The sequence below is a fragment of the Falco biarmicus genome, chromosome 1 (genome assembly GCF_023638135.1).
Source record: "Falco biarmicus isolate bFalBia1 chromosome 1, bFalBia1.pri, whole genome shotgun sequence".
NCBI classification, from domain to species: Eukaryota; Metazoa; Chordata; class Aves; order Falconiformes; family Falconidae; genus Falco; species Falco biarmicus.
This window is the reverse complement of record NC_079288.1, coordinates 110580657-110869014: the sequence shown is the minus strand read 5'-3', so window position 1 is coordinate 110869014 and position 288358 is coordinate 110580657. Positions and strand designations below refer to the sequence as shown.

General features: G+C 42.3%; 3 protein-coding genes and 1 long non-coding RNA gene across 12 annotated transcripts in view; 1 reads left to right on the top strand and 3 right to left on the bottom strand.

The window, feature by feature from the left end:
* The window catches only part of LRBA (LPS responsive beige-like anchor protein), a 411064-nt gene extending 395287 nt beyond the window's left edge, over positions 1-15777 (bottom strand). For all 4 annotated transcript variants that reach the window (XM_056360770.1, XM_056360786.1, XM_056360779.1 and 1 more), the window contains exon 1: positions 15558-15777. In XM_056360770.1, the coding sequence (XP_056216745.1) occupies positions 15558-15773 (216 nt within the window). In that variant the 5' untranslated portion in view covers positions 15774-15777. The remainder of the gene's footprint in view (positions 1-15557) is intronic.
* Positions 15778-21987: 6210 nt separating this feature from the next.
* On the bottom strand, positions 21988-54393 carry LOC130159279 (uncharacterized). 3 transcript variants are annotated; one of them, XR_008825688.1, is made up of 10 exons: positions 54286-54393; positions 53799-53949; positions 41831-48321; positions 41349-41471; positions 41025-41237; positions 38971-39096; positions 37930-38144; positions 36052-36179; positions 32759-33039; positions 21988-26631 (listed from the first exon to the last, which is right to left on the bottom strand). It is a non-coding gene; the product is annotated as an uncharacterized LOC130159279 (long non-coding RNA). The 3 variants fall into 3 exon arrangements; XR_008825687.1 differs by having other exon boundaries at positions 21988-22234; positions 41025-48321; XR_008825686.1 differs by lacking the exons at positions 53799-53949; positions 54286-54393 and adding an exon at positions 50348-50903 and having other exon boundaries at positions 41025-48321.
* A 73-nt stretch (positions 54394-54466) lies between these two features.
* PPM1K (protein phosphatase, Mg2+/Mn2+ dependent 1K) lies at positions 54467-72474 on the top strand. The gene is made up of 6 exons (XM_056360725.1): positions 54467-55010; positions 55582-55682; positions 63056-63221; positions 63755-63899; positions 64968-65102; positions 65553-72474. Exons 1-6 carry the CDS (start codon positions 54571-54573, stop codon positions 65682-65684), a joined length of 1119 nt encoding a protein of 372 aa, XP_056216700.1. The 5' UTR covers positions 54467-54570; the 3' UTR covers positions 65685-72474.
* Positions 72475-76843: 4369 nt separating this feature from the next.
* Positions 76844-262076, bottom strand: WDFY3 (WD repeat and FYVE domain containing 3). Of its 4 annotated transcripts, none has more exons than XM_056360682.1 (67): positions 261671-262076; positions 221705-221799; positions 202224-202434; positions 195400-195523; positions 184194-184303; positions 182995-183156; positions 181013-181205; positions 178260-178446; positions 175221-175387; positions 171893-172360; positions 170203-170301; positions 166317-166510; positions 163680-164137; positions 161451-161534; positions 156042-156219; positions 153150-153364; positions 151376-151488; positions 149591-149822; positions 146639-146739; positions 145412-145630; positions 142774-142955; positions 141099-141330; positions 138102-138262; positions 136947-137058; positions 136345-136535; positions 134685-134837; positions 132355-132428; positions 132090-132251; positions 130616-130710; positions 128775-128895; positions 127040-127257; positions 124058-124293; positions 122460-122594; positions 120398-120577; positions 118220-118453; positions 116180-116279; positions 114427-114587; positions 113584-113813; positions 112619-112728; positions 111553-111735; positions 108943-109100; positions 107479-107556; positions 106277-106504; positions 105381-105434; positions 102875-103043; positions 102502-102665; positions 101573-101721; positions 101185-101305; positions 100689-100774; positions 100244-100324; positions 99665-99719; positions 99182-99301; positions 98249-98366; positions 97006-97112; positions 96064-96217; positions 93482-93573; positions 92953-93165; positions 90057-90204; positions 88846-89000; positions 88261-88419; positions 86804-86983; positions 85518-85700; positions 84550-84646; positions 83172-83501; positions 81994-82105; positions 81448-81645; positions 76844-80607 (listed from the first exon to the last, which is right to left on the bottom strand). In XM_056360682.1, exons 3-67 carry the CDS (start codon positions 202401-202403, stop codon positions 80487-80489), a joined length of 10584 nt encoding a protein of 3527 aa, XP_056216657.1. In that variant the 5' UTR covers positions 202404-202434; positions 221705-221799; positions 261671-262076; the 3' UTR covers positions 76844-80486. The 4 variants fall into 4 exon arrangements, with proteins under 4 accessions (XP_056216657.1, XP_056216668.1, XP_056216679.1 ...); XM_056360693.1 differs by having other exon boundaries at positions 124103-124293; XM_056360704.1 differs by lacking the exon at positions 105381-105434.
* Positions 262077-288358: the final 26282 nt, after the last annotated feature.

The following is a 288358-nucleotide window of genomic DNA, read 5'->3' as shown; positions in this document are numbered from 1 at the left end:
AATAGATTACAAAAAAAAATAATAAAAAAAATTGTAGCTCCTCAGCCCCAAGTCGACCAGAGTACCTGACTTTTTACAAATTTTCTGCAGTGAGAACCGCTGTTATGAAACAGGCCACAACCATATTAAGTCAAAATCCCAGACAAAATATCTTCACATTCCACTGTCTACAGCTGTAGCAAATACCACCTTCACTAGAGCTTTAATATCTATAACCTCATTTCAGGTTTTAGGTCCTTGCCGATTCAGCTAAATAATACTTTTCTGAATAGCTTAAGTTAAAGTTGTAACAGTTTACAAACAGCTAAGAAAATACCTGTATAGTAAATTACATGCCTTAAAAACTAAATTCCTTCCCCCCCACACTTTTTAATATAGGACAACTACAGAATGACCACGTGTAAATTGGCTTTTCAAGTATATTTCAGGTTCTAAGATTCTTCAGGAGGTGATCAATACAGACACCCAGACTGTCTTAGAACACTAAGTTTAGCTCACTTGATAGTTTCTCAGTTTCTAGTGTTCTTTTTTGATAGCACCATTTGAGTTTTAACACTTTATTTCTTCATTCCAGTTTTTTCATTTGGCAGTTTCACTTGTTACTTTCTGGGGTTTTTTAAGCAAGTTTCTATTTATTGCCACATAATCTGCTCCAGGAACTGGTAAACAAACATCTAAATGCCAACCTATGTGTACCAAGTACCCCTCAGTGGATGTTTCATGACTGTAGCTAACAACAGTGGAAACCTGGAATATATCGACAGATCATCTCATTATCATATGATCAGTAAATCACCCGACTTGCTTAAAACACAGGGAGACTAGAAGAGAAGAAATCTAATACCTCAAGTGACGCAGTCCAGTAGAAGTAAAGATGCCATTGATTCACGTCTGGACCAGTTAACAGAGAGACTAAAATGGACATCAACTTTCCAAATGCTTCTGCCGAACAGTGTATTTATGAATTCATAAAAGCTTTTGAGGCTCAAGCTTTTTATTGCCAACACTGAATCTACACTGCGGATTGTAAGAATGAAGTGATACGAAAATGCAAAAGCAGAACCTCTCATTGACTTATGTTGCCATTAGAACAAAGGAGCAATTGTGAAATCTCTCTTGATGGAGCAGCACAGAAAGCATAGGCCAGCAGGAAGGTATCTTCCAACAACAGTGACTGTTGCAGGCAGTTGCCTTGAGGCCCTTTAGTTTGCGTTACCTATCCAGAATTATTACAAGCTTCACTTCTGCCAGTTCTCTGCAGTCCTATACATGAATGCCTCCAAAGCAGGCAGCTCCTGTACAACAGAAGTAGCTTTTTCTAGTCCTTTGCTACTCTACCTATCCTTACAAACTTGTAGAAAAGTGTGGACCTTCATTCCTCTTTCTAAGAAATTTAAATGTGCCATATCAGTCATGACCACCTACTTGGAGCAAGTAAGACCTGATTCAGTTTGCAGAAACTTTGTTGCACCTAATGGATGAAAAGGTAAGAGCCCAGCCCCACTCTTAGGGGCTCTGCTATGCTTACAGAACTAACAAGTAAAAATAACAGTGTCTTCTCCTTGCTTTTATACCATCCATCTTCAACATGAAAATCATTCAAGCAAGATGCATGAATGTATCTCAAAGAGGAGTATGTTACTTCATAATACCAAACACAGTGACTGTAAATACCTTACTGGTTCACAGCACCAGAACATGAAACCACACCATACAGAAATCATGACTACAGCATTACACATAACAAAGCAGTGCCTGAAGACAAAAATAAACATGCTTGGGTAGCTAATATTTAATTTATTTAATGTAGCTGCCATACATACATTTCATTATTGTGTTTTCTTTGACACAACAGTTAATTTAGTCAGCTTGCATGCTGGTAATGGACAATAGCTCCTCTTGGCCAAAGGTTCAAGCACCTTTTAATACAGCAATTTGCACATACAATTACTGTAATTGAGAAATCCTTTACTCTGTTTTGATCCCATCATTATCATGATCATAGTTTTAAGAATCCATATGAGCTTTCAAGCATCTTTTACAATGCACGCAGTAAGGTCATAGGTAAATCAACTGATTCAGGGGCATCCTCAATAAACAAAACTCCTAGACAAAGTTGAGAAACAGAATTCTAACTGTATCTCTAGCCTCATACATGTAAACAATAGATCTATAGGAAACATTAAAGCTGAATCTTGAAAGCTGTGAAATGAGTACTCAACTGAAGGAGGAATACAAAGAAGCATTTAAAGCTGTTCACCTCCTTCCCCATACACCTACTTTAACAGGTAACAAACATCAAGATCACTTTAACTCAGTGTTACAGAAGTCAAAAGCACTGCCAAACCACACGAGACATACAGTAAGTGTATTCCAAAACTGAAGAGCTATACCAAAAAATAGGTGTCACACATTCCAGAAAACTGTCATTAAGGCTGTGTCTGACTATATGCGACATTACTATATTGAAATGCACGGAAATACCCTGTTCAGGATGATACCGCTTCAGCTACCAGAGTAGGAACTTCAATAGTAATGCACCACGAAATTCCCATTAAAATCCTACATGTCAGTTAGCAACAGCTACAGGACTAATATACAGTGTCACACATGGATACTAGACAATACATGACAGACACAGGACAAGTCAAAAGCAACTGAAATAATTTTCCCTTCCCCTGCTTCTAAATGTTTTACCTTAAATTTCTGGCACTCCTGTGTACTTCAAAGTGATTTTTTTCTCATAGAAATGAACATAAACATCACAGAATCATTTGGGTTGGAAGGGACCTTAAAGATCATCTAGCTCCAACCCCCTGCCACGTGCAGGGACACCTTCCACCAGCCCAGGCTGCTCCCAGCCCCATCCAGCCTGGCCCTGAGCCCTGCCAGGGATGGGGCACCCACAGCTGCTCTGGGCAGCCTGGGCCAGTGTCTCACCACCTGCACAGTAAAGAATTTCTTCCCAATATCTCATCTAAATCTACCCTCTTTCAGTTTAAAGCCACTCCCCCTTGTCCTATCGCTATTTGCCCTGCTAAAAAGTCCATCCCCATCTTTCCTGTACGCCCCTTTAGGCGCTGGCAGGCTGCTCTAAGGTCTCCCCAGAGCCTGCTCTTCTCCAGGCTAAAGGAGCCCAATTCTCTCAGCCTGTCCTCATACAGGAGGTGCTCCAGCCCTCTGGTCATCCTCGTGGCCCTCCTCTGGACCTACTCGTGCTGGTCCACGGCTTCCTCATGTTGGGGCCCCCCAGAGCTGAACGCAGTACTCCAGGTGGGGTCTCCCCAGAGCAGAGAAGGGCAGAATCGCCTCCCTCGACCTGCTGATCACATTTCTTTTGATGCAGCCCAGGATGCAGTTGGTTTTCTGGGCTGCAAGCACACACTGTTGCCTCATACTCAGTTTTTCATCCACCAATACCACCAAGTCATCCTCAGGGCCAACTCAACCAACAGCGGACTCACTGGCCTGCCTGTATCCACATTTGGGATTTCCCCAACCCACATGCAAGACCTTGCACTTGGCCTTGTTGAACTTCATGATGTTCACACAGGCCCACTTCTCAAGCCTGTCAAGGTCCACCTGGACAACATCCCTTCCCTCTAGAGTAGCAACTACATCTCTGAGCTTGGTGTCATCTGCAAACTTGCTGAGGGTACACTCCATCCCACTGTCCACATTGCTGACAAAGATGTTAAATACTACTGGTCCCAATACGGACCCCTGAGGGACACCACTCGTCACTGAGACATCAAGCCGTGGACCACAACTCTTTCAATATGACCATATAGCCAATTCTTTAACCACCAAGTGGTCCATCCATCAAATCCATGTCTCTCCAGTTTAGGGACAAGGATGTCATGCAGGACAGCACCAAGTGCTCTGCACAAGTCGAGGTGAATTATATCAGTTACCCTTCCCTTAACCACCAATGCTGTAACCCCATTGTAGAAGGCCACCAAACATGTCAGGCACTATTGGCACTATTTGCCCTTAGTGAAGCCATGTTGGCTGTCACCAATTGCCTCCTTATTTTCCATGTGCCTTAGCACAGTTTCCAGGAGAATCTGTTCCATGATCTTTCTGGATACAGAGGTGAGGGCAACCAACCTGTAGTTCCCCAGGTCTTCCTTTTTTCCCTTTTTGAAAACAGAAGTTATTTTTCCCTTTTTTTCAGTCAGTAGGAACTTTACCAGTCTGCCACAACTTTTCTAATATGATAGATAGTGACAAGATCATGACATCTATATAGCCAGGATTTGATTTCAAAAGTTTGAATTTGAAACAAATAATTTATAACCAAGTTTTACTACAGCACAGTTACAGCAATTCACCTGAACCATTCTTCTGTGATGTTATTTTAAGACAATTTCTTTGGCCAGAGTTAGGTTGCTCCTCTAAAAGTTTTACCTCTACCTCTATTCCTATGACTGGAATTGTAAGAGATCCCAGCAACTCTTTGCATACCCAATTAAAAACTTATATGGACATATCCATTTTTAAAGTGCTAAGAACAGCAGCAACACCATCAAGGTTAAGTTAGCCCTCAAGTGAAACGTCAAATTCCGCCCCCCCCGCAACTTCCACTTTGTATCCAGTTTTCCAGGTTTCTCAATTTGCCACACAAAACCTAGCTGAGGGAAAGACTGAACTGCTAAGTTTGCTTGTTACAGTCATCCACACTGTCTGACAATGTGAAAAATATTTCCCCCTCCCCGCCTTTTTTGGGGGGTGGGGGCAGGGCAGATAACACACAACACTAACTTGTATCCAGAAGCATACATGACATTTTTTCAGCTTGGTCATGGCTTCTCTTCTCAAGACAGCACACAGAAGTACTAAGCATACTCCTAAAGTAAGATCTAATTGGAAATAGGGATATCACTTTTCTGCAAAATGACAGCACCATCCAGAAGCAAGAAATCCAAGTTTCTGTCATCTAAATTCTATCTTTTTGAAATATGTCTAACCAATTCCGGTGATCTTTCAGTCACCGGACAAACCTTTCCACTTGAATTCACTTTCCAGGAAAGAAATCAAGATTCCATACACCATAAAGAAAACTTTATTAAAGCCCCAACACGTGGGCAAGAAATCCACTGTCTTCCAGCTCCAAACCTATCCTGTCACATACGAGCGACTGGAAAACCTTATTGAAACACCTTAACCACAACGTCTAAGACTTGTTTCTTTCTGTGGCTTCCCTCCATACCCATGAATCTGGCATTCTTCACTGTATAACCTAGTCTTTGCAGAAAAGGTGTTAGAAATGTCCCCCTACAAGTCACATCATCATCACTATGCACTCCTGACAAATGGCAATTTGAAGCTCTTCCTACTAAGGATAGAAGTTAGGATGTTTTTCATTTCCTGAATAGGTAAGACTTTACTAAGCCAGCAAAATTCCCAAAAAGCAATACACATTTCACTTTAAAAGCAGTACAGAGGAAGGGCGCAAGTCTTTAGTACCTGGTCTCAGGCAAGTCACAGAATAAACATCTCCCCAAAGACAAAACCCCTACCACTCCGCTGATCCGTAACAAATGCAGCACACTGCAGCACTCCAGGGAGTGCTCAAGACTCCCTTTTGCAGCCCAGGATGAAGGCAGCAGGTGCCAGGTCACAGAAGGGGAGCCCGAGAGCAGAGAAAGAACAAAGCAGAGTGTGCTGATGTGAGGTTAAACAGTAGATAATCTAGCATGGCACATCGGGACCCTACTTTTGAGGAAGAAATGGGCAAGAAAACAGACAATCTTTTATCTGTGAGCATTTACTGATTTGCATAAAGATGGGAAGCTGCTGGTACGGTTTCTCTGCCCGAGAACCCTTTCCACAGCACTTTACTGTTGAGATGGGCACCACTGCTACCATATTTAAATCAAACATATCTGAAATGTTTAGAACATCATAGCTTCAGGTGACCATTCCCTGTAGATTACGAAATGGACAGAGAACTTCTTGCAATTCCAATTGAAATATCCATTCCCAGCATCTGTGTTCTCCCATTCTGTAACACCAGCAACGTATTAAATACACACAGCTCCCGATCTCACATTAGCTATTTTGAAACACATTCTAAAAATGCAGTCACAGTTACTCAGTTTCATACTCCATATCAGACACCTAGAAGTCAGGCATTACAGCACCTAAATTGTACTGTAGGATTCGATTCCAGTATATAACTAAGCTCCCATTATAGGGAAGGGAGGGGAAAAAGAGAAAACCTGCAAGTTCTTTTCAATCAAGTTCACAACCAAAACTACAGACAAATCACATGCTTTGTTTCAACAAAAACATTAGCATGCAGCAGATGCTGACTGGACTGATAGCTTCCATTTGTTTATTTAACAGTCATGCACCATTACCAACAGCAGTCATTTGGTTCCTATTCTCCCCCAGGCTGCATTGCTTTAAGGCTTATCAGCAATTCTATTTCTGTATCATTGGCCTTTTTTTTTTTTTTTTTTGAGCTTATATCTATGATTCTGCAAAAAGAACCTTGTTGGTTTTTTTAAGCACTGCTTGATTCCGAGGTCCACTTGAATTGTTAATAGTCCTGCAAAAAAACAATTGTATTTAGGAGCACAGTTTTACTCCTGAGAAGTGCAAACAGCACAACTTAAAGGCTTCTCTAATAATGGACTACCAAAACTTAAAAGTTGCAGGAACTGCAAAGCCTTTATTCAGCACCAGGGTTTACCTTATTCTAACAAATAGATGCCCACCCACTTCCATCCCAATTATATTTGGGAAAGCAACCAGTATAATTCCCTGCATGCAAACCTGCACAGTTTGATAAAGGAACCAATCTGTGATTTATCAAGCAAACATTCAGCATCCTGGACTGCATAATCACATACTTCCCAGTCCACTGCAAGGCGCTACTCGTTCTCTTGCTGCTCTTTCATAAAAGAAATTGCTCTCCCGCTGCAGTGACCATCTTACCTGCTGCTTACTGGTGCATTTAGCCTTTCAGTATTCCCAAAGAGAATAAGCAAGCTACAGGTCACACTATGTACTGTTACAGTTACTGCTTTATAGGGCTAGTCCAGTAACAAACTAGAAATTTGGAATATTTAAGCAGGGCAAACAGAACAGCCTCCATTTCATTAACTTATTCCTGTATACTCTGCCCACACCACAGAGGACAACTGCTGATGGCAAAGGGGAGAGCTGAGGGAGGCTGACACAAACACATTAGCACACTTCCATAGAACAGACCAGTCCTAAGTTGTTACTCTGGTTTTGATTTTCAGTTGCAAAGGAAATCAAACCTAGTAGCACTTTAGGTGTGGTTTTCTTCAGTTGCATCAACAAAATAGAAGATTTTTGCCTGAACATCTCACTTCCAGCTTTTCAGTCACATCAAAATAATTTGAATTTGCTGTATAGTGCACATGAATTTTTTTGGCTAGATGTAGAATACAAAATCATCAACAGAACTACTCGTATGCAGGTTGCAGTAAAGAAACTTGCAGCTCAAACTCACAGAGCACTTCACAGGAGCAACAGAGCACATCGTATTCCCATTAGCTATTCTCATTTAAATATCATCTCAAGGCAGCTATTAACAAGAAAATCACGCCTGGGATGTAGCTGCTCCCAGCTCCCCAGTTATTACTAGAGAATCCAGTGCAACAGAAGGCATTACGTTTTCTTCTCCACAAACTAGTTTCTATTTAGAAACTACTTATGCCTGTTCCTGAGGCTTTGGAATCTAAAGCACTACAGCAATGCAAGCTCTTCACAGATTACAAGCCTGCAGTATCAACAAAGACTACAGTGTCTCAGGAAAAGATACAGTTGCAACTCATGCAGCTTCGCAAATCCGATTACAGCAGTTGTGCAAGGATGCATCTCGATTGCTATCTGCTCTAAATATGGAGCATTGCATACTGGAAACTACAGTCTCCACTGGCCACACGTGGTATTAAAAAAGCAGGTGGCAATAGTATCCTGTTTTATGCAAATTAGAGCCTTCAGATTCCTGGCAAATTGCCAGAGCTCCCAAACAGAAGTCTTAAATTTTCCCAGAGAAAAAAAAACAACCAAACTAGTTTTTGGACAGGCAATAATATGCTCTAGCACAATACCAAGTCTAACAGAAAAATCCAGAATTAGTTAAAGCAGAAATGTAATCTAAATTAGGACATTAGTAATTAGGTCAAGTTAATATCAAAAACCATCATGCAAAATGTTAGGAGGAGGCCAGCAAGGCCTCTAGGGGCTGGGGAAGACGCTTGAATGGCAGAAAGTTAGCTAGCTGTAATTAGCGATTATGAACATTTTTCCAGATTGACCTATTTAAAATAAATAGAAGTTCTTTAAAAAGATATGAATAAAATTAATGTAAGCAAGACTGAATTTGACAGAAAAGATTCTTAAAGGGTTTTATCCACAGAAACAGCAAAGGTAGGAAGAAGCTATTTCACATCCAATGACTAAACTGCAAAGCTTATTTAATCTGTGCAACAGATTAAAGCTTCCTCCTTATGGTTCATAAAGAAATTCATGACTGCATAAAGACAGAAACTATAAAAGCTTTAAGTTACCAACTTACCTAGTGTGGAGGGGGGGAAACATGAACAGAAAAAAACCAAAAACAGAACACCATGTCAAGTGGGATACAGTTCAGAATGACTACAGACTCCCCAATAGGTGGTAAAACAAATATACAGATAATGAAATAAACCACGGAGAAAACTCATTTTTATTTTTCCATCAGACTTGAAATCTTAACACAAATCTTAACACCTGATGATTTTCAGAACACAGGGACTTCTCAGCAAGCTTCAGCATCTGAATGTACAATTGACTAATCAGTGAATACTGAACACCGTACCAAACCAACACTGCCTTAAAAAAGAATTAAGCAAATACCTCCTCTCTGATTTTCCTCAGCCTCCAGTATTCGTCCAACACAGCCACCTTCCAAAAACTTCTCTTTACTCACACTCCTCTTGAATCTGCACATGGTCCATCCCTCCGATAATCTCTTCCAATGAACACAAGTAATTATCTATTTTTATCTCACTCTGCAACATCCAAACTTTATAACAACCTTGACATGCCATCCACCTATTTCCCTGATGCTTTTGACTAATTTCATTCTATTCCCTAATCCGCAAATGCTCTTCCTGAGCCAGTCCATATGGCCACTACATTACTGTGCTATCTGCACTGCTAGGTCAGGCCAATAGTCCATCTAGCCTAGTATTGTCTGACAGAGGTGATACAAAATACTCCTTACAGAAAGCAAAGTGAGCTCAACAGATACCCGACTCTCCTTTGTTACAGGACACCCGCTAAAAAAATGCCATAAACACATTTTAAACAGGCCTACTTTTTAGAAAAGAATGCTAATTAAAAATTGCCTATCAAATACTGCATTATTAAAACATGATATATGTAAATACCTAGTTCAGCCTTGGGTTTTTAGCTTTATTTTATGTTTGTACAGAGCCTACTAATGGGAGTACAGGATGTGAACACTTCTGGAAAATGCAGAGCATGTGTCTTTCATGGGTTTTCACAGACACTTGAAACTTCAGATTGGTTACGAGAATCTATAAAAATTCAACAGTTAGAGGTAGAGTGAGAGAAACCGACCATTTTCCTGTGTGATCTTAAGATTTTGTCCTCAGTATTTTGTCATCCTACAGTGCATTTTAAGTTGCAGTCACACAAGTGAGTTGATACCACAGCCAAAGTACAAACCAGCTCCTCTCCAGTCTAGACTTTGTCTAGGTTCTAAATCATCAGCATGCCTAATCCAAGACTACCTTTACCATCTCACTTCCTACATTCCCTGCCTTTCTCAACAGACCACCAGATTTCCCTAAATTCCTACGCTTACTATGCAGGTTGATATCTCCACTATCTACAAAGTAACATCCAAATAGCATCAATACCTGAGAAAAACCCAATACACATCTATATTAAGAGTATCTACAACTACTGAGAATACACTCTAGCAAGATGGAAGTCTGTAATTCCTATTTCAAGTGAAGGACAAGTGACTCCCTTTACTCAAAAATTTTGAGCTAGGTACAGTCTAGTGAAAGACATCACTTAGCCTCATTTAGTCAGCTAAGCTTATCAAAATCATCTTTTACTGTTACCAGATCTCAAATTAGATACCTTCAAAACCATGAAGATGACTTGGAAACAAGGAGTCCAAATTTATTCATCAAACTGAGCACAAGTCTCCCACTGTGAAGGGGTCAGCAAGAAGTAAGTTTGCATCTCACGTGTTTTATAAAAAGGACATTGAGACAGATTTAGAGGCATTACAGATCTTTTGCTGAATTCCACTCACTCACCAAGAGTAAAACCGCACATGATCACTAAGACAGCTGACTGTCCAATTTACTATGATTTCAAATAAATAAATAAAGATGCAAGCTTGACCCAGCTTAAGCCACAGACTTACCTTATCACCTATACTGCAAATGGACAGAAGTGACTGAACTAGGATAACTGTAGCCAGAGGTGTACTTGCTGGCAACCTACTAGGGAAGACTGTATATATTAAGAATGCACAATATTCAGCGATGCTCTAGAAACTACTTAGTTACTCTCACTTGTCATCAGCACTGATAAGTTTATACAGAAAATAAATCTTAGCATTCTCTAAAAACATACAGTAAGGTAACAAAAATAACGCATTGCTATGAAAACATTTATATGGCATTTTTACTACTGCAATAAATTTAATTCTATCAGCATTAGCTCTGAGGGTTTTCTACAAGAAGGTATGTGCAAAAAAAAGTTTGTGACCAGAGATGAAAAAAGGGGAACTTCAGCTTCATAAAATCCATTGTGCTAGTGTTTCACAAGCATTCATACCAGATTAGGAACCTGTTGTATCAGCAGGTGATGTCATTAGCTTTCAATATGAATAATGATAAAGAATTTACAGTGCAGAAGTCGCAGGAACGGAGACATCACAAAAAGAGCAGAGGGCACACGAACAGAAGGCAAAAAAGTGGCAGTCCTGACGCGGATCTCAGATTTGCTCTATAAAACAAGCCAAGTGGGGTCGGGGAAGAAGGTTACTTTAAAAAGAAGAAACAAGGAAAGTAAACAGTAAGAATTTTAAAAAGTTATGCTGATTTTTATTTGTGGTTTTAGTAAAGTCTGGCAGAAATGAGAAAGGTGACAAATAAAGTTTATAAAGTAATTTTAGTCTCTGCTCCTCAGATCCTGTTTGTTCTTAATCACCTTTGGATGAAAAATAAGATTTCTTTCCCACTTGCACTTGGGGACTGTAGGTGGAGACCTCATAATCTACGAACAGAATCAGAAGGAACAGCACAATCTCCTCACCAAAGAGACAGACAGAACATTAAAAAAAAAAAAGTCTTTGCCACATAGACTGAGAAAAGAAAAATCAAACCAAAACAAATAACTGTATCTACATTAGTCAATAGAACAATGAGAAATACTAAAGCTTTTTAAAACAAAACTGGCTTAAGGCAAGACATGGCATTTCTTTAAAGAGCAGAAAGTCTAGAATACCTGTTGTCTCCATACACTTATGAACTTGAGTCCTGAGTAAATTCTGGCATGAAGTCCCCAAACTGAATGATACAAACATCACAGAGAAAGACAACAGTTGTACAGTCATCTGCCTGAAGCATAGCACAATTTTGCCAGAATATCCATTTCCCACTGCAAGCCTGCTAGTGCTGCATAGTTAACCCCTGCACATACAGCATTCATTATGAATAAAGTACTTGTCGGTGAGAGCCCTTTATCTACTGAAAGACAAGAATATCCAGTGACCTAAGTTTTATATATAAACAAGAAACCTGCAATAACTTGGAAACAAGATAACATTGACATATGATACAAGACAAGCCTGTATAGAATGGAGTAGACCAGAAGCTCCACCCAGAATTTTAATCAGGAAAAGATTTTGCAGGACCTCCTTTATTTCTAATGCAGGCTGCAGAGCCTTCAAAACAGAATTCTCTACATCTGAAAACTTAAAGATCCTAAAAACCTTCTTTGACACTAGCAGCACAGTACTGTAATTAATTGTTATGTTTTAAGTTTTACCAGTTGCTGAATTATTTCTACTACTCTAGTTGAAAGTTTCTTCATTAGTAGGAGGTCAACTTGTTTTTCTATTTTACTATGAAAAACACATAGCTATTTTAAGTTAGTAACAGATACCACTATAAATAATTTATTGTTCCACTCATCTCCTACCAAAAGGTTTTTTATTGTAATAAACTAAAGTGGGGCAGGGGGGGAGGAGCAGATATGAGGTAATGAACAGCAATTCACCTGATTCACGTACAAGGGAAATTCAAGGAGTTCATGCTGCCCAAAGTCAATTAAAAATATAATTTACAATGCATCAGCAATATATACCCATAGTTTAGCTTACTGTCTGTCAGAAAAGTAACAGAACAAATTAATACTTGAATAAGACTGTGCTTTCAAAGTTATTCACAGAATAATAAGCTTCTTTGAAGTCAGTATTTTCCTTCTCAATTTTAAAAAGTGCTGAAACACACAAAGCTGTATCTAACATGGGCTGGAAAATTAGGTTCTCTGTGAATACTGACCAAAACAAAACAGGTGAGTTCAAATATTTCTAAGAGTACAGTTTCCAAAGATGATAAAGTGGGACTACTAGGTTTTTGATGCATGCTAGAAGTAAGCTCACTAAGCACTACACTGCTGGACAGAGAAAATGTTATCAGTGGTTCTCAGCTCCAAGATCCAACACTGCTGGACTGAACAAGTACTAACCAACTATTTGCTCAAGTAATCAGCACTACAGAAGCTTAAAATTCTTTAATAAGCAGCAGGTCAGTTACTGTGCACTTTAGATTTTTGACCTTCTGAGTCTGTCACATATAAAGCATGGCCATCACTTACAGTTGAGGAACATCAAGACAGCACTTCGGGTTTCTCTTGACACTCCATCGCAAACAAAGAAATTCACCCTAACTTCCATATGTTATAGCAAGCTTGAAGAGCATGATTAAGAGCAACGTGTTTGCACAAGAGGTGAAAATTAGGTCAGCTAACCTCCCTTTTTAAAAAAATCAGATCTTCACATTTAAGAGTTGTTATGCTATGAAGAATAAGTATGTATAAACACCTTCTGACATAGATTTGCCCAGCCCTCCTTCCACTCTGGTCTAAAGGCGTCTCACTTTAGTGATGAAAAAAATCCCCCAAATACCGTACGTCTCCTCCTCTCAAAGCACACAAAGCGACCTAGCCGATTCTGCCAACACTGCCGAGTACAGTTATGAGTCACCAAACAGAATGAAACCCAAGGAGGGGGGGGAGATACGTTGGGCTTAACCCCATTAGTAACAGCAGATCACACCATGATTTTCATACCCCCAACTGAACCTGCACACACACAAGAAAACTCGCTCTGAAAGGTATTAGGAAACAAAGTACCAGAAAAGTCATAGCTAAGAATCACTTTTTCATATAGAAGTTAAATCTTTTCTGCACACACGCACAGAAGAGCAAGTACCATTGCTAACCAATACTTCAAATGCCTTAAGTTCTGATCAGTGTGATTACAGAGGTATTAATCGACAAAAACAAAGATCACAGCTAACAACTAAACAGAGGCAGAACTCTTTATTCTCAGTGTTCTCCTGGGACTCAGAGAAACCAAGGGACCTACTTCTTTTGATATTGCCCAAAATTTTTTATTTTGTTCTCACATAATCCAGGAAAAGTGTCCTTACCACCAAACTATTGCTTGTTTCATGATAGCTATCAACCATTTGTGCTCTGATAAAATAGCACAGTGCAGGAGCATGAACTTCAGCCTCACACATCATGGGCAGGTGTGCTGGAACAGTTGGGGAATCTTCTCAGACAGGTCAGGGATGTTGTTTCACTTGCACAGAAAGTAAAAAAACAGTTTCAAAAATCTCCAGGGCCAGAAACTCTGTCCTACTTCTACCTGGGAAATGAAAATCCACTGGTCAAAATCTCTGAAATCTAAAATTGAGGATTCTCTGAATCAAGCTGATTTTTTCATTCCTCCCTTGTCCAAAATGGAGCAGAAAAGGAATTCCAGCATAAAGGAGCTTTTACATTTTCAATTATTCTGCTGAATCTCTTTCTGCTGCTGCCATAAAACACAGCTCCAGCACACCACTCAAAAGACCATGCTAGGAACAAAGTAAAATTTAACACCCTCATGAACAGCTTCCCCTCACACTAGCGTCTTAAGTTGTAAACTTTTCACCAGAATATCTTTTTGAACCTGATGTCCATGTATCTGAGCACTGTGCTTTGTCAAGGATAATAGTCAAGTGGACTCCAAGTAACTTAAATCACTTTGTCATACTTCAAGCATCCACGAAACCTCTGCTCTGCACTTCATTTTTGCTAGTACTGCAATTCCTGTCTATTGAGACTTATATTCAAACAGTTAACGAAAGCATTATATCCTGTTAATATGAAAATATCAAAAAAATAATCATTTATCATAACCCAAGAAGATAACATCAAAGAAACATCAGACAGAGCACACATTTAGTGACCATTAAAACCTGCATGTAGCAAAGACTACTAACAAAATCAGTGAAATGCAAACAGCATTTAAAAAACAGTATGCCTTTTGCCTCAGATTTCCTTGTTACTGAGCTTTACACTATTACATTCTTTCACTTCCTGGTTTGTCAGAAACCACACCGTTTTAAAGTCAAAGGTGCTCACTAAAAGGAAGAAGGAGGAACAATGAGTACATTTAGACATGTTTTGCGATCTCTGATAGTAGCAGAGTATCTTTGTAAACTTAAAGACAGTTCTTCTCCTACTGTTTTGTCTTCTTCAGCAAGCAAACATTAACAACTAGCCTAATAGTCTTAAACGTGGCCCAGGAAGTTCAACAGTATGTATTATGTTTGCAGCTTCGACAGGAAAAGTTGTATCCTCAATTTTCAGTGAGATCTGTTATGAAGTATTAAATGCATCCATACTGTATTCAAAAACCAGCAGCTGACTACCTAATTTAAAAAAGAACATTGAAAACACATTCTGCTCTTCCCAATAAGCAATGTAAAGCATTTGCATGAACCACCCCCTGACACCCTCAGCCCCCATACACAGAACATAAAAGTTCTGCCTACTTCCAAAGCAAATAAGAAGCAAAAAGGGACATAAACACCTTCATGGGAAAAGTTGCTTTGACTTAAAACAACAACGTGTGTATTTTGATGACAGCTTGAGTTACTAAATCAACATTTAACTTTCCTGCTGAGTACACCTGTTGAATGTTTAAACATAACAATACACTTAGTCTAAATAAAGCAACAACCTCTCTGAGGCAAACTAAGGTGCACGCTGTTTAGAGCCATTTCAAGTTTAAACGTATATAGATACTTTATTTTCAGCTTCTGAGGTCTTTAAATAAAAAGAACCTAGCTGAAATCTAGCATGGTGAAGGTGCAAACACGTAAAAACATACTGACAGAAAAGTAACATCAAAAAAGCACGGGATTCTTCTGCACGCACATGCTGTCCTTTTCCCTCCTGCCCCCCAAAAAAAGCAATCGACTTACCAGATTAAATACAGTTTCGACTATGTCTCTGTTGGACACTTCACCGACTTCCACCAGTCCAGTCAGCACAGCAAATTTCATCTTGATACCTCGGATGGGGACTCCCGGATTCAGAGGCTGCAGCCCGCTTCCCCCTTCCGCCGCGTTTCCTTCTTTTCCCACTCCTCCTCCTCCATCACCTGCCGGCTGCACAGCTTGTTTGCCCTCGCTCGCCATGGCTAGCTCGCTTCGGCCGGGGCTGTGGCCGCCCGCCGCACGGCCTCCCGCGCAGGTGAGCGGCGGCCCGCGCCTCCCCTCGGCTCCGGCTCCTGAGGAAACCCGCGGCCGCCGGGGGGGCGGGGGGGAGGACGCGCCCTCGGAGTCCCGGCTCTCTCCTCAGCAGGAGGCGTCTGTCCGCAGCTCTGCCCTCGGGCAGGTATTTACAGCCCTGAAGGACAACCCGGGGTGTTTGTCACTTGGCGGAGAGTCAGGCGCTCCCCGCCGGCCCGAGGGTCCCACCTGCGGCCCCCGGCCCCCGCCGGCCAAGCGGCCACGGGAGCGCTCGCTCCCCCGCAGTCCCGCCGCACGGCGAGCGCCGCGCTCCCAACGCGGCCGTGAACAGTTTAATTATTTTTTAAAAAAAATCTATTTTTCTAAGGGAATACGCTCCTCCTTCCCTCCCGGCTCCCTGCCTCCCGCGCCTCCGACTCCTGCTCTTGCACCGCCGCCGCTCCGGCTGCCGGCGCGGACAGGTGCAGCGACCCGCCGCCACAGCAAGTTCGCACTCACCGCTCGCTGCCCGGCGCCGCGGCGGAGGGGGCGCGGGGCTGCCCCGGCGCCCGGCTGCGGGGCCGGCAGGCGGCTGCTCTGTCCCGCTTGCCGGCTGCGGAAGGCGGGCTGCGCAGCGCCAGCCGCCCCTCTCTTCCCCAGGCTCGCGAAGTTTCAGCAGCAGCCGCCGCTTCACGCCGCGGTCTCGCTCAGCCCCATCGCTTCCTGCTGCCGCTCGCCGCCGCCATGACAGCGCCGCGCCGCCGGGGCACTGCCGGGCGGGGGGCCGTGCGCCTGCGCGCCTCGGGCGGGGCGGGGCGGGGCGCTGCCGCGCGGGGCGGGTGCCGCTGGCTCGCGCACGCCCAGGTGCGCCAGGTGAGCGGGGCGCGGCGGCGGGAGGGGGGCGAGGGGGGGGCTGGGGCCGCGGGAGCGGTGGCGGGAGCGCTCCGTCCTCCCCCCGGAGCCTCACCCAGCGCTTCAGCCCCGCCGCCTCCCGCCCCCCCCGCCTGCTCAGGAGGCGCCCTCGGCGGGGCTGCTCTGCCCGAGGGGGCGCGGCCGCCCTGGCGCTGCGTGCAACAACTTGCCCCAAACTTCCTTGCACTGTTCTGTGACTGAAGCCCGCCGTTCCTGAAGCAAATATTCTTTTTTTTTTTTTTTTTTTCATGGGGAGGGGCGGCTTGTTTGGGTTTGTATTTTTTTAAGAATGAAACAAACCGTATAGGAGTCGCAGAACCGGCGTGCAGGAACGAAACCAGCTGCGCGCGCTACCTGCGGGGCCGCAAACGGGGGGACAGCGGCAGGCGGGTGGCACAGCGGGCAGCGCCTTCGGGGGGGACAGAGGATGTGTAAGGGCTCCCGCCGCAGGGGGAGCGGGGCGGCTGCCCCCCGCCCCGCCGGGGAGAGGCACCCCTGTCGGAGCCCACCGGGGCCGGCCCGGGGCCCGACGCAGCCCCTTGGCGCCGCCGGAGGGCGGGTGTCACTGGCGGGCGGCGGTCCCCCGCCCAAAACGCCCCCCGGTCTCACCGAAGGACGCGGCAATGTTGAAAACCGGCGCCCCTCAGCCCCCGCCGAGTACCGAAGCCCACTGGCGTCCCGCAGTCGGCGGTCCCGTCCCCGGGGGGCGGGAAGGCAGAGGCGCCGCCTGCCCTCCCCGCCGCCGGGCCGGGCTTCCGAGCCGCGGGGGGGCCGCAGCTCCCCGGGGCCGGCCCAGCGGCTTTTCCCGCCGAGCGGCGGCCGCTCCCGGCCGGAGCTTGTGCAGCGCCCGAGGGGAGCGGGCGCGCTGAGGGGGCGGGGGCGGCCCGGCGGCGGGGGCGGGAGCCCGGGGCTGCCTCTGGGCGCAGGGGCAGGCCGGGCGGGAGGGCCTGGCCCCGAGGTGCCCCTGCCGGCACCGCTGCCGCCCCGCAGCACCTGCCTTCGCAACCCCCCCTCTGCCCTCGTCCCTCCGTCCCGCACCTGCCGGGAGCTGCCGTGACGGTCAGCCCGTAGCGCCCCATCGGATGGCACCCGAAAATCAGCGGGATGCGCGCTGCGGAGGGAGCAAAGTCCCCTTGTTAAAGGCGGGGAGCAGACTCTGGGTGCAGCAGCTGTACCTGCCATCAGCGCATACGCTTGCACATGCAAACTGTCAACGAAAATCCGCATTGGAAACCTCCACGTAAAACCGCCGGTCCTGCTACTGGTGGTTGCAAAGCACCAAAATCGGTGCCCTTTCTGTGCTCCCTTCTGAGGTGACCTGAGCTACAAATACGAGCGTATATTTATCTCAGATGCAATGAACCTTTTGTTTGACCGCTTAAGTAAACCTATTTGTGTATATGAATATGGTGAATCTCTTGCAATAAAGAATTAAGAGGGTCTGCTCCTCTGGACTCTTCATTCAAGGAGTCTTCCGCTCTGCATTTTTAACAAGACTGCTTGCGTTAATAAGGATTATTCTAAGGACTGCGTGACCTCATAGCGGCTGTGGAACAGGCAGGCAAGCTTATGAGTTTTATTAACAAAGTATCACAGCAACATGACGGCATCAAAGGCTTCCCAAGGAAGGACCATTTCAGGGACCTGGGCGTTAACTTGCAGACAGGCAGATAGATATAGGACAAAAAAATAAATTTAAGTACATTTTAACACTTCACAAATATGATCAACATCCTCTGTGATATAAACAGCTGTCATTTTTTTAATTCTATGGAGGGAAAGGGAATGAACCTTTAGGTAAAAAAATTCCGTGTTTTGAAATCTGACTCTAGTGAAATTCCAAAGAGGCCAATGGGTGTTTTGTCTGGTAAATAAAAATTTCACCTTGTTCTTGATATTGCATCATGTTTGCGACAAAATTGTTTAAATGTATGCCTCCCTGACTGTGTTTACACAAAAAAGATGCAAACAAAAATCAAACCACAGTTCTCCTGGAAAATGGCTTTCTGAAGTGATGTGCAATGTTTCTGATAAGCATGCTAAAGAAGATCGTAATTATTACGTATTAACTATTATTATAACTTGATATATTATTATTAAATAATATTTTAACTTGGCCATGGCCTGGTTTAGGAACATCATACTTTGTGTGTGTTGGTATCAAATTTCCCATGGTTTTGGGGCAAAAAGAAAAGACAATCTGGAACATGTTCTATTATAATGCTTTTTCCATTCCTTTCCTATATAATTTTCTTACATTGTTATGTTTATCCAGAGAATGTATGTCAAGACTAGAGCATCTCATAGGTGCTTTCCTGTTTGAATTTCCAAGTCCTAAGAAAGGAGTGAGCTCCTTTTATCTTGCCTTTCTTTCCTTGTCTCCCTTAGTTACATACATACATGCATACATCATTAGGAAGAGATGATAATCTCTAATTTGAGTAGGAAACATCTGCAGTTTTTTCCTCAGAATTAGAAATTTTTAGAACTGTAGTGCTGACACGTTCAGTCTTTACAAAGCTACAGTGAGCTTGCGTGGTTATACACACACTGTGTAATCTTGACATATTAATCTTAGAGTCTCCTGATGCATTTCTTACGTGTGTTTTAGATTTCTCATGTCTGTTGCTTGAGCTTCCCTGGCTTCCTGAATCACCTGTTGTAGAAGAATGGCTGCAGAAGCACGGCCTTAGAATCTCTGAAGATCTGCACAATCCAGGCCTGGTATTAGAATAGGCCTGCAATCAGAATTGTACTGAAGTTGCTGTGCTGAAGTTAACGAGAAAGGTGGCCTTGAGCTATTCTTGAGTCCTGAGACCAAGTAATTACGTTGTGCCAACAGGCCGTGGCTGTAACAAGATACAGCTGCTGGGAAAGCAGGTGCAGGGCCAAGAAAGATGGGGACCGGTATGGGAAAATAGGGAGTAACAAACTACAAGGCTGAAGCACAGCAACACAATTAGCTACGTGGATAGAATGCTTATTTTAGTCATGATAATTAGGGGTGTGAGAACCGCGCGCGTTTAGAGACTACTAACCAGTTATATTTCTGCTTTACGAATATGCATGTGTATCGGTTCTATGTAAGTAGTGTTAGAAACTGATAAAGTTGAGCAAGGTGCATAACTCATATTGAGCGTCTTCTTGACTCCGGCGAACCCTTCTTCCAACAACCTGTAGTTTCCTAAAGTATTATCCTCCCTCTTATAAGGAAGACACAATTTTTATCTGAGCCTTTAAACAGGCTAAGTACACGTTTTTGCACTTGACTGGTCTCGAGTGTTAAAGGCAATGGGGTATGTGCATCAGTCAAGGCCGGTAATGTTCAGCAGACTGCCAGTTTAGGGTTCCAAAGACAATTGTTTTAATTTGATTTTTCAGCCATGTAAAACCAACATCAAATTCTCCAGGCGATCTGTTCTCTATTTGGGCTGGTTTTATGTTCAAGCAACCAAGGTAGTTGCCAAAACCCCACCACCCAGGATCTGGAGAAATAGACTACATTAGATAAAAGTTATTTAAAGTATAGCTGAGAATTGGGAGTAAACCTTGTCTTAATCCTTTGCCCTGAGTTCCCCAGTGTGAGTGCAAGTCTAATGCTGGTTCTACCTTCCACGATCAAACTGGAAATGTTGAGCTAAGGGAATAAAAAATGACGAAGTTTTCTCTAAACCTTACAACCCAAAAGAAAATCACAAAGCATGGATTAAAAATGAACTTAAACCCCAGACCGGGAATGAATGCCATAACATATTATAGAAAGTACCGGTAAAGTCTCTGAACTTGATTTTAAGAAAAATATACTTTGTTTAAATAACCTATTTAAAGTGTTACCACATGTGTTTGTTTAGAAGCTCTAATCAAGTCTTCCGAACCCTCTGTTTGGCACTGAGCAGACCCCATCCGGGATGCCGTGTCCCATTCTGTGCGCCCCAGTGTGAGAGACACATGGGTGTACTGGGGTGGGTCCTGTGACAGGCCACAAAGATGGTGAGGCCACTCAAGCATCGGATGCAAGAAGAGAAGCTGAGAGAGCTGGGACTGTTCAGCTGCAGGGAGAGAAGACTCGGGGGTATCTTTTCTCGTGTGTTACTAGCTAGTGTGGGGAGTAAAGTAAAGCAATTTTTTTTTTTAAAATGCATATGGTGAATTTTACTGATTTTTGTTTAGAAGTGTAATCAGCGTATCTCTTCATTTGCATCACATGTTCATGATTGGCAGATTGCTGCTATCAGTGTTTTGAAAGGCACTGAATTAATAATTGAATGCTTAATGAGTCTCAGCTAGGTGACATTAGAAAATGCATTTCCATTCGCTGAGGAAATCATTCTGGTACTGAGCTGAAGAAGCTGCTTTAGCTCATTTATTTGGTTCCTTCAGCTCAGAAAGGATCTTCAGAATGTCAGCGTAATTGCTTGCTCTATCCAAGCCATATCAGGAAATATCTCATGAACATTTACCAAAGCAAATTCTGAATAAACTTATGAAACAACTCATGGTGCACTGTTTTTAATGAGCACTCCTGACTTTTCCTTTTGAGTCATACGCCCTTATTTTGTTAGCCTTTTTTCCACTCCCTCATTTGCACTAAAAGGTGTAATTGTTGTTGTAAAAGTTCTTAAGAATCCAGTTTCTGGCAGCTCTGTAAGACATGTTTTCTTTGTTTTCTGCTTTGGTAGTTAACCCTGCGCTGTGTTTGAGCAGAACAAAGGTGTATAATATTAGCGTACAGAAGACACGACAAACCACATTTCTTTAGTAAGGCCCTATTCACCAAAACCTGAGTTCAAATGCCATATTCATCAGGTCAGGTACCTGTACGCTTGCAGAGTGTGCTGGAGGAAGGTGGCCTGGAGCCTGCACTTACCTGCCTTGTTGTGCTGGACCCGAAGGCTTCTGTGAGCTTCTGGAAGCAGCTGCTCCTGGCCCGGCAGCAGCTGTACCCACCCACCTTATTACACCTGCCTTGCACTGCAGTCATTTCTCAGGTATATTCAAACTCTTCAGCCAAACCTGATTTTGCTATTTAAAAGGCAAGAACTGAATGCAAAGAGTTCAAAAGAAGCAAAAGAGCTAGAAATAGCTTCATATTAGAGTTCTGAGAGGGATTATGAGAGGGTTTTGGTGTAAAACTCTAGTATGATCTCAGAGGATGTTTTGAAATCCGCAACAAATCACTTCTCACAGAGACTGGATTAAGATCTGTGGAGTAGAGTAAATGCAGTTACAGGCCTTTACTACATCACAGAAAGAAATTAGTAAGAAAACCTTGAATTATTATTATTTTTATTATTGTTATTGAAACAGTACCTATTGTGATGCTTCAGTCTTTCAGCTCCATTGTATAGTTACAACTGCAAAGATCAGAGATGCTCTTGTAATGAACGCATAAGCTATGTAATCTCTCTCTGGCTTTTAGTACTTCTCTGGATCACAATGCTGAAGTAAAACCAGAAGAGAACAGAAAAGCCTGAGGATTTTGGCTAAGCCATTGTTTCCCAGCGAGCATGCAGCAACTGAAAAAAAAGCAGCACAAAAAGAAAAAGGTGGTGCTGGGTGGTGTCTCTGAGAATTCGTGCTGTATTTGTTTTTCTTCTTTTTAAATAGCTTTTATATATTTTGGATCTGTATTGACTTTGGCTCGCCTGAAACTTCTATATTATAAGTACTAACTAATTAACTTGCATTTTAATCTGTCACACGTTTTTTTTATCACCTCATTTCCTTTTCAGTATAGCTCTCCCTGCAGAGAAGAGGTACTTGCACAGATTCAGAGGGAGGAGGCTCTGTTGGAGGGAGGTTTGATAGGACTGAGTGTAGGAGGGTGAGCAGGACAAGTAAGAGGAGGTGATCTTCATGTCCTGGAAGGAAGGAGAGGGACTGTATCAAAACAGTGAGGTGAATTTAACAGAGAACAGAACCGCAGAAAGTGGAAGCCATGGGGACAAAGAGACTGTTTTAATAGAAACAGGGATCAATGGCAAGGAGGTGAACAGGGAAACAGCCCATACAGAGAAGTAAAGAATCAAGGGAATCGGTGTTTTAGGAATGGAACGAAAAGAGAGTGAAAAGATTTAGAAGACTGCAGCATTTACCAGGCTCTTCTAAACTGCAGTCTTCCATAGGATTATAATAACCATATAGCAAGGAACATTCTTTTACATATTTACTTACTTTAAGAAATCACAATAAAGTGATCAAGGATTGTCTGAATAGATGAGCTATGGTATTTTGTATATCAAGGCACTCAAACTGAGTACTTTGCAAGGCAGCCACGTGCTGGCAGACAATAGCTTACAGTTAAGCATCAGGCATTGTGAAAGTTAGTATTTCCTGAAGATACAAATCTTTTTGCATAATCCTTTCTATATTATCCCCTACATCCTATCCCTACTACATTTATGACACCAGAGATCCACCACTGATCTCATTACTCCAGTCAGCACCAACTGAAAACAAAAAAAAATCGTACCACCTCCTCCTCAAAATGCTGTGAGTGTCTAGCTAACTCTGAGGAAAATAGGAGCTCTGCAGAAAATCTGGAATCTGGCAGACGGGGTTGGATGTGGTATTATGACGTGGCAAAAGTTTGACTGAACTTAAGAAATTAATTGAGCAAAGGTAGATCTTAACAATTTCCATGGCACGATGTCCATCTCAGTTTGGCAACGCTGGACCAGATGGTAATTCACTGATAAGTGGTGCTACTGACGTTACAGCAATTAATCTGTTGGAAATGCCAAAACGGAACACAAAGCCAGTCACAGCTATTACCTAGATGAATACCCTGTGTGAAAAGTATTTTCTTTGTGTTAATAAGACTGAATTGTGGGACAAGTCGATTGAGTTGTGTAGTAACTTAAATATGATTTCAAACTATCACCCAAACCTGCCGATTATAATGTTTCCACTAAAAGCTAGACCACTACCTCTCTGCAGCTGCCAGCCACCTGCTCACCTAGCTAAGGGATAAGCTAATCTGTTCCCCTTAATGAGGATTAGCCACCATTATGGAAATTTATCTACAGATAAATGAAATTAAACTTGTGATACACTATTGTACTTTATTCAAAAATCATCAGTATGCTAGCACTTGGAAAGCTTGCAAAAATTCTGAGCCAGATTCTGACTTGCTGCAGCCACATTGTCCTGAATGAGTATCTAGAATCATCTTTCATTACTGCTATCTACTGCAGAGTTTCACATACATACTTAAGGATTGTTTCACTGCACTGGTACTTCAATCCTGATAAATGCACAAAGGCCCCACAGATCCAGAGTTTTTCCAAAATTTAGTCCAGTGCTTCTCATAAATCCTAAATTCACACAGAAATTTTCAAGATAAAACATTCCTGATAGACTTTGGTTTTCGAATTCTTGTCTGGAAGGCTAGAGAGATGTTTGATAGGATTGTTTTAATCAAGTACCCACATCAGATGAGGAAGCTGTACGCTTCAGATCAGTGACAAATGCCAAAGGAGGAGGCAAAAAGAGTAGAAGGTTAGCAACGCACATGATTTTGTCATTATTTCTAGGCTGGTTAGGAATGGCCATTTTTCATATGGGAGTAGAGAGATGAGAGAATGCTGCAAAAAGAATCACAGGATTGTGATTATCTAACAGCCAAGCGGGCACTGGAAACCTTTAGGCAGAGCCTCACTGATTGTGGCACATGCCGGCACACAGACCTCTGCCAAGCAGCCTGCTGTCTGGGAAAGAGCCAGGAGCCGCTGCTGTGGCGGTGGCTTTCAACAACGACTTCAGCTATTGCACTTCTTCTTCTTCAAGCCTGGCCAGGGTCCCCAGAGCACGTACCAGAGGTCTTTGTGTAGGTACTCAGTGAATCCTCCTTCAGTTAGTACGGTTTGTGTGATACCTCATATATCTGAGCGAAGACTAACAAGCAAGGCTATTCCACATTCTACGCTTTGATAATTCTGAGATAAAATCATTATGTCCAAGGCGGATTTTTTTTCCAAGACTCTTGCCTTTTTTTGAATTCTAATTTTTTAATTACTTTGTCAAATTCACTACTAATGGGTTCCCTTTATCATAAAAAAGCTACCTTCTTTCTTCATGTTACGTTCCTTTGTTACGTTCTTATGAGCTTGCAAATCTGTAAGCACTTTTCTCCATTTGCAGGCCAATGTGGGGAGGTCAGAATGTTTATAAGGACCTGGAATTCCAAAAAATTCATTTTGTATTTTCGTTTTGATTATTGCCACTTAAGCATAATGACAACATCCATCCAGTTGAAAGTTCAGTTGCATTGGAAATTGCTTTTTTTTTCAGTGAACCACTGCTAATCAAAAATGTATGAGCAATGTTTCATAAGTAAAAAAGCAGTAAAATAGTCTCATAAGTAAAATAAAATAAAAAATGGAGAGTGAACAACTTTCTGTTCTAACGTGGCCATCTGTCATTTATAAAGACATCACCCCATTAACCTGTCTAATCAACTCCATTCTTTTTTCAAAGTTGGTTAAGTAAGTTTACGAGGAGACGTGGATGTTCTCTTGATTAAATCTGTTGTAAAACAGCCTCCCTGGTGTTCTGCTTTGTGTGCCTTTACACATATAAAGGTAATTACAAGTACATATCACTACTGTAAATTCCATGCTTGTCATATTACAGTACATGACATTTTCATTTCCTCCTGGTGAAAATGAAATCCGATATTTTCTGTTCAAGCAATAATGACCAATTAGAATTCGTTATTATTAATGTTCGCCCTAAAGTGCTCCAAGTCATGAGGTGGTTTCCTCCCAGACAGTTGAATTTATAATGTGGAAAAAAGGGGTTTGACATGTTGCTTTACTACCTTCAACCATTCCCTCTCCAGCCTGGTTATTCCTTCAACAAACTGGGAGATCCCTATGGAAAACCCACAACGTAGGGAAGAATATTACTGAGTTCAGGTTTAAAGTGGGGAGCTGAAATAACTGATTCTTCTCCACAGCAACTTCTGAAGTCTGTCTCTGACCTTTCCTCCCTGACATTTTGCTTTTATTGCAGGGACCAAAGCTTAGCTCTCTTGCAAGTAAATGTAGCCCTGCATAAATTGGGCTCAATTAATTTGCATCAGTTGTGATGCAATGTGGTCAGCTGTCTTCATCGGGATTTCCTCAGTGCCTTCAGATCCTACCAGTCATGGGGAAACTACTGGAAATTGACCCCTCAAAGAACCAGCCAAGCAATGAATTCCAATAACTGTGCTCTGCCTGGGAACCACAATAGGAAGGCTTCTACCATATGAAGTCAAATTTTATGTAAATACTGAATACGTTTTAAACGCTTTACCAGTCACTTAAATAGGTTCCAAATAGGTTATATTTAATAAAATACCAGCTTTATCACTGCCAATTTCAGCACTTCAATAATTTTTTTTTATTGCTTGATTCTTCTGTTGTTTAAAATAAAATGTGGGTCCTCAAATGCTGAGATAAGTAGATTTACTCATACAGAAAAAATTTTTTTAAAGACTCTTCAGTGGTGATGGAAAGCACGTTTATTTTCAGAGGAGTACTGAGCACTTGGGCTGAGAACCAAATCTCTTTATATTCTATGTGAAATCTTCCCTCTAGAAACCTTCCTCTCTAGAGGTAAAGGCAGAGACAGGCAACACAAAAACCCACAGCAGAGAGAGGAGGAAAGACAATTCTATATCACATGTGGAGCGAGAAAGGGTTAAAAAAGAGCAAGCAGTTGGAATTATGTCATGACATACCAGATGACAGAAAGCAGATGACAGCTTTTGGGGTGCTCCATTTGGAAGACGGAAACGAATCTGCTGTGCTCTCACCGAAATGCCATGGAGAGGGCCAGCAAAGAATCGGTTGGGGAGGATTACAGTTCAGAGAATGGCCAGCACAGCTTTTGTCAGATCTCAGGGTGTTTGAAATTCAAAGGCAGCCTAAAAATAATCAGACAAAAAATAAATATCCATAACCTTCTCTCAAGCACAGACAGAAGCAGGGCAAATTGCTCTCTGAATCTGGCAGGCCACTTTTTCCTCTCTCGCAGTCCATGAGCACATGTGGCACAGTCACAGACATGAAGGAGCAACTGTTTCATGACCTTTTCCTCTCCTCCAAGGAAACTGACACTTTGAAAAACAAGGAGTAAGCTTATGCCATCTTTACAGTGTGAAGGCAACTGGATGTAATACCATGCAGCAGCTAAAATTCTAATCCAGTGTCGGCAATTTTAAAAACTGAGTGTATTTGCACAGTTTGAGATCTACTTTACTGGCTCTTGCCTTACAATTATTATTTTTTTTCCCTCAAAAGTGAAGGGAGCTAATAGTAGCAGTAGCAAGAGAGCAGAAGCAGCAGGGGCAGAATGAAAATTCCAAACTTCAGCTTGTGGAGGCAGCTAGCAGCCAGGATCTCGTGGGAGGGTGCTCTGAAAAGCCAAGAGCCAAGGAGAGCTGGCCAGCCTTGGAGGCTAGCCTCCCGAATGCAGAGGAGAGGCCGTCCTGAACTGCAGGAAAATGGGTGTAGATAGCAGGCGGCTGGACTGGCTGAGCAGGAAACTCCCAAGTTCGGATGTGTAAAAGGAAGTGTATGGGGCTGGAAGTGGGGGTGGGCTGTGTATGGGGCTGGAAGTGGGGGTGGGGCTGGAAGTGGGGGTGGGCTGTGTATGGGGCTGGAAGGGGGGGTGGGCTGTATATTGGGGCTGGAAGTGGGGGTGGGCTGTGCAGTAGAAAGATTGTGGCTAGGCAGGGACAGAGCTGGGTGTTACATGCTGTCACATGTTTCCCAGAGAGGCTGTGGAGCCCGCAACCTTGAAAATTCAAAAAAATTGAATGCCTAAGACCCTAAGCAACCCGACTGCCCTTTGAACACAGACCTGCATTGAGCAGGAACCTGAAGCAGGTGACCTCCTGAAGGCCCTTCCAACCCAAGTTACTCAATGACTCTATATTCTTCCTAGAATCAAGAGTTGTACAGGCAACCTAGCCCAGTTTGCTCAGGGTCATGTCCACCTGAGTTTCCATTATCTCCACAGAAAGGCTACTCACAATTTTAACTTAGACATATGAATGCAACCTAGTTTAATCTTAATCCTTCTGTTTAATTTCTGGCAGTCTTTCTTTTCAAATTGTGTGAAATTTATGCACTACTATGTGGGTTTCTTTCTTGGAGGAGATGTCAGTTTTCAAAGCAGAATCTACATTGTCATGAGGATTTTAAAGATGGAACCAATTAACAGACTGATTTAATGTAAGGTAAAATTGTTTTCCTCAAGAAATACAGACCAGAGGCTACCTTTTAGTTGCTTCTTTCTATGTATATAGGCAGTTTATAAAAGTATAATGTGATATTTTGAAATAAGAGGTACTTCAGGATATGGTTAAAAATTGTCTCATTTTGGCCATTGGTTTACAAATATTTTAAGATACCCTGTCACGTCAGCAGAAAAAAACCCTGTGTGTTAGCAGAATGCAAAATAGACAATATAAGAGTAGCAGGGATTTTCTACAACATTCACTACACTCCTTATTCAACAAGTTACATAAATGGGTCTAAAAATATTTACAGCAGGGAAGTGGACTGGATGACTTCTTGATGGCAATTCCTGTAAAATATTTCAGAAATTTCTTTGTCAGTGTATTACATTATTAAAGACCTGAGCCCAGCCTTGAGAAGTCATTCTGTGTAAGCCCATGCCTATTGGAATACACTGAGGTATCTTCAGTTAGAACACCATATTTAGCTGAAAGAGATCCAAAAAAAAAGGGCAAGGCGCAGGTTTGCGAATTCTGGCAGTGCAGCTGGACTGGTTTTGAGGGCAATGCCATCGGTGGTTTTTTCCCCCCTCTTTTCTTCTGAGTACGCTTCCAGTGGAATGGCAAGGGTATTTATCCATTTAAAAAGGATCTCTTTTTTAACTTGTTTGTATCTTAAAAGGATACAAAATTAAAAGAGAAGCTATCATTCAGCTGCATAGAACCTCACCGTCTGAATTTATAAATATTGTAAATTGAAGTCTTGCTTAAAGAGAGGAGCAAAAACTGAATAAAGAGTTTGCAGTTCAGCTGTAGAAAATAAACATAAGTATCTACATGTTTTTAGAGGCTTGAATCCCAGTGTTAGAAGAGCGTGAATGTCATTGGGGACTGGGTATCTTGGCAGTGCTGGGTTAATGGTTGGACTTGACGATCACAAAGGTTTTTTCCAACCTAAACAATTCTATCATTCTATCATTCTCTGTAGTATTATTCTATCAATAAGTCTGCTTTTTGAAAAAAAAAAAAAATTCCACTAAGATTATGACTGCCAGATTTCCTACACCACTTGCTACCCTCAAATATTTTTTGAGGCTCCCATTATCTTAACACAAGTTGTAAAAGAGATTATTTGGCCCTGGGACTATGTATGTGCCGGTTACTATGATGCGTCAGACAACTGGTAGTTTGAAGATCACAATTTGAAAACCCTTATGTGGGTAAATAACCATATTCTTCATTTACTACATTAATTTAACAAGTCACATTGTAAAATTGTACCGTGAGCCACTCTTGATCCTTGAGATGAAGCACGTTACTTTTCAAATAATGCTTTACAATAAAATATCTATTCCTTGAAGGGAAAAAAAAAAACCCAAACACAAAACCGAACCAAAACCCCAAACCACAGAAATATAATAATTTAACTGTGGTATCTGTTCTTTCATATTTTTAACATATCCACCTAGGACAACTGACGATTGGGTAAATAGACATTCAGCCATCTGCTTTCTAGACAAAAACTTTTAAAGTCACATTTTCTTAATTTGAAGTGGGTGATGGATAAAATGCATGAGGAAAGTCAGATTTTTCTGCCAACTACAGCATAGTGGAAATCTTCTTGCATAATGAAGTGTTAACTAAGTCATGCTTCTGCAGAATGATTTAAAGTGTGATTCCACCACCAAAAGGCTGTAAAAAAAGCAGGGCTCCATGGTGTCTCAGTAATTTCAGCATAAGATATGCTGAGTTTGCAAGGAAAAAAGGCAGGAATGTTTGGTTTGGGAATTTTTCCCCTCCTCATTTCCAGTCCTCCAAACTCCTCCTTTGGGCTTTTTACATCTCATGCATCATTAGCTAGAATAAATTATCATCAGACTAAATTGCATGATTAACTGTAGCTGAGTTGGTGGCAGAGAGAGAGAGGCTTTAACGTGCACCATAGAAAATTTGGCAAGAAATAACCTCACTAGGACACTTTTACAAAATGATCTTTTATGGAAGAATCAGAGCTTTAAGAAAAGCATCAGAGATAAAGCAAGCTTGTATAAAAAGATGCATGATATCCCAGTTTCAGGAAAACTCACTACAGTCAGAAAATTACGAGTTTTATGGATAAATTTCAGACTGTTATATAGAACACTGGAAAAAGAATTCAGAGAACTGAGAAACACACATTCAAATAAAACATTGATAATCAGTTATTTTCTTAGAAAAAAAAAAAGTAGAAAGAATAGATTTTGTGCAATGCAAATATTTTACACAGAAATGTCCTAAACCAGGTAAATCTGAATAATCCACTGAAGTGTAATCTAAAAGGGCCAAGGATTATGGATTGCAGGCGCTATCTGCACACCCCCCCCCCTCCCCATTCAATCTGCAGAAGTAAAAAATGAAGAGGCAGAATATAACAACCGGTCTCTATGCCCTACAGAGACCAGATTTAATTGCACAGAGAGACCATGATTTTCATCTAAACAGCTTTCTGCTCTTTAAAACACCTCCAGCCATAGATCTCTTAGTACCTTTGGCTCTGCCTGTGCAGAATCTCTCCAATCCACGCTCCAAAGCAGCAGGAGGACATGGATGGTGACTTTCTGGGGAGAAGGCAGGTAAGGCTCCTTGGCACCTCCCTTCCCTGCCTGTTCCCCGCTGCTGGGGAGGGGGAGAGCCACAGCAAAAGGCTGTGGCTACAGCAAGTAAGACAAGAAAGAGGTGACGGACTGGAAATGCAGCGTGCTACCCTGTTATTATGAACGCTGGGAAGCAATCCATGCTAGCAGTAGTTTTTTCTTCGTAATTTATGTGTTACGCCGTAATGTTTTGCTACAGTGGGATTTAAACTATTCAAAGTATTTCTAAATAACAAGGACCCACAAAGGAAGAAATCTGGATTCATACAAGGGAAGAAATCTGGATTCATACAAGGGAACAGGACAACACAGAGTCCTCACGTAAGCCAGGGTTCTAAGGAAAATATTGTCTATGAGGTATAAGGCTGCCTGCACCTAGATTTACACTGTGGTGTAAATACTTAGAGCTAGCTAAATAATGTAAATTTGAAGCAAAATCAAAAGTAGAACATTAAATAGGCTACAGTGGAGCTATGAAAAAGCATATACTCGCCAAGAATGAACACTGCCTGGCAGAGAACTCAGACCCTGTTTTTTTCTGCCTACATTACACCTGAAATGTTGGCTAATGTTACTCCAAATGACATTTAGGTTTGATTAATCTATTCCTTAACATCTGCTTGTTGCAGGCAAAAGTGAAGAGTTATACAGAACAAACCTTAATATTTTTCCTAAATAAGAGGCTTTTATGTATAAGGTTAACTTATCTGAGAAGGGGAGAGGGGAATTTAAAACAGAGCTGCTTGTTTTACTTTGCTTGTAAGGTAGGAGCAAAGAGAGATTTGGGGGCAGTATCTATTATGTATGCCTTCTGACAAAATAAAAGGGAAAATTGGGTTTTTTACATCTAGAAAGTAGTTTTCCTGATTTAGACACTAAGTAAAATGCTAATTCCTTCCTCAAACATATGTACATAAATAATTTATATAAGAATACTTATTTTGTTGTGCAGTATATTCATAAATATTAGATAAAAAAAAAATCTAAGTTTCAGAAAGCAACAAAAGCTAGCCAGATCTCTTGAGGTTTCCTTTTATTAAAATAAATCTGTAGCCTTGCTTGGATTCTTAAAAATAATTTATGTCCAGAAGTTAAACACATTTAAATAAATTGACTGTATAGCTCTTCCAAAGTAAGAAAGGTCCAAAACTACAGTCAGATTTTTGGAGAAAGTTTCTTGGTTTTATTCTGGTGTGTTAAAAAGTACATGTTAAATAAAGATGGTTTCTGTTGATTACTTGATAAAGGTTTGTATGGTGCATGTATTAAAAAAAATTGCAGGTTTCTATAGAAGAGCCTGTTTTGATAGGCACTGCCAGTTTTCACCAGTGGGTTAAAAAAAAAAAAACAAAAAGAAGTACCACAAGGCTAAATTTCTTAGGAACACTTTAAAAAAAATCTTTGATACATGTAGCAAGAAGAAAGTGTTATTAAAAGGATGATAATTTAACTAGAACTAATAGAAATCCATTTTATTTACACTGGAAACCTGAAAGCTGAAAGGACAAGACTGAAAAAGACTCTCATTCCCCTTTTTTTTTTAAAACCGGTCACACCCTGAAGCGTTGACTGAGCTGTACACTGTTAGCTCTCCTTGACTTGAAAGTCGCCTGTGCTGTGTAGTAAGGGGAGTGACTTCTCCTTTCCTCTAACCTGTAGAAAGATCCTCGTGACTGATTTGGTTTAGGGAAGCTGAGAGCCGGCAAGTTTCTGATACTTCCACTGTCCTTATCTTGTGTAACTATCAGTAGAAAAGCATACTACAAAACCCCTACAGGGTGAGGAACCTGATTGCAAAGGCCAGTAATGTTGGGTAGTAGAGACAAAATCTCAAAGTGGTTAAGCAGTTTCATGGGAAATGGAGAAGGCTAGAGGAGAAGACAGGAAATGTTGTTTCCTTTGTGTTCCCAAAGATTTACAGGAAGCTGCACAAAACATCCTGGCTTCTGAATTATGAAACCACATTTATTCCTAGCCCTTATAAGGAGCCAAATACTCCTTTTCCCCACAGAGCCTTCCTACTACAAACGGAGGCACTAGACCTTCATAATTACAGCAAGAACTTATTTCCATGTATCTCTCAAACCCAGTTCTAGTACAGATGGACACATTTCCTGTTGGCCATAAGGAATTAGCTCGTTTTACAAGACATATAAAAAACAAGTTGCATAGCTCACCTTCTCTTCTTCTGTCTCGGGCCAGCTGCCAGGCAGCTCCCTCATGGGCCAGTCTGACAGGACAGCGGGCAGGAACACCGCTGCTTTTTACACTCTGGTGAAGGCACCTTGCTTGGGGAGTAGCAGTCTGACAATCCTTCCCCTCTGCTCAGCACTGGGGAACTGTGGCTCAGCTTTGGCAGGTCCCTATTGCAGCCGGCTGGAGCTGGCTCCATCCACTGAGGGCAGCCCCTGGTGTCTTGCCACAGCAGCCAGCCCTGCAGCACCACCGCTGCCAGAACCTTGACACATAAACACAAAAAGATAATTTTAAAAGTGAGAGGGTACGAGAAACTTAGGCAAGAATTAAAAAAACAGAGGCAGGCATTGACCCACATAGATGGAGATGTTGAATGAAAATTTTAAAAGAGGCAGGTGACAAGACATAGCAGGAGGAATTCATCAATGATCTGGGCGAGGGGATCGAGTGCACCCTCAGCGAGTCTGCAGCCAACACCCGGCTGGGCAGGGGTGCTGATCTGCTGGAGGGCAGGAGGCTCTGCAGAGGGGTCTGGGCAGGCTGGATCCACGGGCCCAGGCCACTTGTATGAGGTTCCACAAGGCCGAGTGCCGGGTCCTGCCCTGGGGTCACACCGGCCCCACGCAGCGCTCCAGGCCGGGGCAGAGCGGCTGGGAAGTGCCTGGGGGGAAAGGGCCTGGGGGTGCTGGTGGGCAGCCGGCTGGGCATGAGCCAGCACCGTGCCCAGGTGGCCAGGAGGGCCAGCAGCATCCCGGCTTGTGTCAGCAGCAGCGTGGCCAGCGGGACCAGGGCAGTGACCGTCCCCCTGCACTGGGCACTGGTGAGGCCGCCCCTGGAATCCTGTGTTCAGGTTTGGGCCCCTCGCTGCAGGAGGGACGCTGAGGGGCTGGAGCGTGTCCAGAGACGGGCAGCGGGGCTGGGGAAGGGGCTGGGGCACAAGTGTTGTGAGGGGCGGCTGAGGGAGCCGGGGTGTTTAGCCTGGAGACAAGGAGCCTGGGGGGGCTTATCGCTCTCTGCGACTGCCTGACAGGAGGCTGTAGGCAGGTCGGGGTCGGCCTCTTCTCCCAGGTGACAAGGGGAAACAGCCTCAAGTTGCACGGGAAGGTTTAGATTGGATATTAGGAAAAGTTTTTTCACTGAAAGGGCTGTCAAGCATGGGAACAGGCTGCCAAGGGAGGTGGTTGAGTCACCGTCCCTGGAGGTATTTAAAAGGCATGTAGATGCAGCACTTGGGGACATGGTTTAGTGATGGACTTGTCAGTGCTGGGTTAACGGTTGGACTGCATGGTCTTAAAAGGTCTTTCCCAGCCTGAATGATTCCATGATTCCATGAATTAAGCACGCGGGCCGGGTCCTGCCGAGGAGGCGCAGGACGAGACCCCGTGCCGCAGTGCCGCCTTGCTGCCGGCAGGGGGCGGCGGCGCGGCCGGGTCCAGGTGCGGGGCCCTGAAGTACCGCGATGCGGCCAGCAGGGGGCGGCAGTGAGCACGCGGCGGCCCCGCGCCCCTCACACCCACGTTTCCTTACCGGGAGGCAGCGATAAGGGCGGCGGCGGCGACTGCTCCGCCTGGCAGGCACCGGAGCACCGTATTGCCGTTACCGGCGGGTAGCGATGCGCAGCACGCATGCGCAGAGCCCCACCTGCAATATGGCGCCTCGGCCGCCAGGCGGCAGCAGGAGGGACGGGACGCCACCGCGCATGCTCGGCGTAGCCCACCGGTACTGCGTTCAGGTGCCCGGGGCGCCTCCGCGCATGTGCTGAGGGGCGCGGCCGTCCCGCTCCAGGGGCCGGGGGGCCGCGGGGAGCCCCTGGGGACCCGGTCGACACCGGCAACGGAGCCGCACTGGCGGCCGTGTGCCGGGTCACCACGGCGGCACCGAGCGCCGAGCCCCGGCACCCCCGGCCGTCCCTGCCGGGACACCGCTCCCCCCCGCCCAAGCGTCCGCAGCGACCCCCGCCGCCCTCCTCGGGGCTTTCCCCGGGACCCGCCGGCCCCAGAGCCCCCACCTCCCCCCGCGGTGCCGGTCCCGCAGCCCACAGCTCCCCCCGGGCAGCCCCGCAGCTCCGCAGCGACACCCGGCCGTCCGCAGGCGGTGCAGGGTCCCGCCGCCCCGCTCACCTTGCCCCGGGGAGCCCCGGCCCCGGCGGGCCCCGCCGTCGCTGCCAGGGGCCGCAGCGGGAGTCCCTCGCCCCGCCGACCTCGCCCGTTCCCTCCGCCGCTGCCGTGAGGGGACCGTCGGAAACCGGTCGGTCACGGTTTAAACTGCAGCAGTGCCAGGCTGCCCCGCAGCAGCCTCGCCGGAGAGGTGCGTTCCCCGGCCCGTGGGGCCCCTGCAGCACCCTGCCGCGGGACATGGAATGCCAACGGATCCTGCTTCATCCCTGCCCTGGGGCGGGAAAACCCACCGGACCCCAGGGCAGAAGGAACAAAGTGCCTCGAGTCACTTACAGGTGTCACAGTGGTCCCAGAGCTCAGGTTCCATTCTGGGAGAACCCAAACACAAAGGCAAACGGCTCCCTGACTGGGCTGGCACTCAGCCGTCCCCGGCTCTGCTGCCACCAAAAAGCACCACTGCTGAAGGTCGGGGTGGCTCTCCGGCACCCAAAGAGCAGCAGGAGCAGGTAGCTTTGCCAGATGGCATTAAGGGAAATCAATACAGCCTGCTTGCTCAGAAAGAAAGGTGTTGCTTTTTGTCCTACGTTAACAAATTACTGAGAAAGCTTGCTCTGGCATACTAGGGACGTGCTGCAGAAAAGCAGCATTTCAGCCGTTTCCTTTTTTCCCTCAGAATGCCTAAGCAAGGCAGAGAAGTGTTAACAGTGATAAAGGCAGTTCTTTACATGGTAATTACTCTGAGACATTTAAAGATATTTACATTAACTTACTACTACAGTCTTAGTCCCCTTCCCATCTAAGGCACTGAAAAATTCCTGCCTTTACTAGACTATCATCAAGTGCTTTATAAACTGCTGCTTGCTACAGAAGCACGCGCAATGCTGCAGGAACACTGCAGTGTTTCTGTCCTGTTACTTTACTCACTGGGGAGTTTCATCTTCCACCTTTCTTCCACAAAGCAGGCAGCACAAGATGTGCCACCCAGGCAACTTTTTTGGGCTTACCACAGCTTTCTCTTGTCTTCATGAGCCAGCTGTGCTGGGACGTGGACCCTACGTGTGCCTCTCAGAAACCAGAAAGCCTGCATGCACATGTCACCATGCAGCAGGTGACCCTCAAGTAGCTTCTTCCCAGGTGGCCCAGCATCTTGGACTCACCTCTGCTTAGACCGGTACTCGCTAGTACTGGGTGCGGTACAGGGATCTGTGCTTCTGGGTCAAACATCCATCTCTAGGGGTTGGCACAGTACTCCAGCCTCCTCACGCCCGTGAGGACGGCTTTGGGCCTGCAGCACAGAGAAGAAAACTTTTTTCAACCTAATCCATTAAAAAAAAAGAAAATAACTACAGGTGGTAGGTACCAGTACTACTTGATACTCTTAAAACAAAAATGGCTAGTAGGTGTGTATTAATAACCCCTAACGGTCCATCCGTATGGAGTGAAATGCCTCGTTTCTTCAGGCCAGGAAATCTTTTTAGTCTCAAAATGAAGACCTAGCCTGGTCCACCCATATGGAGACATTCACCTGGAGGTGTGATGGTGTTGGTATGTCTTTCTCCTGGACCGTTTTTTCCAGGATGAGTGTGATCTAGTCAGCAACCACCAGCCAGTGCGCAAGCCTCCCCTTTCTCACCAGGTCTGTTTCACGGCCACGTGCCATCAGCCTCCATCAGTCTCAGAGGCTCTGTTAGGGAAGCTCCAGGCTGCTGGCCGACGAGTCCAGAGTCCATGTGGTACAGAAACGTCTCAGCAGCAAACCCTGCTTCACAGGCAGCTCAGCGTTTGTTTGCCCAGCGAGGCTTTATAATGCTGGAAGGGCTGCTTGACTCAACATCAGCACGCCCCTTCCCAGCAGAGCGGCTGGCAGCCCTAGCCACAAGGTGGGACTTTTCTCCACGGGGCATGGCACAGCCCGGAGCTGTTCTTTTGGCTTAATGCAGGGCACGCAACCTCACACTGAAAACAGAGTGAGACATACAGACCAGGAGTAAGTTTTCTAGCTAGGAGGCGTAAGGGCTAAGAGAGCGCGGCGAGTGCTGCGAGTGCTGGTTTTCCTTCTTTGTTACCAAGTTGCAGTTAGCCACCCTTGGACTAGCAAATAGGTTCCCTGCCTGGCTAACCGTGCGCTGTTCAACGTGGACCCAAAAAGCCTACGTGATACAGGCCACAGGTTTGGACTACCTGGCCCCTTGTAGTGAGTCCAGTAATTTCCACCCAACTAAAACATCTCTTCAAAAAAGACATCCAGTTTCTCTGTGAAGAGGCTGAGAAAACTGGCATACATCTGTAACTGGTGAAACAAAAAAACAAGTGAGAAGCTCAGGAGCATGTAACAATGTACCATCTCAGCACACACAGGTAACATACCCCTTTCCTCCCAACCTATCTGCCAGTGAGATTTTAGTATTAAAAGCTCATTACTGCTATGATTAGCAGCACTTAGGGTTTGTTACAGCAATCATGGATTCTGTGACTTTTTAAACATTTGGAATTTTTACAAAGTGCTAAAAACTGCTACTTTACTACTAAAGCCAGGATTTTATTTCAAACCCTTTGGCAGAAATCATCATCAGCTGGGCTTTTTGCATGCATGTTCCATGAAAATGCAAAAAATTGCAAGTGATCATATAGTGGTGTTAGCTTTTTCTTAAAAAAAAATCAAAGTTATTAGAGTAGGAAATGAAAGGATCTATGAGCTAGACAGTTTTACCTCTGTAACATTTTTTAATGAGTTTGAGTAATTCCTTCTTTAAGAGATGGAGCAAAAATACTGCAAGTTACAGACTTTCCCCTCTTGTAGTTCTGCAGCAGGCAACTACGCTGAGGAGAAATCATGGTCTGACTCCCCTCCGGGAGGACTTGCACCACCTCCAGCTGCACTGAAGGAGGACAACAATACTGGACTTCTGTAAAGTCAAAGGATTACATCAAAATATCCCAGAGAAGAAACTCAGTTTTGAACACCAGACAAGTAATCATCTTCTGTGAGAACCAAACCCAAAGACAAATGACTCCCTGACTGGGCTGGCACTTACCCAGGCAGTGGTCCCAGGCTCTGCTGTCACCAAAAGCACCACTGTTGCACGTCAGGGATCTTTATGCCACACCCCAAAAGCAGCAGGAGCAGGTCAATGTAGCATACCACTCCTTGCCAGCCTTGCAAAACTGATTGTGATATGAATCCTCGTTCATTGAAGCAGTAGCCAGCAGTGTCAGCGAATGCCAGACATCTTCCCTTCCTACAGGAAACCTAAGGAAGTAAAAATATGTTTGAGTGTCTCAAAAAAAACCTCACAGAGGGAAGAGTAAGTAGGCAGTCTCTAACTCCCTCAGGTCTGTATGCTGCTCTGTGAGGGATCCCTTTTGGACTTGGCTTGCCCAGGAGTTTTCAGCAAGCCTCGAGCTGACCTCCAGTGTTCTGCTACCTGACTTGGTTTGTCTGTCCCTGCAAGACAGGCTTGAGTGCGCCCCAGGATGGGCGGCGTGAAGCAGCCCACCTACTATATTTGGGTGCCCCAGTGGACCCAAATACCTATGCTTCTTACAGTCTTTGGTGAAACCACCTTGCTTGGGATGGTACCAAAGTCTAATGATTGCCGTTGCACAGATGGAGACCTGAAGCACAGATTTTGCTGAGGCAGAGTTGCCTGAGAGTGGGAGATCCAGGGGAACCCCGGATACTTGGAACTACTCCAGCCTGCAGGCAGCACTACTCCAGTGCGGCCCTGGGGGTTTCCATCAGACACCAAATTGGAGCAGGGAATTTAAAAATGGGTTTTCCAACCACTGGCACCTGTGGCACTGTATAGCTGATCCCTATGACAGCTGCTGGCTGGGGGAAACTGCAGCCCTGGGGTGAGGCACGGGATGCAACTGCAACGATCTTGTCTGTTACCTGCCGGCTGCAGAGAGTCTCAGCAGGACTTGGCCAATACTTGTGCTTTGTGTCCTTTTTCTTTGTGGAGTTTGCATGCACATAGTCTTTTCAATAAAATGAAAACATCTTCCAATATGAACAAGCCAGTGCAGTAGAAATTGCAATGCGACTTATTTAACTGACCTGCAGGTCATGTTACCTGATTTATTTCTGTACCAGAGTCCGAGTTATATTTCACACACCCTTTGGATTCTTGCTGGGAATAAGGAGGGCAGAGGAGCGGACACACTTCTTAGAACTGCTGTTTTCAGAGCTGGTGCCATAACTAGCAGCAAGACACAAAGGTAATTTCATCAGTGAGTAATGCACTTACAAAACCGGTTTCCAACAGAGAAAGCAATGACTCCCCTGCAGAGACAAGAGCACAAGGGAGGAGAGCTCTGGGGGGAGACAGATTTTTGCCCACGTGACAGTTCAGGGAAAGGGCATTAGAATAACTTTGTAGCCCATCTGCCATCTCACCCCCAGCTTTTGCTATTGCCTACATGTATATGAGCTACAAATACCCAGATAGCCCTTAATCTGGCCTTTGGGTAGTTTTTGCTATCTTCCGTGTCAAGGCACTTTTGTCTTCAGTCTTCCCATAAAATACTTCCCATAAACTGCAGTTTTGATTGCAGCACATTTAAAGAGGTGGGTGGCGAGCTGGTGTTGTCCAAAGGTGTGAAGTGGGTGGCCGTAGCATTGTTTTGCCCTCAGACTGCAGGTAAATCCAGCAGTCTCACTTTAGTGACGTGCCAATGACTGGACCAGCCTTCAGACTAGTGAGGCAGGTAGGGAGGGACAGGTTGAAAAGTTGACTTCATACCACCGTGGTCCTGCATTTGTAATTGTACACCTGGTTCTATGAAAGTCCCCACTTCTCGAGAAGAAGGTGTAAGGAGGTCCCCTAACCACAACGTCCTAACCAAACCTATGCTTCTTTAGCACCCAAGAAGAGACACAACGTGAGAACCAAAAGATGACATCTTTACGCATCAAGCCTGCAAATAAAACCAAATGGGTAACTTTCACCACAGCAATCTAGTCATTCCAGATAAACATCTGCACAGCATGACAGACAGGTTTTCTTGGTGTCAGGCAATTAAATCTCTATCAAGGTATAAATCAAAACACCTGCTTACAAATCATCATCATAAAACATTGCTGGAGGTTATGTTTCCATGTTTCTTTTCTACAGTTTGCTAGCGTTGGATCTTTCTGGTATCCACTCTTTTAGAGTTGGCAGAGAGTAAGTCAGAAATTGAATTCAGGTATATGGATGAGTCTTAAAATCCTGAAAATAATATTGTGAACATTTGTTGAAGTTGCTTGTGCTTTCATTGGTTGGATATTATATTCACTTGAATACATTTCATATTATTATGTAGATGTATGGACAAACATAAAGGTATCAGATGTGTTACAGCTACTCATTGCATTTGCCTTCAAAGTGTCTGAAGGTCTGTCCCATCAGCTGGATTGTCCATCTGTAACTGATACCCCACCCCACCCCCAATTTATACATGTTGGGAAAGTGCCCAACAAGGAGTTGGGCCATCTGCAACAGGTGTCTTATGTCTTGATTTCTTACTGCCATAGACTGAGGTCTGTGAAATTCAACTTTGCTGCACTACAGAATTACTTAAGTGCGTTACCTTGCCCTTTTGAGACAAACAAATTAGATTTGCTGCTGATGATGTGTATTGTGTTGTGCTGGGCACTCTGCTTTTTCTTATTCCAGCCTTATAACATCAAAGCATTCACTGAAAGAAGATGCTATCATACTGTCTGCATTAAGTGACATGTTGCTGTGCAGGTCACACTGGAGGCCTGTTAATTTCCATCTCCCTTTACGTTGCTTCTAGTCAGATGTTTTAGAAATTCCAGTAAGAAATAAGGATAATATTATGTATGTTTTTGTCAGATATTTTAAAAAATGTAGCTTGTGCAAAGGTCATGTGTTCCTATGTGGTCAACAAGTGCCAAGCAACATTTAATAATGTGCCATCTAAAATGAATTAAGTTAAAACACAGCCTAAAAATGCTGCTTTTCCAAAGGCTCGCACAGTAATACACTGAAATCAGAAACAGGTATATTGTGACTGCTGTGGTAAGTGGAGGCCTCAGACAGTGCAGAGGCCAAGCAAAGAGACAAGAAACACCTGTGGAGAAGAGGAGATATAAATCTTGCAGAAACAGCAGACAGCTTACCTTGAATAGAGTATTAACTGTGGCCCTAACAACTGTCTTCTGCTCTTGGCTCCCCCGAAATGAAGACCCACATCTCCTGTGTTCCTGGAGTACTGGTTATCAGCCCCTGCAGAGATGTCTTGGGGAATGGCCAGGTCTCCTTCTCAGATGCCCAGAGTCTGCTTAGGGATGCTGTGGCTTGCGGAAAGGATCTTCCACTCCAGCTCTGTGCAGCTTATTGGAAAAGATTCACTATTCACACTGTGGTTTAGGACTGACAGCTGTTAAGACAGAAACAGCATGCATATATGTTTCTGTTTGACGCAAGGGCGTTTAAAAACTAACCTTGTAAATCTTCAAACAACGGTGGTGATGGCAGGGTGCAACCGCAATGCACTCTGCTCTGTGTGAAGAGGGAACTCTGTCCAACCACAGCCAGAGCATGATGATCGCAGGAAGGAAATGGGGCTGGAGGGGCGGAAGATTAATAAAACTTACATGTACTTTTGTGGAGCATCTTGGCTGGTTCTGTTCTACAGTAAAAACTTTACAGGTATCAATAAAAAAATTCCCATTGAATTTATTGCTCTGAGATTACTCCCCTCATCCACCCAAAAAACAGAAAGCTCTGGAAAAAAACAGGTAGTACCGAGTGTCATTAATTCTCCATGGAAGTACATTGTTGAAGAATCATCATCGTTTTTAGGCTCAGACACTAAATAAAAGCACTATACTGGCAGCTGAGCACTGGATGTGCCTGACAGTACTCTGTTTCACTAAAGAATAGTTGCACTTGCATATGTCATGCAACTTCTCCCAGTTCTTACCTGAACGTGGGCTGACCCAGTCATGCATTTTCTTATTTGGGACACTGAGCACAAAACATCGTTTTGCTTATTTCTATCTGTGGATCAAGCCATAGTAGAAAAACAGTTGTTTCACGGTGGTGTAGAAAAAAATGAGATCTTAAACACAGGCTGAAAGCAACCTGAAACCCCAAATGAGAGACAGAACATAATCGTGCAGATACAACTGCACAAAATTATTCACCTGGAAGATAAAGACTGAACAGGCTGAACAGCTCACAAGGATCTCCAGGAGCAGAGACCCAAGGCGAGTGGAGCTGGGACCTGTGAGAACCCATGAGGAAACATTTCCTCTTACCCAGGTTTTCCCAACCGATCAAATAACGTCCAGCATTTTGGTATTCACCCAGGACTACATCTGGGCCAGGGTCGCCTAGGTTTAGAATACAGCAGGTGTGACAGACCAAACCAGGATGTGCTCACCTTCTTGAAATTAGCATTCCCTTAGCTTGATGCAAAAAACAGGTAAGGTTTGCCACCTCCTGTCCCAGTAGAGCCAAGAAGTAAGGAGCCATTCTTCATTTTTGTTTTTATCAATACTTACTATCGTATATGCAACTCTTTTCAAAACTGGCTTCTGAACTACCCTCCGCTTGTTCTTAAAAAAAAATCAAGTAATATTCACAAATATCATCCTAGATAGTTAATCCTGCTCGGGTGAATAGATGCAAGTGGAGCAAACACAGCATGACATTTAACAGCATAACCATGGCACCTCCACTCCTTGAATGAAGCTAAATGCAAATATTATCTCTTTCTTCCCCCTGTATTGTCTTGCCCTGAAAACTAAACAGGCCTTTTCTTTCAAGCACTGACAATTTAATTTGTTTCTCTGGGCTGAAGAGATTAGGTGAAAAGGCAGAGGCAGGATTAATTTACCATTGAAGTAAGGGGATCGAGTTCTGTTGATTTCAGCTGAGTTGTTTGCTCTCTTGCATCAGCGAGGGATTTGAACCTGAAGCTGAAGATGCATTTTTGAAGATGAAACTGATCTTCTGAAAATGGTGAAATGTTTCCATAGGAAAGTAACTAACTGTGTGTGGCTTGATGACTTAGCCTAGCCATCAGCAAATCCTTCCAGCTTCAAAACATTTCCAGGAATTTATTTGCACACAAACAATCACTGTTACTACTGCAATTACACCTTGGACACCTGGAAGACCATGTCTTCGGCACTGCACAGAAGGCCACTCAGAATAAATCCCAGGCTAAGGGCTGCTTACTGTCATTCATCAGGATGAGATCAGCTCCTTTTTGTCAGGTTTTTCCATGTGACAGTATGCCTTTCTAACAGGAAAAGGTTGTCTGTCAGGCCACAGCTGGAGAAGGCTGGGACAGTTTTGTGTCAGTGGGCACCAGGGAATGATCAGCACAAACACCGGTGTTCCAGGCAGCCCAAACAGGGGGCAGCCATACACATTAGACAGGCCACACTATAATCATCCTCAGTTCCTGAAGGAAACAGCAAGGAAGGTGCTCTCACATTTCCACAAAGCTTCATACTAGCTACGCACAACGCTGACACTATACGGAGTCATGTGCAATGCAGTAATGAGCTGGCTGCTCAGCCTTATGCTGCTCGTGGACTGGTACCCCCCTCGACAGCTAGCCTGGGAGATAGTCCAGCCTCTGTTGAACTCATCACAACTGCTCCTGCAATCACCCTCACAACACTCCTAGCGATGCTGAGAAGCCTTCCTGTCCCCACTTTGCAGATAAGAAGCAGAGATAAAGCCATGGCTATGAAGTGAAGTGAGAAGTCAGCCACAGGCTTGGGTCTTCTCACTGAAAGAGCTTTAAGTTAATGCTTCACACCTCTGATATCCTAGAAAAAGAGCTGAACTGACAAAACAACCAGTTTATGCATCTTATTTTCATCCGTAAAAAGTACAATTCCCCATAAATATTCTCTCAGCAGTAAACTCAGTTCTGGTTGTTCTCAGCATCCTCACTCTATATACATCCAGCTGTTTATTGCTACCATCCACCCTGTCCCCCAAGGATAATCATCAGATTCATGCACTAAACTGATCTAAGTTTTAAAATAACCAAATATGGCAGAAGATGTCAGCAGCAGATAGTCTGCAAGTGCAGAACCACCGCAACTACACCGCACCCCAGATTCCCACTTACTGTAATGGGCCCATACAGAAGGTAAATGGCAAAGCAGGCAAAGATCATGCATGGAATGCAGCGGGGTGTTGCTTACATATGGTATTTCTAGGTGACGCTCTCGTGCCAATAACATGCAAAGATTACACACACTGCTGAAGCTTTTGTTCAGTGCTGGACATGATTTTGAACACATCCATTGTCCTGTGGACCCAGTGCAGCCCATGTTAAGTCAACATGAGGATCCTCAGCAGTTTCCGTATGCTTTGGGTCAGACCTTATAAGCTGACAGGTTTACTTGTAAACATGAGATTTCATGAAATCATCTACATTACAAAATGATGCTACAGGATTTCATTTTGCTTACGGGCGCTTTGATTTTTGTTTTTTTACAAACATATTTTTTAACTTTAATATTATCTCAGTTTTTGCCTTACAGAAGAGATTGAATTTAGAACCCTGAATGCCTATTATCGAACATTTAATGCCTATTATCCTATTCTTCCTATTCGGTCTTAGGATGAAGTAGTAACTCCTTCCATAATAGCCAGCAGCAGTTGTATTAACCACAACCAAGCAAAGACGAGTACAGCGTCAACAGGAAATAAAAACTGCTATTAAGTGCAATAAAGCCACAAGCTGGCTCACACATGATCTGACTTCTGCATGAGTTTTAACTTCAGAAATTTCTGCTGATTTCTGCCCTCAAAACCATGAATACAAAGTAGCAGCCCACTGTCAAAAAGCATTCTCTTTTCCTATGTAAGTTCTGGAAAAGCCTTTATCTGGAGAATTACAGAAAAAAAAGCATGGCCAAATAAGAAGATATTCCTACAGAGCAGGCTTACCTAAAAAAATGCAAGTATCAGAATACTCTTACCCTTAAAGGATGCTTGTCAGGCATTACTTCACTTTACCACCCTGTTTTCCAAGTCGCCCAAAAAAGGCCACCACAGCCCAGCTCTGAAGGTCAACAGACATGAGCTATTTCAGACCAACAATGCAGTGACTGTCAAAGCCATAGGCACTGGCAGTCCCTCCTCTTCCCTCTTGAATACCTGCTCCAATTTTAGTTCGGGCGCAGAAGCCAGAAAAGCCGCCTGTCTCTCAAAGCAACACCCTAATAAATTCATTTAGTAGCCTTATCAGTAGGACTCGGCACTTCCCACTGCACGCAGAAACCAAGACCTCCTGGGTGCCAAGGTAGAGCAAAATAACTCACAGTACTCAGCACTGTGCATGCTGAGGGCGCTGCAGGCAGCTATCGTGTGCTACACTAGGTCTGCCTCTGTGTCGCTGAACAGTTTTAGACAGAAGCCTCACATGGAGGCTTTGCAGCAACCAAATCCCAAGGTAAACAAAGGCACAGACTGAGAAAGCATCAGGAGAAAATTACTCTTACTCCTTCTTACTCTATGGCGGCAGGAACAAACTCTGAGCTTCCAGCCAGAACTAGAGAGAAGTCTGCCCCTAGAGACCCCAGCACTGCTGGGGCATCCGATCAGGCTGATGACAAATGCCAGGCAAATGCCCTGCATTAGGATTACCGTTAAACACATTTCCCCTGAGCAGCATTTGTTTCCTGTAAGATTCTCAGGTCAGCTCTGCTAAAGCTGCCTTAAATTCCAATATCCATAGCAAATAGGGTAGGCAATCTAAATCATAATAAATAAATAACAGTATAGCTTTGGAGGAGAGCAGAAGAGGTGCTTCTTTATATTAATGACAGCTCCCAGGTCCTCCACTATTAACCTTGCTAATGGCTTGACATTCCTGTTGATCATAAGCACTGAATATGGGATCGAAGGATAAATTATCTGATGCCCCAGACACTTGAGATAAAAGAAAAACAAAGAGTATGAGCTGTGCTCAGTTAAGAGCTGTGCTTGATATCTCTTTAAAAGGGAATCACAAGTCACTAGCGTTTTCTTGGGGGAGGGGGTGGAGTGGCAGATGAATGAAAATAAAATCTCCCTTTACTAACAGTTCCTGGATGAGAGAACAGCCAATAGTGAGTGGGGCCAGCTCCTCCACCCATCAGGGTGCCTATGCTAGCTCACTACCAAGAGGTGTGTCCTTGCTTGTCTGGAAAAAAAGTCTGGCAGCCGGCAAGCTTCCATCTAGGCTCCAAAACTGCACGTGACCTGGCAGAGTTTTAAACGAGTGTCTTTAATATTGCAAAGCTGATCCAAACCCAGCATGATACTTAATAGCATGTGTCGATCTCTAATGAAGAATGGTTGCTAAGGAAACCACTTAAAAGCCTGCTTTAAAATATTTTGCACATACTCAAAAGCCAGAAGGATTTCCTGCTGTCAAATCACAACAGCTCCTCAATGGTCATTAGGAAAATTCTTTAATCATTAAGACAGACATATGCTTGTGGTTCCTCTCAGCAGACAGATGACTGAATTCTGAACTGGGATATTACCTTACTGAAGTCCTGTTGCTGAAACAAAATCAGCTGTACTGCTGCACAGCCATTCCAGAGATCAGATCTTTCAACTACATATTTCTAATACTAAGTTACCATGGCTGATATCCTAATGTTTTAAGTATCACAACTTCTCTAACTTAGGATACTTCACAAGGGTTCAAGGACAAGTTCAATTTGCACATGCTGTAAATGGAGAACGCCAAAGGCACAATGTGAAGGACTAGGAACATTCTGTTCCAGCCCACTTTTTCCTGCATTTAAGAGGACAGATTCTTCACTAGGGGCACAAAAGGCTCAGCAAAAAACTTTTTCCTGCTTCCAAATAAACTGGATACTCAAAAGCCATTTAAAGTTTTAGGATAAACAAAACAACCGTTTGTGGTTTTTTTTACTTTCAGAAAACAGTCTAACTTTCCCTATAGTAGGCCTCATAGTGTGCTGCTTTGTAGCTAGAGTGGTGTTGAAAATGCAGCAGTTTTTTTGGCTGCTGGTGAGCAGTGCTGGCACTGCTCATTGAGGACAGGGAGTGATAGAGTTGCTTGGTGGGCACCTGGTGAGCAGCCAAGAATAACCTGCCACGCCTGGGATCACTAACTACAGAAACTTGGCTTTTGTTTTAATGGCTACAGCTAATCCTCTAGCCACGATTTTCATTTGACTGTCCCAGAAAGTGTACAGTTAGATATAGAAGTTTATTTTCCATCTTTACTGGGACAGAAGCAAGCCATGTCATCTGAATTGAGAGGAGTCCAGTGGAAACAGATGTGCAGCTGACTCCCATCTTTCCTACAAATAAGAACTGGTTCAGAGGCAGCAGTCTGATCTGGGTGCTCCTGTGAATCTGCTCAAGTTGCCACATAACCATCCTGTTTTCAGAATGCCTTCTGTCTCTGTGTAAGTCATGGGTCCCATATGAGACAGAAACTTACTGAGTAAGATTCCAGAGGAAACAAGACTATCATATCCTAAAATCTAAGCACACAAGGGACGTCACATCACCCATAAAAGTATAGAACATGAGTTTGAGAAATAGGCATTGCACATAATTTGTACAGTGCCAAAAATAATGCAGTTTCACTTTTCTATTTCTTGTTTCTAATCAGAATGCTTATTATTTTTCTTAGTCATGTTTCAATGTTAATGCTACTATTAATTATGCAAGGGCAATACATGGCAAGAGTGCCAAAAAGCACATTTCCCTGGAAGAAGGAAGCTGCTTTTCACCCACACCCTGCATGCAGTTCCTTGCCAGCAAGAAGCATGGCTGCTCCACCAGGGCAGGCAAGCTGGGGATAAGGGTGATGGTGAGGTGGGCAGGGACCTCACTGACGGTCCCATGGCACCCGAACACAGAGAGCCAGGCCAGCTGGTGACAGCAACAGTGGTCAGCCACAGTCCAAGGACCACCAAAGCTGACCATACAGACAAGAGAGGTTCAAGGTCAAGCCAGGAAGTTACATCAGCCAGGGAAGCACAGGATCAGCAAGGTACACGGCCAGGCATGGGAGTACCTACAGCATAGCTCAGACAAGGGCCTGAGCTTAAATCTGGCTCCTGAACCAAGGGACAGAGATCCCCAATAAGGTTTCCCACAGCTCCTTTCCCAGCACTGAGATCCATGCTGACAGCTGGGCCATGCCAGGACTGGCCACAAGCACAGGCAGCTAAATGCCCATGGCAGGGGTAGAGCCCGTGGAACTTCTTGGCACAGTTAGGGTCTGACAGCAGCCATGCAAGCCTTTCCCACAATTAGCTCACCAGATTTTGAAGGGCTGCCTTTGAAAAGTGCCATGAAAGATGATAGTTGTTGCCAATTACTTGAAGGTCAGTGTTAAGAGGGTGAGTACTTGCCTTCACCACAGCCACAGGATGTTTTCTGGTCTCTTCTGATGTGCTAGCAGACCTAGAGAGTACAGAGAGATAATTAGCTGGGAGTGTACCATAAGGAACAATTCTTCACTTCTGAGGAGAGAAAGCATACTGAAAAAGTAAGTTTTCCCACTTGTAATGTCAGGCATCACAGAGCACATGGTGCTGGTGAGAAAAGCATGGTGTTCAGAACCAGTTTGCTCTGCATTTCTGGCTTGATCCGAGATCTAATGCATGGCCATTACAACGGGCATTTCTTTTCCAGCCACCCAAGAATCACAGCTTCTGTGAGCTCAGTTACACCGCTGGGGAGGACAGCATGCTAGCACACTGGCATCCAACCTCCCCCTGCCTCCAGTAGCTTGGTTTGTTTTCCAGTCATATGAGACAGTCAATGAAGGTTTTAGAATCTGAAGATGGAAGGATGCAGAAAAGAAGCATGAGTAAAAAAGGGAAGAGAGGTAGCAAGAGAGAAATAATCACAGAAAAATATGTGCAAATTGTGAAGGAAAAGGAGAATGGGAGGTGGGGGAGGGAACGGTCAGGAACATGATGGAGAAGCAAAACCAGAGGCAGTAAGACAGAAAAGAGCAAGAAAGGTAATCTTGCAGTTACCTTCCATGTTAGGAGAGCTGGAATCTAGAAAATTTAAGTCATCTTTTAGGTAAAAAAAATAAAAAATAAAAAAAAAAAAGCAAAGGGAAAGTCCAAATTAACTGTTTGCAGTCGAAAACAAATGTTGCATGGTATGGGCTCCTGCCCTTCCTGTTTCTGAAATTTTGCCTCCTGTCCTCAGGGTGCTGTCAGAGGCTCCTCAAATTACCAAGTGCTGTACTGTAGCCTATCCCCACCGCCCTGCACCTCTACCTTTTCCACTGTGGATCCTTGCTGTTGTGCCCTGGCCTCATCTTCAAGCCTGCTGCCTTCTCACAAAGCTCTTCTTATGCCTGCTCTTCTTTCCTGCCACCTTGAATTCTTGCCTCAGCCTCTTCAGCTGCATCCTACTTAACTTCCAAAACCCGGGAAATATAAGAGTATTTCCACTGCATATAAAGGCTCAGCACAAAACGTACCATTTCCATGCTGGCCTTCACTGCAAACTATCAAGGGTAGAAATTGTCTCTCAGCACCCATGCCTAACATCATATAGGTCTGACACTTCTGGGAAGCCCCTGCTGGTACAGCTCTCTAAATAGCAATACCTGTCGTACAGGGTAATGTACTGTTTTCATTTGCAATACATCACTGTGCCAGTTTGGATACACTGCTGTATAGATCACCTTCTGCTCAGGACAATCTCCATGCCAGGAGAACTAGTTTCCACAGTGCATTGTTTTTCCTTTGTCTCACTGAAAACAAATGGGAACCAGGGAACAACGTGCAGCGACAGATGACAGCATTACTATGCTCAAAAGACTCACAGGGTCAAATTTCATTCTGAATGCTGAGTGGGACACCACACATCTGGAAACCAGAACAATCTGGTAGGTGCTACCATGCTTGCCTAACCTCTTCTTCTACAAGTAGACCCATACAGTGAGAGCAACAAGGGGGTTTCTTGCTGCTTTTCTGGCCAGAAGCCAATGGATTTTGTAGTCGAGGGACATCGTGGAGTGGGCACTAGGATGGCTTAGGTGTCCTCTACTGAACATGGAAGGGAGACAGCTGACATCAAGCTCTGTTCAGAACACAGTAAAGATGACATTGCAGCAGATCATTAATATTAATGGCAGCTTTGACAAATTAAGGATGTCACCCCACCTAATAACAGCACTAGATACAGATAGTTAGGTCCAAGTTTTCAAGAATCTGTACTCATAGTCAGGTGACCAAAGAACTCGGTTTCCTGAAATACAGTGCTTTTGCGATGTCCCTAGGTGGGAAATCGAAATCATCGGTCTGTAAACCTACAGATCCAACATCACATTTTAAAGAGCATTTTATAAAGTAACGTCAAAATCAATCACAAAGGAAAGTTAGAGGCGATAATGCTCTTGAAATTTAACAAAAAAACCCAAACCAACAAACAAAAAAACAACCCAAAAACTTCCATAACTCACAAATATCTGGGATAAACTTGACAGTGGCCTCCTTAAGCTCCTATGGAAACTGCGTCAGCCGGCATTTTTCTTTGCAGGCTTCTGTTTTCCAGTCTACTTGTCTAGCGGACAGCACGAGGGCAAGGGGAAGGTGCGTTTCAAATGCTTTTGTAATTAGAAGCAACTGATTTGCCAAATTGCGACAAAGGCCAAAGGCCGTGTCAGTAGCACGGCGCCTGGCAAATGATCTCTTTAAGCCGCCGTTCGGACACGGGTCAGGTATGGAGGGGCGGCAGGGCCCTGGCACAGGCACGGCTGCCATTCCGCATCTACTGCCCTATTTTCCCTTAACAACACAGACACCTTTCCCCAAGGCGCTCTCGAGAAGCCGGTGCTCCGCGGGCAGCCTGGCGGGCCTGCCACCGGGCCGGCCCCGGCTTCGCGGGCCGAGGAAGGCGGCGGAGCGCCAGGAACGGCCTGTGCCGGGACACCGCCGGGGCAGCCCCGCTGCCGCCGCCTCGGCCGAGGCCGCACCCCCCTCCCTCCCCCCCCCTGCTCCGGGCCCTGCGAAGGGGAGAACCGGGACGCGGGCCGGCCGCCCCCGCCGGCACAGCAAGGCCCCCGCCCGGATCCCCTCAGCGGGGCGTCGGCTCCCGCCCGCCCTTCGCGGCCAACGGCCGGGCGCGCGGCGGGCGGGGTGGGGCGGGGGCGCTGGGGGGGGGCTCGGCCGCCGCGGCTGCCGCCATTGGGGCGGAGAGGGGCAGGGCTAGGGCGGGGCGGGCCCGCGCTGCCGCCCCATTGGCCCGGCGGGCTCCGGCCGCCCGGCGGGGCGGGGCCGGGCCGGGGGGAAGGCAGCGGGGGGCGGTGGGGCCGGCGCCGTTCTCGCAGCTCTGGGCCGCAGGTCACCGGCGGCTGCCCGGGCGCGGGAGGAGGTAAGGGCCGTCGCACGCCCGCACCGGCAGCCCGGCGGCCGCGACGGCGTTTAGCGTAGCGCCGGGGCCCGGGGTGGGGGTCAGGGAGGGGAGGGGGGCGCTGGGGGAGCGTGGGGGTGCAGGGCTCGGAATCTCCTCCCTCCGCTCGTCCGTTTGGCTGAGGGGAGCCGCGCTGAGGGGAGCCGGGTGGGTGGCGGCTGGGGCCGGGCCGAGCGGCGGGGGCAGCGAGCCAGCCCGGGGGGAGCGGGAGGGCTCCGCTCCCCGGCACTGGCTCCTGCCGGCGGCGGCAGGCGCGGTCTTGGAAGCCGCGGCGGAGGGCGGCCAGGGCGGGGACCCCGTGGGTCTCCGTGCGGCCGGGCGCACCGCAAAGGCGGCAGCGGCGGGGGGTGAGGGGCCGCTGACCTGGCCGCGCCTCCACCGGCCCTGCCCCTCGGGGTCCCGCCGTGCCCCGCAGCCGGCCGGCCCCAGCGGGCCCCGCGGCGCTGCCCGAGTGGCCGCACGGCTGCGGTGCGCGCAGCGACCCGGGCGGGCGCAGGCGGTGCGGGCTGGCCGCGGTCAGTCGGCAGCGGCATGAACCTTGGCGTTGCAGCTGCCTGCGGGTCACCATCCCGGCAGCGGGGAGGGGGTGTTGTCACAGGCTTACAAACCTCTCTGATTTAAGACGAGCTTAACATAGAGGGACAGGAAATACTGCTCAGAGCTGTGGGGTTTGAGAAGCCTGCAAGGCAAGTGCGCTTATACATGCTCAGAGTTTAAAATTCCTTTTTAAATATGTTTAATCCCCGGGGCAGAAAGAACGCCTTCTCTTTCTTCCGGGTTTCTTTTTTTTCCCTTTTCTTATTGCAGTCTGGAAAATTTCCATCTGCTGAGAAGCAGCTGGTCTATAAAAGGGGCACCGGTCACATTGAACTAGGGTTTAATTGCTCACTTTGTTCACTTTAAGCCTTGTATTTGTCTGTCTGCAGGATCTATTTCTGGAGGTTAAACATGTACAGATTAATAGGATCAGATGAAGCACCTCAAAACAGATTTCCATCTAGAACTGCCTGTATCTTGGACTTTGGCTTTAACATCAGTGCCCCCTTTTTCAATGCATTGCTCTTGTTTTGCCCAGACAGGCTTGCCTTGTGCTTGCAAATACACCAGTTACAAAAGTGCAGGCTGTTATATGTCCGACTAAAAGCGTAACTATTTACATCACAGGAACTAAAGATCAGGTTCCTACTCCTGACTTGCAGAGACACTTGAAAAGTGAAACCATCATCAGCATTTATACTTGCCTGGAAAAAAAGGCTTTTTGAGAGTTGAATATGATAGGGAACAAACACACTAATTAGCTTGAGATTTTGGATTAATCCTCTGATTCATGCTGTGGATACTGGGAGTTCTAAATATAGTTAGCATTTCATGTTCTCCTTTCAAGCTGACGGAAGTGAAACCAAGTGTGAGTTTTTTTAATTGGCAGGTTTTAAATTTGGTCGTGCTGTGTCTCATAGAAGGAAGTTAACATACTGTTATGAGTTGAGGGAAGAGAACAGAAAAAGTAACTCAATAAAGTTATTAAGCCAGTTATTAACAATAAACCAGTTATTAAGCACCTGTAAGTATACTGAAATAAAGATGTGATGTTGCAGTCACCTTGACAATAAAATGGAAAATGTTAAAATTCCAAGTGGTTAGTTCCACTCACCTGGTGGCCTAGCCCACATTCCTCTGATGCAACAGCAACCTTTCCCAGCACTTTTGGCCTTTTATCAAGTTGGCAGTCACTCTCTTAAGTGCTAAGTAAAGAAACCTTTCTTCTAAGACTCACACGAAAGGTAAACCGAGAGCATCTAGAACAACATGCTTTGAGCTGTGAATGACAAGTTTAATGGGGGGCTCCAAAAAGCTCATGTCGCAGCCATTTTCTGCTAAAGCAATGACTTACTAAGTTACCTTTGACTGCGTGTTTTTGCCAGCACCTGGATTTTGTTTAGTAATTTAAAAAAGGAGTTTTAACAAATATTTCAGATCTACAGACACAATTGTGATGGGCAAGGGGAGAGTACAATGACAAGGCACTCCAGCTCAGAATTACAGTATCTCTCGAGTACACGTGTTGCTCTTTGCTGCTCAATTGCATCAGACTGCCCTGCCGTCTTTTTTGGCGTTCACCGTGAGCCTGCATATTTTTAATTCCTTTATTATGGCATATAATAACTTTCACTCGTAATTTTGCTCTCGGCAAACTTTGAGCAATCAGGTTAGAAATCCCTCACTTAAAATTTAGTGCGGTTAGTTAACAGTGATCTGATGGTCCAGTTCAAATTACTCCGGTGCAACAACATGCAGTTACTACAGATTGCATCCTAGCCTGTTGGACATTAATGAAGGTGGGTGTTACTCTGCAAAAGGTTACATAAGCCCACCTTTCTACATTTTCTGCGTGCTAGATGTGTCATCATTAGTGAATTTTTATCTGTGCTGAGCCAAATCGTGTGTTTAACTCATCCGGGCTGGAAAAGAGACCTGAGAAGCCAGTAGAAAATCTTGCTTACCTGTGTTAGCCAAGGGAGCCCCTTTCAGGTGGCAGAGGACTTCGGGCCAGGCACAACAGCAAATTGCTGCACGGGGTTTTCTGGGTGCAAGTTTGTATACACAGTTGTGTATGGCCATGGATACAGTCTTAGTGGTCATTCTTAGGTAAACCTAAGAAAATCACAATTAACTTCACAGGTCTATGTTGAAGAATATTGTTCAAGTCCTCAATGAGTATAACAAGCAAATATCACGTGCAGATGAAAAAACTCTTTAAAATCTAAGCAAATATATTTCTTCTGCCTTTCCCTCCTCAGGAGCTACAGTGCAGATGCTTCAGCGTGCATTATAAGCTTGTTTTCATGACCTTACCATATTTTTTCACACATTCATATTTTAGCTGACATGGAGCAAAGTCATTATTGCTCTTATTTGCTCCAGCACACCCTCTTCAGCCTTTGAAAATTCAGGATATCATTATGCAGGTGGCCAGCAGAAATTACTTACCTTCATCTATCTGCAGTACTCCCTGTTAAATGTAGGCTGGTCTGTGTGGGATTGTTTCTCGGTGAGTCATGCAGATTGCTCTGTAGTTTCTTCTAGGAAGTGCTGCGCTATGCATGATTAGCGGGCTCTGAGGGTGACATTGTTTCCTGAATGATGTAACTGAAAATTCCCCTTCCTGTACTGCTTGTTTCCTGATCACTTTTCTCTTTGTTCTCATGGACATTCCAGCAGCTGCATATCTGCTATTCCTGATCTTTTATTCCTACAAATCTCTGAAGACAAGTTATGTCAACAGCCACTTTAATTAATTTGGTACGAAACGGGGGGTATCAAGTAAGAAGGAGAGCTGTGCTAACGTCCCGCCTCTTGCAAGACGAGAAGCGTCCGACAGCTGCCTGCTACAGCTCCACCTCTGAGCGCCGTGCTTCCCGCTTCGATCCAGATGGGAGTGGGCGACCTACTACATGGGACACCTTTGGCATCTGGGACAATCGCATTGACGAACCTATTCTCCTCCCACCAAGCATAAAATATGGGAAGCCGATTCCAAAAGTAAGCCTGGCCAACGTGGGCTGCGCTAGCCATATTGGGAAGCGCAAGGAAAATGAAGACCGGTTTAATTATGCTCAGCTGACAGAGGATATCCTGTACTTTGCGGTATATGATGGACATGGTGGGGCAGCAGCAGCAGACTTCTGTGATAAGTACATGGAAAAATACATTAAGTAAGTGTGCATCAAGTGAATGCGTGTCAAATGAATTACAGTAGAGATTCCTTCCTTAGGACTGAAAAGTGGGTCATACATAGTCACTAATCCTCCTGGGTTATATAGTCACCTAGCCCAACGGGACAGCAGGAACACCAGTCTGGAACAGTCCATTACAATGGATATGCTAGCAACTACTTAGTATGGTGCCTGCCCCATTGAGTAAGACCACAAAGACAAGAGGGGAAAATATGATTGTTCCCACCTTCCAGGAAAGGACTGGGAATACAGAGGGAGTATGAATTGACTGTTTTCAGATGGGGTCACTGTGATCACTGACCTATGGCTTGCTTACACTCTTTTGTATCTCTGTGCCACATCCTTGGGTGTTGGAAGAGGAATTTATGTATTTGCAAAATTACGGGATTATGCTTCCAGTGCAGGTCATTAGTAAAATCATATTTCCTTTTCACTGAACTCCATCATTATTCAATGCATTCAGGGAGGCAATAAGGCTATGAAAGAGATTCATCAAGAAGTGTATTTCCTGGAAAGAAATGAACATTTTTGCTTGCTTGTTTGTTTCCAGAGAATTTCTTGCTGAGGAAGAGAACCTGGAAAATGTTTTGAACAAAGCTTTTCTAGAAATAAACAATGCGTACGAAAGGCATGCTCATCTGTCTGCTGATGGTAGGTAAAAAAATATTCTACTCCTATGGATGTGGAGAATAAGGTTTCTCTTATTTGCTCAGTAGTTTTGTAGTAAAATGTCCAGAAAAATGCTTGAAAACAATTTTACTTAACATAGGATTTTGCTCTGATAACTTAATGCAAATGAAACAATTACACTTTACCTCCTGAAAATGAAAGCGCTAGAAAAAGTCTAAGTCAAATTTACTGGGGGAGTTAATAATCTGAATGTTAGCATAACCATCAATTTCTCTTAATGTGATTCTGTCAAAGAAAGTGTTAAGTTAGCAAAAAATGATTTAGAATTGCCAGGATCGTAACTTGACTATGCAAGGGGGGGGGGTTGGTTTGGTTTTTTTGTTGGAGTTTTTGGTGTGTTTGTTTGTTTGTTTGTTTTAAAGCTGTTATTCCTGTGGGTTAAAAGCAACAGTGTCAGAAGTTCCCCTTTCTAACTTGGCTGCTGCACCTGAGGAGGAACGTAAGCCAAAATTAATACAATTGATATTGCTTCTGCACAAACAGAATCACAGGAGTAGCAGAGTGTGAAAGGGAAAAAAGCAGTGAAGAGGAAAACGAGGTTGGCTGTGGTAAGGTGGTGGTAAAGCTGGCACCAGCCCTTTTAGACTCCTTAGTCCTGGCTGTTAGTCAAGTTCTTGTATATGTGTCTAGAGACTAAGCACATCTGAAGTTCCAGTTCTAGCAAGGGGAGCTTAGAGTAACTTGGGAAGGGAGATAGAGGTCCGCATCCCAGTTCTGTCATAGGAGCTTCCTCAGCCATGAGACACAATTTTGAGTCAGTTTAGCCAGTTTTAATAAAAATCCCAAACAAAACTCAACTGAAAACAAACAATCAAAAAACCTGTCCCAGTGCTGGTGCGGATGCTGGCAAAATGACTAAGGTCATTTCAGAAAAAAAATATAAAAGTTTTCGCTTGAAGAACTACTTGAAACCAACAGGCCATCTAGGAACTGAAGCAATACTGTATTCTCAAGCTATTTTTCTGAAGCAGTGAATGAATACAGTCAAGGAATTGAGCAGCTTCCTGCAGTTCAACTGCTAGATGAATCTAGATAGACTCAAATATTTTCTGGCAGGACAGGTAGCCTGCTTGTTGCACACTGTGAGGTATACACACCTTTCCTCTTACCTGATACAAGCCAAGGTATCAGGGGTATCAGGAAAAAAGTCTTAAGTCCTGAAATGCAGTCCTTAAAAAAGGGAGATTAAATCTATAAAGCTCATTTCCTCATTATATCCCCCCTTTTTTGATATATATTGAAATCCTTTAACAAAAAATGACATTGTAAAAAAAGGTCACCACTGACCTATGTGGTGTGTTTTAACCGAACACGAGAGACCCATCACTACAGCAGATGTGGTTTTTTTAATCCAAGAGCCTCCTTGCAAATAAATTTTCTCAAAAGCCCAAATTCAAGAAAATATCTGAATACAGGTTTATGTGCGTCCCTGGATCAGGACCTTTCATTTTCACTAATGTGAAGATCTTTTATATTTGTCCCCCTCCCCATCCTTTTGTTAGTAGGGCAGCTCTTGGTTTGGCTTATTGAAGGGACCTCTATTAATTGGCAGAGCAGCTCCTCGAGGGGAACGATTGGGAACTGTAATTGGTATATTATTTTGTTATTCTGAAAATGGTTTCTCATTATAGCATTTTGGACATGACACTTACGGAACTGGGTAACAAAATTTGACCGACCAGTTGTGCAGTAAGCTGAGCGTTTTGGAACTGCTTATAGAGTTTTTTCATACCATTTAACTAACAGGTGCTGCCTAATGAAACATAATGCAAATGCCAGCAAATTTACGTAACAGTTACCAGTACACTGGGCAAACCCTCCTCATTTAAAAAGCTTGAGGTCAAGCGAAACAGAGGGCAAAAGCATTGTCAAACATCCACAGGTGCCACACTCTGGCAAGCACTCAGTGTTTCTCAGATAGGTTGACCATCTGCAAGCTCTTGCAGGAGCCAGAAGGATCTAAAAGTGCCCAGTGCTCTTGTCTGGTTGCCCAGCTATAAGGCAAGGAGTGGAGTAAAAGGGTGCAAAGACAAGTGTGGATTTCTGAACAAATTAAATTTTTTGCATATCTGTTGTTAAAATCATTCAATTCTATGTTGACTACTTGGTGTGGGTATTTTTGTTGCCGCTGTTTTGAAAGTTGCATAAAATTTCAATGCTTGGCATGTGTCCTCGTTAGAAGCCTACTTTCAAACTGATTCAGTTTGCCAGCAAAATTTGTGATTAATTGTGGCTATTCTAGATGTGACAGTCAAGACTGTTGCTAAAGTATCTTGAAAATGGTGGCTGGTTGTGTAACACTGGGTATCTGGCTCCCCAGGACTGACCTTCTTTTGAAACCTGGCCATAGTTGTCAAAGTGGAAAATAATAGCTTAGTCTTTTTCCAGTAGATGACCCTGCCAGAGTTCACTCAGCTTTCACTGTATCTGCAAAAAAAACCACCAGTGCATGTTCAGGATGTCCAGGTCTTTACTAACACACGACCAGCTCTGAAAATGTGTGCCTGGGTGTTTGAAGGAACGTAAGTCCTAGGACAAATCCCTGTCACCAAAATTGCATGGGTAATGTTTGATGCATTGTTTACAATTCTGTTTAAGAGGTAAAACCCTCATATAATGGCACAGATTTAACAGGACTAGAAATGTGCCTTGGAGCACCTAGCTATGTCTTTAAGGGCATGGCCCTTTGGTCACTTTACAATTACAGAATATTTGAAATCATAGATGGAAAACACATAGCATAATAGCTACAGTGAGCTTTCAGTAGAAAAAAGGTGTTTGTATGGGTTCCAGGTGCTGCTACTGTGTCTGGCATGCAGTTCCCTGGTGCTGTTAGAGTGCTGTACTGGCCCGACAGAGACTGGTCCAGTATCCCCTCTGACAGCGATCTGTACCTGTTATTTCACACAAAAGCATGAGAAACTCGCTGTAGGCAGACCTGGGATAATCTGTCCTCCACCTAAATCCTTTCTAATCATTTACAGCTTAGAGAGATGCCTGAGCCCTGAAGCGTGGTGTTTGTTATCTGTTCAAAAATACATCTATATTCACTTCCATAGTTTTAACTATATTGTCACTTCAAAATCATTGATAAACTTAGGTATAGAACACAGTAAAGGAAGCTCACATCCAACAAATATGTCATTATCCATGCGACAGCTTTAACACAGACAGACATAATTTTCTGATGTTTTTGACCAGCCATAAAAACTGAAAAGTAAGCTTTGCTTAGCAAGGACAGAAATAAGGAAGTGAATCACATTCTTCAGGAAATTTGAGCATCCCTCTAGAGAAATGTAAGACAAACACTCTCCTGGCCTAGTGCCGTCATACAAGGTACTGCTGCTGCTTCTGTTCACTGTGATCCACTGCTCAGAAAAGACAAGAGGGAGTCTTTCCATTCACCTCCATGTTCGGTGCATCCAACTCTAATTACATTGGCCACTCACTTCTGGAATAGCCATCTTATTAAAATGTAGCCAGGTATTAACCGATGTATCTATGTTTGAAACGCAGTCCTGGAATCTTATTATGCTGAGCAAACAGCAAAAGTTATTTAAAAATAACTAAACTTTAGTAGTGGGTTTTGGTTTTGTTTTTTTTCAGTTACCATTCAAACATATGATTTTTATTTCTTTGAGTATGTTAACCTGCAACACTGAGGAAAAGGGAGAGCTGGAGAAATTGTAATTAAATATTTCATAAATCTATCAACATTACAAAGGCAGCCTTTTTAACCAAGTGCCCTGATGATTACCTAGTCAAGTTAGAAGATACTAGTTACAATATTAAAGGGGTGTTTATTTTGCATATTTTCCCATGGGTCAGAACAATTCATATACTTCTATTTAGTGCCTTTAAGATGGCTCCATTTTAGTTGGCACCAGTTTGAACTCCCCATTTTTGTGTTCATATATAAAAAAAACAAATTACCTTGAGGAAGCAGATTGGGCCATATTCTGTACTGAAGATGTTCTTCAGTGTGGCCATTCTTGCCAAATATGAGACAGCTGGCCCTCTAGCATGGATGAAATTCTTTGATTGATTTGGTGGTTGGTTATGTACCTCCAACAAAAGGAAAAAAAGTGTATCTTTTATTTTGGCTGAATTTAAACTGGTTGGTGGCAATTCCCGAGAAACACCAAGGCTAATTTGATTTATTTGTGACCAAAGATGCATGTGTAAGTCTCAAGACATGCAAAAGACAGTGCAGGCAAACCCAAGAGTGACTGCTTTCCCTGTTCTGCAGCCCTTATTCTTTCATCTCAGTGTTGCAGGTTTATTTTGTTTGAACAAAGTCCCTGGGTGAATTTCCTCTTTGCCTCTGTGTGCGTGTTATTTGTGGCAGACACTGTACCTGGTCAGCAGCTCTAGAACTGGAGGCCCTGGACACTATATGCTGGGCTTCAGTGGAAAGAGAGATCTGCTTAATTTTGTCCCAGGTGAAGGAGTCCGGCGGTTCCTAGCCTGGACTACTGGAAGGTTCCCACATCCTCTTTGTCACATTAGTTGAGATGACTTGCAGTAGAAGTTGTCCAGTGAGTGTTAAGAACCTATTGAAAGATCTTAGTTTTATAGTGATATTGTTAGGAAAACAAAATAAACTCTTTAATTGTTAAAAACCAATATACATGCTGATACAACATATTTTGATATTATTAAATAACTTAGCAGCAGTTGCAGTAAAACACTAGAAATGTTATCCCATCATCATTCCTATGGTTTTGAGCTGTGCTAGAAATTACATGATGCTTATAGTCTAGTTACATCCATGTTCTTGCACCCCTACCCAGAACGTGAACTGGTCCCAAGGAAGAGAGTGTGAGCAGCATTTATTTTTCTAAGAATGCTGTTTAACTAATAAATGTATATAAAGCTCAAGTCACTATGACCATTACCACAATTTTGGACAATATCTTGACTTGTTCTTTAGTACCATCCCTTGATTTTGTGGTAGCAGCTCTTGTCTTTGAGAGTTTGCACTTGAAAGATACAGATTCACCTGAATGTCCAAATGTTTCCAGTCATTTTTGAATTAAAGACTACAGATCTTGACTTTTTCAGAAACTGTTTATGTTTGTCAGCTCCAAAACCAAGGAACGAAATGGGAGAGTAGCGGCAGTTCTGCATTAATTTTAATGTCTAAATAAAATGTCTTTTCTGTGAAGTAAGAGAGTAGTTTTCCGTAAGTTCTTCCCTTCTTTTAACTGTTGGCTAAAACAGGTATTTTACTGGTTCTACTAAAATTTCTAATCGTACTGGTGCTTCTTAGCATCTTACTTTCATTATGTGCCTCTAAACGAGCCTGCACTGGACTAGTCCTTGCTTCAAATTAGAATCAGGATGTCAGTGCTTACCTGAACAGGCAGAAGCTACCGGCATCTAAACAGTTTTGAATACCATAGCCTGCATGGCAGCCGTAACGTAGTCCAAGATTTGACCTAGGTCACCATGGTTCACGACTGACGTATTGCTTAAGTGTGTAGCTAAACCGAGTCCTCACTGCAGTAATAATACCTGTTTTAAATAATAACACAAGCTTCGTTCAGACTTTTTTGTGAGGTTTTTTTTGATTCATCAACCCACTGCTTTCGCTGCACAACAAGGCTCAATGCATCTTCCAGGGCGCTGTGCACTTCAGTTTACTCCCAGCCCTGTTTGACTTAGAGGGTGCTGAGACCATGCAGGGCTGGGAAAAGAGGTTGCCAGGATCGCCGAGCACTCGCAGTTCTGTTTCCATAGTACGCAGCAAGTCGTGCCACGTGTATGCTGCTTGCTGGCAGCTGATCAGGGATGGGGCTGGCCGGCATTCCTCAGGCTCCAGCACACGTCCTGTCTCAGATCCATCCTGCCTCCCTCGGGACAGGGCTGCAGGGCCAGAGGGGAGGGGTGCTTGTAGTCGTAGCTTGGTGGAAAGATCTTTTAGCTGTTAGTCATGTGGAAACAGGACGGTAACTGGGGATTCTTGTTACTAAGTTACAGCAAAACTCCTCTCGAATTGGCTTGCTTTTAAAACCTGGGAAAACTGGAAAATCCCAGAATGCGGAAGGCCTAGAGAGGACCTTTCAAGGGGACCTCCACTGGCTGCAAATGCAAATGTGTTCCGGGCCGTAGCTTGTCCTGGCCAGACATTTTACTGTAGTAGCTCAAGTTAGCCAGTTACTGCTTTCCAGGCACCTCTCACCGAGTTACCTTTGCATAATTTGTGGGAAGGGAAGAACTAACTGTCAAATGGGACTGCTTCTTTCAAAAAGCAAGCAAAAAAGGAAAGCTGGAAAGTTCTTCTGGCATTTCCTTCACCACAGATAAAACGGCAGATCCTTTCTGAAATAGGCAGACTCGCATTTCTCCTTTTCAGGCACTCTTCTTTTTTTTTTTTTTTCTTTCCCCAGAGCATTGTAGAAATTGAAATGAGAAACCCTTAAATTTACTTGCACCAGTTAATTCAGCCAGGTCCCTGACACAAGTCAGTCAGCTCAGAGCTCTCTTACCCTGTAAGAGAAGACAGACAACACCCAGGGCTCGGTTTTGCCCTCGAGGCAGTCACTGTACCCCCACACACCCATCAAGTGATCCCACCAGTTCCTGGGGCAGATTGCCTGGAGAACCACTGGCAGCTGACTGCACACACCGGTTTGCAGGCACAAGGTGAGGCAGAATCCAGCTTCACCTTTGTGCTAGGACCTCCAGCAAGTTGACAGGGTCTGAAGGGAGCAGCATCTCTTTCTGAAAGAAGCCAGCAGCCTGCTGGCTCAACCCTTTGTCTCTTAGCAAGACTGGGGGAAGCAGAGGAAGATTGTAACAACTCTGACAGCCACAGACTGGTGGAAAGGAGCGATCTAGTGTTTCTCCTCTGGTGAACTATGTGGAGCTACAATTACTATTACTCAATTTCCCACTTCACCATCTAACAGCAGGGAAGGGCCATCAGCTTTATGGTGGGCTACCCATGTAATCACGGTGCCCAGGGATAAGGACGATAACCCTGTAACTTGGGGTGAGCTTGTGGTACAGAAAAAGTGTTTGCTGCAAGCAGAAAGGAAACCACTGTACCTTGTACCACTTTTATTCCACTTGCCCTCTTTGCATGGAGCCATGTTGTTGCACAGAAATACTTATCCTTTCCACTTCCCCTCTCTCCCCCTAGTCCTACATGCATGCATGTTTGCGGTATTTTTTTTTTTTTTTAGATTTAGTTTAAACTTAAAAGCAGTTACTGACCGGTAATGTAGAACACAAGTTGTCTTCATTTTACCAGCTGAAACTTGCTGTTACAAATGGTCCCATGCTTCGAGGCAGTGCTAAAACCTCTTTCTTTGGTATGATGTTTATAGCAACTCTGGTGAACTCTGGGACCACTGCAACAGTGGCTCTGCTCCGGGACGGTATCGAGCTGGTTGTGGCAAGTGTGGGAGACAGTCGTGCTCTGCTGTGTCGAAAGGGAAAGGCCATGAAACTCACCATTGACCATACTCCAGAAAGAAAGGAGGAGAAGGAAAGGTACCCTGTCAGCTGATGTCGTGGCTTTGCAGGGCGCAGCCTCAGGTCAGGATGTGCTTGTGTTCTGCTGCTGGGTTGGGCCTGGAAGAAAGCAGAGAGTTCAACATAATGCCCCAAGACCACCCCTGAGCGGGCAGAAAGCAGCACAGCTCCAGTTAATTAATTTGGTTCCATTTAGAGGACTGGGGATGCGGAAAGCCTTGCATGAGCATAAACTGTCTCATCAGTAGGATCAGCATAGCTAGGACTCGGTACAGAGCTGCGACCACGTGGTTCAGACTTGTCCAAGACTGCCAAGTTAGAGCCAATTGCTGCAGCAATGTGCTATGGTTCCCAGGTCAGGACTCAGCCCACCAAGCCACATCACTTGTGTGGAGCCTTCAAACAGCAAAAGCCAACCATCAGTCTCCCAGCTTAGGCACTCTGTGCCCCGTTCCGCCTCAGGAGCTAGTGACAGAAATTGCAGATAGAGACAGGGGTAATGGTGTGAAGCAGTAACTCATATTCACTTTTTCTTTCGTGCCTCTGGACAGGATTAGGAAGTGCGGTGGCTTCATTGCCTGGAACAGTTTGGGACAACCTCATGTGAATGGTAGACTTGCAATGACGCGGAGCATAGGAGATTTGGATCTTAAAAACAGCGGTGTGATAGCCCAGCCGGAAACAAAAAGGGTTCAGGTAAAAGAAGGCCTGGTTAACAGGGACAGCCACATTCGGACTAAGGGGCATCATAGCTATTTGATGCACGTGGTGCTACCCACACGACAGATGCCCAGGTGAAGCCTGATGACCGAGCATTGTTTTTTATTTGTGGTGAAGTAACCAGAGACCAATTCTAATGAAATAATTTCAGATTAACACTAACAGGACAGAAAAGAATCAGGCCCTGATACTAAATTCAACCAGATCAACTTCTAAATCCCATTTATCACAGTACAATATAGGATGGGGGAAGAAAGAGCACGTGATATCCATTACTGACATACAAAGCTGTTAGTCTGTTTGGGTCTCGTGGCCAAATGAGTAATTTTGTGGTTAATACTGATATAAAACCATCACTGAGAACTAGGTGGGATATGGATGGGCTGTCATCAAAAAAAGTAGAATATCTAGAGGTCTGCACACTTGGGAGGAAGGGAAGAGGAAAGGGTAGTTGTGTGCATCCTACCATAGCTCTGTAGTTGTCTGGAAAACAAATTAACCACCCAGAAGGTATTCAGCACAGTTGCCTTCACTTTTGCAGGAAGGCTTTCTTCTCAGCTCGTGTTTGTTACTTTTCCCCAATGCACCTCCCAGGGCCTGGGGAACTTACATTCAGTTGGTCCTAACTGAACGTCACCCACTAGGCTGAGGGCTTTAGGGAGATGACTGCAGTGCTGTCTATGTCTTCCTTGAAATCCTCAGTTTAAGGAGGCATTTTGTTTACTGGGCAATGAACAGGTCTGGTCTTTCAGCCTTTAGTGTGTTCAGAGGGCTGCTTCCTACAACTGGAAGCACCTTAAGATGCTTTTCTACAGTACAGGGAACACAGTCTGTGTGGCTGGTGGGTGTGCTCAAGGATTCAAGGGGCAGCCTTTAGCTCTCCAAGGGTTTGGGGGTTCCAGTTAGTCCTTGCACAGAAAACAGGAGAGCGTATAGCACCCCCCCAAAAAAGCGCTTTTTAATAGAAGGCAAAAAAATGAAGTCGGTTGATTTGCCTTTCAGCACTCGCTCCAGCGTTGTGCATAATGTGTGCCTTTATTGCAGTTGCATCATGCAGACGACAGCTTCCTGGTCCTTACTACAGATGGTATTAACTTCATGGTGAACAGTCAGGAGATCTGCGACTTCATTAACCAGTGCCATGATCCTGCTGAAGCTGCCCACGTTGTTACTGAGCAGGTAATGCTAGGGCTTCTCATAGCACCAAATATTTGTTGGTTTTTGTTTGGTTTGGTTTTAATAATACAAGTATAGTATACAACCACTCATCCAAGTGAATTGGTTGAGACATGCCCTAGCCCTGCTGGCTAGCCTTTTCTTCACTCCGGGTCTTGCCACGTCCTTGCCAGGTACCACGGCAGTTAACTTGGCTTAGCTCACAATCCACTGAACTGCATGGGACTGTAACTGCCAGTTATTCCTGTGCTGATTGTGTCATCAACACAGAAATGGCCCGTTTCTCACTGGGGTTCTGGATGGTGGCATATCCTATGGAAAGCTCTGGGGCATACCAAGAATGCAGCATAAGGGCTGGGAAGGGGCAGGGAAGTCTCTTGCGCGTGCAGAGCCAGACACTTGTTTCCTTTTCCAAGCGAGATGATCATGCTGACGATTTGTTTCTTCTCTCAGGCAATGCAGTTCGGCACTGAAGACAACAGCACAGTTGTCATAGTGCCATTTGGAGCATGGGGAAAGTACAGAAACGGTGAGATCAACTTCTCCTTCAGCCGCAGTTTTGCTTCCAGTGGGAGATGGGCGTGAAGACCTGCCACAGCTATCTTTTCCTGCCATAATCTGGACACAGCGTGCTGCAGGAGAACATATCCATCTGTTCATAGGTTGACTCAGTGTCTTGTCCATCTCTTCTGTTACAGAAGATGCCACTGCTCCCTCAGTGCGTAATGCCCGGTTGTTGCTTACGGCTGATCGCATTTGGCTGTGTTTATTTATTCCAGTCAGCATTGAGGCAGCTATTTCTTTGGGTTTGTAGCCCCAGCAGCTCTGCACACCACTTTGTTCACATAGACGAGGCTCTGGGCTTTCACCTAAGGCTGGAGGTGTTGCACAATTGCTTCATACCTACTTGTATTACCCAGGACCCTTAGTTACCTGGCAGCTGCGTAAGTCTGAGTCTCTGAGCCACATACTAGCTTCTTTGTGCATTCAAACGTGGGGAACAAACGCACAGTGTTCTTAGCTAGAAAAAAGGTGGGTTTGTTGTCTTCCTCTGCTGTGCAGCCACCCAAAACTCCCCTGTGCTTCAGGAGAAGTGGGTGAAAAATAAGGGAGAAGTTTCAGAAGTGTTTAGGTTCTGATGCCAGTGGTATTTGGTGTAGCTGAACGACTTCCTGAGACAGTACTGCTTTGCAGGGCTTTATGCTCTCACCACCACTGTCTGTGATCCTCTCGCTCCAAGGAGACGGAGCAGGCTGGAGCCATGTGCCCTTGGACAGATGGGAACGTTTGTCCATTGGGTCCAAAGCCTGTACGGTCTCTGTGGACCATGCAGCTGCCCCTTGCGCTGTCTTCTCTTTGGTGTGCCAGTGCTTGGCAGGAGCACAGAGGAGGGAAGAAGCTGCACATTTTTGATATCCAGAGACTCATCAATTTGAGTTTCTTTTTTTTTTTTTTTTTAAGCAACTAATTTTAAACAGTTTACTAATCAAGATTCTTTGGATGTGTAAGACAGGAGATTTATTTCTTCATGAATATATGAGGATTTTCCTGCCCTCCACCAAAGGTTTCTTTCAGTTATTTATGATCTCCTGCGTCTCTTCATGGTATACAGTGAGCTGTAAAACACCAAAGCAAGCAAGCTAGAGAAAGGAGAGAGCATTATAATAATGTACGGTAATTCTTTCGTGTTTTGGGTATTGTTTCTAGTACGTGTCAGATATTCAGACACCAGAAGGTAGTTTTATACTTAAAGGAAGCATTTCCACTTCCCTTTCTGGAGGAAGTCTCCATCCAGTGAGGCACAGGGGCCAGAACTCTGAGTCATGCTGCTGTGACACGGACTGCAGGCGACATGTTGGCAGCAGGTGAAGATCTGCCCCAGCATGCCTCGTTCAGACCTCGTCCTTCCTCTGCTCCACATCAGGTGTGCAGCTCCTATGGCCTCCAAGTCACCCTGCTGCAATGAAATATGGGCAGAGAAGAACTGGGTTCTTCTCAGGCTTGCTGCAGTATTTTTCATTCTGTGGGTGTTTCCAACAGCACAGTTGTAAAAACAAACAAAATGAAAGAGAAGTTGCCTGATACTAAATCACCTTGCAATAAGGAAAAATATTTTTGAGATGTCTGTCCCGATTCTTGTTTTCTGGTGTGAGGTACGCATCTTCTTTACTTTTAGTCCAGGGTTACACCTTAGGCAGTTGTTCCACACGTTTTTCCTTGCCTCTGGCTGAAGGCGGAGCAGCACCTGGCAGAGCACAGTGTGCAATACTAGGTGTTTAGAGAGAACGCTGGCTTTGTTCCATTACTTGGTGTGTTACATGCTGCATATAGTGTGTATATTCTGTTTATAAGTACGAAGAGCTTGCTTGTGAGTTGTCGTATGTAAATCTCTGTCGTATTGGATGCTGTTGCTCAGGCCTCCATAGCGAGTGCATCACGGGTTTACAGGAACAATCCCTTCTCTCTCGCCAGATTTTCTCCAGGGTTGTGGTTCAGTCTTCATTTGAGATCAGACCGTTTGCTGGCCGCGCTCCCAGGCTCAGCCTCGCTGAGCTGAGCCAGAGGGGTGCTCTGACAGAGGCTCAGGGAGCTGCTCTGGGAGCATGGCTACGGCCAGCTCGTGAAGCGACCTGCTAAACCAGCAAGTCCGATGGCTGCTGGCAAAGGGTTAACCACAGCTGCAGCAAGTCGGACTCTGGGCACAGGGAAGGGTCGGAGGCAGCTCTGCAGAGGGAGTTGCTGTGGGGGTGGCTTTGGTATCAAGTGTCAGACAGACTTGATGGGTGCTGCAGGAATTTGGACAAGCTCCATCAACACTGTCCCCCTTCCAAACGCTGCTCGTTGCTGTTCGGCTGGCAAGCCATCCATCCAGGCAGAAGGTATCAGGGGCGCTGGGGGTGTCCGTGACAAGTACGCACTGGGGTTTTTTTTTGAACAGTGCTGGATACGCGCCAAGCGGAAGATACGGGAAAAAACACTGCTAATGAAGAGCAGTTGCTCTGAGGAATGACTTGCCAGTTAGAGTAGCTTCTAAATACTGACAGAGATGTAATGTGAAATGACAGTTTTTCTTCTCGTTGGAGGTTTTGGGGCTTTTTTGTTTTAGCCCTATCTGGTTGCCTGATTGCACAGAGAACAAAAGTGGTTGGGGGCTTTTATCCTCTCAGAGGAAGGATCCATCCATAACTTCTTTTAAATTTTATAAAGGAAGGGATAAGACAAAGCTTTGCAAAATAGAAGATGATTAGATAAAGATGTATTGGCCAATCACACAAAAAAGATTGGAAAGAACTTCTGGGTGTCACCTCACCCAGCCTCCTGCTCGGAGCAGGGCTGGCTTCAGAATTGCACACTGCAGTTCTCCTGACATGAAAATGCCGTGCCTGAAAATGGATGGCAGAAAGAATGTAGCAGGCAGGGCGGTTTACCTGTGGAACCACTCGACTGTTAAGTTGAAAAGTTAAAAACTTACCAGTATTTAACACGCACTTTGTACAGCTAACAATAAATTTCACAAATAAATTAGCACATACATGAAACTAAGGTATGCGCCGTTTTGCGCCAAGCAAAAGTGAATCAGTAACTGACAGATTAGAGACGCATTTCTTACGCATCGGTTATTCCCTGCTTGTTCACGCTAGTTTTCTGCACCTCATTCTGAAGTAAATGAGCTACTGATGAAGAGTGAATGCTTTGCCAAGTGGCCCAGTGGTCTGCCGGTTCCTCCTCCCATGAAGAACAGAGGTACCTTCACACCAGTTTGTGTGAATTCCTTACTTCATGCTGCGCGGGGCAGGACTCAGACCGCCAGCTTGAAAAGCATTTTGTAGCAGCACTCCATTACCAGGCCCGCTGGTCTCTGCCTCCTGAAGCACACACTGCTTTTTCCTGCCAAGGTGACAGTGAACTTCCCTAAGATTTAGTGGCAACTGCACCAAACCCTGTTTTTCTCCAAGAATTCAGGAAAAACTTGGACTCTCCGGGGTGATGGACTTTTCACCATTTGACGCTTCTCACTGAAGAGTCATTAGAACAAGTCCCTGCGCTTGCATTTCAGTTTTGGGGCTGTTTTGACACCGATATGGTGTTGGCAGAGCGAGCTTTGCCAGCACATTCATGCGTTGAGTGGGACTGAATGCGGAGGGCACAGACTATGATGTTGGTGGAGTAAAGCCGTGCTGGGGAGGATGGAAGTGGTTTGTCCTAGTGGCACTGAGGGATCAAATTAGCAGTGCTGCGGTAATGTCCAGCAGCAAACCCCTTGGCGCAGGGTTCTCCACCAGAGCTGGGCACCGCTCTGTTGTGATGAAGCTGTACTTTGTGATGGGCTGACCTTGGCTGAACCAGCTACCCACCAAGCCGTTCTATCACTCTCCTCCTCAGCAGGATACGGTGGGGGGAGAAAATAAGATGGAAAAACCCCTTATGGGTCGAGATAAAGCCAGCTTAATAAAGCAAAGGCAAAGGCTGCATGCAAGAGCAAAGGCAAGCAGATTTTTTTCTCTCCTTCCCATCAGCAGGCAATATCCAGCCACTTCCTTGGAAGCAGGACTTCAGTACGTGTAGCAGTTGCTCCACAAGACAAACGCTGTAATGCTAACAAACGCCCCTGCTCCTCCTTTCCCCCCCGATCGGCACAGGCCAGGCCCTAGCAGCGTGCCGGAGCTGTTGGGTTTTCAGCGGGGCAGGCACGGCACCCTTCTGCCAGGTGGCGCCTCAGTTTGCCAGGGTTGCTTGTTTGTTCAGGTGTAAAGTCCCAGGTTACAGGAGGCAATAATGGCCCTGGGGACCTGCCCACACACCCTGCCACCCGGGGACTGCCTGCCTCCGCACATTTCAGCATTGCCTCACCCAAAAGTTGTCTTCCCATACACCAGGATGCCAGATTCCACAAATCCCCTAATATTGCGAACAGCGTTAATCACTAGTATTAAACGGCTCATGTAAGGGCGAACGAGGGCATCGTGAATCTGCATAATAAAACCATCCACGTGAATCCTGGGGAGGAAGAGAGAGATGTATTTTCCCTCACCCTTCCCACAAGAGAGCTCCCCCAGCACGGCAAGGCCATGGATGCCAGGACAAAGCACGTGGCCATCGTTTGTACTCGCCCTTCCCAGGCTCAGCAGAAAGAAGAGATAAGCGGCGCAGCCACACACCCCGCGAGCCGCGCAGGAGCCTGTCCCCGCACCACTGCTACAGCACGCCTGATACGGAACCGCTTCTGGCTCGTGCCCCACGCTGGCTGCCGCAAAGGACTTGGCGTGGTGAACTGCCCTTGACTGGTCACCAGGTGCCCACCAAGCCACTCTGCCACTCCCACGGCGTGGGGAGACACTAAGAGGAAAAAAATCTCACGGGTCAAGATAAAGCCAGTTCAATAAAGCAAAAGCAAAGGCCGCATGCAGAAGCAAAGGAAAACAAGAGCTAAATCTCTCCTCCCCCACAGCAGGCAGTGTCTAGCAACTTCCTTGGAAGCAGGGCTTCAGTAAGTATAGCGGGTGCTCCAGGAGACAAACATTATGATAATAACTAATGCACCCCCACCCCCACCTTAGCTTTTACGGTATGGAATATCCCGGTATGGAATATCCCGTTGGTCGGCGTGGGTCAGCTGTCCTGGCTGTGTCCCCTCCCAAGACCTTGCCCACCCCCAGCCTACTGGTGAGGGGAAGGTTGGAGGGACAGCCTTGATGCTGTGCCAGCGCAGCTCCAGTGCCACCACTGGTGTGGTGGCCCCACCTTTCTGGCTACCAATACAAAGCACAGCACTGTGGGGGCTGCTACGGGGAAAATTAACTCCGTCTCAGCCAGACCCAACACATACGTTAGTTTTTTTCTATCTAGTCAATAAGCTGCCTGCTGCCCGTAGCAGCCCTGCAAGCAACCAGCTTTATAGCCCAGGACCAGCAAAATTCTCTCGCCTAGCAGAGAGCTCCTTTCAACCTGAGGACAAAAAGCAAACTGTCCTAACAGCAGCAGTTGCCTATCAGAGGTTCATTACAGAGGGATCACTAGCGGCATCTCACAGTTTGAACGGAATGAAACAGATTGTCAGTTTGCTCTCCTGCTCCCTATCTTTCCCACGCATCTGTTGTTACAAGAAAAAGAATGAGATTATTCAAAAAGAATGGTCTTTGTTACAGCCTGAACTGAACATTAAGGGTGACTTACCGAGCAAACCATAACAGGTGTTTGCCTTTTCCCTGCCTTTTAGGGATGGATCCTGCACACTGGATCTCTACGAGTATTTTCTTGCCTGAACAGTCCCCCCCAGAGCGGTGGTATCTCTGACTGTACGAGCACTGCGAGGGGTGGGCTGTAGGTGCAGGAAGTGTAAAGTGCTGTCCAGGTACTTGTTACTGTGAGGATGTGGAAGGCAAGGCAGGCCAAGTGCTGCTGCAGGATTTACCAGGAGACTGCAACTGGAGTGCCAGCTCAGTCTCTCCAGCTCCTGGAAAGGGGGGTTTCATGCTCTGCAGAGGGAACTCACTAAAGTATCTTTTGCAGCCTTGATTTAGGAGAGCTGGTCCCTCTGGAAGGTGAGCATAGTGCAAGAGATTGAAATGGGGATGAGATCCAACAGTTCTTTTAATACAGAGTCCTCAGTACAATCAGTCCCTTTGGGTTGAAAAGCTCAGGGTTGGAGAATAATCATGGAGCAGAGCTTGTGGCTGAGAAATGGGGGTGAGGAGGGAAGTCAGCAATATTGCTGCTTTTTACATACTTGGGGGAAATGAAAATTGCCAGAGCTTAGACTTACTGCAGGATTCCCGCTGACTTCCACAGGATCAGGGTATCGGGTCACCTTTTCTGTCTCAGCAGGCAGATGTGTTGTGGTCAAAGGCACTGGGATTTCTAGCTAAGGGAGAAGAAGCACAAAACAACAGGTACCAGCGAAACTGGTTTAATATTAAATTTTCTTGAATAAATTCAGTTGGGCACTGCTGGGTCCACTGGTCACTCACCCAACAAGCCCAATGTATGGTATAGCAACACTCGGGGTATTCCTTGGTTCCAAAGCTGCTGCCCTCAGTGCAGAGATCTCCAGTGGAGTGTCCTCCTGACCCAGGCTATTGAGTTCTTGGGCAGCAGCGTGTGCCATAAATTTCTAAAGATGTAAGTGCAATTGCATACATTCATTACATACTTTGCCTTAGGACTGTGTATAATTCCTGTGGTTTCATGTTTATGTTTGGTGTAATCAGTGTCCATAATTCATCTACTACTTAATTTTATAGAGGTGTCCATTTTGCCTTTTTTTTTTTTTTTTTTTAAACATTTGTTCATCTTCATCAACTCAAAGCTATGGTGGAGCAAACAAGCCTGTACTGGAATGCTTAAAAGATCTTTCAATAAATAATTTGCTTCTAGAGTTATGTCCACTACAAATGGATTTTTTTCTTCTTCCACCACATTGCAAACTACCAGAAAAGTTTCTGCTCCTCAGGCCATGTCGCGACTGTCGTGGTAGCCCTGGGCCTCAGACCCTGCCATAAAAAGCTCCTGATAACCAAGGCTTTGCCTATGAGGACATTCACCCAGTGATAACCAGTGCAAAGTACCTCCTGCCTCTGTGCTCTGTCAGCATCCATGGGCTTCGCTGCATCAGGGCAACATGTTCTAACTTGCTGGGTTTGTCCTTTATATTTCGATACAATACTAAGAAGTTAGAAAGCCCTCACTCTGGAACAAGTCCATCTTAAAAAAAACATTATTTTCTGAAGCGGGAAGGCACCCTGGGTAGCTGTCATGGTGAGCAGTGTCATCCTGTGATACAGCAGAAAGAAATGAATTTGGCCTCCTCAATAAATGAATGTGGTTTAGCCTCTGGCATGGATCCAAGACTTTTCAGTTATACTGAAAGAAAAAATAAGGAGAAAGAAACAGCTGAGGGTTTTAAGTCATCCCCAGAAGTATCCCTGAGATCACTATTCTTTGTAATTACTACTGCTTTTACAGCTGAACCCAAAACCTATTTTTACTCTCTCTTCCTTGAAAGAAGCAGCCTTGACGTCAATGAAGCCCTTGAAAGAAGCAGCCTTGACTTCAATGAAGCTCTAGTGGTTTCCTACAGCTGAGCCCCAGCCCTTGTTTTTGGACTAAAGCCGCTCTTTTTGTTGCCCTTCGTTGCCACTCACAGCTCAGTTTGGAGCTGATCGCCTCTTTGATAGACGCACGTATCCCGTGGGTAAGCACACAGTAACCGCCGCTCAGGCAGGTGAATTTTAAGAGCTCGGGTAGGGTGTTGGGAATCCTGCTGAACAGCTTTGCCCTTTCCCGGCAGTTGGGAAACGCTCCCAGGTTACTGTGCAACCCGAGCGTCTGTCCCCGGGACCAGGATTCATCCCTGCCGGCGGGAGAGGAGGAGGGCGGCAGAGCGCCCGCAGCACCACGGGGGCTCCCTGCCCAGCTTCATCAGGCCGGTCCTGGGAGAGCAGCCAAGCTTTAAGAAAAGCAGCCCTTGCTCTCACGCCGGGTGCTCGCTGGCACCCTGGGAAGGGCTGGAAGCTCTGGAGCTGAGGGCAGCTCGTGTCAGCAACCCCCTGCAGCCCACCTGCCCAGGCCATAGCTGGTGGCACAGTTTTCATCTGCTATCGGGCAGCAGCCCTGCTCTGCACACGCACACATAAACCATACATCAACCAGTGTTTACATCCGTAACATGCTATTGCCAGGGGTCACCCTTGCTCTTGCTCAGTGCTGCAGCTGCAGAACCTCCCTGCAGCTCGGCCCGGCAAAGACGGGCAGGCAGCCCAGGCCGCGGTGGCACCAGAGGCGGGGAAGGTGCAGGCGTTTCTCCCAGGGGATGGAGCTGCTGGGACAGCTGAAGACCCAGCGCTTGGAAAACTGGCTGGATTTGAGCTACCACCAGCCCCTGGCAGCCTGGTTTTTACCCTTTATTTATTTCATGGGGTCATGACATTTTTTGGTCGTTCCCTTCATGCAATGAGGACTTCACAGCTTTTCCTATACGTTCACACTTAGAAAAGCTACGTGGCACCTCCTGCCTGCCTCTCTGCCCCACAGCACGGAGGCCTCTAGTGGAGCAGCATCCCAGGGGCTGCGGCGGACTCCTGAGCCAGCACGGCTGCGCTTGTGTCCCTCAGCTGCTGTGTTTAAGTTCTGGTCCCCTTTCTTACAAATCCCCATTCTTTGGGGCCAGCCACGCACCCAATGCAACGTCACGTCACTCCCCCAGTCTTTCTGGCACAATCCGGCTCCCGACACACCCGTCCCGTTTCAGTGCTCACTTACCCCATCCTCTCTACGCTGTGTGGCACACCGACCTCGCTAGGGAATCACCACCACGTCCCAGCACAGGGACAGACGTGTTCCGCTGCCAGCAATTCTCTAAAAATACATATGTGCATTGTTTACAATGGGATCCAGCATAAACCACTTCGAGCCTAGAAGGCAGGCTCCGAACCTTGCCTCTCCGAGCTGCCAAAGTCATCGCAACCGTGATGAGAGACAATTTAGTCACAGCAGATCTGCCACAAATTTGGCAACAACGGGCTAGGCTGCAGCACTACTGCAGAACGAAACGCTGCATTTTTTAGTTCATAGCTCCTCCCCGCCCCGAAACCAGGTACCGCACAACAGGCACACCCGACAAACGCGTCGGAAAACCTGGCCACGTGTTTTAGCTGCTGAATTGAGTACCCGGCCCCAGGAGCTGCTTCTGCGTGGCAGGAGCGCTGCTGGAGCCACAGCTCAAGGGCAGGGCACTCCCAGGGAGCTGGCCCCTCACTCATCTGCTGCCTTCCTTCACTCCAAATCCGCTGCTGGCCTGTCTGGTGCCTCTTGGGGCTTTTCTGGCTCCAACCCCGACATCTGAGCTGCCATGAATTTCACAGGGCGCTGTTCTTGCTTCTCCCGGACCCAGGTTTAGTGCAGGAACCACACAAAAGGCTACGGAGTTCCTAATTAATCATCCTTCTGTTTGTCTGGACAGAAAGGAGCCGAACTAACTCTCCCAACACCCGATTTGCAACAGGGACTCTAAATTGTACGATCTTAACATTAACATCGAAGGCCGTGCTCCACGTGGCGCGGACGGGACTGCACTTTCCCGATCAAAAGGTCCATCAGGCCCTTTCCCAATCAAAAGGTCCACGGCCCCTGCTTGCTCCTGGCACCTCCACTCTCCACTACGCCTGAGGGATGCTCCAGCCACAGCACAGCCTCTGGCTCCACAAACCCCTTGAAAAATTCAAAGGGCAATTTTTTTTGTTTGTTTGTTTGATCGAGGCAGGCTTCTCAGAGACCTGCGGAAGGGAGTATTTTGGACAGGCAACAGGCTGGCAGAGGTGGAGAGCAGCACGTGCACACTGGGGTGCTGTGGGCAGGAGGGCCACAAAAGCACCGCACAAAGCCGGCTCACCTTCCCGAAGCTGAGCAGTGCCTCCGCCTGACTTCACAAGCCGTGGAGACGAGGCGCTGCAGTGCACTCTGTAGGCAGGATACGACACTAATTGCAAGTTCTTTGTGTCATTCAAAACGCTGCACCGAAGTTAAGCACAGGTTAGCTAACATAATATGGCACAGATCAAAGCAGATGGCTAACTCATCTTTTGCTCGTGGGAAAATGAGGTTGAAATACTGAACGGTCCAGCTGCGCACACCAGCCTGGAGCTACTGTGAGGAGGGCAGCAATGCCAGACCCTACACCCCGCGGGCAGCATGGTTTACTAGCTCAGAACGCTTTGATGAAGTTCACTCCTGACCCGCTCCATGACAGCAGAATAGCATGCCAGGCTGCAGCTGCCAAGTGTCTGCAGGCACACCGAGAAGTATAGTAATTCCCCTGTAACTGTTAAAATAGAAAACATTTTTTTTCAGTGTATGGAAAGATTTAAAATACAGAAAACCCCGCATGAGAAATACTTGTGCCTATGAAAAGCAGACATTACCAACGCTACGTAACCAAGACATGGCTTAGGAAGGCCACGAAAACTGCTTCTGTAACTACTGCTTAAGAGCACACTTATAACTAAAAACCTGAAAGAGTTCATGGAAGGGGTCAAACACCGTGAGCACAGACAGCTAAGTTCATCCGTAGAGCAGTTCCTTTTCTTTTACAACCAAAGATACCACTACTGGCAAATACGATGTCAATTCAGGTGCTCATCAGCCAAGGAACAGGGGAGCCCCGACTGCATCAAAGCCTGTTTTTTACTTGGAGAAAAACCGTTAGCCACCAGTGTTGGCACGTTATCAACTGCCAACATGACACCCCCCACACCCCACCCCCATTCTGTAGCATTACCAGCTAAGCAAAGTGTATAAAAACGGACTAAAGAATTAGTAAAATATTTCAACATTTGGGAATCTTAGGCTGTTTCTCACCACAGAAGGTTATGCTCTAGTAGTCCTTCCCTTCTCGGAGAAGATGATTTAAATTGGATTTTCATACTTCCTCCTCTTCCACTGTCCTTCATCCAGCACGACTTAAAATCATTCTTTTCTGTCTGCTTTCTCTATATTGGTACAGCCTATTCTATACACTGTCAAATTCTGCTGGCTTCTAAAATTGACACTTATAAAGCAAAAAAGAATAAAGGAAGACATAATTTCACCCTGCATCATCATGGATGACCATACTCAAAAACCGTTAACAAGCAACAGAAATTTACTCATCAGGATGATACAGAAACACGTTACTCACTAGTTACCACTCCCATGTTAAAAACATTTATTCAGCTGCAAATGTTGCGTCTTTCCAACAAACGCAAAACAGCTTTTTGGTGGTAAATAGCAGGTATTTATTTGAAATGAAAAAAATACTTCAGTACCTGAACTATTGCATTTAATCATGTATTGTTGTAACTGTGTTACTCTACCTTTTTGCATTGGAGACAAATATACAATGAACATTCAGATATCACAGATTGCACACTAGATAGTAAATCGTCAGGCCTTTTACGTAACCACCAAAAAACAGATATTGGATTCTGCAATATAGTACAAAATTCCACACTCCAGTCTTAGCCAGTTATCTTCAATTTTCTCCTGATGCTGTACAAATAAATGGCCATTTAACTAGGGCTTACAAGTTAATAACAGGACAAAAAAAATATACATTGCACTGACACAAAAAGTCAGCTGTGTTAATAGTCATGCAACAAGTAACCAAACTTGCTGAAATTAAAAATACTTTCTAAAAACAGTTTTAACTGCATAAGTATTTTATACACAGTTCATTTACTGAAACAAAAGGAGTCTTTAAATGATACAAAGCAAATATAAGTTTCTACCAATTTTATACATAAGAAAGTGCAAAATAACTTATCTAAAGTGTTTTGCTATTGAACTGATGAACGTCGGCTGGAGGCAGCCAACCCCCTCCCAGAAGCATGACATTACAGTTGCACACTACATACGAATGTTAAAGAGTACGTGAATAAGTATACTACAAAGAACAAGGCAGGAGAAGACGTGTGAGGTACTTGCAGAGGATACAGTCTACTAATGTTAGTGTACATGAGTATATTTTTGCTCAACAGATTTTTACATGGAAAACAAAGCAAGTATTTGCATTAGAAGCTTGAAAGAAATGGAAAAAAAACCCACTCCCAAGTGAACAAAACAGTTGCCCACAGCACCAGCTGCCAGAGGAAATATGAGCAGGTGTGTTTTTTCCCCTTCACCTCCTACAAGCAAGAACGTGGGTTTTGGAACAGTGCAACTAAAGAATAAAGTCAGAGGGCTGTGGTGATTCGGTTGCAAAATGTAAATCGGGACTAAGTTCTATGCTACAGGACCTGTAAAGAATAACGACCTTGGTTTGTTTAGTATGCTGCCCATCGTCGGAAGCGTAGCACACCACCCGTGTAACGGGCTCACACAGCCGAGAGCAGCTGCCTACCTCTTCACCGACGGCCCACCATCTCCACGACCCTGCGTTAGTACTATATGCCAACTGTTTTCTTTAGTGTTTGGATTATATCAGTGCTATTGCCATAAATAAATATTGTGTTTATTACGGTTTAATTACGTGTATTATTTAATACAAGTTCCAGTCCGTAGAAAAGAAGGCTTCCTTAAATTTGGGTTGGATTTGAAATCTGGAGGCAAGGGGAAGAAAACTCTGTGGACTCAAAGGCATTTCCGAGTTGTTAAAAGAGCCTTTTCTTCAAACCAAAAACGTTAAGGCCACTCGCCTGTCTTCTGAACTATGCTGGTTTCGCATCATTTTGGGAAGGGTGAAGGCAACGTTAGAGAGAACAGCTGAACACAGAAATTCCAGTGCTCCGCACATGCTTACTGAGGACCTCTTCTTGTTTTTAGGGACAAATCTGTCAGGGTAGCCATGCAGCCTGGCTACTTGGATCATCACTCTTTGGATCTAAAGGGATCTATTTGGGTCAGCTAATCTCAACAAACCTGCATTTACTCAACAGTGTGCAAGGGCTCTAGAGAAGCCTTTCTGTTCATTTGGGGACCTAGTATACATACCAAAACAGGAATATATCTCATTTTACAGACCAGCACATACATAATAAACAAACATGTATCAAAATACATATTTAACCTTCAGTGCATAAACATGTGATACCAGGGTAAATAGTAAGTGGTCAGGATTAACAAATTATTCACCGCTAGAAGCTCAAATCAAGGGAAGACAGGTGTACCCCCCCCAGTGCCAAGAACCTTCTGGAAGGAACTCACACCACCACAGAGGGCCTGGCATTTTCGACGGTGCCATTCTGATGACAGTGCCAGTTTTAACCGTTTGCTGTCCCAGGGCCACAGTCTGCCCAAACCATTCCAAGCGAAGGATAACCTCATCGTCTTGAGTGGAGGCACCCACTGAAGAACCAGCGGAGCAAAAGCAGGGCCACCTGTCTTCTGTTGGTTTGGGTCCTATCCTTACCGCTATTTAAAAGAATCCATTGTGAATAAATCTAGATCTAGATCAGTTTGTCACCCATTTACAAAATATATACACATACGTTAAAAAACAAAACCAAGCCAAACGCCAGCCTGCCCCCTGCACCCCACCCCCCCCCACCCCCCCAAAAAAAACCCCACTGGCAAGACCTCATTCAGAAATTAAGTCCATGGGCCTATCTCTGATGCACATGTTCCAATCCCAGTGGGTTTCAGTGTCTCTACTTCCTCCCACATGTAGTGCAAAATAAATGACAGAGTAGTAAAAAAATACTGCGATTGAATTCATATTGGAACTTAAAAACCATAATGGAAATCTACTGCTGTCCTCAAGTTGATGTCATGTGCCGAAACATGAAGATAGCTCTTAGAAGCATTTCTGACATGACTAATATCACCCTGTTTTACAGCAATGCCTATTGTTCCAGAAGTTTTTTTGCAAACAAGCTACAGGACGACAGCGGTTAAATTTTACGCACAAGGAATTCATTCTGTACCTATATATGCAAGCCAACTGATATTGACTAAACAAGGTAAAAGCTGGTTCTTGCACTGCATGAATCAGCTGCTAATGAACATTAAGTAATTAACAAAACTGCAGCTCTGACATATGTATAAAAGAGGCCTTATTAAATATGAACAACACTGAGGTGGTAAATAGTTTGGTATAAAATGCAACACAAGTGTACAATTTAGTTCCTGGTTATCTTACAGCTAGAATAAAATACTCCAAGTCCCATTCTCAAAAAGTCTTTTTTTTTTTTTTTTTTTTTTGAAAAAATCTATGAATAGCCTTACTTAAATTAAGATACTGTGGGCAACTGAAAGAACAGACATGCACAGACTGGATTTTAAACAGAAATATGCATAATGCCTTCGAGTCTTCTGGTTTTGTTTTGTTTGTTTTTGGTTTTTTTTTTGTTTTTTTTTTTTTAAAACATTCGTATTTAAATTGATAGATGAGATAAAGATGCCACACAAAGTATAGTGGTTAATCTGAAGTCCCATGTAACAGGCAGTTAAGTTCATATTTAGATAAAAAGGCCATTATACCTATTTACAATATACACAGTTGCTTGCGAAGAAGGCAGATTTACAACTATCTTCTAAAAAGCCTTCCCCTCCCCCTCCCCCCGATAAAGATAACTACCTCTACAAAAACAAGACAAGAACGGGTATTTAGGATAAGTGAGGATTTTCTCCATAGCCACGTCAACATAGGTTTAGGAGTTGACAGTTCTATTGGATTTGCGGTTATTAATCATGTCTTCCTGGGCCTTGCTCTTCTCTTAATTACGCTGTTAGCCTCATTTACCTTCTGTCAACACAAATCAATTCAATGATCCCTTTTTACTTTTAGTGCTTAAAACTCAGTATAAACCTAAGTGTAAACAGACAATATTCTAATCCCTTCCGATCACTGCGTGATACTCTCACTAGTTCTTGGAGCGACCACGGGGCTGGCTGGGGTCTCCGTTTGCCAGGACCCCATCAATTTCTGGGCCCCTCCTCTGAACCCCTCTCATGCTGCAGGTTGTAGAAGCAGTTCTGGCAGACTCTGACTGGTGATGAAATCTTCAGACGCTTGATTTCAGACTGAAACCTACTGCACCTGCAGAGGAAAACAAACATCGCTATCAACCCAGGTCTCCCCCCAACCTAGCCAGTCTCTATCGAGGTGTGGAAATTATCATAACCGTTTCAAATCGCAGAAAAGCGGCATTTAACTTGTATGATCCTCACAGAATCAACGCAACAGCTGCGTGAGATGTAGCTTAAAACCAGCTTAGTCTCTGACCTTTTGTCACCAGTTTAAGCTCAAAGTAGAGCTACAGAGATGAAACTAGAAATACCATTCCTGGCCCAGCGGACCAGACAGGAGAGACTTCCACCTGTTTCTGGGTAAGGGGAGCTCACACACATCCTGTGTGTCATACATCTTGCCATTTGAGGCTGCACGCTGCTGGCTCCTACATCAGCATCCCTTACAGTCCTGCACACCATCCATATTTTGACCAGGTTACTTGTAGACTGCCAAGAAAAACTAGCTGCTGCCAAAGAAGTTTGTTTGGCTGTTTGGGGTTTTTTTGGTGGTTTGTTGGGGGTTTTTTGCGTTTTTTTGTTTGCTTGTTTTGTTTTGTGGGTTTTTATTTCACTAAGTTCATTTGTCTAAAGCTTTTCCCAGATGGGCAACCGGGAGGTTTTCAAAGCTGCAAGCGGATTTCATTCTCTCCTCATACCTGTCTTGCTAACTGGATTTATAAAGGGGCTAGTCTGTCTTTTCTAATCCCTCGCTGGAAGTTTTGAGAGTTCTGATGTTTTTTTCTTCACCAGTTCTGTTTTGGCAAGGGAAACCTCAGTCTTTCAGCAGAGTTCCATGGTATGCAACAGCTTTACCCAGCCTAAAATCCTGTACGGAAAAGAGCCCAAAGGAGACCATTGGCTGACTTACTTCTGACAGAAGAGCTGCCCACAGTTCCTGCAATGGTGACGCCTCTCAGTGAGTGAAAAACGGACCGAGCAGCCCGAACAGCTGTCTCCCCCCTCGTCCTTCACCCAGTGATCGGCTGCAGATCGGCCAGGCTGATCGCTTACGGACCAGCTGAACACCCTGCCTCGACCATCCCCAATAAGAATTCTGCTGTGATCTCTGTAAGAAAAAAACAAAAGCTTTCTTGCCACAACTCTGTCAGTAACACACAGACATCGATGACCAGTTTTACATGCCACAATATGTAAAACCACTGGCATAGTAATTAATGCACAAATTAGGCTGGTATGACTGAGAACCGAAGCTGTAACAATACACTATGTAACATCACGCAGCTGAGTAAGGCTACTTATTTTAGCAGTTTTTTAAATCTCAGTCCTTGAACACGGCTGCCCTAACCAGAAGTACCACAAAACAGCATTACGCAAAGAACAGCGGCTGCTTCGTACCGCTTCCCACTGACAACACTGAAAACATGTTTTAAGCAATCGCTCGCGAGCTACTCACTTAGAGATGCCAAGTGCAGTGATTTCTGCTGGATGTGCGTTGTCTTTGCGATCAAATGCCGTGTGCATAGTTAGTTTGCTTCTAAACACCAACTGACGCTCCCATCTGTATCCTAAAAAGAAGTAGGAGGGGAAAAAGCAAATTTGCTTGTTCTTGGTTTTGTTTTCTCTTCCCCCAACATACAGGTATGTGTGACTTTCTAGAAAGAAAAAACCTCCCCTCAGAGATCACTCTCTATGACTCAATTTCCACTCAGGGAAAACCTATTTTTCAACTGATTCCCAATGCATGTAAGAAAGGAAAGGATACAAAACAACGAACAGAGCCTCCCATGTCCCTAAGTCCATCTGGGAGCTGCAGAGGATGGTGACATGCAGGGAGGCCCTGTACCAAAGCCTGACAGAGGTGGGATAGCTTCCTTTTTTATTTTAATTATTTTATTTTATTTTTAAAGTGAAGACTCAGATTTCCAACTATCATTGATTTTCTTTATGAAAGCTCCTACGATGCTGTGTTTTGAGTATGTGACTAAACCAGTTTTGATGGCATACCAGCGTTTTGGCCATTGTTCAGCAGTACTTGCAGAGTGTCAAGGTTTTCTTTTTTTCACTGCTCTGCCCCGCACTCCCTGTCAGGAATTTGGAGGTGCACAGTAAGTTGGGAAGGGACACAAGCTGGACAGCTGACTCAGACTGAGAAAGGGATATTCCACACTGTGTAACATCATGCTCAGCAATCAAACTGAGAAGAGTTTTTTTTGGGGAAGGCAGCCATTCGCTCAGAGACTGGCTGGTCATCGTTCTGCTTGTGGGAAGTGGCAAAGCCATTGCCTGTGCATCACTTCCTTTGTCTTCCTCTTTCCTTGGTTTATTAGACTATCCTTACCTCGACTCACAAGCTCCTTTCCTTTTCCTCTTTCTATTCTCTCCACCATCCTGCTGCAGGGGTGTTGTGGCGGGTGACTGGCTTAACTGCCAGCCAGGGTAAAGGGACCACAGCTTCTCAGGAAAAGCTTGAACAACACGCGATATTTACACACCAATTTTTCTCTTCACCAACCATTTCGGAATTTATCAGCCACCCCTGCTCAGAGCTGCACAGACAGAGACAGACTGCCTCACGGGTCAGTGCTGAAAGCACCTTTATCTGACAGAGGAGGCGTGCCCCATTTCTTTTACCTGGTTTAAGCTTGCTGTAGTGCCGTGCTTCAGCATAGCCGGGGTGCGGGTGGTTAACCTGAGCGTGGGGATGCATTTTTGCTTGCCCCTCAGAATAATTCACAAAGATAAAGCCATCCTTCTCATCCAAGCTGAGCTGGTCTGACCAACGCCTGGAGTCATCAGAGCCACTGTCTGCTGACCACGCTGCCGCTGCTCTGCTTGATGACGACCTCGGCCTGTGGCTGGTGCTTATGGGTTGACTCTGGCTCTCCTGCAGTTTCATGTCCTGGCCAATGCATGGATCATCTGCCTCAGAGTCACTGCTGTCCTCTTCGTGGGCTTCCTGCCCTGGATTCACCCAACAGGAGAGAAGATGTTAGCAAGGCTGCTTTGAGCCTGAGCTTTTTCCCTATGCTGCTGCTACGCTACCTACAACCCAGCAGGTACCACCACAGCATGACTAGAGGGAAAGTGCATGCAGGCATCTCAAAGCCTTTGCAGAGAGTCATCTCCTGCCAGGAATCACACTATTCATCTTTTTTGTGCTGGTCTGTCAGAAAACAGCACTCTTTAGCTGAAGCTATTTCCTATGATAGGCCATCTGAGTCAGGCTACCACAGACATAACGAGTGGTATTTTCAAAACCGCTCATTAGCAAACCAAACCCTGCTGCCTTTCGGCAAAATGTACACAAGCAAGCACAGTCAGTCATGCTGAAACTCTGGCTGACTGAGAAACAGAATGCAGATTTGCTAATAAAAGGGTTTGTTAATACAAAAAAAGCAACTGCCGAAGATACTTATATTCCTAGTGACACTGAAGAAAAGAACTGTATTTATACAATAATTACTAATGAGTATTATGAGATACAGATTCAAATCCAGATCGTATCTTCAATATGAAGAGGGCAAGAGGAAGATGAGAAGGCTAAAAGGAACACCCATCAAGAATGGACCAGCATCTTCCAACAGGGGAAAGTGATATGGCCAGCACTGCTTGTCTATACAGCACGCTGTTCCATCAGTAAATATAAATTTTTTTTTTTGACTCTGATGTTATGCTGTAATTCCATAAAAGAAAATATCTAGCTTTTGGACAACAGTAGCATCCATTGGGTCCACTGATAACAGAAACCACCACACACAGAGCAGTTCAATCTTCACAGATGAAAAAGCTATGATGGGCATGATTTTTCTTTTAGCAATATGAAACTACTGTAAGGAAGATGGTGAACAATGAACTCAGTTGCTCTATTTGTTATGCCCGGCTGGATGTCTATTGTCTTCTGAGACAAAATCCCCATTGTCCATTCTGCACTGTATAACCACAGGTATATAACCTGTATAACCTGTGTATAGCAAAGATCAGATGACAATACACCTGTCAGGAGACATACCTATTTGTGCTTCCTGACAATCCTCTTGCATTTCCAGCATCTCCACAGGCTCTGGAGCTGGTGTTTCTGGTACTTGCAGGAACTCCATCCGCCAGAACTGGAGAGAGAGGGGATAAGAAAGTGGCACATCCTGAACACTTAGCTTTCTTCTGAGCTACTTCTAGAGTGGAGATGGCTTATTAGAACCGTGCATTTGCACTGCTAGAACAAGAGGCAGGTCACGTGATACCTGTTTTTGGCAGCTAGATACTGTAAGAGGACATCTGTGTTCATGCCTGAATCACAAATGAGCAAGTCTTGTGCTGTTATTTAACATTTTAGCTGTTCAAATAAAAAACCATCCCCTCCGCACAGCAATCTGACCAGCAAACTCCAGTTAAGGCAGACTCAGGACTGCACACAGTACTGAAAATTGGGTTAGACTCGCAGTGATCAGGGATGTCACCAAGTTCCTCTTTCCTTTTCAGGCAGCAAAATGAATTGTCTCAAGGTGCATACCACAAGAGTGGTGAATGAAAACTACAATCTACAGGCAGGAAAGCCAGTGATCAAAAAGTGACCAAAAGAGAGCAGGAAGGAAAAATGTATGCTGCTGACTATCACTAGTTACTACATCACAATGGCTGCATCAAAAAGGAGAAGGAAAACTGGAAGACTGCATAGGAATGTCAGCTCACTGAAAAAGTTTTCCATGAATCTTCAGTGTTCATCTAACATGTGGACAGGATACAGCATACCACCCTGTGCAGAGATGGCACGGCTGGTTCCAGCACCAAAAGCAGTCTGCATTGCCTACCCAGCCTGGACTCCCCTCCTTCTGCAGGGCTAATTGTTCAGGTGGAACACTCAAGTGCAGCAGGTCTGCTTCTGGGACTGGCCAGGGCATGGTGTTGGATAGACATGACTTCTCTAACTACTACTACTAAGGCATAAACTTATTTTTCCAAGCAGTGATTCCTGGTACTTACCCGGACAACTCCATCTGAATGTCCTGTTACAATGACGTTCTGGGTATCCCACTCATTCATCTCAGACACAAAACAACACATTATTTGCTGGCTCCGGCCAGTGAAAGTGTTTACGCTTGCAGTAGGGCTGCCATTAATGCTCCATACATGGATGTAAGTGCCAGCACATGACACAATATCCCCCTGCAAAGACAAATAACACTTCTGTATTTCAACACAAGACTCAGGTTTTCTTCAGCAAAAATATAAGCCACGTTGATTTATAAGCCAGCTTCAGTCACCAAGCCTGGCACTTTTCAGGAAGTTCTATTCAAGCTGAGTTTGGCCACTTAAACAAATCTTTAGGATGATATGCATTTTTTTTTTAATTGTACATAGAAAACCACACTTAGTAACACTCTGTTCTATTTACAGCACACAATGAGTAGACCAGTTCCTCCACTTCTCACAGCATAACAATCCAACAGTGTATTTTCAGTACTTTCCCTTCTTGGTTTTCAAAGGCTTTGCTCATGTTGCCTCTGCTCTTTTTCACAAACATGTACCACTTTACACTTCATTTGCTTCCTCATTAGGAAAAGAGCAAGAGATGGTCCAAACTAGTGCATAGGGGAAACATGAGCTGCAGTCTAAAACACTGGCAACACTACAATCATGAGACTACTAGCAGCTAATAAACTGTACCTCTTGCTACCTCCCCCTTGCATTACAGCCCCATTTTGTCTTGCTTTCAGCCACTACTATTGCTTCAGTTGCTGCAAGGTCCATCCAGCCCTGACGGACCAGGTACATAAAGTTTCAAGTTGGGCAAATCCTTTCTGATATGTATGGGAGCTGGATAAGTGGCAGCCCGTAACTTATAGGACTGCCACAGAGACAAGCTTTTAGGGCATGTCTGTTTCCACTATGATTATCACTGCAGCTTCATCCAAAGCATCTTCCGTCTCCTTTAAGTTAAGCGTAAAAGAACAGAAGTCAATCAAGATCACATAGAAATCTTTTCTTAGCTCCTGTGGTAGGTTTGACAACCCACTTTGAATGCCACACTAGCTATACTGCTGCCAGCACTGTCAATAAGCTCTTCTGAGCTCAAGCCACTCTGCATGGAATAAACACACGCGTGCCTCTGGAGAAACGACGCACCCTAAACCAGCTAGTTACTTTTCAGACAAGTTATACAAGTTTTGCCAAACTAACAGAAGAGCCTAGCTTTTTCTTTGGTTTAACAATTTCTGACACTTGTTACTGTTCCCGCTGCACGTTGCTGAATGGGATTTGTTTCTTACCGTTAATTCATTTATACAGAGTGCTGAAACTGGGGCCTTGTGACCTCGAAGCTGTGTTAGAAAAGACAGTTTATTCAAATCCCAGATGATGCAGGTGCGATCCCGTGATCCACTCACAATGATGTGATAAGCTAGAGAAGCTGTGAGGCATGTGACAGTGTCAGTATGACCCAGTAACGCCTGCAAAACAAAAGTCAGGAGGAACAAGCTGCAATCAGGAGAGAGCACAAAAATTATTACATTAAATGCACTTACATTAATGTCTTACCGAAAGATGCAACTGACTTACAAATCCTGAGCTGGCAATTATTTTTGTAACTGAAAGTGATAGGAGTAATATTTTTTCCCCATTTAAAAAGTACTCCCACAAAACCAAATTTCAAGGGTCTAATGTTATATAGCCGCCTACTGAAAAAAAAACACCTCCAAAAATGTATGGAACAGGAATCTAGAATGCAGTCAGATTACTGCAGTTTACTCGGTTACAAATCACTGGCTAAGTGAAATGGCCTTCAATATGCTGCCCTGAAATTTAAGGGACAGTGTTTTATCTTGCACTGGTTTTAAAAAAACACTTTGGAAACACAGCTTTGGACAGTTGTTGGAGACCACACAAGGGAAGTTACTAAATATTTCTCTAAATTCCTTTTCCCTTAAGTTTGAGTGGAAGCTTTCCTCTGGAAAAGTCCTACTATCAACGCGCCAACAGGAACAGGAACATGTAACAATAATATGTAACAATCTAGCTACCTATAACAATGAATCACAGCTTCTAGTATATTTTGAGGTAATTGTTTTGGGGTTTTTTTTGTGGGTGGGTTTTGTGGTTTTGGCTTGGTTGGTTTTTTTTTTTTAGCAAACATGCAAGACTCAGTCTGCACTTAGCTACAACTGATTTTAAAGCACAGGTGCTTTTTTTTTTAGATTAGAAGTTGATGTTCTGAATTAACAAAGCAAGAAAAGCTTCAAGTGATCCTGAACTCGTATACTCTGCTTCACAAACATCACTGCCAGAAAAAGCAAGTTTTGCACACAAGCGTAATTTAAATATATACATCACACAAGTGTAATTTAAAACAAAAAAATATCAAAAAGGAAACTGAACCTTAAGACAGTCTCCTTCACTGCCCTCCCTGACACAGACGGAGGTATTTTACATACAACAATACAATAAATCAGATGATCTCACAAAACATGCCTGTATAATTTTGGTAAGAATACTACCAAATTCTCCGTCTCTCCGAAGAGCTCCTTGTGATCAACCACCCTTAAGAACGATGTCATTTTGAAAACAGATTTTGCCTGCTTTCAATGCAGATCAGTACCCCGACTCCTCAGTTCCCCAAAGGTCTGCTGGACTTGTGGTTTCAAAGCTTATTATGTGAGCAATACCCTTTTCATGATTTTTTTGATCCTGTAACATCATTTACGTAAAAAGCATCTTTACTGTATTTTACCTGTTTCAGTGTGAGGGCTTTAGCTTTTTCTTTGGACATGCCCATTTCCCACACACACACCGCTGTACTTGTTCCTCCAGTGATAACCAGTTTGGGGTTGGGGCAAATGGCACACAGTATCTGACCCCATTCTGACAAACATTCATAAACAATTACTGCCTAAAAATAAAGAAAACAAAGAAGAATTGCTCTCAGGATTAGCATTTGGTAGGATAAAAATAAAAACCCGAGTGCCACCCTGCACGCTGGACCATTACGTAACTCAGAGCTGCTACATGCAGTTTTTCCTCAAACAGAAGCAATTCCAGCCTCTGCCATTAGATGCCTCCCAAGAGATGAGCTTTAACTGCATAGATTTAATTTAATTATGTTTTGCAGACCCGGTAAAAAATTATTATTAATTGGTTTACGTCATTCTGCCAGCGTTCTGATGAAGGCCACCAGATAGGGAGCAATAAAACATACACAGTCCAAGATTATTTCATTCACACGTGAAACAGATTTCCATTGTTAGATCTTTTTTCACTATTGAATACTAATGGCTTTTGGTGCATTCAGCACTGAAACAAATTTCAGATTACAAACCTTGTCTGACTCGTAGGTACCCAGTCTACAGCTGAGGTCTGCATAGCCCCAAGCAAAAGTTTTATTCCATGTAGGTGGGATGAGAACCTTATTCTGTTCTACTGCCAGAATGCCTTTATCAGTACACACGATCTGTCCCACAGGCTCCTTGAGCTCTAAAAGAGAAGATGGGGTTATGTTTTATTGCTAGGCCAGGCAAATACTATCAGATCCCATTAAATACCTGATGCTCTGCAAAGGCAGGATCTCTGTACTGGATATGTTACACACATCTTTGTTTCAACTGCGATGATGGCAACTTTCAGTAAGTTCGTAACAAATGCAGGGCTAAGCTAAGCACCATCAGCAGTGGCGAGAACACCCTGAGTGTCCCAGACAGCTCTGATCCCACATGCAATGCTGCAGGTGTTCTTCAGACAAGACGTGTGTGGTCATTAAAAGTGACTGTACCATTTTCAGCACAAGCAAAAGTAAATTTCTGGTATCGATTCCAACATCTCGGCCAAGCGTTCCCACAGGCTACATTCCTAACTAAAGCCCATGGTGTCCTACCTGTTTTTCCCCAAGCTTTGCAAATATAGATGAGTGCTTTCTAAATTCCTGTCTTACTACAGCGCAGCCTTACTATGTCCTGTGTAATAGTATGTCCTTCTCTCTTTACAGCAGGCAGGCACAGATTCATTTGACCAACTAGGAAAGACATCACCATATAGCATTTACCTGCCTCACAGACAATTAATTTTTGTTCGGTCCAATGTCAGATATGAAGCCAAACCCCACCATTTTTGTTTCAGTACAGCTATCAAACACCACCTTTCCTGGCAACACTTCTATTTCTTGCCACTAAAAGAATAATAAAGAATCCTTCTGCTACAAAAATCACAAAAATTGAGGCTATCGCAGGTCCAAAAGCAATGTAACCTGAATATCGTTTGTTAAATTAAAACTTTAAAGAGGTGCTTGGGCCCAATTTTATCCCTCTTTTAAAAAACTTATATTAAACCAGCACAGGTGTGGTGCTTCCCAAGTACATTTTAAGGTAGCTAAGAACATAATCCTACAGCTTAGGGTATTTTAAATTTGTTTTTCTCACAAAAGTACAGGCATTAAGAATATTAGAACCAAGCAAAACATGGAAAAGGATGATCTCGTTGAAACTCTGAATGCTCTGGCAAAGAAAGAGGAATAATTACTGCAGTTTTACAGTTTACCTTTCACTGGGGCAAGGGATGGCCGCAAGTTGTCCAAATGATGGAAAAAAATCTTGTCACCTGTGGAACCAGGGGGCACAGAGGTTCCCACAGCCTCCCCATTCAGTCGGCTTCTAACACGCTTTGGTGGGTGTGGTTTTTTAAAGAGCTGAAGTTCATAAAAAAATTGATTATCATCAAAAATTATAGGTTTACAAGAGCACAAGCTTAAAAAGATCACCAGTATGTCCAATTCACCTTCTAAAAATTTTGCAGGTTAGCAAATGGTACTTAACTGTTCTCAGTATTCACTACTAACTTATGTCAACTATTTCAGTAAGACTTCAACAAATCATGTGAAATCCAACAAGGATATAATAAGCAAAGTATTTTTAAAGCTACCTCCAGTTGCAAAAGCAGTTGAAGTAAAGCAAGCAAAAATCCCCAAGTTGACGCATAACACAGTATTAAACTCTAACTTAGGCCAAACCAAAAGCTAATTTTTGGCTTTGAAACAAACTGTGTCCCACAAACAGCAGCTCACGCACTTGGAGGCGGCCAGGCTACCAAAGAACAGAGTAACAGCATAGGTGGGCATGTAATTGGACTGCATACGACAACCATATAAAAGAAACACATCTTCAAACCTGATTATCTTCTGCCTAGCTTTTCATTATGAGTGATTGAATTTCAGTTTTACTGCTTCAGTGACCATTCCTGGTATCTCAGATAGCGTTAAACAAGCTGATCATCACTTCTAATAAGTCATGTTCATCAATGACACACGCTATGGCTTATCACGTGATAAATTCATAATAAACGTCTTGGATGGTAGGTGCTACGTACTGTAACATTTAATAAGCATTGAATGTATGTAAGATTTTGATTACTCTTTTGCAGAAAGGTTATTACAGCACTGAAAGAAAAACTGAAATTCCAAGGCTCAAAGTTATTTTCCTTACAGCCCTTTGAGATGTTACACGTTTGCCTATCCAAAGCAGAAGAAACATGCATAAGCCTGAGGCAGTTGAGCTAGGAACATGCACACATGTTCCTACCGCTTGCACCTACGCTCTGGGTACAAAGGGTAACAACAGGCCTATGTGCCACAGCTCTCCCTGAGCTACCACATGCCTCCCATCTAGCTGGGCTACGAGAATATGGAGAAGGCACATCATATACTGTTCACGTGGACAACTGATCTCAAAAAAAGCCAATGCCAGCAAGAAAACAACCCACCCTCTTTGCTCCTTTGAGTGACTTCTCCTCTGGCTTACTAATTCTGCTTTGCCCTTCCAGGCTGTGGCATCTTGGGACCCTCACAGAGCCTGCGAGGGCCCTCTTCCAAATGCAGTACCAGCTCTGAAATGTTTTGCAGCACAACTTTTTAACATGGGAAACAGAACCACCAGGTGCATTACTAGTGGAAGAGATGGGTTAAAGAAGATGTAGCCCTCATGTTACATCTCCATGCAACAAAGAAGTAAAAAAGTGCACAGCAGACACGTCACTGAGATAGCCTGCCGTAGATCCCCTGGGGAAAGTCACAGAGGGTCACAGCAAAACTCTAAGGTTACATAAAAACGTGCTCCAAGAGCACTCACCACCACAAATGACTTAAGGAAGGAGGTCTGAGTTTCACAAATTTATTGCAGTCTGCCCATTTCCTCTAGCAAAGCATCATGCAGTTTCTGGTAGATCTCATCACAGGTCTGTACCTAACAGGCATTTGAAGATTCAGGCAGACGTCCAAAATCAGCTGCAATGCTCTTCCACCGCCCTGCCCTCAGCCCCAGTCTTTACCTGCTTTAGCTGAGCTATGTCTGATTCTCATCACAATGCAGTGATTGGTTATTGCTTTAGAGGATAAAGCCCTACACCCACTACATATCTAGATTATTGAGAGAGAGCAAGGAAAAAAATGGCAAAAAGCAACCACAGGGGATAGATGAGCAGTTCTTAGCCTTCCTTCCAAGCAATGAGACACAGGCAGCTGTTAGAGGGTCCCCACAGGAAACATCCTGTGGCTGTCCTGGAACGTTATGTGCTGCTGTAGTCTAGTTTCCCGCACATGGGTTGGGTTCCCAGTGAACTGCTGAAGGTTATCTGTGAGTTTCCACCAGATCTAGACTGCAAAAATTCACCAATGACATCTAAAAGTTTCACTGGACAGGAAAAAAACCCTAAAGAAATGCCTGAGAGAGAGAAAGAGAGAGAGAGAGAGAGAGAGAGAGAGAGAGAGAGAAACCCTCCATCTGCCCAAAAAACTAATAATCCACACAGTAAAACTTTAGATCGAATATTGCATTTAATACTTCAATGCAATCTCTCAAAGAGAACACAAACTTTAAAGCTGCACCAAAACCATGTCTATACTAATCCTTAACTATAGCTGTCCTACAAGATTCAGTCTTCTTCATTTAAATTTTGAGGTTTTTTCCAACACGTTCTCCAAATAAAAGATGTGGGCAAGCCCTACAGAGTGCCAAGAGACCGGTGTAAAAAAAGGAATCATAAGTTATTATAGAAATTCCTTCATTACAGGGAAACTTAAAATACCTAAGCACCAGGCAACAGTTTGAAGTTGCACTTTCACTGCTCCCCTCTGACTTTGCAGCGGGAACATACTTTTTTGTTTTTGATGCTGATTTTTAGAGTTGAACCATAACTCACTTTGCCTTTACTTTAAAGGTGGAAAGAGGAAAGAAAAAGAAAAAAAAGAAGACATTTCTATTATCAAGGAAAGCCCAAAGTTGATTGTTGTTGCATTTATGATGGAAATGTGATTTCACATCATTGGAAGAATATTTATAGAACACACTCCCAGGTAGTTTCACTCTTAAAACTTTCCCATTCTATATTGATACATTTCAATTTGACTGTCACCTGGAAAATAAGAATTATATGATGGGTATACCTGCTTTGGTATCTGTCCAAAGTTATTAATGAATCCTATGGTAGCTGTCTCTTTTAATGGATCATTGATGTTATATATGTCCACTTGCCCCTCATAGAAGAGATGATGAAAGACATTTACAGCTTCTACTGCAGCAGGACCTTGCTGTTTATAGCCAAAGATCAAGTCAATCCACTCATGCAGATGTGCACTCACAAAGTCACATTCCAGAGCCTGAAATTCAAAGGGCATGCATTAAAACTAGCTGTATCCGTCACCAGTTGAGTCTACTACACCTGCCACAAAGAAAAATGCAGAATATATTTCGACATATCCTTGTTATGTTTTGATAAAGCCTTGCTTCAAGTACTCCCTAGCCAAAAAAGAAGGGGAGGAAACACCAGTTCTACAGACCTTTGCAACAATTAGCCATCAGCCCCGAATTCACGGACTGGCTAGTAGCTGTAACTGCACAACTCGAGCTTAGATTAATATGCAGTGCAAAGTCCCAACTGATGTTTTCTGTTGCCATTATTAAATTACAAATTACCTCCCGATGAACTCTGATAAATTCACGAGGATCTCCTTTTGCCCATGGGGGTAGTATTACATCACCAAGTTTAGTGCCATTTTGTTTGCAACCTATTAAGAACAAAAGAAAACAAAACAATTGGAGAGAAGCATTGAAACTGAACTGCAACAATGGTGAAAAAAGCATTAAAATATATCAAATTCTAACACCTTTCCTTTAAGAAAAGCAAGCCACTTCAGTCTTTTCTTTAAAATACTGTGTCATTTTTAAATGTCAGGCAATAAAACATGAAAAAATCTGCCTCAGTTGCTCATGCTTGCAGGAGGAAGAATTAAAATATTCTTTTCTAAGACTTGAAGATGTGACAGTGTTTCAGCACCCGCTCTTCAAAACAAACATTACCTTTCTAGCTAGAAGCATAAATTAGATTATGCCTCCTCAGCCTTCACAACTTTACCATGCACAGTCTGTACTCACAACCTTTATGTTTCCCCATCAAGTGCTCTTGGAACATCAATATTTTGTCTTTATTCTTCTATTTAAGTAAATTTCTGCTTTTCTCTCCCTGCCATGGGAAAGACAGACCCACTACTGCAGTGTGTGAAAGTTAATGAAAACAAGAGCCAGTAAAATAGCTTTCTGCAACCACTGCAAAACCAGAATCTTGTTATGTTAGTTTAGCTTGCACATAAGCAGCCAACCCTGCTAACCGGGAACTGCTACCATAGCAGCTGTCCATTTTGTACCCAGAAAAATCAGCACAGCAAGGTTAATTCTCTTATCTCTTTTAGATATCCTTGTTCTTATTCTATGAGGAAAACTGGAATAAATGTGCTAGCCCAAATTTAAGAAAGGACATAATTTCCTGTATTTGGCACCTGTTTAGCATGTATATAGCAATGGCATGTCAACAGAGTATATTTTGAAGAAAATAAATCCCAGTGCAAGACAGTGTAACAGCAAAGTGCACTGAGAAGCCTTGGTGGGGAACAGTATTTCATCCCAGGATTTATTTTCTTCACCATACAAACCTTCTGTACCAAAGAACAGAATTATTGTTTTACCCATGAGAATGGCTACACATCACAGAGTACAGGCTAAATATTCATATCCTAACAGCAAAGAGCTAACTGGCATTCCCAACAGGCTTCACACCCAAGGATATTGGTGATTCCCCTGGGCACGATCTGGCCACATACATTGATCTGGGTCCTGATAGCCCCTTTCCCACTCTTAACATTAAACAGTGACATGTTGTGATTACTAAAAGTGTATTTGTTGTTCCCAGTTATATTCTTGTTTTGTTGCTTGTTGCCAAGAGACAGTTCCACACTTCCTGTTAGCTCAGAGAAACACCAATGAATTTCCAATTTTATAGGGTACACAAGTACTAAGAACATTGCTGCAACAGAAACATGCTTCCCTCACCAGACTGAACCTTCGTCTCTTTTATCTGGGGAAAGGCGAGCAGGACTGCTACAGATTATAACACAGTCAAAAGTATCACACAGTTTTTGACAGTTGTTCATAACGAAACCTTTCCTACTGTTGTTCCAAATGCTCAATGAAGAATTTCTAAACTCTGATGGTCACAGTCCACAATTATCAGATACAATGCTGAGTGGACAAGACCTCAGCATTTTTCAGGTAATGGCCATACCCTTCTGCATGAAATATAATTGGGTGAGGTTTTGCAGGGCGTTCTTTTGTTTTTGCCAGGTTGTGCTTCCGAATCTCTTACAATACATTTTGAAAAAAGGTTTTGAGGCCATTAAAACCTACGACTTGATTAATCTTTATTATTGCTATTAGATTCACAGCACAGAGCTCAGAAAACAGAAGCTTACTGCCACTGTTAAGAGTGACATACAACCTAAGGGACATGTATCCCCTACGGCCCATAAACATGAAATTTGCTGTTGAATAATCACTCTCACAAAAGCTAACTGCAACATTTCAACAAAACCTTTAGGAATACTTTAATAAAAGTGAGGACTGTCAAACAGATTTTGTAAAGCATAAAAATATTCGCAAAAAAGATGGTGAACACCATCATGGAGTAGCAAGTTATGTGGAGAAAAATGCAAACCAGAGAAACCCCAAGTAAAACATGATTTATATGTGGATTTCGAACAGGTGAAAAAAAACCCCAAAAATCAACTAAAACACACCACTCCAAACAAAAATCCTTTTTGGGTATTTCATCGACTTGTTCAGCAATTCTCAGAACAAACTTTGCATTAACTGCATAAAATGAACACTTACTGCTTGAGAAAACATCCTAAGTCTGATGAATGTAAAAAAATAAACCTGAGGTATCACAGAGGAAATAAGAATTCCAGCTACGCTCTTCCTGACTAAAAGATGAGTTCTGAATCATTCAGACTTTCAAATCTAATACTGAATAAACATGTTGTATCAGGAAATATCAGAAGTAGTCCTGCCTATGCTCTCATGTCAAAACGTGCAAGTCGTTCATAATTTTCTCATGCAGTTAAACAGACCTTTTTCTGCCCATATTACAAGACGCTTTTCTTGTGTTGGACTGTCTGCCACTTCTCTTACACCTGTAGCAACACTATCAAGCTCCTTCTGCCTACCTAGGTCAAAATTGTTGGAATTGAGCAGGAACTCAGGGAGGTAGAAGAACTCTGGAATGAGCTCCTTCACGTCTGCCATGTTGTGCTTTGACGCTGAATACCAAGCCTCCCGTACGCTGTGAAACATTCGGTCAGCCAGGTCAAAGTGACCGCCCTGCAGGACACAACAAGAAGCACATCAGCATCAATCTCTCAGCACAGCAGATTTTGCCAAGGTGGCAAATCAGAACAACCTCTGCCCAATAAAGTTACCATAGAATGTAGCATGTTTCTTCCTTTAACACAACTGATTTAAACACAGCTGCATTACTTTTTGGTGCAAATGATAGTAAACAGAAATAGCAATGAGATACAGATATACAGAATTTTAAGAAGAGAGCCACCTAGTCCTATTTCAAAGTTTGGTCTTTTCAGAGAACCACTTTTTTTTTGCCTGATGGCTTCTGTCTAGGAAAATACTTGACATGTAATGTTACAAAACCCATTTATCCATCAAACAGGCAAACAATTCCAGGCTCTGCAAACGTTTATTTTAACACTCAGTACTAAAATGGCTCTTTGGATAGACATACTGGTTTAAAATAACAATCTTTCAACACCTCCAGCACAGAACTGAACAAATGGCATATGATTCTTTCAACAACAGAAAAATAAAGCATGATGAGCAAAGTATTTTTCACAATAAAACTTGCTTTGTTTTTTGCTTGCTGATATTTTGTTCTACATACACTTAGAAAAATGTCCAAGCTACAGGAAAAAAAGTGTGAATTCCATTACATCACTTACAAAGAAACATCAAAAACCTCCCAGGCAATAACAACTCTGCTAGAAGTATTTCTTCTACCATATTTGATGAAAACAAAGCTGACTGACCATATTTTTCACTTAGGTCTCTCATATACAGCAGGAAAGAAACACAAAGTGAGATGATGCAATTTTTACCTGTAATCGTAGGAAAATCTGAGTAAAAGGCTCCATCCGGACAAGATAGGAAGCCACTATCATGGCTGATGAATAGTGGGTCCCATAGTGATAAGCTGGGGTTTCCCCTGCACAAGATTAAAAATCATAAACATAGAAGAAATAAAGCAGTTAGGTGACTGAATTAGTACTAACTGAAAAAAAGAATTAATTAGTGGTGCATCTTAATTACTCCATGACCTTGGACACACTTAAAATTGGAATTTGTAATTTTCATTCTCAAGAATCTGAAAGCTTTATGGTTTTTCACAGCCACCACTTGAGTTTTGGCTGCAGTCCAGTAGCCCTAATTCAACGGGCTTCTGCAGAGCAATACTGAATGGTTTGTAATTTTTTTATTTTAACTAACTGAAATGTTGCAGCACAGCTATGTTAATTTTTCTGCCGAAGAAACACTTTATTTATAACTTTATTGGTTACTGTGGAATTAAAAGCTTGGGCAGAAATATGTCTCAGAATTGTTGGCTACAGATTTTGTACAGCTTTTACTTTCTTGATTTCCTGGCCAAAAGTCTGCGTAAGTACTCCTTGAGAATACTGATCCATTTCTAGAAATGAACGTCTTTGCCACCTGCTGTTGTTTGATACAGAACAGCACTGCAGTAGTTAAACAGGCTCGTGTCTTCAATAAAAGTACACAAGAAGAAATGTATCATGTAATAGCTGCCTTGCCAAACACGCAAGTTGTATATTCAATATATAAGGAAGCTCTAAAATCAAGAATATGTAACTGAATTGCATCTCATTCTGAGTGGGGTTTTTTTAGCTAAAAAAAATGCATTAAGATAATAAATGATAAAAGCTAGAGTACTGCTAGTGCAGAAGTATTCCCATGCTTTCGTACAACTTATTTTCTTGCAGCAGTGCTCACACTTAGTAGACACAGCTGGTTGTGTGCTTCATGTGCCTGCCCATGCTAGCCTTTAGACAATGTCAAACTGCTCTGAATATGCAACTGTTTTGTCTTCATTTTTTCATATAAACAAAATACGTCATTTGGATTTAAAACAAACACCACAGCAAGAAAACCGATGCCCCTTTGCTCTAACTTAGTATTTGTTGGAGAGTCACTAAAAACCATGGTAGAGTTCTGCATATCCATATCCAGACCTCTTGATCCATTATATAAAAATCTGTGAGTCCCTCCTGACATGTGACAAGCACACGTCCCTCTGCATTTCCTGCAGGATGGATCATTACTTACCATTGGGATCTTCCCAGTCTTTGTATCGCTTCTTGTACTGGGTTAACCTGTCCTCTGTTTGAGCTCCCATGGGCTTGGCAAGGTTTCTGAATGTCTTGGGATTTGTAAGATCCAGTTCCTTTAAAAATAAATCAGACATCAATTTTATAAAAACAAAAGCACCCCAAACCAAAAACCAAACAAACCCTTTCTATACTGCTGATTACCATATTTAACACCACACACCTTCTAAGGCTGTCATCTTTGTTTCCTACACATGCAGCAGGTACAATGTTGGATAGGCTTAAAACAGTCCTTCAGTCCGACTTAAGAGAGTCAGTGTTTCTTATTTTAAGTCACATATGGGCTCCAGATAATTTTTGCCCTGCTCTCTTTGTCATGTTCCACAATTCCCTCTAATTCTGTTCTTGAATACTCAACAGCCATCTTAACAATATTTTAAGTTATGGTCTGGCTGGTAGCAACAGCTGCCCACAAAAGCATTAACAGGATGTTTCTTCGTTTTTAAAAGTAAATTCTTCACCATGGGGCCAGATTTCACAGCAGCCCCTACCACAGTCTTCTGGACAAGCGTGCTTTCTCTGTGGGCATAATGTCCTTCAGGACATTCAGTAGAAAGCTAATGCAAAGACTTACAGGAACTGTTGTAACACAGGCAACTGTCTTAAAACAAACTACTGATCCCAGCCCTCACTTGTGCACAGTCCAGTAACAGCTGTAAAATCAGCGCAGGCAAGGACCTGCCTGCATGGGACAGCCGAGAATCTCTAATATCCTACCCACTGATAAGCAGGAGGAACATTACAAAATAGACGAAATCAAACAACTGGTGATAAAGACAAGCCTCAGTTTTACCAAGGCAGTATGAGCCAGCTATAATATCTGCAAAAACTCCCAACATATAAAAGATTGCTGACAAGGTATTTTATTTACCTCTGAATCATAGTCTGCAAGGATCCAGGGAAAGACAGGGTACTGCATGAGATCATTATAGGATCTGCCCGCCAGAGTGTTTAAGTGCATCAGGTACTGGAAGTTACTGATTTCTCCTCTCTTAAGGAAGACAGATAACAGCACCGTAAAGTGTTCGCTTTACAACAATCCAATGTCTATACTGCCAGACTGTCAAAGTGTTAAGCTCTCCCCAAACATACAAAACTTATTTCAATATTACAACACTCACCCTATTTTTACTACAGTTGCCCCCCACCTTGTAATTTCAATGGTATAACAATTTCCTATTTGATGATGGTATCATGAAATATTACAAACTAAAACATTGAGATACACTTTCTATAGTAGTATATACCACCTGTTTGATTAGGAGGATGCAGCTTATGTGCCCTCATTAATTACGTATCACTACAAACCGTGGAATTTAGTTAAAAAAAAAATCCCCAAAATTTTCATACTTACTTCCCATCTTTGAGTAACAGATTTTTCTCCCACTAAAGTGCTAAGCAAGCCAGACCTAATGGGAAGAAGGAATTGCATTTTCTGACTTAGCAGTAAGATCTGGGTTACATCTTCACAAGACAATCCAAAGTTTTATTCTCAAAACTTGTAAATTTTAACAATTTGAAAAATGGGGCTTTGTTCCTTCTTACTTTATCAAAGTCTTTTTTTATTTCTAAACACATACTGTTAAAATCATGGACATTAATTACACAGTTCACTGCAAGTACAAACGTATCTAACAGACTGCTGACAAGGAAAATGTCTAATGGCTTTGGCACTCCAATTGCTTTCAGAATGTATCTGTATACCAATAATGTTAATCCTGATAGTATATATTAATTAGTAAGAAGATATACCAATGCTGCTAATGATATTAGTACATTTAAAATAACTGGAGCACATCACTAGTTAAGTTATTTTGGTAATGTCCAATTTTACATCAAGGTTGCAGTACTCTAGTGAATCCCGACCTTCATGCAAGCATCATTTATTTGAAACTGATTAGCTACAGAGCTTGTGAGGAACAGAATCACCTACCCTTGCTCTACGCTGGTGTTTGGTCTCTGCCCAGACACTGACTCTGAACTGTCAGTTAGAGATGGCACCACAGCCAAAAACCTGCATCAGCAGTTAAAAAGAGATTAAGATTAGAGTTTCTGACCTTGGTATGTCTTCTCCCTAGAAACAGCGTGCATTTAGTACAGTTACAGACTTCGTTTTGAGCAGCTACATAACATCTTCAGCAAAATTGGAATGACCCTTTTCTCACTGAATGCATATCACAAGTTTCACACACAGGCATTAGTGCTTCCTAGTGGTTCTTTTGCACAGCATCAAGTTACTATCAGGGTTATCCACGGCCCAACACCCACCACTCTTGCAATCTGCTTCTGGTTGTTAGGTCACTGTAAGGCTCACATATGGCTCCACACAGACATTTGGAAATATTTGGATTAAAATGTTCTACCTTATTTTACAATACCTTTGATAAACTTTGTTTCTAACCCCTTTTTGGAAAGCTAGAAGATAGTTCCGTCCATCTCCTGAGAAAACTTCAATTGCAATTGGCTGAAAACAGAGGACAAACCCATGTCAACACTAACACATTTGCTCATCACCTCTGAAGGTCAGGCACAGACTAGTGTAGTTATACTATACATATACACATATATATATGACACCACATTACGGTGAAGCAGACTTTGCTCAGCACAGCCAGATGTTTTATTTTTGGTCCACTAAAATTCACTAATACAGGCAAACAGAACTACACCATAGTAAGCCAAATGTTCCAACAAAGATGCCCAATTTCAGCACCTAAAGACAGGCAATAACTTCACTTTCCAAATAGTGAAACACAGGTAATAGCTTCACTTTCCAAATACTGATCAGTCATGTATTTATTTTACTTTTTAAAAATGACATTATAAAAAAATTCCAGAATAGGCTCCTCAATCCAAAAACAGTGCCTGTGTTACCTGCAAAAGGTATCTCCTTTTATGTACTTCCTTGATATCTTCATATGCAAAAATGCTGCATGTTCTTTTAAGTTGACTTGGACCTTGCCTTGCTCCCCTAGGTATAATTGGCTCGTGCATCCTGTAAATGAGCATAAACAGGGAGAGAGAAGTGATAAAAAGACGATAAATTAGAAAATTCTCTTAATTCATATGAGAGTCCAGTTACAGAAACAGCTGATTTTCACAATATACCATACTACACTGAGCAATTTGTGAGCACAGAGGAAACTGCTCCTGAGGTCTTTCTGAATCTGACATTGTTTTAGAGTTGACTCCTCAAAAATCTTATTAAATACTTCTTGTTCAGCTATCAAGAATTGAGGAATCTCACCACTAATCTACTCACTTTGGAGGCAGTGTCTCAATATCCCGTATTTCTCTGGTGGCTGTCATGGTAAATCCATCAATGACATAGAAGTGCTCTTTCCCAAAGAGCAGCAACCCTTCACTGGTGTCCAGGCCCTGGACCCGAGCACAGCGGTACATGTGCTGAATCTGTAACGAAAAGCAGACTCTGAGCAAAAAGCAGGTTAACAAGCTTAGATCATTGCTTTGTTAGAACAAGCCCCAGACACTACTGTTATCCCTTGCAGATATGGCAAAAATTCTGCTGTTTTCCCCCTTAATCAGAGATATACCCAACACTTGTGATACAGCAGTTTGGGAAGGGAGTTAAATAAAGCCTCCTCTGTACGAGAAAGACTTATATATTTACCAAGTTATCCACTCACACCATGCTTTTTGAGCATAGTTTAGAACCTGTAGTCCACTTGATTATGATGACAAATGTATTTACTGGTATAGTTCAGACAGACAAAGTCTGAAATACCAAATACACAGCACAGTCATTCAACACTCTTCTTGGGAATAAACTACTACTTATCAAGGTTCTTCATTCCAGTGAAGGGAACAATTAATTACAGACAGTCTGCCAAGTTCAACATTTATATTTGCAACATATGTTTTCTGTCTGGACTCATTAAGCCAACAGGGTAATAATCCAAGCATGTAGCATGTAGCTTTCATTTCAGGACAGGTTCTTTTTTCCCTAGCAGGCTGAAGGAAAGAAAAAGAATGTTTCCAGTACAGGAGTTTTGGCCCAGGATCTCTTTGAACCAGAGCACACACCTGATTTCAAGGAAGAAGCTGACGAAATACTAAACAAATTCAGCTGTAGATCAGGGAAGGTATCTAGGACATTTATTAATGCTTGCAGTATGTAATGCAGGAATTTCAATACAGTAAGTGCTTGGTGTGTTCAAAAGTACACGGTACCTTCTCTCCTTCTTCGAGAAGTCGAAGCAAAGTTGTATTGTCAGTCTTCTCCTCTTCATCAATTGAACTCCCCTCAACAATTTGATCCTGTGATTGGTCCTGGTTCTCATCATCTCCTCCGTCAGGAGCAGAGCGAGACCGTTTCAGGGGGGGTTTTACCAGGCCTGGGGAATAACAGAGATAGATAAATAAAAACCTGACACAAAAAAATTCACTTCGCAAAAACCTATTGAACTTTGAAATTACTGATCCAATGCTAAGACAGAAAAACAAAAGTCCTACAGGACCCTTAAGCTTATCTTAATGCAAATGAATGAAAAGATATAAATGCAGATAAATTTAAAGAAAACAGTTCTGAACAAAACAATCTAACCTTTGACTCTTGCAATAGTGTCCTCCCCATGTTCTGGCTCCTGCTGAGTGGTTTCACCCACTGTATTCTCTTCTATAGCATCCTGAAATACTGCAGGGTTTCCAGAAGCCAGGCGCATATAGTACTCCTTACTGTCATAACTTACAGCTCTTCGGTAACGAGCAGGTTTCTTAGAAATAATTGAAGAAAATGCTTGGTCAGTCAGCTCCTCAGTCACTTCAGTGAACGTGTTTCAGGAATACTGTGTGCAGCACAGTGCATGCCCATCAAGTGTTTTGTGCGTGCTCAGTCATACACCAACACATACAGAAACAGACACTCATCAGCAGATCTAATCCATCAGCTATTTGCAAGGGAGCTATTCAGCCACTCAAGTAATAAGGGGCTTGCAGAAAAGCCTGCAGACAAACCTAAACCTGGAAAATCAGAAGCATGGCCAGTATGTTATGAACTGTCACAAAAGGCCAGGATACTTGTGCTTAAGATTGATAGATCAGATGGCCATTTTATCAACTTTCATAACTCCCTACAACATACACAGCTTATTCATTAGCCAGCTGATTTCTTTGCTGGGCAATAGTTTGAACAAAAAATTGCTTCAGGGAATGATACAGATGTGTGGAAGTTGGTATGAACTAAAAGCAGCCAGGGACCAGCTTCAAGGCTTGGAAAGTCTTCACTAATTCAAGTCACTTCTTTTTTTAGTAAAGATTCTGACAGTTTGTGGGCAGGAGACCAGCACAGAAGTATCCATTTAAACAAAGTAATTCCTTGAGCACCATTTGTACCTTTGGGTGACAATGGATTATGAAACCCTGGTGGTGTGGCGGTTTTTTAGTTTGGGGGGTTTTGTGTATTTTGTTTTGTTTGGGGTTGGTTTTGTTGAGGGTTTTTTGTGAGTTCTTTGGTAGTTGGTTGGTGGGTTTTTTCTCTCCTTTGTCCACTCCATCCCTTACCATAAGCTAATTCTTACGTTCCTCCCTTGATTATGGAGATAAAATTCAAAATAGAAAACTAAATGAGGACAATAAATATATCTGAATGATCACGGGAGATACAGGTGAAAATCAAAGAGGTATTAAAGAGCCTTTCCAAAATTAAAACACACTGATGCGTATGGATGGATGAAAACCCCATGGATTTTATACTACAGCTGAAAACTTTCTTCTCTGACTACTATTTAACATCACACTCAAACTTTAGAAAGCTTTGTGAATGTGTTCAGTTCTCCACCACAAATAGGGGTTTTTTGTGTGTTCTGTAGCATTATTTCCCATGAATCTCAAAATTAGATTGGGATAATTACAAATTATTATTATTATTAATCCAGTTAAATGCTTTACATTATGTAAATTGCAGAATATCATTGCTATTTCCGTCAAGATTTTTCCTTGTCCACTTTTGCAGTAATAACTGGAAATATATAAAATGTGATTTTTTTACCTTTTTTTGGTGTTCATCTGTATGATAGTATAGTGGGAAAGTAAATGACCCCCCAAAAAATCAAGCTTAGTTTTCTTACAAGTGGATGCTTGGGATGATAAAGAGATTAAGATCAGCAACACAGAGATTTATTGTTTCAGGTCAAATTGGCTGCCCCCAGAAATTTAAGGTACTGATCTAATTTGTTTACTTATGTTCAATTAAGTCTTCACTCATCACCACAAAAATGCCACCCAGATGATGCTTAAAACCTCTGTGGAAAAAACTTAAAACCTACAAAGAGAAATCCTAACTAGCACTGCTAGCATGAAGAAAGGAAAACAGTAACAATTTCTATTAGATACTCTGTATAATAGGATTACTTTCATATGTATCTGTTAGTCTGTTGAATGTAACTCAAAATGAGTGCACGCACATTACACATTGTACTTAGTGATGGGCAAGACTGTGAATGTAATTAGCAGAAGCAGCACAATACTGAAATGCTTGCACAGCAGCCACTTCCAAACGAGTCTGTTGTTTTCAAGGCAGGATTCATCTTTTTTAAACAAATGTATTTTATTAATAGTAAAAAGGAGGAGAAGAGTCAGCTAAGACAAAATTAACCTGGGCTCTAAGTAGTAGGCCTGTTACAGTCCATTACGGCTAAAAGGGAGAACTGCTTACCAGATCCTCTCTTAGAAAGAGACACTTACTTTCCCAGTAAGTGCTTCCCAGTCATCGTGCTGCCCATTACTAAACATGTTCCACTGACCATTAGTTGAAATCCCAAAGCCACAACACTTCACACAGTGAGAACAGTGATAGCACAGCCCAACACAGCCTGTTAGTGTGCAGCAAAGAAGGCAAGATCTACAGAAAGTTTTATTAAGTGAAGGTTGAGGATAGCACAGTAACATCTTTTAATGTGATTACTTGAAAAAACCTTTAGGCCTGGAAGTATTTACTGAAAGAGCAAGTCGAAAGCCAAACGTAGAAGCCTTGTTAAGGTTGCCTAACATGCAGGAGGAAAAAAAGTTGTATTTATTTTACATTCTTTCAGTCCGTGTACTTGTTTCTTTACCTTTTGAGGAATGGTATCATCAGATGTCTCAGGAAGTCTGCTTGAGAAGTCAGACTGAAAACAGGGCATCAATTATATAAGCATCAGAAAAAGAACACTTTTGAAAAGAATGTATGATGGCATGTTCTCCACTCTGGGTGAATTAGACTGTCACTACAGCTAGTGTGTATCAGGCTGCAAGCAGACAAATACACCTAATGGTTTAAAAATGGTTGAATGCTAATTTTTGTTTGCTTGCTTTAAGTACTTTGACACTTAAGCTTAATTCGAGGAAAAAAACTCTGCATGCATATATGCATGCCTAAAGGGACACAATAAAGACTGCTCCATATCATAAAAATGGTGTTCCAAAACTAACAGGAACTAACTGCCAAGCTTCCAAAGGCCACGTGCAATACTGCTACACAGCCCACGTTCACATTCATGGGCTGTGAAAGCACATTTAATTTCAGAAATGCACCCAAACCAAGGCCCATAGCCTGTCTGGTTTCTTCTTTCTTTTCTTTTTTTTTAGATCACTTTTACCATGTTATCTAGCATAAGGCCAAGAACTCAGGCTGAAACCTCCCACAGTTATGGTACTTGTCAGCCTCCAGGGGCTTGTGAAGATGCCTCTGCTGTTCAGTGGCATGATCACTTAGCTGATGCAACCACACCTCATCTGATGCTGCAATTGTTAGTCTTCTGGTTCACTTAGTTTTCAGCTGAGAGATGCCGTCCCTTCCCTAAATATACTATGAGGAACAACCGGACCTTATCAACAATTCAGGACATACAGACAAAATAGCAGGTAATACCAACAGAGTAAGGTAAGTTTCTTAAGAAAACCTTATTAAAAAAATATGGATTTTACAACAGGGCATAAAATTACTCATCCCAAAATCTTGACTACTTACCAGCAAGTTTGTTTCTTGCTCGGCTTCAGGCATGTAGGGATATTGAATATAAAACATGTCATTTCGCACCATCTTTTTCCTCATTCTGCAGGGACCCTCAGTCATCTCCAACATCCACTTGTCAAGATGGGAGCCAATGGGGGGACCCCACAAACCTCTCTCTCGGAGTAACTCATATTCAATTTGAGACCACTCTTCTGTCACGTATTTTAACGCATTCTGCTGACGCTGAATACAAAGACATTTGTATATGCATCAGGAGTGATGCTTTTAAACCTGTCTCTGATATGAACAGAGACATTTTTACTACAGTACAGAAAGAAGTGAAATAATTCATAATTCTAGTAGCATTTTCTAGTACACCTTAATAAGATTTCCAGTGTTGGTTACCATGAAAGCAGGCTTCATATCGTAATCTTCTCAACAAAAAATGGGGAAGTAAAAAAAGAGGTGAAAGTTTTGCTTTTGGTTTGTATCATTAACTAAACATATTTCTAAATGGAAAATATGAAAGAAATTTAACGCTAATGCACTCATTTTGAAAAAGGATTTTAAGAATGAAAACAAAAATTCTGTTGGGGGCTTTCCCTGGCTGTATTTACACTGGAGAGGGAAATTAAACGCAGTAAAGTTTGGCGGGTGTTTTTTTTTTTAACTAATCACTTTCAATGATCTGTATCTCTTGGAAGCTGATTTCTCAAGATTTATAGCATGTAGCTCAGCAACTAGTTTGAACCAAAGGTCTTTGGGAATGTTTGGAAGAAACCGCAGGGTGCAATGATTTCATTCTGGAAGGCACATATCAGCCACTTTTTATTTCTGCATGATTTGGGAAAGGTATCATAAAATTTTCTTTGTGTTACTATAGAAGTAGAGTTTGTACACAATGCTTCTCCACATCTTCTCTTAGGTTTTTGTATGATGTTTTAGAAAGACAGCATATTCTAGCATATTTCAAATCTCTTTTTTTAAAAAAACCACACTTCTAAGGAAAGACTACCTAAGCTTCTTGGAAAAAAATTAAGATTTAACATGTAACATTGCTAGAAGAGTTTTCATATCCACAACCAAAATGTATCTACACATTCAAGCATTTCACCAATGACAGTCCAATATTTTACAAGCCCCATATTGAGAAATGGGACTGGTATACCTAACAGGTCAAAATATCAGTGTCGTGTAATTAAATCATTGAACCATACCTCCTGGTATTCCTTATACTGCATATCAACCAGGTCCCGAACCACTGCAATGTGAGTAAACATCCACTGGGAAATCTCCTAATACAAAGGTAAGAGGACAGACAGAATGACACTTTATAAAAGAAGATTTTGTTTGAATGAAAAGCCTATGAATACATCACCTTGCTAACTGTGCTCACAATGGATATTTTTTCTAAGAAATCAATTACTTAGATGATGAATTTCAAACTACTGCATGCAACGGTATTTAAGGTTTTGGGGTTTTTTGCTATTTTCTTCTTGTTTTATTTTTAAAGGCAGTAAATGCATATATAGAAATATCCTTTAGAAGAAACTGGCAATCATTTGAAAAATATTTTAACTAACATTCAGAACATTCCCAAACCGCCAAAGATTGGCACTGACAAATATTACTACTTTTGCCTATTTCCTTTTAAGTAATATTTTATGGATGCTGCCTAGTTTGTCGGAAATCCTCAACTCTGTACTACAGTATCTCTGTTTTTAGTTATTGCCCCCTCTACTGATACAGCCAGCAACCGCTCCTGTCAGCTCAGTTTATGAGTTTCTTACTGTTTGTTTTAGTGTGTATGCCTGCTCACCAGGAAAAGGACTGAGAGCAATGAGAATTCTTTATTTTATCAAAGATACCAAATTAGTTTTCAGATCAGAAAGAGAACTGGCAACATTAATTTTTTTTTTCCACAGGGGACAAACTCCTGATTAAATCAACAGGAGCTACACATTTCCTTGCGGCAGGAATACACCTGCCCTCCTTGACACAACATGTCCCCAGTGTTTCAAGTGCTAAATACAGTAAGAAATTAATCCTCCTAAACTTTCAGACTCCTCTCTTTCCTTTGTTTTCAGTGCCTCAAATACTTGATACTGACTCCCTGCAATGACCCACCAGGTACTGTCCTACTGAGAGCATCATTGCAGTGCTATTCTGGTCTAACCTTTTTTTTAATTAAGCAAGCAGGTTTGTAAAGTGCGCATCCAGTTCTACTATCACAGATGGTTTTGCTGAATTCTTCTCTGTAGTACAATAAAAACTGTGCAAAGCAGCATTTGTTTAGTTATGATACATGCATGCTTATATAGGGATCTTCCTAAACCACATAAACTTGGGGGCAGAATAGAAAAAAGGACAAACATCTATCTCACAGCTTCCATTTCAGAGCAGTATTGCAAACTGAATTTAAGACCCAGACTAGCAAAGCAATAAAGCAACTGAGCACTCTCACCAACATTGAAGAGTTTAATGCTTGGCTTAATGTTACAGATACGCAGCTGCATCTACTAGATTAGGACTCACACAAGCAAGATGCCCAGCCTGGCTATTCCAAAAGGGGAAAGAAAACCAAGCACTCCACAGGATTCCTTACACTGGGATATTTACCATAAACCCTGAACATACCTTGCTGGATTTTAGCCTGCGTGTTATTAATCGACAGAAATTACCTGTGTAGAGAGGTTGTGTTTATGGAGCCCGCTCTCCTTGCGGTTTCTCCTCGAACCAGTTAATTTAGAGAGACCAAACCCACTGCTAACTCGTGAAAGTTTGGACTGTGTGGTTGGAACCAAAGCCTCCCCTCTACTGATGCATTTCTTCTCATGAGCTGAAAAACAAAGAGAAAGTGTTGGGAGCATTTTTTAGGGGATTTTTTTTTTTAACTCCCTCCATTATATACACACATATACTATTAATAGAATAACCTTTTCTGCCGCTTTAAAAAGGTAGATGTTTGGGGAATTAGAGGAATTGCGTGGGTGGGGTGGTTGTTTGGGGGTTTTGTGTAGTTATTTATTTGTTTTAAGAGTGCCCAGCAGCCCTCACATACATGTCAAACATTCACGACTTGTATGAGGAAAGATCTGCAGGTGAAATATGGGAATTGCTTGCATTTTGAAATGAAGCACAACAGATTCATTACTCCTTTGATGGATTATCAAGATGAGGGTCCATGAGCTATAAATTCTGTCCTCGTTTGAAGAGATGAAAACAGCTATGTATAACAAAACCATCACCTAGCCTCCCCTCTACCCCTGCGAACTTCGTTTTTGTTGATTTACATCACTTAAAGAACAAATGGGCATTCCAAAGAAGGGAGACAGCGTCTGGAGAAATATTTTTTTCTCAAAACAGTTACAAAGATAACAGAATTTATATAATTTATGTTATAAACAGTAGAAACGAGCGGAAAAAAATGCAGCTGAGCCCATACTTCTACCCAAAAAGGAGCTACAACACGACCCCACTAACCAATCTGGAAGCAAAATATGCCACGTTGAACAGAGAGGCTACTGCACCTTTTTGTGCACGTACAGCCATCCCAGTTGATAGTCCAGTCCAACAAGACTAGTATGCTTACTCTAAAATGGAAGGTTAAAAATAAAAAAACCCCACAGCTTAGTCCAACTCTCTTAAGAGTTTAACGTTCTCCCGATATTCAGCTAATGGACTGTCCTGTATGTCAGTTACCTTTGATTTAGAAAGTACATGCTCACATTTCTCACTGTTTCTTTAATTAACTCCACCTCTGAGCTTTCTTCTTCTTTTAAAACCACCACTACTTTCTTATAGCAATAATTTCTCCTAAGATCTTTCACTCTATTCAAAACATTTCTGCATATATACTGACTGTAAGGGAGATACTGGAAACATGAGCAAGTATCAGCCAGGGATAACACATCTACATATCCAGAAATACAGAGACCACAAAAACAAGTATTCCAAGCTTTGAAAAATGCTTTCTGTACATCCAGGTTAAGCTCAATTACTTTAGAGCTGTGTAATCATCAAAGGAATCACATCTATGGAATTTTATTACCTGCTGTCTAAACTCTCACTAATTCAGTCCAGCAACAGCTGGCCTTCTTTGCACAGAGCTAACTTGTGCTTAACTTGTTGTCCACCTGGATTCCCAGGTCCTTTTCCTGCAAAGCTGCTTCCTATGCTGAAGAGACTTCCCAGCCAAGAAGTCACAGTATCACTGCTGCTGGAGAAAGACTGCTCAGTCACACATTTCCAATTGTATCACCAGACTGAGAGTTTGCAGGCTGCACCCAGACCTGATCACGAGGGGTCCCCCTCCCTGCCTGGCACATCCAATCCTGAGAATGGCAACACAGGTCACCCCAATCCAAGTGTTCATGGGAAGGAGCTAAATGACCCCATCACTGTAATCTACAATATGCTATTTAGCATCTTTAGCACAGAACTGCAGCTTCTGTGGAAGCCAAAACCTGAAGTGAGGACAGTCACTGCTTAGCTGTAACTACAGCTTTGGAGTAGGAACCTGGAACATACCACAGCAAGACCCTAGATGTGGTGTAACTTCAGCCAGAGACGCTTAATTCTCTCTAGACTACAGGGACAAGGTACTACAAGCCCAGAAATGTCGAATTCAGATATTCAGATGGAAATTACAGCAGGCCAAAGTAGTCCAACAGTTGCCAGTCCAGTTAGAGAGTGTTTCAAGTTTGTTTTGGTTTTTAAACGAGCAAGATCTGGCCTTTCAGGTCTCTGGTTTTGTTTGCTTTTTTACCTCCCCTCTAAACTACTGAAGCGTCAGGTTAGTTACAGAGCCAAAGAGATAAGGGAGCACAATGCCAGAAGAATTGCCCAGAAAACCCGATACATCTATTTGCTCAATGGCTGGAAGGATTCAATGAAACACAAGCCTAGCTGCAGGTTTTCAAGCAGGTCCACCATAGCCTAGTCTATGGGAAGAGTCATTTTACTTGTCTGCAGATGACAGAGGATATCCAAAAGGGAACAGTAATCCACACACCAAAGCTACTGAGCAGCCAAAGCTGAGCAATCTTACCCATAAGGTCTTTGGAGCATCGTGTGTCTGACTTACAAAAGCAGGATAAAGGCCCTGTGTGCAGTGGAGTGTAAGTATATCCTATAGATGGTACAGTTTCTAAATGAGACATGTTAAATGGTGACAGTTTAAAGTACTTACTGCTGCCCAAAAGCTAAGCCTATATTAAAATGTCCAGTGCATACGGTTCACTTCAGGGAAATCTATCATTCAGGACAGATAAATCCTCAGTTACACTCACCCAAATGATTTTGCCAACACTTTAAACTTGCTTCCTCAATGAAAGGTCTTGCAACAGTTATATCCACTTGGCCACGATCGTTGACAGGTAGCGTCACTTTGAAAACTTCCTCTAAAACCTGTTTTTTACTATGGATTAGCTCTGTCCACACTCTGTTTATGGCTTTTAAAAGAAGTTGGCGACCTGTATAGGTACAAGATCACAAACAGCAAGCTCTCTACAGTGCTTACAGAATTGGTATTTTTACAGTAGTGAACTAAACTTCTGCAGTTACACTCCAGGATCTTCCACTCCTGCACAACTTGTGAAATGCCTCTGGCCAGACTGTCTTTTTTGCCATTTATATCCTATCAGAAAGTATCTAATAGTTAATTTTGGCTATTTTTTCCTCTGTGAATCTGAAACACCACCTCTGATTAGTTGTGATTCTTCTCCTGCATCCATTTATTAATGACGTAAGATTCAAAAAAATCTTACAGAAGTATGGCTATAAACACATACATAATTCCACATACACATTATGCTTTAATATTTTTACATATGATTGTGTGCATAAAGTACACAACTGGAATAAGTATTGCGTATATACATGTAAGAAAAAAAAAAAATCATCACCGAATCCTTTATTCCACAGCTAGTTCATAAATTTCCTTTGAGTGAGAGATCCTGAGGTTGTCACTAAATAATAATTTTAGAGCCTATACCAATGAGTTCTTACCTAGGCTCATGTAAGACCCAGCTGATACAAAACTATGGTGCACACTTAAAATGAACCATTCCTACTGCATTTAACTCAGTGCATATAAAGCAGTATTTATAATTCTAGTATATGTCCAGAATACAATGAAGAGCTCTTGCTATTTTAACAAAACAGTAACTTACCCTGGATATGTCTGTCTTGGCATTTCTAAGTGTTTTTTCATCTATTTTTTAGGTATTTTTATACACACACACACCCCCACACACCCCCACACACAGCCCTAAGAGTAACTGGGGTAGAAGATTAGTGATGACAATACAGAAGTGGCATTAGGAGACATCTGTGACTTTGCCACTCTCTGATTACCTTCGCTGACATCTTGATTGTAGACTCCATCTGGTTCTATATCAGAGGGAATCATAATGTGCCAAGTTGTCATCCTGGCTTCTGCTTCCAATCCAAACCCATCGACGTTGCTACAAATACACAATGAATTAACGACTAGAAAAAAAAACCCCAACAAGCTAAAGCATTTGGTTCCCTGTGACAGTATCACAAAGATTAATATGTGCTACTACAGCAACGTATCTTCATTTCTGTCCACTTAGGTTCTGATCATCTGCAGTCACAAGCTGCACTGAAGGTTTATGAAAAATGACATGCCATGGACACTGACGTCACTAGAGGAAGATAGCAATATTTGAAGAAATGCAAAACAGATGAGGCCACAAATGGAAAACATTAGGGTTTCTGCTGCTGATGCTTCCCAAGTGTCTTTGGACGAAACACAAGTTGTACAACTTTTTGGAAAGAGAAAATGAAATGCCAGGCAGGTTTGCAGCAATGCAGGAAAATGGGTGCCTACAGCATTTGTCATGGGCATCTGATTTAAAGCCTGACTGGACTTACTCCAGTGTTATATAGCCAAGTACTAAGATATGGAATTTGTATGAAATGATTCAATAGACAATAAATCTAGTGACAGGTACCTTCAAATATTAATTACTTAGCACGAGTGTTTCTTTCTACCTTGAAAACACTTCAAATTATCAAAGCATAACAACAAAATGGTTAGGTAAGCACTTGTGACAGTATTTTAAAATACCTCTGTAAAAGTAGGTTACAATGTTCTCTATACCTGGGCTCTTCAAACATAATTCTTTTTCAAAATGAATCATTTAAGCTTGCTTGCATCTCACTGGCTGGAAAATTATAAACAGTTACGCAGAATTTGCTGACTTACAAGGTGAGTGTCACTGCTTAGAGAGAACAGGTCATTTTAATACTTCACAGCCCTGGTTCTGGAATGACCTTCTGTCTAAGATACTTACCTTCCCACATGCAGATTAATCAAGCAGTGAGCTAGGCAGCTGATGAACTCTTGATCATGATTTCCAGGTCCCAAAATTAAGTTTCTGTTCACAGTAAGGACCCTTAGGGAATCAAGGAGAGCCACTTGCTGAGGAACAGTTTTGTGTGCCCTTGAGAACTGATACAAGATGGTCCTGTTCAGGCAGTGATAAATAGCATCCAGTGATAGTCCCTGAGATCTTCTTTTTGACTGATGTGAAGTAAAAAACCATGATCAGACAGTAGCAGAAAATCAATTTACTGGCACACAATCTTCCCCTGAATTGACCCATGCTCATTTTTCAAAATCGGTATTTTACTAAAAGTGTCAACAATTCCATGAATTTCAAGGACTAAAATGACATTAATTAATGATGATACACTTAGAATTTTAACATCTATAAAGATACTGCTGATTTTTAACAATAAGAGTCTTCTAATAATCTCCAATAAAAGTGCACGAGGAAGCTTCCCAAAAATGTCAAGGTAAATCTAGGAAGCTTCCCAAAATTTATGTGAGGTAAATTTTGTTGTTTATCTGGGGGAATTTCTAAAAAAAAAAAACAAAAAAAAAAACCAAACAAACATAAAATAAATAGTATCATGTGAAAGCAGTTTCTACTCAACGGCCCCATATTAAAGCACTCCACACTGACAAGATGAGCTAGGAAAGCTCAGTAAAGAGAGAGAAAACCTGGGGAACAAAAGCATGCTGCTGTGCTGACCTGTGTCACTAATGGGTTACTTAGTGACATCATTCGATGGGCTTTAATGTAACCCGCAAAAATGTTTCTGCAAGCAGGCTAATAGAAGAACACTGTTACCTGAGCAATGAGCTGGATTATGAATTCCACAAGAAGTTTGGATTCTTTGTTGAACATGCCCTGCCAAAGCTTATCTACCACACGCTGTGTAAAATAAAACACATTGTTCACCAGCACTTGGTAGCTTCCTCCACTCGTTATAGGCAGAGATGCATCTTCACCTAGGTAACGAAAAAACCCAAAGTTTTCTGCATTTATCAAAACCCCACATCTGCATAAATACATTCACCTTAGTCTGTGCTTTCTAGAATTCTGTAAATCAGAAGAAGACTCAGTCAGAGAAAAAGCTAAAACCTCACTCACAGCTTTCCTACAAGGATCTTTGATGGTAAGCAAACATTTGAAATCAACAGTGACAAAGACTAAGAAAGTGGGGGCTGGGGCAGGAAGAGTCTAGAAGAAACAGTACTCCTATGATCCTGAGGCATCATATTTATCTCTGGTCCTCCTTTTCAACTGGAGCTCCATGTGTGCAGAACCACCTGTAGCTTTTTTAAATTATACTTCTGCTCTTTCAAAAGTAAAAGAACCTTGTAAACCACCTTGAGATGACAAGTGGTATCAGCTGGCATCACTTCTCCCTCATGGTGCTTCGCTCAATAAAACTAAGTCAATAGGCATCAGCTGCATATGTCTGCACATACATAAATGTCAGTCCAGCTATATTAAGAGAAGCTTTATGGAAGCACTTGCACTTTTCAAAACACCCAAAACCCCCAAACAACCAAACAAAAACCTCAAACGATCAGTGGTGTTGATTTTGTTGGAAGTTCATCTACACTTATTCACTTGTTGCCTCATCTGCACGTAAGCCAACTGATAGTATCACATGTGGAGGAAGTTGGCAAAACCTCGAAGAACACATGACTGGGGAAACTAAAGTCCTGTTCCTGAGCTGCACAGATGTACTTCTAAGGGCAGGAGACTCTTTGAAGAACCTGACCCAAAGCTTCATGTAACGTGATTCTGGATTTATTTTATAAATGCACTGCACCCACAGAAAAACAAATTGTTGCTGTGGCAAGAAAGGGGGAGCCTTACAAGCACTTTTGAACAGAAATGCATGCCATCCAATGACATTTAGGATGGAGACAGAGCAGACTGAGAGCTCCTGGGAAGTCCAGCAGGCCACCATGAAATCAGATTGGGCACTGTAGCAGTGATATTCCTACAGGCCACCTTCACAATCATCTAAACCCATGCTCTGGTGGGACAGCCTACCCTACTGACATCCAGGTTACAAGCTTCTAATTCTCCTCCTGTCCATTTATTAACTGGATCAATGGAGTGCTAATCACAGAGGCTTTTTCTGGGGTGCTGCATTCATAATAAAATTACAGTAAAAGGAAACAGAAACAAAGCAAACTTTTACAAATGGATGTCCCACCCGTGATAAATGGACTGTAGTTCCAGTTCATCTACTAAGACAAGAAGGACAAGAGAGATGATGCAAGATTCAGTTTCAGGTCTTTTTGATGTGACTGAAATTTGTCTGGCTTATATACCCAAAAGATTCATGCCATATAGTTCTTTTGAATAAGCTATTTTACGGCTTCGGCACAATCAACATAGTGAGGGAACATGCAAGCACAGCAACACCATTTACACCATTACACCAAGGAAAGGAAAGGGCAGGGGAAAAAAACAGAAAAAGACATAAAAGACAGTCACAGAACGCGAATAAAAAAAAGTTAAATATTCAAAACCCTTTTTCTCAAATCCATAGATTGATAATTAAACTTTGCTATATTACCCAATAAAACATCAGCTGCAAGTAAGTGGTCCATCACTCCATCCAAAACGTATGTCTGAAACTCTTTCTGCTGTGTTCGTGTTGATCTTTCAGGAGAAGCCTGATAATAGAAATACAACATTAAGAAATGAATATCACTGAGTGCGGAAAAGAGGGAGGAGGAGAGTGTTCTAGCTGAATGTCTCTTCTCTCAGCTCTCAGGAACTGTTTTTTTTTCTTTTACGAGTCTGTCTCAATAAATAAGTCTTGGCTTCATCTAAAAATTTAAGAATGCACGTCAAGTATACATTGGCTGTATGCAGTCTTACAGAGTAGGTATTATTCCTATTTAAATCCAGTAAATTTGCCTTCTGCTGTAACAGGAACTGGAAAAGAACACATTCTGAAAAGGTGCACAAATCTAACTAAACATAAGGTTAAGTTGTGATGATCTCAGTTCACAGAATCACCTCCTTCAGTAAAGACAAGTGGGACAGATCAAACATGTAAGTGTATCATCAATCCTACAAGGGGTTCTGCATATTACTACAGAAGCCCTGGTACAGTAATATAATAGATGGATGTGCTAAACCTTTCTAATTTCCTTTGCACTTTAAAGGCGAAAATGACTTTATCAGCTTGTGTCGTTCAATGCATACATAACCATACCTAACCGAATGATCCATTTAAACTGTCCTAGAAAGCAATACAAGATTAAATCAACCTGCTTTGTCTCGCCCCATAACAGTTTAGCAGTGTGTACATACCCGATTCTCTGTTTATGCTAAGCAGCCAGTAACACTAGTGAGCGATAACAGATTACGACAGCAGTAAACCAACTGCAACTAAATGACGATGGCCTTAGATATGCTTCCTGATGTTTGGGTACAACTGCATCTTTTGACAAAGCATTTTTTGCTTTGTGACAGCAAAGACATGCCCAACTGCCTCAGGAAGTTTGTTTGGAAATATACAACATTCCTACAGCTATCAAAAAAAAAAAAAAATCAGGGAGACGCAGCAACTCACAGGTGAGGTAACAAACAGGCAGGTTAAGGGAGAATGTGAATTTATGTGAGCTGAACATTTCAAAATATATAATCTGAAAGAGGTGTAGGCAGCTAAACAGAAACTGAACTTTTCACTCCCTGCCTCCTCATTAACAGAGGGATGCTTTCTGCAGGTGTCACGAACTTTAAAAGATAATATACAGGAAGATAACACAGTTATTTTGTGAATTTTTATAGCATATGGCACCATATGTCCTGACACTTGTTTCTGTCTAATACGAATAAAATAGAAGCCTTATTATTTCTGTAGTAGGGACTTGCAGGGATTTTATATTTTCAACGAAGTCAACACAGCTGTCATTATCTGAAAGGTGTTTAACAAATGAAGCATACTTCAGAAAACCAAAACTTGATGAAAACTACAACTTCTCACGCTGCACTGTTGAACTGTTATGATTCAAAACCTGTGTTTCCAGACCAAAAAAGATATTGGCTAAGATGACAAAACAAGTATGGCTGCTCTAAAGTGAGGACAAAATAGAAATCAAACCCTGACATGGCATGCTCAGCAGCTAGCAGAGTCATTTGACTGGCCAAATGAAAGTTAAGGAAAGCACAAACAAAAGCTGTAGTAGGGCTGTGGTGTGCAGGGGAACACAGCACAGCAACAAGAAAGCCAGGTAACCAGCATGCAGACTGGCAGCTCTAGCACCTGAGATGGTCACCAATATACACAAATGCTGGGGGCAGGGGCATGGAGAAGTCCAGAAAACACTGTCAAAGCAAGGTTGAGATAAACCCTCTGCATTTGCTTTCTTAAGTTTTTCCAAGCTGTTAATGAAAGGTGAGCAAATTATTATTTATGGCACACTAGTGTTCCTTTTTCCCTGCCTGACCTCTTATTCCATGACAATTTACAGGATTCTGCTGAATCCCGAGTCATCATTACTCTAACTTTGAAAGGTAAGTAGAGGAAAACATTTTAGGAAATAAAGTGTCACAGTAAGTTCAAATAATAAAAATGAAAAAAACACTCCCAAAGAAACTGTACCTCTAGAAGAAGATCTACTAGTGGAGTCTGTTTGCTGGCTGGTGTGAGGCATAAGTTATCAATTATCAGCACACGCATGAAGTCAAACACAAACTTCTTGGCAGGATGGTTGGTTAGGTATGTCTTGGTGCCAACATTGCAGTATTCTGATTGGCTCCTGTTCATGCCAGAATCAGCTGCAAAGGCTTTAAACTCTTCAGCTGGGGACCCCACTTCATCATCAAGATCAGTGACCTGTGAAAAAAAGCATGTTAAAACCCTAGAGATCAGCAAACCAACAGCAGTCTCTTTGCAACTCAATTCTTTACTTGTCTTTCTAAGGCCATTCACATTTTGCTTCTTAAGAAGCCTTTTTACAAGATTATTATGTTCAGGATCAGTTCCCTAATACACAACAGGAGTTGTGTATTGTATACACACATTTGTAGGATGTGTAAAGTCCCCAAGGCAAACAGTAATCAGTGAAGACTGGCATGAGTTACATGAGCTAGAGACCACATTTCATGTTCACTTACCCACAAGTAGTACTTGGGCAATTTCTAGATACTTTGCAAAAATATTTTTTTTTTTTGCAATCAGAAAATTTATGTAAAAAGTTATTAACTAAAGCAGATACAATCAGGACAGAAGCCACCTAAAAGAAGGCTATCAAGCTTACATGACAAAACAAAAAAGGAATTGAGCCTTTTCTTAATAGAATACCTTCACAGTGCAGTTATAGGTAAGCCAGTTTCCCCAAATCTCTAAACAAAACAACAGGTTTCCACAGCTTTCCTGTTTCTGATAACCAAGAATCTTTGGGGGGCTAGCTTTAAAGGAGGCTGTAACAAAAAGCACAAACAGCAATGAAAGCTGTCAAATCCAGAAGACTGACTGTTTCTATGTAACACCCTCCTCCAAATGCAAAAGGAGACAATATGATTTCCATCAACAGGCTTATTGCATCACCAGCTTACATGTGAAGTAACCAAATGTTGTGAACATTTGGTCTGCTCTCCAGTAGGAGAGTATTCCCAAGAAATTAAGAGAAATGCGAACGTGTACTGCTTCTGGTTTTAACGGCAATCTCAGAAAGGCTGAAAGATCAGTTAAGAATTTTCTCTCAAGGCTGAATTTGGGTTACAGTATTTTATTGTGGGAATCTGGCTGTTATTCATCTATTTCACAAGGGATTAAATAGTTCTGCATATTCGGACAGAGACAAATGCTGGAGGAGTAAACCAATTTGGAAGTCAAGAGAGCCCTCAAACAGTGAAGAGCTTGAGTTGTCAGGCAACTACAAAAAGTTAAGAGACCTAGTAGTTAAAAGTAAAACCTACTCAGAGGCACAAGGCTCCTCTAAAAACGCTGTACAGGTGAAGGCCAAGTCAGCATTACCACTTTATAAGTGGCACTTCTTTTGAGAGAGACAGCATTCCTACCATCTACTTGAAGTGCAAGTTTAACTTAAAAGCAAAATAAACTATTTTGATGAGAGACTCATCAGCACACACCTTTAAAAACTGTTATTGACAACAGAAAGATAGCATGCAGCCAGCAAGTATTTCCTGAAGTACTGTATCATACCCTCCCTAGTTCTAGGACTTTCAACCTGTAGGCTAACTATCTTTCCACATTCTTAATAAAATTATTTTTAGATGTTGGCTAACAATAACTGTTTGTTCCCTTTCCATTCATATTCTAGAAATAATACCATTTTTAAATGCCACTAAGCTCAAAGAATACTTCAGGCACCAATTCACACCCTCTCCTGGCTTGAACTCAGTAGTTCCAGCTAATACAAGAACACTGTTTTGTGGCCAAGCCACAAAAGAAGAAATGGGAAGTGGGAGGAAAAAGAAGTTTTAGATTTTATCACATCCTCCAGAGCAGAAGAATGAAAGCACAGGCTGCTTCCCTTTCTTTTGCTTTTGTAAATCTGAGCTAACATTGTTCATATGACTGAAAAGAGTCCACTAGAAAACAAATAAACTGTGTACATTCTCCCTAAAATGCAGTTTCTGGTGTCACTGCACAGTAACTGCCCTTCAGCTGAACATGCACTTCTCTCGGTTCAAAACCCAAGCACAAAACATCGAGGCCAGCCTTTACAACGATCAGAGCTTTATTTAGCATGACTGTTAATTTATAAATCCACATTCAGGGGAAAATGAACAGCTAAGTAGTTGCATTTCCTACCATCTCAGAGTAAGGTCGTATGTTGAAAGGAAACACTGTTGCTGCCAGCGCACACAGGAACTCTGGACTCATCCACAAGGAAATGAGGTCCGGCACATTGTGATACAAATACCGAAAGAACTGCATCAAGGTGACTGGATATTCTCGAAGCCAAGAGCCTTCTTCCTCTGACTGCCAAGGCTGGGTTGAAAAACAAACAGCACATTAGCACAGATGGCACTAACTGACGAACGCTCATTTCAGAAAGGAGCTGCAGGAAGAGGAGCCATAGGGTGAAATATGCAATCAAACATGGTCAAACATGCAGTGAAAGACATGATCATCACATGTGATAAAAGATGCGGCCAAATGTGATCAACCACGTGGACAAGCACTTTTTTAAACAAAGCAGAAATAAGTAACTGAACATGTGGCCAAGCACATAGCCAAGTGTGAAAAACGCATCAAATGTGTGTTGCCACACTTGTCAGAACACATGACCAAACATGTTTCTAGATGATTTCTGAGGACAGTGTCTGAACATACGACCTAATATCTGATCAAACAAGTGACAGAAAATGTGTTTGAGCACATCACTACCACGTGACAAACCTGACCCGATGTGACAGAACGTATGTCTGAGTATGTCACCATACAATGGACACCTGATCAATCACATGACCAAACACATGGCTAATCTTGCCTCCAGAATGTGTGACAAGTGAACAAGCCAACTTCTAACACCTAAACCGCCTGCCCAAATCATGTGCCTGCAACAGGTGACAACAGAACACATGTCCAAGTCATCACAGACATGTGACTGAACATACAACAGCACGTCACCGTATCATAAATGCATGAGAAACATGTAGCTGAATATACCAAACATTATAACAGGCCACAAGTTGCAAGCCCATGAGGAAAGGTAACTGGACACATGACTGAACATGTGATAAACCTACAGCAGTAACACACAGCAGCCTAACACATGACAGTAACCTATGCCTGAGCACGTGTCCAAGCATGTCACAAACAGCAGACTGATCACATTTACAACACACGATTGATCATAAGACAAAACATGTGTCCTAACATATAATGGTTCAAAGCATGTTGGTAAACATGACCTGACTCAGGTCAACCTAAAATGTGATGGCACTGCTGAACATACACCTGATGACACAGAACCAGACAGCAAGGCAAGAGGCAGCGTATGCCTCTGAGCATGTCACAAATGTGTCTGAATAGGTGAGGACCAAACACATGACAGAACAAAGCACCAGCAAGAGACAAAACACATGACAACGGGAATGTGTACCACACACAGCAGGCTACAAATACATAACCAGTACCCACGTCCAGAAGATACTTCTGAACATGTTAATGTGGGAGGGAGATGCAAACAATGCTTCTCAGAGCATACTGCAAACACATAATGACCAAACAGGTGACAACCAAACAGGTCCTGCTTTTCAACACTTCATGAGATAATAGTCAGCATGTAACACACTCTGGCTCCAAGGAAATAGAAAATTTTCCTACTGTGAAACCAACTTTCACAACTTCTGACATTAGATTCAAAGATTAGAAGACGACACGTTTTTCTGATGGTAAATTCATTTCTTTCAGCATGTGGCTATTAATAGTCGGGGACTTGTCTGCACGTAGAGGCTTCATGCATGAAATCCATAATTCACATAGCTCTGAGCAGTTGGGATATAGAGTCTCAAATGTTCCCCCATGATGTTAATCAGCAAAGAAATTCAATGACCTCTGCCAAGGGCATTTTATCCTTCTGCTTTCCTGTTTTGTTTTAATTGCAGCAAAACACAAAGCCTAGCCTTTTTGTGAAAAAGCAGCATTAATTTTGTGGCCACTAATACTTCTACAGATACTGACAAATGAAGTAAGATAGAATAACCCACTGACAATGATGTTTTTCACCCAAGTATTATGAGCCTAACTCAGAACTGGGTTTGTCATGATAGTAACAAAACTTCAACTTCTCTAATTTGGCTCTTGACTAAGTTGCAACTCGAACAATTCTGTATATTCAAATAAGAGAAAAAATTTTTATGCTTACTGAATTCAGCATGCTCCTCAGCATTCCCAATAACAAGAAGGCAGCTTCTGTGCAAACACCATGTATTGAAGAGGTAACAGTGCCACAGGAGGCAGGAACTCCAAATATGAATGTCCAAATAGAATCTAAATCAAACTGGAAGAGGTCAAAGAGAAGAAACGAGACATGAAATAATCCCCCTCTCCAGTGCAATCTGACAATGCTTTTTATTAAACCTACAATACACTCATTTGGAAGTATCTAAAAAATCAATTGTTTCATGTTCTCCAAACTTTATCCCCAAAAGCTTCACATGGTTGCATGTCACTGAATAGAACTCCTTCTAAGCATGGGCTAATGTAACTGCAACTCTCACTTTCTCAAAGGATTTAAGTGTTTTGAAACAAGAAGAGACCTGGCAGTGTAAGTGCTGCACAATCACTTCTGTTTACTTCAGTTACACCTAGCAGTAAAACCCACATGGTATCCCCCCAGAAAAAACAAGGGGGGCGGGAAGAGAAAAAAAGGGAAAGGCAAGAGACGGGAGGGGGGGAAAAGCGAGAGAGAGAGAGACGGGAGGGGGGGAAAAGCGAGAGAGAGAGAGACGGGAGGGGGGGAAAGCGAGAGAGAGAGAGAGACGGGAGGGGGGGAAAAGAGATGAAAAAGGCAAAAAAGGAAAAAAACTAAACTGTGTTTTCCAGCAAGTCCAAATAATTAAATCAATTAAAAAATAATAATAAAAAAAACGAAGTGCCCACCTTTAGCATTAGAAGTGCAACTGCTAAATATTTCAAGGAGCTGAATTTAGATTTAACAGTGCTGTACTTCAGCGCTGTAAGGAGGTCAGCTTCATGGCTGCACCTCACTGTAGCACAGTGCTGAACATGCTGTCAAGCGTTCCTCTCAAGGAAGCAGGCAGGCAGAACACCTTCCAGCCTGACATCTTTATCTCCCGTTCCCACTGATAAATGTTAGCACTGCATTCACCATGAACAGGCACCCTCTCTACCTGGAGTGTGGCTCTTCTCCATAAAGCACTTCCTAGAACTCTGTTGTAAACCATATAATTTCTACTAACTTACATGCAATTAAAACAAGTCCAAAATAAACCTGTTCAGGATAGGAACAATAAACATTTTCCAGCAACAACTGAGATGCCTCCCTACAAAACCAGAGAGACTTTCTGAAATAAAAGCTACCTTGTTTTGTCTGCAACCTGTGAACTCTCAACTCCCCACTCAAAAAAACCAACTTATAAAAAAACCCCACACCAAAAACCAACCCAAAAACCCCCCAACCAAAACCAAACCAACCCAACACCAAAGAAAGCAAGCAAAAAATTATGTTCCCCCTCAGCGCCCACACCATGCCAGCTCGAACCAGGGATCTGCTTCTCATTTGACACGAAAACAGAGCAGAAAGACACCAGTGACAGTGATGCTGTGACAGGCTGGCTTCCACGTGCTTGCAGGGTACCATGTCCTCCCACCCCGAACAGCTCAGCACTAAACACCACAGCACTGTAAAGCAGCTGCAGAGGGAGGGGGGGGGCTGGTTAATCTGTTATTTTCTTTCATAACAGGCAGAATGACATTTACATTTTACTACATAATCCCTACCTGGCGACCCTGATTACACTGGCTGCTGATGACAGGCGCACTGACCTGCAGGTTTTCAGGCAGTTCAGTGACTGGCTGCTGCAGGAAAAGGGCCATGAGGAGGAAATAGAGTGCAGGTACGTTAGTGTGCTTCGGGAGAAGGGACTGCAGAATGGGAAAGCCTGGGAAGTGACAAGCATCCCGGTTAATCTCCCGGACCGTCGATCTGCCACCAGCACTCCTGCCAACATTGAACCCTAAGATGAAAAATAATAAGAAAACCCAAAAAGCCAACAATGTTAATAGGGAAACAACTGTGAAGCTCGCTCTTAATCAAGTAGTGAACTCAAAAGGGTACCTCCTCAGAAATTAACGCCGTAAAAAATGAAAGTGTGCATACAGACTAATCATACATGTTACACAAATCTGCTTCAGATGTCTGATTTATCAATCAATAAAAAAAGGAAATTATTACCTTCCAATAGCGCATAGATGAGACTGCTCCATACAGACTGCCTAATGCTACCACACATGCACATAGATCCATTTTCTGACTATGACCACAATTTCAGGCTTTTAAAACACGCAAGCTTCTGAAAAAAGATATTTCACTGGCTGAGAGGGATGCATCACCTTGATCTCAATTACAGATTTGTATTACCAAGCAGCAATCCCATGGCCCATTTAAGTTGATGGGCAGCTAATTTGTTTCCAAAAATGTCTCAGGGGCATCTTGTTTCAGCTGTTTTGTTACTGATTAATCAGCTGGTATGAAGCATTAAATGTTCTTATTTTATCTGAACTGTTGACAGAGGCACAAAACTCAACCTTTTGTGACCCTGCTTCTACCTATGTATTTCAGGTTTTTATTGAACAAAAATAAAAATACACCAAGACAACAGAAGCACTTATGTTCCAGTGAGGAAGGAGGTAGGAAGGGAGTTCAGGCTCAGCATCAGCACAATGAACCATTCTTCTGACACTGACAGACATCAGGTTGCTTTTCTGAGGCTCTAATACTGATAATTCTTTCCACCAGAAACTGACTTTTTAAACATAAAACAACTACCAGGAATCAGACTAATGAAATCTTTGCTACAAAGTTGCAGGAATTTGGTCAGCAATCTTGAACAAAAATGGCTGGTGTTTCACTTCAGGAGAAATTTGGGGAGTCAACGTGTTGTAATTTATTAAAAAACACAGGGTATAAAATTAGATAATCTGTCACTATCAGTTAATGAGACACAAATTTAAAAAATATGTTTGGTCACAGTCGTGCTTGGATTCAATTAAAGTGATACTATAATAAAAAAACCTGTTACAAATACTCTCCAACTGTGACTGTAAATCAAAACCTTATTTAGAAAGATTTTGTTACTGAAGAAAATTTTATGTTATTGGATTATACATATATACACATATCCATTTATATCCAATATAAATATCAGTTTATAGTGGATACTGAATAAACAAGTCAATTCCCTAAAATATCAATTGTTTTCAAATTTTAAGGCACCAGCGCGCAAGGCACAACCATGTGCAAAAATTGTTTCTTAAATAAAGTCACAATTAGCCAAACAACAGATGCTATAGTATGTTAACAATAAATGTTTGCACGTGTAATATGGTTTCAGGAAAACTGTTCTCCTTAACCTTCATAATTCATTCATAATGCAAAGAACCATCCTATGTTCTTAGTCGAATATCCTGAGGGATCTATTATGGGAAACCAGTGTAAATAAATAGACTTGATAGTTTTATTTATGCAAGAAGTAATAAAGATAGCATAAGATAACTTTGAGAGATTTCAAAGAGACAAAGCATTAAAAAAAAAATGGACTTTTAATTTTCATTTCAGGAAAAGTCCTCTTCCTAAACTAAGATCACTTGAACAACACTTTACAATTATTTCCTTATAATAAACCAATTTGGAAAAATCTTTAGCACAGAAACAGATCATATATTGCTGCAACACAGAGAGGTGCCTCCTTGTACAATCATTTTAGGAACAACAATTAAGTTGAAAGTACTGTTAATACCACTGCCCTGATCTAAAGCCTACTCAAGCTCATGAAGAGACTCCCATTTAGCGTCAAGGGATATGCATCATGGTCTGAAAGGACACTTATCTGAAAAGCACTACCTTATTTTGACCAGAGAAAAACAGGTCCGTATGAAATGGTGACTACACCTGTCCACACAGAATTGACATCCATAACTTGAGATGCTTTGAGATGCATTTCAGACAGCATAGAGATGCTCAACATGGGTCCTGTAGCACTAAAGCCTTACACACTGACTTCTAGATCACACAGGGTAATAGAAAGGTCTGATAACCTGGATAAATGAGGCTTTAAGAACCTGCAAAAAAAGTCTTTATTAAAAGAGAGAGTGTGAACCTGCATAAGTGCAGAAGGACGCAGGAGATGGAGAGGAACAGAAAGGCTGAGATAATACTGTGAACACAGAAATTCCCAAGATAGCAAAATTCCAAACTGGTAAGTCTAATTGGCACAGAACTCACTAGACAAAGCAGCTCTGGTATAACACCACCTGATGCTCTAACTAATGAAAGTAGACAAACAAGTAAATTTTACTGAATCTTAATTAGTTGTGTGCATAAGGTGCTATACTATGCTACCTTTGCATCTAGCTCAGGTGTGCCTGCCCATGGGGCATACTTAACCTCACCATGCTTGTAACAGAAAAAAAAAAATTAGCTACATCAGCTTCATGCAGATGATGAGGTAATACTGAACTACAAGGAAATCTGTGTACTGTCAACTGAAGGGCACTTTTGTAAAACCGCTCCCTTTTGTCTAGGAAATCAAAGTCTTAGTTGTAAGAAAAATAAAGTGCAGAGGCACCCGATTACAGCACCAACAACAGTGACAGAAAGGATGCATCTGCCAAACAGTATTCATACAGTAACCCCCACCTCGACACAGACGCACACGTACTCCCACACAAGCCTTCAGTCCTGAGGGAGCTGGGATGCCATACCTAGCACAGTACCAATCTTATCGGTCAGGACAGAATCCGTCTGGTCAAGCCAGCCTCCACCACTCAGACCCTCCTTAAACTTTATAAGGATCGACTGATTACTCAACAGGACGACAAGAATTCGCATAGCTGCTGTGACTGTGGTGGAATGCAGATGTTCTTCCATAAACATCATAATCCAATCAAAACCCAGTGTCTTGACCAGTTCTTCACAAGCCCTAATTAAAGAGGAAAGAAAAAAGTCATCGTCACATTTTACAGCATTTATTTTCCTACTACATAGCAAGTATCAGTGTCCTCCACAACAGTGCAAGTTTCAAGATCAGAAAAAATACAGATCTATCAAAGAGTTAACTGAATTCTTAAATAAATTTGCTACACAACAAGAAATGTTGCTCACCAAATCTTGTGAAATGGAACATGTACAGTATTTGTTTAGCAAAAAGGGAAGACTCAGTACAGCTCCTGAGACTATCCCATTGCATGAGATTTCTCCAACTGCTGCTTTGATAACAAATGTGGAATGCTGAACTGGAAATGTTTGTTCACAAATCATAATTTCCAAATACATTCTGTTGAGCCATACATAGGTAGAGAGTTTTCACAAGCCTTTTTAATGAACTGGTATTAAAAAATGAAGGTTTCTTGGTGTTTGGGGTTTTTTTTATTATTATTAAGGGAAGGGTTGCTTGGGAACATTTGAAATAATGAGGGTTTTTGCTTGTTTTTTTTTAAAAGCAGTATTGCTGAAAAGCTCAAACAGATTCAGGTTGTATGTCAACCAACACTCAGTCAATCACTACGTAATCTACATGTGCCATAAATCCACAAAATGCCTCCAATAGACTCAAGACAGCCTACGGGGCAGCTGCTTGAAAGTTGTATTTTGTCAAGTTTTAACTTGACAGTGTTTCAAAGCCTCTTCTCCAACTCACAACATGACTCTAGTGCCTCATTAAACTACAACATCAGTCCCTCACATGCAATTTTAAGGAACCAAGGGGCATTGTAGGGTCAATGACCCTAACGTTAACCCCTACTGAAGCCATTTTGATCTTAACCAAATGAGAAGCTGACTGTCCAGCTTCTCTAAACAGATTTTATTTTCTCTATATCCACACATGTAGTTATGAGAAAACAGCATCAAGAAGTACATGAGGAGAGCAGGGGTTAATGAACTGGCTCTCTAGATAAAAAAACCCCTTATAGTAGCCAGACATCCACACTAGTTCCCACTGCATCCTACACACCTGTGATCCTCTGTGCCTCAAGGTTTTAAAATTAACAGTTTTACAAACACTGGAACACTGGTTTTCTTCCATAAAGTAACAATAAGAAACAATCTCCCCCCAAATATACTACATATTTTCCTCTCCTGCTGATATTATGCTTCAAATTAGGAACAACAGAAGTTTCTACTAATGCTGTCAATCATGGTCTGAAAGTTTCTTTTTTAAAGATTCAAAACAAAAACCAGTTAATGCAATAGCTGTAAGATACGTGTTAGTTACACCAACATCTGCTTAGTACTATCATCCTTGCATAAAACTCAATAATCATGCATTCCATTTCTGCTAGCATACCCAAAGCTAATTTAGTCACATCTGCATAAATCATTCAATAATTCCTACAAAATTACACAATTCAATTAGTGAATCAAATGGGGACTGTATAATTCTCCCCCTTGAAATAAAAAATTACATCTTTTCTCTACCTCGATTTTTTTTGTACTTACTGCAAATTAACAGTTGTCTTTTCTTTAGATGTATATAGAAGTTTCAGAAGGATATCTAAAAGCCTATTCCGCAGTAGAATAAGATTAGCTGAAACAAGTCCTCCAAAATCATCCTCTGTTCCTAAAATTTTTTTTTAAAAAAAAGGGGGCAACATTTAAAATTAGGGTTTTGGAACTCAGGTGTTTTAAAGGCTATTCATAAATTCCATACATAAGCAAATGCAACCTGATCCCACTCAGTTGTGAGGAAGCCACACTAAAGTACATGGCACCCTGCTACATGCTCCTGAGAAATGCTTCATGCCCCATCATCGTTGTCACACAGTTTAGTCAGCTTGAAGAACGGGTAAAAAGGAATTGCAATAATTCTTAGACAATAATCTAAAGTGGTCCAGATTAGCTAAGCCAGTCACTCCAGGCAGTTAGAGCCATAAAAATAATCAAACACACGCCACCCCTACCCCTCCCTCCCCCCAAGACCCCACAACATGGTATCTGGGTAAACATTTTGCATTAGGCAGTCTGGAGAGGTGAAGGGGATGGGGTGTGGGAATCCCAAGGGAAAAACCTGATGCTTCCGAACTCCCTCTGAATCTCAGAAATGGGGAGAAAAATCAGTTTTCTTTTCTTTCAACAGATCCCCAAATTAATCATCAGTTGAAAAACACACTTGCTGCAAAACAAGCCAATAGATGCAGCTGAGGCCTAGCTTTACAGCTATTCTGCAAATCCCTCTTATTGTACATTATGTTCTCAAAAGAGTGATGTATGCAAAAATGAAGATAGATAAATGGTCACTTTCTGGGCTAAGGTTTTGTGCACAAGTCACAGACATGAACACAAAGCAACTTCTACAGCAGAAATACAGAACTGGTGAAGACTGATAACCTAAAAAACTCATGCCATTTGCCTAAAAAGCTTCTCTTTCCATTCCTGCCACAGCCTGAATTTCTCCCCAAGGTTCTTTAGTCCTCCAAGTAGGCAAAAAGCAGCTCAGGCTGTGATTAGCCTGGGGAAAAAAAACTATGGCTGGCCTGGAGTAAGAACACCAATCCAGATCTCTCTCCAGCATCCACTCCTGCTTTTTCACTAAAAATCTCTTATTTAGAAGGAACAGGAGAGGCACAGGGTGGGGGATAATGATGAATGTGCAGATTGCCTAAATCTTGTTCTTTGGGAAAACAAACCAATAAAGCTAACTGTAAAACAGAAACACTTGTTCCTCACTTGTCCCTGCGCACCAACATATTTCCAAGTGATCGAGAAATGTAGAATCTTTGAGCACTCTCTTCTAGTTATTTGGGTGACAACCACTGTGGGGCTAAAACACTTCTGTTCAGAGAGACTGACTGAAAATGCAACTGCATAAGCTTTTTTTCTTTAGGAACACAAGCGCAGAAATGGTTTCAAAACAGTTCCACATAAACATTCCCAAAGAACAGTAAAACTTTTTTTTTGCCTAAAAAAATAACTAGGCTGTCTTAGTTAATCCTTTCACTTCCTCCACACTGGGAGGGCAGATGCAGCTAGTAATCCACTTTTGTCTTTTTCCTCTCCCCATAAAGAAGCAGAGATGCACAGCTGATTTCAAGGAGCAAATGCAGGAAACAGAACAAAATCATGCAGTGACAAATGAAGGAAAACAAAAGAAAAGTACATGGGTTGTGCACTGCTTTGCATGCAATGCTGAAAACTAAAGTACCACAACTAACAGGCAGCCCCACATTATAACAAAATAAAAATATAGCTAACGACACTACTTCTACATTTTATGTATTTAAGCACAGAAGAGATCACAAATTATTTCTCTTCTACTGCTTCTAAGCCATGTCATCACTTACCACTGTCAAGCTTTTCTTCATTGTTTATTTCCATGACTACAAACTTCTCACAGACTGCAAATGTAGGTAATGTAGAAGAGATGAACTGCCCAAACCTTGATGTATACAGAAAAAACATCACTCATTGATATGACAAATGCACTCTAATTTATCAATAACTCAACTTAAATAGAAATCCGTAATGCTAGTGAGAGAGAGACACCAAAAAAATGTCAGCTTTCTCACTTCTGAATATTGAGGAAAACTGTCTCCATCTAAAACTACTACCCCTAAAAAAATTAACGTGTAGTAATTACTGGAATCTTTGCAGGCAAGTCTGCAGGTAAGTGACCCTGAAAATGCTAGGATTCAAGAAAGGAAACTAGGAGATACCGCCAAACCCTAGTAAAAGGAATATGACAAGTTAAAACAAAGGAAAACAAAACATTATTCTCTAACCGTTATAACTGAACAAGTATTACATCAAAACAAGTGATTATTTGACTCTGGTAAGACATTTATACCTATAGCTTGAGGTGATGTAAAACAAGGTCAGGGTTATCCAAGACAAGACAATGATGTGCCACTCAAAGGAGATGCAATATATTCCTCTTTCCTCTGGAGCTAACCTGAAATGGCCCCTAGCTACTATAACTTCTCCCAAGTTATACAGTATTTTTCATTTTTATGTCCAGCAAGGAGAAAAAAGAATAGTCAGATAGGCTGTTCCATAACAGTTTACGCATAAAATCAATGGGTTTATTCTTGAACCATTTTTTTGTCCTGTATGATTAAAATAAAGACAGGTAAGATGTTCAGGTTGATGCTTCTGATACTTTTAATTGTACTTAAAGTGAGAAGCTGAAAACATGACCCCTTGCATGCAAAGAACTCTCAAGCCCTGCAATACTTTATCCATTTCCATTATAATGAAATGGGAGATGAGGAAAAAGTTATCAGGGAGTTGAACTAATTTAAAAGCATTTCAAATACTCCTGTACATATGAACTGCAATAACTTACGTAACTTTCATCAGTCAGAATTAATACTACTGTATCTGACAGTCTTAAATTTTGTTTGTTTGTTTGTTTTTACAGAGTGATGATTAAGAAAAATCGTGAACTAAACATTTCATGCAGGAGAGTAATCAAAGCTGTATTTTAACCAGAAGTATCATTACATTTCATCTCAAATAATATTCAACAGTATTTAAGAAAAGCACTCAGTGCTTCACATGAACAAAGAAGCTGCAATACAGCCTGCAGAACATTAAGCCATTTAATCATTCAGTTAGACTTGGGTTAAGATACAAACTGAATTTAATATGCAAATCAAGGCATAAACAAAATTACTGCCTATATCTAGTTCACCCTAGTTCTTAGAGGAAAAAATTCAGTATATGAGCAGTTCATGTTACTTATTCCACAGCAGTATGATCCTTAAGTATTTTTGACCAAGATCACAAACGTTATGAATTATGAAAGGTGTGGGCTACCTGAGCAAGTCATAGCTGCTAGGGAAGCCTTGAAGCAAAAAGCTCAGCACATTACTAATTGCAGCAATAGTAGGCTGGGACAGAGACATATCTCGAAGAGTCAAGAGTAGTCTTGGGATGAGCTGGAATTCCCTCATTAACTTTGCGTTCTTTGCTGCTTCACTGAAAAAAGGAAAGAAAGGAGGTGGCAATTTAAAACTGGAGCATCCTCTACATATTGCCTAATCCTGTAAGTCTCATTACTAGGCTGGCATCGTTCTCATACCTTGACTCAGTAAGAAGTTCAATAAAGTGTTCAAATAATGACAGATGAAGCTCATAGGGTGCATGAAGCCAGACCTGAAATACAGAATAAACAATTAAATGTTTTGTACACAAATCCACTTTAATATTAAAAACTGACATTAATATACCAAAGGTTATAAAAAGCTTGAAGAGATTAAACCTGTGAGTATGCATGACGATTTACCTGGCCATTGTGCTTAAAAGCTCATTGCAAGGTTCTCAAATGTTTATTTTTCAACTTTAGAGAAGTATTAGGTATAGCAGCAAAGACTAAAGAAACACACATTGGTACCAAACATATTCTCCATAAGCCTATCACGCTGAAAACTTTTAAAGGAGCTTTTGACAAAAAAGCTACACAAGGAGTTATTGGGGTTTACAAGGCTGATGAGAAATGCCATGTTACGTTTATTTGGCTTAAGTGAAGACGTAAAATTAACTTACTGTCTTCTACCAAGATTAAACTCAAGGTCTTCCGTATTTTGATTTTTCTTTCTTATTTTTACCCAGCACTTCCTGCACACCATCTAAAATGATTTAGATCCTCTAAAAAAAAGTAAATATTCAATTGTTCAATCAACAGAAGTAATAAAAGATATAAAAGCCAGAAACTCCAGTTATAGCTGCAAATCTTAAGATTGGCTTGCTATCGAACAAACCATAATTAATACTTGTGCTCTAGTGTATAAAACTGGCTTAAATGAAAAGCTTTCTAGCTTTTGCTTTTCTTCAATCTTATAATCTAAAATGATCAGAACAAATCTTTTCATTTCCCTGTTTAGCATAAGAATAAGAACATCTAATTTATCCAATTGAAGTGAAATGTTTGGGTCACTGATTTCAGAATACAGAAATAAAATAAATAATTTTTTTTTAAAAAGCCAAAACCTGAGGCTTTTGGAAAGTTTCTGCTTAGTGACTCACAGGCCTATTACTTGCACATTTTTTAGTCTCTTTAAGTGTATTCATCCTCCAGTTGTTCTTGTTCCTCAGGGGGAAAAAAGACGACAGACATGAACTAGACAATACAAAATTGGACCTTTTGTACCGTAGTTGCTGTCTGAGTGACTATATACCATTGATGAAATTTCTCAGCTGGATCCTTTATGGTGGAAAGAAAAAGAAAGAGAAAGAGAAGACTACTCTTCAGTAGAATTCATGCCTCACTGTAAAAGGAGTTTGGCTGTGATTCACACTCTTCTCTCTGCACCTCTTGTAGATATAATATCTCCTATTAAGTCTACATTTAATTTTGTGAACACAAAGAAAGCATTATTGTAATTTAGAAGGTTTGTTAAAGAATAACTAGTTACATGATGCTGAAGAATTTGTTTAGACATGGCACAAACTTATTTCTAGTTTTAAAATTATGCCAAAAAAAAATATAAGGAAACTTTGGTGGGTGACAAATTTCCTCTGTATTAGAACCCCACTAAGGTTAAAAAAAAAAAAAAAAAAAAAAAAAAAAGCAGCTCAGATCTGCCCTTTTTATTTCCTCTTTCTTTGAGCCATTATTATAGCGTACTGCTGATCTCGGCAAGGGGGCGTGTTGGGTATATTAAAGGCGTTCAAGCTCTCAAAAAAACAAAGTTAATAAGGCCAGTTGTTTTTATTAAAATAAAGGCTATAGTAAGCAGCAAGAGTTTTTTCATAGACAAGTCCCTTGAAGTTTCCATGGGTGATTTGAAATACTCAAATAGACACCTAAAAAAGGGAATGCATAACTCCATAAAACCATTTGTGAAAGATGGACTTGCGCTATTAAGTCAGTATCTTATAGTTGGATTAGCAGTGGTAGTGGTATATTTATTTATTTATTTCAGTGTATGTGAATCAGAATACTTCTACTCAGTCTGTGTCAGGTACAGATAATGCCAAAGAAACAAAGACTAAACAACAAGTTCTACGCATCATTTATAAGATGTATGATAAAGTGATTCAATATGCTATGTTGAAAGTTTACCTCCTACTGTTATTTTCAGTATGTCTTTCACGCCTTGATGTATGTACTGCAGCAGAACACACAGGTTAAAAGAAATTGCTGAACAGAAAACTACAAAATGTACCTTCTAGAACAACAAAAAGCAGAAACATCTGAGGTACCCATTCATTGTTCCTACAGTGATTCAAGCCATATGGGCAGAAGTTACCAAACATCTTGCTGCTCAGCTGCTTTACTGTACTACATATGAAATAGTAACTTCTCAGGATAACAACCTAGTTCACTGTTGTTCAATATTTAAGGTGGGTTATCAGCATCTGACTTAATCACTACCCAGTATCAACACTTTTATGTGAAGCTTTACATACTTCAAAATCACAGAGCAGATCCTGGAAGGCAGCAGAATTTGGAATAATGGATGTCTCATGCCCGCTGTCGACAGTTCCCACCAAGGAAAAGGTCAGATGTAGTATGTGGCTGTTCAGAAGTGATCGTTTCTTCTTTAACAGCATTGCAAGCAACTTGAACAAGTAAACAGAAAAGGCATTAGTAGCCCACAAATGCACAGCAATGTTGTCTAAGCACAAAGAAGCATGGATGACATATCTGTATCCCTTTTGAGAAGGCCCTTAAAGTATGTCTGATAGTTGATAATCTTGATAAAGAAGCTTGAAAGTGGTATTACAGGTGATTAGAAAAGAGGCACATCCAGGACACCCACCAGCTCATAAAACAACCGTTGTACACTGCAGACAGTATCTAGGCCCTGAGGATTAGGCATGCACACACACACACCTCCCAGCTCTCTAGTAGTCACAGTTTAGGAGAGCACATGATACATTCTCAGATAGTTGTGTTCCTAGACAGCAACCGTGGACATGGCAAACTTAAATAGAACACCCCTAGAATACTGCATGCACAAATGAGAGGTATTCTGGCACCGCAGAAAAGTAGCCAGGACAACATAAATCTGAATAAGCCTGACTTTCTTTTTTTTGCTGCCCTTTGTGGCCCTCGGCATGACTGCAGACGTCACCCTTTCAGTCCTCGTTCTCGCTCTAACTTCTTATAATCTGGGTTGGGAAAGAACCAATTGCCAGATGTACTACAGGTATTTCTTGTCTTCTGATGCAAACTTGTTAAAACTCTCAACATACTGACCTGTTCAGCTTCACCATCCTCCTTGAAACATCACTAAAGAGATACAGATTTCTGGGAATCTCTTTCAAACCATGCTATTTGCTGAGGTCAATACAAGTGGAATGTAAGCTCATATGTGACGATCCACTAACTGCTTAGGGGGCAAAGAGGACACAGACTGGATTTGTTTGGTCAAAGCCAAGTCTGCGACAGGCTACATGCAATAATATGTTTTGCTGTAACTATACTAGCCATTAGCACTACAAGGTTTGTAAATATGCCACCCAAACTACAGCAGAAACTTTCTGCTTCAGTGAAGCAGTCTTCATAAGAAATGTAAAATGCATTGGTTATGTGAAGATCTTTTCAAGTAAGTCAACCAATCCTTCTGCATAACTGACTGCACTTTCCCCATCCTGATGGAGAAATAAGAAGCCTTCAGCTTGAAAGCAAACAGCATCACTAACTGTAAAGTCTGAGCAGTCTCCTTATTCCAGGAGGAGTCCACTTGTTCAGTTTTCTTCATGTGTCCCTATCCTCCTCTTTTCCTGGCAGATCATGGACACAGAAGCTCCCAGGCTTGCAGGGGTGTTTTCAGAGTCACGGGAAAAGAATCATCTAAATGACATTCTCGTGCTCTTCCTTGCTATTAATGAAGGCTCAGTTTCAGCAAAGCAGCTAAACGTGCACACTGCTTAGCAAAACTTTCCACTCTCTCCTTTAAAAGCCATCCTGAATAACTCATCTATGCTAATTAGCCAAGAGCTCAGTAAACTTAAGAGCAGAAACTCATGGTACCGCAACATAACAAGGAATTCCCATGGGAACTGCTGGCACAGAGAGTGAAATTCAATCAGCCTGGTCTGTTTTAAAACATTTCTTACATACCTGATAACCTCTGATTCTTTCCATTTCTTTGCTGGCTAATGGATTGCTCTTTACCACACAGACCAAAGCCTTCACAGCTGCATACAATCCTTCTACATCTGATGCCATGGCTACAAGTCCCAAAATAGCAGCAGCTCCACCAATGTACTGCAGTGTAGTGGCAACAGGCTTGGGGACAAACGTTCTTACTCCTGAGCACAGGCAGGAAAAGGAAGTTAAAAGTAAAATCAAACCTAATTTTTGTAGGAAATCATTGTGAATACATGCAAGTAATTTGCATTGTACCATTGCTTGAATCATGTAAAGAATCTTACTAGAAAAACTATGGCAACTCAGAAGAGGAGGTGAAGCAAATGGAAAATCATTTATGATCTAAGGTAAAGTATCAAGTATATTTTCATAATGGTAACCCATATAAACTGAAACAAGCATCCCATGTTAGTAAAAAAGATAGTATGTCCATAAAATATAAAAATGTTAAACAAATTTACCAACATACCATTAGCATTCATCAATTGTGTGATTTATCTTCTAGACCCAAGTTCTTATTGACAAGTAATTAATCATTTTTAAACGTAATAATTCTCAGATACTCAACTCACCCAAATATCCTATCAAAGCTGCACCAATGGAGCGTGCTGGTCCATTCAAATGCCCTGCTGAGTTATGCAGTAGCTTCACAGGTGTGGCATTTTCATGAGAAGAAATTGCCAGCTGAACAAAATAAGAAAAAAAGCAGGGGCTAAAGGGAAGAGGTTTTTTTACACTATCCTGGACATAACATGTATTTTCCTCTCATGATAAAGAGTAACATGTAACAGTATAGAACTAAGCTAGAGTCATTAAGACATTCTGTAAAGTAAAGAGAAATCTCCAGTCTCCAAAGCTTAAGGAAGACAAATCTAACTTTAAAAATAATCCCACCAGATCACAGAATGGTTTGGGTTGAAAAATCATCTAATTTAATCCCCCTCCTGTGGGCAGGGCCAGCTTCCACTGAATCAGGTTGTGCAAAGTGTCATCCAACCCGACGTCAAACACTTCCAGGAATGGGGCATTTACAGCTTCTCTAGGCAACCTCTTCCAGGGTCTCACCCCCCCTTGCTATAAAATGTTTTGTCCTTAGGCCAAATCTAAACCCATTTTTTACACAGTTTAAAGTCGTTCCCCCTTGCCCTGTCACTACATGCTCTGGTAAAAAAAAAATATATCTCCGTTGCTCTTATAAGCCACCCATATGTATTGAAAGGCTGCAACATCTCCTCAGAGCCTTCTCCTCTTCAGGCTGAACAACCTCAACTCTCTCAGCCTTTCTTCATAGGTTTTGAACAAATAATTTACTAACTTCTAATGTACTTTGAAGTAAAATGTAAACCAATATTCTGGTTTCCAAATCCAAATCACAGTCAGAGGACTAAGCCATCAACTTTGCTCATCTGCAACAGTATAAGTATTGTTCAATGATATAAATGTAACTTTTTCAACAGGCGTACAACTGCCATCTACATTTCAAAGCCAAAATACTTCCAAAAGGTGCTAAGATACATAGCTACTACTAATTCCAAGAATGCAAGTAAAATCTAGGAGTACAATCTCCCTCAATTTTTAAATTAAAAAAAAAAACAACATGACAGTGATTATGGACAACTCTTCTGACAAGTATTGTTCCTAGTTGCATTGAGCAAATTGCTTTGAAAGGAGTTAACAGAAAGGAACATACAAGTAGTACACATTAACCAACTGATTTTCCAACATACCTGTTTGGCAATAGCTTTACTATCCAACTTGTTGTAAATTTTCCTTATTTTTGCCACTGTAAATGAAGAAACTGACAGTGCATAGAGACCAAAAGAGACCTTCTCTTCTGGTACCAAAGATACTGGAGATGGGTTGATTCCTTCAGACTTTGAATCTTTGCCTTAAAGACAAAATAAAAATTCATTTCAGTAATAGCACTGTTTTTCTTTCCAGTTTCAAGAGTAAAATCTTACACAAAAAGAATAGGTATCCAAGAAGGGTTTTACACACAGCTGAGACTGTCTTTGCATACTTGCTTGCTGTATCAAAAGAGTAGTTTCATAGCATATGAGTCATGGAATGAATCTGCTATTTAAGATAAAAGGGCACTGCACAGCAACACTTTCTTTCAAGAAGGTCTACAATATTAACCTGTAAGGGCAACTGGCAGCCTGTGGCTTAGCCAACCAATAGAAGATGTGGTTTCCTCATCCAAATTTTTGGAAGGCAACATTACTCCTGTACTCAATTTGCATATAGCCGAAGGGCTGTTCACTTCCCTTCCCACCCAAAGGAAAAAAAAAATACTCAAAAGAACAGAGAAGTACTTGGTACATCTGCATCTTTGCCTGTGACAACAGGCTTTTTACAACGGTTTGCTAGGAAAACCGCCTTAGAGAATGGTATAACAGATGCAAGACTGAATAAAGATCAAAAGGCCCAGGAATTGAAGAGAATATACAACTGATCTTTAATATTTTGTATCTACTGCTCTGGAAGTGGATACTTCCTTTGAGGCACTGCAAACACTATGATTGACAGCTGTCTACAATGCTCAGAGGAAGCGTGCAAAACTCAGCACCTGAAAGCTCAACATAGAGATTCACTTCTCCATCTTCAACTCCAGGTCAAAAGGTGACTGCAACTCCAGTGAAAACCATTAATGGAATTTAAACACCATGAAGGCTCTGAAATAAGTGAGAAGCTCTGTGTCTACATAACTTGTCGTACCAGGGTCAAGCCTCACTTAAGACAGAGTTTCAGAAGTCTTGGTTTCCCCATAAATGAAATCCTCATTGGATCCTCTGCTCACATGGATGCCCTGAGAACATTCCTCCATTTCAGCGAACAAAGGAATTCCTTCTCCTGAAATAGTAACTGCTCTCTAAAGGGTCTTTCCAAGACTTAAAGAGTATCAGGTTTTTCATTTTGTTTAAACACAGGACAAATTCTCAGAAGATGGCAATCTTGCTCACTGAAAACAGGGACAAAACTTCCAAAAGAAGCACTGCATGGGCAAAAGGCAAGTCAGACAGTTTCCCCGTAAAGGGCAACAGCTGACGACTGCAAGGACTCTTCTCCAGGATTCCCACAAATAATCATTACACTAAGCAAAACTAAGCATTTTGGAAAGAGAGGCCAAGATAAAATGGTAACATACAGAGCTCATACTGCACCCCCTATCAAACTCCTTAGGGTTTGGCACAGTACAGAATGTGAACAGAAACTTAGCCCCAAATAAAAACACGCCCTTTGTTCTGGAGCACACTGCTCCTGAAATACAATGAACTGAGCAAAGTTTGTGTGGGAGAAACACCACACTGGGAAAAGCCAGTATGCTAAGAAACGAGGAATTCTTTTACTTTACTGTGGGCTTCCTGGTGAACATGGCCTTAGCATAAAGGCGGGAAGATATTTAATTCTCAGAAGTGAAACAACAAATTCACGTTCGTGGAATTTGCTTTGGCTAATTCAGTACTCAAACCCTGGACACCACCAGTCAAAATGCCTTCCAGGAGGAATTATAATTGACTAGCAGATACCTACAGAGCTGCCTGCCAGGTTTGTCTAGCTGTCAAAAAAGTAAGTATGTGACACAGATCCATACATGACAAAATCCAGCTCCCTTAAGTTTTTCACTCAAGATGGAAAAGGAAAGCTACCTTCTTTTTCATGACACTTCACTCTTTCACAGCCTGAACATCATTTACATTTGGAGATGTGGGGTGGCCTGTCACCACTCTAGGGAAAGCTTTCACCATGAAAAGTAAGACTCTGCGCACTCCCTGTACATACTTTTGTTTTCCTACCACTCTCATCACTCACTGCCTCTTTCCTTGAGATGGTGACAGTTTCTCTTCAGAAGAGCTGGGGAACATTATGGTCTTCATGGGGAAAGACAACTTGACACATTCCCCATTTTTACTTGTGTTTCACTGGAAAGCTTTATGATAGCCAGGTAAAGCAGAGAGCATCTTCTGACATAATACTGATGTTAGTGAGGAGGTCCTCTAACCGCACAGGAAGACAGGGAGCTCTACAGAACAGGACAATTTCACTAGTGACCATGTATCTTACTAGAACTAATGAACAATCCATTGTGTGATTATTTAAAAACAAACTCATGGACACACATTTCTAACAAGATTATTCACATCTTTGTGTGTTGTACTCCCCTCAATTTCAAACTAGAATACTTAAAAAAATTGCAGTAGAGTTGCCCATATTTGTTTTCAACAAATGCTTAAAGACTACCTGCTGCACCACAACCCCTCCCTGTTTGGTTTTTTTTTTCCTCAGTTGACCTATTTAGGCCCTATAAAGAATGATATTTCAAGACAGCTGTATTTAAAGTACAGAATATATACCAGATTTGCAAATGCGTGCTATCACTAGAGACTGACAAGTTAAAATGCCTTTCCAATTTCGCTTTCTACAGGTAAGTGTAATATACAGTATGATTAATGACAGCTTTATGCATTTCTAACTGCTTCAAAACCAAAGCAAGGAATACAAGCACTTCTATCGTACCTCGTACAAAAACTACCAGAACTAAGTTAACACAGTAACGTGGATTTCTATCCTCTGCAATAGCAGCTATTAATCTTCTTCCTATGAACAGCTAGCTTTTCCTCTCTGCTACCACATAATCTCTCACCTCCTCTGCCAATATGCACACAAAAGGTTCCACTACACCTAGGACAAGCTACTAGTGCTGCCATGTGAATTGTACTTACATGGTACGTATACTGCTTGAAAGCTTCCGACGTAATTTGGTCCCAGCTCATAAATGGTGCTAATACCTGGGGCAGGCAAAACTTCCTCCAGGAAATGCGTAGGGCCCAAACGCCACACTAGCGAAGAGAGCTGGCGCTGTGCGGGTGGCGTACCAATATAGGCATAAACAGTGCTGACTACAGGTGGGTTGGCAGAACCAGACCCACTAGGGCTACTATGAATGTAGTGAAGCTGTAAGGAAGAAAAACACAGTGAAGTTATTGAGGGAGCACGGGTGCCATGAAAAGAAAGAAGGAAGGTCAGAAATTCAGGCAAGCATTTTGCAAACCAGGGCATGTACCAAATGACCGCTATGTAACACATGGTGTTCTGATGACATACAGCAAAAGTCAGTGAAGAACATTAAACAGAAGAGAAATATATAGATAAGAAGTTAAGTGGCTTTCAAAACATGAAGGTGTGCATGGAAACACAGAATGAGAACATGTGAGTTCTGTGCTTAAAAACACTGAAAAATGGGGCTGTATCTTGATTCTAAAAACATGGTACTCTATGACGGTCATTATTTTTTGCGAAAGAAGCAAGACTATCTCAAACTTGTGCTCTTCCTCCTTCTTATTCATCCAGTGAAAGCATGCCTTTGATAATTATACTGTTTTGAGCTAAAGTGCAAACATGACGAAAGCCATTTGGTAAGATTTCCAGATGACAATAAAACAAACGCATGCATAAGATGCTGGCCTATATATAATGACAGTAACAATCTCACAGGCATTTTCTATCTACCTCGTAAAAATTCTGTTACCAGCTATTGAATGTAGTCACATATGGTCACATACATGCTCATGTGTTACAGCTATTAACAAAACAAGTAAAGTTACTATAGCCCTCTTTCTGCAAAAGAAATACTGAAAGGTAAGCGTAGAAAGACAAAACATTGTTTTACTTATAGCAGCGCAGTAACACTAGTGAATTTACACCCCACACCAGGCTTAGCTTACTCCCTTAATACCCACACCTGCCAGGTGCCAATTAGTCTTTGGTTATCAGTTACAGGTCAGGAATACTTTGTGGCCAGCAGACAGGTCCACAGTGCTCTTCACTGCGCCCTGCTTTTGGTCTCCCAGTTTCCTCACCTATCAACAAAATTTTGACGTTTACAACTAAGCGTGTCTTATCTACACTCAACTAATAACAATGCTAGACATCTCAGTGGCTATCACCAGCAAAGGGATGCTATTTCTGGAGTGGCAAGAGGGTTCAGAACAGAATAACCTGAATAAATTGGTAAGACCACCTTATTCTTTAATCTCCCTATTATTCAGTTAGATGTCCTACATGGTTCTGGGTAAGTCTTCTTCAGCTCTTTATGGTCCTTCTAATTAACCTAGGCAGCAGCATGGCTGTGCCACACTTGCCTCACATTCAATGCAATGTGTCCACTTCACTTAAGCATTACTATTGCTCATACCTGAGAAAGTATGCATTATCTTCTCTCCTTACCAGGACTAGGGCTGGCTCAGACCTGTGTGGTGGTTTGGGTTTTTTGGGGGGTGGGGTCATGTGTTGGTTTGTTTTGTTCTTGTTTTGTGTGGGGTTTTGTGGATACATATATGTGCAGAGAGAGAAAAATCACTCCAACCAGTAAAAATGAGTCTGTAAAGATCATTTTACCTTAACAGTATTAACAAGCTGTCCATCAAGGTAGAGTGCAGCTGTGCTGTTCTTTAGCATGCCTTTACTCATGACCAGAACTAGGTGATGCCACTGGCCTTCCACAATGAGGTCACCACAGCGGAAACGGGCACAACAGGGAAGAATTTCATAAAATGATGATTCCTCACTGAAGTCATCGACTAAAGGAAAAGTACCAGTTAGTGGGCACCAGCAGAAGTGTTAAAAGAAGCTTGAAACAGACTAACACGTCATCTGACTTTACAAAAAACAATCTACAGCAATACATTAAAGCCAAATTTTTAGAAAGCACATAGTTAACACAAATACAATTAACAAGATATGAACAACCACACAATTAACAAGACTTTTTGAGAAAGTATTCAGACCAAATTGTCATAGTTTGACAGGATGAACATCCTTAAATACTTGCACATTATCAAACTAGTATAGCCTTGGTAGTATCACCAACAGGTCTCCTCTTCCTTTACCTTAATTTTTATCCAAGAAAGTTCCCAGGATAATTTCAGACTTTTGACAGTTCCATTTTACTTTTCTGCTTCTACCCTCCCTTTGAAATTTTATCTGGAAGAACTAGTTTGCTCAAGTTTTTACTGACATTCTCATACCGCCATGCAAGTCACAGAAAGATCTTTTTCTAATTTTTTTCTGAAAACCTTTTTACAGCAGTAGTCAGCAGTAATAGGTGTCTCTCCGAACCTACAGAGCTATTTTTCACTTTTCTCACACTGTGGAAAGAAAAATACCCATACTTCCCAGACTTTCTTCTCACAATTTTCCCTGCTCCACCAGGGTTTCCTCCACAAGCCCTGCTACCTGCTCCAGTGTGGTCCCCTCCAGGGGCTGCAGGAGAGGCTCCAGCACCTCGAGTGCTCCCTCCTCTCCTTCTGCTCTCACCTTCCTGTCCTCAGGGCATTTCTTCTCATGCTTTTTTTCTTTACTCCTCACTCCATGCACCCTCTCTCACCCATGTTTTCCCAGAGGCACCACCAGCCTGGCTGCTCTGTTCAGCTGTGTCTGCAGGGTGGTCTGCTGCAGAGTTGGCCAGAACCAGCCATATCTGGCACTGGGCCACCCTGGCCTCCTCCCACAGAAGCCCCCTCTTGTCCCACCAGCACATGGCCACAGACACTCAGTATAAGCTTGCCACTACCTTGCTTAAACCACCAGGGTCATGCACAAAAGAAGATGCAAGTAAAAAGAGAGCCTTTCAAAGCATCTGCATCAGAATCACACTAAATTACAAAGCATCAGCGAAGTTGAAGATGAAGCTGAAAGCCTGAGGCTTTTTTCCTTAATAAAAACCGCAAATACGATGTCTGGCTAGTGAGACACACATCAAGCACAGGCTGGAGGTAACTGTAACTCAAGCCTCAGCACAGTGGCTTCTCTTCTTCCCTTTTTGCAGTTCTAAGGAAAATGAATTTTCTGAAGCACTGCTACTGAAGGGCTCGCTCAGAGCTGAGACATTTCTGCCCAAGTCAAAACAAAGACTTCACAATGTCTCATCCATTCCACTCCAGAACTGTAACCACAGCAAGCTGCCCTTGCCTTCCCTTCGCTGTATCAGCAGCAGAGCCTGGGTTGTAAGGCCACGGACCTGATTATGATGGACACCAGCTGCTGTGGGGTGAGGTGAGCTGCACCCACAGCTCCATCAGCCACCCTTGCACCAACAGATGGAAATGTCTGCTTATCGTGAAAATAAGGAACATTTCGTGACAGTCTGCTTCATTGTTATTATTTTTAAAAGACCAAACAGTTATATAAATTCTTTATTAGTGCTTGCTACTCAAAAGGAAAGAACAGAAGCAGGAACAGATTTTTTGATAACCACTTGTTGGTCTGGTGAAGAGCTAAGCCTGAAACATAGGCAGGAGACTGCCCTGCTCCTTTCAGCTCCTCCACAGCCATGGTGTATAAACAGCCTGTCAAAACTGACCATTTTTGGAGGCTCTGATGGAGGACAAGGCAGGAGACAGGAGATAGCTAAGCCTGAACTCCCGTCCCTGGCACTGATAACGTGCTCTAGCAAATTCAATGGCCTCACCAGCTTCACTTAGGTCTTCACTGCACCTCCTGTAATTTCACCCTTGATAACACATACCAAATGAAGCTACAAACTCTTCATGAAAACTGATCACAGCATCAAAACCTGAAGTGAATGCCTCATCGCCTTCAAATAGCCCTCCAGCGTTGAGGCTAACCACACTGAAAAACCTTCACAACCTGTTAGTTTATTATTTCCAAACTTCTTCAAAGCAAAGATAAGTTAACATTTCCACCCCAAAATATGATGTCTAAAGTGAACGATACAAAGGTAAAAGGCAAAAGCCTTCCAAAACCAATGACATAATCCATCCTTCAAATCTGTTAATACTTGAGGTTTGGCAAAAAAATTTCTTTATACACAGATATCAAATCTTCTTTGGAAATTATAAAAGCACCTTGATTTCTACATGAATGTTTACATTTTGCATTTTTCCACTGCAAAATACATTAGGAGTTGGTGAAGCTACAACTCTAGTTCCACCACACACAATTCTTCTAGATACTTGGTGCTGTCACATCCCCATAATATTGTCAAGATTAGCTGATGACATGACACAACTCTTACCATAATTTTGAAGCAATTCTTCTTTAGTTGAAACAATCAGTGATCGGTCTTTTGCTGAGAGAACAATGGCAAGACATACATAATGCTGCTCTGAGGAGTTTGCACGCCGCACTACAGTAAGAAGTCTCACAGGATGGTTATTAGGAGGCGTACTAAAATGTTCAATACAAAACCAAGTTGAGTAGCTTAAACCAGATGGCGGTGGGAAAAATCTTTCACCTAAAAACAAAAATGAAAGCCCATTATATATCTGCAGTAGCTAGTACTTAGGATACCTATTTGTTGTTCTTCCTTTTTTCATATCTGCTCAGTTGATACCAGCTGTGCTTTCTCAAACTTTTCCTTCACGGACTTCAACATTATTTCTTTAATTTTTGACTCAAACTTGGAGGAAAAGCCACAGAAACCTAGCTCAGAGGGGTTTCTTTCAAAACAAAGCAAAGCAAGAACTGCACACTATTCCCTCCTATTCTAACAATAAAAACCAACTCTGAACCTGTGCTTGTTCAGAACAATCTAATTTCAGTTCCCTACACAAAAAAAGTGGATCAGGCCATCAGAAACTAATATCATGACGAGATGTTTCTTCTATACAACTTGCTGAAGAAGCCTTTGTTGAAGAAGATCTCTCTACCACATATATCTGACTCCACTTCATCTCCTGGGGTGTTCCCACAGAACAAATAGCTCACAGACTTCAAGTACTGCCTAACACTATTTCAGTCTTACTGCAGTAAACCTTCAACTTAGTTTTTAGAATTAACACCTTTTCTAAGTGATGAAGTTCAATTAGCCCCATAGCACACCAGATTCCTGTAGGGTGATTTCTGTAATGATGTGTGTAACTACACCTGTAATAAATTCAGTCAAGAATTCAGCATAACAGAGCCATGAGTACAGCATTACAATTCATTCCATGTTTCCTACGCTCTTCACACTACCACCTCAACCTGTTCTTAATGCCTCCAGGTTCATTATTCATAGGCTTCTCCGTTACAATTTAACTTTCTGCTGAAAGCCTTGTACTTTAAAGCAATCACATTTGTATTTTATATTGCTTTTCACTGACTGCGGGGCAAAAAGCAACAGAAACTCACACACAAGAAGTTCTCAATTATGAGTGTACAATGTCCAACACCATATTATCACTTCATGGCTAAAAAAAAAATACAAGAGAACTAAACATCAGATACAAAACACTGCTAACAGTCATACTCGAGTACTTACCAGTTCCAATTCCACTGACAACTGCACCGTCAATAAGTCCTGTTGTAACAGCATTATTTGTAGGTGCATTATGGGGAGCCAAACTTGGCAAGAACAGGCAGCTGTTAAACAGAAGATTAGTAATACACTAGAGTTTATGAAAGTCAGTATAATTGGAGTTCAATACATGCCAAATGTAGCCTAGGTAAGTATACCATCACTTTCCTTGACCACACGTATTCATGAAAAGTAGAAATGAATTCTCAAGATTTCTCCTTGTGAGGCTGAATTACCTCCAGTGCAAAGAGCTTTGGCAGTGTATGTCTTTGGTGCAAAGGTGCAGAGACATATGCCCATGTGGCTCCATAGGGTAAGATGCTCCTTTGTGGGCAACCGTAAGCTGTTGCAACCTTTGAGATGTTCAGGACTCTCAGAGAGACTGGATTAGCTAAACGTTCAAAGGGTCTGGTAAATGCATACTATGCTGTTCTTATTTTAAGTTACGCTCTCACATTAACATTGTATTCCACCAAATTAGCTATGTTTGGTCCTTACAAGAGCCACTGATGCTGTGCACACAATGAAAACAGATACAAGGAGTACCTCCCTCAGGTACTAAAAGATTTTAAGAGCCCAGACAGTTTCAGTGAGCAGCCTGCCTGAGATGGAGTGAATCCCCACAGGAATTCAGCTTCCAGTTTGTATAGACTGCCCTACTGGAGGCAAAATGATATTCTTCCACTTACTGAAGAACCATCATTTTGTTGACATTTACACCTGAGCCAGCTAGTTTAAGTAGCTGGGTTGCCTGACAGAACTAGGAGTTATTCTGTTCTCACATAAGCTATAAAAGAGTTAAACTTGACCACCCATCTTGAAAGTAACAGCAGTCCATGGTTCCAGCAACGGTGTTAAAAGCATGTTCTCTTTAAGCAAATAATTTGCAAGGATCCACCAACTGTTGAATTCATGAAACACTCTGGCACTTTAAAATAGATGAAAAAGTTTTTAGATTATCTTTTTTTACATTGATTACAGCAGCCTTCCTAGGTGACTTGCTGAAATTCTAAGAAGTCACAGCCGCGTTATGTGGATTACTTTAGGACATTACCAGCACCTACAAATCTCCTCAAGCAACCACAGTGACAATTCATTTTGCTAGCCTATTTCAAGTTCTTTTCTGGTCCAAAACATTTTCTTTTCTCTAGTGAAGGATGCAGAACAGAGCTCTGAGCAACATTTATTTTCAAAGAAAGCTCTGTCCCTGACTACACTGGATATAAAGCCTACATGGAAAATGGGTGCTGCACGCCTGTAGAGGAATGAAGCCGGGTTAATTAACATTGATAATATACAGCTGTGGGCTGGCTTCAGGGGCCGGGGCGGGGGGGGGAGTTGAGAGCCAAGGAAGAAGTAGAGAGAGGAAGAAGCAAGAGAAGAGAGAGTGCTTCTGGATGACGTGAGATGAGGGGAAGGTAGCAGAGGGACTGGCATGAAGAGTGTGTTGGTATGAGATGGTAAAAGACCGTGTTGCAGCTTGATAGCTTGGAGAGTGCTGTGACACACTCTTACTTCGCAAAGCTGAACAGAGAATGCAGAGCAGAGCTCCCATATATCCAGGCTGGACTCTGCTCTCAGACCAGTCATCCCAAATAAACTGGGACAAGTGCACTAAGATGAACTGGCTCTGTCAAAGGCCACATCAGAACAGAAAAAAGATTTTAGTAGTAGTATATATAATAAAAATATGAAGATGGAAAGAAAAAGACAAGATGAACAATTCTGTCAGGTCAAACTGTTTCTGGTTTTATGAAATTTTAGCACAGTTGTGGAAAACCGATCATTTCCACCTCTTCTAAGTTCTTTTAAAAACCATTGAGGAGCTACTCATCTCAAACAAGAATCTGTCACACACTTTTGGGCTTCACATCAGTTGTCATTTTTGGTGGTTCATGTCACTAAAAGCCTTTTAATAAAGCTTCTAGAGTCAAGGTTTTTAAGATTTTAACCAAGCTTCTGGGAAATTCTGAACAATTACTTATTTCAGGTGCCATTCCCAATTGTCTTAACTTGCATGTACCTCACAACACTGCCTTCTCTGAGATCCTGGCTTTCAGCCTATTTGCGAGCCTCTGCCTAAGGACCAGTCACCAGGCAGTTAAGGAATGCCTGTTCCATATAATATTGGTCTGAAATTTTATAGCAATTTTTGAGATATTTACCCTTAAGCACAGAACAGAATGAGTATTTTGAGGTTTTTCTATTCCATTTTTACAAACAAAAAGACAAAACACTTTCCTTAAATAGAAGCTGAGAAAGGTGTCATGTTTTCATCTTCTGAACAGTCAAGTTAAATCATATTACATGATACTCAAAGTGCCTTACTCAGCAAGTGTTTAATTAGAGAGAAAAACTGTAAGAAAAGGTGATACTGCATACTAAAAGAACAAAATGAGTTAAGCATTATATTCAGGCTACACCTCCAGCTAATAAACATTTTTTTCCAGTTATTTGGACTCAACATAACTCCCTTCTCTGCTTTACTTGTATTTCCAATTTGTCCACTTCTGCATTTCCAAGTTCTTCAGCAATTTTAAGTGGGTTACAGAGCATTTGAGCCATCCAAATGTTGCGCGTAAATCCTAGCAACTAATGAGTTTCTGCAAGGGTATGTTGGTGTTCCTTTGATTTAAAAAGGCATGTGAAATCCAGAACTGAGAACATACTATCAACATTTAGATACACACCTACTTCTAACTTCCACACACAGCAAGCAAGCATTTGGTTTCAAGGCATTAATGAATTACAGAGTGGAAATTTAAGCGGCTTGAAGTACTCCTTTCTTTTCTTTAAAGAATTAATTTGTTTCTGGTTTGCAAACAGTCCAATAAAAACTACAAGTATTTATTTGAAAGAAGAAAGTAAAACATTGCACTGTGCCCCATGTTACTTGGGAGAACTGTAGGACCTTACCCGAACCCTTCAAGAGACGTGTCAAACTCGATGAAGGCCGGCGTAACTGATGATCCATGAAGCCTGATATCATGTGGGGTTGTCATGGAGACCAAGCACTTCACTCTCGTCAGGGGTACTGTGCTCCCTTCTACTGGCTTGAGCAGGCTCTTGCTTATCCGATAGTGGCTGTCTTCATGCAAACCGAAGACGCTGTCAGAACCCAGACCTTCCATTGAGGTAACCATGCTATCTACAGTAGAAGCCAAGAAACAACACAGCATTGCAAAAGGGAGGCATTTTTAGGCTATTTATTTGGACTTTTCAAGTACTGCTTCCAACACGATAGCTGAATTGTCAATCATCATCGACTAGTCCTGCCTTTCAGTTAAGAAGATGATGAGTTGGGAGTATTGCTCTCATTATAAAAACATTCAGCTGAGGCAGAGAGATGAGTATCTTGTGCTAGGTATTACAGAAAGTCTGTGGTAAAACCACACAGAAATATGTTGACACATAGAAATAAATATCACATGCTTTGGAAACTTAACAATTGATTTCTTTGTACTACCTTTTACTGACACTCTCATAATACTACATGAACTGCTATTCCCAAGCTCTACAACTCATGGATAATAACAGGAAAGAGCACATGTTGGAAGAGAGGTTTGAATCGGCTGGAGGAATACATCAGTTACATTCAGTGCAGTTTATCAGATTGATTCGTTAAATGGCTGGAAACCAGAACTAACTTTCCAGTGTGAAAATCAGAGCTGATGCACAACTGCTAAAAGAATATGATGTATTCTATCAGATGGATGAACTTCCATGACAAGATACCACACAAAATTATGATGAAAATTACTACTGCATATGCATATGTATATATATCTATAATCTAGGAATATCCTATGAAAATGCCATGTGAATACTTTCCCAAAGTGTTAATTTCAGGACTAAAAATGACACACACACACCTTTTTCTTTTTTAAAGATGATTTACATGTGTCCTATTTCTTGGCAATTTTTAAGTTACTATGTGCTACTAATTCAACACATGCTTACCACATACTACTAAAGAGTTCAATTTTAAGATACCAGGAAAGTACATATATTGAAAGCAAGCAATGAGTAAAAACATTACAAATATTTGCCACGAAAAATTAATGAATAGTTAAAAAGGGACTGCTCAACTTTAAATAATTAAAAATGGGTGTTCCAACTCCAAATTCTACCTCTTTATAAGAGAAAATATTATTAGATTGAAATTCTGCCAGATTAGGTAAATTGCGCTCTTTTTTCTTTTTAATTCTCACTATTAGTGATGCTAACAATGAGCCAGGTTCTTCAGTCTAGCTGAAATAAATTGAATTACGCTTACATGTAGGAATTTAAGTTATTTTATCTGACATCTTATTGAACCCATGAGAGACACTACATAGATTTAATGACATGTGACGTACACATGAAAGTATCTGGGAAAAATATTTTTCCTTTTACTGTTAAATAACTACAAATTCAGTATCTACTCAAGACTTAAAAGCAAACTACTACCATATTTAACAGTCACTGTTCCTAAAGTAAAACATTATAATTAACTCACTGGATATAGATTAAATACAAGTACTACGTTCCCTCTGCTTTTAGAGATTTTCCCAATCAAGCTTTTCTGTTGATTTTCCATTCAGACAAAGCTGAGTGAAGTTAAGTTTTTATGGATGCTTATCTACAAATTTTACGTAAGTATGCAATTGGGGATGTCAGTGAAGCATTCTTTACAAAAATTCCTAGCACTTCAGCACCTACTTCTCATCTCCGGTTCAAAACTCAGTGAGCTGGGTTTATGCACTCGGTACTGTTTCAACAGCTTTTTGTCCCAAGCTCCGCAATTCAAAGGATTTCCCAAGCGTAAAAATTCCCTAAGAAAGAGAATAAAAAAATTTACAGATCATTTTGTCTAATTATTCACCCAGAATGGCACCCATTCTAATACCATTTTTTAAAAAAGGTAGTAATTACTTGTAATAAATGTCACTTTTAACTAAGAAAATTAACTAATGCATAATTACAAGAAACACATTTGATCCTTCAAAACCATTCAAGTTTTGAACATATGCTGTCAAAAGTTGACATTATTTCAACTAACTGAACAATTTCACTAAAGCTCCCAATTCCCTTCTCTTAATTCCAAAGACTTGGCAGGAGGCTCCCGCATCCTACAGGAGAACACCAGGATGCTCACCGATACACATTTGGCAAGCTGAGCGCATCTGGAAGGCAGACCAGAAGGCTGAAGTGAGTGAGTTCCATATTGTTTTACCTATGTGTCCTATTTAGCTGGGGGATCACTTCACAGCTATCAACATCTACACCTATAGATAGTTCTAGTATCTGTATCTACAGCTACCTAGACTATTGGTGCCTATGCTTAGGGAAGCTTAAGTCCCTGCGATGCAATGCAACTACCAGCAAGAAGGTTCCTTGCAGAATCATTTCTGATGTAGCTAAATGCTACTGAAATGAACCAAGCAGCTGTGCCGGCTGCAGATCAGCCAGTCAGTGATCCATAGGAGATCATACCGTTAAGTTCCTTATTCCAGCTGACACTGCAGAATCACAAGGTGGTTTGGCTTGGAAGGGAACTTTAAAGATCATCTAGTGTAACCCCTCTGCTGTGGCCTGGGACATCTTTCACTATATCATGTTGCTCAAAGCCCTGTCCAACCTGACCTGAACACTTACAGTGATGGGGTACCCCATAGCTTCTCTGGGCAAACTTCCAGTGTCATCAACCTCATTGTAAAAAATGTCTTCCTTATGTCCAAACTAAATCTACCCTCTTTCAGTTTAAAACCCTTGCCTCTGGTCCTGTCACTGCAGGCCCTGGTAAAAAAAAATCTCTGTCATTCCTATAAGCCCCCTTTTTTTATACTGAAAGGCTACACAAAAGTCTCCCATAATCTAGCAAGCAATCCAAACTATAATACAACTGTTTAGGTATTTAACAAATGGTTACAAATATGCTCATGAACTAGCATAGATGTACAAACCTACTTGCGTTAATATGCAGAAAGATCAACTGTTTAAAGCTATGCATTCACTTCCCAATACCTCTTGTACTGCATTTCTGTACTTCCTTCACACAAACTAAAGTTCTAAATACAACTCCTGGCCTGAAGTTTTTCCAATCTAAGGTATTTAATGTTGCACAGAAAAGTCAAGGAAACCATCCTCATATTTCCTCTTCCTGCAGGACCCAGCCAAGAACAGCATTTTTGATAGCCTCTCAAGATTTGCAGGAAGAAAGCAAGCATTTAACTCAGTACAATCTCTGTGGATAAACACCAAACAGATTTCCCCACTCAAAACTTCTCCCTTCTCCCCCCCGCTCCAATTCCTTACTTGTCTAGGGTTACGTGCTTATTAACAGAAGCAAGACAGATGAGAAATAAAACAGCATCCCATGCAATCACTACCACACAAGATCACTTATGCTAACAATCTGAGCCATTTACAGCCAGCCAGCGACAGTGCAGGCAGCTGGGCTCAGCTCAGTGGACTTCAATGCTATCTTTCTGACCTCAACACCATGGGCTGCAGTGCCTGGGAGGCCAGCCTTTCAAACATCCTTTGGAGTGGCGGATGCAGTGAGTGGTCCTCGTCAGCCAGAGCAGCACTGCATCTTTGTAGAAGTCGTGCATGGAGCCCAGCTTCGCACATGACTTGTTGGTTTCTCTCTGTGTGCACTAGAGATTGCAGGATATTGGCCACTGCCAGCTGGAGATCCAGTGCATGCTGGGGGGAAAAAAAAAAAAAAAGCACACAGCTTGAGAGAATGCAAGCTGAGAAGGCAAATAAAAGAAAGCCTTTATGCAAAATAATTAAAAACAAACTACCATTAGCAATAAATACAGAAAATGTCATGTACTTAAATATATATGTGTGTGTGTGTGTGTGTGTGTACACCTGTGTGTCAAGAAACATTTCTGTCTCTTTATGAAAAAGGATAATAAGATATATGAAAGATTACACAACTATTGTAAAGAAAAACAATGCACGTATGGAGGGTTAAACTAACCTTTCCTTTTTGCCAGAAGAAGTAAGCCCGTTTAGAAATTCTACATGCTTAGACTGTACTAAGAACTTTTATGACTGCTAAGGTAATTCTAGTAACTTAACACACAATCATAAACCCACTTAGGTTGGAAAAGACCAAAGATTCCGGAGCCCAACCGTTAAACTACCACTGCCAAGTCCACCACTAAAGCATGTCCCCAGGTGACCCATTTACATCTACTTAAAATACCTCCAGGGATGGTGACTCAAACACTTCACTGGGCAAGCTGTTCCCATGCTTGACAACAATTACATACAGAAATTTTCCTAATATCCAGTATAAACCTCCCCTGGCGCAACTTGAGGCCGTTTCTTCTTGTCCTACTTCTTGTTACTTGGGATGACTTACTCCTACCTGCCTACAGCCTCCTGTCAGGCAGTCGCAGAGAGCGATAAGCCCCCCCAGGCTCCTTTTCTCCAGGCTAAACACCCCGGCTCCCTCAGCCGCCCCTCACAACACTTGTGCCCCAGCCCCTTCCCCAGCCCCGCTGCCCGTCTCTGGACACGCTCCAGCCCCTCAGTGTCCCTCCTGCAGCGAGGGGCCCAAACCTGAACACAGGATTCCAGGGGCGGCCTCACCCGTGCCCAGTGCAGGGGGACGGTCACTGCCCTGGTCCCGCTGGCCACGCTGTTGCTGACACAAGCCGGGATGCTGCTGGCCCTCCTGGCCACCTGGGCACGGTGCTGGCTCATGCCCAGCCGGCTGCCCACCAGCACCCCCAGGCCCTTTCCCCCCAGGCGCTTCCCAGCCGCTCTGCCCCGGCCTGGAGCGCTGCGTGGGGCCGGTGTGACCCCAGGGCAGGACCCGGCACTCGGCCTTGTGGAACCCCATCCAAGTGGCCTGGGCCCGTGGATCCAGCCTGCCCAGACCCCTCTGCAGAGCCTCCTGCCCTCCAGCAGATCAGCACCCCTGCCCAGCCGGGTGTTGGCTGCAGACTCGCTGGGGGTGCACTCGATCCCCTCGCCCAGATCACAGACCCAGATCACACGAACCAGGACTGGCCCCAGCGCTGAGCCCTGGGGAACACCACGTGTGCCCGGCCGCCAGCTGGATGTGGCTCCATTCCCCACCCCCCTTTGGGCTCGGCCAGCCAGCCAGCCTTTTACCCAGCCCGGAGTGCACACGTACAGGCCGCGAGCAGCCGATTTCCCCAGGAGATGCTGTGGGACACGGTGTCAAAGGCTTTACTGAAGTCCAGGTAGACAGCACCCACAGCCTTTCCCTCATCCATGAAGTGGGTCACCTTGTCACAGGAGGAGATCAGGTTCATCAAGCAGGACCTGCCTTTCATACACCCCTGCCGGCTGGGCCTCATCCCCGGGCTGATCTGCACATGCTGCGTGATGGTGCTCAGGATGACCTGCCCCGTAACCTTCCCCATCACCGAGGTCAGGCTGACAGGCCTGTAGCTCCCTGGACCCTCCTTCTGGCCCTTCTTGTAAACGGACACCACATTTGGTAACTTCCAGTCAACTTAGACATCCCCAGTTAGCTAGGTCTGCTGGTAAATGATGGCAAGTGGCTGAGTGAGCGGTTCCCCAGCTCCCTCAGTACCCTCGGCGGTCCCGTCCTGCCCCATAGACTTGTCTGTGTGTCCAAGTGGAGCAGCAGGTCACTGACCATTTCCCCTTGGATTATGGGGGCTTCATTCTGCTCCCCATCATTACATCTACAAATTTTAAAATATCTGCAACACAACTGTCAAATTAATGCCCCGAAGACAGAAAGTTGCCACACTGATCACCAGTAGAGCACAAGAAAGAGGAGTCAAGTCTAGTAATTCTTGTAAGCTTTCAGATTTTTTTTTAATTACTTTTTTTATTTAAAGAAAGTGTGTTCTTCAGGGAAGACATCTCAAACAAGAAATACTTTAGAAACTCCAGAAAATGTCCAACAAATCCTTTACATCCAAACCACCAGTAGAGGTTTTGCTTTGGGAATTGTACAAAGGAGGCCATAGAATTTTGGAAGTAGAACACAGTCCACCTATTTCAAACAGCACATACACAGCAAGGCATAATGTCCAATCCCATGTCCTCCTCATACTACACGTTAACACAATACATCAGGGAAAATGTGAATTAATCACAGTGTTTAGAGACTTGATCTGATGGTCACTGCAGAAATTTCTTTAAATTTACATTGTTGCCAGGAGTTTGAAAGAGACAAAACAAAACAAAGCCTATGAAATAAACTTATTTCTATCAGTCCTCTAAGTCACCAGTTATTCATCTGTGAAATGTATTAGTTTCTCAGCACAAAATGAGACTACATAATTTGTTTTCCTATTTGCCATAGCCAACCTTTTTCCCAGTCACTCTCAAAACTTAAGACAGCAGAAATTTTTTTCCCTACCTCTGGGTGTGTAGCTGATCCAACAGAGGCCAGAAGATCCAGCATCGCGAGCATAGCACCAGGGTGGATAATGACTGCATCAGAGCTTTGTATGGATGTGGGTCCTGTTTGGAGTTTCATATCAGTTATGTTTTTCTGAGGGCAAACAGGTGGTGTTGAAACAGAATGATATGCATGCCTGCAGGACAGAAAACATCCCGTGGTTACAACACCCATCTATTACGAGCTTTGCATATTTCAAACAGATGTAAAGTTGAACTGGCCTATAGACATTACTCCCCTCTCCCTTCTCTTCCCTCAGACCAAGTACTTTCCTCTTCTCAAACCTGTTGGACATGTTTCCCCAAAGACAAACTGGAAGAGTTTCAATCTCTCAACTATGCTTGAACTCAGAAGCCTTTTCCCCAGGTGCTATGCAGTTTGAAGAACGGAAAGGTTGCCTTTATTGCCTCCCTCTTTTCATTCTAGTTGTGGTAGCAGCACACAGCAACAGCAGCATGCAAGCCATCACTGCTCCTGTTCTGGAGAATGAATTCATCTCTGAATACGTTTCTCCCCATTTGCTTTTCATTAACAACTGACTACAAAACACGCTATCACAAAATGCTCAGCAATCTCTGATTAGCCTACAAGAACAGAAAGTATGATCTCAGTCTTTCTGTAACTGCTATGGCAATTTAGTTTTACATAAAGCTGCTTTATTCTGATCAAGGGAAAAGAGGCTTTGACACTGACTTAGAAGCAACCACTTGTGCTGAGAGTTGTAGATGTGTTTCTCATTGAAACTCAGAGTTATCAGCTTGATGCCATTTTTCTATCAGCAGAAGATTCAACACACAAACAGCATGAGCAGCTTACTGAACATATGCTTTCAAGATGTTGCTTTCAAAGCAAAAGACAGCTCGAAAGGCTCACGCTCACCATGAAAACAGAACAAAAACCACAACCAAAGTCACCCATATTCTTACAGTATTTAACATATATTCTTATATGTAAAAAGAAAGAAAACAAACTCTGTGTAACCATTTTTCTTGCAGATCAAATATCACCTGCTGTTTTACAAGAAGTGAATCCAGCGAAAAACGGGTCTCTTCCTATCAAATCAGTTGAGACACTTTCTCTCGTGTTCTCATTGACAAGAGATTTACCCAACCCCTAACTCTAACAGAAATAACACTTGGAGACTCACTGTGCCTCACCCATTAGGCACTTCCAACTAGGAAATCTTTTCTCCTGGGGGAAAAACAGGACGTAGATGGGAGACGAGGATGGCTGCAAGTGCAATTCTGTCCTAAACACTCTGAACGCTGCATCTCAAACACACCTGTACCCACCCCAGCAAGAAACTTCATTTGTGGAGAAAGGCTGAGGCAATGGATTATTTAGCCTAAGACAGGACACTAGAAAGTACAGCACAACCTTCTTGTGCTGGTTGGAAAATAGGCTGGATAAATAACATTCCAACAAAAGTGTTTCTATTGAAAAGGCTAATAGCAGATCAACAACTCTGCATCTGAACAATCCAAGAGCACTTTTTAAAAGAGAGTTTTGGAAGAAAGATGAAATTACTGATGCTTTATTCAGCTAACACTGACGGCAAACATGAAATAGTATGGAAATTCTATTGTAACCACTAAAAAAAAAAAAGCCTGCCCAAATAAATTTTTCTAGTGTTTTTCAGACTCTCTAACCATCAATTTCCTAAACTTCTCTAGCAGACTCACCGACTGAAACATCTGGCAGGCAGAAGGCAGCTTTGTTATGCCTTTCAAAATTAAGTGGAATTAAGAACAGCAGAACAATTGGTAAATACTGTCATAGAGAGATGTTATCTCAACCCTGTTCTGTCTTAATGCAGAGACTGAAACATGGGCAATTGTTTCTCATGCATCCTAGCACTCCATCTGAAGAAAACTGCTACTGCTTTCCAATGTCACCTTGAGTGTCTCAATGCAACTTTTAAAGGACACAGTTTAAAAACTCAACATCCATTTGTATTTTAGAACGCTCTTCAGTCTAGTGAAATTCCACTCCCCAATACACTCCTGAAGATCAAGCTTCTATCCACTTTTAAGCATAAATTTTATTTCTAAGCACTCTCATCTGCACTATTACATTCACCTCATTAGGTAAACTCTGAGGCTGTAACACAGTAGTACAGTGACAGCCCGATAAAAACATGAGCCATTGCTCAGTATGATTCATGAATAAGCACATGATCCTGGCCTGAAACGGTCTAGACTTCAATATTACATACAACAAACTGAAAAGGGAAGACAGGCAAGGCTAGCCTAGTTGCTTTTCTGTTAGCAATCGAAGTAAAAGTTATGTCCTTCAAGCATGTATTATTGGAAGTGTCCACATAGTTTTAAAATACATTCTGGTTTTTCTATATAAGGAACACTTGTATCAAAACAACCAAAAAAAGTTCAAAAAGATTTCCTAGGCAGGGAAAATAAAATAGATCCTACAAAATCCTGCCAAAGGATTTGCACTATGGGTCAGTGCAAAACCTGCAAAAAATAAATTTAACCATGCTTACACATTTTTTTAGGATCCTTTTAAAGGAGAAGAAGGGAAGAAGGAGACAATGGAAAAAGGCACCTGAAGATGACAGACAGCTCACACATCTGTCTAATTTAACAAAAAATAAAACTGAAAAAAATATTTAAGTTTAAATTATATAATTAAGTACAAATCTTTATAAGAATTATAACACTATTTTCATCTGGAAAGAAATACATAAGGTTTATTATAGATAAACCCCCTGCATATCATTCCCCAGAATAATCACCATCCAAACTTTGTGAAAACAATGGCTGAAGTATTTTAAAGTTAAAGCTACATTCTGTTCTCTACTTCACCTTGTCAGGCCCAAAGCATCCTCTCAGAGAGCGAGAGGGAGTGTGCCTTGTGTCAAGGTAAGCTTTTTCTACCAAAATCTCCAGCTATCAAACAACCAGCACAAAGCTGTAGTTTTTCATTCAAATTATACAGGAGAGGTAGAAGAACAATGCACTCCAGACAGCAGGGGGGACACATATGCACTCCCATCCCAACGCATGTGCTTAAGCAGTCCTACCTACTCTGTTTACATAAGGATAACACTTGGAGGACACCATTCCTCAGGGAATTTACAGTTTTGAGAAGTGGCAGAGTATCTGAGAGAGAATATTAGCACATCTATGTATCCAGAACCATTCTAGACTGTGTGCATCAAAACCAGAACTGTACTATTTTTGATTGTAAGAATCATTTGTTTGCATAGTGTCTGCTTGCTCTTTTAGCAAACAACACGGGGCGCTCTCTCAGGCGCTTGTCTTAAGAGTCAAAAGGCAGAAATCCAGGCCACAACAACAAGGGAGATCCCAGGAAACAAAGTAAAGGAGACAGAAAACAAGAAAAGCGCAAACACTTCTCTCAGAAGAGTTAATTTCAACAGAATCTGACTGTACCTGACATTTTAAAAGAGGAAAAAAAAAAAAAATACCATTGGACTAAAATGTTTATTTTTGAAAGAAGGAAGATCCCAGCTATTGGCACTGAATTCACCAGGAATGACAAACATGACACTGAACAACTGTGAGAAAGTGACAGCTGCTCAAACAGACCTTTTGAAAAGCCTAGCCCTGTCTGTTTTTTTACTTGAAAACATGCTTTACAGAAGAGATCTGAAAAGTTGTACAGGCCAGAATGATGATTCTTTCTGTGCACTTTTGCTTGGAGTCTTACACAACTTGTTATCACCCAAAGGCCTTTTTTGTTTGTTAAGATCCATATCAAACACACTCCTTCACCTCAACAAGTACCCACATTACTATACAGGTGCTTACCTAAATCGCCCAAAGCATCCCAAGGGATACTGACTTTTTAAACCATCCAATCTTTAACTCACCTTTTATCACATGGCTTTCAGATTTCATTTTCAGTACTACAAAAAAAACCACACAGGAAGCCTAACATAACTTTCATATATACATATATTTATATTTTAAGTACCAGGCTGCACCAGCTACCCATCTGGCACACTTTTATTCATTATGCCCTGGAGTCAGCTCCTGCTTGGCACGCATTGCATGCATTCTGCTGCAAGCCTTTGCGTACCTGCGTGTTTGAGTAATTCAGTGAACCTCAGCAGCCATGCCAGTTATACCTGGCAGAACAGCAAAATGTAGTAAAGGAAAAGGCAATCCATAATGCTACAGAGATTAATATCAGAGCTGCAGCAGTAAAATCCTCCCCAGGAGGCTGTTTTCCTTTAAGTTGCTTCAGAGTAAGCAAGAGGGAAAGGAGTTTGGCAGCTAAGGTTTTTCCTCTGTGAACAGCAGTTGCTGCATTTGCTCATAAATGCCTCAGTGTCAGAAAAGAAAGGAAATGACAGTCTAAGATGTTCTGGTTTATTGGAAAAGTTGCCTTGCCCAAGCCAGTCCCTGACTTGGGTAATATCACTCAGAAAGACAAAAAAAGGCTTCTCTTTACTAACTTGCTCAAGTACAAACATTTCCTTTCAAAGCAGTTTCCAAAAGCAAAATCTGTTACATTCCAAATACGAAACTTGGTGGCATATTTTAAGCCACACACCAAGGAAGAATGATAGTATTTTCTACACATGACACCTGCACCTCAGATAACCTATTCTTTCAAACGTCTTTTTAGTGTCAGAAGCAAATCTCTGCCTAACCTGCATTTTCAGAAAATAAATGGCTGCCCTCTTCCACAGGGGCTCCAGGAAAAATCTCCTTTTCTTCATTTGCACAGGCCTGTAAGTCACACTATTGTTGAATCAGTAAACTTTTTTTTTTTTTTTAAGAGAAAATAATCTATCAGACAGTAAGATGCATAAGAAAAGACAGCAGCTTGGCAGGGAAGTAGATGTTAGGATTTCTGAATTGTGCTATTGGTGCTTGCTTTTCAAACCTTTTAATTTAGCATGCCTCTACATCATTTGTTAGTCAAGTACTGACAGGTTCACTGTTTATTTTTCATTCTGTGCAATTACTAACACCCCATCCACCTTCCAACTGAAAGTATCTTTTCTTGATAAATCAGTCAAGAAAACAGAAATCCTGCTGTATTAATTGGTCTACTAGCATAGTCTGAACTACTTTGAACTGCTCCTGAGTGTGTCATTTATACCTCCCTTAGATAATTTCTTATACTAGACCTTATTTGGTTTTGAATCATGAACTCCATGCAGTGCTTCAGGAGTCTGGAGACATCTTTAATCCCATCTGTTAGAGTCACTACGAAACATACCTTTACATTTATTTTATTCAGTAAACATACAAGTGAAAATGCACACCTCAGAAAGAAATAGCAACTTGAGAGAAAAATTCCCCCAAAACTGAGAAACACAACAGTGAGAGAGAAATCAGAAGTGAGATCAACTTCTCTTTGAAGGGTCGGTACCTTTTCCTGGACAAAGCTGGCGTACCCCAGGGAGAGGGGAGAGAAGTCTCATTTGTCAGGCAAGGAGGGATCTGTTCTGCACGACTACAGACAAAACAGACAGGGGTAGGACAGAGAGGTTAGAGAAGAAACCAGAAGCCATAAGCTTGTTAGTTTTACAAAAGCACCAATAAAACCATTAATAGGATCTATTTTTCAGAAACAACACAGGTGAGACGAAGGACACTACAGAACAACACGCATCAGGTAAAACATGGACATGCAAAACATATGCTTGTTTTACAGTAGGACTCTGCAGCGCTTGTTCATTATTCTGCAGAGGTTTACTGATATGACCACACCAGCGAAACAGAACATCTTTCAGTGTTGAAGAGTGGAAATTGAGAGGAGAAAGTAAAACCTCAGTAAATTAAGCATAACTAACATGAGTAAGAAATAAAAAGCAATGTAAACTTTAGGAAGAATGATGATCAGAAAATTTAAGAAGAAAGAATGCAGTCATGGAAGATTACAGCCAAAAAACACCAAAAGATGAACTTAATGAGATAACTTATGCAAACAATACCAGGGGATTTACTTACCCCTTTGACCCTTCATACTCTACTGTCAGCCAGTGTTATAACTTCTACAGTACATCCAACACATTTTTAATATGCCTTTCCCTGCCCCTAGCTAAATGCCTTAATGATACTTTAAAATGAGATCAAGTAGATTGATTTCTGGTTTTGGCTTTTAGTTTGGGGGTGGGTGGGTGGGTGTGTATGTTGTTGGTTTGTTGTTTTTTCTTTTTATGTTTTGTTTGTGGGGTGTTTTTTTTTAAGCAAGAGAAAAGCATTAAGATTTGCTGCTTTGGAGGCAAAATGTTAAAACGTTCATTAGCAAGAACACAAAGTTTGTACTACTAGTCAGCTAGCTTAAGAAAGCCTGACCAACGGGCAGCTCCATTAATACCTCAATGTACACAGCCATACCTTCAACACTTGGAAAATCAGACCCTGTTTTGACTAACTAGGTAGCCCATCTTATTAAAACAGGGTCACATGTATAAATAGCTGGGGTGCAGAAGCTCCAAGGTCCCAGAAACTAAGCTTAGACCTGTGATTTACTTTTTTGTACCTTAAATTATGGTCGAGAACTATTTTAAGACAAGCCAATCTTCAACACATATTTCATTAAGTTTTGTTGTGATTTTGAATCAACTTTAAGACACATATTACTGTTCATTTCAAATCTCAAGTATAATTTAAATTCTAATTGTTTAACTCTAGGAGAGTCTCCCAGTTAAATTAAAAAACCCCAGTAATTTACAGACTAGTTAGAACTTTAAAGAACATACCAATCCATCTAAAACAAGATGTCTAGTCTAGATGTGTTCAGTAACAAGGAGGCTCAGAGGAGACGTTATCGCTCTCTACAACGACCTGAAAGGAGGTTGTAGGCAGGTGAGGGTCCATCTCTTCTCCCAAGTAACAAGCAACAGGACAAGAGGAAGAAGCCTCAGGTTGCAACAGGGAAGGTTTAGATCAGATGTCAGCAAAATTTTCTGCACTGAAAGGGCTGTCAAGCATGGGAACAGGCTGCCCAGGGAAGTGGTTGAGTCACCGTCCCTATTTAAAAGATGTGTAGATGTGGTAATTTGGGACATGGTTTAGTGGTGGACTTGGCAGTGCTAGGCTAACAGTTGGACTCAACAACCTTAAAGTGTCTTTTCCAACCTAAACGATTCTATGATTCTAAATTTGTCATTAAATTATCTAATTACTTAAAGTCCCATATCAAAGAAAACATGAAGTTAAGGTGTGATGTTCAAAACCCAATTTTTCATTTGACTTAATAAAAATACAAAAATCTAGTAGTTCTGTACAACAAAGCAACCAGACAGTCTGCCTATCAATCAACAGGTTGCTTCAACACATCAAATGTAACCATAAACTGACACCCCTATCCTAATTGCTGCCATGACAAAAACATTCAGCATCAGAGAGAACGCTGCATACCCTGGAGAACACCAGTAAGCTAAGTCAATATTTGGTCAGATGTTGACACCTTCTATTCCTCTCACTGGTGTGAGGGAACAAAGAAATCAATTGAAATAGAAATACAAAAGTTTGCAATGAATGTATTCAACGAAAACTATTTGTGGGAACACTGCAGGGGGGTGGGGGGTGGGGGTGGCAGGTACAACAGGAAGAGAAAAATAATAATAAAAACAAGCAGCAAAGTTCATACCTGTCAAAAGAATCTGTTGCTACCTTGTAGAGGTAAATAAAAAGTTTGCTGCAGTGTCTTAGTGTAGGTGACACAGAATCCAGGGATATTAGGTCATCCTCCAAAAGTCTTTGAAATAGTTGTGTATTTGAAGGGAAGACATTCAAGGGACTTATTTTTCTCAAGTCTGAGAAGCAGCCAAGTAATCGAACAGCATCTGCCAGTTTTTCATACTGGATCTCTGTTTTGAAGAAATGAGAGTTGGCTGGCTCATAGCGCATTGCTGCAGTCAATGTGCAGAACACAGTGTGAAGCAGTTCAAACACTTGATTCTGGTTTACTTTCTCCCAGCCATTCTTAGGTGGTGAGCACAAAGATCTTTCCATAGCAACGAGTAAGGATGTGACATACACAAATCCACCAACTTTTCTAAAAACAGTTCTTGTGCGGTGACTTTCTCTCAGCACTGAGAGGAGGGCCTATGGACAAAACAAACAATCAAAACAAAGAAGAAAAAAAAGCAGCAGGCATTACAAACAGCTTGGAAAAAAGTAGGACTGCTTTTGTTTGATATGCTAACAAAATCCTCCTGTCATTTGTCAGACTTTGGTAATGCCTGAAGTCTCCAAAGATCAGCTTTGTACTGTAAGAGTCCCCATCTTCAAGAGCTTACAAAATAAAAAGAGAAAACGTGGTGGGGGAAAGTAAAGCTTTGCCCTTAATTTAGAAATAAGAAATTCAGGAGGTAAATAAACCTTCCAACAGAAGAGACTTGACCAAGCCTAGAAGAGAACCCAAAATCCCCAGGTAATTCCCTTAGTGATAAGGCAGAGACTACAGCTATTGGAAAGAAATATACTCTGCCATCATACTTCACAAACAATTTCAAACAAAAGTGGGCAAACAATTGGCTGTAGCAATGAGACATCTAAACCTCAGACCATCTTAACACAGGTGTGCTCAAAATCTACAATGCATAAGCACTTGGCAGCTATGAAGCCACAACAGCACTCAAAAGATAACGGCACCAAAGAATTAGTCCAAAAATTCACTTAGTTTTAGCCTTCCTCTATAATGAAACCCATAAATCTCTGCATTGAGTGAAACCCAATCTTAAGAGTTTCTGTTCAAAAATAAGCCTGAGAGAAACAAAAATGGATAAAACCTTCTTTGCTGAACAAATACAAAGCCACAGTATAAGAAGTCGAAACTACATGAATATAGCCACTAGAGAATAATAATACTCATTTAATCTGTGAAATTTGGGGGTGGGGAAGCCCATCCACCCAAGCAGACACAAACAAAAAAACCAGCTGTCACGGAAAGTTTGACCCACATGTGAATATGGAATACAGAAGAAAAAGTACCTCTACATGAAGCACCACAAACAACAGAAAGATGTTATTGACACAGAAAGATAGGCTAAGAGGGACAGGGAATCTTCCACGACCAAGAGTTTACTAGTTGGTTTTTTTTCGTTTGTTTTTTTTGTTGTTGTTAAAGAACTCAGAAGGTGAGTACTGAAATAGTTAAGACTGTCATTCCTTTGAAGACAGTATCTCCTTTCCTGCCAAAGCTGGATTAACAGTAAGAAACACATCACTGCACCATTCTGGGCTGTCAGTTTCATAACCAAAAGTTCTGAAAGCAGCACTGATGGAAGATAAATACAACAGGTCAGATGAAGGACAGAAACCCTAACTTTGGGTGTTAAGTCCACTGGGGAACTGCAATATCCTTTCTCTCCCCTTAAGTATCATGAATGAGACATGCTCAAAACCAACTGTAGACCCTGATAGACAAAATGAGTCAAATGAATCATTTTGTTACTAGCTTTCCTTTCTGTCTTTTGGAATAATATATAGCTGCTCATCTATCTGTCAGAGAAGTATTACAGCTCCTTTTAACAGAGATGAACCTAGATGTCTCAGAGTTCTCTCTGGTAAGACTCATTTACTTACTACTACTTGCCTCAGCTTTTTTATCCTGAAATAACATTATTATGTTAATCTACAAAAATAACATTAGCTATTCTAAGAAGAAATTATAGGTCTAGATTAGCAACAGCAAATCTAATACAACAAAGAACAGATGAGAGCTTTCTCTCTCCTCCACTCACAGCCTTACCCTCCTACCTTTCCACTATTTTGCTTAAGCAAGCAAGTTCTTCAGCTTTATCTTCTACTATGGTCACTATGATTTACATTTATACTAACTAGTTCAGCATTTATAACTAAAAAAATTTGGTAAAATAAAGTAAATCTGCCACAGGAAAATGCAGGCACTGAAAATAAACTTAAGCGTTACATGCTTGCTTTTTCCCCCCCCCCAAGTACTCTCACTATTTCTAAATGAATAATGCTCTGCTAGGGAAGATTAGCATTAACTGTAGAACCTCATTTCCTACCCACTGAAGCTGATAACAAGTGATGATGCTAAAAACACATACTCACTCACTAGCCTTCATCTCTGATTTGAAACCTGGCATGGACAGATGGAAGAAAATAAAAACCGTGCATCAAATGTATGCGTTTCAACTCTAGAGACAATCTACATTCATTAGCTAAATGCCACCCATCCAATCCAATCCCCTTCTCAATGTTTTCTTTTTTAAAACAGAAGTTTAGGAGCAAGAATCCCAAGCAGTACTTCATTTACCCTTAAGATGTCTGTTTTCAGCTGCAGTTCCGTAGGTGGAGCAGAGTGCATCAGTCCCAACAAAGTGCCCATATCATCTTCTCCACTAGGTGATAACACCAACTGCTGGATGATCATCAGGGCATGCTGTCGACACTGGGGATACTTTACTATGTTGTGCACGCATCTTGCACCGCCAAATTCCCTGAAAATACCTAGTCAAAAAGAGGCGCATGGGGATAAGCACATAAGCAGTATGAAAAATACTATCAGTAACAATTAATGACAACAGCAAAACATGAAAGGTATTTGTTTTCATTTCTACAGATTGAATGGCAGAGGTTTAGCCCTACCGATGTTTAGTGACTTACTACTACTTTTCCACTCCTACCACAAATAACAGCGGAACTTGAATGACATTCTTCTGACAGTATTTTCCACTAAGGGTGTTGAGTACAAGGATGCAGGTCAGTTCTAAGAATTTGCTCAATAACTCTGTTACTCAACAGTAGTTACTCTTTCAGAGTTAGAGCTCAGAGTCACAAAATGAAACAAAAAATACAGCAAATCCTCCATCTTTAGTGAAGACTATATGCTGTTTTGGTTAAGGATAGTGTTCATACTGATTTAGTTCACTGCCAAAAATATAACTAGGCTGCTTCTGGACAAGACAAGCAAACTAGGAACAGTGGTTAAGAAGTTACTTGGTCTATTCACAAAATTTGTAAGATTCTACAGAAGTTTTTTTGTGGCAAGACCTACCACTGTAGAGGTAAAGCTTAAGTCAAATAATGGTTCTCAAGCTTACTAGATACTCAGAAGAACACATGTGCAATATTAACTGAAAATTAAATCAAAATTGATTCTGAAAACATCATAAAACCCAAACCAGAATACACATGGCACATATAATGTGTGTTTAGCACAGTGACAGCACCTAGAATACTGCCCTATCTTAATTACTGAAGATGAAAACAGAGTAGGGAAATAGATCAATGCTGCATTACTGCACCAAAAGCAATCATTTTCCTTGTGACCATAAACTAAAAGAGCAGTTTAAATGACCAAGTTCGGGAATAACAAGCTGGTCAGGACAATGTTTATTCCCTCTAATGTACATATACAAGTCTTCATCCCACTATCCATTGCCGATTTCAGGCCTCCTGCTTTCTCTGATGTTCTTTGGATGAGGTATGGACTTGGACAAGGCAAAAGGAGAGGTCTCAGACCCTGAGACAGTTAAGTGTGTTGCATTCCTTTACAGGCAAAGAGCATCTCCTCAGTGGTCAGGTCTCTTGTTTTCAGAGAGATTGAGGTAACATTTCATTCTTCTCCTACTCTCAGTCCAGGTTCTCTACTATCCAGTGAGCCTGTCTGGGTCTGGACACTCAAAACGTCTTGTTTGAGATTTGGTTATCAGTTATGCGATATTCAGGAAACCTTATCAGAGATACTGGTTGAAAATCAGAAGCCAAGCTTTGCGTGTGGTATGAATCACTGCAAGGCTGCATAATGTCTATTTATGCCTCTGTGATGACCTAAAACCTCTGCTGGCCTCTGGATACAATGCCACTGGGCTTACATCCCAGTCACACTGCGCAGACAGCAACCACAACTTCTTCGATAAATGGTTTAACTCCTCCTGTACAGCTCCGTCGTACTCCTGAACTTGGAGAGCTACTGATGAAATGAGGCCCTTGAAACTCTCCAAGAGTCCTCAGAAACACCTGTGGCATCACCCCACAGTCCTGATGTGTTTTATACTACCGCATGTTGTTTCTCTGGTAAATACTTGGAGATTAACTCAGTACCAAGAAGCAGCAATGAGGTACTGCTGCTTCAGGCAGTATGGAACACCATTAAGCAGCAGCCAAGGATTTGTCACAAGTCAGGTGGATGCTACCACAGTCAGAATATAATCCATACCTCACAGGAACAAGGCTCAGGTTCCACAGATGCTGGCACCACGCAGGTACATATAGACCAGTCCTGTGAACCATCAGCTGCTGCTTCTAAAATACAATGCAGTTCTAGTCCTTCAGAGATGTTAACATCACATACTTAACACCAACTCCTCCTATTCATCTGTAGAAATCAAACAATCCTGAGCTTTTTTGGGTTTCGGGTTGGTTTTTTTCCTCCCCCATTTTCTCCTTATATGGAAGCCCTGCCTTTGCGTCACTCCTTTCTCGCCCATTTCTGACTCTGCCTTTTCTTACATGGCAAAACCAAAGCTGAGCAATAAATACACAAGTATGTAATTGATTCGTGCAATTCATCTGTAATCCATACCAATTCCTCTCTAAAACCTCCTTATTTCAGCCTAATTCACTTGCTGCTTGGTTCATCATTGAACAGATTCATCTGGTAAATCAAAGATCATGGTTTTTTTCCTTTCCATTGACAGGAGAGGTAGCTTGGTGGACAAAAGGGAAGTGGCAAAGGAGAAGCATCTCCAATTCAGCAAAGCTTCTGGCAGTGTCATCCACAGCTTTCTCATAAGCAATCCGACAAAATGGTCTAAGTGCAATAATGACAGACTGAACGTGTAACAAATTGAAACATAGCTTGGAGTAACCTCTGCTTAGCTCCAATGCCTTTCCATTTTGACTAAGGGCATCCAGCTGGTGGTTATCTTGAATGCCATGAATAATTCCTTTCCCAATGGAATGAGGAACTAACTTATCAAGTATACAGACAAAGCCAAGCTCGCAGATGTTGTAAATGCTCAGTGGGTAGAAGTCAAAAGCCATCTTTGAAAATGCTTTGAAACCACAAGCTGAAACACAATAGAACTTGAAAACAAGCACAACAGTGAAATGGGACAGACAGTGCTGGAGATTACTCCAACACTAGGCCTAAATTTAAATAAAATTTTGCCCAGGCAAAAGTAGAAAAGAAACAAGTTACAAGCTTTACATCATTAGCCCAAGAGCTAACATTTAAACAGTGAGCTGTCATCCAAGCTGGACAATTTTCAGCATTTCATTCTTAAGCATTAGTCACAGATTGTATTTTCTCCTACTTAAATGAAAACAAAAACAAAACCGGAAGTGAGAAATCCCCAGTCAGAATTGAGGGAGAAAAAAAAAAAAAAAAACCAACCAAAAAAAACCAAACCACAAACTGCTGAAATAAGGATGTTTCATGGCCTCCAAGGCCAGAAACTTCCTGGTCCCTCAGGGTGGTGTCTGTTTCCCTCCACCTGCTTACTTTCTTTTTCATCTAATAGAAGAGATGAAAAGGGTTTAAAAACAATTATCACCCTTTCCCACCTTTCCCAATCTGTTATTTCAAGCTCTCAGAGACAGTTTTTACTAATACAAGATACACGTACTATGTGTCTATTTCACATACATATGTCTATCACATACATATGTCTATTTCAATGCCACTAAGTCTTGGCTCATGAAACATAACATGAACCTGCCTGACTTAAAAAAGGACACTCGTAACAGAGCCCTATTTATACACAGTGACTGGGAATATGCCTTTGAAAATGAAAAGCCTTCTTCACAAAAGATGCAAGCAATAATAACGACATTTAAGTAGACATGGCACTGTCAACAGCAAACTACAAGTCTAATTATATGCTTAAAATTTTCAATATACAACCTGTGTTACAAGCCCTACTAGAAATTATTATAGTATTGTTGGAGAATGATGGAGTACTGTGGTTGCCTTCAGGTAAACAACAGCAAAGAAACTGAAGTTAAAAAGAAAAACTAGAAAAGCTCTAGTTTATTCTGCCTGTTCTCTCTCTTGCCATTTTTTTCCAGAAAATAAAGTACGTTTTGGTGTGTTTGATTACTTGCCTGAAGATAGAAAGTCAAGACTACTCTGCTTTCAGGCATGATTTTCTGAGTGAGTTACTTATAAATATTTTGACAGTAGTTTCTCTACTCACCTGCATTTGTGTTTGATCCTTGCAGTAGTACTGTTAAGGTCTCCATAACCAATAAAGCCAGCTGCTTTTGGTCCTCAAATGAACTGTTTCTTGAATCACCTAAAAATAATTTCAGAAGCCAGAATCATCATAAAAGTCATTCTTTTGTAAGATAGATCTTGATACTTTCCACCAACAATTTTATTTTCTTTGCCTCCCCAGAGAACTGCAGTTTAACCATATTCCAAAGCAAATTGAGATTTAGTCTACACATGCATTCCTGGGAAAGCTTAACTAAGAATTTTCAGAAAAGGTATTTATAAAGACAAGAATTTAAAACAGAAGTTTCTGAGTACGTGAGCTGTGGCTGACACTGCAGCTGTCTGTGTAGTTTCATATCCCCAACTGCTATTTCTTGAAGCCACAAAACCATACCATGGCTGAAGATTTCACAGGATCTGTTCTTGTTCAGTATTCAGTACTTTAAAGAGAAGTTCCACACAAAAGCATAAAACTACATTCACATCATGACAGTAAATGTGCTGATGATTCAACAGGTGTAACAGATGAACCAACACTGCAAGTGGCATCTTAAACACAGGGTAACACTCCAGAAAAAAAGATTTATTTAATTATTCTAATAAGAAGCAAGCCACAACACAAGGGCATGCGCACCCAGGCAGTACCCTAATCAGATGACAGCTCGGTCCATTCATTTACAGGAATGTGAGAATTACTGTGTTCTTCAATGGAGTTGCTGACAACAAAGCTTTCTAACTAACCAACTGCTGCCACTCACTAATGAAGCTTCAGACAGCAAACTCAGGTGAAACATCCAACAACTATGACTAAAAAATATGTGTCACTGATGCAAACTAACTCAACTTCAGTTTGAATAAAGAATGTAAAAAAAAAAAAAAATTCTCTGTGTGTGCGTGCACATATGGAACTTGGCCCCACATGCTTCACAGGCTAAGCAGCTATGCAGCTTATCTCAGAGATGTCCAGTTCTGGAGATAACTCATTTCTTTTTTATTTTAAATATGCTATTAGAAAAATGTAGAATCAACTTTAAAAAAAAGTCTGCAAACTTGAACACATACTCCTATTAAGAGCTCAGATACATGCTTTATAGTATATTTTCAAAGTTGAGGCTAAACACAATCAAATGCACAAGTACCTTTTGTGAGGAAGAGTCTAGATCAGGGGTCCTCAAACCTTTTAACCAGGGGGCCGGCACGCGGATGAAGTGGCAGGCAGTCATCTGTGGCTGTTTGGATTCCCCCCCCAACCCCCAGCGGGGGGGTCTGTAAATACCGGGGGCCGGATTGAGGACCCTGGGGGGCCGTATCCGGCCTGCGGGCCGTAGTTTGAGGACCCCTGGTCTAGATACTACGTATTGCTCCTTCACTTGCTCTTTTCATGTTAAGTAACAAGTATTAAACCAATACATGAAAAAAACATTTAAAAAGGAAAATACGAACTGCTACTATTTTGCATTCATTCAGCATCTTCATTAAAGCTTGCCTTGAGCTTTTCACAGGACATTGAGAGAAGCAATTGAGCTTCTAAGAAGGCACAGCAGCCCCCACCAGAAGTCAGCCCTTGAGATACATATTCAGACTCTCTCGTTCCTCCTCTTCAGTGCTCACCTCTGCCATTCCCAGCCAAATAAAGACATGTATTAGTAAAATGGAAGAGCACACACTACCTTGATCATTTGGTGCCTGAGTGGGATCTTTCAGAAGGGCTGCATATTTATGAAGAAGATTTACCATCACCTCCAGAAGCCCCACTTCCCTGAAGACATCTTTAAAGATGTAGTCATGACGGGTGAACTTAAGGAGTGTCTTCATGGCAATGATGCTACACTGAAAAGAAGTGCTGGATTTTAAAAGGATGCTCACACTGATCAGTTCTTTACAGGGTATGTAATTCAAGCTGAAGACAACAAATTCCAGCATCTCAAAGTATTTGGTCTGCACTTCTGGAAGTTTAGGAATTTTCTCTGCAAACTGAGACAATGTGTGCTGTGATTCCAAAATGAAGTAGTTGGCATTGTCCGCCATATAAATATTCGTGATGGCATCAAGGATGATTTGTGCTAGATAGTTGGTTTTTGCTCTCAAAAATGCATTCTGGAGGACTGAAAATGCTTGAATATTCCTCACGCTATGACCTAAATCAGGAAATAAAGTGGGATGGGAGGAAAAAAGGAAAGAGAAAGTTCTTAATTGCCATAGACAATGAGTACACTTATTAATAATGATCCATGCATTTTAATAAGTGTGAATAACAGTGTATGTCACGTATAATACAAATATTAAAACTGATTCTTAAAAAAAGCCTTTGCACAATCACTTACATTGCAAAACCTACAATCTCCTGTTTGTTAAGGTGGCATCTTCATCTTTAAAGGTGTTTACATAAGCAGCTAAATGAAAGATCATTTCTTTAAAATAGGCAAACAAACTGACCTATTGTTAAAACGTGCAACGGAATACAGTTCTAGAGACAAAACAAAGCCTGCCTGTCATCTATCCAGGCCACAAAAAGACCCATTACAGCAACAGTAACACGTTCTGTACTCCATAACGTAGAATGAAACTGTCCTCTACAAGGATTCAGCAGGCTAAGTTTAGAGTAACAGCCATCTGTATCCCCTCACTCAACAGAGCAATAAGCAATACTCCTCAGCCAGATTCAAAGCTAGATAACATGCATGGCCACCAAATTATTCTCTTGCTTCCACTCTTTGGCAGTTGCCTGCAAGAACAAGAGAGCTACGTGCAGAGAAACACCACAGGCTGGCACAAAGCTGGCAGTTGCCTGCCTTAGGCAGACAGGCTGCTTTTGCTCAGGTCTGGATTAACAGGCATGAATGACCATACCAGTATCGGGAGGTGGCATGGGGTTGGCTTTGGGAATCAGGCCTGGGAATAAGAAAGCTTTGGCATGGTCCAGTACTGTTAATAATTAGGCAATTAAAACAAAGGGAAAGAGCTGTAAAGTGTAAGGTAGCTATAATAGTAGCACACAAAGACCTCACATGTTTAAAAGCTCAGTCAAACTTCTCGTAAGTACCTTCAAGTTGAATAAAATTTCATTCATTTAGCCGAAGAATGCATCATTTATGAGTGTTCCCTGTGGACCCCAGAATTTTCTATGGGCAGGTATTATTCTACTAAAAAGATGCCTCTAAGCCAACTTTTTCAACTTCTGTAGGAACACTACAAGTCATGGTGGACAAATCCCATGATACAGAAAACAAGTAACAGCAAAAATAATTTAAAAAATAAACAAACAAAAACCAAACAATCAAGAGTGAGAACTTGAAACACATTCTAAACAAAGCATTTAGGATACTCTAACAATAAAATCTTATTTTCAAACAAGCTATAAGTAAACTGTTAATCTGATTTTAAAATGCTTTCATAAACAAAGAATGTTTGTTTATTACATATGCTCTGTAGAATGCTACTCTGTTCACTGTTTATAAACTAAGTTGTCCAATTTGAAAGTAAATTCAATTATCTTTGTGTCTAGCCTCACCAACTTCCCTGCCAGTATCTCTCCTGAAGGCAACAGGAAACTTCCTTGAGAACTAATATGGAACAATTTCACATACCAAAAGAATATTAACATTACATTGTAAGTCACACTCATTTGTTTCTAGAAGGACATTTTCTACATGCTTTCTTTACAATGAAAAATGCTGAAAGGGGGATTTAGGGCTTATTAAATGTGACAGGAACATAAGTAGGGACAGGTACAACTTTTTCTATTCTGATTTACTATCAATAGTTGTTTCAGGCAATCAAGTGGATTAATAAATTATCTTTGATTATTATAAGGACCTCTGAAGAAAGCAAATCTTCACCAGCTCTTCAGGTTTGAAGAACTAAAAGGATTTAAATGGAAGCAATTAAGAAAATGAGCTAATATTGTCTGCACAAAAAGACAACTTGCTAATGTAATGAAAAGCAAGTAAAAGGAACTGAGAAAAGTCATGACAAATACCAGAAAATTATTAAGTAAAAGAATTCCTTTGGAGCCTACAATAGGCTATGGTTCTCTCATATTGTTGTATCAGAAAGGCTGATTAGCTCAAGCAAAAATTAGTATGTTATTATCAAAACATGGAGAAATTAAGCTCTGAATGTGACTATCACCTTCTTTCTCTATTTATTGCAAAGGAAAAACAATTCCCATGAACAATGAACTCTCTCAATACCAGAGAAAGGAAGTCATTGTCCAAGGAACCTAGATATCCAAGAGAAACAGCGAAAGTAAATCCACTAGCCTATAAATCTATAAATGTAACCCTATCACAAAAATTTTTCCTGTGTTCCTGGTATTACTAAATCCCATAAAAAGTTTGAGTAACAAACTAGCTCCACGGTCACTATTAAGTCTTGTATGCAACTAAGGAGTTTAGAATTTATCTGAATTTTAAGTTTATACACAGGATGTGAAAAACAAGTTTGCTTTTATAAAACACTTTCTCCCCTCAGACTTCCTTAACCTTATCTCCATATCATAATTGACTGTGGTTGCAAGTACACCACAGATTTCACCACTCTGAACACTGGTGATGAAACAAGATTTCAGCTCACAAGTTACGCTTGCCTAAGCTAACAGAAAGCAAATGAGGGTGGGGGACGGAAATCAAACCAGCACATCAGCCTTTCACATCAGGTTAGTAAGAGCAGCTTAGAATACCATAAATCAAATCAGTGCATCTCTCCATTATGATGATCTCTTACAATGTCCACACAGAAACTGTCAGCTTTGCAGTGAGAGATATTTGACTCAGCCTTTAATCCTCAGAAGACGAAAGCCCTACACTTTCTTCTTTGGGTACCAACCCCAAAATAGAACCTTTGAGACCAACAGAAGAAAGTATTTGATATGCAATCTTAGTAAAACAACATAGACTCACTTGCAAATGGTTTGTGTAGCACGCAGCTGCTCTGTATTTTGTTGTTTACATTTTAAAAACCAAAATACAAGCAGAGGGAGAAAGAAAGCAGACTCACCTTTGCCTGCAGGCTGTGGGACTGCAAATCCAGGTAGTAGGAAAGGTACTCCAGTGGTAACACCAGCTGGCTTTAATTCATTGACACCGTATGTTGTTAGGGAAGTTATCAAATTAACTAAGTCTTTCAAAGCATCCTTAGATTCAGCCTCTTTTGCCTGTTCTAATCTAAAGAAAACACAATAGATCAAGTTAGCAGCACCAGTTTATTTCAACTCAAATCACTTCAATAAGATCTCTCTCCCATTTTACTCTATTTTAGAGACCACACTTTTAGCGCTCTGTTCCTGCAGTATTTCACAAGTTCTCTGTTCATATTTCATACCATTCAGTAAAACATTATTGGATTTATGAGACCATACATTTATTTGCCATAGAAACTCACCTCATAAATCTTTCCTTGAACTCAATAGTCTGCTAAAAAGCAGTACAGACATGAAGACTTTTAAAACCCTCTTACAAACATGAAGCTATTGGATAGGGAAACACCTAGGTAGTCTGTCATTTAATAAATTCATAATTATTCTGCTAGATTCTATCTGCCACTTTGAGAGCTACTATTTTATGCTAATGAAAAGGTACCTTGGTAGAAGCCTAACACTTAAAAGCACACAATGAAACATCTTCATTAGGACTACCTTTGAACGCAAGACAATAGAAATGCTAACGTCTCATTCCAACCATTGTTCCCCAACAGCAACACATCATCAGACCAAACCCTAAAAACTGACTCCAAACCCCAGAACAATCCTCATTTTCTTTCTACTTCACCAAAAATTACAGAGTTAGTAAGTAATTAAACGTGGTTTAATCTACAGGTCTCAAGAGAAAGCTGGGGATCACAATCTCCTATTTGCTCACACAATGCGAGCTGTGTTTTATTTCTTGCTGACAAGTGACCGTGGGAGGCCTTAGAAACATCTCATTCTGCATCCTCCATCATCTTCTCAGACATGCAGCTGAATCTCCTTCAAGCAGCCATTACAGAAGCACTTAGGTCACTTATTGCCACTCTACTAATCCTCCATATGCCCTGCCCTTTCACATCGTTGAGGCGAAATTACATACTTGCTCCTTTGGTCCTCACAGGCCTCCTCTAATTTCTTATTAAGTCACCTTCTTCACATGTCCTTCTGCATTACCAGCTCCAAAGCCTTTCTTCTTTGGTCCAGATTTCATTACCCCACATGACAATCATCTTCACAACAGTGCCACAGAGCTGAACAAATCTCTGTCAGTAGGTTTGAGCCAAATCATGTCCAGGGAGTATACATTACTGTTGTTCCTCACTGACCAATACATAGGCTTCCCCAAGATGATGCTTTTTTGAAACAAACTGTGTTTTGATTTGAAGACCAAATAAACTAAAACTTACAAGAAACGGCAAGACACATGGCCATGAAAACAGCACTCCCGTTTTGAACCATCTTCCATCTCCTCTATAACACACAAGCCACTAACAAATATACCACACATTGGTGCACACTGTTCATCTTATCCCAGGCATTTCTGCAAGAGTATTAGCAAGTTTTCTAGAGCCACCCTGGAAGAAGTGAGGATAACTTATTCCTATGCTTTTAGCCTTTACTGATGTCAACTGAAGCAGCCAGGTGCTCTCCTTTCTTTCAATCAGACATGCAAACCGCTAGTCTTCCTACACCTCTGTCAGGGATCCCCCACTCTTCGATTTAAAGGATGAGAAAGCTCAGGAGAAAGTATGTTTAAAACACTTGATCTAGAGGGGATTGCTTTTGTACCTGAAAATGAAATTGCTAATGACAGTGTGTTCCCCTCAGATTCCACCTAAACTCTGGCTGACAGTTTCTGAAAAACAGCTGAGTTTGAATTACATTGCTTTGAATGAATGCATGAATAAATATAACATACTCAAAACCACCATTTATATTACAAGAACAACGATTCCTTAACAGGTGTTTTAGCTTTTATGACACAGCAGATAATTTACGACTAATTTTAACTGTGATTAAGAATTTAAAATGCCATGTCTATGTCTGGTATCCATTTAAAACTAACAAACAAAAAAACCCAAAACATACTATGTAGTAGAAAATTTAGTTCAAATTATTTGGGTGCCAAAACCTATCATCCTAGCACACAAAATGAATGGCTTGAACAAGAGAAATAACAACATTTACACCTCTCATTAATGGCCATTACAGAACTGTTTCTAAGCATCTTTGACCCGAGTACACTTCGTAAGGTGTACACTCATAGACATCATTTCCCAGTTTCTGTCTTGGTTTTGTAAAACATATATTTCAACAGCTAAGCATGCTTCTTCAGAACTTCATACTCAAAGCGAGCAACACAGACCAACCATTGATTTTACAAAAATAATGGAGCAGATGCTAATTTGTTGATTGAGAAGAAAAGAATGAAGTTTCTTTCATGGAAAGAAATAAAATCATGGATGGATCATACATCCAAATCTTGTCTGGGCAGGCATTTTCATTGCCATAGTTTGTGATGCATCAGCACATTAGCATTACCTTTAATAAAAAGTACAAATAAAAAAATAATAATAACTATACATATATACACACACACACACCCCCCGAATCCCTGGTAACATGAGTGTTCCCTCCAGCACTCTGGTATTAGAGCTTATGGACAAAAATGTCTCTTCAATACTAAGTAGCATGCACCACACTTATGTATATGATTTTTCGTTACAATAGTATGTTAAAACAAACCAAACCCCAACCAAACCCAAAAATGACCAGTTGCAACCAAAATTTCATGTTCTGAATTCTTTCTAAACATTTAGTACCAATTATTAAGCATCTGCTTTCTTAGCATATACAGAAACACTTAGTAATAAACCAGTACCGATGAATAAAAAGTAAACAATGTAGTTTCATAAATTGAGAGAAACACATAATTTCATGTTTTGTTTCTAATATCCTAATTTCATAATAACCTATAATCAGTTATTTGTTCAAACCTATTCTTTACTAAGAAATCTCTTCAGAAAAAGTTCAGTGATTTGTCTGCATTCCTTCAACCACTTTCTGCATACCTGAGGAGGAGGTCACAGAGGAAGTTGTATCCTTGCCATATCCTAAAATCATCCAACAGCGTTTGGGATACATCACTGGAGTCTTTGAGAAAACAAGAAAGTCCAGCAAACATCTCAACTATTTCTAGGGGAGAAAGGTCATCAGACTGCTGCATGTTCTGAACACACGTGGACAAACATTCCTTTTCTGCAAAGAATTGCAATTAAGAAATTTGGAATTTTACTGACATTAATCACAGCAAGAAGCATAACTAGTACAAGAATCACAGCAATAAGGTAACTGTTATTTAACTATCTTTTATCACATAACATAAGAGCACTTCAACACAAGCAGGATTCTCAAGCAGTTTTGGATCTGAACCCTAAGCTCTTTCTCAGATTTTTAGGTTGCACTCCTGTTTTAAAGATGCTCACTTCAATTATCTGCTATTTTAACTTCACAGCATGTGCGAGACAAGTGCAAATCTTTCTAGCTAGACTGATAACAAAATTTCCCAGGGATCAAATCCAAGCATGAGATAGTGAAAGGATGCTCCTTTGCATACGATAAAATATCTTAACGTTTTTTCTGAATATGAGATGAGCCTCTTGACAGATGTAATCTCTTAAGTCATGTTCGTTTTTTTTTTTAATCAACAAGTGAGAGGGAATACCAACTGGTTTTATTTTTAAGATTTCATTTCACTTTTTAAAAAAACTAGAATATCTTTTGATATGCCAGCCTCACTCCTCTGTGGATCAAACCCATAGAGAAGTGAAAATGTAGTAGCTGCAATATGTCAAACACCACAGTCAAAACTTGCTTACTTTCTTTGTTGTGCTTCATAATACTTTCACATATACACATACACTTTCTACACTTACCAAAACCCACCAGAAGGCTGTTACAGATGCAGGCAAAATACCTACCACCTTTTAAGTCCTATCTGAATATACTTAACTGCTGACTGTTCTGTGCCTCCAAGTGATACTTGTACATTCACATTTTTCTGACTGGAATTGGAAACACACTGCTAGCTCAAGAAAAAACACAGACTGAAATTTTCTGTGAAGGTGTGGGAGCAGGGTGACGTATTTCATAAACTGTCAAAATGGTTTTGTGGAGTCTTGTTAACTACTTGCTTCCCAGTGTGTGAGGAAACCGTGAGGTTTATTTTCCAGTAGATGTACACTGCTAAAGTGTATGATAAGGATGTTAGTTCACTTCCAACAGTCATTCCAATTAAAAAACTACAAATGCTTCTATGGGGTCCTACAGTCTAAAAGCCCCTAAATATAGTGCTAGAAACACACTCTATCAAATTTCCTACCTCAAATCCTACAAAGCTAAACACCCATGTAGTTTTAAATTAATGCAACACTAGTATTTCGTGTGCAAAGCTGCTCCTGGGCAGCTAACATCTTCTCCAACACTTGTTTTCATCTTGCTTTGCTCTCACAAATTCTTTGTCATGAACCAGTTTGGCAGTTGCCCTTGCTAAGCAGACCATAACCAGTCCCTTGTAAAAATACATGATGAATCAAGTACTACTTATATTAGCTACCAAAATCTGTAACCAGCTACAGAAATACCCCTATACACTATATTTTCTATGCCTGAAAGTGTCAGGATGCTATTTGTCTTAAAAAAAGTACAAGAGAGAAAATGGCATGATTCTGGCTCCTTCAGTCATTTGGTGGCTCGCAGGCTGCATTAAGGCCATCAGATGATTTTATTTTGGCTTTCAGGATGCACAAAGCCTACAATCTGTAAGCTGTATGGCCAAGTGGGGAAGTCAAGGGCCCAGCAGAAGAAACACAGGCTGGCTGAAAGGTAAGCAATCTAGTCAGTCAGTCCTAGGGACAACATCCTTGGGTTGGGGACTCCACAGGGAAGCTGGACTGGACCACAGGGGAGAAAGCCAGTTGGCTGTTCCATCAATCAGCACTTGGAGGTTTGCACTCAACTGCTTCTGTGCCCAAACACCATGTTCCCTCAAGCAATTCCTAGTGCCTGTATTACACTGGGTTTGCTGTTACCAGGGTATGCCACTCCCAGCGTCCCGGATAATGGAGAGTACACTGCAAATCAAGGGTGGCTGTAATAGTCTCACCCAGCCTCTTCCCATAAAAGCAAGGTGTCTGGGAGAAAGAATCTTCTCCCAACAGACCCAAATTAGCTCTCCCCAGTCTACATAACACACCGGTATTTACTACAGAACATGAGCTTTCATGGAGCTGGTTCCTGCATCTTCCTCAGACATCTCTACACTTTTATTGCCAGCTACAAGCAGCTGTAAACAGGGCACTGCTAGCTTGCCTCACACATCTACAAGGGACTGCAGCTGCTAATTCACACTGAATTTTTTCAGTTTGACGGAAAACAACTAACTCCCATTAAGAGCTAATGCTCGCAGCAAAAACAACAAACTTCTGCATCTTCCCCATGAATGTTTTTCAATACAGACAGTCACTGACGTTACCAAAGGCCTTTTCTTTTGGTCATTGTAAACTCTACACCAAAACATGAGGGGAAACTCTATCTTTCAATGTTAAATTGAAATGTGCATGAGGCAGATTCAGCTACAAACACCTCTCTCACAACACTGTGCTCTGAAATTTTACCTGTATGCAAATACTTACGTGTACAAACAAAAAGCCCCAAAGCTTTTCCTTGATCTACTATTCTCATGCCTATTTCCTAACTAAGAAAATGATGAAAGAAAAAGAATAGGAAAAAACCCCAATAAATAATATTGAATAAAGACACATACCATGAATGTATTTCACTACATTGACACTAAGGCCGTGACGCGATATGGTCATTAGTACTTCCCCTGCACTCTTCCTCCAAGGCAGATTATAGGGAGGGCACCATGAGGTTATTGCACTGAACAGAAGCTGGAGATCATCCTTTTGAGCTAGTTCTTCCGCCGGGGACACAAAACTGCACAATTTTACTAGGATCTGAAATAATAAGTCATTAAACATCTAGCATTAATAACCTGATCATTGTTATTTTTGCCTGGACTTAGTAAAAAGCTAAACATTCTTCCATTTTGCATACACATTAAAAAAGATAACACACTGTTTCCCCTTTGTGTGTTGTTTCTGTAATTTAAATTGAAGACAAGGTTATTGAACACATGGTTATTTCAAGTCCCGGTTCAGTTTAAAATGACTAGCAAAAGATTAGCAGCAGAGTTTATATCTCTTAGGCTGACACAGCATACTTGTATGGATACTAAGTTATTCCATTCTTGGAGAATCTGCTAGTTACCCAATTTATAGGTCTAAATGCTGCAGTAGGGCAGAAAGCCTGTGAAGCAAACTATTGTATCCCTTCCGAATGCAGGAAGGCAGCTACTGAAGAGATATGTTGGCAGAGTAGCATCTGTAACACCTTAGTAAAATGAAAACAACCAAAATAGTGTGGCAGGAAAGGCTACAGTAACACTGTAAACCTACCTGGATAACTGGCACCTGGATCTGAATTCCCAGATTACCATATATAAGACAAAATGCAGCCACACAATCAAAATTACTATGTTGTGCTCCCTTTTCTGCATGCTTTGAGGACATGTGACATCCATTTTGGGTCTGGTGCAGGAAACTCTGAGGGTCCCTCTCAGAAAACTAGAGGAAGACTTTGTAAGGCTGACTGTGTCTGGAAGAGGTTTGGAAGCTATATGAAACCTCACCCACTCCACCCAGCTCATTTGAGAGCACCACTTTATGGCCCTTGAAGAGGGACAGAAAAGAGCTGAGTGGTAGTATACTGGGGGGACCCCATAGGGTAACATTGATTATTATTAACTCTGGTGACTGAAACACAGCAAAGCAATTTCTGAAAGATAGTTCACAGCACATTGTGATTTCTGCTTTGGAAAACAGCCTGTAGTACACAGACAGAAAATTAAAAAAAAAAAACAAAACAAAAAAAAAACCCAAAACCAAAAAAGGGTAAATGGGTATGTTCTCATATAGTGACTGTTACTGGGCAGACACTGTGGCTAATAATTGTGGGAATAATGCTCATTTTTATTTCTGTATTGCAGAAACTAAAATGACTCTTTAATATTATACCTAAACATCTTCACACTGCCTTCAAAGCCCTGAAGGATGTGATTGCTGATAAAACTCTGTGGTTTTGCACGTGTGGCTATAGAGAGATGCATGCAATTTGCACATGGAAACTGGTAGTATGACCACTGACCCTTTTCTAACAGTAACTGTCAGCTCCTTCTGGAAGTTTCATCAGATGGTGGCTCTGGCCTCCCTGGGAAATCTGGGGGATAACTGTAATAGTAACTGCAAGCTCCGATGCTTCCCGTATTTAAATTATTCGTTCATGTTTTATTTCCATAATTAAAGGGAAAACAGCATATGTTGAACTAACTCCTAGATAATTATCAATACTAATGGTTTTAACTATGTCTATTTCAATCAGTAACAGCCAAAGATACCAAAGACCAGTTAAATTAATACAGAATAACAGTCAACTCATTCCTCCTTTTAAGCAGCTGCACAGAAGAGTTACATGCATTTTTGGGGAGGAGGTATTTGCCAAGGACAAAAACCACAGGGGAAGTGGAAATTTAACCTCAACTACACTTGGAGGAAAATCCATCTTAATCAGTCATCAGTTTGTGAGGAATCAAGGAAGAGAAAACCTGGTTCAAGTGAAAAGTTTCTGGACTTTTCTCACATGAAGCACTGCCACTCCTCTTGCAACTTCCTAATCTACCTTTCTTACCTGTACAAAGACTTTCTGTAGTAGCGCTCGGCGCTCTGCGAGAGGTAGTTCATTCTGTGCTCCTCCAACTACCTCAGGCACATGTGGAAGATCAAAAAACAGATACAGACATTTAACAAGTGTGGAAGGCACTGACATTGTAGTCATGCAGTCCACAGTTTTCTGGGGAAAAAGAAAACAGAGCAAAAATAACAGTTCAGCATATTACTATATTAAAAAAGCCACGTTTTTATAATGCAGTTGACTCAAATGCTGGCGTTTCCTTCTCACACTGCTGGTGACGTCCACATGGCAGTACAGATTCACCATCTATCTTTGAATGCCTACCTAAACAGTAACCTTAAAAACAGGATCATATTTTATTTACATGACAACAGCATCTAACAGCCACAGTTTGGAGCAGTCCCGGCTCAGGACAGAAACAAAAACAGACAGTCTCTGCCAACAGAAGCTTACAAGTTAATTAGAAGACCTTCAACCAAGCCCTCATTAGGTATCTATTCTTTATAGCAGTAGAAATGGGAGTGGGAGGAAGACTATTTATGCTCTCACTCGGCAAGAATGTATAAGCAGGCGTAAGAAGCATGATAGTAGAAAACATGTGAGCATCAGTGGGAAGAACAGACAAATCAGGGTGGAGGTTGGTGACATATCAAACACAGATAAGATGATGTGCTCAGTTATAAAGGCAGATCAGAGCAGGAAGAACAAACCACACAGCTGTCCAGTACATTGCCAGAGATCGGCTCTCTGATGGAGAACAGCATCAAAAGCAGAGGCAGTAAAGATTCACTCTACCACCAGCTCATCAGTGCTGCTGGCTTCACTTTTTGCAGCTGCCCTCCTTGAATGGGGAGCCCAAGTTCAAAGTCTGAGTGATTTAGGTGCTGTGACATGCACCTCACAGGGCACTAAGCAGCAGCACGCAAGAGAAGCCTTTGGGGAACAATAAAAGTTGTGTGCATAATTCAAAAGAACGTTATAAATTAAAGTTCCAAAACTATTATTTTTCTAAGCAACTGAAACCACAAGGAGCTAAAGCAGAAGTCCTGTGGCAGTACAATAGAAAACGGATCTTTACAGAGAAAGCAGAATATAGTTACAATACCTTTTAGTGTGTGTTCATGCAGTTCATTACCTTATTGCTTTTGTTTCTCCCACCCCACAATATATTTTTAGCCTTGCTGTTTAAGACTAACCTGTCCTGATGAAGCTAGTAAATTGATTGTGGTGAGCAGCATCCAACCTCTACTTGCTTCTTCACTTTGATTGACCTCCAGAAACTGGACTATGGCACGACTTGCAGCCTCTGTAGGGTTAAAAAAAAATATGCAGTAAGAATTCAGTATGGCAGTCTGCAGAAGGGAACACATCCTCTTAGCTGACCTGAGCATGAATTCACCTCTGCAGCACTACTTGAAAAAAGGACTAGGCATAGGCCTACACTCTCCAGACACACATTCCAATCTTCCACACGCACTTGGTTTTGACACTAGCAAGGACACAAAAAGTACGTTCTTAGGTCATGCATCATCCTTTAAAGCAGCAGACAGCTTTCAGTAACATTAAGCAACTTTTGTTTGAGTATTCTGGCTTTATCAAATACAACATACTCTTTTCCAGAGACATGAAGTCACCATCACTTAGTGGTTCCAGTGGGAAAAACTGATATTAAATTTCTGAAAAAAAAGCACTGCACTGAAACAACAGTATGGAGGACAATGGGAAAAGACTGGAGGGAAAGAGAGGTGCAGAAAGGCAAAAAGAATAAAAAAAGCAGGAACAAAGAAATAAAGCCAGCCCTTTGTTCTCATGGGGGACTTCAACATACTGGATGTCTGTTGGAAATACCACACAGCAGAGAGGAAACAGTCCAGAAGATGCCTGAAGTGTATGGAAGATAATTGTCTGGCACAGCCGGTCAGGGAGCCAGCCAGGGGAGATGCCCCACTGGAGCTGCTGTTCCTGAACAGAGAAGGACGGGCAGGTGATGTCGAGGCTGGTGGACATCTTGGGCATAGTAATCATGAGATGATAGAGTTTTTGATTCTCAGAGAAGGAGAGGGTCAGCAGAACGGCTACCTTGGACTTCCAGAGGGCCGGATTTGGCCTGTTTAGGATCCTGGTGGACAGAGTCCCTTGGCAGGCAGTCCTGAAGGGCCCAGGGGTCCAGGCAGGCTGGGCATCCTTCAAGACGGCAGTCTACAGGCACAGGAGCTGGCCGTGCCCGCATGCTAAAAGACAAGCTGGTGGGGGAGAAGATCAGCCTGGCTGAACAGAGAAGTTTGGCTGGGACTCGGGGGGAAAACAAACAAAATTTGTCACCTTTGGAAGAAGGGGCAGGCAACTCTGGAGGACTATAAGGATGTTGTGTGGTTACAAAGGGAGAAAATTAAAAAGGTGAAAGCCCAGCTAGAACTTAAGCTGGCCACTGCTGTAAAGATAATAAAAATGTTTTTACCAATACATTAGCAACAAAAGGATCTGCATCCTTCATTGGACGTAGAGGTGAGCACAGCCACAGAGGGTGAGGGAAAGTCTGAGGTACTTCGCGCCTTCTTTACCTCAGTCTTTAACAGCCAGACCAGTTACCCTCAGGGTGCTGGGTCCCCCAAGCTGAAAGACAGGGACGAACAGCACCATGAAGTCCCCACAGTCCAGGAGGAAACTGGTGTCAGTGACCTGCTACTCCACTTGGACATGCACAAGTTAAGGGGCTGGATGGGATCCACACAAGGGTACTGAGAGAGCTGGCAGAACTGCTGACCCAGCCACTTTTAGTCATTTATCAACAGCCCTGGCTAACCGGGGAGGTCCCAGTTGACTGGAGGTTAGCCAGTGTGATGCCCATTTACAAGAAGCACCAGAAGGAGGATCTGGGGAGCTACAGGCCTGTCAGCCTGACCTTGGTGATGGGGAAGGTTATGGAGCAGGTCATCCTGAGCGCCATCACGCAGCATGAGCAGATCAACCCGGGGATGAGGACCAGCCAGCAGGGGTGTATGAAAGGCAGGTCCTGACTGACACCAACTTAATCTCCTCCTACAACAAGACAACTCACCTAGTGGATGAGGGAAAGGCTGTGGGTGCTGTCTACCTGGACTTCAGTAAAGCCTTTGACACCATGTCCCACAGCATCTCCTGGGGAAACCGGCTGCTCGCGGCCTGTACGTGTGCGCTCCGGGCTGGGTAAAAGGCTGGCTGGCTGGCCGAGCCCAAAGGGGGGTGGGGAATGGAGCCACATCCAGCTGGCGGCCGGGCACACGTGGTGTTCCCCAGGGCTCAGCGCTGGGGCCGGTCCTGGTTCGTGTGATCTGGGTCTGTGATCTGGGCGAGGGGATCGAGTGCACCCCCAGCGAGTCTGCAGCCAACACCCGGCTGGGCAGGGGTGCTGATCTGCTGGAGGGCAGGAGGCTGTGCAGAGGGGTCTGGGCAGGCTGGATCCACGGGCCCAGGCCACTTGGATGAGGTTCCACAAGGCCGAGTGCCGGGTCCTGCCCTGGGGTCACACCGGCCCCACGCAGCGCTCCAGGCCGGGGCAGAGCGGCTGGGAAGTGCCTGGGGGGAAAGGGCCTGGGGGTGCTGGTGGGCAGCCGGCTGGGCATGAGCCAGCACCGTGCCCAGGTGGCCAGGAGGGCCAGCAGCATCCCGGCTTGTGTCAGCAACAGCGTGGCCAGCGGGACCAGGGCAGTGACCGTCCCCCTGCACTGGGCACAGGTGAGGCCGCCCCTGGAATCCTGTGTTCAGGTTTGGGCCCCTCGCTGCAGGAGGGACACTGAGGGGCTGGAGCGTGTCCAGAGACGGGCAGCGGGGCTGGGGAAGGGGCTGGGGCACAAGTGTTGTGAGGGGCGGCTGAGGGAGCCGGGGTGTTTAGCCTGGAGACAAGGAGCCTGGGGGGGCTTATCGCTCTCTGCGACTGCCTGACAGGAGGCTGTAGGCGGGTGGGGGTCGGTCTCTTCTCCCAAGTAACAAGTGACAGGACAAGAGGAAATGGCCTCAACCTATGCCAGGGGAGGTTTAGATTGGAGATTAGGAAAAGTTTTTTCACTGAAAGGGCTGTCAAGCATTGGAACAGCTTGCCCAGGGAGATGGTTGAGTCTCCATCCCTGGAGGTATTTAAAAGATATGTAGATGTGGTGCTTAGGGACATGCTTTAGTGGTGGACTTGGCAGTGCTAGGCTAACAGTTGGACTCAACAACCTTAAAGTGTCTTTTCCAACCTAAATGGTTCTATGATTCTATTATAAAATTAAGACTAAGATCTGGAATTACCACATCCCCATCCTACATTTTTTGGAAAATGAAAACGCTAAGAACTTGTGGCTAATTCTAAAGATCTGGTGGCCATTCTGGAACCAGATGCTGTTCCATATCATTCAGAGCTGAAGATAAATATTTAGCCTAGTAAACTAGTTATAAGCCTAAATAAATAAATCAAGAGAAAATGTAATCCTATTTCACCGTTGTCTGAATACACACATGTTAAGAAATCTATAATGCCAGTCATAATGACTGCCCATTACCCTTAAGGGAAATCTAAAACCATTTTTCATTAATAACTGCATATCTATCATCTTCAGTGCTTTTAGTGTCAACTAGGACAGAAGAGGAAGGTCCCTAATACTGCTTTAAAAGGAAACACAAAGGAATTACTAATGGAGGAATATATTGGCAACTGAAGAAAAATTCAATTTTAATCTTTGTTTGCTTCATCTGCTGTCAAGATTCCCCAGTACATACCTGTGAAGGTGTTTGTTCTAAAGTAAATACATTTTATATGGCAAAGCACTTATCAAACTTCTAGCATGGACTACACTGATAAGATAATTTTCTGGAGCTGATAAACTGAGCTGGACTATAAACCCACAAATTAGATCATCCTAGAAGACTTCTACAGTTGTTTGCTTTACAGTCCTAACATTAACTTTTCCCAAAAAAGACTACCACCATACCAAGCCAAAGCCATCAGACACTGGTAAAACAACATAATAAAAATCATGGTGTAAAGAAAAATTTTTATCAACAGAAGGACAGACCACAGATTAAGTAAAGTCATTTCTTCCCTCCACAAAACACTTCTTAGATCATGTGTGGAATGCTGCATCCAGTTTCAGACCCAACTCAATGTAGGGAAGACAACAATCAACAGGAACAGAGATGCTTGGGAGCTGGAGCACCAGCCCCGTGCGGAGAGGCTCAGGAACCAGAGTTTACTCAGCAGGAAGAGGGGACAGCCTCAGGGGCACCAAGCAGCAGACTCAGTGCCCATGGTGGGGGGAGCTATCAAGAGGTCAGCCAGGCTCTTCACAGCACTGCACGGCTGGATGGCAAGAGACAACAGGCTTAAATCAAGAGAGTTTTAGACTACATATAAGGAGAAATTTCCCCAAACCCTGAAGACAGAGTTGCACTGAAACAGAGCCCAGAGAGGCTGTACTGTTTCCAGCCTTGCAGGTTTTCAAGACGCAAATGGATCAAGCCCAGTGCAACCTGGTCCCATCTCGCAGCTAGTCCAGCTGTAAGCAGGTCAGACAAGAGTCCTCTCTTATTCTACAATTTTTTTTCTCATACAGAAAAAGGTCTATTTGATGGATGTCTCAGACAGATATCGTGTCACCCATGCCTGTGTCAGTTGCATTCCCTTCAATTGCAAAGAGGACTTATTTTTCCCTAAAGCCCAGAAACCCTTTCATATTCATAATCCTAGGGAAAAAAAAAGACATACAGATTTAAGGTAAAAATACAGATCTAAGGTAAAAATCCAGACTTGGTTCATTTGTTCAATGACTATTTTCCCATGTTTTTGTTTTGCAGCCTTATTCCCATAGCAGGTTTTTGTACAAACCACTGGCTGAAGCAAGGATAGGCACCTACTAAATCCTTGCATGAGACTGAATAAGATAAAACAAAGCTTGAAATAACAAGGTGAAAGGCAAGGCAATTTTTAAAACTCACACAAACATGGACATGCAACAACTTCCCAGCATGCTGACCTGAAGTATCTGGTGAGCACTTTGTTTTTCAAAACCACCGGTGCAAAACATTGGCCAGATGGTTTGGTGTAAGAGCAGACCAACTTGGAAAGCACAACAGTCATACCACAGCCATAGTTCCTACATTAGAAGCATACACGAAATACTAGAATTCCTGGCAAAAGCCACTTGCCCAAATTCTGAGCACCAAGCATATCTATAGCACATGCTGCTTCTACAATGACAGTGCCCCACCAGCACTGTCTGAGCACTGGCAGAGGTGGGCAGTCAGTCTCCGACTGTAAGATGGTACAACTGGTACCAACCAGGGTGTGCACAGCCTCCTTTGGGCATAGTCTCCAAAAGCCACCAGTGGAACTCTTTTAGTCATCTTTGAAAGTGAGACTCAGGGGTTAAGTATATGCTTCTGAAGAAGTTACCATGCTGCTGGCATCCTAAATGGCATAGCAGTTGAAGACTATAAATAGCAGTTTCAAAACTGTCAGTCTTAATTAAGCACTACCTAAAACACAGACAGCATTTTAAGCTCAGGAAGAAGTTGTCTTGTCATTTGCTCTGAGCAAAGTTGATAGCACTATCATTTAAGATTAATTTCTATCATCAGCACTAATCTTAATTTAATTCTTGTGCCTTTTCCCTGGTTTTGAAGTGCTCAAGTCATCTTTTTAATATAACATCCTCTATGTGCCTCACCCAAATGTCCTTAGCCCTTCAACATCTGCAGAACAAACCACTAAATCTAGGATTGGGATATGCTAGCTAGCAAAAAAAAAAAAAGAGCAAAGAGAAAAAACTATAAAATAATACCTAAGCATACATATCTTTACAATTGTGCAAGCATATATGCATAAGTATCACCATGATTATGTGGTTTACATAGTTAATACAAAGTACTCAGATTTTTCAGCATGGATTCAGTATATATGGGATAGAGGATTAGATGAATAAAAACACCAGAATTTGTTTCATATGTAAAAGATGACACAGGTGCTTTGTGTCCTGGACTTCAGAAAAGCTGCAGATGGAAAGCAATGGGATTACACCCATTCAGATTGCTAGCAAAAAGCAGCACTATGTTACAAGCAATGATATCGCCTGTAGCAATAGCACTAAAGACAAATTCCATACATGAAGCGTTTAGTTAGATGTTCTAATACCATAAATTGCATATAATAGCATCATCAGACTTTTGCATAGCTTACTCTTACCCCAGAGTAGAATACTAATGAAAAAATACCTGTGCATATGCCAAAGGGGGCAAGGGGTGTGGGATGAATGGGTGTATGTCAGGGGAGTGGATGGGGAGCAAGCTGAAATCAGGGACCCCTTTTCTAATTGAGCCTTCAAGAAGTCTCTACTACTTCTTGCAGGGAATGCCTGTCAACAGTCAGACACCTAGAGTTAAAGAATACAAATCGTTCCAACTGTCCTAAGACAGAAGTATCAACACAAACAAAAATGGAATAGCAGAAAGTCTTCCTTCAATCATCAGGAACAGTGCAGTGCTGTCATCGCAAGCTGCAGATACTAAGTGGCTGGTGCCTTTGCAGTGTGCAGAAACAGAGGGCTGCTCATCCAAAGATAAACTCAACTGTGTCAGCATACAGCCTCAACAACCCAGTCAATAAAAGAACAAGCTTCCTAGGATCTCTTGGAAAGGCACTATATTGCTTACACTCGCCTTGCATAAGATCTGGTAAACAGCAATAAAAATAAATTGAGAGTTAACTAAAAGTAACCAGATATCAGAAGTCAGTTCTGATCAATGGCTGCTACGAGTAGCTGATAAGACACTACTTTCCTTTCAGAGCAATTTCAATAAATTCAGGACAGAATCACCTTGTAAAGCATAGTCACCCACAGGAGGAAAAACATATAATGAAAAGAGACATGTGTAGTCACAGCGTGTGAGATTATTTCCAGCATAATCTCTTCTCAGCAGAAAAGTTAACCAATGTACCAAAAAAGTCTGAAAGCAGCCCCTAAGTCCACTTATTTTAGCAAGAAATAGTCTCAACTCTTTAAAGAGAAGCAGACAGGGAAAGTAACATTATCAGGAAAACTTCAGACCACCATGGGAGGAGCCCAAAAGGCTACGTACTAGTAGAAGATAAGAAGTGTCCTTAACTACCATTGGTAAAACTTACCCAAAACACAAGATACACTTGAACAAATAACACTAACTCTTGTGTATTTAAGAGAAACAAAATTAGTTCTGCTGATACGACAGAAATAGAAATTAATAATACAAGCAGAGTTTGCAGGTCAATGGAATTTTGTAAAGTATAAAGGTAGGCATTGTCAGAGGCCAAATACAAACCACTGATGTGGTTTTCTGCCATGGTTAAACATTATGATGATGAATGTTCAATTTGGTCTCCCAAAGTGGTTTGAAGATGAGATAATGACAGTCTTTCAGCAGATCTGTTAGAAGCATTTTCACTGGTGAAACAGTTTGAGTAAATCAGTGACATTAAGATGAAAAGAAAGAAAGGGGGGGGAGGGGAGTGGGAACACACAAAAAAAAGCAAAAAAACAACCAAACCCAAAAACCCAAACCACCACAACATTCAGAGGGTATAAAGAGTAACTGGAAATGTTGTTTCTGGAGGAAGGAGGGATTAGCTGAACAGTCCAGAGGTATGGTAAAAAGTAAAATTAGCATTAAATAGCAAAACACTGAGACAAATACATACAGAGAATACTGCAAATACCGGATGAAATGTTGACTGAAATCACTGAAGCAAGACACAACTAAATTTAACTACACAGACTAGCACACATGAAATAAAAATAAGAAAAAAAAATATCAAACAACTTTTGACATGGGCCTCAAAAGGAGGTTAAAATGTTCCAGACCTGTGATGAACTGTTTTGCTTTCTCATTCTTCAACTTCCTACCCTTCTGCACACGTTTCATAGATTGTCCCCACAAACACTTACTCATATTCTGACTCGGGAAGGACCCCCCAGGTTGCAGGACTGCCCATCGGAAATCATTCTGAATCTCACTGTAATATCAAGTTTTTATACATCCTAATGCATTAAATAATGGGAGCTGTCAGTATGCCTTTTGGTGCACTTGAGATGCAGATAACATAGGATTGAGTTGGAAACGATTTTAGTAAACATGGAATAACCACTACAGGGTACCAAATCACAGGTTTACACACCCTCAACTGCTGAAATACAAGACATTGTTAAGAGTGAAAGAGAAAGATGTACTCTGTACTTGCCCTGTTTCTTATTTTCTGTTTGTTAGTGACTGCAGTTGGGAACCCACCGCTTGGTTACATGGGTTCACAGTTCGATCTGGGGAAGGCAGCTTTATGCACTTACCTTTAAGTCTGCAATATGAAACTATTCATTACTTGGGATTTCCTATGTACAAAGTACAGGTACTCACTGAAATGATAAACCCAAAGATCCCAGGCTATTCAGCTCATGGCACCTGTGGCACAGAGAGATAAGCTCTCGCACCTACCTGCACACCAGCCACTCCCTCATAGAGGATTTCGGGGACCACACTCCACCGTGAACCAGCCTGGCTAGTTACCTTGAAATGGCACACAAGTCCCACTGTCCATGCTAGAGGGACTGCCCGAACTAACCTTCCCCGCTGCATGCTTATCTTTGTATTGGGTCTAAATTGTGATGATGTGCCAAACACTCTAGGACATGCTGTTGAGGTATTTGCAAAATCACAGAGGAACCAATTGCATCCAGGTTATGTCCTTTGAAAAATATATGAAATATAAGTGTTGCTTCCCTTCCAGCATCAGTAGCCAAAGCAGTCATTAGCAGACACATTTATTCTACCAAGATTCCAGCTGTCCTTGTCCCTTTTTTAAGAAGTCTATCTTTTTCATCCCTGAGCCAGATGCACTTGGCTTACAGAAGAAATGTTCATTTCTGAACTGAGACTACATTAGGAATAGCAGTTGGAACATATATTTTAGCATGGTACTACCACAACTTCTTTGATCAATTCAGACATGAAATTGGATTTATTTGTGGAAAGTCGGACAGCTAAAAATGTCAAGTATATAGAGCTATCTCACCCATGACCACACCATCTTCTAAAACAGACTAGGTACCCCAGGGCAAGGGAAACTATGCACAGATATGGTTATTGCTGTCACCTGCAAATTATCACAACTCAGTTTTAGCTGCTTCATTTTTCTTACTCCGAGGTTACATACATACTAGAAAAATCAGGCAGCTGAAACTGTAGTTGAACATCCTACTTAAGATAGGATCCTGACATAGTTACTACTGAATCAGGGAATGCTGTTCTGAGAAAACTACTACAGTCTGCCAAGAATAACTGAGATATGCTTCCATAATGGCATTACTCACATAGCTATTAACATAAATATTCAAAGGCCTGATGAAAAAATTGTCCTGTGCTCCATTATGAGAGGGAGGGGAAAAAAAAACAAACACACAAACCCTAACACAGCCACAGGTAAGATTTTATCATACCACGTTCCCAACTATAAAATACTGTATTCATCTCTTTGTAAGAAAGCAAGTTCTTGTGAAATTCTTCCCTTTCATTAACTATCTAAAGCTGACTTCTGATAACATTTGTATGGAAGGCTTGCCTTTAAAACAAGCTCAGCAGTTTTGTTGACTTAAACAGAGCACTTCACACCACCAGGAATCTGCACCTGGATATTGCCAGAGACATTTCCTGCATATAGTTTTTACTGAAGTTTTTCACTTTTAAAAATGTGCTAGGAGATATAATTACCTGTTAATAGCTATTAAGATATGCTGTATCTTTTTGTTTGGTACACAAAAATAATGGAAGTTGTAAAAAAAAAAAAAATAAATCCAAGTGCCTCCACAAACCATAGATACAATATTGTGTCTTTAACATAAAGCGTATTCTAAAAAGCCAATAATTTCTATTATTTTTTTCAGTCTTGCAGGAAAGGTGTACCTAGCTCTAAACAGTTTTGACATGCAAGTCTGCAAACTATGAGTTTTGACAGTTGGTTAATTGGCCATTTCTGGACAGCAAACCGCAACTTGCTGGTCCCACCAAGAGTCACAAAGCAACCGCAGAACACGGACCTATAAGGCCTTCTAAAGTAAGTTCTGAAAAGGGTTTACTGACAGACTTAATAACAATCTTGATAACAGAGGAAAAATTACTGCCTTCCATTTTAAAGTCAACCTTGGCACTCATTACATTATAGTTTAGAAGAGTACTAAACTGCCTTTTAAGTCATTGTGGTTAAGTTTCCACGTGAGTAGAAAACAAGAAAACTCCCAAAACCCACCACCACGGTCTACCTCTGACTTGTGAGGTTTCAAGGATGACAACTGGATTATCTTGAAGCAACAAGCAGAGGTATAGCTTAAGTAATAAACACAAAAATGGCCATTCTTAGCAGAATCCAACTGACTAGCAGGCATAACAGATGTTCCCCAGAAAAAAAGGTCAAATGAACACCACCATTCTCCCAGCACGGCTGTTGGACATTCATTTCCACCAAATACCTAAAGGAAAAGACATTTTGTGCCTGTTTACCCATAAAGAACAGGTTTTGTCTATGATATCTGTTTAGCCATCTGGACTGTTTCACTGTTAGTCACTTTACTTAAAATGGAAAGAAATTGTAATTGGCACAGTTTGTGACTCCTGATTTCATGCGTAATAATTTGCACAGCCTTTTCCAGCCCACTATTTCCTTATTTACCACTAAATCCAAGTTGAGAAGCCAGCACAGATCTTAATTATCTAGTAGACAAAAGTTTGATACTTCCCAGAAGCGCTTGTCTTCAGAAGAGGAAATCAAAGAGGAAAGCTATAGAAACATGCCTTCTTGGTGCATTGTCTTCTGTTACGCAATTGCCCAAATGTAGTCAGGTTCTGAAACATGCAGGGTTCAACAGAACCAAATCTCATCCTGACGTTTAATAAACAGAGCAAAAGACAGGTCCACTAATATCTTTCTAGAGCTGGTGGTGTTGGTCCTGATGTGGGACTTGCAGTACTTTCACATCTTATTAGCATTTTAAGGTAGCTGTTGGCCTGGAAGCATGTTTTTGGAATGCTAATATATGCAAGTTGCAAAACACACCGCAAACAGGCACCTTAGGCAAGACAGAGCAACATGTTCTTGGTCTCCTTCTACTAGAAGGTAATGCAATTTAGCTCACTCCTCTCCCTCTGATGCATTGTCAAGTTTGTGGAACTCTGCTTTCTCCGTAACCAAGGAAGACAAACTCTAGCCTCCTCCTCTCTCAGCCCAAAGAAATGGAAGACAATTTGTTTCCGCTGCGCAGAATTCCATTTCTGAGCCTGCACAGTTGGCTTGGATGGCAGCTCATAGTATCCTGACTGATCTGAAATTGGCGATGCACATCTCAAAGCCCAAACTTATGCCCCATGCAATACCTGTGGACTTATTTGATGCTCTCCGTCGAATTTCAGTCACCATCAATCGTGACACTTGAGTAGTAAACTGCAGAAGATCAGAAAATTTTTCTGTCATTGTACTTGGAGGAGCATTTCCAAACACCTAAAACGAGAAAAATGGAGTATCAAAAAGTCATTCACTTTACAAGGATCACTATGAACTACCGCCTTCCTTTGCAAAGAAGGAGTATTACCATGGAGATAACAAGTTTTTGTTTTCCTGCTGCGGTATTCATCACTGTGTTGGTTTTCACAGTGCATGCTGTAAGATATATTCATAGTTGGAATTAAGCCATCATTCAGGGAGGTAAGATCTGATGAACAAAGAGGGAAAAGGGAATCATGAGTTTTCTTGCAAGATGAAAACCCCAGAGCCTCTAAAGACTGAGATTGCACGTAAGTGGGTAAAGACTAGGTAACAGAGCAAATTCTCCTACTGGAGTTCTGTTTTTAAGAGCAACTCCTTTACTATTTCCTGGACCTAAACGTCTCACAGGGGTGAACTGCAGGTACAGAATGATGTGTGTAAATCTTCTAGAAAGGAAGTAGAACTGCCCTGTTAAGTCTTCCCTCAATAAACTGACAACAACAGGAAGCCTCCCACACTGCTGGCATCCCAAGGCCTTACTGTCCTCTCTTGAGCTCCTCCTGAACATAACAGCGGTAGTTACTAGGGATTATCTTTTTTTATAAATCGTCACTTAATTCACAATTAAACATTAATTTGGTTATTAAATCATTTATTGAATCACATTAAACAGGGAGAAATTTGTTAACTCTGTGGCATGGCACTAAGCTATGGAACATGACATTAGCTCAAAATGGATTAGCTAGTTGTTGAGGTAATTTACTGTTTATTCAAGACTGCACACAAAAAGAAGTCTCCATCCACACTTGACTAAAATGGTCGCAGTTAAACCACAATATTAATTATCAAACACAGCATGCAATCCAAATTGTCGGTGCTGAAAAAAACAGAATAGCCTGCTAAATACCTAAACAGTCAAAACACTTCTCTGCTCATTTACATTTTCTCCCTCAAGGCTATGTACATAACCTGCAGGAGTGTCACAATGAGCCAGTGTAAAAAAACCCAGTATTTTTCTAATAAAACTTTAGTTCAACATAGTATATTTGCTTCTCAGAAAGAGGATGTGATCTACAGCAGTACAAACGATTTGGACTCAGCAGCTGCTTCACCCTTGTTTCCTTTCCCTGGGTGACCCAGTTATACTATTACAACTGAGCTGCTGACATACTTGAGGTCACTTAAGTCAAGGGACATCCAGTGAAATCCACAGTATTACAGCCAACAGGGATCCAAGATAACTGTAGTACCAACTTACCTTGGAACCCCAAACGCACTGAAGAAAACTTAAAAGGCAGAAGACAGAATAACCTTTGTCTAAGTTTGACTCCTTACTCCCCTTAATATCAGTTGCTCTGGCACATTACAGGAGAGCCATAAATATTTTTCCTGCCTACTCGCATTGCAAAGTCATGATGAAATAGAGCCAGAAATACAACACTGAAATTCAACACTCTGTTTCTTCACAATAAAAATATTTTTCACCAAAAAAAATAAGCATTTCTCATACAGGAAATTTCAACCACCATTATCAATAAAACAAGCAAACAGGAGTCTAGACATCATAGGCAGAACTGTTTTCAGCAGACCAAGAAAAACACCCCTCGTTTGGATTACAAAGGATGTAACATTCCCAGTACAGACAACCTAGATCTCCCTAAACTCTTCACAAGACCTCCTTCTGCAGTCATCTGCATCAACTCCCAGTTCATCTGAGAGCCTAACTTCCACAAGGCTACAAGATGTGAAGGGGGCCTCGAGGCTTGCACGTTAGCTGGTATAACCTAAGCAAGATTATCTAGACTTTCAGAACACACGTTGGCAGAGCATCTTGCCATCATTAACCGTTTAAAGGTTTCACTCAGACCAATAAAGAGGAAAAACTAATAACCCTGTTACCTGTCCCAAGCTTGCCTAGAGTCGTCAGCAGATCCCAAGAAATGCAGAGATCAAAATTACAGTAAAAGGCTGACTGAGGTGATGGGATTTTAATTAGCTGCCCCATAACCAAGTCTGTGCTATGTAGAGCAAGCATTGGATATTGATATATTATTTGACTAAAGGTTGTAGTAAAACCCAGGAATAGGATATGAAACATTTTACCAGTAAATCATCTTTTTTAATAAGGAAGAGCAAGGTCCTTTCAAGAAAATGTAAACCATTTACTACAAACCAGCCTCTTCATCATTCCATCCACTTTTTTAATATACTGCAAAAGCATTACTACTGTGACAGTAGAGCAATGCTTCCACAAATGCATCAAACTCTGAAAGGAGCCTTTTGAGTGCTCTTCCAGAGGGCTAATCTTTTGTTAATTATGCACTGATTTAGCTTTCCATTACTATGTGATTCATCATTTCACAAGCCTCCCTGAACAATGAGGAAACAGAAATGGTCTGTAAACCCATTCATTACCAGAAATAGCAAGATGGTTTAAACTGTAGCATGTTTGAGACATGCCGTATCTATAAACCAAAGTTAAGAATGCTTTAGCTCCTCTGGATTTACTGTTAATAATCCTCAAAATGTCAGGAAGAAAACTGAACTGCATTTCACACAAAACTTCAGATACTTCTGAAGGGAGGAAAAAACCTAAACATACACGCAAACTCCTACATGGTTAAGCAAGAAAGCCTCAAGCTCGTGGATACACAGGTTATTTAACTGGCTGCCTGTTGCTGGCCACTTGGATGCCTATGGGAAGCACACTTACCTTCCTCACTCTGTATATCTGCATTCAGTAAAAATCACACTTCTTCTAGAACTTTTTCCTGGATTTTACATACACACACACACACAGACACACACACACTCCCTGCTTCCAGCCAAAGACACACAATTACCACTTCCAACAGCTCACTACTCTGTACAACAGAATTCTGAAGCACACATTAAGGTGCGGTACAGAAGTCTTGATCTGAGCTCAACAATTTATTTGGAGTTTTCTCCTCCTAAAACAGACATCCCGATCTTGTAACAGATAATGTTTCTATGGTACACCATCATGGACTTCACTCAAGGCAGTTAACACAAGTACTCAATCTCACTTAAACCTGTCCAACAGGAGAGAGATAACTACGCAAAGTAACTGAGGGATTCAGAGTCTGAATTTTAATCAAGTTATTAACTGATAGCTTAAAACATTTGCAGCTAATGGCTATCTTTGAGAAACAATAATATTTTTCAAACAAAACTTCTAGCAATGTTTTAGTGTTTTCTGTCAGTAAAAATATAGTCTCAGAGGAAAATAACCTCAGAATTTAAAGTGAACCAAGATTTACCATGTCTCCCACTGAAAACGTCATATAAGACCCTTCAGAAGATTAAATATTCCTCTTGTTCTATTTTTTATTCCAATAAATTTCAGAGTTTGCCTTACTCTGACTCAGTTACTAACCTAGCAGGATTGTTCCAAAACAAGCTGTACCACAGACAGCTGACAGTCTAGAAGAAACAAAACTAGATAAGCCAAAGAAGTCACACTATATATTACTCTATATGTAAGCCTCAAAAGAAGGTGGCATTAACCAGGAATGTAAAAAGGTAAGCTGTGAAAGTATAAATAAACAGATGACATCACAACTGCTCAGCCTCTTGAACACGGGAAGACACACATGCAAGGAAAAAAAATTCCCCTGTAACTGGGACAGATGAGATCTGGCTGACCAAGAGAAATCCGTTCTGTTTGTGTTACACTAACAGTTTATTGATGACTGATAATGATTATCAAGGACTGCAAGAATGGAAGTGAAAGAGCACAGACAATACATCCTTCCCTCCACGTGCCAAACTACGACTCAGATTTTAGAGGCTGGAAACTGAAGTGACAAAATCCAGCAACTGTCAAGAAGGACAACTCCAAGAAGGTCCCAGAGTAAAAACAGTCAGTTTGAGGACAATGATGTTAAAATTAAACAACAAAACAAGAGGGAAGAGGAAGAGAAATGACCACAGGTAGGATATAAAAGCAAAACATTTGAACAACACAGAACGCATGTCTTCAGCACCAAGTTCACCTCAGTACAGGAGGGAACAAGAGAGTCTCTAGGATTCAGAGAAGGGAAGAAAAGCCCATCCACAAAATCAGATGGATTCTGTAAAGAATAGAAGAGAGACATGGGGAACCTGGGGAAGCAAAAAACCTACAACAAACAAGGCAAAAGCTGGAACCTAGGAGAAAAGAGTAGCCAAGATGTATTCATACAGATGGAAATCACAGAAACCACTCATCTTTTCAAGGATTATAAATGGTACCTGAGACTAGTTAGGTGAGGGCTGATTTTGATGGAGCAAGAAGAAAATTTGGGGCCACCGATTCATTTTTCAGAATGCTTCAACACACCAGCTGAATGAAGGACAGTGAAAGGACACAAATGGTACAAAAACCTAAGGCAACCACAACTAGGCTTCAACAGGATCAAGTGGAAGGACTGAGAATTAGGACAAAGTCAATAAGCAGTGTAAAGGAGAGGAAAAAAAAAAGCATAGCAATAAAGAAAGGGAAGAGGGAAAAAGGAGAAACAACACAAATTAAAATTTAACTGTTCTTCTTTATCTCTGAAGTCTTCATGAAAGTTTAAAGAAAGACTGTACGGAAATAGTGCATTGCTGAACTACGTTTCCTAAATCCAGTTATATCACCAATTGGTATTTCCATAAATACAATACTGCTGCAAGTAACTACCACAACAGCTAGGAAAAAAATTTTCTCTACCCATAGGTTACAAGTAAGTGTTGAAGCAGCTGTAGTGGGTATGTTCCCTTTTTCAGAAGCATCAGCCACCTGTAACCACCAGGGGGAGATTTTAAGCATAACTGCATCAAAATAACCTTCACAGGCTCAAGCCAAGATGAAGATTCCATTGTGCTAATTTGTAAAAACAAATTAAGAAAGTCCATAACTAAAGGGCATACAAACCAAACAGATAAAGAGAAAGCAGAGGAACTGAGCTTACTTCTCCCAAACTCACACAACAGGTTAGCAGTAGAACTAGGAATAAGATCTAAGGCAACTGAATGACATTTAGGGGATCTATCCACTAAAGCATGCTACCTAGTAGACTGAAAATCCTATTAATGCTATACCTTAACTAGGATTATTTTTTCTACACAGCATTGTCGTGGTTTAACCCCAGCTGGCAACTAAGCACCACAAAGCTGCTCACTCACTCACTCCCCTCCCCGTGGGATGGGGGAGAGAAAATCAAAAGGGTAAAAGTGAAAAAACTCGTGGCCTCAGATAAAGACATGTTAATAGGTAAAGCCAAAGCCACGTGTGCAAGCAAAGCAAAACAAGGAATTCATTTACTGCTTCCCACCGGCAGACAGGTGTTCAGCCATCTCCAGGAAAACAGGGCTCCATGATACATTAACGGCTACTTGAGAAGACAGACAACATCACTCTGAATGTCCCCCCTTCCTCCTTCTTCCCCCATCTTTATATGCCGAGCATGATGTTGTATGGTATGGAATAGATCCCTTTGGTCACCTGGGATCTGCTGTCCCAACTGCATCTCCTCACAACTACTTGTGCACCCCCAGCCTACTCATTAGTGGGATGGTGTGAGGACTAGAAAAGGCCTTGACTCTGTGTAAGCACTGCTCAACAATAATGAAAACATCCCAGATCATGAACAATATTTGCAGCACAAATCCAAAGCAGAGCCCCATACTAGCTACTGTGAAGAAAACTCTTTCCCAGCCAAAACCAGCACAAGCATCTAAGCAATTCAACATCTAACACTGTCATAAGCCACACTTTCAGCAAAACATCAATTTAAAGAAAGAGAAAGCCGAGTTGATTTTATGATCAAGTTTTTGCATTTTAGTTTTTGGATGATTCCAGTTCTCCACAGTAGGGTATACAAGCACAAATCCATCACTGAAAAGCAGCTTCAGTAGCAAGGGTTTAGGTCAAAGCAGGAAAAAGAGAAAAGTCAAATCTGTACCTACTGCTCTTTCAAGACCCTGAAACTACCACCAGAGTTGTTATTCAAACTGAAGTGGCAGAGTAACTGACTGATGTCAGGAGATTTAGCTCCTATTAATTCCACTGACAGTTGTCACAGTCCTGCCTCCAAACAAAATCTCAGTGCCTGAGCACAAGGAAGCAGTGAAATATGAATGGCACTGTACAAGCGGCTACTACATCTTCCCTACAGATTGCTTGTTCAAAATCCCCCTTGTCCAAGAAAAGGGATTCAGACTCAATACACAGGAAAGGGGCTACAAGGGCGATGAAAATACTAAGAATTTATCACGAGAGGAAATTAAAATTGTTCAGCTTATCTAGCGTAGCAAAACCAAGTCTGACAAGAGATATTGTAATTGTTATCTCTAAATATGCATCACTACAATAAACACAAAGAATGGAGAAGAGCTATTTAGACTCAAAGACAATGCTGTCATACAAACAAGCGGGTATAAACTAGCTACAAGTAAGTTTAGGTTGGAAATCAGATGACTAATAACAGGCAAGCTCTGCGACAGTCTAAAGACAACTGTGGATTGCATTTCAGAAAAAGTGGTAACAGAAGGAAATCTCCAATGGCAGGTTTATCCACTAACACAACACTATGAGATGAGAAGGGGAAAACTGAAGGGATGCCAACAGAAAGAAAGCTTCTGTTGTGCTAAAACCACAGGCCTCGGGAATACAAAATATGAGCAGTCAATTCAAATAAAGAAAACATCTCTTGCAGATTCTCCAGCTTACCCTGTTAAACACTGGCAACATCATGTACAGTTTTTCTTCTTGTTCTTTCTGGGTCATGTGCCGTGGAGGATGACAGAGCTCTGTGAAGAGGCGACGCAGATGCATCAAGCCTAGTGCATTATCCTGAGGACTACACTCCTCCTGCCGTGGCCGGCCCATGATCCTCTTCACCATATTCATCTTGAATGACTTCTGGAAGCTCTCTTGTATCCTGTTCAGAAAGGAAAATGAACTTACTGAGTACAACGGATTGAGGCATTATTCCATCAAAGCCTTTAAATATATAACACCCTCTCTCTCAGTAAGTACCACACTGCAGTTAAGAGCATTAGCTAATTTTATATGCTAGACATTTATTAGTACATGTCTGGAGGATTTAAAGCCAACAACTTGAAACAGGAAAATATCCAATACTCTTCAGCACGAAGCATGACTGACCAGGCTTCAAACACCGCAAAACAACTTCAGCACTTTCAATTAGTGATTTTTACAATTCCTTGGTGCACATTCCACAGCGTTTACGGCAATGTTATCTACGTATTGCAAAGTATTCTCAAAATAATTCTAGAATAGGATCAGTACCAGTTATGTACTTTAAAATCTAATCAAACAAGACCTTCAAACTCTCTCAGACATTGGCTTTGTCATACAGAGGCATGCTTTAATTTTTTCCTGACTTCCCTATGGCAAATAGACAAGGCTACCCAATGGAGCTATCGTTCATCTCACACTTCAGCTGTCAGGTCTCGGAAGAACACCTCTGTCTTCTCCCTCTTGAGGCACAAGAAACTTGTTTTAGAATCACAGAATGTTTTTGATTGGAAGGGACCTTTAAAGATCATCTTTTCCAGTGGACGTCAGGGTGGCTCAAGTCCCCTAGCAGAATCAGGGCCTGCAAGTGTGACACTTCCTGTAGTTGCAGTAAGAATGCTTCATCTACATCCTCCCCTTGACACACAGTCTGTAGTAAACACCAGCCATAAGGTTTCCTTTATTGGCTTGGTCTCTAATTTTCATCCATAAGCTCCTGACCTGTGCATTGCCATCTCAAAAAAAAGCACTGTGTAATCAATCCATTTTTTAATGTAGAGGCCAACACTGTGACCCTTCCTCCCTTGCCTGTCCCTCCTAAACAGTTTCTAGCCATCAATTGCATCATGCAACCACACGATTCATCCCACCAAGTTTCAGTGACAGTGGTCAGATGACAGTTTTCCAGCTCCTTTCAGCTGTTAGCCATGCCGCGTGCATTGGTATAGAAGCATTTCAGGCTGACTCTCAACTCTCTCACCTTTCTCACGGAACCTTTTTGAAGGGTTAGGGTGCATTCATCTCTTCTGTGGCAGATGCGCTCATCCACCCTGCTGCTTATGAGTATACAAGTGTCCTGGCTTTGGACTCCATCCCACAAGCTCATTAGTTGAAAGTGTGATACACTAAGTCAGCCAACCTGCCAGCAAAGATTCTCTTCCCTTTTCTAGGTATGCAGATCCCATCTCTCCCCAGTAATCTGTATTCCTCAAACAACATCCTGTGATCACAGAAACTAAAACAGTGGTGATGACACCAGCCACAAAGCCAGGCATCAATCTGCATAATGTGTCAACCTCCGCCTGCACCCCTATCTCTGACGGGCAAGATAAAAGTAGAAGATCACTTGGGCCCCTGTCCCCTTCACTCATGCACCCAGGGCTCCTAAAGTCCTGCTTGATCTTGCCCAGGTTCTGCTTTACCATGTCACTGGTGCCCACGTTTTAAAATATCTCATGGATACGACATAGCGTCTGTATTTAGTCCTGTATTAAGTCTTCAAAACAACATGGACCAAATCCTCAGAACATGGGACTGAGGATCTTGCACAAGAGGGTCTGAGCAGATAAATCCCTCAACAGATGTAGTCAATTGGATACTGTGGCAAAAATAACTATTCTCACAACTAAGTTCAAGTAAAGGAAGGTAGTAAGGGGGATACAGGGAAACAGTTTCAATTCCACATACAAAATTAAGGAGATCAACAATGAAATACTCCTCAGAACCCTAAAGTCGACCTCTCCTGGCTTAAAGGTGTTTGGAAGGACAAAGGTCAGTAACAGCCATAAAAATTATTCAAGGGTAGAAAATGCCTCACAGCAAGAAACTTAAAGAACTTCATTCCACTACTGAAGAACTCAAACCCACAGATTAAGTTGTGAGGAAAGACAGTAGCTGGATGCTAAAGCCAGGAAAACACCAGCTACAAACAAGGACTACACTTTTAAAACTAAAGATAATTAACCACTAATAAGAAATATTAACAATGGAAATTGACCCAAGGATGAAATATCTTTCTCGAACGTGTTCATAAAACACCACTTTACTAACATGCAAGAAAAGTTAGGAACTGATGCTAACAAACTTTTTGGTACAATGCAAAACATCCATTTATGAAACGAGAACTCATAAAAAAAACTAAGCTAACGTACAAGCCAGCAACTGTCAGCCCATCCTGGAAATCTGCACTGGCTTTTTACATTTGAAGAAAAATGAGACAGAACTGGATGTTATCTTTTAGCATATTATCCCTAAGAAATAACACAGCTAACTACTTCAAATCAGCATGATTCACGCAGTTAAAAAAGAGATAGTACAGTTTCTGGAGGTGTTTCTTCCAGAAACCCACACCTTTTCCCAAACTCTTCAGTTTGGGAACTCTTCTCTCACTGTAATAACGTGTAAACTAACAGAATACCACATCTTAGCTCCAAGAGCCAAAACCTCACTGCCTAAAACAGCAGGGGAAAAAAGTATTCTTTTTTTAATCAATAAATCTTTTAAAGATAATAATTTAAATTTCTTTTTATGAGTCATAAAATGCTGAGAACTCTAAATCCAACACCTAAAACACATACTACCATTGAATGCACCACTGCTGTAGACTTCTGCTAGCGCAGCCAATTTTTCTTTTAAATCCTATTGCTTTGTTCATCCTAAGCAGACACTAGATCAGGAATTTGCACTGGTTCAGCCACACAGTTGTAATTCTAATTCTGACAATTTTGTTATAGTCAGAGAAGTCCAAATACATGTCACACACAATTTTCCCAGCATAACAGGAGCCTACTTGGGACAGCTTCTCCAAGACGTGATCCAATGACCTCCACTGAGACAGTTTTAACCCAGAGGGATGACAAATGCAGAGAACAATTAAAGTAGTCCTCCGTTTCTCAGCACAGTCACAGTCCCTCCTGCCTGTTCCCCAATACAATCAGATATTCAACCTCAATGTAAGAGGTGGGGCAGAGAAGAGGGAAGAATGGATGTAACATAGTGTAAGTAAAATCCAAATGAATTTAACTCCTTTTTTTTCTCCAGAAGTAATCAAAAGACACCACAAAAATTGATATATTCTATGTGTGTACTTAATTCAGTTGGAACTCCAAACAAAACAAAACAAGCCAACCCAAAACCCAAACACCACACCAGAACACCACAATGCCACAGAATTTCGGACTTCTGTCCCAAAGACTCCCCTGCAACACTCAAGAAAATCTCCCTAGAAGATACTGCTTTGGGAATATCCTTCACTATAAAATACTCTCTTCCTTGAGGTTGAAGTCCATGTTGCACTGTATAAAGTGAAGACAGGGGTAGTAACACTGACATTTACACATAGAGATCTTTGCAATATATGCTGCTTTTCTTCAATGATATTATCTGCCCTCCAGATCAGCTTTTTCTGTCAGTATTTTCCACGTATTCTCAGCCCTCAGAATCATGTAAAGTCTACCCTCAATTCCACTGCAGATCAGTTTGAACGTATGCAATATACTAATTTCAACCAGAGTAGACAGTACTTGTGGAATTATTCCACAGCTGAGTCCCACTGTTTCTGCCCTGTTAGAAATAAGGCTAGCATGGGCTCCATGCAACATCATACACAGTATCTTCTACATCAAATCTGAAAGAATTTCTGCGATTTACTTTTGCCATCTGAATACTGATAGTTTTTCTGATTACCACAGCACAAATTTAGAAATACAAGACACTGTGGGCTATGAGAGCTCCAGCATTAGGCCTAAATCTTAGACACGAGAAGGATTATTCATAGTTTACAGCAGGCAAAAGCCTCCTCATTGTGAATCTCTGTAACAGAGCTTACTTATCCCTAAGAAAACATTGAGATGTTTAAGCTCATTAAAAAACCAAACAAACAAACAACAAACAACACTAAAGTAATACCTTAGAAATACTACATTAGAATATTACACATGCTCCCTGAGTGAAAGGACAGCAGTATGTTGCTACTATGTCCTGGGTAAATATTTTGACTGAGGTTTTCTTTGTTTAGGCTTAAATCTGGAAAAGAGAAAGTAGTATACCTAAACCTTTTACTACAAACAAAAACTACCTAGGAGAAAGGACCTTCCCATTCTATTAAGTGAAAGCATCTGCACAGTCTTTACAGTCAGCTGTAACCACCACATGACTCAAATTCAGCATTAAGGCCTGGCAGTCTCTTTAATGCCAAAAATGAAAGGATTCCAGTATTTTCAGTAACAGTCAAGTCACCTGTTCACAACTGCTTGCTTATACCACATGACAAGCAAGTGCCCTGCACAGCAAAAAGCACCTTAAGAGAAACAAACTCCCAAGTTAGGGAACACCTGTCTTGTAATTGCTTGTAGAGCTTGAATTTGGCCTGGCTTTACACCATTCGTTACAGTACAGTCTTAAATTGCACACTCACTTCCTATAGTCCCCCCACAAAGGGCCTCCTGCCTCTCTCAGCAGACAGGCTGGACACAGCCCTTGCTTCACAAGCAGTTGCTCAGTATTTTGCCACTTCATCTCTCCAACTGTGATGCTAGACCTTGGTTACTGCAACCCAAACCGAAAGCAATGCACTTCCTCATGGGTTCTTCTGTCCCACTGATTACTGCCAGATCAGAATGCCTCACAGCTAATAACCAACTTATTTTCACATCTGCCTCACAGCACAGGCATGTTGACAGCCTCAATATACACACAATGAACAAACACATGCACACACCTTACACTAAAACTGGTCGTGTCTAATAATCTGGATATCTAGTTTAAGAAACTTTGGAGGGTAGCTAATGCTAAGTGGCATCTTGTGATGCTTGAATCCTTCTGCTTGCTTGCGTTGTATCCCTTAGAGACTAGCTGACATCCTTCTCCTTGTGATCTCAAAGTTAGACACCCAGCCCACAAAGGGTGCAATTAGAGAGCCATCCGAAAAACCTCAGAGGTTTTGTGGAAGATGCAATGACAGAAGCTGATTCTCAGGAGAGGAGGCTCTTCCGTGCCTTGCATCCCCTCTTCTGGCACATACAGCCCAGTGCAGGCACACGTTCTTTCCTACACAGCCCTGATGAGTTACTTCCCCCAGAAGGTCCATGCAGGCACACTCCACATTGAGAACCTTTGAGTTGGATGGTCCAGCTGTTGAGTCTTTGGCTTTTTTTAGCTGAGTAAGAAATTAGAAGTTATTTTGAAAGAGCAAACTAAGCAAGCAGAAGCTCTACAATGCAGCCCCACAGTGACAGGTACACGGTTTATCAGGAGCGTTGAAGCAGTTCAACCCACTGCACCCATCTTCTGCTACTTGAGCTATAAAGGTGAATTAATGGCAGTTGTGTATCATCATGATCTCTCTGGGCCTAAACTAAAGGCAGACACTGGATGAGAAGATTTCAAACGTGCACAGACAGCTACAATAAAAACACTGCTCTCGTAAAACACATTGCTGTTTTCTCCCAGTGGCAGAAGTAGAAAAGTCTCCATGTGAAGAGAAATGAAGCAAGCAGTAAAGGCACAGCATAAGCATCCTTACTTAAACAACCCCTTTATTTTCTTTCACTGGCTGTCAGATGGCTGCACATTTTCCCATAAGCATAAGCAAGGCTGACCCATTTGAGCAGCTCTGATAGAAACCTATTCACCAAGTTCTTCACTCTTCTGTTAAATTTATACAGGAACCCTACAAGATGAACACATGAGGTTTCTCAAGAATTCTCAGTGGACTTAGTGCAAGTGGTAACTTCTATCCTTTAAAATAGTATTTTAAAGTGTTTTCTACTGTTAGTGGAAGCTGTTGGCCAAATGATCACAAACCACTTCACATAAAATACCAACAACTTACAAAGCTCAGACACTGTGAGAAAAACATAACACATACACATAATCGTTAACACAAGTTAGGGTATGATAATGTACGGGTAATACCACTAGAGCTATCAAAACATTTGTGAAGAAAAAAAAAAGCAAGCAGACAGAAGCTGCATGAGACACACTTATTTCACAATAGCTATTATAGGTCCAAGCTGTGCATCTAGTTCCAAAAGGGTGTTATTTAAATAAGCAGCTAGGTAATTATCTGCTTTGTAATTACAGTCGCAAGTGTTTCTCCAGGCACTGTGTTGGTATTACATCAGCAGCTTAGCAGTGAAACAGGAATCGACTTCTTTCTTTGCAGATTATAATAGGACATCAGCAGACACCTCTGCTCCAAATATGTAGGGAAAATGAAACTTAAGGTAAACCTTGTTGCTACAATGAATCACCGAAGTCCATTAGTAAATTCCACTCCTGTTATTTCCCTCCACACACATTTGTTACTTCTTTCCCGATTTTAAGATTCCCTACTTCTGTAGTTAATACTAATGTTCCAAAGATGATCATCAATATGCACTATTAAAGAGGACATTTTCTGGCCTTCAAAAGAAATAATAAAGAGCTGTTACAGGCTAGATATATCCATTTGCCCTTAGAACTGAACAGGAATAATAAATTCTCTTTGTAGGCAAAAACATCAGCAGGAGGGCGAGTAAAGAACCCCACTTCCTCCCACTCTCCCCCACCAAACAAAAAAACAGAAAGAAAGTCATGCACAAGGAAGCTGTGTTGCTGAAAAGGAAGGCATCAGCTCTCCCTGATGGACTGAACTCGCACACACTTCGGGGGAATATCGCCCAGTCCCCACAAGACAGGGCCTGGAGCAAAGCCAGCATGCTGACTCAGTAATAAAAGTGCCTATTCCTGTACTAAGTCTTCCTGTTGTTAAACAGCTAGTCACCTGGTTAAAACAGGAACTATTTCATTGAGAAATCCTCCCAACAGAAAAACACCATCAACTCTCACTCCACTTTTTGTACTGCAAAGTATTATTAATTAAGGAAGGTGTGCAGGGAAGGACTTGAAGTTCGCCCTATTATTTCAGAGTTGTGGGTTGTTTTTTTTTCCTTTGCAGTAAAATACTTTAAAACTTATCTCAAGGAATCTTATGTTATCACCTGAAGGCTTAACCTTCCTTTTTTTAGATTAATGTAAGTGCAGAGGCCAACCTAATGAAATACTGTTTTATTTCTACAGGTTGAAGAGATGCTTACAGAGGTGTCTCTTCCAATTCACAGGCAGTCTCCAAACCAGAGAATTCAATGCAGTTATTTTTTGCTTTAACATCTCTTAAAAAAATAAAAAAGAAAAAAAGGACACAACAAAAAAAAGAGAAAGAAAAAAGCTTACTATCCTAATTCAGGACGTGGTTTTTCCTGTTCTCTGAACTCAGATCAGATGAGTATTTAAAGATACAATTCCTTTGTTACTTGCAATATTAGAAATGCTATTCTTATGCTCAGACTGACCTTAATGATTTGACATAGCTGCAAATAAAAATCCTTAATACTTCAACAAATATGAAGAACTTAAGTAACTGGTTAGTGAGAAAGACACAGATATAAAACCCAGACTATCAGTCTTCTTTCTAGGTCCATTTCCCACAAATTATTCATGATAATGACACATAATAGCAAGTGCTGATAGAGTAGATTTCCTGTGGTTTGTACCCTCTTGAAGGTTAATGTTTTATATTCAGTGAAAAAAAGAAGGGCAACAATTAAATAACAGTGATACTTTTGACTTACGCTGAAGGGATGGAGGAAAGCTGTCTTGCTAAAGGCTAATAATGCATGTATTTCTTATTTACTATTAACTTAAATGAAAATGAACTTCAGCTATATCAAGTTTTTGCACTTCATTTTGTTCAAATAAGAAAATCAAGTCCTGCTTTTTACTTCTGCATATGGTCTATTTTTTCCTGACTTACTAGTGTGTACCTTATGTCTAGACAATAACCCTATCTTTGCATTTTCTAATTCTTTAATAACTACAAAATCTTATTTTCCAAAATTTCTTCCAGTGCTTTAATAAAATATTTCTAAGCTACAAACATTTCTTCCACCAACTCCTAAACACAAAGCCCATAAAACAAGTATTAAATACTACCACAGCAGAAAACAGTACGTAGTACTTCTCCAAACCACAGTTCAAGTTGCATCCATTTTCTTCGCTTCCATTTCCATACACAAAAAGTACAGACAACTTTAAGATCTCAAGTGCAGACCACCATCTTTTATGCCCCCGCAACTGAAGACTCTACTTCAACTTTATTTTTTTACTGCAATAGCACATAACAACAGTTACCTAGCATGAAAGACTACTGATGCACATGTGGAGGTAAAGGATGTGATTAAAATCACTGTTCATAGATATTTTAGGGATGGTGCTTGAAATTCCTAGCTTTATGAAACAAGAAGGAGCTACAAGTGAATTTTACAGAGAGCAAAGATGAGATAGCACAAGAGGAAGGAAGCATGTGTGCTGCCTTTTCCTAGCAGGAACAAAACTGACCACATAACATCTAGAATGTGATTTTTGGCTGGATGCTGATAAAATTGCTTCCTACATCTTTATTTAGCACACGTTAGAATCTGTCACCAGCACAAACATAATTTTGAGTGCTGCTTTTCTTTAAGGAAGCCCTTCTCAAGACTTAAGGACTCCTATTTTTCAACTCAGTAATAATCGGATAATCAAGCTAAAGAATTGCAAAGGCCCACAAAGCAAACTGCCAGAAAACTCAAATACAGGCTATTTAGACTGGCCACACATACTCATTTAAGGTTTCTGCCTTTGCATTTTTTACTCTACATCTTTTCAACTAAAATGAAAGACAAATTCTCATTTTTTCTTGAACTACCACACACTGCCTAGAGAACTAAAAGGTAAATCTGCTTTTGTAAGTACTTGAACAGATACATCCACCACTTGTTTAAAATTGGCTTTTGAAAAAGGTCAGGGAAATTTAATGAGTAATTTTCACATTTCAGAAGCCAAAGAGCACGTAACAAATACTGCGCCAATGACCAGCTAAGAGATGCAGAAAAGCTCATCTTTGAGGTACCTGTAACAGTACTTCATCTCTTCATAAAACAAGACCAAGAAACTCAGTCCATCCCTAAGGCTACCCAAAACCCACATTTAACTGCTGTGTTCTACACAGCTTCATCTGTGAATTTCAATGCAAAGTCTACGACCACCTCATTGGCATATAAACACAGACCTGACCTCCAAAAAGCAATTCGGATTTGCTAGCCATGAAGGGAGTCTGAAATTCCATACCTCAAACTGTGTGCTCCATGGCATCTCCTTAGGTTGGGAGGAAAAAAAGGTAATATTTATGCCAGAACAAAGTTTAAAATCATTTGTAAAAGACAAAATATATTACCATTGCAGAGCTGAGGACGAAATAAAACTCTTCGTGTGTAAAAGAAGCCTTTCTACTTTAGGAGATGAGGAATGGTCGCTCCAGGGGGAGAAAAAAAAACAAAAACAAAACAAAAAAAAACCCCACACCACCAAAACCAGAACAACTTTCCATGTTTCACTAACCCTAATCGTTGGTTACAGTAAAGATCAAAGCAGTGGCTCTATATAGGTATTATGTTAGAAATGAGAGACCTGCGTTAGCACGTTCAGGTGGTTCATTCATAGACATTCTGGCTCCAAGAAAATATTTGCTCATGCTTGTGCAATCACAGCACTACGGCATTTTTACACTCTGACCTGTTCCAATGCGGTCTCAAACTGGCAATTCAGTCCTGACTGCAACAAAGTCTGAACTAGTTCTAGGCATACAATTCCTCCTCTCCTTCAAGGAGCGTAAAGGACACTATTTACTAGAGAAACGTGGTAACTGAGGGGACAAAAATGTGTACAACATAAAAATCCTGACAGGCTGAAGGTAGACCAAGTTGGCTGAGCACAGACACAAAAGGTAACAACAAAAATAGGAGAAATTTCTCCTCTGACATATATTTCTGGAACACTCATTTATAGGAATATTGTGCCTGGTAAATTAACAAGTTTTAGACTGATAGGATAAAAATTCTGGTTTTCAATGTTCTCCATTTTCATAGATTACAAACACAGCAGATTACTTCTGGAAACTAAAATTTATGTTATTTATGATGCTAATCTGGAACTTTGTAACTGGACAGTCTTGCAGGTGTGAACGACCCCCATGCTAGCTCATTTATCTTGCTAGCCAGCAAAAACAACAGAAAAGCAAACTCAAATTGTCTGCAAACCTCAGTACTGCTATTAACACCTACAGCTGAAAAACATACTGGAGGAAAGCAAGTACTGAAACATCATTCTGGTTTTGAACATACATTGGAAGAATTGAAACCTCTCAACATCTGCACCTCAGCAAAGTCATCTGAAATGGAGGAATCAATAAGATTATTCTGAACCAGAACATTACACGGAAAGCTTATAAAACAAGTAATCTATGCAGTGTCAGGAAAAGTTTGAATACTATAAAGACAGGTAATAACTGGTTAAAAAACCCAAATCGAAACAGAATGGGCTACTTGCTATCTCAATACTTTTGGACAGAAAATTCTAATTAACGAGTTCTTGCTATGTTCCCTGGTAAAATATCTTGAGCTTCTTTGAATACTGTTTTTCTTGGGGGTTTTTGTTTTTAAAAGGCCTGAATAAACTGATTTGCATTAATTGGACAAACAGAATGCCAGTTACGGCCTGTTGGGAATCAAGCAGAACTGAAATTTTACTTTGCCAACCTGAACTGCATGGCAATGACTAAACCATGCCATTCAGGAGAGGAAACGCTGCTAAGAAGCCCCTGGAAAAAAAAAAAAAAAAAGTAAAGGGGAGTGGGGGGGTGAGAGCATGGTGACACAAGATAACAAACAAAAAAGCAAAGTAATCTGGATTCTGAATAGATAAGCATATGCTTGGTTGGTATACAGACATCAACAAATGCATAGGGGAAAAAACCCACTCTTCCAGAGGGTGGCTCTTGCATTAGGAGTATATAAAAAGCCTTCCTAGAAAACTTACTCTACTAGAATCAACAATGAAACAACGGGCTGTTATTAGGAACCCAGAGAGTGCTTTGGTCTGTTTGCCTTTCCAAGTAACAGGGGTGGGAGTGAAGATGGAGAAGGAAACCTGTGAACCTGGAACACCAGACAGGCTGCTATATTGAAGCAGTAAGGCCATGCACTGAACAGTGTAATCCCAAACAACATGTTCAGTAAGGAAAATAGTGAGTCTAAGCACAGCCCTGATATTTAGCTAAGAAAAAAAAATGTTTTTAAAAGGATCATGGTATTACACAGAATGGGTCCTTGTTTGTTGTGGTGGTGGTAGTGCTTTTTCTTACCAACAGCAACCTAAAGCATGAAGTTCCTCCAGCCATGTAAAACAGCCGTTTATATACCCCAAAGAAGAACACTTCTTCTGGCTTTAGGAAATTTACATAGGAAAGATCAGTAAATAGAAGTCCATTACCTGTAAAATTTGTCTCCATAGAGGTGCCCTTGTTTCTAACAACGAGGGTAAGAAAAACAACAAAATAATTATATCCGTACATGCTTGGCTGATGTAATGAAATTCCTCTCTCTGCTTCCATCTAGTAAGAAAGAGTGCAGCAGAAACAGCAGCGGATCAGCATTAAACCCTGGGCACAAATACTTATTTCTGAAGCAACAGGAACTAAATAAGGGTGGATGATCACAACCTCTTAAGTTGCACATTCATAGTATTCCTAACTGCAAAACGGAACCAAACAGCCCAAGACCTTATAATTAGCAACTCAGACCAGAGATGTATGGAAAAGCAGTACAAAATACTTGCATACCCATCAGCAGTACCTTTCAGACAATAAGGAATCTCTTCAAATTACCACATTATTCCACTGCGTGTTTGTGCTCAACAGGAAGCTGCTGAACTTGTCCCTCCCCTACACACCCCCAGGCAAAGGCCCCCGGTAAACACATCGGTGAATCTGGGCACCACGGCCAACAGCATTTAATGGACTACTCGTGAACTGACTTTTTCTTGGATGGGGTTCCCCTACACTGACACTAGATATTCTGGGACATTAAAGTTGGTGTCCCTCACACAGGGACAAAGCTGCAACATTTTTAAAAATCCATGCTTATTTAGCTTGCTTTTTATTGCCAGTAATAGGGTTGGTTTATGTATTATTTACCATAACTACTTTCAAAACTATTTTTGTTTTCCTCTCCATTACCCATGTTCTAGTCCTGCTTGGCAATAATGCCAAAATGAAAGTTATATTTCACAGTGAATAAATTTATGCAGTACACTGCAAGACTGAGTAGAAAAGCTAGAATCAGCTAGAAAAAAAGCTAAAAAAAATGTGAGTTTCTGTGGTTGTCTGACCTTGGCTGAATGCCAGGTGCCCACCAAAGCTGCTCTATCACTCCCCTCCTCAACCAGACGGCAGAGACGAAATATAACGAAAGACTTGTGGGTCGAGATAAGGACAGAGAGAGATCACTCAGCAATTGCCACCACAGGCTAAACAGACTTGACTTGGGGAAATCAATTAAATTTATTACCATTCAAATCAGAAAAAAAACCCCCACCTTTCCTCCATCCCTCCTTTCTTCCCAGGTTTAATTTAATTCCCAATTTCTCTACCTCCTCCCCTCAAAGCAGCGCAGAGGAATGAGGGTTATGGTTAGTTCATGGCACATTTCTGCCACTCCTTCCTCACACTCTTCTTCCACTCCAGCATGAAGTCCCTCACCTGGGAGACCGTTCTCCATGAACTTCTCAAACATGAGTCCTTCCCACAGGCTGCAGTTCTTCACACACTGCTCCAGTGTGGGTCCCTGCCACAGGGTGCAGTCCTTCAGGGATGGACTACTCCAGCGTGGGTCCCCTGCAAGTCCACAAGTCCTGCCAGCAAACCCGCTCCAGTGCGGGCTTCCCATGGGTCACAGCCTCCTTCAGGCATCCACCTGCTCCAGCGTGGGGGCCTCCCTGGGCTGCAGGTGGATATCTGCCCCACCATGGACCTCCACAGGCTGCAGGGGCACAGCCTGCCTCACAGTGGGCTTCACCACAGGCTGCAGGGGAATCTCTACTCCAGCACTTGGAGCACCTCCTGCCCCTCCTTTGCTGACCTTGATGTCTGCAGAGTTGTTGCTCTTCAATAGTCTCACCCCTCTCTCCCACTGACGCAACTTTTTTTTTTTTTCCTCTTACTGTGATACCCTAAAGGCACTACCGCTGTTGCTGATGAGCTTTGCCTTGGCCAGCAGTAGGTCCACCTTGGAGCCGGCTGGCATTGGCTCCACAGGGCACGGGGGAAGATTCTGGCATCTTCTCACAGAAGCTGCCCCTGTAGCCCCCCTGCTGCCAAAACCTTGCCATGTAAACCCACTACATTCCACACCTCACCTCTGAAAATCACGCATTTAGGAGTTTTCCTTCAAATCCATGCTCATCATACAAAGTTCATCATACAAGTTCACAGACTTCACCCACTACCAAGGAAAAGAATTCTCCATGCTAAAAATCAAAATAATGTCATCACAACACTGAATCAAAGTGGACAATTTACACACAATCCACCCCTCATCATGGTGAAGGGACAACAGAAATTCTCCATGATCATTTTGCTCTTCACTCTCTAGCTGTGTTCAGTCCATGTTTTGCTCATTACCTCTCCTGTTTACTATCTTTATCTCAAATTTCTTGGGCACCATATTGGGCATCAAAAAGGACTGTAGTGTTTTGGCCCTGGCTGAATGCCAGGTGCCCACCAAAGCTGATCTATCACTCCCCTCCTCAACCAGATGGCTGAGACTAAATATAACAAAAGGCCTGTAAGTTGAGATAAGGACAGGGAGACACTCAGCAATTACCATCACACTGCCACAGGGGTGCTACCACCATCATTGATTAGCTCGCCCTTGCCCAACGGTGGGGGTGGGGTCCGTCTTGGAGCCAGCTGGCATTGGCTCTGTCGGACATGGGGGAAGCTTCTGGCATCTTCTCACAGAAGCCACCTCTATAGCCCCCCTCACTACTAAAGCCTTGTCATGCAAACCCACTACAGCTTCTCTTACTCAAAGAGAAGAAATGAAGCCTACAGCACTCAGACACAGGCAAATTTCTATTTTAATACGATGGGTGGTTCTCCAACTTTGTTATATTTCCAAGAACATTGCATTTCAAGTTGATAGCAAGCTTGCTTCACAGGAACTATTACACTTGAGAACAGGCTCACATTAGCTGTATTTTGAAAACTATGCACAAGACAAACTAAAATAAAGTATTTTTTTCCTCAGGTGAAATGACAAACGCAATCTACCTATTTTTTATTTATTTCTGTATAGCCAGCATCCTAAAACCAGGAAATTATGCACAATTACTTACATTACTTAAAATATCACTGTATTTTTACTAAATCTGAGCTTGTAATTTGGTTGTTTATTTTTATAACAGCAAGTACAACTCCAGAAGAGTCTGACAAGAAAAACTAATGAAATGTTAGGCTGGGGGCGGGAGTGGGGCAAGTATCATGCAAAGAAATACAAGTAGTTTGTATTCACTTAGGTCTCATCCTACCTCAAATTCTTGACGTTCAGTGCAAGCACCTTAGTTTTCAAATCCTCTCCTTGTAAGATATTACTAATAGGAGACGGCAAGTTCCTCTGCCTACAAGCCGCTGCCAGCCCATCATTAGTAAACATCCTTCTGGCAGTCAGGCGGTCCGCCTGGGCTTCACACCGCCAGCCCCAGCGCTGGCTGTACCAGCACACAGGCTGGTTTGATTGCAGAGCACAGCCTGTCCCTCCCGGCGAGCAGAGGGATGCAGGAAGGGGAGGAGGAACTGCGATGCTAAAGGGGAAAAGGGATTCCTCCTTTGGCCTTACAACGCCCAGGCCACAGTAAGTGATACAGCTGCTTCACAAAAATAAATTAAAATCACACAAGCAGCAGCAGAATGAGACAAAAAGCTGCATGTTCACGTAAAAAGACATCTGCTCTGCAACACAGTCACTGCAAATGAGAACAGCTTATACATGAATTTTGTAAAACAATTTTCCTAATTTTCTCATCTCATAGAAAAATAAATCTGTTTAATTTCTGTAACAATAGAACTAATTATTCTCAAAACAATAAAAGATGTACAAGTGACATTTCTTACCAGAATCTATATCAGATGCAATGTGGGTTTTCCTAACGTTAACTTAAAATTCTCTGCCTGTTTTTTTTATACAGTGTTTACTATTCTAGTTTGCAATGCTATTTTCATGCACAACACCACACAATCTAGAATAGCTAGTTCAGATCATAACTGCCAGGTGTTCTGGTTTAGTAACAACAACTATTCAGAAGTGGTAGAATTTCCCTGGGAAATCCATTATCAATAACTACAGTTACTTGCATGTTATGTCGTGCCACTACACTAACCCCTTTCTCCAGTAATAACCAAAGGCACAGAAAACAAATCAGGATTGACACTACAGCTCTCTGAAAAAAATTCTCCCAGTGCCACAGAAGGATGATCAAATGACTACAACAGTCACTCCTTTATAACTAAATTTATCCCAGAAAAGAGCCTGAATATTCACACAGTAATAGCACAATTACTGAAGCAGAATTATTGACAGTAATTGTACACAAAATGCACTGCACCATCATTTACAGCTATTGAAATTACTTACTAGTTAGTTATTGCAGGTCCTGGCTTCTGCAGTGCATCCGTGAAACTGTATGGACTCATTTGGACATCCTGCACCATGCTTGGCCATTTCTGGATGCAAACAACCTGGGGACAGAACTTACTCTCTGGAAGTGAAAGGACATGACTTTTTCAACACTTTCCCTTTTCTCTAGTTTCGTGTTCTTTTCAAGCTTTGATGGTAACCAGCACATAGAATAATGATAACTACTCTTGTTCATTTTTAAAACAAACACCACACAACAAACAGAGTGAAATGCAGCAATACGTTGCCAAACAAAAACACATTAAAAAATAGGTAATTAAATGCTGAATGCTATGATTTAATTGCAACAATAGTGCCGCAGCAAAGGCTTCTTCTCTTACACATCCATATATTCCTTTACATTTTTACCATACATTCCTTTCTTCAATTTGATTTTATCTCTCTGTCAGAATTTGCAGATGTTCCCTCAAGTACACATTCCCAGGTTGCTCAGTCTGGGAACAAGGAGTGAGAGAGGGAGGAAGGTGTTTGGGCTTTTTACATCAACTTGTTTGATAATAGCTGTCATTTGAACAAAGAAAGGATGCCCTGAAAGCAGAGTAATTTACATAGAGCTCAGAGGGATAGCAATATTCAGGTACCTGAAGTAAAGTGATTTATTCAAGCACTGTTACACATTACATAGAATGCATACAGACACACACATTCTCACAACACAGCCTTGGGTACAAGAGCTGTCCTGCATGTTGAAAAGAAACCATGTAACGGCACAGCCGCAGTGCTGACTTTACTTATGACCAAGTTCAAGAGATGGCATCACTGAAAAGAGTGACCAGTTCAACTCTGACAAATGGCACAGAAACAACGAAGTCAACTTAGCAAAGATGCACTTTGGTGTAAGGTACAGGGCTTTTCACAGTAGCTGTATGTTCCCTATCAAAAGAAGTATTTGTGCAAGCTTCCATATCAGAGGACTCAACAGAAGATTAAGCAAGATAGCCATCTCTCTACCACAGGAAAAAATTTCATCATGCTGAACCATGGAGCAAAGCAGAGAGCAGCAGCCTCTCACTAGCACTCCTCTCATGCAGGTATTACAGGGGTGACTTTTTTTATCTCCCCCCCCCCCCCCTTCTTTTTTAAAAAGAGTGACCTTTTAGCAGTATTGAAGAATAAACAGTATTTCTAATAAACTCCTGCTGCAATAAAGCCAGATGGCAGCCCACTGCTCCATTGTTTTTTCCTCATTTACAAAAATTGCTGCACATCCAAGTTTCATCTTGAACACTTTGAACAGTCATTCCTCCATCTACAGGAACATGCCTTTGAGACTTCTCCCAGGCAGCTCTTTGAAGTTATAATCAAACAAGAGAAAGCTATAAAACTAGGTTTACTGTGCCTCCAGTTTGTTTCAATTCATGGGACCTAGAGTCTTTCCAAGGGATTGCCTAAGGCTTGCCTTTCACAGGCTGTCACTTATCAGTAGAGTAGCTCTTCCAATACCCTCTATCTTGGACATAAGACAGCAACAAAACATTAACAGTATTCTTGCTATTCCAATTACACCACTGGTACACCTCGTCTCTGTTGGTCAGATCTATTTATTATGAAGTAAATCTGTGGTTTTGCTGAAAAAACATTTGCTAGGATACTGATGAGCCCTACTCCAAGAAGTCAGGAAAACGGCAGTAGTGATTACAGAACCAGAGAGCAGCATTTCCACCTAATTAACCTCAACAGAGGTAATTTTTTCCCTCGGTACATTTCACATCCATAGACAGGAGCATGTAAAAGGAAGTTTCAGGCGTTAACCTATTACTAGCAAAAATTTTTGACCCAGTGTGAAATACTGGTGCTTACGTCTAAGGGAGACAGCAAATTAATCTTTCATGATAACCTGACAACTATGGGAAGCGCATTGTGTATGCAAAAGCACGGCACGTAAACATCCCTTTCTATCACAGCGAGCTTAAAACAAAGCCGTATGTCAGACTTCTCTAACACAATCCCAGATGACAACTATTTCTACCTTTCGTATCTTACTCCACAAAAACTCTCAAAAAATACAGTATAAGCCTTTCATCTTTTTTTATTCTCCATAATGTAGAATGTATTTTAAAAAAATATCTACACATATCAAGTCGAAGGGAGCAAGGCATTTTCTAGGAAAGAAAAAAAAAAAGTATATTTCTGTCAGATGCCCTTGTGGACAGATTGGGGTTTTTTGTTAATGAATAAAACATTTGAGACTGAAGAAGCTGCTCAGAGCTAGAATGAAAACACTGATGTTGGAATGCAGGATTTCATACAAAAGGATGTGTTTTGAGGTTTTTGTCTTTCTGTGTGATTTTGTTAAATTAGAAGTGATATCTCCCCTTGAACATTTTACAACTTTCAGTTTTATACCAGGTAAGATACAGATAGTGAGAGTATATGAATAACTAAAGCTGTCAGTAAGTAATGGCACCACTTACAATAACAGTTGTTAAACTCTACATGCCTCAAAGAGTGATGCCAACTAGCATTTCCTTGTATGAACAGGTCTTTTTCCACTGGGTCATCTCTTCATTTTCTGTGTCTGATGTGCTGCAGCATTTTTTTCCAGTTTTTTTATTATTTGCTCCAAAAGGATCTATATGTTCAAGGGTATCCTAGTAAAGCTTGGACATTACTCTTCATAAAGTAAGCTAACAAAGATTAGAAATCCTTTACAGTAACCAGACAGGTTTAATAGATTTTAATTCAACTGCTTTTATGGAAATTCACCTCTTTGCTTAGGAGCACTTCGACATGCCTACCTCCACCCCACCCCCTCCCCACCCGCGTCATCAAATTTTACTTGCTACATTCATTTTTCATCAGCAAAACAAAGCATTACTGAATCTGATATTTATACGAGCTTTTTTGACCCATTAAGAAGAAATCCACTGGGTGGTAAATCCTCTTTAGCTTTACAAAAAATGTGAAAGTAAACTAGACTGAATATTCTACCTGCAAAAGGAAGCCTCTTGTAGGCCATAACAGTTGTAGCAGAACTATATAGCTATCAGGAAAAACAATTGCAGCAAGCAGTCTACCCAGCTTGTACATAATTCAAAGAAACAAACAAAATCAAAATTCAAGTCACTCAAGGCAAACGTAGAAATAACACTACCTTTGTGTGGCTAGAGAATGATCTCTCACAGCCTGCCATTCTATAGAAGAGCAGGAGTATTCTTCTCTCAAAGTAAAAATGAGAGGCTTGAAAAACTCAATAAGTAATCATGTATTATGATCTCATGTATTATGATCACTCACTCTCACCTTCTGTTGTTGTTTTTTTTTAATCTATCAATTAAAACCTCTAGGTTTAACGCAGCTTGACTCTGAGCACACCTCACACCACACAACTTTCTGTGACTCCCAACTATATATTTTTACAGCATCTACACAGAAAAACAAAATCCTAAATTTTGTTTGGGTAGAGCAATTTTAAACTGACCATGTCCTGACAGTGCCTGAATTAACTCTCTTTCTGTGACAGGCAAATGAACTGCTTCACACAGAATTTGTTGAAGAGTGTGCCAATTACAAATCAAAAGGCAATTTCTACAAAAGCTCTTAAGCATCCATGTCACTAACCTCTACAGCATTCCTGGGATCAGGGCAAACAGCTTCAAAAGACCAGGGCCCATTCCTTTCAGAGGTCTCTCTTCAACACCAAAGCTGTTCTTTCACTAGGTAAAGTAAAAGGGAAAAAGGTTAGAATATAAATGTGACAATAAAATCACAAAGCTTTGCCATTTTGAAACGGAAGAGTAGTCAGTCCTATGACAACTGGACTTTCACAAACCATAGAAATCTTTTAAATAGCTCCTGAAAAATGAGCTATAGCAAACTAGAAATCGACACACAGCATTATGCTTAAACAAGCATTATCTTCCCAATTAAATGATACTCACTGAGAGCACATGAACTGCTAGAAGAGTTACTATGAAGTGCAAGTCCAGTAATTAATGAACTGACAGCCTGTGATCAGCAAGAGCACCCGTCTACGGAACTACATGATTTCTCATCATTGCAGCAGGGGAATAAGAACTAAACTGCATTGACTCCAACCCAGCCGAGCAACTGTGAAGCTACTGAATGCATCTAGCTTACTCTGGCCTCTCCCCTAGCTTTTCTGCTCCTTTTTTCAGAGTTTTAAAATGCTTACCTTCGATTGTGCAACTGGACACACACAAGCCAACAAGGGGCACTGAGTCTAAGCTCACTTCAGCATGACTCCATGAATCCATCACAAGATTCTCCAAAGCTAATCTAAGGCAGGTGGCAGAGGCAGCAAAACCACCACTATCCACTGTTGGACCTGGCAAACCAGGTACCCCGGTGAAATGCTGCACCTCAGTTAATTAGCCATGAGGTGGCAGACCATTATTTTACCTCTTATTCCCAGTCGGCCCCATTGGGCACTAGTAGTTCAGATGTTCCTGCGCTACAGTGCACTGCACAGCACAGGCATATCTGAAGCAACTGGGAAAACTTTGCAATACAATTCACATCATTGTTGTTTAATTATTTCATACATTAAAAAGAGTGAGAAATATTTTAGCGGGGGGAAATCAACACAGGTCAAAACTAGCACCACAGCATCAGGTACCTTAGAAAGGCTTTGTGGGAGACAGGGCATTAATCTGACAAACTTGCTCAGAGAGAGGTTGCAGGGCTTAGTAACAATAAAACATTTTGTTACAACATTGTATGCACTAAAAACTTCGATAACTTGCTGGGAAGTGCAAGAGTTCACTATTAATAGCTAAAGCAAGAAGTCCTCTTCTAACTCCATTTTCCCTGAACATAAAATCCTCTGCTACTCCTGGGACAGGGAAGTCAATTAAAGCACACCATTTGAGACCTGGGAATGTATTTCTTTGTAAAACTAAGGGCCCTTACTTGAGTGAAGCCTGCTTTTAGAAAGAACACTCCTATTTTAATCTAGGAAATTAGTAAAGGCGTCTGAGCAACAAACTAGAAAAATACACCAACATGCCCCCAGTAAACAGGACAACAGGATAGTGAGTCCAATTTCCAGAGGGACCCATCCACTCAGTGCACTTCATGTGCTCACCCCAATAGCATTCTCAACAGCATCTTCATTACTTCAGCTCACCTACCTCTCCTACCCACAGCCCACACAGCATCCGCTTACAATTATTTTCTCAGGACATTAGCTCCAGCAACATATCTGCAGTGGTCACCCTAAAACTATATAAACTCAGACAAGCAGATATCCTAGAATCCAGTCTCATGTGTTTCACTGCATCCATGCCCATGATTTATGTGGTATCTTAGACGCTGCTTTGCCAGTGTGAAAATCCAGGTTCACATGAGGCCTGGGCAACATACCGCAGGCCCACACTGCCACACAGTCACCCAGCCTAGAGAACCACCCTTACGGCACCCTCGCCGTACTCAATATGACGTGCTCGTGAAAAGCCTTTATCCTCTGCTTCTATCCACCTCATCTCCCCTCACTTATCTCAGCAACATGCAACTGTTGGTGGGGAAACATAAGGAGCCAGCAGCCAGTACCAGATATTGTATGTGTGCACAGGATGTGGAACAGTAGAAATTGGACCACAAAGCCCAGAAACTGGACCAGAAAACCCAGCAAAAAGTAGGGTGAGCACTTTTATTTTTACCTCCACAAAAGCAACAATGTTTCACTCTGTTAAGAACTTGATTACATCACAAACAACCTCTCAGGTTCAAAATGACAGATTTTTATTTTTAAATACAGACAATGCCAATCTCAGGTAAGGTCTCCAAATCAGATCAGACTGCAATTAAGCCAAACTTAATTAACGCTTACTATATTTGCAAAACTCAAATGACCAGTGACACTACAAGTACTCAAAGCCCACAAGCTTACTTGAACAGAAATCGACGGTTAGTACCAGCATCTCCTCCAGCTAAAATAGTAAAAAACACCATTGGGAACCCTGAAGACACCTTGCAATCCTTATTCATAGGCCTTATTTACTTGTCTAAGAGAAACTAGGTGCAGTAAAAAGTATGAATGAAGGGAGAACCAAGGAACCATGCCTCCAACCAGGTCTTTTGGGATCTGAACCATCTATAGTTTATCTATATTCCCATAGTACATTTGGAATGCCTTGTCTCTTTAAGTCTTGATTCCCTTACATATATCCTGCTTCCATATTTTAAGTTTGTTAGGGTCACAATGGCTTGAGAAATACTTCATAAAAAGCATCTGCACAGAATTGCTTTGATTTAGTCTCAAAACCAATTAACATGGGAGACAGGAGGTGCTGTTTAAACATAGTTAACAGAACTAAATAAATGCCTTCATTGGTGCCAAAAATAAACCACTCCCACTTTACTTAAATCAGCCAACCTACAGTATTGCCCAAGCTCAAATTTTCCCTATAGTCATCAGCTGAGCTACCAAAAGTGGCTGCAAAGCCAACAGCATGCTCCATTTATACTACAGCAAGGAGAAAATGGAAGTTTTCAACCTTGAATATCTCAAAATACCGACATCCTCCAAAGAAATATAACTAATTAACAAAATAGCTTCATTTTGAACCCACTGGTCACAAAAAGCAGAACTCTGGAAACACCCAAGAGAATTCAAGCAACACCAGTCTCCTCACATCCCCCATCCTAGTGAAGGCTCAGGAACATCCCAAGCAGAAATTGCAGCTAGTCTATGTCCTTCAACTATGCCACACTCAGACATAAACCCTGCTGCAAGTTGTGAGAAAGAACTCTTTCTGGTCAGTGCCAAGGGGCAGCATAGCTTCAAAACCTTCTACTTAATCGAGCCTCTGCTGTAAAGAAGAAACGCCGCTGGGAAATATACTGGTATGTTAAATGCTGAAAACAAAATCCTTTCTCTTCATGCTTGAGGAAAGGATTTATGTTTTCCAAACAATCAAAAATCACATTTACCTTTCTTAGAAGATTTCATACAGCATTCGCCCTCTCTCCATCTGAACTAGGTGCCTGACCCTCCACAGGGACAGTGGATCTCCTGGTGGCACACAGGCACAAAAGGGACTCCATGGCTGTGCTGCCCACAGGCTTCCTTACATATCTCTGTCCACTGAAAGGGTGCAGAAAGGAACGTAAGTTCACCCTGAATCAGACTGCACCTTTGTGCTGGTTTTGGCTGGGAAAGAGTTTTCCTCACAGTAGGGGGCTCTGCTTTGGATTTGTGCTGCAAATATTGTTCATGATCCGGGATGTTTTCGTTATTGTTGAGCAGTGCTTACACAGAGTCAAGGCCTTTTCTACTCCTCACACCATCCCACTAATGAGTAGGCTGGGGGTGCACAAGTAGTTGTGAGGAGATGCAGTTGGGACAGCAGATCCCAGGTGACCAAAGGGATCTATTCCATACCATACAACATCATGCTCAGCATATAAAGATGGGGGAAGAAGGAGGAAGGGGGGACATTCAGAGTGATGTTGTCTGTCTTCTCAAGTAGCCGTTAATGTATCATGGAGCCCTGTTTTCCTGGAGATGGCTGAACACCTGTCTGCCGGTGGGAAGCAATAAATGAATTCCTTGTTTTGCTTTGCTTGCACACGTGGCTTTGGCTTTACCTATTAACATGTCTTTATCTGAGGCCACGAGTTTTTTCACTTTTACCCTTTTGATTTTCTCTCCCCCATCCCACCAGGGGGGAGCAGTTGAGCAGCTGAGCGGCTGTGTGGTGCTTAGTTGCCACCTGCAGTTAAACCACCACCTTTCCAGACACACACTGAGAAGACATGTGGCACCTTGCTCTCTGGCTAATGGCTTTCCCATTTGCAGATCCCACACTATCCAAAGGCTGCTGAAACCCACAATGGAAGAGAAGCATAGCTAAGAACCAAACTACCCATCTCATATTAGGTGTTTTCGCATGAACATTTCAAAAGCATATCAAGTGGAAATTACCTCATGAAAAGTAAATGACAAGTAACAAATATAATAGAGTTGCCACGTTTCCACTTGCTGTGCAAAACAAGTACATTTTCCTGATTTCTCATCCACCAGAATCCACCTTCACTGATGTACATACAGGCAGTAGGTGATTCAGCAGATGCCAGCACAACTGAGAAGCCACACTGCCAGCTCCCAGCTCTGAGTCACTTCGTTTTCTTGACCCACCACTGAACTCTGGCAGTAGCCACATCTATTACTTTCCAGAAATCAAGTGTCATTCAGAAAACAAGTTTTAGTCACCAAGAACACTCCCACCCATGGCTTACATAAAACTCCCTGTTGTACTGACAGGCTTCCTTAGGTTCATAGAGTTAGAATATGTCATTAACCACTATTTTTTCAAAACATAATATTAGGGTGGCCAGCTTAAGCATAACCAATAAAAACACAAATGACGCTTCACAACAGTTACCATCAAGTTTAACAGACATTTTCTTTTTCAGACAGCTCCCAATGTATAGGCATTTCTTGAAGAGTTCACGTATGTAATTTGTATAATTACACAAGATCATAAAAATATTTTTCCATCAAATGAATAGAAGTTTTGAGGGTTTTTTAACTATGTAATACAATGGGTCATCATATATTTTATAACAAATGCACTTTTTTATTATAAACATCTTTCTGTTAAGATAAAGGATACAGTCAACTGAACTTTAACTACTGCTTATCCAAACATTCTTCTTCAGAATTGACGCTGATAAGTTTAAATCAATTTCTAATAATATGTATGTACGATTTCAATAATTTCTCTTATCTCCCATTACTACTTTGTCTTTGTCATTTAAAAAATGTGCTTGCTGTAACATAAAACATTTACACTCCTGCATCCCACTAGGTATTCCACCAGGAAGCTTTAATTAGGTCTGTATTTTAATTCTGACTGAACATCTCAGTACTTCGAGGCACTGTTTCAAGAGTTTAACAAATCAAGTAGAGTTTGATCATTACCCTTACCAGACATCCCACAAAAGTGCGGAATAACAAATCTCAGCAATCACAAACAGCTTGGTTCCTGCGAAGAAGCAAATTGATAAAATAACATCATAAAATGCAGGGGTTTGTACCTCTCATTTCTGAAAAAGAAATACAAATGCTGTGCAGACTTCCAGTTTAGCAGCACCCCCCTCATTTAAGATATTTTGCAAGTATTCCTCCATGGATAAACTACGTTTATCAAGTTTACACATACTGTACGGGTGCCATCATAATATAAGAAAATGAAAGCCCTAAAATACGTGAAGTCCTTCAGTCTACCACCTCAGGGGAGGTAGGGGATGGAGATCCATGCAGCAGCAAAGATGCAAAGATTATTAATGTGTTAGAAACCACAGAAGTGCCTGAGAACACTGCACATCAGAATTTGGGCTTCTCCCTGCAAAAGGGTGGTGGATCAATAGCCCAACTAAAGTGCATCTACACCAACTCCCAAAGCACGGTCAATGAACAGGAGGAGCTGGAAGCCACTGTGCAGCAGGAAAACTATGACATAGTTGCCATCATGGAAACATGGAAGGATGACTCACATAACTAGGGTGCTGCAACAGATGGCTATAAACTCTTCAGAAGGGACAGGCAAGGAAGGAGAGGTAGCAGGGTGGTTCTTTATAATAGGGAGTGTTTTGATTGTCTAGAGCTTAATGATAGTGATGACAGGGTTGAGTGTTTATTGGTAAAAATCAGAAGGAAGGCCAACAAGGCAGATATCACGGTGGGAGTCTGGTATAGACCACCCAACCAGGATGAAGAGGCAGATGAAATATTCTGTAAGCAACTGGGAGAAGTCTCAGAATTGCTAGCCCTTGTTCTTGCGTGGGACTTCAGCTTACCAGATGTCTGCTGGAAATACAGTGCAGCACAGAGGAAACAGCCTAGGAGGTTCCTGGAGTGTGTGGGACAACTTCCTGACACAGCTGGTGAGTGAGCCAACAAGGAAAGGCACCCTGCTGGACCTGTGGCTTGGGAACAGAGAAGGACTTGTGGGTGGTGTGATGGCTGGAGGCCATCTTGGGCGTAGTGATCATGAAATGATAGTTACCGATTTTCGGAGAAGTAAGGAGAGGGGGGGCAGCAGAACTGCTACCCTGGTCTTCCAGAGGGCAGACTTCAGCCTGTTTAGAAGACCAGTTAACAGAGTCCTTTGGGAGAAAGACCTGGAAAGGTAAAGGAGTCCAGGAAGACTGGGCATTCTTCAAGCAGGGAATCTTAAAGGTGCAGGAACAGGCCATCCCCATGTGTCAAAAGACAACCTGGTGGGGAAGAACACAGGCCTGGCTGAACAGAGAGCTTTTGCTGGAACTCAGGGGGAAAAAAGCAAAGAAGTTTATGACCTTTAGAAGAAGGGGCAGGCAACTCTGGAGGACGACAAGGATGTCATGAGGTTAGGCAGGGAGACAATTAGAAAGGCCAAAGCCCAGCTAGAACTTAGACTGGCTACTGCCAGACAACATAATTAAAATGTTTCTATACATACATCAGCAATAAAAAGAGGACTAAGGAAAATCCCCATCCTTTACTGGATGTGGGGAGAGACATATCGACAAAGGATGAAGAAAAGGCTGGGGTAATTACTGCCTTCTTTGCCTCAGCCTTTAATAGTAAGACCAGTTGTTCTCCAGGTACCCAGCCCCCTGAGCTGGAAGACAGGGAGGGGGAGCAGAATGAAGCCACCATAATCCAAGGGGAAATGGTCAGTGACCTGCTACACCACTTCAACACACACACAAGTCTATGGGGCAGGATGGGACCACCGAGGGTACTGAGGGAGCTGGGGAACCGCTCACTCAGCCATTTGCCATCATTTACCAGCAGACCTGGCGAAACAGGGAGGTTCCAGTAGAGCAGAGGTTACCAAATGTGATGTCCATCTACAGGAAGGGCCAGAAGGAGGGTCTGGGAAGCTACAGGCCTGTCAGCCTGACCTCAGTGCCAGGGATGATTATAGAGAAAATCACCCTCAGCGCCATCACACAGCATGTACAGGGCAACCAGGTGATCAGGCCCAAAGAGCAGGGTTTTATGAAAGGCAGGTCCTGCTTGATGAACCTGATCTTCTCCAGCAAGTGACCCACTTCGTGGATCAGGGAAAGGCTGTGGGTGCTGTCTACCTGGACTTCCGTAAAGCCTTTGACACCGTGTCCCACAGCATCTCCTGGGGAAACCGGCTGCTCACAGCCTGTACGTGTGCGCTCCGGGCTGGGTAAAAGGCCGGCTGGCTGGCCGAGCCCAAAGGGGGGTGGGGAATGGAGCCACATCCAGCTGGCGGCCGGGCACACGGGGTGTTCCCCAGGGCTCAGCGCTGGGGCCAGTCCTGGTTCGTGTGATCTGGGTCTGTGATCTGGGCGAGGGGATCGAGTGCACCCTCAGCGAGTCTGCAGCCAACACCCGGCTGGGCAGGGGTGCTGATCTGCTGGAGGGCAGGAGGCTCTGCAGAGGGGTCTGGGCAGGCTGGATCCACGGGCCCAGGCCACTTGGATGAGGTTCCACAAGGCCGAGTGCCGGGTCCTGCCCTGGGGTCACACCGGCCCCACGCAGCGCTCCAGGCCGGGGCAGAGCGGCTGGGAAGTGCCTGGGGGGAAAGGGCCTGGGGGTGCTGGTGGGCAGCCGGCTGGGCATGAGCCAGCACCGTGCCCAGGTGGCCAGGAGGGCCAGCAGCATCCCGGCTTGTGTCAGCAACAGCGTGGCCAGCGGGACCAGGGCAGTGACCGTCCCCCTGCACTGGGCACGGGTGAGGCCGCCCCTGGAATCCTGTGTTCAGGTTTGGGCCCCTCGCTGCAGGAGGGACACTGAGGGGCTGGAGCGTGTCCAGAGACGGGCAGCGGGGCTGGGGAAGGGGCTGGGGCACAAGTGCTGTGAGGGGCGGCTGAGGGAGCCGGGGTGTTTAGCCTGGAGAAAAGGAGCCTGGGGGGGCTTATCGCTCTCTGCGACTGCCTGACAGGAGGCTGTAGGCAGGTCGGGGTCGGTCTCTTCTCCCAAGTAACAAGCAACAGGGCAAAAGGAAATGGCCTCAAGTTGTGCCAGGGGAGGTTTAGACTGGAGGTTAGTAAAAACTTATTCACTGAAAAGGCTGTCAAGCATGGGAACAGGCTGCCCAGGGAGGTGGTTGAGTCTCCATCCCTGGAGGTATTTAAAAGACGTGTAGATGTGGTGCTTAGGGACATGGTTTAGTGGTGGACTTGGCAGTGCTGGGTTAATGGCTGGACTTGATGAGCTTAAAGGTCTTTTCTGACCTAAAGAATTCTATGATTCTATGTATAGCATCAGGTTTCTTTTGTGATACACACACAGGTATTCAACAGAAACCTGTTCAGACCTAACCAGCCATTTTCCTATCTGTTTCCATGTTTTGCAAAATTACATGTTATATCAGAGAGAAGTGGAGGAAGACATTACATACAAATAAAATGCACATCAGTTGGAGCTAAACAAGGCATTGATGTTGAAGCCCAAAACAGTAGTTGCTAGGAATTACAGTAACTGAGTGCTAATACTTACTCCATGTCCTGCCTTCAACTGAAAGAAATCAAAGGGATCATAAACATTACATGACCCAAATCCGATTTCTGCCTTTTCTAGTAGAGATGTGTGCTTAGCACACATTCTCTGGATCACTGGTGCACTTGCAGATGCACTACAATGGATATGAAGCCAAAGCCCATCTTTAGCCAGATGAGGTGACAGGTCAGGACCATATACCAACAGGAGCACATATCTGAATTCACGTTGGCTACAACGATGAGCAGTAAGTTAGGTAACAATATATTTCTGCCGTACATAGAATCTGAGAAAGGAATACAAATGCTGGCAATACCTTGTCTAAGCACCTCCAGCTATTTTAACAGTAGGATCAGGTTAAAAGTGCCAGATGTTTCCCTCTGACAAAGAAAACACCTTTAGAGACCACAGAAGGGTCAGCCTCATTTAATCCCAAACAAACAAGCAAACACACACACACAAAAACCCACACCGAACAGGCTTCAGGTTCTGGCTCCCGCCAAGGCCCTCCTGCTTTACTGTTTCTTACTCACTACTTCTGCTAAATCGAGCTCTAGCATTGTAAACCTGAATGCAGGAAAGCTACCACATCTGTTTTCTTCAATAACAATTCACAAGTCCATCAACCTGGGTACTTTCTTCTCATCACAGGCTTCACTGGATTCTTTTGCTTTTTGTTTTTCAAATACAACCATTGCCATTCTTGTCGTACTTCCAAATTAACACGTATTTCCAAGCAAAGACTCCTTTAACGTCCTCATGCTCAAGAAAGATGAAGGAAGAAATGCATTAAGGCACATGCACCACCTTCTCATATATCATCTCCAGAGGTTCACAGTAGACGACAGCAAAAATGACACACAGGAGTCTACCTACACCCGTCACCACAGATGATGAAAATTATTTAACCAAACTATTACTCCATCCATCTTCAACTTAGAACAGAGTATGTTCATCCATAACGCTGTGTTCTTGCTGTCCCTAAGAGCAAATGCAAGACAACTTGGTAAGCAAGCAACACTAGAAAGATAATACAAGCCAAGGGCAGGGAAGAAACACCGCCAACACCTTACACACAACTTTCTGGAGGTGGAGGGGGAAGATCTTGTATGTGGTCATCTAAATTACAAATGCAGACACTAAGAAAGCATGATTCAGGACAGAAAATTCTGCGTAGATGATGTCCTGTCTCCAAGCTCCAGAAGTGCACATAAGAACAGATAAGCACCGTAAGCAGATGAAACGTCTACTTCTCATACATAATGACAGACACACTGTTTAAGCATGAAATCCCAATTACAACCACACTACAACAATGTGAATGCTTTAGTTTGTATTCCCAACAACTAATCATGTTTAGAGAGGAGGAAAAAAAGTAAAAAAAAAAAAAAGTAAAAAAAAAAAAGAAAAACCAAAAGGAAGATATCCCACTGAGAGACAATGTCAATCTTCAAAACTTAGATGCCCTCAACCCAACAGCAAAGAGGCAGGCCTTCACGAATGGGGTCATTATGACAGATCATTACAGCTACCTTACGAGGTACAGCTCCTAAACATTGCTCCTTTCCACTGAAGTCATCCAAGAGGTAAAAGCAATCAAACTACAGCACCCTGACAGATGGTATCGCAGGCACCATGCACTCCTATGCCTTTCAGACAATAGTCCCTTCTTATCTGAAAAATTCTAGTCTTTAATGGTTCACATTTCAGCCGACGGTTTTCAACACAGCAAAGGGCTGAGAACATATGTATGTGAAGTGCCAACCAGGTACAACAAAAGACGACATCACCCTAGAGAAAGTGCTCAAGCTGCAGTGCATTCACATCTCCAGAAGCATCCTATACACAGAGAGGCAGAACACCAAGAAAGAACTTCAACAATTTGGCACTGGGTATAATTTAAAAGCAAGGAAAATTTAACACCAACAGCTCAAGCTTTTTTAAAGCAAGACAAGGAAAGTCAAGGAAATAAATCCAGTCTCATTTACTGCAAGCAAGCTCTGCTGGAGAGGCCAAGTCTTGCTTCAGTGTTACTGCAGTCATTTGGAAGAGTCAGGATGACTTAATGCAACCCGATTTCTATGCTACTGCAAAGAAGTAGTGCTCCATACACTGTGCATTTACGTTAAGTCAAGGCCAAAATTAGACTGAAAAAGGAACAAGAAAACTGCTGTATACGCTTGATGTTACTTCGCTCTTTAATTACTTCCTAATTAAATTTGCATGCTTTGATAGTATCTACTATTATAAGTTGATGCTCCAAATGGAAATAAATGGTAATTCCCCCTCCAAATGAACCGTCAAAACCATGTACATTTAAATAGATTAGTAAAATTTATTTCAAGTTGTCTTCAGAATATTTTCATCTACTGTACTCAATCCTCAATTTCCAAGTCTTTGCCAAGAATGCATTAATCCACAATCATCCATAAACAGCCGTATGCTCTTAACAGCAAAGAAATGCTGCTCTTGCAGAAATAAATAGCAATCCGTTCAGTGCTAAAGTCAAGATGCTTCCTACACAGATATGCTGAACTGACTTGCAGGTCACCTGTGACAATGTTTCATTAATTAAACTGCTTGATAAGGTGCATTATCTTTTTACACAGACATTTTTAAATTATGTAATTGGGTCTTGATGTTACACCACTATGATTCCTCTCATACAAATACTGGATGTCGTTTACAGGCCCAAAGTTTGCTCAGCACAGGGTCATCTTACATGAGGTTGCTCAGAGGTCCAGATGAATTCTGAGCATCTCCAAGGGTGGAAAGCCCATTAACTCTTTGAGAAACCAGCTCCACTGTCTGACTTCCTTCATGGTGTAAATTTTTATCCTAGCCGTAACTTGCCTTGTTGCTGCTTGTGTTCACTGCCTCTCATCTTATCCCTGTGGATCTCCAAGAGGGTAAGAACAGTCAAGCTTTCTACAGTGGTTATCTCTCCTAAAATAAAGATTAGTGATCATGTACATACTTTCTAAGTTGATCAAATATCAAAAGACAGGGCCCTTAATCAGATCAGACAAATACATATTCAAATAGTAAGTCTGTATTGTTTACACATGTTATTATTCTATTTATAAAAGAGTAAAATAAACCTTTATGAACACACATATCATTTTCCTTCATCAAATAGGAAACAAAAACTAGAATAACAGAGAGGGGTTCTCTGTTTATTTCAGGAAGCTAAGGCCTTGCTAGTCCTTTAGCTCTCCACAGGAATAAATAAAACCCTCTGGATACTGTGACAAACCCTGATTATCTAAGTTACTGGTATCTAAAATTCTGAAATCCAAAGGTCAGATACCTCACTGGAGGACAGATTCTCTGGCACATCTGTAAGAACAGATCAGCCACCTTGATGATATTTGAATGCTTGCAACACAATTTTAAGCACTACGTGCAATTGTCATGGTGGCAGTGGGACGGTTACTTGTTTCTTTTATGAAGAGAAGCATAAAGGTTATTCTAAATAATACACCCAAAAGTAAATGAAAGATTTTTTTGTCATTAGTCCACACACCAGCTTGCTTAATAGAGCTGCACTCACTGATCTTCTATTTCGTAATGTAATAAATATCACTATGCTATCCCTGTCATTAATTCCAAGCTCATAATCATTTTTATTTACTTTAATTAAACACAAAGTTACAACTTTCTAACAAGGACTGAAGGCTGACCTATATTAAGAGGTGCCACAGGCCACTGGCAAACCAAAGACAAAACCAGGCTTTTCACAGCACTGCATGGCAGAAGATGAGAGACAAGAGGCATACACTGATATAAGAGGTTCAGGCTGCATATAAAGAGGAGCCTTTTTCCCCCACCGAGGGCAGAGGCACACTGGAACAGGACCCAGAGAGGCTATGCTGTCTCCAGCCTTGGAGGTTTTCAAGACACAACAGGATCAAGCCCAGTGCGACTTGGTGCCATCTCACATCTGGTCCAGCTGTGAGCAGGAGACTGGACTACAGGCCTGCTGAGGTTTCTTCCAACCTGAAAGACCTTGAGAGGTTCTTTTCCCCACTGTCACATATATAGCAAGTCTTAATCCCAGTGCTGACTTACTGTTCTGCTTTCCCCAGTCTCTCAATAGTATGGATTCTTTTAACTCTCTTCAACAGCCTTCAGCTTCCTGCCTGTTCTACTGCTTTACAACTTCTGCTGTCTTACAACAGCAAAAGTAACCTTTCCACCAGTAGACATAATTTTCTCCCCAGGCATCTGCTTGGGAGCCAGATTAACAGTCACTGAGTCTGCAGTAAACAAAAACCAGGAAAAAAAGAACAGAAAGCAGACATACTACAGGACATGTTGGGCAGAGGACAGGCCCTCCCAAGCATACAGACCTTCTGACTAGCAGAATATTTTGTATTTGATCTCATCCGGCCCTAGAAGATGCAAGCAGGTTCCTCAAGACTCATTCCAGCTGCCATGTCCTGTCACACGAGTTCTGTGACAAGTTTTTCTCCAGCACCCTCAATGCTGGAGAATACCCACACTAACAACCCCTCCTTTACAATGATCACAGAGAACCGTGGCAGGGCAACATTTTGGTGGTCCTACCTAGAGTCAAGTTGAATCAACGGTACAGCCCAAAAGCAGCTGCCCTGCTGACCCACCTTTTACATTTGTGTGATGCTGTACTTCAGGTAAAATTTTCACGAGGGCAAGAGCTGACCTTGCATCTGGGAATCTGTGGTTTTTGTCCATCTGCGACACAGAGAGATCGCTCCACAGATAACGGAGAGGTAGATGTGCTTCCTAGCCAGCAACTCTTGCCTACATGCAACTCCTCAACACTGTCCTCATCCAAAAGCCTAGAAAAAGGCTTCACAATATGCAGAGCACCAAGCCATTTGCTCAGCGTGTGTTGCATGAAAAGAAAATTAGGGCAGCAGGCAAAACAGCCGCCACCCTCCAGGTAACTGGCCAGCTATGCTGCACACATTTCCCACCAGTCCTCCTGCCCTGGGCTAAGCACACTGCTTTCAGGCCATGAGCTGCACAGCCAGTGTCCAAGTGTTCCGAGGAACCAGAAGAAACACATCTACAGAGGTGGTTTCATTTCTGGGTTCCCAGCTAGATATTTCTGTTCTACAAGAAGTCTTTTCTGGTCAGCAACCTTGGACTCAAAGGCTTGAAGCGCATGTATTCCAAAAAATCGTTTCCTCCCTGCTACATTAAATGTTACTGTTCTCAGAAGGTCCCTGGGTCACATCTCTTTTGGCTAGAGAATTTTGTCTGCTCAGACAGTGTTAAGGCAATAAGCAGCCTGAGCATCAGAAGTACAGATCAGTATACATTTAAATGTTTAAGAATATCCTGAAGATTCTGTTCAACATTGCAACCAAACAAGTCGAAGGTGACTATACCTAAATCCTAATAATAAAAGGTTTATTTATTTGTTCTATCACACACTACACCAGGAATCTTAGCTCCCAGAGCCTGTTTCCAAGGCACATGTACAGCTACAAAACATTTCTGTAGGTCTTGTGGTGCTAGCCATCTCACTGTGATCTGCCAACCTTCACTTCTCAAAAGTGCTACAGAATTCCAATTCTCATGTCACCGATTAATCTTTTTACCCAGCTCCTCAAACTCCCATCTGTAACCAGTCATTTGTACTCTGTGAGTTTGCAAGGCTAGCATACCCTCAGCTCTCTCCAAGTCCAAGTCATTTCTAGCTTAACTGAAGTAACAAAGCATGTTAGAAAAGGAGCATTAAGTCAACAATTTCCACAAATGTCTATTTTACTGCACAGTTCACCAGCGCCTTATTCCAGTAGCTACCTGGAAACAAAGCAAATCACTGAACTACTACCACCATCCTGACAGGAGATACACCTTCCGAATAGTGTCCAAGATTATTTAGTATATTCCTGGGAGAGCTTGTTCTACAGACTGCCTGCAAAGTCCTCACAGCTTTGGGTTCCCCTTTCTTGGCAGCTACCAGGGATCTCATTTTTAATCAAACTTTTCCTGTCTTGACCAGCTTAATACAAGTGTTAGAAAAAAAAATTTAAAAAGTCCTAACACCATCAGACTAAAACAACACTGAATATCCCAGTAACTGTTTCAACCTGCAATGTGGAATCTAAGTGTCCAAAGTAAAATGTCATCTTTTAATTTAGCGACCCTTAAGTTGAACAGAAGACTAGCTCTTACAGACATTTTGGGGGGTTGGACAAAATCAAGCTAACTGATTTTTCTTTGTTCTTGAACCAAAGGGAAACTAAGGTACTGCAGATCAAGTCCTAAAAAGAAATGTGTCTAAATGGAGCCACTCTTAAAGTCATCTGCAAAAATTATGACCACATACTTTTCCTTTTCCAGAAGTAGCTCTCAGCACTTCAAAAATGCTAGTCCAAGTTTTGCGAAAGGACTTTACTCTGCAAATAGGAGAGCTCAATGGCATGCTCAGCTCACAGGCTTTAATTTGTTAAAGCATCACAGCTAAATTTTCATTGTCTGCATATTTAAAATATTTCCATACAGTGGATCTCCTGCTGTCAAATTCACATTCAAAAATCAAACCGACTTTCCTCAGTGTCTTCCCAGCAATCTCTTCATTCCTCAGCTGATTCATCTCTTCTTCCTTTCTTCTGAGATGTTAGATCCAAGAGAGCGTGCACAGGCCAACAAAGATATTTAATAACACACATTCCTGATCATTATTAACTTGAATTGAATTCAGACCACTAAATAATACCCACTTTTATTGTCCAATTAACAGTCTAACTTGATGTATTGCCTAGCAATCCTAAAAAGTTGAAAGCAAAAGAATGCAGAGAACAGATTTAGTTTTCAGTGTTTTCTTCCTGTCCAAGCATGTATTCCACACAAACAGAAGTTGTCCTGCCAAGATTTCAGACATGAAGTCTTCACACACAAAAAAATGGATGAATTAAAGCCTTTCCCTTTGAAGTGCAAGATCTGTAAAAATCAGTAGGAAGCAAGTTTCAGATCTGGATCATTTCAAATGGGTAAGTTATAACACACACAGGAAAAAAAACCCAAAACACCAACCTATATTAAAGACACTGAATAACTTAAGTCCATGACATGCCACTTGCCAAAACTGCAATGTCTCTTCAGTGATTCAGTAACCTCACAATTTTAGTGGTCTGTATGGCCAACCATGAAAAAATATCTTAAGAGAAAACTATCAACAGATCATAATTTTAACTCATTTTCCACAGTCATCCAGTTTTCCCTGTTACCATGGGCACAGAATCACATATCTATTAGTAAATATTTCTAAAAGATACCTAGCTACTGCATTTACACAAGCATGAATTTTAAGTTTCCAGCTGGACTTCTGTCTTCTTTTGTGGGGGGAGGGGGCTGTTGGTTTTGGTTTTGGTTTCTTGCTGATTGAGGGAGAGGGGATAACATTTAGAAAGAGGAATATAGCAACTACTTGATACAGCTTGATCCTTCCTTTCCCTTAACACATTCTTACTCAGTTTGCTCTGAGGAATCTCTTCTTCCTCTGCCTGTAAGCCATCATTATCATTCTTTTACAATTTCTACCTCTACTATGCATCTGAAGTATTTACCAAATTTTAAAAATCCTACTACTCTTACACTAAATGCAATCTAAGTTGGTTGCAATTGTTTTTCCTATTGCACAGTTAAAATTACTTGAAAATTCTGCACTAGAAATATCGAGTAAAACAAAAGACATGATTCTGGCTAAAATTATCTGTGCCATAACCAAAGCATACAAAAAATATGTCCATAGTGGGAAAAAATTCCGCCCAACTGAACACCACAGAATTTCATTACCGTTCTACTTTATAAGAAATAAGTGAATATGAAGTAAAAGGAAAGCTTACAAAGGCTGTTAACACCATTTAAACTGTTATTTATGTTCTGATTTATTATTCAGAAAAAAAAGTGTTCTTACAGTTAGTTTGAAAAATATCATTAAAGACAACAGATAATCATAATTTGATGACCGTAGATTCCTACGAATCCTGTAAAGAAACGTCACTTTTGGCTAGTTGCCCACGGCATTAGAATAATCATAATAAAACAAAGTTTGCATGGTGTTCCTTTGAAGGAACTGGGCTTTTCACAACACAGTCAGAAGGCTTTAGGTTCATTATGATAAAATGAGGAACACTGCTGAACTCTGCAAAGTACCACAATAATCACATTTACAATCTCAGATTTATTTAAGCAGAGCTCAAGAAAGGTATCACAGAATGAGGAAACACCATACAAGACAAGTCATTAAGCTTACTGATGTCACCACCTTCCTAGTTTAGCAGGACTTCACTTTTTTTTTTTTTTTTTTTTGTTAAAAACACTTAACCCAGATACTAGACCTCTAGACCTGCATGCTTTTCAATTTCCAAACACCACAGGTCTTCATATTGTAACCCAGGTTTGCCAGATCTCAAGTTAGAATTAGGTTTTTTTAAAGAGATCTGTTTCAGCAATATTTTGCTGCCTTTGCAATGAAACATCACCACCCCGGTTATCCTCCTGATCAAGATTTTAAGCATAAACAGCCTTTAAACAGCGTGATCAAGTACCACTTGAATAAAATTCTCTCTCTACCAGGTAACACAATTGAGATTTACTCTTGTAAGAGTGAAGCTGCAATGGACAGATTAGTTTGAACTCTCTTTGAAGAGAATTAACCTTTCATGGATATGCCCTTAGTAGTTATACAGAAAATCCAAACAGCGCTTACTGATCAAGAAATTTTTCAAGAATATTACTGAACTTAAGCTGCTGTTCATTTCCAGTGTGTTCCTAGCATCACTGTAAATTGGTATCAACCCTCACCTGCAACTTGATAGAAGCACATGTAAAATTATTATTTTCCATTGCTTTCAACAGAAAATAAACTCTCCAATAACCAAACTCAACATTATACTAAGGCTCAAGAAGATAAAGGGGAGACACAGGCAACTGCAACTTGGAAATCACCAGATTTAAAAAGGGGAGGGGGAAAAAAAACCCCCAAACTTTTCGCCAAAGCAGCAAAGAAGCATCTTCGTCCTAAATGGTTCAATTTCTAAAATTTCTGACTATTTTAGAAACCAGTATTAAGAAAAAAGAAGCCTTTTAAGTTCCTAATCCATAGCAACCACAGCACCACACATTAAGTTATGCATGTATTTACTGAAACTGCTAAAAAGTGGTTAAATCCTTCTCGAGGATCCTATCACTCAACAATAGATGAATCAACTGCAAGAACCACATGCACAAAGCAAAGACATGGAGGCAAACAATAAACACTTCAGGAATGCACTGATACAAATAATCACCTTTTTTTTCCCTGCAGCAGACAGGACAGACAGATTCCTTACAAATCTCTCCACTGCATGTTTTAAAAAAATCACTATTATTTTGGAATTCAAGTAAGTTCTTGGACAAATTCCTGAAATAATCAGTTTGTATTTCAAAAAGCATCTGACATACTTCTCAAGTCCAGGTTTTAAACCATGTGTACTGACTTCCATTTCACTGTCCTTCGAGTGTTTGTTTTGGTACCTGAAAATGCCACATACAGAAACCTGACAAAAAGATGCTTTATGCAGGGCCAAACCTGATGTCTTCCAAAGAAACTGTTTTGAGGCAGGTCTTCTCCGACCGTTACGAGTTAACTAGTAAATTACAGACTGATTTTCAATCCCTCCCCAAGAAGAACTCTGGGATTAGGACAACAGAACACCTCAGCCAAAAAGGTCTGAAGTGCAATTTCAAAATTCTCAATGAAGTTATCCACTTAACACAAGCATTAATTTTGGCAACTCTACATTGGACCAGGGCATCCCCACCACTATGGTAACAAGGAGCTAGCCACAATACCTAGCAGTTTTGTTGGTTTGGGGATATTTCCCCAGAAAAATCTTAGCAATCCTTCCCTCTTCATCATTACCTTCTGGACTTCCCCAGTATCAGGAGCTCTGATAAAGTACAACTGCGTTCATAGTGCCAGAACCGTGAGGCTGAGGTATGAACTCTAGTAGAGCCTTCACCAACAAGAGAAATAATCAAATAACTCTGTGATACATGTGGCTATCAAAAATGGACTGAATATGCATAGCTGAGCAAAGCTATGCTTGATAAACACAGTATCTTCTAAGGCAGAACTTGACATTCCCAACGTGAGAAATTGAGGGGGTAGAGGTATGAGTGGACAGGACTGAAGTATACACATTACGCAGCCAGTCTTTGCAGTCACAAAAGAGAAAGTCTTCCGTATGCCTGGTCTATCTAAAGCGGACTGAGGCATATTGTCACTGAAGGAAAAGAAATTCCAACAAAAAGAGCTTAGACCAAAAGGACCACAATTCCTTACAAATGACAGCACTTTTACAAATCCTAAGACAACTTGCCATTTCCCCCAAATACCTGATCCACAGTACAACGTGAGCAAGAAAATGCATCCTTTGCATTCCCTATGACTTGTTTAGCGTAAGACTTACAAACTAAACAAGGACCTTAAACCCTTATCCCAAATTTATTTCCTGATACAGGACACTAGGTACTAGAGCCTATTTATGACTCATACAGATCACATTTGACGTGGAAACACAAGCTGTGTAGCAAATAGCATGGTATCACCAACTATTATTTCTCTTCTACTCGGACTTGTACATGGTATACTCAGTTCATCTGTAAGCAGAGAACAGCATTGCAGTCTAAAAAGTCTGCCATCTCTTGCCCCATCACCCAGTATCGCCCAGGCAAGTTTCCAAATGTTTATCATGGATCAAAACAGCCTGTCTACAGTCACTTAAGCTCACAGGAAGCCATGTAACCTGAAATGGAAAGAGCATGACATAAAACTGTGAACTGAAAACGAAGTGTGAACACGGTAAGATGTACAGCATTTTCACAGTACACTGACTGCTTTTATTACACTGCAGTGAGATCACTTGGCTGTAAAAGCATGAGATTTACAACTACCACATCAATAAATGTATATATTAATATCACATGTATATATATAATATAAATGCTGTATTTTATGTGGTGATTGGAGGGATATTAAAATTTCTCTCAGGTGCACCTTCTGAAGGAAGGGAAAAAAAAAAAAAACCACACAAAGCAAAACACCAGCTTTTTACATGCTCCTAATATCATGAGAACGTGAACTCGTAACTTTTGACCTTAGCTTCAACAAAGGCCATCTGCAATATTTCATTTAGATCCAAGCAAATGTCTCTCCTTATATACCAATGAAGTATCAAGCAATTCTACTTCTCATGAAAAAATTAATTTGTCTACACATCTCATACTCTGCGTGATATTACAAGGGCAGTTTGATTTTGCAGCATACTGAATTGAAGAATAAACCCAAATGAGCCACTGTCTTCCTTGCACTGGAGAGAGAAGGAAACCGCAACACAGGAAAGAAAATAATTTGTTCACAAACAAAGTGGGGAGGCAGGGGGGGAGAAAGAAAACAAGAAAAAAAGCAGCAACCGGAACACAAGCAGCTGGCGCTCGGGGACTAGGAAGGACTTTGGCTCCACAATAACAGGATCAGTTGCATAATTGCTGCTGCCTGAGAAGTTATACAATGTCTGGCCTTCTCCTCATTAGGAAAACAAATAAGCAACAAACAAGGCCTTTTAGTCCACAGCAGCTAATAAATTAAATACTACGTGTAAAATCCTACCAAAGAGAAGGCCCTCTGTAGTTTCAAACATTACTTTTTAGCTTACTGGAACATAAAGCATTGAATTCTATGTTAACCCTTACCAAAAACATCTTATTTCCCCTAAAAGCAGCATGTCCTAACACCAGTGCCAAGCCACAAGAATTTACCACCTGGTTTCTGTTGGAGAAAGCTGTCTCTAAGTCTAAACAATGAAACACGACCTCTCCTGTTGCTGCAGAACTTTGTGAATTCTGTGGCTATGACAACATTTGAACAGGAATCACATACTACCAAAAAATCCTAAACACTAACACAATTCTAATTCTGTACCTGGGTATTTTGCATATACTTACAGCAAAGCTGGCAAAATATTATTGAGAGAAATTAAATCGACCTACGAGGCATAACACATCACTGAAGAAGGAGCAGGAAAGAGGTTTTCCTGAGTGGTTATGTATTGTGCAGACCTGTATGCTGTGGCATCACACAAAGAGTGAAAGTGAGGTTTGACTCAAGTGTGACAGACCGCGAAGATACTGCATGCTGATTAAGATGCAGCTGAATTTTAGCTTGCCAACACTGAATCCATAAAGATAATTCTAGACTAATTATAGCCCTCTCGTTAAGGACTCGGACCAAAAGAACAAAAGTTTAACCTCCTCATCTAAAATTTGCTTTCTCTGTGATTATCTCTTTTCTGCTCTAAGTCTCGTCCATTTGGTTCTTCTTACCTCTGGGTCAGAAGGTTTATATCTTCCCACCATGATTTGGGCTCACAGCCCAATGCTGCTGCATTGCAGACTCAGCAAAGACATGATGCAGCAATATTCCTGAATTTCTTTGAATGTGGAAGTACATGTCATTGCAACCAAACCCTGAAAGCCATCCAGATAAAACCCAAGAGGCCCCATGGCACTTCAGAAAAATTAAAAAAACACACAACAATGATGCTAAGATGGCAGTCTTGGCCAGTTTATGGCCTGTTGTCATATTCTAGCTAGCATCCAGAGTATCGCAAAATTCACTGACTCTGCACAGACAGAACATTCACTGAGCATCCCTACAACTTCAAGCATTACCCCCTGCGCTCAACACAGACCACTTCCAGCAATAATTGCAGGAATCAGTAGCTCCCCTTGAAGAGAAGTGGAAATACTGGACTTGTATTGCAGTGGAAGCACAGATTAATTTAAGAAGTAAGGGAGACACCTAACTTATATTCCCCATAAGCCACCTGTCCAGTCTGTCAGCTCCTGCGCAACTAGACAGATGGGAACAGAACCATCTCTAGTCAAGTGAAAGAGAGAAGCTGCTCACCTGAAAGCCTGCGCAAACGACCATGCTGGCCACAACACACATTGATTCCGAATATCCAAGATATTCGGGGACCAACAATTACAGAAAGGCGCACTATTCTCTACTTAACTCACGAGCCCTGAACTTGTCTCAGGAAAATGATACAGATGCTATTCTGCCAAACTAGCCTCTTCCTGTCACTACACCCACTGCAGACTGTCTTGACCAGTTACAACTTCAGAAGCAGTGGCCAGGTCACAGCAGCATTCCACTAGCAGCGACTGTAACAGGAGAGCAGCATATTTCAAACATTACTTTTTTTTTTCCCCCGTATTAGGGATTGCTGCAGATGGCAATAATTCAATCTTTAAAGCCCCTTATTGTGAATATGCTACAAAGCAGCCTATCTTCATCCATAATGTCTCAGCTCAGAATTAAATAAGCCACTTACCTTTCCTAATGCTTCTGCAACAGCTCAGAATTTTGATTAATGACCTGCTGTGCACCAAGTGCCCCTTCTACCAACATTAGCAGCAGTCCCATCACTCCCCTCCTGGCTCTCTGACAAATGCTGCGAACTATTCTCATGTTCAGGACTCAGGCAGGAGTCAGGAGAATCACTTTACTGGTTCAAAGAGTAAAGCAACTGCAGCCCACTCTTAAGACACTACTGTACACTAATAGGAGCACAACCAGAACAGCTGTTGAGGATCAAGAGTGTGATGCCCTTCCTTGTGAAGAAGACAAGAAGATCTGACAATCCCACCTAACCACCCCACCCAAGCCCCCTTCTTTTTTGTTTTGGTGCTAAGGAAGGAGGAGAAGGACGAAAGCCATAAAGTGGTCCAGCACTCCAACATGAAAAATCTGGCACTGTTCATATATCTACTTACAAGACAGATACCTAAATGCTCAAAACTAACCAACTCAGAAAGCTCACAGCTAAGCTTCCAATGCTACTAACTGTGCTACCCACTTTCTAATGCACAGGGAAATGGTTTACATAATATGTGTTTTGTTAGTAAATATAAACATCTAAAAGATGTTCACCTTAAATGACTCACTTTCTAGGTGTCTAGTCTTGCTCTATAGTTGATTTCCAATTAAACAGCTCTCTGGAAGTATGATCTTCAAACCAACATCTAAGGTGATGGAAATCCAGTACCTGCAAAAGGCAATTATTTCATCCCAAGGCATCCTACACATCTATCTTGATTTTGGACAGCTGGGTCCACACACTTAGGAGAGATGAACTCTGCCCTCTGTGTGGCCCAGTTGATGAGCGTATTCTTTTAACCCCATCACCCAGTATCAAATACTTCAAGTCTGCAAGAACATTTTTTTCAATGAAAAATGGACAGACAACTAATTAGACTCACTGCAAAACCCCTCCTAAGCCACTAAGCTTTTTACATCCAGGTAATTTGTGTTTAGGCTTTGCAAAAATCTTTCAGACTTATTCTGGTCTTGAAATATCTTCCCAATTAAATTAAAAATATCTCTTTTCAAAGGGGGAAGAGAGAAAGGAAAAAACGAGAAGGAAAAGGAAAAAAAAGGGGGGGGGGAAGGCAGAAGGCAGAGCAACAATAAGCAAAGTAATTATCAGTGACATGGAAAAAACAACAAAATTGAGCAGGGAAGTTCTGGGCAGGTAAAAAAAAAACACAACAGGTGCATGCAGAAGACAGGAAGGAGATGCAAAATGGAAGACAGACTACAGTTTTGTGGACACAAGTCCTGAAAACCTATTTACTTAAATCACTAGGAACTCAAATGCACGTGTTCAAATCTGATTATTCCTGCTTTGAAACCCTAAAGCTTAGTTTGAGAAGAGGTCAAAAAAATTTAAGCAGCAATAGCATAAAGCAATGAAAATAATTGTCATTTGTTTTTGCCCTTTAAGCCATTCAAAGGCTTTTGCCTGCTTTGTCAGTAGCATACTCTAGGAAATCCCAAAGCTTACTGTGTTTTGGCCTATAAAGAAGACAAACACAAACATACCTTTTCCTAAACTTATCAAGTCTCAACAACTACTCACCTGCCTACTGAAACAAACATAAAACTTTCATCCTTACATCATCCCACTCAAGATGATTTAAAAAATTAACACAAAGAAACAAAACTAGGATTTACATATCTTATATAAAACTGAAATTCTTTAACTCACTGGTCACCAGTCCTATCAATAAAAGGGGAGTCAATACCAGATTCTCTGAATCAGAAACAATTATGCTGATCCCAAATTACCTGTGCACATATACACTAAAAAAAGCAGTAATATTTGAAATGTCAGTGATACCCTGGATTTAGATTAACTGAAATGATCAGAAGCAATTAAGTAAAAAAATCCATCAAAACAACCTATTTAGTCTTCAGTATATTCTCCTTTCTATTTTTAGTGATAATTAACAAGATCTCCATATTAAAAAAAAAAAGGGGGGGGGGGGGGGGGGCGCAGTTTTGAGAAGGGTTGAAGTCTATCAGGCCCATGCTGCTGTCTGCAGTTTCTCCCCTGCTTCAGGCATTTCCAGGAGGACACTGGAGAATTCTCTGTAGCAATCTTTTTTTCAAGCAATATTTTGGCATAAATCCAAAGTATTTCTTTTAAAAGTGAAGCTCAGCACACTGTATTAGCAATGGACCTGTAAAAAGTCCACAAAAGATTTCCAAAAGAAGAGTTTTCTTTCAAAGGCAGATCAGAAACGACACACAATTGAGATTATGATACCCAAAAAGACTCCCAATAAAACCCAACAGAAAGGATAAATGAACGCTCTGGCAAGTGAGCACACACACACACTCCCTTGCTAGCTGTCATGAACAGAGCTTTTTGCAAGAGCAGACTACCAGAACAAACCACAAAAGGAAAGTGAAATAATACAGTTGTTTCACTGAAAGCACTCCCAGGAGCAACAGAAGCACATATGCCACACTTAAAGGGACAGACACTACAAGGGAAACACTAACTGTGAAACTGAGCTGGGTCACTGGGTTCTCTTACTTTCAGCAAGCTGACACATTCCTTCCCTCTGCCTGTCCAGACTTGTCAGCATACCGCTTGGAAGCGGCTGAAAAACTTATAATGGTGTTGATAATGTAGAGTGTACATTCAGACAGCACCTCCTCCTCTGTCAACCAGCAGGGACACCCAAAGAAGAACAATTACTCTACCGTCCAGCAACAGGTGCCCAAAAGGGACTGGCAACAAGGGGGCTGGGCATCACTAACCAGTGAGATGAAGGAAGAAAGGAAACAGAGTAGAAATAAAAACTCTGGGTGACTGAAAAGCAAATAGAGTCAGAGACAGAAAACAAATATTCCCTCCCAAAATCCCCACATTTTTTCCTCCAGTTGAAGACCAGGGACAAAAGCACTGTCTACGTCCAAGCGAGACTGACTACTGCTATTTCCTAAACTGAAAGAGGATGGAGGGTGGCGAGGTGGGATGAAGGGAAAGAGCAGCATTGCATGATGACTGCAAGAGTTCTCTTAGGCTTGCAGATCCACTGAGACAGTCGCCCTACAAAGCTCAGCAGAGAAACGGTCTTCCAAGAACTATCATGACAAGTGACACTGCTTTGCCTCCACTCCCTGCTCTGGTGACAACACAATCAGCACAGTGGAAGCCAAAAAGAAAAACTGTTTTTTATTGGGAGGATCTCATATTCTGAAACCATCTGACATGCTTAAAGTATTGGAGAGGGGGGTGGGAGGTGTTTACCGGACACACAAGAAAACACACAACAACAACAACAACACAAAATACACCACCACAAAAAATACCCACATCAAAACAACACAAAAAAACACAAAACAAAGGGGGGAAAAAAACCCCACAAAACTCCCTCCAAGCCCTTGCCTACTGGGTAATGAAATTTCTATCATTTCAGGACTTAATTGTAAGGACTGCAATAATGTTGTTTAGACAAGCTAAATTAGTTCAGATTTTCCAGACATCCTTCTCAAAGACATTTATATTTGCTATCTCACCCACATTATTAAATTGATTGTTTTGAGATAAATGTGGTCTCCTCACATGAATATACTCATTCAATACCAAAGCTGGCATGTGCTGTTCAGCACAATTAAACTGATATCTTCAGCTCAGCAACTTTGCTTTAATCACATTAAAGGTACACCAGCTAATACAAGCCATATATTAACAGAAGCCAATAATTCATGCACTTAGATGAGCACACAGTGGGTATATGTGGTAACTGCAGACTGACACTATTATTTGGATCTCCTTGTAAACAAGGCACCTTAAAATCACAGATTCATAGAATCATTTAAGTTGGAAAAGACCTTTAAGATCATCAAGTCCAACTGTTAACCCAGCACTGCCAAGTCTGCCACTAAATCACGTCACTAAGCACCACATCTACGTGTTTTTTAAAAGCCTCCAGGGATGGTGATTCCACCAACTTCCCTGGGCAGCCTGTTCCAATGCTTGACCAACTTTTCTGTAAAGAAGTTTTTCCTAATATCCAATGTAAACCTCCCCTGTCATAACTTGAGACCATTACCTCTTGTCCTGAGAGACATCCATGACCTTTTAGCATCGTCCATTTTAGTACAATCAAATGTACAGTTAGATGCTAGGAACCAGAGAGGGAAGAAGGGATCAGAGTACAGAAAACACAAATTCCAACAAGCCCACAGCAACATGAGTAATATGATTCTTGGATGCAGTGGGAGGCACCCCTGAGTTGGGGGAGATCAGTGGGGAAAGAGGGGAGGGTTTCAAAGCAGGCAAGAAAAAACTACTCCAAGTATTCAAATGCCAACAGACTACCCTGAGACATATAAAGGTCCCTCTTCTTAAAGGATCTTAACCTCAAGAAGGCAACTAGAATACAATTAATTACTAGCAATCACTTAAATATATTGTATTTATCACTGAAGGTCAAGAGAAAAGGAGACTGGGTCATCTTCTCGGCATACAGATCGTATTTACATTGCACAGGGCTCTTTGACCTAGCAGATACTGGATGCAGCATGCACTGGAAGAAAAGCAAATTCACTTTTGGTCTGGAAATAAAAACTTCTTAGGAGAGTTGTAATTGACCAGAACAGATTACCACCATGTAAGATTTTCCCCTAACCCAGAACCATTCATTACATGGGACATCTTTCTAAAAGAGACACTTAATTCACCTAAAAGATGTTGCAACCCATGCAGTGACGTGTCACTCCCTGCGTGGAAGGACAGCCATTTCTTACTGTAAAAACCATTACAGTCATCCAAAGATCACCACTGAAGTACCAGATTCTTCAAAAGACAGTTGCTTTCAACTAAGAAAGGACACCACAGAGAGAGAAAAGATGTCAGCCATTGTAATTATATTGCTCCAGTACACACATTTTTCAGATCCTGCTCTGAAACGCCCATGTTCTTGGTCCCTTTCTCTCCTCCTCCTTCTCCATGCCTTTTTATTGGAAAACATTTGATTTAGACTGGACTAGCTAGTTTTCAAGATGAATCAACAACACCTTGCACAACAAAAAGCAGAAAATAATAACCTATTAAGAGGCATAAATTGTGAGACAGTACTGTACTTTTTAGTACAAGCCTCCAGCTCACAATCAACTTTTGCCATCTTCTTCCCAGCCCTGTTCAAAATACTCTGTTAGGTCTTAGGAATGGAATCCCATCCCAGGAATGCTCATTACAAATGGTAGTAAGCAAGCTTCTCGCTCTTCTTTATAACATCAAAATACTCAATAAAAAAGAAAGGGAGGGCAAGAAAACTCTGTAAGAGAGAAACGAGGAACTGAATTAATGCAACACATGTAAGCACATATGGACATGCCCCATCATTTATTGTCAGTTCACAAGTAAAAGAGGAAGACACTGAAAATGGGAAGCAGAAAGTTGCAAGGATAAATTAGAAGAAACTCATGTAACAAAACTCACTACTGGTTTTACCAAGTTCACCTATAATTAAGGAAAAGCATTATTCCTTCTTTGGACACAATGAACACTGTCATACTTCCAATAAGTGGTGTCTTACAAACACAACTATAAACGCCCACTGTGTTGAGGAGACCAGTCACTTAGGCAGCGGTTTCCCCTATGGACAAGTGATTTCACCTATCAGCCACAAAAACTGTCCTTCCTCCAGCCTGTGAATCTTCCAGGACTGGCCACATCAGACTCACAGCTACCCAACAGATCACAATTGACAGCAAGACCCGTGCTCCATATACCACCCTATATAACTGCCCTAATATGCAAAACCTAGAAACATGTATTTCTGAGCATTAAAGCAATCAAGTGTCATTCTCTCTCGACACAGTTCAGCCTAAGCATTAGTCTAACAGTACCTCATGAGAGAGCTGGAAGGCAAGAGAAAACTTTTTTTTACATTCACAGTCACAGTGAACTGGTCAAAACAAAACCCTCATGACTTGTCTGCCAGACTGGTTTCTTGTCATTTTCCCATTTAACTATTTTTACCAAAGAAACTAGGGGAGGAGGAAAGGGGATCTGTTTTGCTGGGTTTACTTTTTGTTGGTAGATTCTACTTGTTAACTGGCAAACTGGCCATGGATATATAAGTAATCATTAACAAGAAGCAGAAAAGAAAAAGGTCAAGCATTCTTGGCAAAACAATTCTACACAATTCTTCAAATTATCTGTAAATACCTTTTGCCCAGTCTAAAGAAATAGCAGCAATACTCATATTAATAAGAAAATAACAGTCAAATAATAGAAGTCTTCATCAGGCCTCCATTTTCCATTCATATAGACAAAGCTATCCTCCTGAAACAATTATACCAAAACCTCCTCAAGTAGAGTTCTCACACATTAACAAGAAAACACATGACTGCACATCTACTATGAGGTGTTTTTTCTTTAAATAGCAAGACATCTATTAATCCCAAGCAATGCAGTTCTTCTAAAAACCTGTTATTCATACACTTTTTTTCTCCAAAGCATTATTTAATGTTTTAACAACAAAGCACGACTTCTGATCAATGGTCTTGCTATGTTTCAAGTTAATACTAAACTTTCAGTCAAGTCAAGGTGTTCCTCATCGAACTCCTGCCCCCCTCCCCCTGATTAACTATGGACTTGTTTCCTTGAACATGCACCCTCATCAAAGTAAAAAGATGAAAGGGCACATATTGTTTATAATCGATTTGCTTAAATTCACAAAAGCAGCCCCCTTTCTCCTTAGCAGAGGTAAGAGCCTTCCACATGCTGTGCTAACCTTCCAACAAGGTTTATGTTAGCCACTGCCAGGACCTCACAGCCACTGACACCAGTCACTGCTGCCCACCACTCTAAATGCAAACGCAGAAGTCTAAGCAATAGACCAATTACAAGATTAATGGCAAAAAACAGTTAGAATAAAATATTCAGTACTTCCATATCCCACGAAATAAAAAATGATCTTACTATGTTCAGTAGCACATAAAAAAAAAAAAAGAAAAAAGTCACCCTCTGCCTAACTGCCATAGTGCTTCATAGTGCACCTGAAAGATTCATGTCTTCATTTGTTGCTTAAGAGGGCATCAAAAGCTCACCACACACCCACCGCCTCTTATCTCCATAAAAAGTCAGGCCTCCAAACCCCATGCCCCCAACTAAAACATCCTAGCAAATATCCTGCTTCAAGGAGGACTAGATATCCCTTCCAACCAAAATTTCTCTGACACATTCAAACTCTCCCAGGTGAACTTAAATTTTAAGACAACTCCTTCCTCTCAATACATAATAAAGATCAGTATTCAAAGACTGCAGCAATTAGTCTGTTGAACCCGAGTCTTGCCCCATCATTAATGCCAGAATAAACCCTTCAACATGGTTCCGATACCCATAAATACTGGAGAGCCTTTCTTCGAGCATCGGAGAAATGAATTCTAGAATATATGAAAAAATAGGACTGCTAAAAACATGTGGTTTTGTTGGGTATTTTGGACAAGGTCCAAGACAGAAATTAAATTTTAAATACATTTTTTAAAGTGGCAAGAAGTTCACCATACCTCTTTAAGCACACTTTTCAGGATAAGTTTGCAGAGGCAGGCTATGAAAGTAAAAAAACCTGACATACACCCATCCCTCCCTCCCTCCACACACACATCAGAACAGTTTCAACCTTAGCTGAATTGTGTGTAACTTCGTACAACTGTTCCTGAGAATAGTTATAAAGACACTATATTTCAAGAAAGCTCCTAGAAGTAACCTTCATCCTCTTATAAATGACATTGAGCAGGGGTCCTCAAACTACGGCCCATGGGCCAGATACGGCCCCCCAGGGTCCTCAATCCGACCCCCGGTATTTACAGATACACACACACCCCCGCTGGGGGTTGGGGGGGAACCAAGCAGCTGCAGATGACTGCCTGCCGCTTCATCCGCATGCCGGCCTCCTGTTTAAAAAGTTTGAGGACCCCTGATATAGAGCAAAAGAGACGACTGGTTTCTAGACACAAACATGTGACCCTCCATCAACAGATTCACAGGCTGGTTAACTTCCCTGGGAACTTAATGTGGAGGTACAGGGAATTTAACCAAAAATCAAGAAATGTATGTCAATTGACCATGACCCTGCAGTGCTTGAGATGCTCCACTTTCCTACTCAAAGGCCCCGTTGAGAAGAATACTACAGAAGGCAGACAAGCCGCTCTTATAAGGTTCTCCACCACCACAACCCTCAGCTTAACACCACAAGACAGACCTGAACTGAACTCCACACAACATAAACACCTACTAACAATGGTGTCCTTTTTTTATTCTTAAACAATTTAGATAAGCTTATTTTCACATGTTGTGCTATTATGTTTTCATTTGAAATGCTTGTCCTTACTCAGGCTGCAAGTTCAACTTCATTCCTCAAAGGATGATGGAAAAGAGGATGGGCAGGGAATAGGAGGAGAATCTTTATCTTTCAAAATTATTCTGCCTGTGCCACAGGAGGCTAAATCCTCACCTTGGTACATTCTCTACTCAATCTGGGCTACTTCAGGAAAACATCAACTTTATTTTTTTTTTTATAAAAGAAGATCAAAACACGAACCAAACAAAAAAAAAAATGATTTAAAGACACTTATAGCTAGATTAAAAACATTTTTCCAAGTACACTATTTGCAATACAGACACCTTGTCTGCTTCCATTTATTTAAAAAAAATGCACAAACAAGCCAAAAACCAAACATTCAGATCATCATGTGTATTTGATGCATATATATACACACACACAGACACACATTATGTGCTTTACTGAAATAAAAATAGGTTAGTTTTAGGTAGTTTAACTGATCAGTACCCTATTCCAGTTCACACCAAGAAACCGTACAAGTAACTAGGGAAAATTAAAAAAAACCACAAACAACTGAACAAAAAAATTCAGCTACAAATACAGCATATCCGAATTCCTGCCTCCCTAAATACAAGGGAGACCACCAGTGAAATTGCAAGGGATTTCAAACAGAGAGCAAGGAATCATTTTCTTTTTCCCCTCTTGATCCAGCACTGCTAGGAACATGCTTATGTTCCCAGTAATAAACTGAAAGCAAAATATTTCTGTCTCCAGAAGTTACTACAGTCAACGTAAGAAATGTTGCTACAGTGTCTTTACACTCTCTAAACGAAAATCTTGAAGAGCTACTCCCTGGTTACTTCATGACCCACTCAAAACCTAAATTAAATATTCTTCACTAGCTTATCCTCACCGCTCAGAACTGTGAAAAAGAAACTTTTGCAAACCTAATTAACAAGCAAATTAGCATCTTCTTAGATCATATCCACAGAGACTTTGTTTTTACATTTCTGTTGTGGCTCACTGCTCAACTGCTACTGGCTCAAGTATTAGCATTTGATTTGTGATAAAATACCGAAACTGTTTCTATGCCTGTTTCACATCACTCTTTATAAAGAATGTTTACTTCTGTCTGTTCAGAGATGCATCCTTTCTTCTGCAAAAGAAGAAATATAGGAACTCCCAAATAAAATTAATTTCACTCCTCTTCAGTCGCTTTATCAGGCAGGAAACCAGTGATGACAAGCCCAGGTCTGACCACATCTTTCTCAATCTCATCATATTCATGGCATCCCAACTCCAAGCATTTTGCCATGTGAAGATTCCAAAAATGTTGGAGCCCTCACAGTTATGGGAAAAAACTGACAACTGCATATTCAAAGACCAAAACTGAAAAAGGAAATCCATTTATCTCATGCTTTTAATGCTTTAAAAGCCATAACTTGAGTCAATCTCACAGCTGAGGGTCTGCACCATGACATTTCAACTCATAGGTTGGCAACCCTGACAATATCAAAAGGTTCAACTTTTACATTAAGAAACACACTCCGTATCTGCTTTGTCTGTCATTCTACCGTGCGAAACATTCTGTACTCTGTGCACTCATGCAAATACAAAGCAAGGCCTTGATCTCATCCCTGGCTCTCACATGGAGACCCAAGGACCTCCATAAAACCCCACTGGAAGTAAATAACTCTTGGCAAGAATGCAACAGCAGAGACAAGTCCTAAGACCATTAATGGCACTCTGAATGCTATGGAGGTGGTGAATCCTAGTGCAAAACCAGTAGACAGCAGTCCTATTATCATCAGCCTGCAGTGAAAGCACTCTTCTCTCCCGTTCCAAAGTCAGAGCACTAAAGTCCACCCTCTCCCATTCGGTGGGGATTCAAAAGCTTCTAGCATTAAAAGAAACACGCACAGGGAAACCCAAAGTTCTGTCAATGTCTTCCACTGTCAGAACAGTAAGACACTGCCTGGTTCCACAAGAGAACTTTGACAGATATGTGGGCTTAATAGCATTAAACCTGAGGGAGCTAGGAATTCCCAGCTCTTGGTTCCCTTTACTCCTCTGGTTGCCCACAGACAACTGCTTTGTTTCTTTTTTTCCCAAAATTAAGGATAATTTCTAAGCTTGCTGCAGTAATTCCATATAACACTTGCCCCTGCTCCACACAGTCCACCTACTATGAACAACTCAAAGGCCAATACTTCACGCCAGTCTAATAAACCTCAACAAAACCTGAGGCTGATTATGCCAAGCGCACTTCTATCTGATTAACCTTCTTAACGATCTTTACTCTCCCTAAGGCATTCTGAACAGACTTTCTCCCTTTTGGGATTGTCCATCATCCAAGTACTTGCAAACTCTTTTAATAAATAAATGATATTTTGTCATTTTTGTAACGATTTTTTTTTTAAACAGCATACCTTCTGAACACCCTAAGCATCCTCCTACCCCTACGGTTACTCCTTCTATTCCCCTAATCTCCAGTTATATAAAAAAGGACATATTTAGAGGGCCAAGTAACCAAATACAAACTTCAGGAAACACGTAGTGTACAACCCCCCTCTTCCTATTACAGCTAATCTGTGATTTAAGATCTTGGTTCTCAGCAAAAACTAAGGGCAGCAAGCAGCACTACTTATCACCATTGCATTCAAATACAGTCCACTTTCTGAAGCAATATCCCATCAGTTATTAGCCTACACAAACCAAACCACCCTGCTTCGAATTATACTGAGATTTTTACCATATCTTCATTTGAAAACAATAAATCATCTGGTAATGTGAGAACATAAAATATCGTTCACTTGCACCCACGCTCCACCTGGCAGAATGATACTGAGAAAAGTACCAGCCAAACAATCCAGGTAGAGCTACCCTCAGATACCCAATGCATGGTGATACCTCTGACAAAGCCAGCGAAATAGAAAGCCAGACGAAAATTTCTCTCAAGAGTTCCTGGATCCACATTCTCACTGAAGTCACACCATTCTAAAAATGAAGGACCCTAAAAAACATCTAAATAACATGCAGGAGTATCTTCCATTTCTAGCCATGGATCTATCTCACTACTACCAAATTGTCAGCTCTGAAGGTTTTGCTTTTCTCCATTTGCTTATTTGACACTGCTGCTTTAAGCATCAGTTTTAGTAATTTCTCTCTACTCTGAAACCCTTCACTAGAAAGCCTCAAATGCACACCCAAAACCAAAACCGGCATGACTGTTAGAAAGAAAATGGATGATTCAAGAGAATGAGTAACTTCTTTCACCAACTAAGAAGTTCATAGAATAAGTTGCTGGGGAAAAGTACGCAAAAGCCAACTATAAAGGGTCTGACTTCTCCAAGATAGGCGCCTTAGAGTTGGAATAAGAAGCTTAAGTTAGGGATGTAACTGATGAATACCCACCCAACCCGAAAAAGTACAAGTTTAACTCTTACATACTTCCAGTGTAACATGCAATTTCTCTAGAGCAAGAGAGAAAGGGATGAAATAAGCCATCTGGAAAACCCACTTCTTCCATGTGTTTTCAAATTTATTATTTTCTGTACCCTAAATTAGCCAACGTGCTCAAAGATTTTTCCTCCTTGTATTGTAATACAATGCACTACATGGAAATAACAATATTTGTGAAGGTGTAAGAACTAAACATTCTTTTAATGCATATCTGTGTGTTATAATTCAAATGCATCCATCTTATCTTTCTCCTATATTTCTTAATCTTTACACAAAACTACAAGCTATGTGCCCTCATACCATCCAGTATCCCTTATTGTTCATTTATTCCAAACAATTCACTCCCTCCTAGCATTTTAGAAGATACTTTTTACATGTGCTACAGTAAGTTTTGCAAATCTGTTCCTATTCTGCGATATGACACAACCATTAGAAGTTACATGCTTAAGTTACATGCAGAAATCTATCACAGGACACGGACAAAACACCACAACCAGCAAAGCAATCAAAATGAAAAAAAAAAAAAAAAAAAAAAAAAAAAGAAAAGGAAAAGATCCAAAAAGATGACATGTAGCTCTCAATGAAATAATCCAATTCCAAAGAAACATCTAACAATTCTTTCCAAAAATCTCAATACAGACAGTTCTACACTCATAGCTTTGTTCAACAGGTGAGGAAAGAAAAAATAAAAAGGAAAAACCCCACATAATAAAAAATAAAAAAAAACAAAACCAAAAAGATTCCCTGCTGTTATTCAAAATTCCAAAAACATTAGCACAATTGTCAAAAATTATGTCAATTGCACATTTACACACAGAACAGAAATCAGAAAACTTTGCCCCACAGCTGTTCACGGGAATAAAACTAAAGATATACATCATCTTCATTCACAAAAGACTCAAAGGGAAGAAAAAAATAAATAACTCCTGCACATTTAGAGCAAACCAAATCAGGAAAGGAACAAGATCCATTCTTCCTTCTCTGCAGCTACCAAAGCTGCACTTTGCACCTGTTTTGAAAGCCAAAGCACCAGCAAACAGCTCCTAGCAAGGGTGAGCCCGTTCCCCCAGCAGTGACAGCAGCACCTGAGACCAAAGCCACAGCCTCCTCACCAGGCGGTTGCTACCTATAGTCCTCCCGGCAGTTATCACATCGCTTTTTCTAGCAGCTTCTAGACAGAAAGAAAGGAAGACTAAGGTCTCCAATGTGTAAAACCCTATTTCAGTTGACTAACCAGTCATGTTTGGTGTACCTTCTGACTAATACTCATTAAAAGAAGTATGTTGAGCATGACAAGGGGCATGGGCAGTAACCAACAACACCCCAATACCCTTCAGCTACCTTAAAGACCAAGTAGAAAAGCTGAGTTCCCACTCATATTTAAATGCTTTACAGGCATGTATGCTACAATCCAGTTAGCTAAAGATTGTTCCCTCTTCACCATTCATACAAAAATTCCTTTAATTACACGTGAGTATCAAATCAACATAGAAAGTTTAAACAAGCCACTTTGAGAAAGAAGATGCTACGCAACACTAACCCAACAATTTTATACAGTATTTCTTCTTCCTCCTTTGCCCATTAAGGTCTGATATAGTGTTAGGATAAAAATCAAGCAAGATATGCAGCAACTCTGCTATAGATCATCTAACTGAAATAATCACCCCCACCATCCGATAAGTGAGCCAAACACAAAAAAGTCTGTAGGTACTGTGTTATTTTTCACTGTCAAAAAAAAAGGCGCTGTACACACTTGCCTGTAATATCACAGAAGAACAGGGGACGCAACCAACAAGCAAAAGCTTGCACTGCTGCACCACGAAACGTGGCTCGCTTGCCAAACAGATGCTCTCAAGGCTGGATCACCAATAATGCATATTCAGTCTTACAAAGTTTGCAGTGCTATCACCTGAGCCAAGATGCTGCTCTCACATCCACACCAACGACTCCAATGACTTCAGTTAAAACGTTACAAGCCGCTAGCAGAATTTTGTACATAACATGAGAAGCTCGGGCACATGAGAGTACAAACAGGAATATAGGATATGGCAACACTTTCTATACTGGCTGTGGGACAGCTGGTTGAAACAAATGTGCATAGGGGCCTTATAATTATGTCCTGTCTTCTCCTACCCAGCCTGGACAAGGTGCAAACAGCCCAGCAAAAGGATATAAAATCTCCAGTAGAAGATAACAGGAGCTATACAAGAATGAAACTGTTTATTACAAGATTAAAACTGTTAACCAAATTACAAAGTTAAAACTGCAAGCTGTTCCAGGAGACGTGACAATCTTACATCAGCACGCCTCAGTCCCTTTGACACTGAAGGGTGCGAGAAGGCTTACAGTTATAACTCAAGTTATAGCTCCCTCAAGACACATACGTAACAAAAAAAGTATTTTAAAAAGCAATCAGCATTGCCAATAACTCAAAGAAACTAATAACGTAGGTATTTGTCACAACTTGGGCATTTTAAATGCTGTACTATTGCAATTTGCAGTAACAACAACAAAGAAGAATCAAGGAGGAAACCAGTGAAGTTAAAAGCTTCAGTATGAAAGGCATGAAGTTTTCCCCCTTCATGCGTACCCAAAAATTGTACTATGGACCAACGAAAGATTCTATTTCCCATTTCAAAATACAAGTTTCATTCCAGTAACATATCCAGTAACAGACTTCCACAATTCTAATTATCAGAAAGGCAAGCACTAGGGGGTAAATTGTGACTAAGACTCTAAGGTTTTTCACAGCATACCATATCCGCCCTCTCCAAAATCTGTTTATTTTTGGCAAATGATACAAGACTTCCTTATAGCAGGAAGTCCTGCAAGTCAAAGGCCACTGCTGAAACAGTATTTCCACTATTTTGCAATAGGAACTTAAAATCACTTACAAACACAAATGAAACTGCTTATCAACATCAGCAGATTTGTCCTTCAGCAATTTAACTGTCAGAGAGGGAACTACTGGCTTTTCTTTACGTTCCTCAGCTTAGCACATCCTCAGAAACCCAAGTAAAACACCACAACTCAACACTACAAAACAGTTAACATCAACATTTGGGAAGTGAAACATCATGTTCCAACACCAAAATTTCCAAACAATCTCATGACAGTCCTGAGCATTTCAAAGGGCAAGCAGAACATCTGCCCACACTCATCCCATACTCTGCACATAGAGCATCCACGAAGTTTTCCCTACGCTACAAAAATCCAGCTGAACACTTAGAGAAAACTACAAAATATTTAGATGGGCAGAAGTGAAACGCATTGCTGAATTCCTCCAAAAGTAGCCCACATTGGTACATACTGAAGACCTGCTCACCTTGTATACTACTTCTGGCAGTCTAGCTCCAGCAAACCAGAGCTAAATACCAAGGTTTTCATACCCACCCAGATGGCAGCATACCTTCTCAGCCAACTCACATAGCAAGATGCAACACCATAATGCAGCCTTCTGAACTAACCTTGTTATTTCAGGTTGAGTATATTAAGAATATTATTATAGTTTTGTTATTTAGCATGCTTCTGTTACTGTTTTGAAAGAAAGAAATGAGATCTCCTCTCCCATAGTACTGATACCACACAATACTACCAAGTAGCTGATCTTGATGCACCAAATGACAAACAATCAATCGACTGAACTTACTAATCCTTACTTAAAACTTTGGCATAAAAATGTTGTAATACATTTTTAAACACGTGCTGAAGATACTAAAAAAAAAGACAGCAGCACTGTCCTTAACTTGCTTTAACTTGAACCAAACAGATAATCAGCTGGCTAAGAGCTGCAACATAGTTGTTACTATATAACCCAAAACATACTACATTTTTATCCAAGTCTAGCAGCCTAAAACTGCCCAGCAAATTGGAAAAGTGAACAAACACGTCCAGTTCCTAGCTTCTTTCTAGAATACCAAACTGAAGAATACCACTATCTGATCTGTAGTCTACTGCCACTGATATTTGAGGCACTCTTCTACCCAAAACACATTGCTATCAACGGTGCTGAGTATTCCAGAGCTGGCTCAAATTGACCTCGACAGACCCACACCGCTTAGTGCATAGACACCGACTCATAGTCCAAATATGCACCCCAAGTTAAGATTACCAGCACTTCTTGACCAGGATCATGGAGCAAAGGCACGATGCCATGGATTAACATGGATGCATGTTTCCAGCACCCAATGCATTCTGCTTCGTAAACATGCCTGCCCATAACCTAAAAGCACAGAAAAGGATTTGGTTGATTAGCACATCAGTAAGTTTTCTATCTGCAAATGCTGCAAGTCTACCAGCATTATGGATGAGAGAAACACTGCAGAAATGCCAGTTCACGCAAACTGTCCAGTTTGTTCACACAGCCTACTTCAATACACCACTAACTTGTCACCAAAATGGGCCAAGGATGCAATCAAGCTGGCTCTCTGCAAAACCAGCCTGGATCCATGGGAGCCTGTGAGCTCAGGAACATCATACAGCCATATACTGGTCAAAGGGGCACAGGCACCAGGCAGCAACACAGCTCTGGTGCAGTTTACGATTTAGCTAATTATTTGTTTGCTACAACATTCAATGTTTACTTTTCTTAACAGGAAATGTACGATTTGTTTTCCATCGCAAAATCTCACGGTCCAATACATGGACATGCACAGATCTCGTCACAAACCTACACTGCCAAGAAATCAAAATTCAATCATTAAAATAAGGCCAGAACTCACAGGTCTATACTGAAACCTTGGGAGTTACTCTAGTCAGCCAAGAAATTTCAGTTAGATTATTCATGAAACTACAAGTCAAAATACATACATTTAGTCCTCTGTGTTGTTCCATCTATAAGACCCTCTCTGTGCAGGCATACATAAGCACAGCTAGAAACTACCGTCTCAATCTTTCAAAAAGAACATCACACAAGGTCTCAGTGCCCAGCACCACTGACCGGCCCCTATGCAAACCTCTTTGCCTATGCGAATCACCTGCCAGAACTGCAGGGCAAACACTATGCTGAAGACAAGCAGCAGGTACCTCAGCACCTCCGCAAACCCACCCCCCCTCCCCCGCACCGTGCTCCGGGCACCCGGGGAGCCACAACCTCCCTGTCCCCGGGGAGAAACTCGCCGGGTGCGTTAACCCGAGCGCCCCTAACGCACCACAGGGTCGAGAACTGCCGCCAAAATAACTAATTACATTTTTAAAAAATGAAATTAAGGGGGACAAGCTACCCACCTCTCCGCCTGCGAGCCGGGCTTACTCCCGCGGCGGCGGGCGGGCGGGCAACCCCGCGGCCCGGCTGCCCGCCGCCCCCACGCACCCAAGGGCTGGGGCGGGCGGGCCCCCTCCCGCACCTCCGCCGGGGCCGGGGCCGGGACCCCCGCGGGAAATCCGCCCTCCCCGGCCACAACAAAGGCCGCCCGAGCGGCCCAGCGCCGCCGCAGCGTCCGCGGTGCTCCGCCGGCCCCCGCCGGGGCTTCCCTCGGTCCCCCCCACCAGGCCGGGGCCCCGGCACAGCCCCCCCTGCCCGCCCCCCTCAGCCCGGCGGGGGCGAGCCCCCCGCCCCGCAGGCTGCCCTGCCCCGGGGGCCAGGGCCAGAGAACGGCCGCTGAAATAAAGCATTAAAAAACCAACGGGGGGTGGGGGGTTGCCCGCGCAGTGACAGTGATCCATCACCCGAGGCACCTGCACCGCCGCCCCCTCCTCCAAGCCGGCGGCGGAGGGAGGCGGCCGCCCGCACGGCATCCCCGGGGAGCGGGGCGGCCGCCGCGGCCTGCGGCCGGGCCGAGCCAAGCGAGGCCGGTACCCCGGCAGGGATGGGGGCCGCAGCCCGCCGCGCCGGGCCCGCGGGGCGGCGGCGGGTCTCCCCGCAGCGGGGCCAGGGCCGGCGGCGGTGCAACAAAGCGGCGGGGCGCGGGGAGCGGGCAGGGCCGCCAGGCACTCACCGGGAGGCGGCGGGGGTCTCTGTCGGTGCCGCCGTGCCCGGCCCGGCCCGCCGGGCCGAGGAGGGGGCAGCGGGCGGTCTCTCCTCTCGTCAAAATTCTCTCCGCTCCTTTCCACGGGCACGGCTCGGCGGGAGGCGGGGGGGGGGGGGGGGAGTTACGCGACGGAGTGTCCGCGGCCGGGCGGTGCGGGCCAGGCCGGGAGGGCGGCTCCCCCGCTGCGGCCCGGGCGGGCTCCGGCGGGAGGCGCCACCGCCGCTGCAGCGTCCGGGCGCTGGAGTCGTTCCGGCCCCATCAAGGCCGGGCCGGGCCGAGGGGGCCGCGCGAGGCGGGGCGGAGGGAGCGGGGCCGCTCCCCGCGGCGGCTGGTGGCCATCTTAGTCCTCCTCCTCCTCCGCGGCGCCGAGTGCCCCCTCCCCGCCCGGCTGCCGGCGCTGCCTCCTCCCTCCGCTCCTCCTCCTCCTCCCGGCTGGCTGCGGTCACCGCCGCTCCCGCGGCTCGGCGAGGCCGCCTGAGGAGAGCTGGTCCGTAATGGCGGGCCGCGGGAGCAGCCCCTCAGGTAGCGGCCCGCCGCCCCCTCTCCTCAGCGGGAAGGCAGCGCGCCGAGGGGCTCCTCTCCTCACCCAGACCGGGTCAGCTCGACAGACATACAGGCCCCCTTCTTGGTTCTGGGGCTTTTTAGAATTATATTACTTTTCAGAGCGGTGGGTTTCCCGGGCAGACGCTTGGTTGGTTTGTTTTCTCCCTGTTCTCTGAGAGAAATCCCGCTTCTCTGGCACTGAAGGGCCCTGCCCTCTCCCCTCTGTGCCCGCCCCCAGCCCTGACACCGCAGGCCGGAGCAGCTGACACGCTGCCCAGCCCGCCGAGCAGGCAAGCCATCCATCCCAGCCGGGAGCCTGCTGTGGGACAAGGATGGAAATGCCAGGAGGTCAACGCAGGGCCAAAGCAGCCACCTGCAGGTTGGGGTTAGTGTGTGTGGTTTCCCTTAAGTTTTCCTCAAGCGTACATCCAGGGAAAGTCCTTTGGATATCCCTGCTATCAACCACAAAGAGGATTGTACATTTGTGCTTACCCACACATCTCATCTGTTACTCTTTTCCTAATTAAGCCAGAAGTTCATTAAATTCCCAACAGCAAAAGGACTTTTTTTCAGCAGGGCAAAGCGCAGGTTTAGCCACACCTGGGCACGTGGTGCAAGCGGTCACTGCAACCTTGGGACAAGCTTCATCTGCTTGGATGCTCCTGAGGAACGGTGCAAAGGTGTGTCTGTCCACACATACGTGACCAGATACCCTTCTGCCTTTTTCCAGTCACTTATAAACTTGTCTCCTTTGAGCAATCGGCTGCTAACAGCTCTTCACCCCCTAGAAGTTTTGTTTGGAAAACTAAAATTTTTTCATCAATGAAAATCCCTTCTGAAGTCTTCACTGAAAAGACTAAGCAGCAGTTCAGAGAATCTGGCTACAGGGGTAAAAGCTGCAATAAACAATACACAAACCATCCGAGACCTTGCGTTTCGCTGGCAAATTATCACAAGCACCAGGAACCAGGACCATTGCCACTTCCCTTTGCTAAGGGGTCTTACTAAACGAAGCTGTGTACTGTTGTACTTGAGGGCAAATGTAGTAAATGCCATTTATCCAGTCTTCCTTCTCTGGCTGTTAGCATCGAACATGTAAATCCACTTAATGTTTTTACTGGTTAACATACTGCTCTTCAGCTGGCAGTTGCCTTTTAGGTGGAGGAGACCTCTGCTTAAGACTCATGGATGTCTGGAGTGAAGCTAACTCTAATTCAGCTGCTAAGGAGCACTGATTGAAGGCAAAAGTATAACTCCAAACAAACCCTACTCCTCCCAACTGAAAAACAAAATAAGCAAGGTGAAGCTTATAACTTCCTTGCCTACACAATACAATGCTGCCTTTATTTGTTAGAGGCATCTTCAGACATCCCTAATTCACTGTATTAACAGGAGCAAGATTTAGCCCAACTCAGAACAACAGCACAGGCTATAGTTTGGGTTGGAATGGGACCAACTTTGCAATAACTGTACTTTTTCTGTGCAGAATAGTCAAGGAAGTATAGGCACTGAGACAGAAATCATGCACGGTATGCCAACCATACTCCTATCACAGCAACTGTAATATCACCTAGTGGCAGAAGCTCTTAGACAATCTGTATTCTCACGTCCCTGGAAAAAACTTACATTTTTTGCCATGTGGATCTTGTTTTGTCCCTCCTAACTAAATGCCTACTTTTCCTGACTTTTTAGACACAGAGCATTTTAACAACCTCATCCCCAACCACTTTCTCTCTACCCAATTGTTCTTCGCAGCCTCCTCTTCCCACATCATACTCTAGCAGAAGTAATTGTCACTGTCTGCTATGGAAAAAAAAAATCACAGTTGTCTACAGCTAAGGCTGTATGAGAAATGTTACAAGATCAAGAAGGGAAAATGAGGAGGACCAAAACATGAAACTATAGATTTGCTTTCACAGGGTGCCTTTTGAGGTCACTCCCCATGTTTTGTATTCATCATGGAGTAATGTATACACAGAGGTAAAAGCATGTGTGTTGAGTTACATTCTATCACATAACAGACTGTAATAATTTGCCCCTGGAGTGAAGGCTAAGCTTGAAGTTGGTGGAGGTATGTTTATGCTACAAAACAACCAAGATCTGTAGCTCAGCCCATTTAAAGCAAACACACATGGCTTTTTGCATGCCTAAATTTTTACAGGTGCATTCTTGCTTAGTAACCCATGTCGGTGTAGAAGCAACCATGCAATGCATGCAGAATTTGGCCCTGTTTGGTATATTTTCATTCTGGTCTGCAGCAAGGGGAAGCTGTGATTTCATCAGCTTGTTCCTACAGTTATGTCACTTACTGTGCAAGATGCATCTCAAATGCATCTTTGTTCCTACATCTGTAATCTTGGAAGGGCTAACACCACCACTATGGGCCTGAGGGGCCAGGAGACAGCCTTCTCTGATCTCACAGACACCCCAACAGTCCTATAGAGCAAGGATTTAGTTGTGAAAAGAGAGGAGTTACAAAAAGGCATCTCTGCAGTTTTCCAGAAAGTATTCTGGATGACGCTTTTAGTCATGTGATTTAGTTTTAGGTAGCCTTGCAAGGAGCAGGGAGTTGGACTCAGTGATCCTTATAGGTCCCTTCCAGCTTGAGATAATCTATGATTCTGTGCAGTCTGTGAATGGTACATAGCAGTTACACTTCACAAAACAAACAAATCTCTCTGTAATTTATGTGTGGGAGGATACTTGCATCTTTCATATGTAAAGGATTAACAAGATTATCTTAGCCAGCTCTACTAAGTAAGAATCAAAGCTTACAGAGATGGTTCTGTTCCTAATTCATTATCAGTAGAGGTAAACTTAGTGGGAAATCACAAAAATACTCCAGGATGGCAGTGGGAGTTGCACAGACAGCTGTACGCCAGATACAAGTTTTGCTGTGTGCCAAGTTACATCGCTTTTTTCTTCTTGCGCAGTTAACGCTCATCACATTCCTATTTATAGTCCCCGTGTTTCGGTCAGTAGTCACAGTTCCATAATAAATAATGGCAAGCTGTAACGATCCGTACTGAGTGACACCAGACACTTTTTACCTTCTCAACATCTTTCCTCTTGCAAAGCTCATCATGGTTACCTGCTTATCTTTGTCAGAGAAGGTGCTAGTTGGTAGCTGCAGTGCTATAGTTAGACAAAAGAAAGTATTTACAATTAATTTCTCTTCCACTTTACAAAGCAACTGTGTGTCGATCAAGGATTGCATCAATCATTAAAACCATGGAGATACATTTAGAATTATTTGCCTCTCTTATTAGAAGGTAAGGCAAAGCTAACACAGTTGTCTTTCAATGGTGCAATGCCACTCAGCTTTTAGGCGAGGGACTTGCATACTTCCATTGCATTTATTTCATACATTTTGGGCAGTAAAGCTACATCTGTCCTGTTTGCATATATTAGCTAACACCAAAGTACAGGCAAATCCAAAACTGGAAAGAAATTGCTACAAGAAAGTGAAAGAAAATTGAGAGCATTTTAACTTTTTTTTTCATTAGAATATTTTCAACAGAAGAAAATAGCACTGTTTTCCAAATTTACGCAGCCTAACATTTTCACGATACAAGATTCTTATGACTTCCTTTGAGACGTATGCTTCCCTCCCTCCTTCCTTCTTGTTTATAGATAACTTTTGGTATTAACTAAGAGGAAGGGTGGAGTTGTGGAGGGTCTAGTGTTCCTGTCCTGTGACACTCATGTTGAATTTGGCTGAAATTTGGGGAAAAAAAAAAAATCCTTTGTCACATATGTGCTTCAGAAAAATAACGGGCCGCTTGTCAGAAGTTAATAAACAATCCACAAATAGTCTGCTGCTGAGCTCATAGCATTTGTAAAGCTTCAACAGAGTCATCACAGCAGAAACACCAGCAACCCAGTGGAGTAACAGTGAAAGAAAGCAGCAGCCAAGGTTATTCTTCCTTCACCCTCTGGGGCCCAGCAACCCAGCCCCATTTTGGATAAATAGCCCTTTTCTGCTGTCTGTTAATGTTAGTCACATAGTTCAAGTAAATAAACATTTGCATCCCAGTGCTGCAGGTTCAGAGTTCAAAAGTGGGTGATTCATTAATAGTTTGTTACAGCTGAACATAATGTGGGGTTTTTTTCTTCTGTGACAAAACCATTGATAACAGAGCACTGGATTTATAAGCAGGAACATGAGGATGAGGGAAGCAGCAGGACAGGGGATGGTGCAACAACAGAATTCCCAGGCCACAAAGTTTTAGGCCACATCTCTAACTGTAAAGAAACCATAGCTTGCAAAGTTAAGTTCTCAAAATCCCTGCCCTGCCTCAGATTATTTGTGCAGAACAGAACTCTTGCTGCAGAGGTGTCATGGTTGAACCCCAGTCAAAAACTAAGTACCAAGCAGCTGCTCATTCACTTCCCCTCCCCTCACAGGGATGGGGAGAAGAATTGGAAAGGGATGTAAAACTTGAGGGCTGAGATGAGAACAATTTAATAATTGAAATAAAATAGGAGGGAAAAAAACCCAAACCAATAATAATAATAATAACAGTTATAATGAAAAGGAGGGAGAAAGGGAGAGGAATAAAATCCAAAGGGAAAGAAAAAAACCAAGTGATGCACAATACAATTGTTTACCACCCACTGACCAATGCCCAGCCAGTTCCCAAACAGAGATGAACAGGCCACAGCCAGCTCTCCCCCCCATATACTCAGCATGATGTCCCATGGTATGGAATACCCCTTTAGATAGTTTGGGCCAGCTGTCCTGGCTGTGCCCCCTCCCAATTTCTTGTGCCCCACCAGGCTTTCTGCTGGCAGGGTCTAAGAAACTGAAAAGTCCTTGACTTAGTATGAACATCACCCAGCAACAACCAAAATCATCAGTGCTGTTATCAACATTGTTCTCACACCAAATCCAAAACACAGCATTGCACCAGCTACTAAGAAAAAAATTAACTCTATCCCAGCTGAAACCAGGACAAGAGGTTACAAGCGTAGTCCTGCATAAGTATTCATAAATAATTGATGTACAATTAAATAGTATTACAAGATTCAAAGGTAAAGCACTGATAGAAAGGAGCACACACAAAACTTGCTTGTAAACAAAAATTACATTGTGCATGCACATACATGGGAAAGAGCAGGTAGTTAAAAAAAATCAAATTAACTGCATGCTACTTAATATTTAGAGGATATGGAAATTTTAGAGCTTGGAGCCATATTCACTAGGTCTAAATTTTTACGTGCCTGTACGTTAATGATTCTCATGGCCTCTCAAACTTGCACTGGCAAAAGGCAAACCACAGTTTCAAGGGCTGGATTGCATTCAGGCCACCTGAATGTGGCTCCACATGTCCGATGAAAGTGGGAAAACGAGCAGGTGGCCACAGAGGAGGTGCAGTTCAGTTGAGGTCGTTGTGGCTTATGCAGCCTCAAAGCCTGATGATCCCAGGAGTGAATCCGAGAGGATGAGATCACACTTAGAGTGAGGGGAAAATGCTGCCATCTGGTGCCTCTGGAGAAATTAAAAAAAAAAAAAGGTTATGCGGTATGCTTCACCTGCAATGGCGTCAGTGATGCCAGTTCAGTTCTACAGACCTCCAGTTGTGTTTTTGTTGTTCCAAGGTGTCTTACCATTTTGCATGGCATATAAAAAGACAAGCCTTTAAAGGTGTACATCAAATTTCAAAACAAGCAGGCTGAAAAAGTGAATTTTATGGTGTTTTGCCCAGAAGATAAATATCTTTAAGTATTAATGCAGTCTTTAAGGCAGGTGATTTTAGGAAAGACTGTTTTAAACAAGGTCCCTTAGCTCTGAAAATAACATACAAGGATTCAGTGAGTTTCTTTTGCAGAACTGACTTTGACCTTGACAGTCACCGCACAACCTCTAATGTCCACTCTTTTATCCTGTGAGCATTGTAGATTATACTTAGTACGTGTCAGAAGCCTCAGAGGATACAGGACAAGACACTAAACACTGCTTATTTTTATGATTCGCCTTTTACAGCAGCCTATTTTGGATTGTTGTTGATACAGCCTCAGAGGATGTGCCAAATATGTACTGAGACACTCCACAGTGTTAGAATGAGGGAGTGTTATTTTTGTCTAAGATATTTTTATTTTTACAGGCTTTCACAGAAAGCCATAATGGTAGCTTGGAAAGATTGAAATGACTGATCAAATAAAACCCCATACATTGCTCTATTTTAGATGTAGCAGTAATATAATTAGTTCTTCCTGTGACCTTAAATTTGTTTGTCGCTTGACCAAGGCATAGGAAAAATCCGAGGCCTGGAGGTCAGCTTCCCACTGGAAGAAAACTGAGTGAAGTGGGTTACGTACCTTATTTATTTTTAAACACATCATTTTTGGAACAAAGCAGCCATGAAACCTCAGGCATGCAATCCACTCTTGCAGATAAACGAACTCCCACACCGCCATCGATTTCCCAGGAAGATAATCTAATCCAAGAACAGCTTCAAGCTCATGGAATAGTCTAAGGGCCAGAGAGTCTTCCAAAGGGTTTCTCTTACAATTCTGCAGAGCAAAGAGAAAGAACATGTTTACAAGCAAAGAAAAGGGATTTATAAAGCTACAACTAAAAGGGCTTTCTTGTAGCTTTCTTAACAAGTAGTTTCCACATCAGCTAAAGCATCTGATTCATCAAGATGCAAATTCAGTGCTAATGTTCTCTCTTCCAGTGAGCAACCAAAGCAACCAAACAAAACTTTTGCCATCATGGGTTTCTGTTACGTATACCTGCAGATAACCTGCGTCTGTCATGGCACAGACTTCAGCAAGTACAGAAAACTGTGAGACTAAATAAATTTAGAACACTCTTAATTTCCTAAATCACTAGGGAACTGCTTTTATTCCAGCTTTCAAAGAGTGGACAGGTAATTAACAAGAAACACGTTAGTTAAAAATATTTATTATTACTTACTATTATTATTTACCATGCCCTTTGAAAATGACAAGCTAGGTTAACCCTTTGGCTAAATTACTAAAGTTCTGTGGAAAAAAAAGAAGAGTTACTAGATGATCTGTATGAAGCTTGATGTCACTTCTTAGAAAGGCTGTTCCAAAAACTTACTGTTTCCATGGCAAGATACTTTTTCCATTTAATTCCTAGCCTTAATGTATTTACAGCCACTTTATACACATTTGTTCCTTAAAACCCCCACATTTTCACTCAAAACAGAGCTATATCCTCCTATGACTAACGTTACACTGGAAGAACTTGAAGTCCCTTCCTCTTCAGCATCATTAGAATTACTCGTGGGTACCTGGAGGGAGTCTGGAGCTTTTAGATATGTACGTAGCTTACTGTAAAGAAGGAGTAATTTCTATGACAGTCCTTTGCCCATGAACAGATCAGGCAACTTGAAGCCCTTCTAATCTTATTAGCCATGTCATATAAAACTAGTTTTAAGAAACAACAAAAAAATCTTGTCAGTGCCTGCGGCAGCCTTGTTAACAGCAACTTACATCGTCAGTCTCCCTTCAAGTTACAGTCTAGGAAGGGCATTTCATTTCAAACATAAAAGCATTTTTTGTGTGTCCTTCATCTCCAAGTAAAGTAATTGTATCACATTGGCTAGGTAGTCCAAAGAGATTTCTTATTAGCCAAACTTCTGACTATTTCAAAAGTAGATCATGAGAATTTTTTGTAGTAGATTGCTAGGTGGCTAAGGGCTACTTCTGAGCAAGCCATGTGAAACATGGCTGGGAAGAGCCCATGCCTTCTCAGTAGGCTTAAACCTAGTACACAGGCTCAACATCTCCACTGGATCATTCTTTAGGAGACTACTTACTAAGAAAAGTGGGAAAACACCCGGTTAAAATAAACATGACATCCAGTGTCCACACAGATGAAACTGTAGCAGACATAAGCTACAGCCTTGATGTATTTATGTGGTCTCAAGGATAGCATGAACTGTGTTTTGTTATCTATAATCAGAAGTTACCTGGTGCTTTTCAAATGGCTAGATGTGTTAGCCTCTGGGCCCATGTTACCACAGTACCGTGTGATTTCCTTACAACCCCAATCAGTTTCCCAGAATATTCTAGCTATTAGCCTACAATCATCACTCAGCACACTCATGCATTGTAAAACCTCTACTGCAGGGTTAAGACACAGATTTAATGTGTCTCAGCTTTTCACTGATTTATGCAGACTGGTACTGATAAGTATCTGTCAGCAACACTGTCCATCTGTAATTAGCATATGCTATTTTAAACACGTAAAAATGACACTTTACCTTGAGTCTCAAAAGGAAAGAAGTGACTTCTGGCTTTGCATGGTTTCATCATTTTGGACAACCAGCTTCTGCAAAAAGTTTTTTTTCATAGGCAAAAATGAATGCTTAACCAAAAGTTCTGGAAGAAGTCATGGCAAAATTACCACCAGCTCAGTACCTGAGTGTCAGCTTCCTTGTGCTCTTTATTTAAGTTTTTCATACATAATACCGCCTAAAAGAATGGCTTCTTCTCCCAACACTCAATTGCCTCTATGAGATCTGAAATGTAGGCTTCAGGAGCCCCAGCCACTGAGTCTACAACTGTACCTCCTGAGGCAGAAGTGGTTGTGGCTTGACGTAATCCACTTCTGAAGTTCAAGCCAGCCACATGGCATGGGATTTGAACGTCAGGCAGGACAGAATTTGAACACTACCTTGCCAGATGTGTGTTCACCCCAGTGATGTCTGTAGCTAACATGCAGATTTATTTTATTGGTAATGGATAACATGTCTGAAAATAAGACTTGGGTATGAAAGGCAGCAGTTTCCCTGCATGATTTTAAAAATACTTCTTTTTGTTTTTTCCTTAAATCACCTGATCAAAAAGCACACAAACTAGCTTGCATATTCAATTTAATCCTTTCATCTATTCCCCCTGCTTCCTCCTCCTCCATCATGTGATCCTTTCTTCCTCAAAACACCAGATAGTTTTGTACATCATCAGCACTAAGAAACCAAGCACAGGACTCTGGAATGTGATAGGCCTCTGACAGAAGACAGTCCTCCTGCCTGTTATTAGGCACTCATGGTCACTGCATGAGCCACCCTCTCCTCTCAAAACACCCCAGGAAGGCTTCTGGAAAACAGTCCCTTCCCACAAACTCCTCCTGCTGCTGTTCCCTCATTTGGAGTGCAAATCTTCCCTCTCCACAGATCAGCTTTCTCTCCCCATCATTTCCTCTTGTCCGCTCTGAAAAGATAAACCACAAACCCTGCAGCCGATTTTATTTCTGCTTTCAGGCGGGCATCAGAAAGGTGTGGGGATATACTCTGGTCAAATCATCAGCAATAATATCAACTAACATAAAAATCAATTCAACATGCTGACTATCGCAACTGAGCAAAGAGGCCAGTGCCTGCAAAATCTGTGTTGTGGGAACTGGGAATTGGCCAACAGAGCTTGCAAAACCTCTCTTAGCTGGTTAATAGGAACATTCACTACGGGTGTCTAAACCATTACATTTTCTAGCAGATGCTACAGAAAGTAAATCAATGTAAAGGAGTGATATCTGTAAGGAAAATAATGAACACCATATTCAATTGCTTTAAATTTACAGAGATGGACCTGTGCAGACGGCACTTCAGCTGTCCTTTCTCCACGTCACCTAATGAGAGATCATGCAAGGAGATTTTTCCTCCCTGTCTGAAGGAAAGCCACAAACCACCTTTTTAGGAGGACTGCCCTGCCTAGCTCTTCTCGTCAAAGCCAAAGAGGTAAGAGGGAATGCTTGCAGAAACGGTTGCTGCAGTAATTCCATTCTCCAGCATCCTCAAAAGATGCCAATCTTTTGGCCACCCAAAGCCTCAATTATCCCTCATAAGGAGGTCTTCAATCTAGCCTTTTCTATGATTTGTGACACAATATTGAATTATTACCAAAATGACCCACCTTTGATCAGAGGTAAGGACTGCAGGGCAAAATATGCTGGGCTTCAGGCTCTGTGACACAGACTTGCCAGTTACAGGTGCTTCTTATTCCCCTCACCTGGGAATCACAGCTGGTTCTTAAACATACTTGTTACAAATTTGAGGACAAGACTCCCAGGGAAGTAGTCTTCTGGTCAGACTCTGCTAGAACAACTATTACAAAGGAAAAATGAAGGAAATTTAAACAAATACCAGGACTAAAGCATAGAACATCCTGAGTTCACAGCACAATTAATACCAAGAACAAAATTTGTGGTAAACTGGCAGTATTGGATTAATTTATGGGATTAATTTAACCTTTATAAATGATGCAATCTTAAACAGGAAATATTAATTGGGGAAAAAATCAATATAATTTTAAGTTACGGGATTTGTCTTTTCCCCCATAACTGTCTAAAGACTGTGGGAAGACAAGACAACTCAAATTACGTTCTCACATACCTCCTAATACTCTGAGAAAGGAATCATGCTCCTGTGACAATTTTTCAGTAGTAAAATAGCTTCTAAAGTCAAGGTGAGATTGCTTTGTCAACAGGACTTGATGGTATGGTTGTACCTGCTGTTGGGGATTGTATTATGTGACCTATAAATGCCATTCTACTCCTATTTCTCTGTTGCACAGACTGCCCATCAGATTTACCTAAAATTGAAAGGTGACTCAATCTCCCTATCCAGAAATAACATTGATATTTTTTGCATGAGTGTAAGCTCTAGCTTGCACTGTGATGAGTGAGAAATCCTTCCTGAGATACCCAAGGAAGATCTCTACCACGTAGGAGTTTCCATCACTGTTCCTAGAGGCTTACCGAGCAATTCACATGCTTCCCACGTACCACATTTCCACCATCTGCAGCTTTCACGTGGTTTCCAGATGTCCAATTGCCACCAGCAGCCATTTGTAAAGCAGCCTCCAGAGCAGGGCTTTCTCACTGTTTCCAGGGCAATGCCAATGTGGCCACATCATAGCCTCAGCATACCAAAACACCATGCCCAGCCTAGGCAGCATCTCAGCACCTTCTCATCACCAGCCAAAAGGCTAAACTCAGGCCAGACCCATCTTGCTCTAATTGCACAAAGCTGCTTGGTTTCTGATTTACAGTCACATCCTGCTTTTCTGCCTTTTGCTAGTCCATTTGGCAAATTCAGCCTTTCCTGGTACCCTACCAGGATTTTCAGAGCTGGGTGCACCCTGCCTCCCACCCCCCTGCCCCCACCCCCCCGTAGCAGCAGGCAATCACACACAGACACCTGGAGATTGCCCTCCTGCAGGGGCTATAGGGGTGGAATTGCTGGCTGCTGCACATACAGTCCCACTTATGGGGGTTTCTGCACAGGAGTGGTGATTCAGAGCAAGAGGAATTGTGTCTAACAGGCTGCCAAGGGGATTTTTTTGGAGGTAGGTTGCAAGGGGAGAGAACTGATTGAAAGAGCTAGGTGCAGGGAAGGGCACAGAGCTTCTTTTTTTTTTTTTTTTTTTTTTTAGAAGTTGCGAAAAAAATGGAGGTAGCCTGCGGAATATAATCTGCATGCTTGAATAGGTCCAACTAGGCTAGCCAGCCTCAATGGAGAAATGCTGTGTGCTCCTTCCCAGGGCCAGAGAGTGTGTGCTGATGCACATGAACAGCATAGACCAGGGAAACAGGTCTCTGAGCTGGCTATTTTGCACAACTCCTTTCATTTTGGGTCACCTCAATCCATATAGAAAACCCTTCACCTGCTTCTTCCCTCACCCCCTTCCCAAAATATGTGGCACTTCGATAGATTACTTGATTTTCAAGTTGTTGAACCTAGGTGAGTCAAAAGTTAGACTTTTACTTAGTGTTTTTAATGCCTAATTCTGGGAAAGTATCAAATTTTCCTCATGTTTGGGGTTTTGGTACATGCATACAACTAATTTAGGTATTACACTTCAGTCTCTTGACTGGGTTGGTGTTGGATCAGGTGTTCAGGGCTCTGAGGGACCACTAGGTGAGTGCACTCTGCAAGGCCATCCTCTGTGCCATGGGCTGCAGGCTTGTCTTCAGGGTGGCTGGAACCTGAGAGTGGCACCTCCAGCACCTAACACCCTAAAAAAAAAGATAAAGCCATTTTCGAGCTACTGGCTCCACCTTGAAGTTTGGGGTTGTTTTCACAAAGCCTTTCAGGGGAGATGCCTTGCATGGCCTGTGTTTCACAACCAAACAGGTGGATCCTGCAGCAGGGCTGCAGGTTGCAGACAGTTTGCAAGGGGGAAGCTGACTGCACATAGGAGGAGGGAATCGGTACCTGATCTGAAGCTGCAAGTATCTTCTGCTGGAGGCAGGTACACAACCAAACTCCCTCCTCTCCTCTTGTACTTGAAACTTCAGGTGGTGTTCAAAAAAACTAGCCTGGGTTTTGTGGAATGAAAGGCTGTACTCTGAAGACATTGGGAAGAGGTATGGCATCTAGCTTGGTCTTTTTAGTCAGTCAAAAGGAAATAGGTTTCATGTGAACTACCAAAATATATTCTAATTCGTTAGTCCAAGACAAAAGTACTGTTTTTCAAAATACTGCATTCAGCTGTCACTCTCCCAGGATCCATGTGAATACACTTCATTTCTAAGTTTCTCCTTAACTTGTCTCTCAAAAGTCTTGCTGTAGGGATTTTTGCTTTAGTGCTTTGTGTGTTCAAAAAAACAACACCACCCACCCCACCCTGCACCCAACAGCTATCTTTACAGCCTATCTGAAAAGGCATACAAGTATAAAATAACCCATTTACTAATTGTAAGATAGAGAACAAAGCCTAATACCAATAAGATTGATTTATAATGCATTTTTCCCAAAAAACAAATTAGTGAAACAAGAACATGAGAACCAGGCATAAGCAATGGAGAAGTTGCACAGCATTTATAAAAATAAGTTGCTATATTAATCTTCAGTAAAACAATAGTTTAGTCCTTCTCCACTCTAAAAGTATTCTAGAGCTACAGTCTGAGCAAACATAATATTATAAACCCAACTGTATTCTTGCTTAGATCAAGTTTAGTTAAGATTTGTCTTAATTCAAACAGTAATATTGCATCCCTGATAAACAGCAAGTTAAAAAAACCCTTGCATTGAACACTATCATGTTCCCAAGAGTTTCAGTGTTAGCTCAAGTTAATTATGTTTAAATTATTTCCTTCGTTGAACTGATGCAAAGATCAACATCTCAAGCTATAGAACAAGAGCATGAATTAAAGCTTTCTGCCACTTACAGCGAGGCATGCCTTACCATTGCACCCTCGTGGTGGGGTTTGCCTGCCTCAAATTTTAACACTGAAGGACTACATCATTAGGAAAAAAAAATCATTGCTTAGTTATGCTACTTGGCTTCCTACCTCTTAGAATTCTTCTAGGGAGGTTTTCAAAGTCCTCATCTTCCAAACGCCATTGTCTGGCAATGGCATGAAAACAAACATCACTGCCACCTTCCTTTATACTTTCGCTCATGGCTCATCGTGCTGAACACAAGCCACTGCAAGTCTTTAAGTTTTACGTGTAGAAAAACATTAGCTAGTTTTCTCCACCATGTTGGTGATTTGCAGTCGCTGCTTGCTAGTGTGACAGCAGCAAGCTTAAAGGCAGTAGAAAAGAGGGTCAGCTGATTTTCCTGACTGCCTTGATGGATGTAAGTGCAGACTGGTTCTTCTGTGAGCAGTCATACTTGGGCATCACAACTACAACTAAGCATGGAAGTTTGCCTGTGGATGTTTTCAAGCACAGGAGTAACTGTGTAAATTGGAAGCAATTTCTGGCTATAACACAGTTAAAGACAGGTAGCTTCCAAGTGAGACAATTAAGATAAACCCCTGCATTTCTTTGGCAGCATTCTTTTTTTTGTTTGTTTGCTTTCAAATGAGCCCTTCAAAAAGGGAAGGAGCAGGAGTGGAAGAGACTGGACAAAATTGCTCCCAATTAAATCTGTTTTGCGAGGAAGTTTTCAAAGTTTTTAGCCTAGGAGCATTCAAATTATCAGGCAATTTGGATCTTTTTGACATACTGGGAGTATACAGATACTCCAACCACAAAACCAAATAACCATGAACCAGAAAAATTTGTCTGAAGTTACTATTGTTGAGCTACTGTGGGTAAATCATCTTTGTGTTAAAGATATGCCAAGTCTCTGCACAAATAAAAAAGCAACCATGAAGTACACAAAGGGACTTTGTCTCATTCTGACAAATGCTCTCTTTGAACTTTTGTGGTATGAGAGTTTCTACAGACTGTAAATAAATATTTTTTTAAAAAAAGCATTCAAAGCATTCTCCTAGAGATTTTCAGTTTGTGATCTGGTAGCTACCGACAATGCCACCTGCAGCAGACAGGCCATTCTGTTGTCCTGCTGTATGCAGGTCTTTGTGGATAAAAGCTTGTAAGCAGAAGTCTTACAAGCTGTTTCTTTTTTCTCATGTACAGTCTCTGTTCAAAAGGCATGGTATTACATTTGCTGTATACCAGATGAGATAAATATAATAACCTCAGTACTGACAAATTATTTAGAAGAACGTAGAAGACCAATACTATGTTGTTTTCTAGACAAAGCTTCAGAGGACGTTGTCCTCTACTTGAAGTGAAGTCAAATACACCAAGCCTACAGACTAACACTCTTTTTGATGTCACCCTAGCAGAAGCAGGGTTATCTACCATGTCTTACAGTGATCTATTGGATTCACAAAAATCTTTTTGTTTAATGGTTAGTGCAGTGGAGGCTTATGTCCCCAACTCGCTGACATTCTTGACCTTAAGAACTGCTATGAACGTCAGTCTCTGGGCTTCTTTTATAGCTATGCCTTCTGCTTCTCTTTGGATAGGAAGTGTTTGTAAACATGTAGTTTGCAATGTAAAGTTACTTTGGTTGTGTAATGACTATAATTTGTCAGTTTACAACAGAGCAGGCTAAGGTCAAATTTACATTCTGCCTTTGAAAGTACACCTGGCATTAGAAGAGGGGAGAATGCTGCAAGCTGAAGGAAAAGCTTCCCCTTGTCTCCAGTCATTTCTCTGAGTGGCCTCCTAGTTTTTGTTTTAGGCTGAAATTAGCCAGCTTGGGACTGGTTTGGAGAGAGGAGGGTCATGCAAGCATGGGAAAAGCTGTTTAATAACAAGGTGTCAGATCACTTTGAGCCCAAGTTGAAAACCTAGATCTTTCCCTTCTATTTACAAAGTGTATTTAGCCTTGAAGTACTACTGATTGCATGGGAGCAATTTGGTCACTTTGCTCAGGTGTCTGGGCATAAAAGCCCTTAGGAGAAGATCCATCGAGGTAAACCAAAGGCTTTTAGCTCAACATGATGCATTTTGGTTAAGCCTATTCCAGTTAATGTGAAAGCTAGAGTTGGCAGCCTTTCAGCATGTTTGGGAAGCTGCATTCTCAAAATACATTTGAAGTTACTTTTGCTCAAACAAACAGAAAGGTTATGGGGAATTTAAATACCCAAATCTGGATTTGTGCTCTGCAGGATTCCTGCTCAGATGCTAACTAACCCTGAGGGTTTTTGAAAATGGAAATGCCTATGCAATTTCAAATTAAAGCTCCGCAGGTTCACTAGCTTCTGTTTCTGAGACTACTCAACCCATGCGTCTCCTTCAGCCTGAGGATCATCCTGCAGATCCACACTCATCCCAAACACACCAGGCCTGCAGACACAGCCTTGCATGTCCTCTCCTCTGGAGGTTCTTGGCATGCAGCATCTGCCGATGCTAACTTTTCCCAGAAAGGAGTGGGAAAAAGTGTTTGCTTCCCAGCACAGGAAGGCACTGGGAGATGGGACTGCAACCTCCAGCTTTGGAGGTGAACACCTTATCCTTTAGGATAACTAAGCATGCATTTTCCTTCTCAGACAATCTCCACATCAAATATTTCTGTTAAAACAGCCACTGTGGGAGACAAGGAGGGTCTCATTCTTGATGTAGCACAAAAGTGCTCTCAAAGACAGCAAGGAGACTGAACCCTGAGCTGGGAACCTACTTTTCCACTGCTGGAGTACTGGAGTAGACATGGAGGGGTGATGGCTGCACTCCTGCCCCTCTCCTAGGTGTGGGGAATGATAGTCCTTGCTTGGCGCTTAGAGAGGGAGGAATTTGTTCCTTCTCTTCAGCAGCAGGTACCTCACTATGAATCACAGTAGCAAAACACACTGTATTCTGACCAGAAATTTAAGGGTGTCTAGGATGTAAAGAAAGTTTTCTGCAGCTAGCTTTGCCAGCCCCCTGTTCTGAAACAGCTATTCTTAAAAAAGCCTCAAGGTTATTCTGAAGTCCCTGAACACATCTCAACATCCAGCCTTCCTTCTAGCTTCAAACTTGTGTACCCCTGGTGAAACTGGAAGTCTGCTGAGACAGCTTTACCCAGTACAAGCTGTCCTTTCTGCCTGTGACCCGTACCGTGGATGGCCACCCCTTGCTGTACTTGCCAAGGACAGCCCACCACAGCGCAGCCTTCACTCTTAGGGGAGGCTGGTTGTCTGGGGAAGTGAGCACCAGAGAAGCGACGTGGGTAGAGCTGGTGAACTTCAGCATGGCCCATTTTCATAGAATTATTGAATTGTTTAGGGTGGAAAAGACTTTTAAGATCATCAAGTCCAACTATTAACCCAGCACTGCCAAGTCCGCCACTAAACCATGTCCCTGAGCACCACATCTACATATCTTTTAAATACCTCCAGGGATGGAGACTCAACCATCTCCCTGGGCAAGCTGTTCCAATGCTTGACAGCCCTTTCAGTGAAAAAACTTTTCCTAATCTCCAATCTAAACCTCCCCTGGCGCAACTTGAGGCCGTTTCTTCTTGTCCTACTTCTTGTTACTTGGGATGACTTACTCCTACCCGCCTACAGCCTCCTGTCAGGCAGTCGCAGAGAGCGATAAGCCCCCCCTGAGCCTCCTTTTCTCCAGGCTAAACACCCCGGCTCCCTCAGCCGCCCCTCACAACACTTGTGCCCCAGCCCCTTCCCCAGCCCCGCTGCCCGTCTCTGGACACGCTCCAGCCCCTCAGTGTCCCTCCTGCAGCGAGGGGCCCAAACCTGAACACAGGATTCCAGGGGCGGCCTCACCCGTGCCCAGTGCAGGGGGCGGTCACTGCCCTGGTCCCGCTGGCCACGCTGTTGCTGACACAAGCCGGGATGCTGCTGGCCCTCCTGGCCACCTGGGCACGGTGCTGGCTCATGCCCAGCCGGCTGCCCACCAGCACCCCCAGGCCCTTTCCCCCCAGGCACTTCCCAGCCGCTCTGCCCCGGCCTGGAGCGCTGCGTGGGGCCGGTGTGACCCCAGGGCAGGACCCGGCACTCGGCCTTGTGGAACCTCATCCAAGTGGCCTGGGCCCGTGGATCCAGCCTGCCCAGACCCCTCTGCAGAGCCTCCTGCCCTCCAGCAGATCAGCACCCCTGCCCAGCCGGGTGTTGGCTGCAGACTCGCTGAGGGTGCACTCGATCCCCTCGCCCAGATCACAGACAGAGACACGAACCAGGACCGGCCCCAGCGCTGAGCCCTGGGGAACACCCCGTGTGCCCGGCCGCCAGCTGGATGTGGCTCCATTCCCCACCCCCCTTTGGGCTCGGCCAGCCAGCCAGCCTTTTACCCAGCCCGGAGCGCACACGTACAGGCCGCGAGCCGCCGGTTTCCCCAGGAGATGCTGTGGGACACGGTGTCAAAGGCTTTACTGAAGTCCAGGTAAACAACATCCACAGCCTTTCCCTCATCCCCTAATTTCCTCTAGCACCTTCCTGTTTGTAACGGCCTTTCACTAATTTCTTTTCTCTCCCCCCCCCACCCCCACCCCTCAAGTCATCCCCTCCGCAGACTGACTCTGTTGGGGTGATCCAGGCATCCCTTCCAGAGTCTGCATGTCTAAATCTTCCTCTGATCATTTTGTTCCCTCAAAAACCCCACTCAATCAGGTCAGTGTGTTTCTTGTAGTACCATGCTTCAGCCTGCTTGGGCCACCCCAAAGGAACTGAGCAGAGCAGAATGGTTATTTTGTGCATTCCTCCCTGCTCCCAGAATCCAGGCAGCCTGCTCCGGCTGGGTGGCCAGGACAAAACACACACAGCACAGCACAGAGCCCCCCGACCCCAGCAGCCCTTTGAGAAAGGGCAGGCGGAGCAGCCACATGCCACCTGAGCCCCATTCCAGTCCAGCTCCTTCTCCTGACTGAGCTGCCCCCAGTAACTCCCGCACGGTGCCCGTGTGTGGGCCACCCTGCCGTGCTTGTGGCACCCGCAGCTGCGGCCGTGCTGTGCCCCCACCATGCGCCAGCGTGCCAGGGGGTGGCAGGGTGCGGGGACCCCGGCGGCACAGCTGGCCCTGCTGCCCCTTGTGGGCCCGCTGCTCCGCGGAGCTGCGTGGGGAAGCGTTTTGTGGGAAAAGTCACGTTTCTTCGGGCCAGTTGGTGTGTTTTGGTTAAAAGAGGATGGGGAAACCCAGGTTCGGTGGGAGCGATGGCCATGTACTGCGGCGGGGAGACACAAACCTGTGCGGCAGAGCCCACAAAGCCAGGCTGCTTGCGGGTGGCACATGCTTGTTATTTAGCCCAAGCTGATTAAGGGTGTTTGAGTCTTACAGATTGAGCCTAGAAGGGGAGACCAAGGGTTAGACAGGGAAAGAAAAGTCATGGAAATAAAGCACTGTGCTTGGTCCGACCAAAAGTCCCCCTGCCTGTCCCTTGTCCGATGCTGACCATAAGCACATGGCAGCAAAAGCATTAAGGCCAGAGCAGGTATTCAGGACACTCCAAGTACTCCTCTGGCCTCCCATATTTTCCAGTTCATTCTAGCCCACATACCAGTTTTATCTATTAAACAAACCTCAGTCCTGCCTCAAACCCATGTAAAGATTATGCATCCAGAAGATCCTCTGCCAAGAGGTCCCGGAGGTTTGCTGTCAGCTGGCTGAGAAGCTACTGCCTCGAGAGCCGTTGTGCCTGCAGAGGCTCGCTGCCCGGCCATGCAGCATGAGGAGCCTGGTTCGTGCCCACCCAGCCCAAGCCATCCCCTCTCATTTGTCCTCTATGCCACCCAGGAGCCTCCCTACATCATGGGGCTCAGCCTCTCCTCCCCACCACAGCACACTGTCTTGCACAAAGGGGCAGAAGGCACAAGGGGACGGGGTCTGCCTGCTGGTCACCTTGTCTTGCCACCCATGCACTGAATGAACTCGGTGTTCAGGCTTGCGCCCCAGTCCTGGCAAGGACTTGCTCTGGAATGGCAGCGCTCCCCCCTCTATCTTATATATCTCTTAGAGTGATTTCTCTGGCTGCATTCAAGATCAACATGTATTTCTCCTCCAGCACATGAAAACCAATTAAATTGCTCTGGTGTATGCTACAAACTCCCCAGGTGCAACATTTCAGAAAACAAACAAACAAACAATTGTTTTATGCTCCTTGACTAGAAGCCTGAGATCCAGCCAGGTTTAGAGCCCAGTCACTTACCGAGGTAGGGGCTTAGGAAGACACGAACTGATGGAAAGCCCCAACTTCTCCGGTGATCCAGCACAGGCGGGCAGCTCACAACCAGACCCACACCAACAAGAGGCTTCTGCAAGACAGGCAGTGAGAGGGGTCACCCCCCCCCTTCCAGGCCTTAAATGAGCTGGGGCAGGTGCCTGGGAAAACCAGGCGCAGGTGGGACGCTGCTTGAGGTGGATTGCAGTGTGGTAGATGAGCTGCCCTGAAGCATCACTAGTGCAGGTTGTGCAGGGGTCAAACGTTAGCCTGAAGGATGCTGTACAAAGAAAAGGTTGCGTGCAATAGGCACAATTAGAGGAAACACAGACACGTTGGTTTTCACATTGATTTTCTTCCCCAAAACTCAGGAACTTGGGAATGTCACTCAGCTGCCGTGCAGGTGCATTCTGCAGCAGGGCAGGGATGGCAGCGGACGGGGGTCCTGAGCCGGGGGAACCCCGGGGGAGCTGAGAAACCCACTGGGAGCTGGCAACTCACACAACAGTTGCATGAGAGCAGCTGGTGAGGTACGGGCACCCCACCCTTCCACACATGCACAGAGGGCAGCCCCAGGGCCCGCCTGGGAGAGCGCACAGTGAAGATGCTGGGCTGAGGGACATTCCCCTGGCTGAGCAGAGAGACTGGAAGCCCACATAACCCAGCAACCAGGTGCCTCTCCATGACCATCTGCACAGGTCAAGGGTGCTCATCCTACCTCATGGCAGAACAGCAGGCACTCTTCTGAGAGGCAAGGCTGCAGCTCTGGCTGGGGAGTCTGTGCCATCTACCCTAGCTGTGGCCGACGTCTCCATCCAGATGGAGCTGCTGAGGGGAGAGGCCACAGTGCAGATCTCAGACCACAGGACGTGCTCAGATCTTTCTCCTGGGGCAGGGACAGGCAGCGGACCTGCCTGCAAAAGCTGTGCCCAGGTGAAGGACCTACTGCAGCAGGAGTCTGAGCTGCAGGAGGCAGTGAGAAGGCTGCGTAGCATCAGTGAGGCTGAGAAGGAGCTAGATAGCTGGTTCCAAGGACAGCCTACAGTGGACCCAGAGCCCACGGCCAAACAGCCAAAACCTCCCCCACCGGCACACACAGGAGGGAGGGCAGCCAATAGTGCAGAAGAATGGAAGACTAACAGAAGGACCTGCAGGAGGAAGGGACTTCCCTTGGAGCCTGAGGCACCCTTGCAGAACCGCTTCGTTGCTCTGCCAACCGAAGAGGAGACAACAGTCACATCGGGAGAGACGCTGGAGCCAAGTAAGGCAGCCTGGTCTGCTCCTCGTGCGACAGCCGGCATAACTGAGGAAAAGCGATGGGCGATAGCAGTAGGTGACTCTCTTCTGAGAGGTGTGGAGGCACCTGTGCTGACCTGATGTGCTTTCTAGAGAGGTGTGCTGCTTACCAGGGTCTCACATCAGGGGTGTCACTGAGAGTCTACTGAGCCTTATATAGTCCACTGACTGTTTTCTGCTGCTGCTGTTTCATGCGGCACCAGTGATACAGCCAGGAGCAGTCTGAGGGGCACCAAGAAGGATTACAGAGCCCTGGGGGTGGTGGTAAGGGACTCTGGAGTACACACAGTTTTTTTCATCAGTCCTCCCAGGTAATTACCAGACCCAGTGAATATGGCTGTAAGCTCTAAAATTTCCATATGCTCTAAATATTAAGTAGCATGCAGTTAATTTGGTTTTGCTGGCAGGGCCTAAGAAACTAAAAGGTCCTTGACTTAGTACAAACATCACTTAGCAACCACTAAATACATCAATGTATTGTCAACGTTACCCTCACACTAAATCTGAAATGCAGTACTGTACCAGCTACTAAAAAAAAGAATTAACTCTATTCCAGCTGAAACCAGGACAAACATCTTTCTCAGCAACATGGACAGTGGGATCGAGTGCACCCTCAGCGAGTTTGCTGACAACACCAAGCTGCGTGACATGCTGGAGGGCAGGGACACCATCCAGAGGGACCTTGAATGGCTGGAGAGGTGGGGCCATGCAAATCCCATGGAGTTCAACAAGGCCAAGTGCAAGGGCCTGCGTGTGGGTTGGGGCAATCCCAAGCACAAATACAGGCTGGGCTGAGAATGGATTGAGAGCAGCTCTGAGGACTTGGGGTGCTGGTTAACAAGAAGCTCAACGTGACCTGGCAGTGTGTGCTTGCAGCCCAGAAAGCAACTGTATCCTGGGCCGTATCAACAGAAGCGTGGCCAGCAGGTTGAGGGAGGGGATTCTACCCCTCTGCTCTGTTCTCGTGAGACCCTACCTGGAGTCCCACGTTCAGCTCTGTGGCCCCCAACACAAGGACATGGACCTGTTGGAATGAGTCCAGAGGAGGGCCGTGAAGATGATCAGAGGGATGAAGCACCTCTCCTGTGAAGACAGGCTCTGGGGGAGACCTTACAGCAGCCTTCCAGTACCTAAAGGGCAAGAAAGCTGGAGAGAGACTTTTTACAAGGGCATGCAGGGACAGGACAAGGGGGAATGGCTTTAAACTGAAAGAGGGTAGATTTAGATGAGATATTGGGAAGAAATTCTTTACTGTGCAGGTGGTGAGACACTGGCCCAGGCTGCCCAGAGCAGCTGTGGGTGCCCCATCCCTGGCAGGGCTCAGGGCCAGGCTGGATGGGGCTGGGAGCAGCCTGGGCTGGTGGCGGGTGTCCCTGCACGTGGCAGGGGGGGTGGAGCTAGATGATCTTTAAGGTCCCTTCCAACTCAAACCGTTCCATGATTCTATGATTCAAAACAAGTATGAGTCAGCTGTCCAGAGGCTTGCACGCATCTTAGTTGCTGCAGGAAGAAAGGACCTGGCCTGTAGTTTTACAGAGCTTTTGTGTGAAGTCAGAGGCTTGTTTGGTGCAGCTGGACATGGCCCAGCACCGAGCCTGCTTCTCACTGTTGCAGGACAGCCTGCACTTTGTGGGTATGAGAGTTTGCCACACAGAAACAAGCTCAAAGTACACAGAGCTACACCCACCCTTCAAGTACATACAAACCCCAACGATTAGCCACAGTTTAGTAGCTAATACAAGCCACTATTGGGCAATTGGAGCTCTTGCTGTTTTCTTTAGAGGCGTGCACGATTCCTGCCAGATAGCACAGGTATTTAATTTCCTGTGATCAAAGAGCAGGATCCTAACAGCAGAAGCAAAAAACCTGTCCTCTTAACCTGTCCTCTTCATCTGAAAGCTACGTGTAAGATGGTTAGCTCAAAACTATGGTTAACTCCAAACAGTGACTCCGTGGGTTTGAGTCGCTACTGAGCTGGGGGCAGCTGGCCTGGGCGCATTGCATGGGAGCAGCGACCGCTTCAAGAAGCAAACTGCTGCTATTGCACCTCATCTTAGACAAGGGCAAGCGAACTGGTGGCAATTACATGGGGCTGAAGCTTTAGCCCTTTAGTTCCCTATGAGAATATGTTGCCTTTTCAGACTCAGTTGCAAAGGGTACCTCTGTGCTAACGAAATCATAATAATACCAGTTGTTCTCACCTGTTCCTTTAAAGATCAAAACATGGCCCTGTAATTTGCAGAACAAGCATCAGTACTGGGAAGGCAGGGTATGATATGTGTGCAACAAACAAATCACAGTGTCTGCAGTATTCAGCGGTACTTTAATAGTGGAGTTGGCAGTGTTAGGGTAACGGTTGGATTCAATGATCTCAAGGGTCTTCTCCACCCTAAAAGATTCTATGTTTACAAGTGGCACATATTACTGCCTGTTTCTAGAATCCTGTCAGATACAGGACTTGCAGCTGAGCTTATGCAATTTGAAATTCTAAACCATGGAACTGGATAACTATTTTATACTTGAGAAACTACTTGCAAGAGAAAGAGCAATTGCACCTTAGCTAGGTGCAGGTTCTAGTACAAGCTGGACAAAGGCACTCTGCACAGCAGGGGTCCTCAAACTTTTTAAACAGAGGGCCAGCATGCGGATGAAGCGGCAGGCAGTCATCTGCGGCTGCTTGGTTCCCCCCCCAACCCCTGGCGGGGGCGGGGGGATCTGTAAATACCGGGGGCCGGATTGAGGATCCTGGGGGGCCGTATCTGGCCCATGGGCCGTAGTTTGAGGACCCCTGCTGCACAGTGTGGCTTAAATGTTATGTAGAATAACTTAAGTCAATTTTTATTTTTTTAAAATCACTAATTCCTTCTGCTGCAAGTGCACAAACAAGGATTACTTTGGCTGTCAGGCCAGGCCGCTGCTACACTAGCATCCCTGAAAGCCGCTCCTTCCAACTGCCTCAGCAAGCATGACTCGAAAGGGGTTTTTGTCTGTTGAAGATAAAAATTTTCTGGTTTTGTGCAAGTAACAGTCCAAAATATTACCTGTCCAGCGGGAGAAAACTCACCACTAGCCTTCTCCTTCCTTTCCTCAGAAGAGCATCAGGAGGCAGATGCAGGCCATGGGGAAGCTCCCCCTGCACTTCTGCAGTGTCATCTAACATCCAAGGAGGTGCACAGCGCAGACATAATTTGCTGCTGGTGAGTGTTTAGCAGATGTTACAGTTGTCTCTAATTTAGAAATGAGTTTGTTACCCAGCTTGTTGGAGGCTGCAGGAGGTGAAGGGCCTCGATCCAAGACTTAAAAGGGAAGGAACAGGAAAGCCGGGAGAGGCAGCTGCCAGCTGCTGCCCATTCATCCCCACGCACTGTGAATCCGGACGGGCCGGTGCCAGCAGTGCCAGGAATAATGAACAGGAGGTGGGGTTCCAAATAAGGAAATGTCACAACCCCTGACACCAAGAAAACTGAAAGATTACTGGTGTTCCAGAGGCAGAACGTGGCAGGGTGGGAAGAGGAGTTACCGAGTGTTCCCTGATCAGGAGCTTTAGTCTTGGTGTTGCCGCACCCTCCCCTCCCTGCCGTTACTTCACAGATACCTGGAGTGGAAGCAAGAGGGACCGGTGGTGGCCAGGAGCAGCAGTGCCACCCTTGTAACACAGCAGGGGCTCAGACACCGGAGAAAGTCCCACCCGGCGGTCTCAGGAAGCGTCCCTATGAATGGAGCTCGGTGCCACTCACTGCAGCACTTCTGGTTTCTCAGCCTAGCCCAGGTGAGTGACCACTCTTACCAGTTGCAAGCCACCAGGAGAACCAGGAGGGCCAGGATCAGACCTTGATGCCTGTGGCAGCCTCTTCCAGCCTCTCACCGGTGTGCTGCAGAGGCTGCAGGCAGCAGTATTTCCTACATGGAAGGAAGTAATCGCAGAAGGCAATGAAAGCGTTGCTTTTCCATGCTGTCAGCTCCAGGTAACTGCAGTAGCCACGCTGCGTCGCACGCTGTGCGCCATCCACTCGGGGGCAACAGCATGTGATGCTGAAGAGAGCACCTTTTGGAAAAGATTACAAGTCTGTATGTCTTTGGAGATGAGGCACATCACACAAGTTACTTGCAGCAATAGTCAAGGATGGCCTGAAATCTTGAGAGGCAAAAGGTAGGAAATTAACAGTAGGCGTTGCCATAAAGGAATATAAATTCTTGTAAAGAAATCTCCACCCACTGTGCATGCTATAGGAAACACAAGACAGGAGGAGGATTTCTGTCCTAGTTTTATTTTTATTCTTTTTACAATGCCTGCTTCAATGAAAGATCGAAACAGTTGAACCAAACCAGAAATTATATGCTCATACCATTTACAATATTTACATAATATACATTTTTTTTTTTTGCTCAACAGGTAGTTATAGCAACTTGGGAAAAAAGTGCAAGTGAAAAGAATCAATGGTGTAAAAAGTTAAACTTTCTTGTCGATTATGTTGCACTGCTTGAGCTAACAGAAGTAACAAGTGGGGTAAATGCACTTCACAGTAAGCAAGCATCGTTGTCACTTAACAGTGACAGGTCCTGCTGAGCTTTTACACCAAGCCTAAGCCATTAGGAAGCTATTACTCTAGCCAGAAAATTGATGAGTGAGCTCACAAGTGATCCCTTCTTCATCTTAACATTGAACAGCAGAACTGCAGTGTTAAACTTTCTGTTGTGCAAATAGATAGCAATTAATTTGAAATGCTCTGCTGTAATAAATGCCAAAATATATTTTAAATTCATTATTATACATGCTAGAAAATTACACTAAAAAGTCCAAGTTTCCAAAGTAACAATTACTTTTCTCTCTATATATTCTATATATAATTTTAAAATTTTTAATTATTCTTTTTTTTTTTAATATCCAGGATGCTCCAGTACGGCTGTGTTTTTTTCATAAGCATCTACCAAAGTCCTGTACATAACCAAAGCCTCATTGAAAAGTTAGTTTTCCAGGTATGCTACTTTGGTCACCCTCTCATTTTCCCTTCCCCTCTTTTTAAAGCACCTTTCCACACATCCATTCCCTGGCTGTCTGTGCTAGCCTTTTAACCTCGGGCTATGCTGCCCTTCCCATGGAAGGGCTGAAATTCAGTCCCCTTCAATTAATAAGCCAAGTTGCACAGCCACTGACAGACAAACAGCTGGTGACATTTGTCACCCCTTGGAGTGTTCCTTCAATACAGTACTGCAATCTCCAGGTTAGACAATTTAATTCTGTCAAATACCTGACATAAACAGGAATTACTTTAGACCTGGATTTTGTTTCATAGCTACGTACAGGTGTGGTTTTCCATACACAAGCTGTACACATGCTACCATGGCCTAAGTCCAAAACAGAGTGCCCAGTGCTCTCAGCTACATAGTGTTCAACAAAAATAACCTGAATTTTACAGATATAGCCTATCACCCACCCTTGTGATT

Bases quoted from the DNA above. Each gene is read 5' to 3' on its own strand.
- PPM1K (XM_056360725.1), top strand. From the start codon at position 54,571: ATGTCAACAGCCACTTTAATTAATTTGGTACGAAACGGGGGGTATCAA. The intron at 55,011-55,581 runs GTAAGTGTGCAT...GTTTGTTTCCAG, and splicing joins TACATGGAAAAATACATTAA to AGAATTTCTTGCTGAGGAAG. The intron at 55,683-63,055 runs GTAGGTAAAAAA...TGATGTTTATAG, and splicing joins TGCTCATCTGTCTGCTGATG to CAACTCTGGTGAACTCTGGG.
- WDFY3 (XM_056360682.1), bottom strand. From the start codon at position 202,403: ATGAATATGGTGAAGAGGATCATGGGCCGGCCACGGCAGGAGGAGTGT. The intron at 134,838-136,344 runs GTATGTAAGAAA...TACTTGTTCAAG, and splicing joins AAAGAATCAGAGGTTATCAG to TTGCTTGCAATGCTGTTAAA. The intron at 82,106-83,171 runs GTAAAAGAAATG...ACTTCTTTTTAG, and splicing joins CTACAGCAAGCTTAAACCAG to GATACAGATGGGAGCGTCAG.